At 40.5% G+C, this 288,358-nt stretch overlaps 12 protein-coding genes, 1 long non-coding RNA gene and 3 pseudogenes across 30 annotated transcripts in view; 6 read left to right on the top strand and 10 right to left on the bottom strand.

Annotated features, from left to right (window-relative positions):
• Positions 1–28,405: 28,405 nt before the first annotated feature.
• On the bottom strand, positions 28,406–31,194 carry LOC110980520 (uncharacterized). The gene is made up of 4 exons (XM_087142106.1): positions 31,061–31,194; positions 30,097–30,308; positions 29,002–29,162; positions 28,406–28,506 (listed from the first exon to the last, which is right to left on the bottom strand). The coding sequence occupies exons 1-3, from the start codon at positions 31,071–31,073 to the stop codon at positions 29,058–29,060; spliced, it is 330 nt and encodes a 109-aa protein (XP_086998232.1). The 5' UTR covers positions 31,074–31,194; the 3' UTR covers positions 28,406–28,506; positions 29,002–29,057.
• Positions 31,195–36,697: 5,503 nt separating this feature from the next.
• Positions 36,698–60,297, bottom strand: LOC110980519 (UDP-galactose:fucoside alpha-3-galactosyltransferase-like). 3 transcript variants are annotated; one of them, XM_022237278.2, is made up of 4 exons: positions 60,215–60,297; positions 45,201–45,259; positions 41,834–41,914; positions 36,698–40,317 (listed from the first exon to the last, which is right to left on the bottom strand). In XM_022237278.2, the coding sequence occupies exons 3-4, from the start codon at positions 41,901–41,903 to the stop codon at positions 39,374–39,376; spliced, it is 1,014 nt and encodes a 337-aa protein (XP_022092970.2). In that variant the 5' UTR covers positions 41,904–41,914; positions 45,201–45,259; positions 60,215–60,297; the 3' UTR covers positions 36,698–39,373. The 3 variants fall into 3 exon arrangements, with proteins under 3 accessions (XP_022092970.2, XP_086998226.1, XP_022092972.2); XM_087142100.1 differs by lacking the exon at positions 60,215–60,297 and adding an exon at positions 45,406–45,424; XM_022237280.2 differs by lacking the exon at positions 60,215–60,297 and adding an exon at positions 45,406–45,423 and having other exon boundaries at positions 41,834–41,950.
• Positions 56,657–75,141, bottom strand: LOC147800735 (UDP-galactose:fucoside alpha-3-galactosyltransferase-like). 7 transcript variants are annotated; one of them, XM_022237275.2, is made up of 4 exons: positions 74,950–75,141; positions 62,256–62,317; positions 60,215–60,336; positions 56,657–58,110 (listed from the first exon to the last, which is right to left on the bottom strand). In XM_022237275.2, the coding sequence occupies exons 3-4, from the start codon at positions 60,282–60,284 to the stop codon at positions 57,155–57,157; spliced, it is 1,026 nt and encodes a 341-aa protein (XP_022092967.2). In that variant the 5' UTR covers positions 60,285–60,336; positions 62,256–62,317; positions 74,950–75,141; the 3' UTR covers positions 56,657–57,154. The 7 variants fall into 7 exon arrangements, with proteins under 7 accessions (XP_022092967.2, XP_022092965.2, XP_086998187.1 ...); XM_022237273.2 differs by having other exon boundaries at positions 62,256–62,321; positions 74,950–75,140; XM_087142061.1 differs by lacking the exon at positions 74,950–75,141 and adding an exon at positions 74,653–74,761 and having other exon boundaries at positions 62,256–62,321.
• LOC147800736 (UDP-galactose:fucoside alpha-3-galactosyltransferase-like) lies at positions 67,645–68,527 on the bottom strand (annotated as a pseudogene).
• A 1,891-nt stretch (positions 75,142–77,032) lies between the features above and the next one.
• Positions 77,033–78,048, bottom strand: LOC147800734 (uncharacterized; annotated as a pseudogene).
• Positions 78,049–81,215: 3,167 nt separating this feature from the next.
• Positions 81,216–83,273, top strand: LOC147800733 (uncharacterized). The gene is made up of 2 exons (XM_087136911.1): positions 81,216–82,140; positions 83,230–83,273. The coding sequence occupies exons 1-2, from the start codon at positions 81,216–81,218 to the stop codon at positions 83,271–83,273; spliced, it is 969 nt and encodes a 322-aa protein (XP_086993037.1).
• A 1,497-nt stretch (positions 83,274–84,770) lies between these two features.
• LOC110980629 (glutaminyl-peptide cyclotransferase-like) lies at positions 84,771–119,642 on the top strand. 4 transcript variants are annotated; one of them, XM_022237495.2, is made up of 8 exons: positions 84,771–84,917; positions 87,323–87,495; positions 108,105–108,254; positions 110,106–110,399; positions 112,583–112,735; positions 113,974–114,082; positions 115,144–115,260; positions 115,817–119,642. In XM_022237495.2, exons 2-8 carry the CDS (start codon positions 87,385–87,387, stop codon positions 115,972–115,974), a joined length of 1,092 nt encoding a protein of 363 aa, XP_022093187.1. In that variant the 5' UTR covers positions 84,771–84,917; positions 87,323–87,384; the 3' UTR covers positions 115,975–119,642. The 4 variants fall into 4 exon arrangements, with proteins under 4 accessions (XP_022093187.1, XP_086998163.1, XP_086998146.1 ...); XM_087142037.1 differs by lacking the exon at positions 84,771–84,917 and adding an exon at positions 84,949–85,076; XM_087142020.1 differs by lacking the exons at positions 84,771–84,917; positions 87,323–87,495 and adding exons at positions 103,962–104,100; positions 104,442–104,617.
• LOC147800732 (uncharacterized) lies at positions 104,139–106,633 on the bottom strand. Its single transcript, XR_015426661.1, has 2 exons — positions 106,495–106,633; positions 104,139–104,596 (listed from the first exon to the last, which is right to left on the bottom strand). It is a non-coding gene; the product is annotated as an uncharacterized LOC147800732 (long non-coding RNA).
• Positions 119,643–119,817: 175 nt separating the features above from the next.
• On the bottom strand, positions 119,818–142,701 carry srf (serum response factor). Its single transcript, XM_022237492.2, has 9 exons — positions 142,268–142,701; positions 141,066–141,326; positions 135,258–135,348; positions 133,043–133,198; positions 131,204–131,321; positions 129,330–129,460; positions 127,484–127,624; positions 126,367–126,467; positions 119,818–123,516 (listed from the first exon to the last, which is right to left on the bottom strand). Exons 1-9 carry the CDS (start codon positions 142,613–142,615, stop codon positions 123,412–123,414), a joined length of 1,452 nt encoding a protein of 483 aa, XP_022093184.1. The 5' UTR covers positions 142,616–142,701; the 3' UTR covers positions 119,818–123,411.
• Positions 142,702–146,179: 3,478 nt separating this feature from the next.
• Positions 146,180–155,995, top strand: LOC110980624 (cell growth regulator with RING finger domain protein 1-like). The gene is made up of 6 exons (XM_022237479.2): positions 146,180–146,412; positions 148,687–148,808; positions 149,047–149,215; positions 150,814–150,979; positions 151,127–151,234; positions 153,282–155,995. The coding sequence occupies exons 1-6, from the start codon at positions 146,306–146,308 to the stop codon at positions 153,615–153,617; spliced, it is 1,008 nt and encodes a 335-aa protein (XP_022093171.2). The 5' UTR covers positions 146,180–146,305; the 3' UTR covers positions 153,618–155,995.
• On the bottom strand, positions 155,634–201,830 carry LOC110980526 (protein Smaug homolog 1-like). 6 transcript variants are annotated; one of them, XM_087134321.1, is made up of 11 exons: positions 201,581–201,830; positions 196,892–197,271; positions 179,484–180,056; positions 177,488–177,838; positions 173,508–173,617; positions 172,583–172,669; positions 170,670–170,871; positions 169,956–170,160; positions 165,338–165,560; positions 163,489–163,681; positions 155,634–162,184 (listed from the first exon to the last, which is right to left on the bottom strand). In XM_087134321.1, exons 2-11 carry the CDS (start codon positions 197,097–197,099, stop codon positions 162,150–162,152), a joined length of 2,187 nt encoding a protein of 728 aa, XP_086990447.1. In that variant the 5' UTR covers positions 197,100–197,271; positions 201,581–201,830; the 3' UTR covers positions 155,634–162,149. The 6 variants fall into 6 exon arrangements, with proteins under 6 accessions (XP_086990447.1, XP_086990436.1, XP_022092983.1 ...); XM_087134310.1 differs by having other exon boundaries at positions 201,631–201,830; XM_022237291.2 differs by having other exon boundaries at positions 177,488–177,814; positions 179,469–180,056; positions 201,635–201,830.
• On the top strand, positions 200,877–206,873 carry LOC110980513 (uncharacterized). The gene is made up of 4 exons (XM_022237266.2): positions 200,877–200,943; positions 203,683–204,164; positions 204,793–204,921; positions 206,217–206,873. The coding sequence occupies exons 1-4, from the start codon at positions 200,877–200,879 to the stop codon at positions 206,358–206,360; spliced, it is 822 nt and encodes a 273-aa protein (XP_022092958.2). The 3' UTR covers positions 206,361–206,873.
• Positions 206,874–215,668: 8,795 nt separating this feature from the next.
• Positions 215,669–241,101, top strand: LOC110980511 (UDP-glucuronosyltransferase 2B17-like). Its single transcript, XM_087138526.1, has 6 exons — positions 215,669–215,916; positions 216,956–217,576; positions 231,265–231,583; positions 232,218–232,449; positions 232,731–232,950; positions 237,129–241,101. The coding sequence occupies exons 1-6, from the start codon at positions 215,750–215,752 to the stop codon at positions 237,415–237,417; spliced, it is 1,848 nt and encodes a 615-aa protein (XP_086994652.1). The 5' UTR covers positions 215,669–215,749; the 3' UTR covers positions 237,418–241,101.
• Positions 221,960–225,938, top strand: LOC110980588 (uncharacterized; annotated as a pseudogene). The gene is made up of 4 exons (XR_015426364.1): positions 221,960–222,091; positions 222,696–222,972; positions 224,377–224,480; positions 224,595–225,938. The product of XR_015426364.1 is annotated as an uncharacterized LOC110980588 (transcript).
• A 4,028-nt stretch (positions 241,102–245,129) lies between the features above and the next one.
• LOC147800731 (uncharacterized) lies at positions 245,130–245,921 on the bottom strand. The gene has a single exon (XM_087136784.1). It carries the CDS (start codon positions 245,919–245,921, stop codon positions 245,130–245,132), a length of 792 nt encoding a protein of 263 aa, XP_086992910.1.
• A 34,354-nt stretch (positions 245,922–280,275) lies between these two features.
• The window catches only part of gch1 (GTP cyclohydrolase 1), a 9,590-nt gene continuing 1,507 nt past the window's right edge, over positions 280,276–288,358 (bottom strand). The window contains exons 2-4 of the mRNA XM_087139244.1: positions 288,042–288,073; positions 287,384–287,468; positions 280,276–285,143 (exon numbers count right to left, since the gene is read on the bottom strand). Of these exons, the coding sequence (XP_086995370.1) occupies positions 285,017–285,143; positions 287,384–287,433 (177 nt within the window). The 5' untranslated portion in view covers positions 287,434–287,468; positions 288,042–288,073 and the 3' untranslated portion in view covers positions 280,276–285,016. The remainder of the gene's footprint in view (positions 285,144–287,383; positions 287,469–288,041; positions 288,074–288,358) is intronic.

Raw genomic sequence — 288,358 nt, 5'->3', positions numbered from 1 at the left:
TAATTAGCCTTGGATGACTGGTGGATGATACAATCGTGCCAGGCATTAATTTAGTTCATTAATTGCAAAACACATTTCTTGTGTTGGTGGGTTGTACATGTGATAAATTATTATCAAAAAATTACTACGCAAAGAAAGAAATTAATTTAAACTAAGAAAGAAAGAAAAATTCGCGAACTGCCTTGCCGGATTGACCGTGTCAGACAGAGCTGGTTGGCGGTGCAAAAAGGCGATGCGAGTGGGCTGACAAAGGGATGCGAATTGCCTCGCTGGTTTGACCGTGTCCGACTAGGCTGGTTGGCGGTGAAAAAAGGATGCCAGTGGGCTGACAAAGGGATGCGAATTGCCTCGCCAGATTGACCGTGTCAGACAGAGCTGGTTGACTGTGAAAAAAGGGGATTCCAGTGGGCTGAGAAAGGGATGCGAATTATAGCCTCGCCGGATTGACCGTGTCAGACAGACCTGGTTGGCGGTGAAAAAAGGGGATGCAAGAGGGCTGAGAAAAGGATGCGAATTTTGGCTTCGCCGGATTGACTGTGTCAGACAGAGCTGGTTGGCGGTGAAAAAAGGGGATTCCTGTGGGCTGACAAAGGGATGCGAATTATAGCCTCGCCGGTTTGACCGTGTCAGACAGAACTGGTTGGCGGTGAAAAAAGGGGATGCAAGAGGGCTGAGAAAAGGATGCGAATTTTGGCTTCGCCGGATTGACTGTGTCAGACAGAGCTGGTTGGCGGTGAAAAAAGGGGATTCCTGTGGGCTGAGAAAGGGATGCAAATAGCTTCGCCGGTTTGACCGTGTCAGACAGAACTGGTTGGTGGTGAAAAAAAGGGATGCGTGTGGGCAAACAAAGGGATGCGAATTGCCTCGCTGGTTTGACCGTGTCAGACGAGGTTGGTTGCCGGTGAAAAAAAGGGATGCCAGTGGGCTGAGAAAGGGATGTGAATTGCCTCGCCGGATTGACCGTGTCAGACAGAGCTGGTTGGCGGTGAAAAAAGGGGATTACAATGGGCTGAGAAAGGAATGCGAATAGCCTCTCCGGTTTGACCGTGTCAGACAGAAGTGGTTGGTGGTGAAAAAAGGGATGCGAGTGGGCTGACAAAGGGATGCGAATTGCCTCGCTGGTTTGACCGTGTCAGACAGAGCTGGTTGGCGGTGGAAAAAAAGGGGATGCAAGTGGGCTGACAAAGGGATGCGAATTGCCTCGCTGGTTTGACCGTGTCAGACAGAGCTGGTTGCCGGTGAAAAAAGGGGATGCAAGTGGGCTGACAAAGGGATGCGAATTGCTTCGCTGGTTTGACCGTGTCAGACGAGGTTGGTTGCCGGTGAAAAAAGGGGATGCAAGTGGGCTGAGAAAGGGATGCGAATTGCCTGGCTGGTTTGACCGTGTCAGACAGAAGTGGTTGGTGGTGAAAAAAGGGATGCGAGTGGGCTGACAAAGGGATGCGAATTGCCTCGCTGGTTTGACCGTGTCAGACAGAGCTGGTTGGCGGTGGAAAAAAAGGGGATGCAAGTGGGCTGACAAAGGGATGCGAATTGCCTCGCTGGTTTGACCGTGTCAGACAGAGCTGGTTGGCGGTGGAAAAAAAGGGGATGCAAGTGGGCTGACAAAGGGATGCGAATTGCCTCGCTGGTTTGACCGTGTCAGATGAGGTTGGTTGCCGGTGAAAAAAGGGGATGCAAGTGGGCTGAGAAAGGGATGCGAATTGCCTGGCTGGTTTGACCGTGTCAGACAGAGCTGGTTGGTGGTGAAAAAAGGGATGCGAGTGGGCTGACAAAGGGATGCGAATTGCCTCGCTGGTTTGACCGTGTCAGACAGAGCTGGTTGGCGGTGGAAAAAAAGGGGATGCGAGTGGGCTGACAAAGGGATGCGAATTGCCTGGCTGGTTTGACCGTGTCAGACAGAGCTGGTTGCCGGTGAAAAAAGGGGATGCAAGTGGGCTGACAAAGGGATGCGAATTGCTTCGCTGGTTTGACCGTGTCAGACGAGGTTGGTTGCCGGTGAAAAAAAGGGATGCGAGTGGGCTGACAAAGGGATGCGAATAGCCTCGCCGGTTTGACCGTGTCAGACAGAACTGGTTGGTGGTGAAAAAAAGGGATGCGAGTGGGCTGACAAAGGGATGCGAATTGCCTCGCTGGATTGACCGTGTCAGACGAGGTTGGTTGCCGGTGAAAAAAGGGGATGCGGGTAGGCTGAGAAAGGGATGCGAATTGCCTCACCGGTTTGACTGTGTCAGACAGAGCTGGTTGCCGGTGGAAAAAAAGGGAATGCGAGTTTGGGGTGGAATTTTCATTCTATTCAGTAGGGGGCGCATGCCTAATATGAGGTGACAATTCGATTGAACCTGAAGAAGTACCCTTTTCGTCGCAATTATTTATAACGTTACATTCACTTCTACACATGAAAATAATACCAAAAATATACCTCTGATATAAAGGAGATACGATGACGCCGCTATAACATCTTAGATAAGAAGATAGTTTCAAAATGTCTGTAGTTGCAATCGCCAGCATGCACTTCAATGCTGTTACTGGGAAAACGATTTAATAAACTTCACTTAAAGTTTACCTTTGTCAAATACTGAAAATTATCGGTAACTGTTACATCAGTATCGAACAGCAAAAGTGAACACTTTAAACATTAGGTTTTTATTGAATTTACATTTCCAAACTAAATTAAAAATTAAAAAGAGTTTAAATTGATACGGCGATGAAAGATTTCTTTATGTTAACTACTTGTTTAACATACAGTTCAGCTAATTTCTACGCATGCTTTTATTATCCTGCGTTGTTTTACAGGCTTAGCATATTTTTACTTGCGACAAGAAACTGTTCTAGCGTGTCCTGTCAATACTCAACTTTCCAATCAGTACATAAATTTGAAACAAGATGCAACACTACCTCTGTACTTAGGATGAAGAATAGCTAACTCTTACATTCATCTCAGCTTTCACAGTGGCAGTTTTTCTTCTAGGAGCAAAGAAACCAGTCAATAGTTGTCTGAGATGCTCGATTATTTCCATGGAAACATGGAAATGCCGTGCTGAGATAACCTGGACAATGTCATCATACAGAGAAAATCCATCTTACGATTCTATCATCTTCAACATAGAAATTATGTTGCCTTTCGTGAAGGCCATTCCAAGCAGCCACGTTTTCATTTATTTCCCCTTTTTGCAGACTACAGTCAAAGCCATACGTAGTAAAATAATATTCTTTCTCACAAAAATTAATGTCGCATGCAATGCCCATGACTCTCTCCCTCTGCTGCCGTAATCTTTTGGCAATTTCTCTGGATCGGCAGTCACAGTTTCGGGGATCTGGGTTGTCACATTTTTTTTCAGTACCGTTTACTGTCTTATGCAATGTCTTGTTGCTTTTCCTCTCTGCGCCTCGCTTTCTGATGTGATGTGGAAGTGCACCATTTCCAACTCGGAACTCTGTAGCTGTCAAGGATGGCTGGATTATGTTCTTTTTCTGTAAGCGGGGGGTTGTTGTCGGGGAATTCTTTTGCGGGCTGCTCACCATCACGTGCTTCTCCTGTCCGGAGGTGACCAGCTAATCAGTCCCATTTCTACCTTGTTGTTCTTGCTCGTTTTGTATGTTAGGCGTAGTGTAATTTTCGGCCGGTTTATCATTCATAGGCCTGTCTCGTGGTCGCTATTAGAGTCTCTACCTGCTGGCTCTTTTGAAAATGAAAGATGACGCATACATCCTGATTTTACAGCATTTCTACGTTGTTTAACGTCTTCTGACTCTGCAACACTGCTATCGTTTCGGAGGGAATTACCTCTAAACAATAAACTTAGAAAGGCTGTCAGCGATATTGCTCGTCTTTGGCGTTCTCCTCACCTGAATAAAAAATTGTCCCTTGCAACAAGTCCTTGATTCTCAAAGTGTCAAATGGTTCCAACTTTTTTTTTGCGTCGTCTTCAATCTTGATCAAGGAATGTGAGTGTTGATCCATTTATAGGCTCCGCATCGAACTTATTACATCAGTAATTCCAGTCGTCCGCGGAAAAGTAATGACATTTTATTATGCCCATTGATCCGCTATAGGTCTTTCCCAGCTGAACTCAATAACATGAAAGACAGTCATGAAGCTTAGATCATTGTCGCAAACTGTAACCCTTTCCGAAGTGAGCGAATTCCATAAAGGAAACAGCTTTTGTTGAAGCATAAAGTATACAACATAATGAGATAAGGAACTAATAAAGTTGGCGTTTTAATGTTCATAAATTTCTGTGATCACGGTTTGTAAATTTAAAAATACAACTAAACGAAAACTAACAGGATGAGTTGTGACAAACAAGGTTGGGGCAATCAAGCTGGTGAAAATCTTGGAAAAAAATCCCCGCTGCATGAAGTTTATTTAACAGTAACTGTCCCAGCACACCCATGACGAAACATCATGCATTTACATTTTTTTTACAACCGACAGAAAAGTGGAGGGTTAAAACGAGAAGAGGTTGAAACAGCCTTCTGATACCATCCTGGTCACCGACATAATCAATATGCATGAGCATGCATGAACACATGTACTGTATAGTGTGTTCAGCATACCCTGCGGTTTCAGCAGTCACTGACTCTGAACTCCCCTGTGGCTGCCGAGTTAATTGAACGTGGTTAGGAGTAGATACTTGCGGTCTGACAGGGTTTGTGTACAAACCCCTTGTGCAAGGGGTGTTTGTGTAGAAGTATTAAGGTACCAACGTTTACGACAGCACGGTGTGCTGGTAATGAGTCTGATTTTGAGAAAGACTTTTTTCAAATTGATGAATAACTCGGTTTTTGGCAAGACTATGGAAAACGTCAGGTATCGTATGGACGGTCATCTACTGAGGGACTCGCAAAAGACGCTGAAAAGTACAAAAACTAGCCCTTAAACCAAACTACAAATCGACGGTACCATTTATAGAGTGTGACCTTTCATTTGTGGAAATGTATCGGGTAAAGACCAAATTAAAAAAGCCTATTTACTGTGGAGTAAACGTGCTGGACTTGTCTATGACTTTGATGTCTGATTTTTACTATAACGAGTTAAAAGCTGATTTTGTTGACAGGGTGAGTTTACTTTACACAGACACCGACAGTGTGCTAATTCAGATCCAGACCGAGGATTTAAACGGCTATTTGAGCAACAAACGAGAACTATGTGACTAGCAATTACCCACCCGATCATAAACTTTACGACCCCCCCCCAAAAAAAAGTCATAGGCAAGATGAAAGACGAATTTGGAGGTCAAACGGTTTCAGAAGTGGTTTGCATACGCCCAAAAATTTACCCGGTTTTAACTGCCGATCAGAATTTTAAAAAAGCAAAAGGTGTGACAAAGGTAGTGACTCAAAAGCACCTATCGCACGATATGTATAAAAGTTGCCTGTTTGAAAGTATGCAGCATTATACTAAACAACAACTATTCAGGTCTGACAAACATCGGGTGTTTACCGTGTCGCAAAATAAGTTGAGTCTGTTACCTTTAGAAACTAAGCGGTATATATTACCAAACGGGGTTGACACGTTGGCTTACGGGCACTGTCAATCGAGGATTAGAGGATTTAAAGCAACTGATCTCGATCGAGCTAAACAATCCGTCAAGCCTAAGACAAAAGAACAACGCGAATCGTTGATCTATCACTGGGTGTACAACTCAAATTTTAAAGACAAAGAAAAGGCTCTCATTTCAGTTTTTGCGCAGTTACGTTTAAAAAGCCACCTTGACTTTGGCGCTTAGATCTACTCGCACAGACCACGAAAAACTAAGCGGTCTCGGGCGGTAATTCGGTGTCCTCGGGTACGACTTGAAGTTCCTCTTTGACAAAACTCCTGTTTGGCCCGTTTAACAGATAGTACAAAGTGGGACCAGTTTTTACGCGTTTACCTTTTACTCGTTTAAATTGGCTGGTACGCCTCTCTACTTGATAAACGTCTACGGACCAGACGGGATCTGTCGCCCTTCTGACGGTTCCACCCTCTTGCTCGCCCGGGTAATAGAGGTACCTTACAACTGCACTTGGAGGTAATTCTCGCGCAATCGCTTTTGGAGGTGCACTAGGTGTTTGCTTCACTCGGTCTAATTTGATAGCTTCAATTAAATGCGTTTTTTCCTCGTTTAACGATTTTATTACTCGAGGCAAACGTTCTACCCATTCCACGCTACGAACGCTTACGTTTAAAATTTCTTGAGCGTATTGATGACCGAATAAACGCTCGGCTAAAGTACGGTTAAACCTTTCCACGATCGCCTGCGACCTGTGTACGCCCGGCTCGCCCGTTTGAATTTCTACCCCATGTTTAATAATTAACTTTTTAAACTCGCATTTAAATTCAGATCCCGAGTCTATCATTATAACCTTAGGCCAAGTAAAGGGCGATCTTTTATAAATTTGTTTCACGGCTTCACACGTTTGCTCGGTGGTTTTACTGGTCAACGGCTCGGCTTCTTTATATCGCAAACCGACGTCTATGATCGTCAAAGCGTATTTAAACGTTTTACGGTTTACGCGATCCCAGGGTAAATATAATATATCCATTTGATGCGCTTCGTTTGGTTTGACAAACTCAGTTTGCAAAGTCATTGGTCGTGGTACGTAATTTGAGCGGGTAAATATATTTGCCAAACGGCTTGCTTTTTTAGCCAGTTTCTAATAAATGCTTTATCTCCACCGGTCTTTTAGTGTAGATGATCTACGGCGCTTCCTCCTCGCCAGTAGCCTTGCGGGCTGTGAAACAGTGTTTTAAAAGTTTCTGCCATTTTTTAAAATAAACTTACTTTAAAATAAATTTTTTTATTTAGTAGTCTAGTTAAAAGTAAAGTAGACGAAGAATGTAAACGTCACGACCTCGCGTTAGAACAACTGGCGCAAGGAAAACAGACAAAAGTGTGCGAGTCAGCAGACTTTTGTAGACATAGACGAAGCTTTACGGGCTTACTCAAAGTTGACGGGTAAAAGTATGTGGCGAAGTTTACCACCTAAACCCAAATTATCGGGGCGATTTCTACGTGCTGTCTGAAGATAAAAAAACTCGCGCATTTATATGGATTATATCCGGAACTGCGTTGATCGATTTTTTGGTTTATCGGTACAGTTAAGTTTACTTTACTTTTAGTTTATGGGTGCAGTTAAATTGACTTTACTTTTGGTATATCGGTGCAGTTAAATTAACTTTACTTTGAAAAAGAATGGATCAACAAATATCAGACCTACAAGCTGACCTAAGCAACATCGAGCAAATGCTGGGCGACATGCGTGCAGATATCGATCACGTTGGTGATATGGTCTAAGAAATCCAAAGTAAAATGTTTAGAAAGCAAAGTCAACTAATGCAATACGAAGATCTATTTTCGCAGCCGGTAGATCCTTTATTGCGTTTTGTTTCCTCTTTAAAATCTTTACGTAAATTAAAAATCGTATATATTAAGAATATGCTGCATCAATACACGAAAAAAAATAAACCCTAGTCGCAGGCTCGGAGTGCCTCGCACGATCAAAGGCGAAAGACGCGAAGTAACCATCACCCATAGCCGCGGGTCACACGTTAAATGTGAAATTCCCCGCTTTAGGCATAGACGACGTAAAAGTACCTGGTACCGCGAAACTGGATTTTAAACTCGATCTTGACGGAGCAACAGATGATAGCCGGCCGGGTATAACAAAGTGGTTTCAGAAATCAACGTCAGCTTACAGGGCAATAAAATTGTCAGTTACCGAGACGCGGACGTGTTTCATAACTTTAAGGACAATTGGCTACCTCTGTCGAAGACGAAAAAACATGTTGTACTTTGGTTAAGAACGAGAAAACTTCGCAGAATTGAGGCTGGCCTCAGATGTTGCTAATACTACTTTGAACAACGGTAAAGACAAAGCAATTGCCGACAATTTCAAAAATCGATACGCGATTCCATTAGATACGCCACTATTGGTTTTAAAGAGCCTCTGACTTACGAGTTGACTTTTAACGGTCACAATAAAGTGGTCAACTCGACAGACACGGCAGCAGAGTACGCATTTTCGGATTTGACTTTGGAATATGAAGTAGTAACTAATCGAGACCTGGCGCAAAGTTTGAGACAAAAGCATAAAGGGCTCGTCTATTACCTATTCGACCGGATTCACTCCTGGAAGAAACAAGCGGTTAATAAATCAGACACGTTATGGTACATCAACATCGACCAAACGATTAAGAGCTTGAAAGGCGTTTTGATTTTGTTCAAAGATCCAGTCGTTAAAAATCCGCAGAGGTTTTACAACCTGCATATCAGTAAAACGGTGGTCACAGTCGAAGGCAAACTAAATCTACTTTATTCGCAGGGACTTTTTGAATATCAACATTGGAACGAAGTTAATAAGTATTTTGGTGATTCAGACACCGAGTCGGCGAGAGCAGTGGTGAAACACTTAAACGGGGGTTGAAATGGATGAATATTTGAAAAATCAGTATGGTCTGTGGTTAGATTTCAGGAGCTCCGACGATAACTCTGCTCATGGATCGGGTAGGCCTCAGGGAGGCGAAGGAGACATATCGATTCAGATGGAACGACAGGCTGAAACTGTGGGTCCGTTGATGATGTACGTATTTTTGGTGATGGACGCTCAATTGACTGTAGAGGACGGGATTTTTAAAAGTCTGCTTGATTAAATCGAGTTTAAATCAAATGAGCGAGATGTTTAAAAGTCCGCATTGCGCTTTGGTTATCGGTAAAACTGGTTCGGGTAAAACTCAGTGGATTTTGGATCTTTTGGAAACTGAATATAGGTTTGCGTTTGAAGCTATGATCATATGCCCCACGTTATTTAAACGTATTTACTTATTCACCCCCGAAAAATTCATTGACGGGGAATTTCTAGAAGAAATGGTTGACGCTCATGAATTTTGTTACTACAATGACTGCAACGTAAAATTGCAATATATCGAGCCGAGACACGATCAAACGACGATTGAAAGATTACACACAGATTTTGGACACGTGAAATGGAATTGCGTATTAGCCTGCCGGAGATGCAACTTAATACGTAAATGTAATATGGTCCCCGAGTCAACCGACTAGTAAGCTAATGTTAACTAGTTGTTAATTACCTGTTAGTTACTTATCCTCTGCTCATGCTAGGCTAATGCAGTCTGGCTTGAGCAAATTTTACTTTAATTATAACAAAATAACAGCAATGTTAAAGCTAGTTCAAATACTTATTCAATTAGATATAGTGATCAACCTGAGCTATATAACAATTGAGTACCTACGCCTAAAGCACACCTTTAACTATTTTAAAACGTATATATTAGAATGGAAAACATCAAAAGTATCCTCGCCGAATCAAAAACAGAATCAACTGAATCAAAACCAAGCGTCAAAGACAGACTTTTCTCGATAGCTGCATCAGGCGAAAGTAAAAAATATTTAGGTAAAGATTATTCCGTAAAAGAATTATAAGCCCTGACCCCAAAAGATTTAGAATTCAACGTAAACTTGAAATCTGAAGAGGACTACGGACTGAAACGACGATCCGATTATAAGTCAAACCACGGGACACCTACTTGGCGAGATTTGTTATAAATACGCCACTAGTACCTATCGCCACTGGCAGCTGTGTTAATTACAACAAAGCATCTTGAGTTTAACCCCCCCCCAAATGCTAAAGCTGCTGGTTATACTGGAGTTGGAAACATCACCTCAGCTCAAGATTTTATTAGAAAAAATTAGAATTTAAAAATTACAGAAGAAAACTGGAAAAAGCTAACTCAGAGTTAGGATCTATTCAGCCTGAAAATACTGAGACGAAAGAGCTCCCCCAAATAGCCGACCAAGTCAGTAACAGCGTAGGAGAACTTACTAAAGATCAAGAAGCTCAAACAGCGGATTAAATTATAGAGAACTCGTCGCTTTAAATGAATCCAAACGGTAAAAGGAGAATCAATTTTAGATCAAGGTAAATTAGATCAGTTAGACGCGAAAATTCCAAAAGTCGAAGCCGAGTTAGAAGAAGCAGCATCAGAAGGAGAACGTAAAGAACTTCAACAGCAATTAAATAACTTACGAGACGAAAGACAGAATAGATTAGAAGTCATCAATAGAAATACCTATCAATTAAGGAGCCAAATAAATCGAATCAAAGAAACGATTTCGGCTGTGATGGATTCCGATTTAACACTATGCGAGAGAATTAGAATTCTATTTCGGGAGCAAGGCGTTACGGTCGTAAGTATTTTAACGGCTTTTTGATTGGCCGTGAGTACAATCGTAGGTAGTATCGTAGCTAGCGTCAGAGCTGTTGGAACTCCTAGTGTAAGTCCGATGCCTGCACCTGAACCGCCACCAGCACCCAAACCAACGCCAGTACCTCCGTCCAAAGGTAGAATTAACGATTGGATAAAGCGTCAATTATGGAATTTGGCCAATGTATTGAAGAAACTCGGTGTTTTGCTTTTGACGTACGTGCTGAAGATATAAACGGATTTAAAATAGGCAAAACAAAAATAAATCCCTTCTCAGATTTGAGGAGGGATTTACGCCTTAAATCAAACCGTTTAAGTCAAAACTTTAAACAACATAACACCGATTACACTTACGGCAATGGCTCCTACGGAAAAGACAGTTTTTCGTCGTTGTGCGCATCTAAAAGCTTACGTTCTGAAACGGGACTTAAAATTGGCTTAACGTTTGGATTTGGTAAATTGACTTAAAGTTTGGATTTGGTAAAATTGTCGGTTATTTCTATTTGCTTCACCCGCAAAATCATCTTCAACCTCTGGTCTTAAATTCAAACCCGATATGTAACCAGTCGTCATGTCTTCAGTCGCGATTTGTAAATTACTGTTGTAACCCTCAAAAGTGCCAATGCGTAAGTCCATGTCCGAGGGCACCAAATATATTACCCCGGAGCGACTACAAAGTCTAAAGGTGTTTTTGCGTACTGTATAGAATCCTGGTATTGGTCAATCGACTGTTCGAGATCGGGGGCTGAATTAATTAAAGGTTCTAGTATCGTAATAAATTCCCGTTGCGCGTCTAAACCGGTGCACGTGGCCAAAACGCTAGACTTTTTTTGTGCTTGTGCCCCACGTAACGCGTAGACGTAAGTGCGGATAGATTCATTCACCTTTGTGATTCCCACGGATGTTAACCTAGACTTTTTAGGAATAAAATAAGATTCTGCGTATTTGCCGTTGGTGACGTGTAAATCGTGTGCATCGTAATTTTTATTAGGGACAGGTACGTAACCGTTGTCGTACTAATAGGCAATTCCTAATCCGTTTGACAATGTATCGCGAGTTTGTTTTAACGACTTGTTTGAATCGACCCGTATAAAAGACTTCCGATGATCGTGATTATTGTGTAACTCGTCAAATACGTCGTCGTTCGGAATGGGCATTACGCAGTCGTAAAATATTTTTCGTAGGGTACAATATGCGTGGAAATTAAATAAAGCCAGCACGTATGGATTGGGGTCAGACAGGAAAATACAACCCACACCGCAGGCCGTCGTTGCGCAATAGACCCCAAAATTAAACTGATTTTAATAAAATCAAATTGGTCGGTAACCCAGCGGTTGACGGCTGCGTCCTTGGTGACTTTCGGTAATTTATACGTGTGCGTTAAATTTGGAAACTTTGCGGTAAACGAGTTGTTCTTTTGGCTTGCATTTATTTTATACATCTTTATTTTTATTTTAAAGGAGGCGCCGTCGGTTGAACCGCTTGATAAGCAGGTGGTTTATCTTCAAAACTTAACCGACTTTGTGAAACTTATTCACCAAGTTTTCTCATGAGATCTTTTTTTTTAAACGGCCGCGCGTTCATTGGGTAGCGCGGTAGCTCTCTTGTTTACTTGACGTTCAAATCTTCTTTACTCGTCGACTTGATTTCTTGTAGTCTGGTAGACGTATTCGATCGGATCTGTTCCTTAATTTCGTAAAAATTCTTAAGCTCTAACAAAATCAACACAAATTCCTCTTGTGATATATCACCGTCTTCAATCGCGTGAGACACAAGAGGATGACTTGAGACAAAGTTGTACTGTAGTTGATGTGGTTTATTCTGCTGGCTCGATGTGCGGCTCTCTGCTCAATTGCCAGAACTCATAGGGATTTTATACATTTGCTGGACATTCCATTTTTCATCCATCATACAAGTTTCCTTGCCTTATTAGGTATTAGCTACTATTCTTTGAATATTAATACTGCGTGCATGAATATGTTTGGTTCATTTGGATTTGAGGGTAGGGTTAGTCAAATTAATGAACACTGACTTTTCCTTATAAGGCCAGTGGGCTGCCTCATGACCCATCCGCTCCAGCCCTGCTTTCCTCCCCAAGGGCCTAGTGGTTCAACTAGTCATTCCTTAAGTGAGGCTCATTACTTGGAAAGCAGTTCTACTGTTGAAGGTCAATCCGTGCATTGAACTTAAGTAGCAATACAACATGTGCTATTGTAACATGGTGATAGTATTCCTTAATCGTGTTTAATTTAGCGTCGGCTAGTTAGCGTCGTCAAGTACGCGGATTTCGTCGTGATTTTGGTTTGATGATTTAACCGGCGAGTGGCGTATTTCAGCAACGCATAGGCACCAAACGCACCGATAGCGATGCCTTCCATCACTAGTCCCACGGGTCCGGTAACGACGCCTAAAATTGCGGGAATGCCGACGGCTACCTAGGTCGCGCCCAATGCTTCTACTCTGTACTCCACGTACCGAGTGAGGTTAGAAGTCGTTTAATATTTTTGTAGCTAGCTTCGCGTGCATCGCGTTCTCTTTGAATTTGTGATTTAATTTCTTCGATCTTTCTGAGTCTGTAAATTTTAGTTTCTGATTGTTCGGTTAAATCCGGGTAAATGTTAGTAGTCATCTTTTTATTAAATACGCGTTTTATATTGTCGCGACTAATATATTTAGCTCGATAATTACTCCCCGTTTTCGTTCAGTAACAGTCCCCAATTGTCTGATCTGAGGTAAAAAGTTAGCTCGTCTATATTTCTCGGTTGCAATTTCCTGGGCGTTTCAAAATCACTACGAAAATATTGATTCGTTGAAATCACTTATAGCAGGTCAAACGATTGCCCATTTTAAAAATTATAGTTGGTGTCCAATAGGGGACAATAAATAAACGCAAGTTGATCCGATTCCAAGGTGTAACCTCTTTCAAATAAAACGTTTTAACTAAGATTAGCTTATCACCCTTTGAATTATCGATGACTTTTTCAATTTAAACGTCTGAGGATTTTGACTCAAGTAAAAAGTGTGAGTCTCCATTTTATTTTAAAGTAAAATAAACTAAATATTTTAAGAAGGGTCCTGTTTAGCCGTGTTTAGTTTTTCCAGAGCGTTGTTCCAGTACTTGTCTGAGATTTTAAACAGCTCCTTTACTGTTGACTCCTCCTCCCCGGTTGCATCTTGATAACACACAGCTCTCAAAGGTCTTCCTCTAGATATCTTACCGTTTAAAACCTGATTTACCAAATACTCAGCACGACCAGATTCTTCACATTCAATGTTAAGTTCTCTAAAGGTTTTATCTGGTTTTTTTTTTGTGGAGGTGGTTTCCTCCAAACGTAATGGTTCCAATACCTATCTCCAACGTCCCTGGGGGTTATATAGTAAATACGACGTATAACTAGTCCACAAACTCGGCATACAAAAGCGCCGTCCATTTAAAATATTTTGTGTTCACAGGTTTTTCTAGTTTTGAGGTTGAAAGAGACTGGGGTAGCGGGTAGTCTTTTATACCGAGTAGGTGGCAAATTTCTGTGTATGACATTGTTGTTTATATACTGTCTATTTGTTTGAACTAATCGTTTTACCGAGAAAAAAACAAACAAAAACAGTAACCCAAAAAGAGTAACTGAGTCAAGTGGTAAAAATCTAAAGTCTCTACTCTGTCATAAAATCGCCCCAGGTTTCTAAAACGTTCCTTGCATACTTACGTGCAAATCCACTCTCTTGTCTAGGTTCTTCGTCTAGTTCTAGTTCTGGCCCATAATCTAGTTCTAGTTCTTCAACCAGTTCTGGTTCTAGTAAATCTAGTAGGCCCTGACCTTCTTCCAGCTGGTTCCATCATATCTAGTAACTCTCTGTTTGCTCGTTCTAAATCAAAAGGTTCTCCTATTTCTAACCTCTTCTTCTGGTTCTTCTCCTGGTGCTAACATTAGATTAGTTGAGTCAACTGAGTGACGTTGGGGTCAAAGTTTTCGGCGTTTAGACGTACGTGATCGTCGGTTATAAATGTAGGTTTGGTTAGACATTGTTTTATATCTAGTTTGTTTATTTAAGGTGGTCGTGGTTAAAAATGATTATTTCTCAGACTGAACATAAATCACTTGGAATAATTATCTCGTTTGGTTTAAAAACTTGCTTGCCTGTCTTGGTCTTTCTCACTAAACAAACACGGTGCCTTTGGTTTTGTACGTCGAGCTTTGCCTGTGTAAGTCTTCTTGAGATTTGCAACCATAGAAAATTAACCAAGCCGCGTGAATAGTGACTAATTTAGTGTATTCAAATCGGGTGGCTAAAATTAGAGTCATCTGGTTTTAAAAAGAGAGGGTCGAGAGTTTATTTAATTTCTATTGCCTGGGTTGTTTCCGCTGACGTGAGTTCAAAGCTTGTGGTTGGTGGAAGGAAAACCCCATTTTTCTTTGTTTGAGAGCCACGGGGTCAGAGGTCTAGGTTGTTTGTGCGAGGTCTGTGCAGGTCAGTGCACGTCGCGAGTTGTTGACAAAAAAAGTGCGCCGGGGTCAAAAGGTCAAGATGAGTGAAGTGGGAAACCCCGGCAGAGAGGAGGAGAGAGGGTAAAAGGGGAGGTGACTACTACTGACACAGTGTCCGGACGCTCAGCATGTGCTTTGTTCCTGCTACATGTTCATGGCTGACATTGACAATACGGTATACAGAAGGAAAAGGTCAGAGGTCATTCGTAGTCTCATTACATCCCCTTTGAGAATATACACTGTTGGTAATAAAAGTAGAAAATGCATACAAAAAGTACAGGTAATTGCATGTTCAGCAGTAAGTGAAATATGAGTTGATTCATTAACACGATTATTTTTGGTTCTAATCCAAATCCACAATATCATGTGCATGCAACAAGACAGCGTAACTTTTATGCAGGCATGAACGCCTCAGGAACATTTAAACTTGGTAACTTAACATAACTGTTTCAAAAATGCTTGGTTATCTAAATATCTAGGGTAAACCAAAGTAAAACATGAATATAAAAGCAAACTAGCATGTTTCATGCAGCGTGACTTCCTGGTTCAGCCAATAAGACTCTATACTACATGGGGTTTGATAGAACAACATGTCCAATAAAACTTTATGAACAATAATATACTGGTCAATGTTTAGACTCTCGTTTCGTGAGTGAAACAGTTCTATGTCTCTATCAGTCTCTGCGGTTTAACTACACGCCCACTCCGGGTACGGTACGGTACAGTTTTGGGGTTGTCTGACAAGTTCTTGTCTCCTTCATGGTACTGGTTTGGAGTAGACTGATTACTGATCTCCTGTTGGGGTTTAGGGGTCTGTACGAGGGGTCAGCAAACGAAAGTTTTTTTTCTTTGGTTCATTATCGCGAATGTGTGTTCTATTGCGGCGAAGGGATTGGCCGTCGTGCGTTTGAACCATGTACGATCTAGGCTCCCAGCAAGTGTCTGTAACGACTGCAGGTGTCCACCTACCGGAATGGTGGTCTCGAACTGTGACAGACTGTCCAGGTACCAGTGTGGGCAGTTTATGCACACCGGTGTCGTCATGGTACTTCTTCTGTTTGGCAGAACGCTCAACCAACCGTTCGTGGACAGTCTCTTTCAATTCAATTCACATTTATTTCCATACTGTTACGAGAGCGAGATAAAGCACAGGAGAGTCATGAAATCCGTAGTATCATTGTATAACACTGTACATGATTGATTTAATAAAAACATTAGTCACAGAGATCAGAGTAATGAAAAAAAACAACTTACAAAAGAGAAAACAATAGCAGAAGCATCACGGAATTAATGAGTATGGAGGCTGTTCAAGGAAGCCAGGGCTTATGGGGAACAGCCTTTGGACAGACATGACAGACTATTTTTTAAATTACAAGAGTCAATAATAGACTGATTGATCCACGGTTGACTGTTATTGGGAGAGCCAGTGAGTTTGACAGTAAGAGAAAAGTGTTTGTTGTAGTAGGAAGAGAAGATACGAAAAAACGAATCATATGCCGCATCGACGTCGTTACACTGGTAGACGTCACCCCAATCAGCACCTGCAAGGTCTACATTAAATGAACTTAAAGACGTTACATTTATATTCCTGGTGAGAAAAGTATCGCTGGAATTTTCTGCCCTGGAAAAGTAGGACGACGTTATCTGAAAGAGAGGACAATGATCAGAAATATCTGAGTATAGAATACCAGATAAAATATTAGTGTCAGCATTCGTAAGTATGTTGTCAATTAGTGTAGACGTGGAAGGAGTAATACGAGTAGGCTTATCAATTAAAGGATAAAGGCCATATGAAAACACGGTGTTGATGAAATCTTCTGTGGGTTGATGCTCAGAGCACTTAAGCAGATTGAGGTTGAAGTCACCCATTACATAACACAGCTTTCTTTCCTTAGTTATGGTATTTAAACAGAAATCGAAGGAGCGGTTGAAGTTATCTAGTGAAGAACCAGGAGCCCTGTAGACATTTCCGACAATGGCATTACAAGCATGGTCCCTCTGAATTTCAATGAAGACTGATTCAAAGTCTTCGTGAGAGAATGTGAGGTCCTCACGTACAGTGAAGGACAGTGAATTGTGAATGAACAATGCAACCCCTCCGCCAGGTTTTTGAGAACGAGATGAATGAACCAAGTGGTAATTATCCAGGTGAATATAAGACGGAGGGGATTCTTTGAGCCATGTCTCGGTGAATCCTAGAACCGAGAAGGAATGCTTAATAGTGGACAGGAAGTCCTGAATATCATGGAAATGTCTGCATAGGCTCCTGGAATTCATATAAAATGTCGAAAAATAATTGTAGGAAGAGTAATTTAGATTATTAAATTCATTACATTCAAAATACGAACAGTTATCATTGTCGATATGAGTATCATCATCATCATAAGTTAGGTTAGCAAAATCAGGAGACATATATTTTATGAATAAACAAAAAGTAAGACAAAGAAACAAGTAAGCAAATTATAAGCATATGAAATTTATAGATTATTGTGTGGGCATGTACATTTGGAGCATGAGATTGTACCCCTAATAGAGCATAAATTTAAAAAGGAGTGAACAGCAATGCCCCCAAAATGGAAAAGAAAATATAACAAAGATGAATGCAAAAATAGAATAAATTAAATGGGAAAAAGGCACCCAAAAAAACATGCAGATCAGTATAAAGATAAACAAGTAGCAAATGAGAAAGCATAGCAAAAAAAAAAAAAGACAATAACGGATATCAAATGAAGCGGGCAACTTATACGGAAAACAGCCAAAGTTGATAAACTGTAGATGGGAAAAAATAATAATAATAAAATAAAATTATTTAGAGAATAAGAAGCGAAAATCAAACAAAATTAAAGTTCAGGGTAGTGCATGGCGGAATCCGAGCCAAACTTGCATGCTGTGAAGAATGCAGATGTGCAGATGCAGTATAGATGTGCTCAGGAGGCTCGGTAGAATTCAACAAGGCCCCCCCCCCCGTGTTGTTGCTCCACTTACCAGAGACGAATCTGTATTTCGTACCAGACTTGTAGGCTTGGGATACTTGGGATGACCAGCGTCGTTTTTCTTGCAGGTCCTGACGAGTGAGGTCCTCTACGCAAAAGTATGGCTGGTCCTTGAGAACTTGACGCTGTTGCCGCAATACCTTGATCTTATCCTGATAACAGTTAAATTTGACCAGCAGGTGTTGAGGGTGACCAGGTGTCTTCGGACCGTCACGAAGTGCTCTCTCAAGCTGTACATTTGACATGCCAAATTTATCTTGGAGCATGTGTTTCGTGAGGTTGAGACAATCTTCGTTGCGATCTTGAGGCATACCAATTATGCGAATGTTGTTCCTGCGGCTGAATCTCTCCAGTTTATTTAACTTCTCTGAGTGATCAGCTAGAAGTTTTTCCAATCTGCCAACTTGGAGTGCCATTTTGTCCAGCTCCTTGACTTCCTTCTCCAGGTCGTTTATCCGGTTAGATTTGAATTCTATTGCTTTGTTGAAGCTTTCTTCATACCGGTCCATCCGTCTGTTTATATCAGCTTGGCCCTGACGTATCTCTGTTAGCGCGTCCCTGACGAATCGCTGGAAATCATTGTCCATGGCCGGCGGGTGGTCACGGTGGGTATCCAGGCTCTGCGTAGGGTCATGGCTGGTCTGTTGTGGTGACACAAGATCGTGTCGATCCGCTGAAGAAGCTCGTCGGGATTTGCATGATTTGGACCGCCCTGAAGGCATTTTGTTGGTCAATTTATCATCTAGATGACAGTGATAATATGATGGGCCGAATTGTAGCAAGCAACCGAAGGAAGAAGTAAGAAAAGGAGCTGTAAATGACGATTTTTTGGAGCTCAAGGAGGAAGACGTCTACATGTTCACGGTTCACTGACTGTGACATAGTCTTTGACATACCTCGCATTACGGATCTTCGAAGGAAGGTTGTCACGGAGCTTGTGGCCATATAGTAGCTCTGCAGGGGAGGGAAGAACGTTTTCGATCGGTGTTGTACGCAGACAAAGAAGTGCAAGGTAAGTATCCATGTTAGACTGCGTAGCCTTTGTCAAGGTCAATTTCACCGTTTGTATCCTCCGCTCAATGAACCCATTGCTCTGTGGGTATCGAGGGCTGGAGGTGACATGGTCAAAACTCCAGTTACTGGCGAACTGGCGGTACTCGCGACTAACATATTGGGGACCATTGTCACTGACGACTGTCATTGGAATACCATGCTCGCTGAAGATTTGTTTCGTTAGAGTGACAACTGCTGCGCTAGTGCACGGTCCATGGAGTCGACGGATGAGTGTGTTCTTAGAGTAATAGTCCGCGACAATGAGATATTCGGCATGATTGAAATGCAAGAAGTCTGTCGCGACAGTCTGCCATGGTCGTTAAGGAACGGCATGGGGCAAGAGCGGTTCAGGGGGCTGTTTACGCTGGTGCGTCTGGCACACAGGGCATCTCCCGACCAACTGTTCAATGTCCTTGTTGATTCCTGGCCAATACACGCATGCTTTAGCTCTCAGCTGGCATTTAGTAACACCTTGGTGTGAAGTGTGTTCTCTCAAGAACGTCACTTTGCAGCGACTCGGGAATGACGATTCTGTCGCCCTTGATGACTCGGCCATCATCAACGGACAGTTCATCCCGACATGACCAGAAGTGGCGAAGGCATTTTGGCAAGTCTTTTTGCATTCTCTGGCCCTCCAACCATGATTATCTCTGCCAGTGGTTGGAGGGTGGAATCGCTTGCAGTCTCCTGCTTCAGTTGAGAAAGTCTTGCTCGCGAAAACTGCATTGCATAAATGGTCGTATCGAAGGGAATCGCAGGTCCAGATGCCGGATGTAATCTGGACTTCGCGTCAGCGAGGACCATGTCGCGACCAGGTTTGTAGATGATCGTGAAATCGTAGGGTTGCAGACGTAGCATCATGCGCTGAAGCCGCGGTGGAGTGTTTGCAAGGCTTTTGTGTTGAATGTTCTCCAAGGGCTTGTGATCTGATTCCACAACAAACTTTGCTCTCTACAGGTAAGTGTGGAACCGGGTTCAGCCAAAAAACCATAGCCTGCAACTCCCGTTCTATATTAGCGTATCGCTGTTATGTGGCTGTCAAGGCTTTGTTGGCGAACGCGATTGGCTTGTCGTCCTGTAAGAGGGCGGCTCCGGGTCCCTTGGAGGATGTGTCTACTTGTACCACTGTTGGTTTGTGCGGGTTGAAGTAAGTATAAAGTGTACATTCTGCAGTGATCAGTGACTTCACGTTGTCGAATGTCTTCTGATGCGATTAATTCCATTGCCAATCACTATCCTTGCGGAGCAATGCGCGAAGAGTGTCAGTGTGGTCAGCTAGCCGGGGAACAAATGGTGCAATGTACTGCACTAAACCAAGGAATTGTTGGAGCTCATTGACAGTGCCGGGGGCGGGCAATGCATGTATGTCCTGGACCTTGTCTGGGTCCGGGTGCACGCCAGATGCGTCGTAGAGTCAACCGAAGAACTTGATGCACGGGGTACGCACGTTGCATTTGCCAAAATTGAAGATGAGGCCATATTTGACGGCAACATGCATGAGATTGTCGTCTACGATCCCAAAAGTGTCAGGGCACTGCTCCGAGATCATGTCCATTCTCTCCTGGAAGATATCTTGAGAGACCTTGAGGCCAAAAGGCAAACGGCGCTTACGATATCGCCCAAGTGGTGAGTTGAAAGTCGTTGAAAGACTGGAATCCTCATCCAGCACAATGCTCCAGTACCCAATATTTTCGCGCCATTGAACTGGTGGGTTATCTCCTCGAGAGTTGGAGTCTTGTGGTAGGTGCGTTTGGACGCCTTGTTCAGTGCCTGTGGGTCAAGGCACAATTGGAGGCTGCCATTGTCTTTCCTGGTGAATGCCAGCGACGAGACCAAGTCAGCGGGTTCCGTCACTTTAGCAATGACATCCAGACTTTCCACTCTGTCCAGTTTAGCTTTTAGCTCCTCCTTAATTTGGATGAGGTACTTGCGCGGAGCTTGCACGACCGGACACGCATTGTCCTTGAGTTCGATATGGTACTCACCGGGAAACCGTCCAATCCCAGTGAAGCGATCAGGGTACAGTTTGCGATGGTCGTTGTCACATCACGAGTCTGTGCTTCCCGTGTGTGATGTCACAGTGAATAGTTGAAACTAGGGTGCCACACGACAAGGACAAGTCTAGCCACAAAACCATACCCAAAGTTTGCAAATACAATAACAAAATATAATAATTTAATTCAATTCAAAAGGTAATACATGAATATATTTACAATCACCTCCATTCTTAAATTTACATAAACGTCATTCAACAGATATCAGCTAATACAATGGTTCAGCCGACACTATATACTTCTCCCCAGGTGCTAAATGTTGCTGGCCTTCTAGAAACGGTGCCCCCAGGGCAATGAACAATCACTCAGCACCAGAGTCCTCCAAGAGTTGGGGTTGTTCCCAGTCTCAGGCTGGTCACAGAGAATAAGGGTCCACACATACCTGGGCGTTCCCACAGAACGGGGGGGGGGTCCACACAGTGCGGGGCATTCACACAGAACGAGGATCCAGCCAGAGTCTGGTGTTCATACAAAGGAACGAGGGTCCACACAGAGCGGGCGTTCACACAGAACAAGGGGTCCATCAAAGCATGACGTTCACACAGAACGAGGCATCCGCCCAAGCATGGCGTTCACACAGAACGAGGCGTCCTACCCAAGCATGGCGTTCACACAGAACGAGGCATCCGCCCAGAGTAGACAGGCTCCCTATCAGATTGTCCCCCAAAAGCCTCGGCATACATGTACATTTCGATGGCCCAACGGGCAATATTCCTTGTGGGCGGGGCCAAGTGGCTACCACTATGCTGGCCCTACCGGGTAGCCCTTTGGTTAAATAGAGAAAAAAAAATATGTACAAATTCTTTAAAGAACATGGAAACAATAACTCTGCCTCTATCATAATTTCTTGGGGATGGTTATCATAAGATGCGTATAAACCATGCTTAATTTTACATCTCTCGCTAATATCTGGCACAGTAAGACACACAAAAATACTCCAAACTACTTGCTTATAGAATAGTGTAGCTAATTTGAAAATAAAAATGAGGTTACACTTACAGTTTTCCAATTGGCAACTACATGTATCATTCTTGAAAGACGTACATCTGAACTGCGCTGTGTTATAAGCATTAGCTGTCACACACAGTATGTACATGCATGTCTATTCACACAGAAAGCATGGGTGTGTCTGCCCTCCAATACATACATCCACACTGCACTTCCCATCTGAATCAGTGGAGCATACTCAAATTTGCATTTCTAATTTGCATAATAAACTACTTTGAGCTCCACAGAAAACTCTTAATCTGGCTGTTCCATTCTCAAAAACCGGGGGTGAGTTTACATAGGACAATTCAATACTGTACTTGCAGAAAAGAAAACCATTATGACAGTCGTCCTTAGTGCATATGGGTGTATTCTGTCCATGTCCCAATTGTAGGGAGGCATCGCCATCCGCCAGCTTTCTGCTGTGCGGCGGTACCTCGCGAACTGCACAATGGAGCGTAATGAGATGAAGTGCTCGCGACGTTGGAAGTCCAAGGATTGCTGGACCGTCGGTATCAGCCACAAAGAATGTTGCATCCACCCAGTCCGCATCACCGTAACAGCAAAGAAGCTTGATGCAACCGTATTGGTGGATGCGCGTACCATTGTAAGCGACAAGGAGCGTACCATGTGGGGTAATAGAGCCAGGTTTAGGGAACCCATCAGTGTCGAGTAGCTGTGGAAACATACGTCGAAATGTGCGAAGGGGTAGGATATTCCCTTGCACACCTGTGTCCACCTTCACTTTGAGTGTATGCGATCCTGGACGATGCTTTAATTCAATGTCGAGTGACACAGCCATTGCACTGCGTACCATATGTAGGGCACCTGTCACGTGGTCTGTACGGGTGTTGTCAACCACAGTTCTTGCAATGTCCACGCGTTTTGACGGCATCCACATTGGCTTTTCCAATATGGCTCAACTTGGCCATGTGTCTGACACTGGCTTCATGCGTACGGCAAATGTCCAAGGCATCCTTCAATTGCACTGTATCATCTTTCTGCAACAGCTTCTTTTGTGCGTCAGGATATTTCCCACCAGAGATTAACACCCCAATGATTCTCTCACTGAGTGCTGCGTCATTTGCGAACTGACATTTCATGGCTTTAGATTTGCAGTGTGTACAGAACTCAATGCTGAACGCTCTCAGTGTCGAGTTGCACAAATCGCTGGAATTCCAAACGATGGATGCGAAAATTTTCCTTGGGCTGTATCTGCTTGGAAAATCTGTCCCAAATGTTCTGAGGGTTTCTGAGTTCATCCTCTGTCAGGCCCAATGTGTTGAACATGCGGAGGCCCTCCTTGCCTGACCATAATATAATGTAGTTGTGCTGGTCAGCATCTGCAATCTTCTGTACATTCAACCACATGAAGACGTTTGTTTGACATCCTTATAGGCCTGCAGTCTATCTGCACTGTCCCAGTCCATTGTCGGATGCGGTATTGTATGACTAAAATTAGATCCACCATGTTATTTGTGTATATAGGCGACTGGTGCTTACCTTAGCATGACACACGTTGCACTCGTATGCGTAGCGATGCACAGTTTAAGCGTGTAATGTACTGTTGCGCACCCGCAAATCTTGGAATTCTAGCGCCCCCTAGTTTTACTCGTTCTCGGCACTTGCATTTCTCAGGGTCTCTTATTTAGCTCAGCTATGCATTATGGACAAGTAGCAGAGACGCTAATTTTGTATTAAGTTATTCATGCTGTACTCTGGCGTGATCGCGTGTTCCTTCACTCCTTTGTCCTTGTGTTTTCTCTGCTCAGTTTTAGCATGTCGAAATTCCCCTCCATGTGGCTGCGTGATTTGGCGTGGTACGGTTCCCTGAAATGCTAATATTCAGAAACCTCAGACTTTGTAACTGTCAATCATTCGCCACAGATTACACGCACCCGGCTCTACACTTTGTACACGTGACTTCTTATTCTGTATTTTACCTTTTTACATACGACACTTAGATTCTTGCACAAGACTCTAGCTGGAAGTCATGTGACTCTTTGAAATGGAAGATTTTCATTGGTTGAGCTGTTCAGCGACGCTCATATTTTATTAATTCCTAAGCCTCTAGAATCCTATAAATAGAGCAGATTTTCCTAAAGCTCGTCGGTCAGGTGCGGCGGACCAAACCCTTGTTGCGAGAACGGAACCTAACATAGTGCGGCGGTTGGACCCTTTCCGAGAGAAGTGCGATAGTTAACCATTCTTATGGCGAAGAAATGTAACCATATGAATGACCAGCTAGCTTAGCTTGGACCGATGCGAGAGCGGTACGAATCAGCCCAGGGTGCTAGTGAGAGTCGTAGCGGCCCGTCACTGCTACGTCCGAACCGATTGCCGGGCGAGACATTCCCGTGTCCCTCGCCATCCTTGTCCTGCTAACTCGCCCTGTCCTCCCCGTCTCTACGCTGAGCCAATGATACACAGTGCGGCGATCTTATCATTGCGCTCAACACATTGCGGTCTGAGCGGCAATGCGGTCGGTACATACCGGCGCTGGCCCCGTCCAGCCCTTGCTAGTCACCGTTGTGGTCCGGGACAGCTCCCACCACGGCCCGGCCTGACGAGTGTGGCCTAGCTGTGCGATGCAACACACACTACCGTAACCCACTCCGTCTGACTTGCATTTCCGATGGTCCTGCCAAACAGTAGTTTAGTTACACTCGTATACAACTTCGCCTCTCTATAACTTTGCCTTTTGTGTGTTGTATTATGTTAAGCTACACCTTCTTCAAACCCACATTGAACTTTGATGAAGAGAAGTGAGAGCAATAAACCAACAATACAGTTTGACTGTCACCCAAACCCCTTGTTTCACGTCCACCTTTTAATAAATATTGTTGACCCCAAATATCACATCCCGTAGACACTAATAAAGTCCATGCTACCATCGACTTAATATTTAGGGAATGCAATAATAGATTCAGGGAACAACACCAAATGAATTCATTTTGGATGTTAGTCAAAAGAAAAAAAAATACTTTATTTGCATTAAGGCTAATTCTGTCTGTTATAAAAGGCTGAGCTGTCACTGTTAGCATGTGGAGCAAATTGAAAACCAACTTGATCGGTGGACGAAACAGTGATTATTGCGCTGTTATTTTCATCAGGAAGGCAATCTTGGCAGCTCACAGTCTCACTTTTGTTGCTGCAGCGAGATCGAATGGATCTGGGTCAAATCCAAAGGCCACAGGAGTACGGAGTTACTATTAGGTCAACATACTTCGCCAAAGCTGATTTCTTTTGAATTGTGTCTCACTTTAGTCACACCTGTTCCACCTTAAAAAGGCACACGTACGTTTCTTATGCACGTAGTGTCTTGGTATAACAATATGCAAGACCAACCCCCTCGTCAGTTGGTATTTTTTTTCCCTGTGGGTTTGTTTTGTTTGGGTATTCAGAACAGAACGTGCCGTTTAGTGGTGCAGACAGAACAGTCCAGTTCAAAGGTCGTAAGAACAGAATGCTTTAAAGTAAAGGGGAACTGTTCCCTGGAACGTTTTATGTCATTGTGTCGTCACACATTCTTCACGTTTTTTGAATACACCAGGCTAGGTTTAATTGCCTATTCATTTGTTAGTTAGATTGCGTAATAATGTCTTTTTATTTCGGCCACTTTGCTGTGTTCGGCGTAGTTGGTCCCAGGGAAACCGTCGACAGCGCCCATCTAGTACGATTTATTTCTGAATTATGTTCTTCAAAATGTGAGTTCTGGAGTTAATAAATTATTTAGACCCGAGTACAGTTCTCGTCGATTTTTTTCTTTGGTGATGCTTTCTCATGATCCCAGAACCTTGATGTAAATGACACAACAAATGGTGAAAGATCTGGGTCTCACTCTCCAAGCATGGAAAAGGGCGTTGCCGATGGACAACACTCAAGGACCGGCTACCCTTGCCTTGTTTAGGTAAGTAAAAATTGTAAATAAGTGACGCCAACAATAAATACTGTACGATTTTCCTAGCTGGCAATGACTGCATGAATTCCTTTTTGTATACATTTTTGTATTATGATATGGTATTTTGATGTCACTGGAGGAGATTTGGATGAGAAAATAAAAATGACGACCAAGTATGATTTGTCAACTGTTGAAATAAAATGCACAGGCTCCAAAGAGGAAGATTTAGATTCTTTCGTGGAGAAGTTTAAAGAAATTGCTGTGTCAAGAGATTTTACAGATTCCAAGGGAGTTTTAGGTTTCCAGACACTAATAGATGGTCACGCAAGAGTATTGTTGGAATCTATTCCAACAAGTGAAAAAAATAATATTGAAAAAATTCACTGTATCTTGAAAACCCATTTTGAAGGCGATTCATGGTGTTGGGGGTGTGGAATCAAAACTGCTAGCACAAAAACAGCTTGTACAGAATCTCTTGACGATTATGCATGTGACATAATGCATTTGTGTAAGCAAATTAAAAAGACTGAGTCAGAACAATTATCATTGTTCGTACGTGGCTTAATTCCATCTATTCGGGCATTTGTCTTTTCTAAAGAACCAAAAACATTCCATGATGCACTCAATGCAGCTCGTTTAGCTGTTTCAGCTAGTACAACAAACGGCAAAAGAACCTGGATCAAGCAATTTGCACAATGTCAATTCGAGTCAGACGCTGGAGTCAAAATTATATGTTCTTGTTGGCATTGTTAAAGATTTGACGCTAAGGCAAAAAATCTTCAACTTAGTGCAAGTTGCAGAAATACTAGAGTTGAAAATGCCAATCAGCCTAAACCTGAAAATCTGAACAGACGTACTCGTTATTATGGCAGTGAGACTCAGGCATTCCATTTTTATCGTTGTGGTCAACTTGGTCACAAATGGAGGAACTGTTAAGCCAAAAATGACGTCAATGGTCAACAGTTAGTCTATCTCCCCTATCTTTTTGGAAAAGACAAAAGAATTGTTCAGACACTCAAGGATGGGACATGTAAAGATGAAGACAAGTCTGAACACGTCACTGAATATTTGCCTTTTGAGACTGCTTCAACTACCACTGATAATGATTCACATGGAATTCAATCTCAGACGTCATTGAGTCAATCCAATAGGATAACTGCAAAGTTAGATAAGAGGATTCAGTGTCTGGTTGATACCAATGCAGACGTAAATTTCATAGATCATGATTGGATTAGTTTGATACTTTAAATGCAGATAATGGTACTGTTGAGATTTGTAGAGTGATACTGTACAAAGTGAATGAATTTTCTCCCAGTTAACCAAACTAACGTTGCAAAAACGTTGAGGTAACGTTTTGATGTTGTTGTGGCAATGTTGAGGTGTAATGTGGCAACGTAATTGTGTGGACCCCCCTTGATGATGTGACAACGTCTGTTCTACCGTTTAATTAAAACAAACATTCCAACAACGTTTCTCTGACGTTTAAATTGTTCCACGAAGTAAACCGATGTTCAAACAACATTCCAAAATGTTGTTGACTAGACGGTCCGAAAACGTTGCAACATTCCCACAACATCCCAATATGTTGATAACTAACGTTCCTGTGGTGTTTAAACCTCTTCGATGAACTCACTGTTTGACAAAAGGATCAAAACCAGTCAAAGCATAGGAATTCAACTTGGATTTTTATTTCTTAAAATTGAAACTGAAAATAACTCATAGCAAAAATACAACAAACAAGAAGTCAACACATCAGGACAAATTTGTAAAAAACACTGACCAGTGCAAAAAGCCAAACTCACATATGGAGATGCAGTGAGTTCAAACGGGTATATACTGTGTTATTGCTGTCACTTAACAGTTACCTCACATGAACTTATTCCCTGAGACGATCCAACTGAAATGAGACAGGTGAGACATTATTTTCGTCCATTCTCCTTAGCCGGTCTTAGACGGTAGTTTAAGACCAGCGAAGTACATTTTTTATTCCCATTCATAAATACCTGTTTAGTTACAGAATCAAAAGAAGATGTGGTACATTTTCAACGAATTTGTACCAGAATTTGTTTTTTTTACTTTTTGGAACATCCCTCCTGTCATTTTATGGTATATTCTTCTCATGATGGAGGTTCAATGAATTTTTTTATATGGGTATTGCCACACACGTGGCACGTACTGCGCATGTAGTGCAGCGCGCTGACCTACACGTAGTCAGAATCGACGTCTATGTCCATTTCTACTTGGTCTCCCACTGCTCTAGTTACTGGAGGTTCCTGTAAATAACAGGGTTTCCAGTTAACAAGAATAGTATGAAATTAGAAATTGGAAATGGCAACATGAAAAGGTAAAGATCAAGGTGCAAGGTACAAAGATGTTTTGGGCACTGTGTGTAGAAAACTGAACCACGAATACACAGCACTGGTATTAAATATTCTAAACTGGTAATGGTAATCAGACCAACTGCTGCATTTCATAGATATGGGTAGAGGCAGTGGCTGATGTCCCGTCTGAGCTGATTCAGGTTGAGAGTTGTACTGCCCAGTCTCATCGCCAAATTGAGAACCAGGTTGAATGATTGGAAATGAATGCTCTGAGACGAAAGGTGATGCAACAGCTTTATTGTCGTAGGAGAATACGAGCCCTTTGGGTAGGATTTGAATACTACTTAGGTCATGGTTTCAAATCCCACAAGCTTGCGGTATTTCACTTACCTTGTATTTGTCCCCCCCCCCCTTTTTTTCGTGGGGGCAGTATTTAAGTACGTTAGTTAAGGTCTCCTCGATTTTTATTCTCTTGGCTGCGGCATGGCTTTTCTGACAGGCTCCTGTAAAAATCAACAGGGACAGATGTAACAGACTTTTCCAAGAACGCAGGCCCATGGTTGGCAATTTAAATACACAATTACCTTTCCACACAACTGAACTGCGCCAGATTTTTCTCTCACCAGGGCATTTCCATTATCAATCATATCATTGTTACAAAAGATAGCAGAAAAGTAATATTGGGCTTAAAGTGCCAAGGTCATTAGGTTTTTATCTAATGCACTTCACCTCTATGTACTGAACAGTGATTATCATTCGAAAAAATACAAATGATGCAATTTATGCATCAGGAACACCCTCTGAAATGTTGAATGCATTGAGGAGGGTGGCAAAGTGATTTATCAGTGTTCAAAATTGTTTCAACATGTAAGTGACCTCTGAAAATTACATTAATTGGGCAAATGTTGGTCTACAGACCAATTTCACATCCAGAAAAGTTACATACTTCCGTTTACAAAGGATGTGATTTCCAGAATTAATTCTGACTTCACACTTACTGATCACAATGTTGCAGATGGGCTGATGAATCAACGCCTTTTTCTTTCTTCTCCCCTTAAGACTGTACTTTGACCAAAGACAGTTTGTCCCAAGCCTTCGCAAAAACCCTACCTGCCGTTTCACCCAAGTCAAAGCCACCCAGGGTGTTAAGATGGTGAATCTATAACAGAAAAATGACAAATAGGAGCAAATGTTGCTGTGTAGTTTTCTTAAAATCAAAGTATTTATTACCATGTTTGCAGACAAGGAAACTACATGTTTACATTTATCTTAAAGCAAACTTGAATCCTCTATTCTGATTGGTCACTCCATGGCAACAAGCACCACACCCGTCTATATCTCACTGAGCATATTGCACTGCTTTTAGTCCACGGGTACATTGCTCTTACCTGATAAATCTAAAAGTGGCACATTTGTATACAATTGCCAGCCAAGATTATTAAGAGAATGCAATCGGGATGTGAAAATTTCATCCTCGGTAAAGTCACCACTAACAAGTCAAGCTATATAATTCTACTCCCTAACCAATAACTGAATTTGCAAAATTGCCGCACAAGTGGCTGCTTTTTTGTTCTATTTTGAAATCTGAATACTTTTAAAGAGTTCATTTTTAGCTTTCGTTTATCCATAGCCTTACTTCTACGTCAAGGTTGCTTGAAGATCAATATGTTATCACCCTAATGCTTGAGAAATATACCACTCACCCCTCAGCTCTGTGTTATAAGACGCACTACATTATTCCATGTTCCACTCACGCTTGCCTGATTACTAATAATATATCAGGCTATCCACGACAAAATCCGTAAGACCACTGGCAAATTTTAGAGCATTGTTATATTAATTTAAAACTTTCCATTTCAACAACAAAACAGTGGAATACATCCATCCAAAAAGGACCTAAAACGTGCCGTGAAAGGTCTTGCGCAAAGTTGGGTATGGGTCTTACAGCTTTCTATCACATTATCATTTTTGAATTTTGACTGGGACCAATGAGGCAAAATAACAGACCATCTAAAGCATAACTCCAAAACAAAATATTCTTTTCAATTTGTTAGGGTAAGGTGTGAAATGACGCAAATCTACCCACAACTAACCAGCTTTCTCCGGAAATTGGGATCTTCCGAATTATCCAACTCTTGAGAGAGGCTATCAATTTCCTCAACCAAGTCCATGAGTCTTGGCAGAAGATCATCCACATCCTCCTCATCAGGTCCTGAAGCTTTGCTGTTAAGGGTTCTCAGCAGGCTGAGTTGTACTTTTTGATTTTTAAGTATTGTGTCAACTTTCCTATATATGCTCTGGGAATCTGCAATATAATTTTCAACAAGTTTGTTAATTTGACACATTCGTTTTTCATTGAATTGAAATTCCTCCTTTTGACAGATAATATATACATATACACAAGTGATCATATCAGTTAACAATGTCTCAGGAAAGTTCCATTTAAAGCTCGTGGCAAACGTCTCTTTGAAAAATGGGCTCTGTGCAAAAAGAGCATGTCAGATATTTAGAGAACAGGTGTCAAATGACTGCAGAAAAAAACCTAAAGGTTGGAAGCATTTTTTACAAATGCACTTGTGACAGTATCAGGAAACTCAACTCCACTCACCTCTTTGTTTTAGGGTTCCAACTACCTTGTAAACAAGGACGAGGTACAACTGTTGTGATTTTGGCACAAAAAATAGGGTTCCAACTCCATTGTAAACAAGGACGAGGTACAACTGTTGTGATTTTGGCACAAAAAATAGTTACACTGTTTGAGCCACGTTTTTTCTTTATTATTAAGCCTTACTCAAACTTTGTTGGCAAATTTATTCTATTTTAAAAAAATTGTGCATGCCTAATACTTGATCAAGAGGAGGTTGTTTACACTGTATAATTAACCGAAACAATTTTTTTTCAAAAGTTAAAACCGGTGTTGAGATGGTTTTAAGTAATTAATCACAAATTTCAGTGATACATACTGTAAATCTTCATTCTTACTATGTAAAGAGATCCCTCACATGTGAATAAAAAAACTCTGCTTCTTTCAAACTATTTGAACTAATTATCACTCACCATCACTAGCCATTCCCAACACACCACCTAGTTGCCGGGTCCTACACTCTCTGGAAGGTGTTGAGGATGGTCCGCCTTGTTGCTGGGTCCCGTTCTCTCTGAAGGGTGCAGAGGTTGACCCACCTTGGCGCCGGGTCCCCTTCTCTCTGAAGAGTGTAGAGGTTTGCCCCGCCTTGGCGGTGGGTCCCGTTCTCTCTGAAGAGTGTAGAGGTTGGCCCGCCTTGGCGGTGGGTCCCGTTCTCTTTGAAGTGTATAGTCGAGGTTGGTCCACCTCGTTGCTGGGTCACATTCTCTCTGAAGGGTGTAGAGGTTGGCCCACCTTGTTGCTAGGTCCATTTCTTTAGCAGGTGTTGGACTGCTTCGTTGCTGGGTTGGCAAACTACTTTATTTGAAAGACATCTTGAAGCATACAAAGAGGTTCATACAGATTGATGCATTGTAGATGAATAAAAACGAGTGATGATGTCTTGAAATAGAATGTTTGAGCCAAGGTGAGGGAAATTATCAATGTACACGAACATCTCGTTAGCTGGTTTCAAACATTCGCTTTAGACTAACCAAACATGTTTTATTCCCACTCATGAACACATTTTCCATCGAAAACCCTAATTTGAAAAAAAAATGATATTTCAAATCAATATTCTTTTTAAACTGTTCCAAATCCGCACAAAACAGTCATTATAGGTGTTCTTAGGTGAAGCGAGTTTAAGTTGCCAGTGTGTACATATGCAGCTTTGCCCTATTGAAACACGTGGCAACCTGTCTCAAGAGTGTTCTGTGCCAACCCTTGCAGAAGGCAGTTAAGCATCAAAAAGTACATAAAAGTACAAACAAGATACAAATCACGAGATCACAATGAAACATACAAACACAGAAATTTGCATATTTGTGCAATTCAATATTTCTTTCCAGTTTTTCCTTTTTTGGTAGTTTTCAGTGAAAACCGTGAAAAGAAATCAAGTTTGCCCTAAATCATTACTTAAAAACTGCATGCGTTGGAAAACGTTGGAACAGAAACCATTTTGCTGCACTGAAGCCACAGTGGTACTTGGCTAAAAACTGCAAGTGGTTTTAAATAATCCAAAAAGGCAAAACATTTAACGGAAAACCAGAAAAAGGAAAGCTGATATGATTTCTTATTTTTAAAAACCCTGCCGTTGTAATGATAACACCAAGCAACTACATGTGCTTCAATTCTCAAACATTGGTTGGAAACCAAAATATGCATCTGTTTAACCATTATTTTGTCACTTACTTGATGAATGAGGTGGTTTTGGCAGTGATGGGCAAGATTTTGGCAGCAATGGACAACATTATTTTTCCTGGTGCCTCACTCTCATCTTCTTTAAGAAGTAAATAAAAAAGTAACCTTTCAGCTTTACCTGCACTAAAAGGGCAGAATATTTTTGAGACTGGTCTCAAGACGGACATTTTTGTATTGTAACCTCTATATCGCTGGTTCTGTAATCACTGAAACTGTAAACCATTGATGTTCAGTCATGACCCTGACATTAACATGAGATCAAGCGCCATGTATGCTTCCCAATTGGGGCTTAATGAAATGTGTCCTACTTCACTGCCATAGGGAAGTGCACTGACAAAGCATGACGTGAATGTGACATGGCTATTATGACATAGGTGCACCATGTAAAAGAGCTAGAGTACCCCAAACAAACAGTGACATGAAGTATGAAAACATACCATCGCTGTCATCTGACGACACAAAAAATCTCCTGGGCTTCTTTCGTTTTCGTGGCTGCCTGCTTTCATCTCCAGATGTGTCATCCAGGTTAGAGGTATCTTCTGCTAAATGTGCCTTGCGCAATTCATCATATCATTCTAGAAGACAATTTTCAGTAAGACAATTCAATAGACATTAAACTTTGTTATTTCAGACCATACATGAGTGAATAAGAAGAAATTATATGGTACATCTTTAGCAAGCGTATCGTTATCGAATTTTCGTTTTTTTTCCAAACTATGACATTAATTCCCACGAGGCGCCATTATCCACTGTTTCTCCCATGGACTCAAAAATTGAACTATAAGTATGTCTCCCTAATTTCCTGAGTGCCTAATGCCCATTCTTTCTCATGTGAAACTAACAGATGGGTAGAAAAATCCACACCTGCATACTAGGCATGTGATTTTGCCTTCCCAAAATTTTGGTGCAAGTTGCATGCAATATTGCCCCTGATGCAAAGTGAAGTTAATCAGCGAATGCCTATATACTGTAGCGCCGGCGGGTCCGGCCGGTGGGGGCGCCAGCTCGGACCCGCATGGAGTTGGCTGGCTGCCCGCGCTGGTATGCGAACGGCCCGCGGTTTTCCCGCCTCGCGCCTGCGCAGTCCCTGCGGACAGGCGCCATGTTTGGAATTGAGCTAAAAACGTATTGTGGACGTCAGCATTAAAACAGATTTCGTGACCAAACCAGCGAGTTGCGGCTGAGTGTCATTCTATACCAGCGTCGAACCCTGATCAGTAGGACACGCTACAATACATTTTAGACAGTAACGGTTAAATTTCAGTAGAGAAACGAACTTATTTTATATTAAGTAATCCCAGCCAATAAGTAACAGGTTGATTTTAAATCTCTATCCCACACTACAAATAAATTATTTTAATGATTCTTATAATTCTGTTCACTCCTCTTCAACCTGAAAGCTTCTGTTACACAACTACATTTATTAAAGTGCTTGGTGTTGTCATTTATATTTCAAGAAAGTCACTGACAAAGTCAGAATATCATTGCATTACATCATTTTTGCAGAATAAATGAACATCTTTCAAGACAAAATTACCTGTACGCAGAAACACTCTCATTCGGTACTTGCTCCAGTTCTGATTATTATCAATTTCCCCTCTTCTAACCTTCTGTGAGGCACCAGTTTTGGGCCAATATTAAACTGTACATGACCTGAATCAAAATGCATACATGAATATGTAAGATCAAAGCACTTTGAACCATTTAAATTGACAAGTATTCACAGTATACTGGCCTCTTCAACGGCAAGATGTAGTGTTTTAATGTAGAACCAAAGCACGCTTAAAAAAAAAAAACTTCCAAACCATGTCCAAACTGAAATCTTTGCTGATTGGGATTACTTCAAGGAATGGGAGGGGGGCATGTAGAAAGCAAGTGGACGAGCAAAGGGTTTTATTGTGGATATAAGGTCGCTCGATTTTTCGTGTTCGTACATTCGAGGTCATAAGTCAGAGAGCATGCAATTTACATCACTTTTATTCCTTTTCATTTTTTTGCATCTTACAACATGCATTTTTCTTTTGTAATTTTGTCAGGACTTAAAATGAACATGTAGATTATAAGACATCCAGGTTGGCCTGGAGAAAAAAAAATCATGCATTTATTTCTTAATCTTAAATCTTCGAATTTCTGTAACATAAGCCAGTACTAACTGATTTCTCTTATTTTTTTTATCTCAAGACTTCAGAAAACACTCACCTCATCATGTTTCTAGCATCAGCATCACTGAGTGGTACCCTGATGCTAATCATTATCAGACTTTTCCAATCCTGAGATTGTGGACATAATGTATATGTACGATGGTGATTTCAGTAACTTTTGTGTAAAATACAGGAACATGTAGCTGCATCCAAGAATTGCTGATTTACCACCAAAAGGTAATGGGCCACTAGATAAAGTCCTTAAATCCCTCCCCCAACCAAAAGTTTCAAATCAAATTACTGCCAAAAAAAAGCGTTAAGTACATCATGTGTACAATTTCTTTGGTTTGCGTAACCATGCAAAGCTTGAAACATTATATTCAAACTGAATGTTGTACAGAGCGTGAGGCATGACATACGTGTACTTTTTGGAGTCACCGATGTATATGTCATCAGTCTACTATACATGTACCTTTTGCAATGTAACAATACAAAGTAGACTTCGGGAATGCAAAATCAAAGGTTTTACACAGACTTACTATCACACAAAACTCAGATGAAGAGATGTTTTTGTACACAAATTTGAAGCTCCACTCAGAATCCATGTAGTATGGCCATGAACGCAGCTTTGTCCTCCAAGTATATCTTGATTGCCCTTTTCTCAAGCTTAAGCTAGCTTTCTGAGATGAGCTTCATGCGGACATTCCGATTGTAAACTTTATATACACCAATCAAAGATGAATCACAAGGTTGATCGCTTGAAGACTCTGCAGAGCAGGATCTTGTGGCCACTTCCATCACTTTCACTAGTGATTTCTACAACTTTACAGCATGAAGAATTTTATAAGATATAAGATTTATTTGGATTATTAACAGAAAGCTTGCAAATGCTTTTCGATGGAGTCAGTTTAATACAATCTTCGTAATTAATGAAATGATTTTATTAACTAGAATTTATATCGTGTGCTTACTCAAGCTTTTTAAATATAGGAAGGGCAAAATAACGATCACTTCCATTTCAAACATACAGGTATGTTTACCTAATGTAAGCTTCTTGATTTGTTGATTGTTCTTTAAGTCAAAGATTTTGATTTGTTTTACACAAATAAACCTGCCCCTATTCCGAATTTTATAAGTCCAAGTGATTCTGTGAACTTTCCGAGTGCACTGTACCTCAGGCTGTTTATATGAGAGAAATAAGATTTGGTGTCTGATGCCCAAAGATAGGTTTTACTCGAATTGCAACGTGGCCTGTAATATGTGTCCGTGTCAGATTAATGACAGGAGGAATTTTTGTCCAGAATGCCCCCTTTGCTCTACACCATTTGGATTACTTACATAAAGTGGGTGTTTCCTTTCTGCAGCCACTTGTTTTCTCTTGTAGAGAAAAATTGTTGAAGCATGAATTTAACATGGGAATGGTAACTAGATATCCCACAACTTGGACTTGCCAACAAAGGGGAGGCGGGGAGATGTTTCTTAGATGCAGCCCTCCGTTAAGTTTTAGTGCACGCTGACTTACCTACTGAAGCGCATAAGGGCCACTAGCAAAAAAGTTCTTTCGAGTTATTATCTCGCCGCGGCGAGTTAAATCGTTGACGTGTAGTTCGCTGCGGCGAGTTAAATCGTTGATGTGCAGCTTGCCGCGGCGAGTTAAATCGTTGATGTGCAGCTTGCCGCAACGAGTTAAATCGTAGATGTGTAGCTCGCTGCGGTAAGTTATAAGATCTTGCCGCGGTGTCAAATTGATATCCCACTGCAGCGAATGTTTCAATAGTTTCATAAGTCTGATTCAGTGCGCCGTTTTCACATGTATCGTTAGGGTGAAATGCAGATTTGGTTTTACATTGCTAATTGGAACATGGGAATTGAGGATGTTACATTTCAACCAAGCTTGATTTCCAACACAAAAGAAATCTCTTTTGGGATTATGAATTTCCATATCAAGAAGTGGTTTAGACTTCTTTGACTCACTGGTAGACTGCCTTATTATGATGCCTTTCCATTTATAAATATAACTTTGTTGAGATGCAAAATCGTTTTTTGTTCCAATTAGCAATCTAAAACTAAATCTTAATGCATTCCTGATCTGAACAAATCTTTTCTTTTCTTTCAAGATGCTCTCGGAACAGTGAATGCCACCCCCAACCTCTTATGAGGTTCTCTGCGGACAACTTGGGATTGAACATGCAAGATGGATCATTGACAAATGAAAACACAATTCAGACAATCTTGAATTATGAAAATATATTCCACCAAAGCCACTACATTATCGCTAATTATTCACTAAAAGTCAACAGCTGATTGTTAAAATCTCCACGCAACTATAACGTATTAAAAGTAATTGCACGTTTTTTTCAAAGTCGCCTACCATACTTTGCCAAATTTTCACATATCAAAATGTATTCATAGCCTAGATGCGACAGTCGAACTGTACAGAGTATTTACGAGTTAAAACGTGCCCCATTCGAAATGCACCTACAATTTCTAAAGTATCAACAGAATTTGTGTGCAGTATGAATTTTCAGTTTCAATCAATCAATGTCACATATAATGTTCAGGAATTCTTACTCGTCTTGCCTCCCTCGCTTTTTGTTATCAGACTTCTCAGAAACTGATTCTTAATTCTCAATTCACTGAAATCTTTCAGTTTACATTTCAATTTAATACACGTACTCCTTCGGTTCTTTCAAATTACCAAAATCGTTTATACTTTCAAAACTACAGATCTTTCTTGTTTGATTTATCACTTTCCCCTATTAAATTATCTATTTTCTGTTGATCTTCATCTGAATCCTGTCTTTATTCTTTTAATCTCTAAAGTCTCAACATCGTCGTTAAATTCTGTTTAGTTAACATTCAAAATTCTCTACCAACCTCTTCTTTCGAATCTTCAGTTTTTCCTCTGAATTCTCAGTTTTTATTATTAACTCTCAGTTTGTATTCCTTCATTAACTTCTAATTTCCAAAAAATCTAATTTGACTAAACGCACTTCTTATCTAACAATTCTCAAGTTTTCCTCTGATTTTTTTAAAATACTTTTCCAGGATTTTTAAACACTTTCGATCGCCATGAATGAGGACGAAGCTAACTTATCGGCATGCATATGTGGACTTGTGTGTACGTGTACCTGCAAGAATGTGAAGACTCATCAACTGGACGCCTATCCATGTCAGTAGTCTTTCAAACACAAATTGTGTCATGGAGAGACATTTTATTCAATATTCCTTCTGTCGATGTTCGGCACTACGCGCATGACCACGATTGATCGAAAGTCTGAGTTCACTGGCCCACTGCGGTGCGGCCGCCCGCGCCCGAAATGGTCTCTGAAGAAGCATGACGTCATGAGGAATATTGTAATTGGATAGCTACAGTGTACGGTTTGTAAAATATACGTCCTGTAAACACACAATCTCATTGGCGGGCACGCTAGTCCTTTTAGCAGCAATATGAATAATTAAGTATTGGGCGATTAGTTGGGCTCCGAGAAGCGAGAGCAGTCAAGCGAACTTATTTGGGTGCATTTTTATCGGAATTGGGAAGGGGTTTTTGTTCTGGCGGTATTATAGCCAATGCAAAAACAAATATATTTTTCAATCGTGCACTAACCTAGTCGTGACGACAGAAAACTAGGGAACAATGTCCGTATAAGCATGCTTGATGCTTCTGGAGGGGCGGGCAATTTTTTTGAGGAAATTAGGTGGAAACACGCTCGCTTCCAGTACGACCAGTACAACCTCAAATGAAATTCATGAACCCGGAAAATACAAACATAGATGTGAGATCAATCTATGTGAATGAACTCTCAGAAATTTTGAAACGGAAGTGATATTTTGACTTGCAACAGTAAAGCTGCATTCATATAAGATGCAGCGCAAAGCACGATGCTTTTGGGACTGGAATACGTACATGTAAACAGGTAAACTGGCTGCTGCATTTCCCTTATGCTTTTTGGCAATGGTTCGGCGCGGCAGGAACCAGTGTAGCATTGCGTCATTTGCATTGTACACTTGTTTTCATTTGTAAACGCTTGTTATATAAATGGGTCGTCAGCAATGTTTTTTCAGGCATCGGAATGACAAAAACATTTCGTTGTAACGGGAATTTCGTACAATGCAATTTCGCAGTAACAAATTTTCTCCCCATAGAAATGTGCACATTTTCGCTGGGAACGCAGTTGTGTGTTTGTCTGGAATTTCACTACAGCTGTACTGGGCGTGTATGGGGGGGGGGGACATATGACGCAAGATATGCGGTGAAGGAGACTCCCCCTATTGTGTCTTCGTTTGTGTTGATGGAATCTTTGGAATTCCTATCAGATTTCCGAAGGGGTGCAGTAAGCACAATAGGGTATATTGGGTATACAACTTGTGCGTCACATGGGGGGGCGTTCCCCTTTACCGCATATAGTGCAGGGTATCCAGGGCAGGCTGATTTTTCAAGTGCGCACTTGGCTTCCTCGGTTAACGAGCTGTAAAAGCAAAATTTTACAATTCAAGTCGTACGTATTTAAAGGGTTGTCGATACCAACTTGAAAACTTCCAACACACATTTTGGTATTGGTGTGTATTTCTCAAGAAATGGTTCTAGAGAATGTTAAGATAACACGAGTAAATATGTGTTGAATGCCACAGCATGTAGGCCTATGTCACATTTGGTTTTAGTTCTGAAGGTGAAATAAAACATGATCGGCAATTATTACCTCATCCACTAATTTAACATTGGCAAGAAATGAAAGCAGAAATCTAAAACCAAAAAACAAAGAAGCAACAAACAAATTTAAGCAATATGAGCCAACACGAACCCCACAAAACGAAATAAACAAGACGGAAGGAGATTAGATTTCCTTATATCCGTTTCACTCTTGAAGTAGACCTTTTTTCCACTTATCCGGGTTCAGTTTTGTTTTAACGGGGGGCAGGCGGGACGGTGACATTCACAAGCCACATACCAAATTCTCGGAACTTTTTCAGTTTTGCAGGATGACCACGTATGCTAGCGGCATGCATGACAACAGTTGAGTGATTCTGCTTCTGCCATTTTGGATTGAAAAATGTCGGGCCCCATGGAAACAGGTCAGCATCTAACATTTTGATATTCACGTGCACAGGTTTGTCACCTTTCAATAGTCCATTCATTACTGACTGATCAGCCGGGTATGATCCCTTTTTCTTGTTGGAATCTAAAATTTCGACCCATGCCTTCACAAACTGGATTGTCGCTTTGGTTGGTTTCAGGTATATAAAGCCAGCGCAGAAATTAGTTTTCTTTACTATTCTGGTAGGAGTAAATCCTCTGAGACACATGTCGAAATCTCCCTGGAAATGTGGAAAGGGGTCCCTGAACCAAAACGTGTCAGAGTCGGTAAACAGAACCTCAAAACCTTTTTCTAGAAAAGACAAAATGTACGCCTGGCGTTTGTTCATAATTCCGTAGTACTGGCTGCGATGGCGACGCGAGTGTTCAATGACGTCCATTTCTCCAGAATTGGTCCTTTGGACATAAACTGCTGGATCCCCCTTGGCATATGTGCTCAAGATATCGTAAGCCTTCGGATCCTCTGCGATGACTGTTGTGTTTATACAAATGCCCACCCTTTTGACGCTCTCTAGCATGTTCAGCACCACATCTACATACGCAAGGTTTGCTGTGGTCAACATGACAACACCAGGTCTCTTCTTGATGTCGTACAAGCTGCAATTGGACAAGGGTCCCCGTCTGAATGGATCTACTGAAGCATTAACACTGGTGTTTTGAAATATCTCTCGGGTGCCATTTATACACCCACATGGTTTCTTATCAGTCAGCTTCCTCACAGGCTTAAGTACAAGACTGGAGTCTTGGGAGTAATCTGCAAAAATGTGAGCAATAGTATACATAAAGGAACATCACACGTGACAGGTGGTTCTCTTCATCATTAGGCTTTCGTAAAGAAAATCGAGTTGAATCATTTTTTGATTCCATGCATCAACCTTTTTTAGTCCTAAAAACTGATAAAACATCTGTCACATTTTTTCTCTCAAACGGTTAAAAAGGGCGTTCATATAAAAAAAAAAACTATTTGACTTCCTGGGCATTAGAAAATGCATTTTTGAAACTACATGGCAGTGACGTGAGTTAGTGAGCAACCCTTACCGTAAGTATTTCCATGAATTAAATTGGGCTTCAAAATTTGGACAGAAATACTTGTAACATGGTCCTGGTCTTTCTACTCTGACGCCAATACAAATTTGGCCATCAATATGGAAACTGCATAGGGTAAAAAATGGAGGCACCAGGATCCCCTTTAAAATGGACAAAGGTTTAACTTAAATGAGAGACAGGGTGCTCTTGTATGGATGGCAAATTTAAAAATAACATTTGCACAGGCCTTCAAATCACTGTCCTTCCAGGGGAACCTCTGGTATGGAATGTTCCTCATTATACCTTAATTTTAAGAAAGTTTATTGTATGTTTATACCACGAGTCTTTCTTGGCACGAGGGAGTGAGCCAAATAGCTCCACCAGCGCTTCCCTTCAGACAGTCGTATGGTCGATTATAGACCAGTTCACTAATAAATTCTGATCTATGTGCGCATGCACATAGATGGCTAGTGTAGATAATAAGCTTGAGCTTCACGTTTGTCTTCGGAAAACCCTTTAATGTCATTATAGCAACAAGTGTGTTCCTTGATTAAAATAGGTGAATAGTTCAGGGTAGCCTGCACCGTTATATTTGACGTTTGCGCATGAGCGAAAGACCAGTCTCACTTCTTAATCATGGCTTCATTGCCGTTTCAGGCTTAACCCCCAACATTCAAACCGCTTATAGGCATGTAGCGTTGGAAAATAATTAAAACACGTCCAAAACAGGACGAGAGTATGCACTGTAGTTTTTTTTTCAAGCCAAACGTTACTTTTTATTGAGCGAACGGTGTTGAAACCAATATCTGGAAAACCTCAATAACCCGCAATTCAGTTCGCGGAAGAGTGGTGCATGGTACCCTAACGTATCGCACAGCTAGTTTATGAGCTCATACAGACAGGATCCATACGGATTTTTGTCGACCTTGTGCTCTTAGAACGAAAGAGATATTTCAAGTCTTTATTGAAGTCTTAACTCAAAAAATCTCTTTAGATCAGAACCTAAAAGCTAGGACAGTTGTAGGCGGTTTTCTGAAGACAAAAGTAAAGACAAACTGTAGAAATTGAGAGAAAATGGCGTCGAAATGTATGCCTCTGAACATATCCAGTGGGCCACTCATGATCACTGCCTACCCTTGTAATTTATACACATGCACACATAAATAATCTTTGATAGTGAACTAGTCTACTAAGGGAGGTTTTCAATTGGAAGAACAAAAGCATTTGCTAAATCAATCACTTACTAATGATGAACAAGATGAAGGCCGCAGACTGGAGGAAAAACAGAATTTTATACACTTGCTCGTAGGCCATCTTTTGCAAGTCTGTTCAAGAATCAGAGTAGAAATATCCGTTTCGACCTAATATGACAGATACATTGAAAGCAATATTGACAGATCCAAAACGTGTACTGAAGGGTTATTATACCCAGCAAGAAATGAGACCGAGGGGTACCCCCCCAACATGTCCAATCCCTATACACATTCCAGACTATTGTTACTTAACACATCCCCCCCCCCAAGATGTCTGAAAGGAATTCCCTAGATTCCTGCGAGACAATGACCTACACAAAGCAGGGGGGTTCTCTCCGTCTCATACCTTGCTGCATATGAGGGTTATGGAAGAGTAAACAGACCCGGGCCAGCAGTCACAAGGTAATTCTCACATCTCTCTGTTTAGCTGATGCGAATGGAGATTCCATATGCAGCAAGGTATGAGACGGAGAGAACCCCCCTGCTTTGTGTTGGTCATTGTCTTGCAGGAATCTGGGGAATTCCTTTCAGACATCTTGGGGGGATGTGTTAAGTAACAAGAGTCTGGAATGTGTATAGGGATTGGACATGTTGGGGGGGTACCCCTCGGTCTCATTTCTTGCTGGGTATAGGAGATTCTGTCCTCTGGAGTGTTTCCCTGCCTTGGAAACATTGCCAACTTGTAGGATAGTATTTACACTACTTCAGAAAACGCTAAATTGAAGTCTGGGACCCAGACGTAGACGGGGTTCGCTGTACACATTCGTCAAAATGCTGAAGTAGACAAATCGCACGGTGAATTAGCAGCACTATACATTGTATCTCGAACAACGGGCGGGCATATTGTGAATTTGGCGTACAACTGGTGGAGGGAATGAGATTATGTTACAGGTGACAGAAAATAAGTATGTTCGGTTGAGCGACCGGGTGCGAATAAGAACGTATTTGTTCTCTTCACGGTCAGTGGGCACCCATTTAAGTTGAGAGCGGTTTTCGATATACCCAGCAAGAAATGAGACCGAGGGGTACCCCCCCAACATGTCCAATCCCTATACACATTCCAGACTATTGTTACTTAACACATCCCCCCAAGATGTCTGAAAGGAATTCCCCAGATTCCTGCGAGACAATGACCAACACAAAGCAGGGGGGGGGTTCTCTCCGTCTCATACCTTGCTGCATATGGTTTTCGATGTGCAGGTTGTAAGGTTGAGTGTGTGGTTTGCCTAAGGCATTCACTTCGTGTTAGTGCGGCACAGCATTCACAACCTTTTTCGATCCGTCCTCTATGCTTAGCATTGTATTAAACAATATATGCTATATATGCTAGCAGAGTTTGTGCACGTCTTTGATCACAAACTGAGCAACAATTGAACCTCAAAGCAGAGGTTCTGAAGCAAAGACTTCCTCGTCGCTGACGCAGAAGCTAAAAGAATCAACAAACGTCAAGTGGCACAGAGAGGGAAATCAGAGGCAGTTTGAGTTTAACCAGCAAGTACCAGCTAAGCTTTATTTCCCTTCACCCCAATCTTTATTAATAAGTCAAAAAATAAATATGTGAATTAACATAAAACCTAAGCCTCAACTTTCAGTGCACCAACTGTCAGGCAGACTGCTGTTGTGCCGAAATATACCAGCACAATCGGAATCTTGGTGTCCCAGGTTATTTTTTGGTATACGTGTGCTAGGGAAGAATCGTCTGCCATTCCTAGGTTTTACCGTGGGTTGTTACTTTGCACGGTAGACAATATCTTCCTTTACACTGGCTTATATCCTGACTGCAGGCTACACGTTATCAAGAACACAGCAACAGTCTGCAGTCCAGTCGGAGCATGGAACGGGCGTGAAATTTCTCCTGGATCGTCGCGTTGCATTTTTGTCACGAGCTGAGCCTGCAGGAGTGTTTTGGTGAATGCAATGCTGGCTATTTTTTACACCAAACTTGTGAAATTGGCTCTTCAGTGCGGATTTCTTTTGTGGGAAGGGGCAATATAGCTTTGTGAGCATCTCGATCAACCAAAATTTTGTTATTTTTTTATACAGTGTGAATTCCCAATTAGATCAACTTCAAATGCGGGTATACGATGTCTGGTCGAACCCCCCCATCGGAGACCCCCCCCCAAAGTTGAATGTGCAGAAACTAATAGAAAATTAAACGTAAGTGCACCAATACCCTTGTAAACAATGTATGTTTCTGATTGTTCCTTAAAAATGAGACATTAAAAATATCTCTGGCCTGACCCCTCGGAAAAATTCCTGGATCCGCCCCTGCTGCCCAACACCAGCCAGGAGGACAATGGAAAGCGTTTTAAAAAATTTAGAGGCATGTAGATCAGCTGGAATTTTGATGGAAACTACAGCTGTCAGATTTGAAAAATCAATTCTAATTTTAAATTGTACTAGAAATGAACAAGGCATCAACACCTGTTTTCGATTTTTCATCATGTCAAATGCAGTCAACATTTGTAGGGAAGTAAACTGTCCTATTCTTCCTTAAAATTAACATTGTGTAAAACATTAAATCAGTTAGCTCATTTTACACAAGCTTGTAAATAAACGCCTCAAGGAAAAGCAAACGGGTCACATGGTAACTCTCCACTGCTTGGTCACCACTGTTATGCAAGACGTGGCCCTTACGCGTCCTTTTATTTGTGAACTAGAATCAGTAAAAAAAGTAAATTTTAAGGTTCACGATCGATATGCAATGGACCCACTGAGATACTGAATCGGGTCACTTAGTAGGACCAATGGAAAATTAGATTTTTGTTTTGTTTTGTTTTGTAAGGACCAGAAGGTGCTAAAATTTCAAGTTTGTAATTGTGAGTTAAATATAAGGTCACTCTGTGGGATAGCAACGAATTTTAGAACTGAACTGATGCATTAATAAAAAGATCAGAAGATACTCCACGTATGGGAATTCCTTTCATTTCAAAACATGAAACAAAAACTGAAATTGTTTACAAATTTACATTTTGCATTGAGACAGATTTGTTCAGGAGTTCAGTTGTGAAAACACTTATGCATGAGATTGGTGTCTCGAGCATGAAACCAATGAAAACAGAAGCACACATGAAATAGTCAGTTCCTTGAGCACATATAGCTAGAAGGAAAGATAGAAAAATCACCCTAGTCTGTACCAACAACCAGCAATTTTATGTGAGCCAAGGCATACATAGCCTTGGTAACGCCAATTAAAATGCAAAATTCCACTGGAATGTTAACCTTAGGTCAACAGATTTTTGTTTCGATTATTCGACATGAATACAAAGTGGTTTTAATCAAGATGAGTTAAGAATACTTAAAGTTTGATATGAAAACAAGAAACTGTGAGCGCTAATTTATTAACGTTAATACTTACCTAAGTGATGTAGACACTGATCGCCGAAACTTACTTTAACCCGCACATTGGTCGAGTACCTTGGAATGTTGGATCAATTCAGAGATATGTTAGAACAAAAAAACGTTAAAAGAAAGCGCTGTTCATTGGCCAGTTATCATTATGGGTTGTGCGAGAGCTCTGCTTGCTACACTGTAAATATTGAGGGCATTGAGCAGAAACACACCTTGTCAAGGGTTTCTCAGTGGCTCTATGCGTCGATACATTTATTCAACGTTGAGAATTCCCCTTCAGCCTATATTTGATGAAAACGTTGATTGATTTTTAACCCACAGTAACATAAATTATGCAAATGCTGTGATAAGGTAAGAAGCGTGAGGCATTGTCATTATACAGTTTATATTAAATAGAGTACTGTTCTACGGTGGTGTTATCGGAAAAATTTTTCCTGTGTGCGTGGATTCATCTTACGCATGGAAAAGTTTTAAGACAATTTCTCAGTTTTTTTATTCAACCGAAAAAGGCCTCGTGCTCGCACTTCATTTCCAACCCTCACTCAGCCTCCCCCAATAGAAAAGGGGAACTCTTTCTACTTGAAATCATCCATGCCGGTGATCCATTTAATTCAATATCATTTCATTTAGAGACATTAAGACCGCATAAACAAGTTCAGCTTAAACGACATTCAAATTGAGCCATTGAAAGGCTCAGGCTTTGGATTTGTTTATAGTCAGTAATCCACATGCCTAGGCCTATTTCAAACTTTGAGCCTTTCGTTGCGAGGTAAAATGGCTCGTGTGGGTAGCTCTGCATCGTTCTCTCGATACCAGTGTCAAATGTGATATTCCTGCGTCCAAATTATCGTTATAAGTTAGTTTCCGAGGAGTTTCTGTTGTGATTAGCATTTCGAACAAGAAATTGACAGATGGCAAGGGCTGGGTAGCTCAGAGAGTTGGCCCGATGTTCTAGAGATCTCTGGTTCAAATCTCGAGCCAGTCGGTCTTTCCTTTTTCTTTTTCTGTATTAACTTTGCAATTCGTTTTCTGCTTATATAATTCCTTGATTCTATATGGCTGTGTCTAAGGCTGTCCTAAGACATTGGGGGTGCTGTTCGCCTGCAGCTGCCGTCGCTATTCTTCAATCTTGCTTTGCCTATATTTTTCGTCAGATCCTGTTATATCGCCTATTATGTCCTTTGGATGGGTACTTCTTTGGCGAACTGCATTTGCATTGGTTTGGGCATCGTGTGTGTTGGTGAAGGTGACACATTAATCGGTGTATACGTCTTATACGTGTTTATGTATTCCACAGCTGCACATTTCGAGCAGGTATTTTGATTATATATGGATTATTGACTATCACGTTGGGTGTCAATCTACCCTTTGGGATTCCACTGAGTTAAGTTCCACACTGAGTCATTTGTCTACGAACCAAATTATCATCTTGTAACCATTTTGACGACTGAACTTTGTCCAACAACACTCAAAAACCGCTTTGTAAGAAAAGACCTAAGGTGTGATTATGCATCAAGACAAAGCTTTGATACCTATGCTATGCTGTGTCTGGCCAGGCCCCCCAAAAAACGATTTGTTGCAACATCCATGAAAACCCAAGACTCGATGGTGACAATCATGGAAAGCTGATTCCAACACACCAGGCATACCCGTGATTGAACAAACAGGGGACTTTATTTATCAGTGTAAGGACATTAAACCAACATCTATTTATTTTTATAGTTATTGAATTGCCAATGCAAGATATTTCCCAGTAACCCTCCACATCATTGTTACACGAATTCAAACGATTGCTTACTTATTTAAACCTTGGAAGAGTAAGGGTATTATGGCCGAAGCTTAACGTATTATCGACAGGAATGCAATAATAGGCTATTAAAAAAAACATGAGGGGAGAATTCCGTTTTTTAACCGGCGGTTATTCGGGGTTAAACCTCCAGATAATCGGGGCTTTACACCGTGCATAAATACAAAACTCATGAATATTCGGGTCAACTTTAGCTCAGATTTCCCGATTTAGTTTGCGACAAAAGAGATGAGTTGGAAGGGGGAAAGCATCTCCAAAAAAGGCTGCTTTTGCGGTATGATTAGAGGACTAAAGGATTAGTGGTATCTCTTGTCAGTATTGACAAACACTAGTTTGTGGGACTCAGCCGTGCAGGTTTTGAAATTCTTATGATATCTGTTAATATTTTTATTACATTGGATATTTCCAGCTTTTTATTGATCATTTCATTTTTGAACGGTTGAAATCGGTAAAGAAAAATTGAGATTTTTTTTTTTTGGTGAAGAGTATCAGACCAAGTGACCTACTGTATTGTGTGCTACCCTGTCTCACACGCGGCCCGAACAAAGCTTTGGGGCTTTGAATGAAAATGGTGGAGCCATAGCATTAAAAGATTTGTGAGGAGACGCTGGTATTGCCAAAAGGATTGAGAAAGTGGTTCATGCAAACTTGCCTGATAAATATACACATACATTTTGCCGCGTCAAGCAAAAAATTGCACATTAAAATTTAAAGTCGGCGTATCAGCTGCAGAGTATAAGCCGCAACGCGGTATCGACATGTCGAAGTCATCGCACGCTCTGCACTGCTGAAGTGCCAGTATACGTGGAATATTTACTCGGTACCTTTACGTGACGCATTTGAAGAGTTCATTTTGCACTTCGGAAAAAAATTGGAAAATGGGGCCAAAATAAAATGTCATCAGAACTTTGTAGCGGGTATATGACATTGAGTTATGAATCGGAGTATTTTGGACTTTTGTTAATTTCCCCTTTTGTAAAAGTGCGCGGCGAAAAAGTGCCCAATTTTAGGATTCGCGCCACTTTCGGGTACGACATTTTCCAGTGTTATTCCGAAACGACGAGTTAACACTCAACGGTTCTTTAAAGAACCACACCTCGCCCAAAAGAGATTGATTCCATTGTGTACCCGCAAACCTATTTCTCAAGTGTTATTACTAGCAGTGCATGAACGAGTGTTGACCTTACGCCCTCGAAATTACCAATTGTGCGGGCTTGGTCAGTGTTCTTTCTGGGTAAGCCATGCAGCAGTTCGTTTTGTTCTTTTGTTTTCCAACAGTCACCAAATAACCAGTGAAATAATAAACAGCATGGATTACACAACCTTAAAAGACAGAAATTAAGCAGACGCACCGCACGATTTGTGAGGTGTGAACTGTACTTTCAAAAGTCTGTTTTGTCCCTCTGAACTGGTTTCCTTTATTTCAAACACGTCAGAAGAGCGAATGTACACGGCAACCAACAAAAGATAAACCACGTGGCAGGCAAAAGCAGCCAACAGCTTGGGCTAGGCTGTGGGATGCGCTGAGGCAGGGCACGGCGGGGCGTTTATTAGTATAACGTATGAGAGTACTGGAGACTATTGAAAATAGTCCTATATCCACCCGACCCCCGACCCCTACTTAACCATTTTTAAAAACTCTAAACAAGTGTAAAAACCCGTTTGACACTTTTAATCTCTTTCAGCGGTTTCATCTTAGGACTCTGACGGTTTGAGAGTGGGAAGCTGCCTCCTGTTGACTTTGTAAACCCACTCAAAAGACCCCACACCCCAAGTTCTTTTTTTTTTCTTTTCCCTTCCAACCACTCTCTACACTACACTTTGGTTGCTGCAGCCTCTTTCTTCTCGATCGTTTGCTACAACTATCCACAAATTTTTGCAAGACATCTGTATAATTTCACTTCTTCTTTAGTGGAGATGTATTGCAACCTCTGTTCTCAATGTGAAACAAGGTTTTTTTTGCCTAGACAACAAAAAAACCAAACCATTTATATCTGTTGGTAGGTTTACATGCGTGTAGATCCAAGACACTTCTTTCTATAAAAATATACAAAGAATTGTCTTTGTTTTGTGTGACCAAATCGCTGTGCTTCCTAGCTCGGTGCGATATACCTCGCCACAGAAGGTATTTGTTGTACAAAATCTCTCGAGTTGGAAAATATCCCTCGAGTTGGACAAAATCTCTTGAGTTGGACAAAATCTTTCGAGTTGTAAAAAGTCTATCGAGTTGTTCAAATTTCTGAAGTTGTTCAAAAGCTCTCGGGGTGTTTGTACCAAGACCAAACCTACACGAGTCCAACATGCGCAGCGCAGCGGTCTTGTTGGTATAGCTATATAGCATCTCCCGTTGCACCTCTTTGACTATAAAAAGGTTTTGTTGCACTCCAAAAGAATTCCACCAATATAATTGAAATAGTATCTACTTCAATCTATAAACAAATAGATATCATAAGAAAGAAAACACAACGCAATCTAAAATAGAAAGCAAAGACCACAGCCAAGACTTTACTACTATTCTAGCACCGCCAAGTAATTTGAGTCTACCATAAATCACAAAAAATAGTATACATACAAATCACAAAGTATAGCAAAATCCCAAAGTTTCGTACAAATCCCAAAGTTTCGTACAAATCCCAAAGTATAGAAAAAATCACAAAGTTTAGTGCAAATCCCAGAGTTTGGCGCACATCACAAAGTGTACATATAAATCCCAAAGTATAGCAAATCCCCATCAAATAAAACTTGTTTCTTTTGTCCGCGGTTTGAAGTTCGAGTCGAGTTCGGTTGCGTCCTCGAATCTTTTAACAAAGTATCGCATACGGGTATACTTGGCTTCTGGAACGTGTTGGATCTTTTTGTTGCTGCTCCATTCGACCTGCTCCGTCTTTTAGTTTTGGGGGATGTGGAACGAGATCGGTGGAATGTCTACCGAATGCAACACAATTGAATAGTAGAAGATTTCTTCTCCATTTCGGTTGTGGAACGTCGAGATCGAAACTCTAGCACGATTTGTTCGGTGCAGTACTCTAGTACTCTAGTCTTTTTTACACTCGCTTTGCTCGACTCTTTCCCGTAGCTTCTTTCCTGTCGATCTCGACTGCCACCCTCATTTTTTTCCTTATTCCTCTACGAAAACCCCAAGGCGCGTTTTACACCGATAACCATGACCCAGACAATACTGAAATTATATAACTCAACCCCCTTTGAAAATACTGGACGATGTGGAACTATTTTCTCGACATCCAGAACTCCGATTGCTTGTGACGCGCCTACGCGGGATAAACGATGATTGGGTAAAACTTTGTGCACGTCACTCTCGGAGAGTACATTACCGGTATACAATACAATGTTACACGTACTGCAAACCCGGTTGTGTTCGCTGGAACGCAAACGCTGGAAAGCGATTGTGAGAACCGCGGGCATCGGTTCTAGTAGTATATGTCTCGCTTGTTTTGTATCTTTTTGGCTCATGCAATCTCTTGCTCGGTGGGGGGTTTTGATTAAAACGCCATGCTGCCACCAACGATTCGTAGTTTGGGGAATCGAGGATCGTTTCTGCATTTCTTGCTAGAGGCGTGGGTCATTAAACGGTCTCAGTGGGACAAAAATGATCAAAGTGTTGGCAAAAGCTAGCGAGATCGTTTGCCTGATCGTTTTGTAGCAAGTGAAGCTTGCCTTTCACACCAAGAACGGCTTCTCGCACAGGTTCTAGAATTATCTCTTGAGTTTGCGATGAAATCTATTCTACAGACGTCAACGAGGAGATTGCTCTGGTATGTATTTGACAATAGGCAAGAAGCTACATGTTTCTTGGATGTAATCCTGAGTTTGTCCAAGCATATCTGGCGAGCGTTACTTGTTTGGTAGCTGCAATTTGTCTAAATTGTGGGTCAGACTCTGTCTCTGGTGCAATTTGTCTAAATTGTGGGTCAGACTCGGTCTCAGGTAGAATTGTAGAGCTTGTGGGTACTATTTGGCAGTGCTATAATATTGGTAGAGTCTTGGCTCTGGTCTTTGCTTTCTATCTTGGATTGCACTGTGTTTTCTTTCAAATGATATCTATTTGTTTATAGAAGTAGATACTATTTCAATTATATTGGATTTCTTTTGGAGTGAAACAAGTCCTTTTCTATAGACGTAGAAGTGCAACGAGAGGTGCTGTAGCTATACCAAAAAGACAGCTGCGCTGCACATGCTGGACTCGTGTAGGTTTGGTCTTGGTACAAAGAATTCGAGAGATTTTGTCCAACTCGAGAGATTTTGAACAACTTGAGAGATTTTGTCTAACTCGAGGGATTTTGTACAACAAATACCTTCTGTGGTGAGGTATATCAGATATAGAACAGCACTGCACCGAGCGAGGGAGCACAGCGATTGGGTCAAACAAAACGAAGACACGTCTTTGTATATTTGTATAGAAAGAAGTGTCTTGGATCTAGACGCATGTACACCTACCAACAGATACATGTATATATGGTTTTGGTTTTTTGGTGTCTAGGAAGAAAGCCCTGTTCCTTAATGGGAACAGAGGTTGCAATACATCTCCACCAAAGAAGAAGTGAAATTATATAGATGTCTTGCCAAATTTGTGGATGGTTGTAGCAAACGATCGAGGAGAAGGGCTACAGCAACCAGAGTGTAGTGTAGAGAGTGGTTGGAAGGGAATAGAACAGAAAAGGAATTTGGGGTGTGGGTCTTTTGAGAGTTTTTAAAAAGGGTCGGGTAGGTACCCGGGGGGTTGTGTAGGTAAAGGACTATTTTCAATTGTCTCCAGTACTCTCATACATTGTACTACTCGTTTAAATTTCATTCTTCAAATGTTGCCGTATAAGAGCGGCAGGGACGTCTTTCAGCGTGAAAATCAACGTATAAACTGCAGCTTACATTCCGAAAAATTAGGGTACTTAATGGCTCTGCATGCTTTGGTCTCTGGACCAAGTTGATCTGCATTCACTGTACCAAACGGCAAGGACATACAGGCCTACACGCAGTTATATCGATTCTTGTGCATGGGTAAGGAAAGAAAAGGAAGTAATAGTTAGTATCAAAAGTCAGTCTCTCAATAATTATCAATCTTTCAAAAGCAGCATATACATTAACTGTCCCAGGTGATACAGGTTACACTGTGGACCTTTAAGTGTTGTGAGTGTTCCTCCCCCAAAAGTCCCTTGCAATTTGCCTTTGAAGTCGCCGTGGACACGGCGGATTAACTTTACAGGAGATTAGAGCGTAATGAAGCATTTCTATTGCGTGCGTTTGTAGCCAGATGAAGCACCCAGGTTTGGATGACCACAATGCAGGATGTTCATGACCAAAAGATAATGAGCTCGTTGTAAAGAACCCCTGGCGGCACCACGAAAAACCCTGAGGTACCGCAGGGGTCAACCTCAAGTTACCACCAGTTAAAAAAGGAATTCTCCCCTAAGCGATGTCAAAAGGAACGTCGCGGACACAGTGACATGTTCTTAGACAACATGAGTTTAATAATGTTTGTCTACTGGGGAAAGAAATATCTTGCGCTTTGTTTTACCTCCAAGTGGGTAATGATGAAAAATTGCAATTATCATTTACATGTATTTCCACATCGCTTCAATAAAAAATAAAAAGACTAAGCCAAACCAAATGAGGATTTGCTTTCAGGTATAGGAATCAAATATTCATAATAAAGTTGCCGTAATGAATTAGAGTGTACAAAGGGAGGAAAAATGAGATTTGCTATATCAGCAAAAGACTATTCCTTATTTTTTTATGTAGGATGTTGTTACACAGACTAAAGGATCTGGGAACTGATTTTTTTTTAAACAGCTCTTTCTTGAGACCAGTATGTAGAGAAAATTTCAATTGATTTGACAACTTCTTTAGCTGGTAAGGCTTCCAGTGTAATGTGCATAATTGAGATTCACAGAACGTGATCGTGAAATGTTTTGTAGACTTTTTTACACTGTTATACGCAAGTAGGAGGTGAAAATCCCAGTCCCCCTGCAAGGTTGCGGTACGCTGGGTAATGCTTACCGGCACATTACTCGAATGTGCGCTTATTATGTTATAATTTCCCAGGGGGCGGGGGGGGTTCAAAACGCAAGGGCTTGCTCGTGTAAGAAAGCAACTGAGCTGAAACGCCTCATCTTGTGATTTGCAGTCAGGTAGGCCTTACTACTGCACAGCTTGTAGGGCGCTGTCAATTTAATCCCTTTCTACACCTTTACTATTTTGTCCTAACTGCTGGTTCCAATGTTTCATAATCTAAACTTGACACATTTTCCCAGTTATTACACAACACAGTAGACTAAAATTTCAGCCAACCTTGTTCCCAAATTACCCTTAAATCATGCAAGATAATTCCTGTGAGTGATTTCGAATACTAAGTACCCTACTTTTGTTTTTATTGGGACTTTTCAGAGGTGATTTCGAATCCGTATGTGATTACCCACTGATTCCGAGAGATTATCTCGAGAAACACAGAGTTGAACTCACATTATTTTGAAATGATGTGTGAACACACTTATAATTTTAAACTCCGTGGTGAGCAACCGTTAACTTTTACAGTTTTTGCGAAAACGATGTCTGAACACAGACAGGGTGGAATGGCTGCAGTGGTGTGATTGATTTACTCTCAAACTACATGTACTGAGTTCATGATTTGACAACCCAACCTTAAACCAGTCTGAGCGCCCTTACGTATTTGATCCCATTTTCCTTAAAATTGAGTAGGCCAGTACTAGGCCTATTGGTTTAATTGTATGTGCTGCCCAATGGATGGGTTATGATAATGCACTTTTACATTCTGGTCATGCAACAAGGGCTGCTCTATCCCATGGATTCTCAGATGATACAGTGGTTAAGTTGTCCTTTATTCTCCAAGTGTCCCTGGCTCACAATTGTAGTTAATCAATGAAATGAAAATATTTTAATTCCAATAAATATAATTGGCATAATGCACCTATTCCAGTTTCCACGCAGGAAGTGGGTACGTATGGTCAGATGGTAATGCTAATTTTTATTTCTATTTTCTTTTTAGGATTATTTATTCTTACATCTGGAAATCCCTCTTCCCCAGATTAAATCATCTCATACAAAATAAAGTCCAAACAAACAGCAGAATATAAATGAATATGTAAAAGCCTCAATTTGTCTTTAAGCCTACATTCATGAACCATATCCATATGCTGTAATTTACACAGTGATTGAGTTTGTGCTCTTTTCCCTCTTTGTTTACATGGACATGGTGGCACTTGAGTTATTGACAGAGGCAGACATGGAGCAACTCACTCCCAAAATTGGTTTACGGGTCAAGTTTGTTGACAAATGGAGGAAACATGTGAGTTTGTAGTATTCTATTTTGGATTGGAACATGCTGTATTGTGAATAATGCTGTGCTACAAGTGTTTGAATGAAATATGCGGTCGTGTCAATGGCTTATTCAAGCATTTGAAATACATCCATGGTGTACATTCTGGTACTTCAACAGTTGTTGTATACAGACAAGACGGTTGCCTGGCAAAATTCCAACACCTTTCATCATATAGGCGCCGTATTTTGGCAGAACACACAGACACTGCAACAGGTGAATATGCCATGCCTCAGAGAACATCTGATTCAGAAAATGAAATGCAGACCGAAGGCGATGAGATGACTTCACGGACTGATGAACCACACGATGGCATTGATGATTGCGCATATGAAGAGGAGTTATTCGAAACTGTTTCATATTTCATAGCAAGTATGAGAGCGTCAAGTATGCCACACTCTAGCGTATAAAAAGTGATACATGAAGTTGAAGAACTAAGAAGAGAACTGTTCAGATAAGAGAAGTGTATTTCACTAACCTTGAAAAGGTGTTTGATGAATTTGGATTTGTTCAAAAAGCATTTTGATGAACTTAGATCTCAGCATAACCAGGATAAGCACTTAAGAGAAAAAGGCTATCTCAATAGCCCTCAGAAAAAAGTTTGGGTCAGTCATTTGTTACACAAAGTGTCATTTGTTACACAAAGTGTTGTTACACAAAGTGTCATTTGTTACACAAAGTGTTGTTTCTACACAAAGTGACGATTTGTCAGGAGGAGTTCATCAGACCCTGAAAAATTACACATTCCAGTATATCCCCATCACTAAAACAATTAAAAAACACTTGGAGCAACCAGGAGTCATGAAAGCAATTCTACATCAGAAACCATCTCAGGATGATAGCCTGTTGAGAACATATCTTGATGGTAATTACTTCAAAACTAAATTTTCCGCAGAGAACAGTGTTGTTATTCCGATATTGCTTTAAAGAAAGGCACACAAAAGCTCTCCGGATTTTACATAAGTCTACTGTGTCCTCCTCCTCAGTATCAAGCTTCACTTGCAACATTTTGTTGGCTGCATGTGGCAAGAGAACTCAAATCACAAAGTACACTTCTCTAACATAAAGTACAAGACGAAATGGAGGTGTTTAAAATGAAAGTTTTAAAAGGTGTTGAAGACCGAGTCTAAATTTGTTTTTGGTATTTAAACTGTTAGTAGAAGCTGCATCAATGTTTCAGTTCGCAAGAAAAATGTAAATTTTGTAAATTTAAGAAGAGAAGTGTTTGTTTGGTGTTGAAGACGAGCAGAAAAAGTTGGGTATTTCATATTTGGAGTAATTGTGCATGTTTCTAAATTAGAAGCAGATATGCTGCATTCGTATTCTAAAAGGTGCTGTTTTGGATTTTGTTTTGTTGTATTTGTGAAAACACAAAATGTACCCTTTCTATGTTGCAGTGTACAAGAAGATATTAAGATCTTCGTAAGGTGTTGAAAAGGAGCAGAACAAAACGGCATTTTGTTTTCTTCTTTTATATTGAAATATGAAAAAGAGCACATGTTGTTTCTTTTTGTTTTCAGGTACAACAAAAAGGAACCACAATAGCATGATTATTTTGAATGATGCTGTAGAACCTGCTACCACAGGAGGGACCCCGTTTAAACTTTAAAGGGTTTCTTATTACTGGTAGCAGGTGCTGCTTCTTCATTCTAAACATAATGTGCTGTATTAATTTTTGTTTTCTGTACATGCATTGTAAAAATACAAATGTAGGAGCTTCACTTGCCTCTGTATTGTGGTGAAGACTACATTTTGTCCATTTAAGTTTGTGTATACTTATTTTGGTAGCAGATCGATGCTGCATTATCATTAAAAACATGCTGTTTTGGTTCTTTATTGTTGTATCATTTTTACAGTGTTAAAGACGAGCAGAAAATGTAGTGCATTTCTTATTTTAAGTTTGTGTATGTTTTTAAACTTGTAGCAGATGCTGCATTATTGTCTTACAGGGTGCTGTTTTGGATTTTGTTTTATGTTGTATTTGTAAAACCACAAGATGTTTCATTTACTTTTCTTTGTTTCAACATACAGTCATACAGCATGTGTTAATGAAAACAGGAGGGAGAAACATTCCTTTTTTTCTCGAGGCCCTTATTTAATCAACAGTTGGATGAATATTTACTCATTTGATGGTTAGATAGAGCACAGCAATAGCTTTTGAAAGGGATTCGTGCCCAACAAATTGTAAAAGTGAATGAGATCAACCAACAAGTGGTCATACACGGGATGCATTTGCTCAACTATTGTATGACTAGATCCCAATTAATGAGGACTCGTTTCAAATTGTGCCCAGTTATGAGGAAACAAGTTACCAACAGTTGTGCAACTCATATTACCAAATGCAAGGGAAACATCTAATTACCAAATCTTGGGCATAATATCTCAACCAATGGTTGGGCAGTTTTAAACAACCAATTATCGAGTGGGTAGTTTGCTTTAAATATTTAGGAAAGACATTGCCCAACGACCGTTGGGCAAAAATTTCCCAATGGATGTACATGTTGACTATTGAACCAACGTTGGGTAATAAATTGGGCATTTATTTGCCCAATAATGTTATGTATGAGAAAGGAAATGTGTTACATTTCGTTTTAATTCTGAAGGGGTAATGAAAAATTATTTCTACGATCGTCCACTGATGTAACGTTGACAATTACAAGAAAATGAAAGCTAAAAATCTATCTAGAAAACCACGAAACATGAGTCCACACAAACCTCACAGAACAAAATGAACAAAAAGAAGAAAACTGGACTTCCCTATATCCGTTCCGCTCTTGAAGTAGACCCATTCTCCGTTCATCCAGCTTCAGTTTTGTTTTTTATCTGGGACAGGCGGGATGGTGACATTCACAAGCCACATCCCAAATTCCCGGAACTTTTTCAGTTTTGCAGGATGGCCACGTATGCTAGCAGCATGCATGACAACAGTTGAGTGATTCTGCTTCTGCCATTTTGGGTCGAAAAATGTCGGGCCCCATGGAAACAGGTCAGCATCTAACATTTTGATATTCACGTGCACAGGTTTGTCACCTTTCAACAGTCCATTCATTACTGTCTGATCAGCTGGGTATGATCCCTTTTTCCTGCTGTTATCCAAAATTGCGATCCAAGCCTTCACAAACTGGATTGTCGCTTTGGTTGGTTTCAGGTATATAAAACCAGCGCAGAAATCTGTTTTCTTTACTATTCTGGTAGGAGTGTGGCCTCTGAGACAGATGTCGAAGTCTCCCTGGAAATGTGGAAAGGGATCCCTAAACCAAAACGTGTCAGAGTCGGTAAACAGAACCTCAAAACCTTTCTCTAGAAGAGACAAAAAGTACGCCTGGCGTTTGTTCATAATTCCGTAGTATTGGCTGCGATGGCCACGCGAGTGTTCAATGACGTCCATTTCTCCTGAGTCGGTCTTTTGGACAAGAACTGCTGGATCCCCCTTGGCATATGTACTTAAGAGGTTGAAAGCCTTCGGATCCTCTGCGATGACTGTTGTGTTTATACAAATGCCCACCCTTTTGACGCTCTCTAGCATGTTCAACACCACATCTACATAGGCAAGATTTGCTGTGGTCAACATTACCACACCAGGTCTCTTCTTGATGTCGTACAAACTGCAATTGGACAAGGGTCCCCGTCTGAATGGATCTACTAAAGCATTAACACTGGTGTTTTGAAATATCTCCCGGGTGCCATTTGTACACCCACATTGTGTCTTATCAGTCAGCTTCCTCACAGGCTTAAGTACAAGACTGGAGTCTTGGGAGTAATCTGCAAAAAGGTCAGCGATATCATACATACAGGAACACGTGACAGGTGGTTTTCTTTATTGATAGTGCTTCAGTATGAAAATCCAGTTTAATCTTTTTTATTCCATGCACGAACCTTAGGTGATTTTTATTCCTATAGCCAATGTTTGAAGAGTGAACCCCGTTACTGTGCAAAACGAAGAAGTAAGATAATTTGTAACAAAAAAATGTGTAACTGCGTCGAAGTGAGTCAATGGGCAACCCGATATCGTGGCTATTCAAAAATAAGTTTTGGATTCAAAATTTGAACGGAAATACTCCTGAAATGATCATGGTCTTTCTGTAATGATACCGTAGCAATATTGTCCTCAGTTGTCAATTGTCCAGGAGAGAATAGACAATTCGCCAACACAAAGAATCGCCAAAGAAACGACTGTTTACCAGAGCTGTAGACTCGAGTCACTTGACTTAGACTCGAGTCGGACTCGAGTCACTATTTTTGTGCCTCGTAACTTGATTTGTAACAATCAGTTGTTGACTTGTGACTTGACTTGGATTTGCAAAAATATGACTCGTGACCTGACTTGGACTTGCGCATTATGACTTGTTACCAACGCAAGTCAGAAAACTATTCGGTCGAACCCATTGCAGTTTGAAACTAGGCCTATCAACTTATTCACGCCTTGCGTTCTTAAATAATCATCGTAAGATGATTTCGTTCGGCTTGCCAAGTTTACTTCGGTCTTGTCTGCCCAAGGCCACGTCTGAATCACTGAGCTGTTGTGTTTTAGTCTTGCACATTTGTTTGGCAGTGCTTACGTTTTTCATTGTTTTTCCCCCAACTTCATGCTTCGTTTTAGCCTTATGTTGAATTATTCATTTCATTTGATGACGCCATTCAGCCTAGAATTGGAAACAAAAATAGCGTCCCGATCTCAAAGGCCGGAATTTCCGCGTCAAAAACCGCGTTTAGGTGGCTGTAACATGCCTTCAAGACAAGCTAATAGGTTATTTTTATAACATTTACCCATAATCATATATTTGTCGAGCATTCATCCCCTCAATTTCCAGTTTGAGGGGGAAATGGGCCAGATTCGCAGTATAAAGCGAGCGGAGACGTCATACATTGTTTCCGTATACCGACAAAAATTGAAAATGGCTGAAATATTTTGGTCATACACTTATCTGCGCTCATCTCAAGTTATCGACTAGGCTACTGCCCCAGACTTTAGAAAGCTTTTTGTGAGCGCTCAACTCAAAGCGTCTCTAAAAAATAGTTGAACATGATGTTGGCAGATGTTTCAGTTCGAAAACGTCGTTCGTGAACGGCACGTGAAGCATGTTGACAGCTGGAAGGTTATTTGCATAACTTCCGCCGATAATCACTAAAGTGATGTGAATTATGCACATCCTACCATTCTTACTAAAGTTTGTTTCCACCCTTGGTCAAACAAAATATCCAAATCCTTCCTATGTGGTTGGTGTCGCGGATTGTGGAATAAATATGGAAGCTCTTTGAACCAAGACTAGGCTGTGGCTTGATATCACAAATATGGCGCAACTTGACTGTTACTTGGACAAAAGGTCTTCCGACTTGCTTGTGCTTGGACCAAATTGACTTGACTTTGGCAGCGATCAAATTACTTGTAACTTGACTTGTGACTGGACCAACTGATTTGTGACTTGACTTGCAATAATTGACTTCTGACTTACTTACAAAAGTCGATTGTTTACCGCAGCCAAACTTTGAGCTAAAAGTTTAGAAGTTTCCTCCCAGAATAATATCACAGATTTTTTTCATGAATACGGAAACTGCATTTGATAAAAACATCCAGGCATCAAAAAACGGCCAAACACGATGTGCACCTTGTGGGTTTTATTTAAAGATAACATTGCATGTTGGCCCTTAAAACATTCGATATTTATTTTCTTGTTAATTACTGCTCATACTAAATGCTCCTTATAAATTTCAGGAATTCTTGGTGGTATGTTTATACTGCGAGTCTTTCTAGGCACGATAGCCAAACAACACCGTCAACTTTTCCCCACAGAGCCTTGTGGTCTGTTATTGTTGGAGATTTAATATTCAACTTGAGGAACAAAACAATTAGAAATCAAACACTTACTTATGATGAATAAGGTGAAGGCTGCAGACTGGAGGAAAAACAGGATTTTATACACTTGCTCAGAGGCCATCTTTTGTAAGTCGGTGTAAGAATCAGTCCAGAGCAGAAATAACCACTTCGACCTAATATGTCAGATATATTAAAAACAATATTGGCAGATCCATGACCTATATCATAAAAGATTATGACAGAGTAAATAGACCAGTAAGCGCAAGGTAATTCTCACATTTGTCTGTTTAGCCGATGTGAATGGAGACTCTGTCCTGTGGAGTGCTTCTCCGCCTTAGAAACACTGTCCATTGTGTAGGAAATTTATTTCAACAATGAAGTTGTCAGTGAGATGCATCCCCAGTAAAGATTGGATTTGAAGTCTGGAGCCCAGACGTAGACAGGGGCTCCTTTATATGTTGGGTTTTGGGGATGTTCTGCATGAAACCCTCAGTCGATCTTCACCAGGAAACTACAGCTCCTACAATTCGTCACTGGTCCCACTATCAAAAAAGCCTATATGCTAACTGTGGACGAGATTTTCTATTTACATAGAAAGCAATGAGATCATCTGATCATTTTTTGATAGCTTGCCGGATTTTCTTACAACAAATTCTTGCTAGTTCCACTCTGTTTCCCAAGACATGTTTAGAATTCTCATCTTTCTGACATTCATTTTTGAAGTAACTTCCTCCAAAGGGAACAACCTTCAACTTTTAGGGAGATAATACTTCACATGCTTACAACGCCAGTTCCTTTGTGCGCAGGTTCAAGACGCTAGTTTCCCGATTCGTAAAGTAAGTCCCTTTATCTTGGTTATGGTCCTAATCCCAATATAGCCTAGATGGTTCCGCCGGTAATTCCAACCATTTGGCAGTGAGGGTTCAAGTCACAGCACACCTAATTAATGTCTGGAATACAGCCCTTACTAACTGCCAGCTTCAAATATGGGTCGGATGTCTGGTACCAATTAAGCTGTCTGCCAAGTGCGAACAGTCAGGAATGGTAGTGGAAAGTGGTTAAATAGGCTAACCGTAGTAGGCATCACACACTAACAAGCTGTGAATTTAGTGGAGGCTTGCAGCTGGCAGATCTGAAAAATCAATGCTTAATTTAATTCATTCTGACGATGAACTATGCACCAACACCTGTTTTCAATGTTTCGGTATTAAGTCACACATATTCAACATCCGTATGTCCTATTTAGTAAACTGTCCAAGTGTTATTTCATTTCTTTTATCATCTTCTTCCTTTACATCGTGTAAAAAAATAAATCAGTTGGCTCATTTCACACAAGCATATACATCAACGCATCACGGATGTGACGAGGTGCCACTTTAAAAAAAAATGTTATTATAAAAGTTACGTGACCACTATAGGCTTTGGTAGTTGTAAACTAGAGTCAGTATAAAATAATTTTAACGGAAAGCGACCTATATACAATTATTATAGAGCCTACTGAACACTTAATAGGACCACATCAGCAAATTAGACTTTTATATTGTCAGAAATAAATCTAGGCTACATATTGCTTCAGAGTTTTTTCAGGTTTTTCTTCTTAGGACCAGAAGGTGCAAAAATCTCAAATTTTTAAGTGACCATACAGCGGCGATGTCCACTGAATGCAGTAATTGACACACTTGCACTTACGGATGTTCTTGAGAATTTGAAGTCATGAAAGAAAAAATTAAAATGTTTAGAAATTCACGGTTTGCATTGGGCTGACTATGCACATTGTTTTGGCTGACTTAAAGCATGAGACTAGTTTGGAGAAGGAAACCAATTATGAAAACGACAGCAATAGTGGAATAGTCAGAACCAAGAAATATAACATGGAATGAGCGATGTATTCCGACAGCTCATAGCAGTAATTTTCATATGAGTCGAAACATATACTTGGTAATGTTGATGCAAAATGATAAATGATCATGTTAAAATGAAACATGCCAGATGAATGCTAGTAAACAAAATGATTTCGAAATTTGTAATTATTCGACATAAATGCACTGGTGTTATCATGAGACACTCTGTTTTGATGGAGTTTAATACCTACCTAATCAATGTGGAAACTGACGGCCGAAGCTTGTTTTTGTCCCACACAACGGCCGGGTAGGCCTACCTAGAAAGGTTGATCGATTCACAAAATGTTAGGGCAAAAAATACTGAAAACAGATATTCTTGTTGAGTAACAAACGAATGAGTGGCTCGAAATTACCATTTAAGTTGTGAATATCTTTATTTCAGAAGGAAAACAAAAGCGGTCAACACCGCTAAAACCAAGTTCGTATCTATTACCAATTTTGAATTACCAAGCATTTCCGGTTTCGACGAAAGCAAGGTTTTACGTAACTTTCACTACAAGAAAAGAAAACCTTAATTAGTTCTGTCCCTCGCCGCCAAAAAAAATGTTGACACCAAGTGACATTATGTTGACGCCAGAGTCACATGCACCGCTTGGATTAGTGTCAATATACGTTTTAAGTGACATGTTCATATCTTAAACAGTTTTAGGAGAAAAGAAAGGAATGCATTTGTTACAAATGGTATTTTCTGTCTCAACATCCTCAGCCATTTTTCCATTATGAGAGACTTTAACCGTATGAATGTGTACCCAATAATTAGAGGCAATGATTTGTGCCAAATGGTTGATTTTTAAGATAGTGAAAACGCCACATTAGGCAAGATGTTCTTACTGAACATAAATTGAAAGAAAGGTTTTTGTAAACAATCTTGTGTCACTTTCTTCTATCAGCAGTGTAATGATAACAATATTTGCGCATTACGAAAATCGAAACTTGTTATCGAGGGAAAAGTTTCTAATATCCTTGCTGTCTGCTCAGTGCTGGATACGGGGCAAGAATGGTGTCCATAGCATGCCTTCGATTTAACCCATGCACAGGATAAAACTTATGCATTGTATTATCTGCTCGATAGAGGAATGGAACCCACAAATAGTCGGGTACTATTTCGTCCGTCTGAACCGCAGAGTTCCTTCATGGTGTCACCCTAACAGACTTTCGCCATCCAAATTTTCCGATATTTCCCGTCTTTCCCAAAAATTGTGGATACTTGTGCCATCTTGTGTTGCCACAACCTGCATCAATGCACTTGGTTGGCATGCTCCACAAATTTGACTAGTATTGTAGCAAACTTTTGGTGATCTCCAAATCACGGTTAACTGCACTGGTATACATGCACACAGTGCCGCTGGCCGATGTGGGTTCTCAAACGTGCGTCACAATTATGCAAATTTTCTTTGGTAATGAAACGATTCCCTTGTGGCGGGACCGTTTCGCAAAACTCCTTATAATTTTTATTCTCATACTTAATAATTAAGGCAAAAACTTTTACTGACGGAAAATCTGTCTTAAACATATTATGTTCCATTCAAACTAATAAAAAACACATTTCATGGGTCCTTTAAAGTATGGTATGAATGTATCAATTTAATGTTAAATGCTTTTATTCAACGCTACCTAAATTCGTAAATTCGAATGCCTTCAGCCTTTGGGCTGCTTTTTATTTAAATTAAATAAACCAACCATATCAACAATGTTGCCCCTGATATGTTCATCTCAAAGGGGGATTCGACAAGACAAAATCTGGGTCCGCTGGGTCTCAAATTATGATTCTTTACGTTTCTCTGGGCTGTCACTCAAATTACTGCAAGTATGAAAATGGTTTGACATTTCTAGCGATTCCACAACTGATCGTCCGACATGAGCGCATGTAGGGGGACTTAAATGATAGATGTGATAATCGGTTAAAGCATAAGTGTCAGTCCATTCAAGTGCGGAGGTAGGTGTTTCACTGAATCTAGAAGCCATGACAGTAAGTTAACAAGGCGGACCAGGGGGAGCAGAGCGAAGTGTTGAGCATTTTCTGAGGCTAAAGTACATGGACTGTGGATACAGAACAATCTGAAGCGGAACGTTTAAGTGAACAACATGCTGACTCAGGCATATCAAAGGCTTTTATGCTCAGTACTTCGAAAAGATTGATTCAGTAGTAAGTAACTGTAAGTTCATTTTAGCGCCTACATTATAGCGGTACATGGAATATGCCAATGTTATGTGACTGAAGTGCAAAGAGGGTTTGTAAAATCAATTTAGGAAGGGAATACGCTCGCTATAATGATGCTCTCAGAAGTCTTTATCTCGAAACATGATTGCTATGAGGGCAAACATTCACCCGAAAAACATTCAGTGTTACCCTCACACTAAGTTATTATTCCCTTCCAAAATTAAAAGCCATTTTAGTAAAAACCTGCGAAATCACAACATCTCTACCAAAGCGTAATCTTTTCAAAATTAGTTCCATCCCCAAATTTATCAACTCTCAAATAACTGATCCAATTACTTTGTACATAGCTGCAACTCTACGGTTTTCTTTGGTTATAGAATTGTACATGTATTTAAACGACTTTGGTGTAAATAGTGCCGTTTTCATTTACGTTTAGCGTTTGTCTTTATTCATATGTTCATGTGTTTTTAATTAACTTATATCTAATCACGAATCCACCGTAACCAAGGTGGAATTCAATCGCTAGGCTGCAATACATTCGATCAATGAACCTGCTAAGAAGAAACAGAAGAGGTAGAAGAATCCGAATCATCATATTTCTAGTATTTCTAATCACCCTGAATGATTGAATAGGGCGACGCTGGAACATTAAGCTGGAATAATGCATATAGCACCGCTTTCTTTCCCTTAGTAAGCAAAATCCCATGGGGCGACATTTTGAAAAGGGCGACATTTCTATTGCCCCCTGTTTCAAATCTGTCGTCCGAACCTCCATCAAAGTGGCGCCAATTCTTTCGCTCTGAATGGTAATCACCATAATTTTCGACATAAGAACAATCATAAACGTGTGTCATACATGTTTATCTGAAATGAAGGCAATCAGTAAATTTTGCTTTCTTGTAAATGCGTGTACAGGTGCACAGCCATTTTGTCTATATAAACATATGACGTTGATATTGGTCTGTAATTATTCGGAGAATTTCAAATGAAAAGTTATCAAAGGTTGGCAGACCCCCCCCCAGGTTCTTGGTTTAAACTTAACAGAGTTGTAATGACTTAAGTCAATGACTTGACTCGAGTCCAATCCCAGTCCCAACGGGTAAATGAATCCACTCGATGCTCTGCGACTTAATGACTTGACTCGAATCTTTCATGGAGACTTAATTCGAGTACAAGCTTATAAAACTCGAGTCTCAGAAAAATTAAAAGCAAAAGTTATGTCAGTATGTCTAAATGAAAATAAAAATACCAAAATATGACTTACTAGTTCTGTTTTTATGTTGTTTTGTTCAAAAACTTGTGGCTAAAATTGACTCAAACTTTGTATTTGACTCGACTCGACTTAACTACACAAAGTGACTCAAGGCGACTCGAATTCTTGACATAGTGACTCAACTCGAGTCACAATGTTAAAATGAATCGACTTGACTTGAGCTACAACTCTGAAACTCTGGTATGTTTTCTTTCCTTGGCAAAAATCCTCTTGCATATTTGATCTGATTTGATTTATTTTCAAATATCATTCTAACTATAAGATGGGGTTTGTTATTACACTACAATCTATACAATAAAAGAGGATGCCTGGTGGTGGCTTGAAGAAAGCCTAAGGTTGTACTTGGCCATGTCACCAGGAGATACATACACATTAACCAAATAAAGTTCATCATTTCAGAAAAAGAATGAATTAAATTTAAGCAGTGAATTACTATTATCCAGAGAACTATCTATCACTACCACACATTATGTATTTTATACTAGTTGGAATTGCAGTTAGAAGGGAAAAACCGGGGAATTACGAAGAGCAAAGCAGATACAACAGAAACTAACTGGAATGGAAACATATTTAAAATTTCAATGTCTTTGAAATTATCAACCAATATGAAGTACAATGGTTCGAATAATCTCACGCTAGAGGAGTCAGATTTCATTTGACCCTGTCTCGTTGATGAAACATTCCATCTTTTCTCTCATGAAATCATTACTTTAACGGTGACTGGGTGGATGAAAAACCTTCACTTTTATGTCTGACACATCGCCTGGATAAACCCTGCACCCCTCCCCGCATCTCTTGAACAAATCTTTTCATCATATACAAGCTTAGAAATATCTGAACTTGTGATTGAGCAATGTCGCATGATCCTATTGTCCCTCAGCAAGGCCATAGCTTTCCCGTTTAAGTGAACTGTGTGACATTCCAACATGAAATATTCAGGCAAGAATATATGTAATGAACGGAAATTCTGTAGTTCATACGGTGTGCTTTTTTCAAACAGACTATAGCTGACACAAAACGTGAAATGGATTATTCAATCCTTTTCAATGCAGTTGTTATCTCCCGTGATATCTATTGTCGTTTGTCAGTACCGTTCAGATTGAATTCATAAATTTCAAATGTCATTGTCAAACGAATGACTAATTGGGATGGATGAACTGTTGGTTGACTTGGATGTATATAACATATCAAGAGTTTTATACAGTATCTTTTCATTGCGCACAATGGTGTAGCGGGGGGAGGTACACCATTCTGGCTCCAGCCACAACCCTTCCCCAACCCAGAAAAGGACAAGGGGGTCTAAATGAGCCCAGAAGCAAACATTTATTTTCCATTTATATTGCAACGAGGAATTTATGGCTGTAAAATTGCAAAATACGAGATATATCCTAGTACTATCCATATCAGTGTTTTATGTATTTAAACAGTTATTTACCAACTTCAAATCCTTCAAATCCTCGGATACTTTAAAAGTATACTGGACGTCGTTTTTAATACAACAAGCTGGGAGATCTGACTCGAATAAAGGCTATAATCGTAGCTATGGAGGATTTAGTTTTGTCCGACATTTCAACAGGGGGAGCTTCTACGCGACATGATGACCATAGTTTCCTCTCAAGACCCATTTTCTCGTAGGGAAGTACGTGGCATATCCCTAGATAGTTGTGTATAGACGAATCTGAAGCTTAGTTCTATTGACAGGAATAATATACTATCGTTGTCATGTATCCAAACGTCTGTTTATCAACTTCAAATTGTCGAACTCACTGGTGTACTTTAAGGGTATCCTGGACGAATGTTACCTTTCTATCGACAGGAATTTGATCTTAAGCAATTGGCGATGTCACAAAGAAACGTTCCAGAAATCAGTTACAAGGGAACGTTCCGGGATTCAGTGACGTATGTTAAGACAACGAGGTAATTATGTGTGTTGACTGAGAAAGGAAATATCTTGGGTTTGGTTTTAATTCTAAAGAGGTGGTGATAAGAAAATTACAATTACATTGTATCGAATACAACTTCATTAAAATTTTCACTTCATGCGTTCATGTAATGTTAGCAAGAGCTTAAAAATAACAAAACAACACCAAACCAAACAAACTGAGCCAAGCTAAATACCGTTTTCATTTTTATAAGGAACAGCTAGGCGGGATTGTGACATTCACAAGCCACATCCAACTTTCTGGAACTTTTGCCGTTTTGCAGGATGGCCGCGTACTAGCGGCGTGCATGACAACAGTCAAGTGGTCCTGCTTCTACCATTTTGGGTTGAAAAAAGTCGGGCCCCATGCAAACAGGTCAGCATCTAACAATTTGATATTCTTGTGCATGGGTTTATCACCCTTCAATAGTCCATTCATTACTGTCTGATCAGCTGGGTATGATCCTCTTTTCCTATTGTTATCCAAAATTTCGATCTAAGCCTTCACAAATTGGATTGTCACTTTTGTTGGTTTCAGGTATATGAAACCAGTGCAGAAATTAGTTTTCTTTACTATTCTTGTAGGAGTGTGGCCTCTGAGACAAATGTCGAAATCTCCCTGGAAATGTGGAAAGGGATCCCTAAACCAAAACGTGTCAGAGTCGGTAAATCGAACCTCAAAACCCCTCTCTAGAAGACACACAAAGTACGCCACGCGTTTGTTCATAATTCCGTAGTATTGGCTGCGATGGCCACGCGAGTGTTCAATGACGTCCATTTCTCCTGAGTCGGTCTTTTGGACAAGAACTGCTGGATCCCCCTTGGCATATGTACTTAAGAGGTTGAAAGCCTTCGGATCCTCTGCTATAACTGTTGTGTTTATACAAATGCCCACCCTTTTGACGCTCTCTAGCATGTTCAACACCACATCTACATAGGCGAGGTTTGCTGTGGTCAACATGACCACACCAGGTCTCTTCTTGATGTCGTACAAACTGCAATTGGACAAGGGTCCCCGTCTGAATGGATCTACTGAAGCATTAACACTGGTGTTTTGAAATATCTCTCGGGTGCCATTTGTACACCCACATTGTGTCTTATTATTATTTTATTATTATTATTATTATATATTTTTCTGGTAATGACACCAAGGATTCCTCAAAAGCGCCCTAGGTACTGTAGCTCACAAGCCTAAAAAACCTGTAGAGAGGAGACAGTGAGAAGCAGTTACAGTTTTAGAGGTGGGAAGAACCCAGAAGAACCCAGGCCACAGAGGTGGAAGGCGAGGAAAGAACCACTACGCCAACGTTCAGCTTCCTCACAGGTTCAACTCCAAAACTGGAGTCTTCGGAGTAACATGCATAAATGCAAGCAATATCCTGTGTGGAGTAAAGTCAGGTGGTTTTGCTCATTATGAATACTTAGACGAGAAGAATGGGTTTTGGAATTACTACGACTATTTGCGCAAAAGTGAGCAATCTTTGTTTTTTAACCCATAAAGTGAACCCAAAGCAATCGGGCAAAGAGAATCAACAAGAGGTGTTTACAACGCAGTTTCACAAAACATTCCTTTATAAAGGCTCCGTGCGATAATTTTTGGAGATAAACATTTCGTGCAACCAGTTTCCACTCTTTAATATGGAAACCATGTGACTTTCTATTCAGGTTAATTTATTGGAAGGTGCACTACAATTAAACATTTAGAATTGCCGGACAACCATGGACACTGCGCTGTGGTGTTATTCGGAGAAGACACTTTCTGTTTATGGAATTTTCGGCTCAAATTGTGGACCAAGAAAGTAGTTCATGGAAAACATTTCGACGGGAAATTATGCAAAATGCTAACAACGTTTGTGCTGAAGTAGCTGCAACATTGGAGATACTGCCCAGAATGACATTACAGTTTTGCTTGTGAATACGGGAATTCGCATCAGCATAAGAACATGGAAGCACCCGGGGGAAAAATACCCTTTCAAATGGCCATATAATTAAAAATGAACATCGAGTGAATGAAACATAAGGTGACCTATAGTGTACCAAGGACTGAATTTGAAAGCAACATATCCCATAGGCCTGTATGGGACGTGGTAGGTGCTATCTTTGAATAGGCTAATTAATAGGCCTGTGTCTCAAAATTGCACATGTGAAAAAAGGGCAAGCGGTGTTAAATACATGTTTAAAGTTGTTAAAATATGACCATCAAGTCTTCTTACCCTGACCTTGGGCAAAAACTGCAAAGAACAATCGTGTTCCTGGGGGAATATTAGCACTCTATTCTATTTAGTAATTAGCCTATGTAAAGATAGCACCTACCACGTCCCATACAGGTCCATTCGCAATCCATATGGTGTACATCATCGGTTGTTTACATTAATTTGCCTCACTTGGGAGTTAACCTAGACGGCCTGTGCTGACTATTACTCATTTACATCAGTTTTCAAAATCTTGGAGATGCAGATGATCCAAAACACAGATGATCCAAAGCGCAGATAGCAATAGGAGCGCACTGCTCGATACCATGGGGACGAGGTCGCCCAGGCCTTGAATATGCTGCCAAAACGCGCATGTGCACGAATTACATGGGAGAGGCGAACATATTATCTGAGATAAGCATCACATCAGTATGGTGTACTATTTACGACAAGCATTTCTCTCTCTCTCTTGCCTCCTCCAGGCGACGCAACCAGACGACGCGACGGCACGACGGCTCCCTTGCGTCGTGCCGTTGGGTCGAACCGTCGCCTTCTTGCCATTACGTTTGTACACGCACGACGCGTCGCACGTTGTGTCGTCGCCCGTCGCTTCGTGCTGTCTCAGGTATTTTCCATGTTTCATTTTTTTCCCGCCTAAACGTCGCCCATTTCGTCGTGCGTCGCGTCGTACGTCGTGTCGTGCATCACGTCGCCTATTACGTCGCCTGAAGCACGACGCGACGCACGACACGACGCACGACGCGACGCGTCGTGTTCTTTGCTTCATGGTGTTTATTGAGGGCGCTTTAACTGTTTTCTTTCATTTTCTTTCACTTTGCAATTTACTCTTTAGTGTTGATTTGTTCTTGTTTTTATCTCATCCATTCCTCGATTAGGATTAATTTCTGTCATGTTTTATTAAGAAAAAGAAAAAAGAGCAAAAGAAAATCGGCATATGTAGGAACTGCTCTCTCATAATAAGTGGAAGCCCAGAATTCGTCACTCTTTAAACCCAGCCAATGATTTCTTAGTAATAGTACACCATACATCAGATCTCGGATTATAGTACAACACGGAACAGTGCACACCGCTGTTAACGCGTTAGTTACCACAAACAATGGCCCTACTCTCAAACACCTGACGATGTGAATTAGTGTGCAGTTGTTATTGATGAACTGACCCGATGGCGCAAAAGTAAACTCGAGCGAAATGTCAAGTCGATATCCTATTTGTTGTTTTGTGCACACGTGAATAAACAAAGGAGAATAGTGCAAAAACACAATATATTCTGACTGCTTTCACAATTTGGTCAGATCCGTCATCTGTTGCAGCATATGCTGATGATCAATAAGTAACATCCTATCGATGTCAAGTGTAAGTAGTATATTTAACACATAGCCGTCATTATTCGAAAAGTTAATTTTAATAGTCGCAGTTCATAGCGTCTCTATTGTTTCCTTAAAGATATTGAATCTCAAATTGCATTGTTAATTTTGGGCTTTGCATTAACACATATTATAGGAAAGCACGATCATGTTGAATAGATTAATTATGAACCAATTAGTTCAGAGGGTTTCTGAATAAAATGCTTAGCAAACAAACATGTAGGTAGTTACAAGATATGCTTGGTATCTTTTGTGTACTTTTTCTCAAATTGTTGGCTACTTATGATTAAAATAAAAATGAACATATTTGTTTACAATTTTCTCCACTTTGAACAGACAAAAGCAATGAATTGCATAAACCTTTAATAATAAATGGCCACAATATTGCTGTGTTGGTCTAAGTGGTTTTATCAAGAGAAAATGACTTTTCTCTAAAAAGCCCTTATTAATGCACATTAGGTTTATTTCTGGCCTTACAAAGAGCAATTAATAGTAATAAAAATATTTTAGAAATATTTAAATCCATAATAATGAGGTTCAACTGTAGCCCGTGTGTAGCCTTTTCTCTTGCTTGAATACCAATTATGATTTAATGAACTTTCCAGAAGTGAGCAATTAACACTGACTGCGGAAGGGGGGGGGAGTGGCCCAATGCCCACTCCACACACTTTTCCTTCTGATTGTGTATGTACATTTTCGACTGGGGACATATCCCCCCCCCCCACGCAAGTCCTTTTTGCAAGTCCTTTTTATTGCCAGGTTTTAAAAAGCCGCTGCTAATCAAATATGGCCTACTTCTGAATAAACATACTATTCTGATGGGCTTGTGTTTTGCTAGAGCAGATGATTCTAAACTTCCAATTGCGCTGCTTCAACGTTGCCTTTGACGCCATGCACTAGTAATTCGAAAAAATCCCAAATCCCACTTTATTATAATGATTCCAAGTATTACACACAATGCAGAACACAATGCAGAACACAATGTAGAACACAATGTAGAACTTCAAAGCATTCGTGAAGGTTTGAAGTGATGGTCTTTTGCATAACTCTCCTCTTTATATTCACGTGACGTCTTGCTGTGGAAGTAATTGAAGGTTATATCAAGTGCCAGGGTGCATTGCTCAGATAGAGACTGTGTTCACTTTCGAATTCTTATACACATTCTGTTCCAAGAAAAAAATACTCAGATTAGTTACATACACGTGCATTAGACTTTACCCCAAAAGCGTACAGTATGGGCCTATTGACTCAGGTTGATAATGGGGGTTTGAGGACAAACTGTCTATTTAGTGCATTTGTCAGCTAGGCCAGTGGTGTGTAGCGACTAGTTCTAGTCTTCAGACACCTATTATTGAGGGTGAATTTCCATAAATATTTGTGTCGTACCCAGGCAGGTTGTGTAGGACCGTGTCGGCCTTGCACAACCCTTGGTTAGCCATTATTGCACAAAGAACTTTATGCGTTACAAAAAGCCTAGCTATTGTTAATTTTATGCCTCACCAGTCACTGTAGGAAATACATGTACATTATGTAGCGTGTCTTAGTGGCTGCTTGTTGAAGCTATTGTGGCTGTGGTATTAGTTATTAGTTTAGCCATCGTAACGTACAGTGCACATAGACTAGTGTACAGTACAATATAGATAGGCTGTATTATGCAGGAACGGGTAATGAATTTAAATTTTAAAATGTGATTCTGCCTGGTGTTGGCAGTATAGAACACAACCATCCACAAAAGGCCACACACTTAAGAGGCATGTGTACTAATTTCTCTTTGGATGTTCTACTGTTTGGTCAAAGAATGCATGCCAAGACATTTTTTGTCTGAGATTGACAGAAATCACCCTATCAAAAATGGGAACTATACAGGCTCCAAGGAAATGTTACATTCTCATCGCTTTTCTAATTGCTTTTTGCCTGGAATGAGACAGGTTTATGGCATGCAAGTTTTTAAACGTCATAGTACAGCATCGAAAGGTATATGTCACCAGACCCCAAACAGTGTGTATCCGTTGAAGATCTTTGCGGAGTACTGTAGGCCTTCCATTTTCACTCAGTGTCGTTGAGAGAGAGAGGGTGTGTGTCATTTTTCTAATTCAGCAGAAACTTCCACTTCTATGAACTCTAATGAAGTTTGTCTAAAATATTATTTACCTTTGGATGTTCGTTTAAGATCAAATCCATACTCTGACAAGTGTTTCTTCAGTTGTCCCATCGTGAGGTTGCGTCGGTTGATGCTCACACATCCGTCGTGAATCGATCAAAGTACATGATGACTTATCATTTATGCCGGTATATGTACCGCATGTATTAAACCAAAAGTTGTAACTTTTCAGAATTTTGTAATATTTTGGTGCAACGGACGTCGTCGACGTAAACTCCTGACTGTGTACAGATACTAAATTACACTTAAAACAGGTAAGTTTAAAGTTACAGAACAGTTGCATGTTTTATTTTTGCAGTATCGTACTTAAATTATGTAACATTCTATGTATGCATTGCCTGAATGTATTAGCTCAGAGCCATTTTCTGTTTTAGCCCGCTGATTCCTGATGCATGCATGTTTTATGTGCTTCCCTTCCTACAGTGCATGTTCTATACTCGGCACGGCATGAACTATTGAACCAGTCAAGACTGAATCTCCGAGATGGCTGCCCTTCATTTCCGACGGACTTTACAGTGATTATTTGTCCAAAGGCGCTAATTGTTTATTGCTCTTACAGATTCGACGATCTGGTGTAATATTTTGAGTGTTGGTCAAATAAGCCTAAAGCAATTGGCCTGAGAAATATATACACTCCGTCGCACATGCATGCAGTATTTGCAAATATTAACACATAGGCCTAAACATGAAAAAATGCTTCGTTGTGAAAGTTTATTTCTAATTGAAAGATGCCAGATTTAATTATGTTTGCAGTAGAATCATGGTGTACGAATATTGTAATTCTTTCAAATTTCCAGCATTTTCGTGTAATTTGACCGTGAATAGAGATTACATGGACAAATTCAACGCAGTGGTTTTATCAGATTACTCGCGGACAGTTGAAATATTTAAGTCAGTGTTGTAATCTTTTTTACCTTAAGTTATCTATAAAATACTAATTCTTCATTTTTATTCTTTAAAAGAGAGGGTAACTTTAAAATATTTGATTTAATATTATTTAACAAGCACAATGGCAGAATTGGCAGGAACTACACATCGTACATACACTGTACGTGCAAGTCCTAGTCATACACAGACATGCATGAACATGACCCCCATGGTCCTATATCCGTTGTTTCTAGAAACCATGTATCGCAAGTAAAATGTAACATGTTGCACCTCGCTCGGGTAACTTATGACAAATGTTTCTTCTGTTTATTTAATAAGATATTTGGAAGAACCAATTCAGAGTTGTGTTCTACATGTACATGTAGCTCCTATCCTGGGATTTTACTGCTAAGAAGATGAATTATTCATCTTGTTTAATAATGGTGCTAGCCCCGGCTACCTATCCATCGTATCTGAAATTTAAAACATTCTTTGCCAAATATACTGATCTGAACGATGCCCACGGATTTCATGGAATCGTATCCAGTTTTCTGAATAGAATAGTAATAATTAATGGCCTATCGTTCCCCCCCCCCAAAAAAAAATATTAACAATACAATTATGTTACCTGAAATGCTGGAATAGCTCGCATACCCACCAAGATAAGGTATTATTTAGTGGAAAAACGACACGATTGTTGTAGACGTGTATAGTTGACACACAGCTCGTAGCTTGCGACATAGTGAACTCTGTTTTGAGTACTATAACACGTACATGTACATGTAGGTCACCGTCGTTGGCAACACCCTACGTCGTGAAGCAATGGGATGGGCTTCGTATTTCTCCAAGATCACGGTCATTTCTTACATCATTAAAAATGGACAGTTGTGGCAAAGTACTCAAGGTTTACACTCATGTTACTCACCCTGTCAGCTTTTTGAAATCCAGCCTGGCCAAATGATCAAGGCCATCGTCTTTTGAAAGAGAAGACTACCCTACCCAGTGTTAAAACTGAATCGCACAAGGAACTATGGTTTCGCACTCTGGTTCGCGGCACTGAAAAGGACAACCTTTGACCATTGCACCGCAAACAATAATTATGAAAATGCACTACGTGCAGGCAACAAATACTGTTACAAAAGCCCTCAACGTCAACATCGGTCTACGTTTATAAGTGCCAGGAATCGATTTGGCCATAGCAACAACAGACAGCGTATGTTGCTTATAATTAGCTCAAAATCAACCCAGGGCAATACACAAATACATAGGCTTATCAACATATTATCAAGGTTACCTGTGTTCTCTTAAGTATGTCGATCGGGGTATTATTTTGGTAAAATGTGGCGATCAGAATTCTCATTGGAAGATGCAGTCAGTGTTGGGTATGGCGGTTGGGGTTTGTGAATTAAAAGTGCATTTCACGATAATGGCTAAGTACCAGAACCAGTCAAGGCTTGCTTTGCAGTGTATCCATTGTTCACTGTTAAATATTTCCCTGTACATTTACATATAATCTTATGTCAATTCTTATGAAATTTCATGTTTATATACGTAGGCTCATACGTGAACAGATTTTTATTTGTGAATTTACAAAGACGTTGTTTTCCGCTGTGGAAGCCACGTAGGCTAGATGAGGTTGAGGAAGACTGCTTACAAGGTTGAGGGAGATACCTACGCTTTTTCGTTGGTCATAACATTGACACGTTTGCTTTTTATTTGATGTGTTGAGGCATATTTCCTCGCTGCACTTGATAGACGCAGTATGACCACAGTTGCTACTAGACTTATCTATAATGGCACGCAGCTTCATTATATTGTGCATCGATTTTTCCTTCAACTTTAGTCACAGTTGGCAGGTTGACACGTTAACGACATATTTGTTTTAGCTGTCCTTGTTTTTTTTTTCAAGATGACTATTAAAACTCTGTATCCCCAAAAACAATAACAGGAAACATGAGAAATATGGCAAAACCAGCTTTATGAAAATGATTTTGAGCACCAAGGTCAATATCTAAATTTATGTTAATTCATGTTGCAGAGGAAAATTGTACATTTACAAAGCTTGTTACGAGGCTCTGTTGTAACTCCAAAAAATCACTGTGAAGTCACACTAGTGCGTCTGTTACAAAGATTCTCTGTAAAAAATAGATTTTAGAGAAACACGTACATTGCAGCACAACTCAATCAGTTTTAATAGTGTAGCGGTGTTTTGATAGTACATGTATTATGCCATGTTGTTGAACCGACAACAAAAGACGTCCGAACACTGCAGCCTGAAGATGATCCCTTAATTGATGACATGATGCCCAGAACCCTTGAATAGGAACAAAATAACGTCAATGGTGTGAAGATTTGCAGTTATTTTTGCGTGGCATTTGCCTCTTAAAAAATCACCTTTGGGACCGGGCCTGTAAATCAGTTTCCTTGCATGATGCTACTGTCATAGGTCGTAAAATCTGTTTGTTTGTTTTTTGTTAACTTTATCTAGATGTCGTTGTTTAAATTCAAAGCCAGCCCGACTAATAGAAACAATCTGCTGACGGTGCAGGTAAGTGTTCACAATGTAATTAGATGATGTGGGAACACACTGGCACGAACCAACGGGGTACGCTTAGATACGATAATGCTGGAGGTGGCGTCATAAAATCGTTTTTCCTTTTTTAAAACCATCTCCAAGTAATTTTCCTACCATTTTTATTTGAAGAACACAATAAAAAAAGTCCCGACATAAGGTTTTCTAAGGAGGCTATCTAATGGAAATAATTCTTCTAAAAAGGTGGACACTCGAGGGTTAAGGATGCTCGCCGTGTGGCCTTATGTCTTTCAGGCTCTGTGACAAAGAAAGACACTCTCCGATCGGCACTCTTAAGAGGGTGCCGATCAGATCAAAGATTTAGAAAATGTACCCAAGTCCTGATTTTCACACAATAATACTGCCGTCCGAGGGAGGGGCCCCGGGAACCTACCCCCCCCCCATCAGTAAAAAGCATTAGCATGAAAAGTACATTTTGTTCCTGTGATGTGGCCCCCCTAGCCACAATCAAGTCGCCACGCCGTTGCGCCACATGAACTTTGGCATCAGCCAATTGGAGGGGGTTTCCTCTTTGACTTGCTCCCGGCAAAGTAGCTGCTGACTGAACGGCAACCCGATGGCCTCGCAAAGCAGATGCAAGGTTTTGGCGGGGTTGGCCAACGGTCGTCGGCATCTAGCACTACATGCTTCTGTTAGCTGGACATTGTTATGACGTAGTCGTATCCGACATTGCCTTGAACTCGTTAGGCTTAATTATGAGAAACGTTATATCGGGTGGGAAATGTGAGTGTGATTTCTCATTAGACATGATTGATTTGAAAGGGTGGCGCACCAGAAAGACGTGAATGTGTCCCTTAGGAAGCATCTCTAGTCTACCGCCCAAGGAGGCGCCGGGTACCTCTTTGCCGAGAATGCATGACTTATCAGCCGGGGTACAGTACGTCGCTCGTACATCTTCTTCCATGTTGAAACTGGACTCAGTTTCTATGTCGGGAAAGAAATCGAGTTTCTCATTGAAACCCGATAACGTATTCAAAGAAGACCAGGGAATCTTGAAGCTGCGATAGCGCTCTCATATATAAGTACGCGGGTGGAGAGAGACCTTAAGTTGGCGTACGTGCTCCAGATTAGAACTCTTTTTTGCGTTGCCTTGAATATTTGATTTGTGTACGGTGTTCAACGTTACAGTACCCTTGGTGAGCCTTGCCTCTCTAAAATCGTGAAAGCCCCTCTGTATAAGAAGGGAACACGAATCACAATACATGTAGAAGACGAAAATCATAAATTGATCAGTCAGTCCCGGCTTTCAGGCAGGCATTATCACGGTCAGTGATTCATAAAAATATAGTTCATGGCACAACGGAGGGGATAGTCGAAGTGTGCGTACAGCCAGCTGAGTAAACAAACACTCGCTCCACACGTTCACTGCATACTTACGTTTTTACGTTCTCTGTGTAAAGAACAACGCCCACAATGTCTGTTGGTATACATTATAGCTCATGTAATTTCTATCTGATGAATTTTGCATTGGCCCATTATCTTTCAACCTTGTCCCCAGGGGAACTGTATTCCATTTAGTTTTGTTCCAATGTTAACCCTCCATTAGAAACTTAGTATCAAGGTGTAATGAATTTGTATCATGTTCCTACAGTGTTATTTCTTTGAACTTGTTTAACATCTTTCAACGTTCGCTGTGAATTTTCAAACCCCTTCTGACCCGTGACAGTCCCCCATTTTTCAATTTATTTCATATTCATATCAATTCGGAAACTAAAAACTGGCTCATTAGATAAGATGTGTTAACTGTTCCATACCTGTGAACTCCGACTGCGCGAATTGACCCTGTACAGACAAGGTACAATGTACTGTACATTTAATGCACAACCAGGCACCCGGACTGCTCCTTACACAGTAAGGGGGGCACCAGAAGTAATTCTTTTCAAAAGTTGTGGTTGATGGGCAAACGTTAAAAAAGCGTTTTGACCCTGCAGTGGTGTAAAATGATTGAGCGTGGAAATAGAGGGATAAAGTATTGTGGGGCGAGTGACTTGACTGGCTATGGAAATTTGAAAAGCAGGGGGGGGGCTGGCACCATATGACACAAGGGGATGATGCTTATTCTACTCCTGCTGAACCTTACATCAAAGAGGCGTATGGCTTTTTAAACCGTTCTCCCTTTTGGAGCGCCATTCAATACATTTGGTTGTTGGGGAGTCCGAAAAAGTCTTCACAATCCGTTTTTTGCCGCCAAAATGTTGCAGTTGGGAGAACGATTCAATGCCAATCCACCATGGTCAAAATGGGTGTGTGCGGGGGGGCACATCCCCCTGGATCTACGACCTCCCACGATTTTGACATGAAAAAGGTTGCTTAGAGGTGTTTTTCAGGACAGAAAACTGTCTTCAAAAACTTGCCGCGGAAAATTGTAGGGTAGTGCCAAAAAATTATATTGTTGGTCGGTATACAGGTAGCAGAACTATTGGGGGGGGTACCCTCGTCGCTGCTTTTCAGCATATGGTAGCAACTGTAGGCGATTTATAAACCTCTTTTCAACAGCAACCTGAGTTACGTTGTGTGGAGTGATTTTGGATAGGCAGGTACGACTTCTGACAGTTCAGCTCTGTCTGAGACCGCTCTTGACGTGCTCGAATTGACTGACACTTGATCCTGGGCACCCTGGACAACATCTTGAGATTCACCATCAGTGACGGGTGCAAAAGATTTCAAATCTGGATGGCCCTCCGGCAGCTAACATTCGCTGTCAGTTTTCATGACGAATTTCCATTCTCATTCTCTGTAATAGATGCGGTGTATGGACAAAAAGGTCACGGGCAGTGCGTCATGAATGGTGAGCCAAATGATTACACCGACTGACATCCTCGGCTGTGCTCTACTCGGCTTGACCACCGTTTGATGTCTGTTTGTGATTCTCGCGAACACGCCCAGAGAGTACATATGAGCGAGCTATAGGCTTTCACTTGCGGGAGGCTGGGTGGCATTGGCACATAACGAGCTACATGAACCAAAATCTCACGTGCAGAAGCGTGTTATTATTGCTAATTTTCAAAGTATAATTTTAACTCTTTCGTTGGGGAAGGAAAAGGCGACATCTTTGGTTTTTTCTTGGTGCTACCCCCCCCGTGGCTACGCCATTGACAGACGCTACAGTGTGCCACAAGTTTCGAAGGAAGTAAACACTTTCGGCAAAATTTCGAAGCGATGAAATCGCTCGAGAAGTACGGCCGCACCAGTTTGGTTCCCTGACCTGAATATTCTTGACGACTCTACAAAATCTTAGGTTAGCTATGACCCACGGCTTAATAGTTCATGACACATCTCAGGGGTCACCACGGAAGCTCCGTCGATTGGATGAAAGCTTCATTCCTTTTATTGTCGGGATGTACTTCACATAATACATAATGAGTAAATACTTCTTGAACATAAGCTCACCTTGAATGTCAGCAAAACAAAGTTAATGGTTTTTGGCACCCGTCATCGCTTAACTCACGTTGAAGACATTCAAATCACCTTATTAAACAGAGAAGCTATTGAGCGTGTCAGTAGTTTTAAACATAAGGGGGTCATGCTGGACGAGTCGCTATCATGGTCAGAACATATCAATTTTGTTGTTAATTAAGAAAATCTCAAACAAAATTGGTTTTCTTCGACGTTCTGTCAAACCTTACCCCCCTTTAAAATGCTTAGTTGTGGCGTGGTCTTGCCCTTGTTCGAGTACGTCTGCAGCGTTGTGGGTCAAGTTGTTCTAACAGCAATATTGAGAGACTTAGCGAAGTGTTCAAGTGTGTTAGAAAGCTTCGAATCATTTGGCACCTGTTCTCTGTCAAATGGCTCACTATGCATGCCTTATCACCCTAAAACTAATGCAGGCAAATGCACATTCTGAGGGCTAAGGCCTTGGGGTGGAGCAAGTTTAATACCTCTCAAAAGGCAGGCGGAGTCCCTCTCTAGATTCAAAAGTCTCCTTTAACTTTTATTTAACATTTAACCTTAACCTTTACATATACCTTTTATAGTAATTTAATAACTATCACACAACTTTAAGTTGTAGATTACAGCTATCAAACCTTGTGTAACTACCTTTATTATAACACATTATATATATATTTCTCTTGCTTTTATATTTTACTTCATTTTCCATTAACTGTGTGTGATGTGTTAACATTGTTTATTTTAACATCATCATTAACTGAAGTTTTGTTCAAAATTTATTTTATTGTCATTCTTTTCTGGTTTTTTAATTATAGGCCTATGTTTTATGTTTATTTTATTATTCTATTACCTGTTAATTCTATAATCTTTGGTATTTTACCTAACTTCATATAGAAATCCTGTGTTGTTCGACTGCTATTCAGTTCCTATTTTTTTCTCTTTTATTAACTTAATCTGTTTTACATTGTTTTAAATCCATTTCTATATGTATTTCTAAGTTTTATCAGGGCCCTTAATGATAGCAGTTTTTAACTGACAAGGCTACCCTGTTGAAATAAAACAGAATTTTAACACGGAAATTGGCTAAGGATCCCACCGACAGGCTGTGCAGGAAGATCACGGCCCAGCTTCTCGCCCTTAACAAGTCCGGAAATCTTGACGACGCCACCTACCGGAAGTTGCGTCCCACCAGCAAACAGCCTCCCCGGATGTACGGTCTACCCAAGATCCACAAGCCGGGGACACCCTTGAGACCCATCGTTTCATGCGTGAGTTCCTTTGCGTACAACCTCTCCAAGCATCTAGCCGGGATCCTGTCACCGCTGACCGGTAACACACCAAACACCGTGCCCAACTCCACAGCTTTCGCAGAGTTCCTCCGCGGGCAGCACATCAGCAGCCATGAGGCGTTGATCTCCTTCGACGTAGTGTCTTTGTTTACCAACGTCCCCATAGATGGCGCTTGCTGTGTGGCCCGTCGCCGCCTGGAGGAAGACCCTGAGTTGCCTGACCGGACAACGCTCTCCCCTACTGAGATCGTCTCCCTGCTGGAGTTTGTCCTACGCTCCACGTATTTCCTGTACGAGGGAGCATACTACGAACAGACAGACGGAGCAGCTATGGGTAGTCCGGTGTCAGCGGTTATTGCCAATCTGTACATGGAATCTTTCGAGGAGGAAGCCCTGCAGAGTTGCCCACCCGACTGCCGTCCTACCCTGTGGAAGCGGTACGTCGATGACACCTTTGTCATTGCACCACGAGATCAAACCAGCCGTCTCCTCAACCACCTGAACAGTCTCAAACCCAGCATCCAGCTCACCATCGAGAATGAGCAAGACAGCAGCATTGCATTCCTGGACACCATGGTCCACAGGGAACCCGACGGCAGTCTGACCAGCACTGTGTATCGCAAGCCTACCCACACCGTGCCTTTGACTCACACCACCCAGTGTCCGTCAAGAGGGGCGTGGCCAAGTGCCTGCATGACCGCGCCTCGCGCCTGGTTACCAGACCACGCCACACAGCCGCCGAGAGACGCCGAGTCACCGCTGCCCTCAAGGCGAACGGGTATCCAGCGTCCTTCATCCGACAGTCATCGAGACCCAAGACCAGCATCGAAGTGGAGCGACCGGAGTAAAAAATTTATCTTATCTCATTTAAATAACATAGCTATGTCGTTAGGTAACGTTGTTATCTTGTTTTAACGACATACATGTAGATATTTCGTATAAACGAGATGATGATAAGTGGTCTGATGAGATAACTATGTCGTTTAAAACGAGCTAAAGTAATTTTTTTCGCGTTGGCAGCAATACCCTTCCATAACCCAGATACCTCAGCGTGGGCAATTGTAAAATGTTGAGTATTTACAACCACGTTCACATGCAATTAGTCTTTCAGCCCTATGTGATCTAGATTTTTATCCAATGTGACCATTTTGTTTCGATTTATTGTCCGTGGACACCGCAACTGAGAAGACCGCCTGATGAAACGAAATGCCTCTCACATGTCTAAGCTTCGAATTCGCGTATGCAACAGAAATTTGGGTTTTACTTAATACTGTAGTGAACAACTTTGCGCCATAAAGGGGGCCACTGAAAATTCCTCTTTTTCTGTTATCAAAATAAGTGGGTTTATGCAGAAACGAAATGCATTTTTGGTAGCAGAAATTCGGTTGTGAAACGAAGATGGAAGAACTGAAATGCAGGTCTAGAAACTGCAGAATCTCGTCTACGTGTATATACTGCCAAATACTGATTGAGTTAGGCGAACATGCTACGCCCTTCCTGAAAGAGAAGGCGATCCTCTAAGTTAATTACAGGTTGGAGATGGCAGTTTATCCGAGATGTGGATTTTAAAAGTTCATTATTTTTTATGCGGAATTTCTTGAAATCTGTGTTGCCATGAAGTGTTGAGTCATGCATTAGTTTTAGGAAACGGGCAAACTAAGCATCGATGATTTGTGCACCTCTAGGGAGATCACGTACGTTTTGGGTAAATCTCGGAACCACCTCTGCGTAGGCCTATTTGAACAAAATCAAACCCTTAGATGTTTTTTTTCTGACTTATGAAAAAACTGTACCAGTACGCTTCTCCGTTGACTGAAAGTATCTTGAAATTACGATATGCACAGGCTCGTATTCAAACATGTAACTTGATAGGGTTACATCAAAATAAACTTGTATCAAGTGTTTTATCCATGTTTATTTCATTTACCCCTAGGTATACCATTTGTAATGGATGTAGACCTACTTCAACAGACCTAGGTCTGTTTTCAATTATACTGATTTAACACTGAACTTACCAAATAAATCTGTTGCTTTTTCACATTTCTTTTTTATGTCCTTTTTGCACTGAAGCGAAGAAACATGAATTTTTCGTTTTACAATAGAGCCTGAAAGTTGACTTCTGATGGTGCGCTTCCGGAACCCCTTGGCAGGAAAAAGCGTGCAAAATTTTTGAATTTGCAATTATTGTTCGTTTATCACCTCAAAAAAGGCCTTTGTAAAGTATCTGTTAGCATATTAATTGATACAAAGTGAAAAATTATCTGACCTGAGAGAGAATTAACATTCTGCCAAAAATTGACCTCTCACTTCTGAAAATCTGAAGTGTTTAACTATCATTCTAAGAAATGTTCTCAGTCGTACTATGAACAATTATGAAATTATAAGTTATAGTAGTCTTTCGGTAAAAGCTAAAATACAAACATACCAAAGTATTTTAATCATTTCAACTTTATAAAGAATAAACTTAAAAGGAAATCTGCGTTTACACATTAATCTAACCTTTGCCACGGTCTACTAATTGAAACTATTTCCATTGATTGTGTCCCGAAATGTTTCAAAGTCATCATAAACGTAACAATCATATTTCATTTTTTTCAAGCTTCATTGGTGACCGTCATGATCGTCTTTGAATACCGTACTTTACCAACTTATCCAAATGGAGCTCACACTCACAAATAATAAGCAGTGGTGCACCATAAAGTTAGGCAGTTGGAGTACCTAAGGGTGCACTGAACTAATTGAAGCCCCATTGAAGACAATGTAAAATCGACCACGTTTGCAGCCCCGGTGCGGGCAACCGAAGTCCCTCAGGCCTCTCAAACAAAAAACAAAGTGTTCTCGGGTCATTCAGCTCATTTAACTAACGAAATTTTTAATTATCCACCCAAAACAAACTCACCTTCCAAAAAGTGAACGTTCCCAAGTCTGTCAGCGGCCATTTTTCAAATGACATTCCTCCACCTTTTCAGGCTCTTGGGACAATTTTTCAGTGGCATTTTTCTATGCTTCGCCCTGGGATGGGAGCCCTTGAATCTAGGGAGTTCATTCTGGGCCATTCTTTTACAATCCCACAAATTTTTGGGCCACATAATCTCCTCTTTTCCAAATAAACTGCAGGGGTACTTTTTGAGCGCCTCCGCCTGCCGAAGAATTTCCCTTGAATTAGGCAGTGCACCCCTAAACCGCATGCTTGCAGCAAGAGATCTACAGAAAATTGAATAACCACATAGAGTGCACAGCGCCCTCTTGTAAATCCTGACATTTATTTAGTTAAACATATACAAGTCTATAACTTTATTTATTTATTTATTTTTTGGTCCAAATATTATGGCATCAGCAACTGTCTACTCAAAAATGTTCTGACTTGTAAAGACAGCTTGAATAAAAGACAATTAAATTAGAGTAAACATGGTGGAACATTTAATTCATCCGCGTCATTATGTATGTGAAGTGCAAAGCTGAGAAAAGTGGAGACTTGTGTGAGTTTAGTGAGCTCAGATCAACGTACATGTACTGTACTTTCGATCGTGCGCGTGTTTTAATAAACTGTGAAATGCTTCTTCGGAGTTGTTGTGTATGGACGCATCACTCCCGCTGGGACAGCAGATCATTATCAATAAGGTAGGCTCCCTACTAGTAATATCTTGTCAGAAAAGCGTTGTTGGGAGGAACAGCTTTTCTTCCACTTAATCCACTTTTGTAGACATAGTGCCGCAGGAAATATAGCCCCCATCACCTCAAAGTAACACCATCTCGATGATTTATCTTGGCTGTAGCCCAGTAAGTGCACGTTAAGATCGTGGGAAATGATAGCAACGTTGTGAGACTGTACAAACGGCATGCACTGGACGGCTGAAGTGAAAGCTGTCCACAACAGTGACACGACTTCACGTTTTTTCCGAGTTTATTCTGTCTGATGTGGTGATGTGTCAAATTTCCTAGTGTATCCACCGGCTGTGGAGATAAGAATGCACAAGATTTACAGACGTGAAATTGGTGGACATGTTGAAATTTTAGTTACCAGTAAATGGCAGTATAAAGTTTTTGCCCGATTTTTGACCCTTATTATGTTATTCCTGGACTCCCTCCGTAACATACCGTTAGTACAGTCAGGGAGTCCACCTGGGCTAGCCCTAGCCCCACTAGTGTGAGTGAGAGTCCGTGCCACACGAATGGGGCTAGGCTAACCCTAGCCCTAGCCCTATGTATTTTGAGTAGCAAATACTGTACATATACATGTAGACTGTGATGCACTATAGTATAGGCCAAGGTGTTAAGACTATGGAAATAAACAGTGGTCTTCATCAGGGCTTAGAATGCTGGTTTAAATGCAGAGAATTCCACATTAAATTCAAGCCAGTGGGTATCAGCATCCCAGTTTGAAGATTACGTATTGTTCTTTTTCGATGCGCTCGGCATCAGAGGTTTCCCGGGTGAGGATGCAGAATTTTGAGTAGCTTACAGTACCGGTAGATGTACTTCGAGAACTCAAACTCACTCCGTGTGACTTTTTGAGTCAGTGTACTGCACATGTACTGGTACATATGTACGTGTACACACGTGTATGTATTTTACGTACATGTACACTGTAGGGTTGTAATAAGAGTTTATACTGAGGTAAATGATCTGGCAGCTTAAACCCCACTTTTTCAAGTCAACTATATATTTTCCTGTGAGGGCAACCTTGAGGTACAGTGAACATGTACATATCGTACATGTACATGTAGGTCTACATGTACATATACGTATCGGCACATGTATTTTAGCCTTATTGCTTATTACCACATGAGTGATTTTGCACAATGGTAGAAAGGCATTGTGGGAAGGAAAAAGGAGCAAACATACCAGGGGCGTTTTCCAATACTCAACTTCGGCTCTGTCTCAGGCTTCATCCGTCTTTTTTACTAGCTGACTTAGAAGCTGTAAGCGCAGTAATCAGTCTAATAGTGCCACAGAACATCAAATAAGATGCAAGAAAGCCAAAAATTATAGTAATCCAATGTAATGTAAATGCTTCAGGCCCACAATTGGAGATTGGTTTGAGGAACAAAGCCTGAGACGGAGATGAGGTTGAGTATTGAAAAACAGCCCAGTATTTATACTAGTATAGCTTCATTTTCCTTCCCACAATGCCTTTCTACCATTGTGCAAAAGCTTACATATATATTAACTCTTGAAAACGCTATAATGAGGGTTTCAGAGAATGAGACTGATTACAGGAATTTTTGAAAAATCTGAGATTTCAAGCAGTTTGTGTACATGTATTCCACAGGTTACTGGTTCAAATCCCGCCTAAGTCTATTTCTTTGTTAATCTTTATAATCGTTTGTAAGCACCTACATGTACATGTGGTCTGTTTCCCTATTTAGTTTGTTTCATGATTTGTGTTCAACCCCCTTCAACCCCCTTCCAAAGCCATTGTGCAGTGTGTATTGGCACATGTGTATCGGGCTGATGATGTAATCAAATTTTTTCTAGCTCAGTGTCCAGTATGGGCGTTTCCCAATAGTGCACTTCCAAGAGTTTGTAACGCGTTGACCAGTCACTACATGTATGAGCAAAATTTATCAACCCAATGCTCATTTAGAAATGGTCAATTTCGCGTATTGTGATTGGCCAACACGTTGCAAACTCTGGTGGCACTGTTGTAAATCACCAGTATTTCCCAAATGGCCACATGCGATTATGAAAAGTCCTACTACGCGCCATAACATGTAATGCAAACACAGCACTACTGTACATGTGCTGTTGATGTACTGGTACAGTACAAAATTAGCCCAATTAATACTGTACCTTCAGTCTGTCCGCACAATATCAGAAACTTCCAACAACTTGCATTATTCACATGTAATTTTAGTCTGTACCTGCTATGATATGAATAACAATGGTTATGATTCCACATGTTCGACTGCATCACCCAAGTACATGTACATGTACAGTAGGTCAGATTTGGAATAATAACTTTTTTTTTAATACATTAGCATTTTTCAAATATGGGTTTGGCCCTACATGTTTTTCATTTCCAGGATAGAAATAAACTTGGACACTTCAGGGGTGCTGAGGCCCCCTCAGTATTGAGGCCCTGGGAATGGCGGTCTGGAGGCAAGGGTTACTGTTGCTGTGTCTCATCCTGGTCTTGGCCTGCTGTACTGGACAGAGAGGGAGAAATGGAAAGAGGAATAGGCTGGAGAAAATGAAGGCAAGTGTGATTTAGTGATTTATATCTTTAGGTGTAATTTACTAGTACTGGTACTTCCACAATGCATGAGCTATGGTACCAGTGTGTACGAGCAAGAACTGTGCCATCTACAGGTAGCGGTGATTACATGTACAGTAGCTGGCCTACAGCACATCATGTGTCCACTTATTCATGAGTGTATGGAAAGGGATTTTTATTGCAAAACTAAACACAGATTTTCACTTTTCTCTCCAGTTAGTACATACATGTACATGAACATGTAGCTTGCCTACTAATTTGTACAATGGTAGAGAACGGTCGGGAACTTGCTTTGCCAAACATCAATTTATAACCAAGAGGTTAAAATGACTGCAAAAAATAATGATCACTTAAACCAAAGTACGTTTTATGCTTGACACAGAATGATTGTAACAGAGGAAATTTCACAATGCCAAGTTAAAAAAGGGTCGTTTGACACAAAATGTTTTGAGACATGCATACCATTCTAGTGTTTTAAAAAGGAAGGTTATTAATGACTTCCTCAAAGATCATGATTTGTAAGTACTTATACTTGGCGATTGACGTCATGAGTGAGTCAACGTCCTTTTCTGACATCCACTAGTGCCGGCTTCAAATGTCAAACTTCTGCCATGTGCAGTTGAGATACTGGTTAAAGTGACATGGCAGTTACTTCAAACGTTGACTTTCGGCTATTTCAAACTGCAATTCAAATTGTGCACCATTATTTGAAGTAGACAAGGCAGAAATTCTGTGGTTGCATTCAAATCTCTTGTCTGGAGCTAAGTCTACTGGTAGGTCTTCACTCCATTGGAAATGCGTGGAAGTGCATAGACAATAGACCTAGCCGTAGCTCTAGAAGCCCGTTTCAGACACCGCCTATGTTTGAAGCAGGCCTAACATCAAATTAGTACATGACCTTTCCATTTCTTGTTTCAGCTGAACTACCGGTACATTGCAATGCACTCTATTCAAAGTAAATTTACCATTCTCAGTTTAGTAACATAACGATATGTGTACAGTACATGTACATACAAGTACATGTACATGTATACATGTACATGTACTTGGACATGGAGGTTGAAAGTTAATGTTGAACAGGAAAATTCTCTTCCAACTTTATCCCTTTCCAGGAATTTATTCTCACCTCACCAAACATGAAAAGTTGTTCACACTGGGGAAATATACATGTACTCACAGTTTTTCACACAAATGGGAACAGATTTTGACAAATGTTCCTATACGTATACAAGTTGGAAAAGAGTTGTAGTAGATTTTCCCACAAGTGGGATATTTTCACACAGTTCGGGAAAGATTTTCACTGATTTGTGTGTGAGATATTTTCATGAATTGATAGACTTTCTAAAAATTTTTGTTTTTTTAATTTTTTTGGTTGTTTTTATCCTACTGTTGTGATTGAGAGCTACATGTACACTGTATGTACATACATATGTACATGTAGTTGCTACATGTAATGTACATGTACGGTACATGGGCTTAATGGTTTGAAGTCTACACATGGGATGTTCTTCATAAAATGGACCAAAATGCAACTCTGGATGTCATTTTTCAAAACTTCTAAAAGAGTGACTTTGATCATGTAAAATACAAATTACATGTACATGTAGCACTTTCAGATTTATAAAAATGATTATATGGGGATAATTACACTGTACATGTAGGCGTATTATGTACTTATGGTGGACATTTGGTTGGCTACCATGCAAATCAAATGTAGTTGAATTCATTTAAAGTTTTCTCTTAACAAGAAGGAGAATTCAGTATATTTTTCTCAGTATATAATACTGATGTATTTTAAAGCACCTAAGAAATAACTTTTAAAAAATATCAGCCACAAAAAAAGAGCACAAAATTGACAGAAAATGAGAAAAGTTTGGCTCTCTTCATTCTCTTACCGTTTATAATCACTCTCACTATACCAACGTATTTGCCAGGTCTTGTATCTTTCAACCACCAAAAATTATCTTTACGTTTGGCTGCATCAAAAATTTATTATGAGTACAATATATTCGTTGCGAAAGTCATATTTGACAGAATTTTGATGACGTTCGAGAATTTTGACAAAAACTGCATGACGTTCGAGAATGCCGAAAATGCTGTCACATGTAGTGCTCAAAAAATTCCATTCGCCATTTTCATTTTGCCGGTTATTTTGGAGATAACTCCGCTGAAATTAAAATTAACGACTCTGAGCATTAGATTTTCATCGTGAATTGTATTTTATGTTTCGAGCGTTATTTTTTGTGAACGTTGTTCAGAATGATGGATTTTCTTTTGAGAAAAATTGTTTTGAAGAGAAAAATCGCGGAGTGTCGCCATTCCGTGGAGGGGTTCATGAATATTGAATAAAAAAGAGGGCGCACTATCTGGGTTGATGTCAAAGGTCAAACAGGCCACGATGCAGCAAAATGTTTCTCTAACGTTACCATGAGACATTGATGGAAGCCGCAAAATCACCACGATCGGTATTTTGGACTGCGGTTTTTGGGAACATACTTGAAGAAAATGTGATCGGTCTAGTCGTAAAAGGATGATGGTATGACGGTGCTTTTTTGCACTCTTTTTTAAAGCTTGTGTTGTACATTGATATGAATTTTACTCGCTTTTTTGCAGTCGATTTTTTGGACACTAATGACAGAATCGAATGACATTCGCGACTGCCGACTTCGGGACCCGATTAATTGTGAGAGGTACTTTTTGTGGTTTTAATATGTGTAAATATAATCACCTATCACCACATATAAATCTGTGTAAAATAACCTCGGGGATTATCACTCCTCAGTAAATTCTGTTTGCTCGGATTTTGACAGGGAGTTCATGTCCCTCAAATTGCTAACATTCGAGACTTTAATTAACTAACTCCAATTAAGTTGAAAGGTTGACATGGTCATCATTGTTCCAGATATCAGCCTTGACTTCCCTCATTACATGTACCGTACATCAAACATTGAAAATTAAATTCACTGCTGTTCACTTCAGGAAAAAAGAACCCCCAAAGTTGAACATTATCTAATGGTCCATATTGTACACCTGTACAGGTACATGCACATATGTACATGTACATGTATGTATGGACATGAGTAGTATGGTACATGTTCATGTACATGTACCAGTAGGCCCCATCCTTTCAAACACAAATTTCAGTCATTTGTGAACTTGTACACGTACAGGTCTACATGTACACCTACAAGTACATGTATGTACATGTATCACAAATTGTCACTTCCTACATGTAAAACTGAAGTCTTGAATAAAGAAAGAGCACAGTGCTACAGGTTGTGCATGTACATGTACCTGTACATGTAGGTACCGGTACATGTTCATGTACCATACATTTAGGTTGATGGCTGGCAAATTCCTACAGTAGACAAGATGCATTTCAAAACTTTCTCACATGTACTAACTAACATTAATTCCCAAGCATTCCTTGGGAAAAGTGGGAAAAAAAGGAAAAGAAAAAAATACACCATCCTGATCTTGGGAAATACCTGACAATGGAAGAGCCCTGTTTTCATACATGTACATGGCCGTACATGTATCGGTACATGTACACTGTACATGTACATGTATGTGATCACATGATTAGTGGTTACAGTACACTGCTAACAAACGTTTATCTGTAAATAACAAAAAAAAAAACGAAAAAAGAGAAACAATTACAAAACCAAACACACGTTATAATGCTTTTTGACAAAAACTGCTAGCTGTGAAATCCATGGCAGCCTGTGTGCTAATAGATGGAATGATGTGACAGCCATACATTTAGAGGTTCATACATGTACATGTGCATACAACATGTACAGTGTACATGTACACATACATAAATTTGCATTGAGTTTGGTTCATGAGTGATTGCAATTGTTGATCTTTCGATGTCCACGTACAATACGTACATGTACATGTACCAGTGCTGTGAAAAATGTTACAAAAATGGCGACGGCCTATTCTGCTGGAGGGTCCTTTCAATCAATTTAAAAAGTGTGAGCCAGTAAACATTTTAAGACAACATGCATGGTGAATGCAATTTATCAGTCTCATAGCCCGCCTCGTCCTGTCAGAGAAGAAACCACAGCCATCCTTGCAGGCTCATCTTCCTTCGTCATTTCTAGTCCTGGTCACACTTTGCTTCCTGAAGCACTGGGAGTATACATTACCCCACTTGACAGAATTCCCCTGCTTCCCAGTGCTTCTCCAATCGACTGACTTGAAGAATTTCTCCGTGCGTGCGGTTTGGCCTCAAATTCGTGCCAGTGCTGCAGGTTGGGAAAATCAATTGCATGGGGGGGGTGTCTGATTGCCTGAAAGCATTTTGAGACGGTACAGGGTTTTTTGCCTAATGCAGATTGAGGGAACTGACGATGTCAAGTGCTTGAATCCAGCTGGTGCACAATTGCAAAATATGGTGATTTATCATGTCTTTGTTAGTAAGAGATTTAAAGCTTCGTGGTAACCGTACATGCACCGGTACATGTAGTTGTCATTTGTATTCTTGCCGGAGGATGTAGACAGTACCAATCAATTAAGCAATCCATTTGGGGAGGATTGTGGGGGTGCCCTGAAGGTTATTGTACATGTACACACATGTACCTGTACGTACACATACTGATTATAAATGTACTTATAGTACCAGGTACATGTACAAATGTATGAAGCGGTATGAGATGAGAGAACCACGGGGCTGCTTTGTGTTGGTCATTGTTTCACTGGAATCTGAGGAATTCTTTTCAGATATGGGGGGAGGGGGGTATTACTATTAGATAGTCTAGAGTGTGTATAGTGATTGGACATGTGGGGGGGACAGTACATGTACATATTGGTCCATACATGTACATGTACTCCCCCCCCCCCGGTTTCATTTCTTGCTGGATATACCGGCACATGTACATGTACATCCAAGTATGACAGGGATTTTTTTATAATTTCTTTGTCAGTTTGTGCTGTTTCACACTGCAGTAGAAAAATGCAATGTGTGTTTCTATTGTGCCCATACGTGTAACTGGGGTGTCTGTGACCAAGTTACTAGGGTTTGTAAAGTTCTCCTGATCCCTTTGGTCCAGGGTTCAAATCCAGCAGCTACTGGGATATAGCACAGTACCAGTCCAGTACCATGTACATGTACATGTACTGTACATGCTATGACCTTGGGCACCTGTACTTGCCTCTATCCACCAGGGATTAATGGGTATACATACATGTAGTACCAGTATCTTCCAGGGCAGGAATGATTATTGAGGTCCATTAGCCCTAACCCCCTAGGCTCCTACACTAGAAAGCATACTGAACCTCACAAAATCCAACAGGTTCATGTACTTGTCTATGTACTTGTACATGCAGGTCACTGTACCAAACCCGATAAACTCCAACAGAATGAGCCCGTTGGAGTTTGAGTGATATGGTATGGATGGGTCTATGCAGTATAGGATGACTTGCACTGAACAGTACCAAACCTGACAAAATCAAGCATACATGTAGTCCAACAATTGGTACAGCAAGCCAGACACTGCACACTGTGACCCGTGTGTGTCCCAACTCACATAGAATCCAACACCATCTCCCTGGGCCTTTCATCCCAAGTCTCACAAAATTCAACAAAAAGTTCTTCTTTGGGCAGTTAGGGTTAGTGAGGCAGTGCCTCAAATAGGGTAACACTACATTTACTGTACATGTACTGTAGCTGCATTGATGAAATGTATACAATGTACATGTACATGTATGAACATGTACTTACGGGAGGAATTGTGGGCCCAGTGAGTACCTGTACCAATCGTTCTGCAAAAGAACTACAATGTTTGTACTTGTACATGTATCCCTTATTCTTATAATTACTATTATTACATCTGTACGGTACATGTACGGTATATACTGGTACATGTACATGTATGTTTGTACATGTACCGGTATATGGCTAATGCCTCATGAGGAAGGAAAACATGTACATGTACACGTACTGTTCATCTAAATATTGTAGATAGTTCCCATTGGCCCTCTGGATCCACTACAGTGCAAGCAGATAATCACCTTGCAATCAGAAATGGCCCAAACAATATGCTTGAACATTCATTTGCACTAAAACTTGGACATGAGACTCAGGAATTTAAGTCACGCTGAGAAAAAGTACAAAAAGATTAGCAAGCTTCATTTAAATAAATTTATGATTGTGTTCCGCAGTCTTTGGAAGAAGTACATATGTACATGTACCTCAAGGGGGAAAATATTTAATATCCTCGACATGTTCTGGTACATGTACATGTAAGTAAATTAAGCTGGTTTTCTCTGTGTCAGGATCTTTCCTACCAGTAAGCAGCTGTGTATTCATGAACAAATTCACATCTTTTTGCCCACTGTTTAGAACAGGTTTTTTTCGCAGATGATCAGAGTTTTAGGCAAAACGTTTTTTTTGCTAAAATTTGTGAACTTTTTCTATCAAAAATTCAGTTACAATTAGCAATGATGAAACAAAAGTGCAGTCATTTGTCATAAGTTCAAGTGATAACAGCTCACAGAAATTGATTGATTTCCTGATAAGACGAATTTTATGTAAGCTTTGCTGAGTGAAGGCAGCTTTGTACATGTAACTCTGACAGATAATCCAATAATCTCACAATTACCCTGACCATAATTGAATCTTGCCTTGCCTCAGGAAGGGAGATAATAGGGAATGAATCCAGCTAAATTACATGTACTTTTTGAGGGTCGTCCCCAGTTGCATTGGCAATGCAGGCACATCTCTCCAGAAGCTTCTGCTGGTAAACAAATTGTGCTTACAGTACTGGCTGGCAGCATTTGTGCTACCGGAGGTACTGGCCGGCAGCATTTGTGCTACCGGAGGTACTGGCCGGCAGCATTTGTGCTACCGGAGGTAATGCATCATCTCCCCCTCCCCCGCTTTCTTTTTCAGAATTCTGACATCAACAGTGTCATAGCACTAAATGTAGCCACAAATATAGACCCAATAGCGTATTCTATGAGACCTGAATGATTGATGATAAATTTCTTTTTCACTTTGTTTGAAAAAGCTGTAGAAAAAAATGTCAATCTGTGCTTTCCACTGCAGTGCCTCATAGGCTACCGGTACATGTACATGTGTGGGTGCATTCAGACATTGTACCGATACATGTACATGTACATGTATGCGTACATGTACAGTTGTACATGTACCTGATTCCATGGGTTTTACCCAGAATATTCCTCTAGAGTTTTCCTTCCATCTCTAAAACTGTAACAGGTTTCTTCAGGCTTGCCTTGGGCACTTTTGAGGAATCCTTGGTGTCTAGAAATTCTTTTAAAATAATATACAGTTTCAGTTCAGTTAATATTGTCAGTTCAGTTCCTATCGTCCAAATGCAAAGCATAAAAGGAAATTTGCTTTATTCACTTTTACATACATGTATTATTACAAAACTACAGAGGTGTTTGGAAAAAACAAACATTAATATCATTAATTAAAAGAATGAACACAATCATTAGTATTCTTCAGATTAAAGCTAGGAGTAGGGGAAACTACAGTGCATGAGACAGGGGAATGTGTTGTAAACAAATCTTTACAAATATCCCCGGTATAATGAGTTATACATGTACATGTAAGTGCAAATTGAGAACAAAGGACTTTAGGAATCGTGAGGTTCGGGAGAGCAATGATCTGAGTCGTTTTCCTGATCGCATGATCACATGATCACATGATGAGTTGGTACCAGTAGTAGTTGAAGAGTGGGTGTGAATTGTTACATAGAATTTCCTTTACCTACTCCCATATTTTGATCTTGCATGCATCGTTTAGTTGTCTGTGTTCTCCAATCATTTTGCTGGCTGGTTTTGCGATTCTTCCTAATTTCTCTTTATCTTCCTTCCTAGATGCCATACACCAGATAATAATATTGGATAAGAGAGTACTCTTGACTACTGCCTTGTAAAAGAGGCTGAGATCTGGTCTTGATACCTGGGCTACTCTCAGTCTTCTCAAAAAGTACATTCTACAGTGTAGTTACATTCTAGTATCGCACATCTATGAGCGTGTACCAGTTTGCAACTACATCATGTACATGTACATACATGTATGTATCGGTATCTACATGTAGGTACCGGTAGGACTATGCACATTATACACATTTGTTTCTGATTTCAGATTTAATCAGTCATATTTTCTATCCTAACTTTGTACAAAAACCCCATGGGAAAGGTTTTCACAATGGTAACCGGTTTTAATGAGAACTGAAAAGTCACGTCATTTTTGTGTTGTCCTTGTAACAGCCCCTATCCTGCATTTTGTGTGTGTGCCTGTGTTTTTCAACTTTGATTCTTCACCTAGTGAAGACTTAGTACAACATGTTGCTTCAGACACAGAATTCAGATGTGACCCAATAAATAATTCCAAAATTCCAAATCCTATACCAGTAATCTGGTAATTATGCCTCCACCTTTTTCCTTGTTTTGTGAAACTGACTCCCTGTAGTACCTGATACTTGTTCTTTGATAATTAGTTCAAAGTACCGGTACATGTACATCAGCAGTGTCAGATACAGTACATGTACACTGTACGTGTAATTCTGCAGATGGGTTGATTGTACATGTATGAGTTCCAAGCTTGGAGAATTGGGGGAATTTAAGTATAGTTAGGGTTTTATTCAGTTTGTTAATCGCATGAAAATTAATCTGTGAAAACTTTTCTGACTATATTGTACGAGTAGGCGGCACTGCAGAAAGAAAATTTTTATGGAGAAATTTTCTACATTTTAGTTTCATCTTTGGAATTTTTGACTTCGTCTGAACTCAAATTATGACAGGAATAAAAATTTCATTCTCAAAAATTTCCAGCAAGCATTCTTACACTACTGTACATGTACCAGTACTTGGCAAGCAGAAGGCGAATGATGTATGTTTAAATTGACTCTGACTGTGAAGATTTAAGAAAAATACCAGAATATTGTATACATTTACTATGTTTACATAAAAATGTACACGTACATGTACATGTAGTTGTGTGTATGCATGACTCCAGTTCTCTGACATTTCTTCTGGGATCCATCTCGAAATTCTCAACTGTTACATGTAAATGAAGTGGGAGGCAGGGGATTACAGCTAGTAAATGATTGTCTTTTGGGGGGGGCTGTTTTGTTTGTGTACTTGTTGAGTTTGGGGTTTTTTTTGGTGTTTGTTTTCTTGTTTTTGTCCTCCCAGTTTCAACCACCACACCGGTATAATCATTAGTGATCAGTTTTTGCCCTAGGAGTTGGAGTAAAGTGCGTGCATTTGCAACTCACAAATGTACATGTACCGGTACTAACAGAATGCCTGGTGATCATTTGAAGCCAGATTTGCAGGTTTGTTTGCATCTTCCCTGCAACCCCATTCATCCACTTTCACTAATAAATGTCTGTGGGCAGGAAACACTTGGAATTGGCCCACCATGACACTATTGTCATGTTTCCCTGGCAACAGTGTAAAAATATAAGACTGCCTTCCTGTCTTGTTGAAAGCTTCCCCTGGAAACCAATCTAGATGGAGACAGTCATCTGAATGGAGACTGACGTCACTAGCAGCAGAATTATCACAATCTGGTAGCTTTCCTCCCACAGATAAGGAGAGAAACGGAGAAGTGCTCGCCAGTGATTTCACAATATTGCATTCCTTGTGTAGAAATTGTTTGTCTTGATACCCTCAGTGCTGCATGTACATGTACCGGCACTAGTACATGTACATATACATCATGTATAGGCTCCAGCTGTACAGTGTGGAATTACATGTACTGGTACGCTGATCTCGTACATGTATGGGTCTATTCACACCAACATGACTAACAGCCACATTTGCATTCATGACATTTAATACAATTTTCCAAAGTAAAATTTTGCCATTATTTTTAGCTTGAATATGTCTTCACTGTTTTCTGATTGTTGCCATGGAAAGGTCAAGATAAATTGAGCAGTATTTAAAAAATTACAGAAGTTTATTCTTGAAGATACATGTACCGGTGTAACGTTTGTTACGTGGACACTTTGTTTCTTAAATGTGAAAATTAAATTCTAAACACAATAGAAATTACCTGCAATGTTTAAATACACTTTTTAGTTTACTTTTAGAAACTTTCATTATCTCATAAAACAATTCCAGTGTACAATGTACATGTAGATACATGTAGCGTTTGTCACTGAACAGACATCACGTTTGTCACGTGGATAATGTATATCACATGGACAGACATTTTTCTGGCATTTGAATTAAAGCATGAAAACACAATTGTTCACAAACCAAACATGTCTGTTTTCAGTTTTCAAAATCATTTTTGTTAAAAAGACTATTAAACTTCAGCTAAAATGAACACTGTAAGTTTTTCTTAATGAGTAACGTTTGTCACATGGACAGGCCTAACATTTGTTACACGTGTAACCTGGGGACAGTTTTCTCACTTTCATTTCAGCAAAATGAACTGACTTTTTCTAATGAATTGTACCTTATTTTATTTAATTTGGTATTGTATTAAATGTACGGCATATACTCATAAGATATCGATTTTTACATTTAGAGGGGAAAAAATGGTTGTGACAAACGTCACAAAATAGTGCACTTGATGCAGTTCCTAAAATCAAATCCAAGTTTTTTCATCTGATAGAAAAAAAACACAAATATAATGTAAACTACATGTATGATTGTAAAAACTTTTCTCAGGAAGAGTCATGTGTATGTGTTTGTTCAGGTTATCTGCTCAAGGAATGGCAAACTCAGCCTTTTTCATGTGTGTCACTCTGTGGACAGACACTGTGATGTACGTTATTCCTTAATTAGCTCTCCTTAAATTCCGGTTTAAGATAACTTAAAGAAATAAAAAGCCATAGATTTTGACACATTTCTCCAATGTTATACATGTACATGTACCTGTAGTACCCATGTTTTAACAGATTTTAAGAGTTGTATTTTAGATTACCTGAAAAACATGAGCTGACACAGTGACAGTTATATGCATGTCCCACCAGAACCCCCAATAGGTATATAAGCTGGACATTTTCATCAAGATCCTGATTATTTTAACAAAGAACAACCAAATCCTATTAAACTGTGTAAACAATATGTCCACAATTATACATGTACATATCCGTAAAATTGTCAAAGTTCATTTCTTGGCTCTCAACACTGTTAAAGAAAGAGATGAGTTTGGTTACGTGGAAATGTGTCCGTTAGTGCGGACAGACCCACCTACACACATGTACATGTACATGTACATATCAGGGTTCTAGCCGTGGAGAGCGGCACCACCCGGTACTGCAAATTTCCGCCCGGCACTCAGGGATGAAATTGGCTGTGCCCTCACTATGCTTTGTAATCCAAAAATTTACCCGGCACTAAAATGGTCCTAGCTTGAACACTGGTACATATGTACATGTACATGTACATTTATGTTATCTTTGCCAGGAAAACTTCAAGAAAGATTTTGAATTTGGACGTTGAAGTATATTGTACATTTACGATAGAATTTAATCTCATTACAGCAAAACAGGGTTGGTGATTTTTGTTTTATTTATTTTAAAAGATCAAAAATCAGATTTTTAAACCAGATTGTTTTTATTAAAATCAGATTTTTAACATTTTTTTATAAAAATTGGAGACAAGTTCAGAAGTTAGCTCAATAATCTATTCAGAGGCAAGAAAATTACATGTACATGTACATCTAGCTGTACCTGTATGTGTATTAATGCTCTTTTATTTATCTTGTTTATTACAAAATGAAACAAATTTGGATTCAAATTATCGGTACACGTCAGAAATTTAAATCAAGTAATTTAATTAAAATCACAAACCATCTTAAATATTGTATCACAGTAATGTATAGGCAGTGTACATTGTAGCACCTACATGTACCAGTACATGTATCCTCAGAGAAAACACATGTACAGATTCCTCCAGAGACAGGTACTGTACATCTACAGGCTAGGTACATACATGTACATGTTGAAAAATGGTCCTAAGTGCCCCAGAAAGTTGAGGGTTGCCACTTGAAAAATGGCTGCAATCAGACTTTGGAAAAAACACTTTTCGGGGGGGGGAGTGATTTTGTTTTGTGGAAATGATTCAAAATGTAATTGGCTAACCCATAAAAAAATTGAAAAGAAAGTAAAAGATAATGGACCATAAAATAATTTAGCGTGTGTTTCAGTTGCCTCAGGGATGTTGGTACACATGTTATTGGGTCTCGAACAATGCTGATTTACAATGTTTTCAATGGGGCCTGAATTAGTGAACTACATGTACACCCAACAAAACCATTTGTAAGGATGGGTGATATTCTACATGTATGTAGGTGGTACATGTAAATAAAAATAAAGTAAGTAAAGCTGTAACATAACGTCCGTAACAATTTATGTAACATCCGTAGCACTCGCTAGCCTATTTCTAATTATCATAATTAAAACATTCTTACTCTATAAGTTAACCCATGGCAAGTTGGCATTCCAGTACATGTACATGTAAATATGTGGTATGGTGAAAGTCAGTAAATTTGTTTTCAATGTAGCTTAAAAAAATGCATAAAATGTTACGGATGTTACACAGTTCAATATTAAAAATGGAACGGGAAGTTAATTATGCATATTGGAGTCACTGATGAGATATAATTTTTATTCTTTTTCCATTCATCTGAAGCTTCTTTTGTTATGCAGGGTGTCCCAGAAAAAAGCAAACCTTGAGGAAAGGAGTTGATATGCCCAAACCATGAGATACATATATGATTATAATGTATAAGGATCTCCAAAAAGAAGAAGTAGTATTCTTTCTAATGATACCTTGATGGTATCCCTCCTGTCATGAATGAATGAACACCATTGTCTTGAAAACGGGGCATCCGAACTCAGTTGTAACACTTTGGATAAACCAGTGAATGAGTCTAGATACTGGTACATGTTGACATTGTACATTTACATGGAAATCCCACCAGAGTCAACTTGTCATGAATTTTCCCGAAGCTCCTAGAAGGTGCTGAGTCTGCAGTGCTGTAAATTCTGTCAGTGAACATGTACCCATAACCAAACACGCTGGTACATGTACAAAAAATTACATTTACACTGTGGGCTAATCAGTGTGCTGATGATTGGGAAGGAGAAAACTGTCAATACTACGGGAGGGGGTAATTCAGATGCCATTTTACGGAGCATGGACAGGTGCACTACATGTACATGATGCACTGATTCCGGTACATCCTTTTATGAAAATGCTACATGCATTTAAGTTTTGTGCCAGGCTGTAATAACTTGTTCGGCAGTTGTCTTTCTTATTGTAAGGACAAGTTACATGTTCATGATGTACTCACACACTGTGAAATTGCAAAAGGTATGGTTGGGTGAGTGTTGACGTTTTCCCTTATCTGCTGGGCCCAACCTAATGAGATTCAGTTACAATTTACAAGACCAGAACTGATACATGTATGTCATCTTTAATCTCCAGTACACCAATGATGCTGCCTTCATATCTCTCTCCATAGTTGGCTTACGGCAGGTTATTTCAACCATGGCTGATGCACATACATGTAGTTGTGCAGGGTTGATCATCAACTCCTGTAAGATGGAGATTCTCTGCCAGCATTCAGGACATGGCAATTCGACCTGATGTATATTAGGTGACGTCCCCTTCAGTATTGGAAGTGCAAACCTGCACTAGGCTGACCAATTTACTTAGTGTACATGTACCTTGGAAGCATTCTCTCTTCATCCTGCACCCTTGAGGATGAGATCAGCTTTTAGCGTCGATCTGCGCACTTCCGCATTTGAAAAAGAGGCTGTATGTGTCAGCTTCAAATCCTAATACGATCAGATGATTGAAAGTAAGGAGAGAAGACACAAAATACATAAAGGTAGGTTAAATTTAGACTTTTCAGGCTGCAAATTTTTGTGGAAGAGTCTTTCAGGATGACTCGACACGTAAAATCAAAAGAAAAAATAACGACATTTGACCGTGCACTAACATACCCGCGATGGTCTTGTATCTTGTGCAGTGGGCGTGGTTTAAACTGAAGTCGCATCACACTTACGAACCGGATGCTCCATGTACTGTAACGACTCCGCGGGCGCGCCCGCGGAAGCTCAACACATAGAGCCTCGGTTTCAATGCGGATATGCGCAGACGGCGCTAATGTGAAATCCATCTATAGGATCGGACGTGCTACTAGTGCCTTTGGTGGGTTGTCCAGCCAAGTCTTCCTGAACAGGGACCTCACCACAAAGACAAAGATTACTGTGTATTCTGCTGTCTGCATATTTCCATTCTGTTGTACATGTATGGTTGTGAGACGTGGGCCCTGTACAGATCCCATGTCCGTCATGTGCGTAGTCTTGAAGCATTGCACATCCGATCGCTACAGCGCATGGCATAACATGGATGGATTGCATTCCTCATTTTGTGATACTACAGACTGCCAACTGTTCCAGCATTGAGGCGCTGATTATCCAAAGCCAATTGCGCTGGGTGGGCCATGTCATCCGATTGTCAGAAACTCGTTTTCCCTGTAAACTTCTCTCCCGTATCCTGTCTTAGGGCCAGCGTCAAGTGGGTAGCCAAAAGAAGCAGTTCAAGGACCATCTTCACACCATCCTGAAGCAGAGCGGCATTCCTCCAAGCATGGACCATTTACCCAAAGGTCCATGCTCCAGGGCCGCTGTTTGTGGTGTGCTTCGTGTTGTCAGGCTGTTAAGAAATTTGAGATCGCATGTACACAATCTTGGGAGGCACGCCGGCTTCAAAGACATGAGCAGCAGCAGCGTCCCCCACCAGGCGATGGCTTACCCTGCACCTCTTGTGGTAGATGTTGTGCCTCCCAACTTGGCCTTTAAAGTCATAAAACACCCTGGCTTTTCTTAATTGTGCCATGCATGTATCTTCCTTTGCCTTATAATTGTTGAATTTTCTGAGGATGGCACCGTCGTTTCGACGGCTTACCACAAGGATGCAAGCAAGTACATTGCACATGTACTGTACTGTATGCAGCACTGTGGGGGTTATTGGTTGTCCTACAATGTAACTCATTACATGCAGTTACCATTAAAAAGCTTGACTGTTTAAGTATGGTTAGGGTTTTAATGGCAAATAATACATTTTTAATAACGTGATTGGAGTGAAGCTTTATTCCTAAGTATTGATTATTACATCAAGCACACCAAGTTCCGACGTACATGTATACCAGCCTCTCAAGGCTATAATGAGGTAATGAATAAACATACACTTTACATGTAGGATTTAAAGCCAATTTCATTCCAAACCCTCTTAGATATGCTTTCACCTGTAATGCTATTATACCGGCAGGTGTTAGTAGAGTGATACCCATACGCCTCAAATCAGTATGGGATCATGCAGTGATTCCTTGAGATGCTAACAGAATCAGCAGTGGGAATATTGAACAAACTCACTGGATTGGCAGTGACATGATTGAGTGAGGATCCTGTTGTGTTTATTGATACATACATGTACATGTAGATGCACAATGTACCAGTAGCCAAGATTGTGGTGACATGATGTACAACATGTCTAGCCTCTAATTACTACTGTGCTGTAATTACTACTATGCTGTAACAGAATCAAACCCCTTTGTCAGCGCAGCTAGGGGTACTGTCATTATCATTCTGCATATTACTACTGGGTACTGGGTATCTGTTCTTGTGTTACAGTTGGAGAGCCATGCACTGCAGCAATAAATCAGGTGTGCCCCTTTAAAGGAGAAAGGCGCTGAGCCGTTGAGATTCCCCTTTAATACCCTTCATACACCAGTGCCCTTGCAACAATAGATCAAGATGAATGAATAGAGTATGCAACCAGTTCTGTGTGAGCAAGAGCACGCTGGGTGGTTTCGGTATCCAATGAGAGTTGGTTGTGAACAATCGGGTACCCATGTAGTATGTGTGGGCGAGTGGACATGTAGGTGTACATATTTGTAACAGGTACTGGTATACCTGAACATTGTTTACTAGATAAACACATAAGGGCAAGGATTTCATACAAGTGTGCATGTGGGATTATCAGGAAGTGTCTGGCCTCCTGTGGTGAGCTGTAACAGAGACTAGTCTACATGGACATGCCAGACTACATGTGCTTTTTGTCTTTTGTGGGCTACACTGTATTCAGGTAGTGACGTAGGGGTACCTTCTAACAGGGCTAGTGATTTTCTTGTATCCCACAGTGAGTTCAAAGTGCTGCTCCCAAATTCTGAACTCTGGTGGAGCAGAGTTACATAATGGTTCTCTAGCCCTAGTCATAGGATATTGGTTGGTGCATATCGGAGTAGTTCACAACCTCAGAGTGGTTCCATTGACAGGTTGTGATTTGCCCATTAAAGCAGGCTGTGGATGCATGATAATTTATGCACAGACAGTGTAGTCCAAGTTCACAGGGAAACACTATTTCTCCACCCAGATGGTCTACAGATGAAGTATGGAGCAATATAGATGAAGTCTGTCGCAAAAGTTCACCTATGGATTGCCCAACGGGATTTCCTGTCACTTGCGCAGATTGATGTTCCCTGCATGGTGTAACTGTGGAGAAAGTGTAACTTGCTGTTGCTAAACACCAAGAAAGTTAGCCAGTGTTGTTGGCACATGCACACAACAGGCATGAAAGGTACTGTTCATGCATGTACTGTACCATACATGTATACATTTTCTGTTACATGTGCATGTGTGCATTGTAATCATGGCTAAAACTACAGTATCAGTATAAAGTTAAGTCTGTGTATACGGTGCAGGCTATTTTGGTTTTCCTTCAAATGGCAATTTGGTCCGCACGTAGGTACTTTGAGAATGTACTTTATTATTCAGTTCCGGTGGATCATACTGGTAGTTTAAATAACAAACAAACAAGAAAGGATCAACACTTGGCTATGGGAATGCATGTGAGTGAAGGAACTGCTCTGAGCTGCAGGAAGAGACGTTTGATAAACTGCTTCTTTGGTCTGATCGTAGTCTTCACTATGTTGTCCATGGTTGTGCTGACGCTGTTCCTGTTTGGGGTGATACCCGGGGATGGATGTGGTATGGAGGACGGGTGCAGTAGGGATGTTGCCGAGGAGGTTGATGCCATTGATGACATTCTTCAGGTTTCCACAGCTGCTCCTGTGCTAAGTTTAAATGATCAAAAGGTAATAATTTTACAATATGTCTGAACCATTTTGAAATTTTATGTAAACCCAATTGGAAAACTTCGGCCACAGAACTACATGTACACGTACAGGTAAAAAAAAAGTTCAATTTTTTTTAAGTTTAAAGTAAAATTTTATTGTTTGTGGTTTGAAAAGAAAGTTCATGAAAATCAAAATCATAGATTGGTCTGGAGAGGCTTTTTGACATTCATTATCAGTGATTATGTTAACCTTTTTGTATGAGTGATACACTGTATGTACATGTAAATATCCGTTGGGCGGACCCAACTTATACATTAGTCTCAGTAACCTGAACCCTGTAAATTGCCCTTTCAAACATTGGACTTAGGGTCGGGTGATAGTGTAGGGTCCAAGTACTGTACTTGTACCTTCCGTGGGCTTTTGCTTCCATTCACTCAAAGCTTCTATCCCAAATCAAAACCTCTGAATTTACCTCCGAAATAGTCCTTCTAATGCGCCTGGCTTAGGATCAAGTGAGAATCGGAAATTCCAATAATGATGATAACGTTTACTCACATTTGGGAGGAAAAGAGAAATTCCCCTTCAAACCAGAAACGGCCATTATTTAGTGCGATGTCGCCATCTTGTTCAAATAGCGATTTGAACTGTCCTGGAGATGACGGCACACTGGCCTCTAACGGACCAATAATAAAAAGCATGCTGTGTCAGCACATGCGGCGATCGACGACTGATTCCTGTGTGCTGTACATGTATGTTTGGTAACTGTGATTACCTTGAAACTGTTCACCGGACATGTGAGTAAACTTTATCATCATTGGAATTTGAATTCGGAGGATTTTGATTTAGGGTACGAGCTACATGTACATGTACATGCATTTTGAGTGAAATGAATTTATTGATGTAAAAACCTACAGGAGGTACCAGTACGGTACATGTACATGTACATGTACTTGGACCCTACTATTGCCGACCATGTCCAAATGTTGAAAAAGGTGATTTGTAAATTACATGTACCGGTAGGGTCCAAGTTACATGTACATGTACTCGGACTCCCTATACATGTACATGTACCAGCATCATGGCATGTATGTTTTTATGTTGGTTTTTTTAAAACACCTGAATAAATCCCTGTGATTGATGGATCGTCAACATGTCATTGACTTTGGTACATTGTACCGGTACCCCACACCCCAGTAGGCACAGTTGCGGTACTTCATATGCACCAACACAATTTCAGTTGATCAGAGGGTGTCACGATTTACCAGAAGCCTTGGCCTGTTAAATAGGCTACATGTATGTATATGATGTACCGATATATATGTACATGTATCATTTAATTGAAGAATGTGCATGTGAGTGCAGTCAGCAATGCCATATTGCTTGTATGGCATATCTCCTTGGATTAATCTATAATAAGTGTTTCACATTTGTATAATGGAAAAAATAAACCTATTCGTTCTGTGGAATATGTTCCATTCCACTTGACTTTGCCTCAGTAGAACATTCAATCTGTCACCTTTCATAAAATGTACTTTTGCATAAATCATAAGCATTCATTTACATGAGTACACTGTATATTATTTGCATCCGTAGTGATGTACCGGTACAGGTGTGCACTGGATTTATAATTTTCTAATTGTTCAAACTTCTAGTGCTTGAACATATTTTATCGGTAGGACAGTGTTGATATCAAGGTAATAAAGGAGTGGGTTTCCCCCCCCCCAAGGTGGTGCAGTTTATTCAATTTGTATATGTACATGTATGTACATGTATATGTACAGTATGTACATGTAAATGTACATGCTTGCTTCATATCACATCATGGCATTGCTACTAGTGCTAATGATGTACATATTCATGTACACCAGTAAGTACATGTATTGATAAAAATATACCTTTGAGCCCTCATCTTTGTCAGGTCCAAAATTGGCAGTGCCATGCTCCTGTAGCTATTCACTGTTGTATGCTAATCACGGTAGCAACCTGATTTCGAGCACCGAAGTGTGATGTCATCATAGTGTAAAACGAATGGAGTGTTGGCTCTCGCACTAATGCCTGTTACACACATACTCGTAAGCACGTGACACATTCACTTCAGTACTCTGCATGCACATACATTGTAGCTCCAAAAACCCACTTTGAGCACAATTTTACATCAAGGATAAAAACTGCAAAGGATTGTGGGAGATGTGAGGTGGAGGGTCGAATCGGGGACTGAAGCCACAAAACCCAAACTTTGGACATGTTGGTGACCCAAACTTTGCTCATGTGTTTGATGGCATACATGTATGATGATGATCGACTGTTACATCAGACCATTTAATTTTCCTCAATTTTGTTTTGTTTTTTAACTTTTATTCCAGAATTAGACAAGTTAAAAAACATTCTCACACATACATGTGCATATTCAACCCACAAATTACATGTGGTTTATCACTAATTGATACTACTACTCAACAACTCAGAAAAATAACAACACCCTAAACTGCAATGAATGTGGCAGCCATCTTTGGAGGCCCAAAAATCTTCTTTCATTATTTGTGCACAGTGACTGGCAGAAATTGGTGCATGGAGGCCATTATACTCGTGCATTTACCCACAAATGAACATGTACATGTATATACATGTATGTACACGTATCATGTGCCTGTTTGTCATGTTTGTGTTCTGACTCTATTGAGTTGTGCACGAGGCCTATAATGTTTTAAATGATTGGCATGGGTTGGTAAAGTTCATGTAATCATGGTACATGTACCCCTTCCCCAACATTTGCAGTCATTACATGTAATACAAAGTAAACACAGACTGACCAAAGTGTAGCACACTACCATGTACTGTACATGTACCAGTACATGTACACGTACATGGTAGTGTACCCAAAACCTCACATGGACATTATGTTAAAGTCTGCTACCAGTAAGGACCTGAAAATATTGAGGAGCTCCATTGAGAAGGAGGGTGATGATTTTAATCAATTCTTTTTGCCAATTCTAAATTTAAATGTACATGTATTAGTGTATATACTGGATATGAATTCTACATGTACATGTAGTACATGTACATTATAAAAAGCACTCACAACCAGGTACAGGTGTACAGGTGCATGTAATGTACAATGTACATGTGCATGTAATGTACAATGTACATGTAGAGAAACAGTTTTTAAATGTGATTGTTAATTTGCTCAGTTGGTCAATTTTGTTCCATTTTTTATTTCTTGTCATGTTTGTACTTTCTGGATGTACATGTACATCATAGTCCTTACAGTACTACCAGTGCATGTACATGTACATGACAGTCCACCATGCTACCAGTGCATGTACATGTACATGACAGACATCCATGCTAATGAGGGAGATATCCGTTCAGCTGGATTTTCAGGAGACCATGAATTCTCGTTTCATTTTCTTCAGTATGCTAATTTTGTCAATTTTGGAATAGTTACATGTACGTTGCTGTTTTACATCTAAATTTTGTTTTTAATGTTTTTATTATTTTTTAACAGATGGAGCATCGGCCCAAAAAGCTGACCCAGTCAAAGCTACGTGAGTTTGCAGCTCTGACGGATATCGATCGTTTCATGGGCCCAGAAATACTGGATCCATTACTAAGGGTCAGAGTGCCAGGAACACCTGGAAATGCAGAAGTTAGACAGGTATGGGTAAAGTTTAATCCTAACTCCTAGACCCTTCTGGCTAGGCCTATAGGATGCATCCTCAGTATCCTCCAACTGCCACCATGGAAAGATTACCTGGTAGGTTCAGCCGCAGTCCTCCAAAATCTTCAGGTACATGTACATGTACCTTACATGTACCCGTTATTTTGTATTGATGTTCCTGAAACTGGTGACCACTGCGTCAACTCTCCAGCAATTCCTGTCCTTGTGAAGCAGTGTGAATGGTACCAGTTCATGTGTCTTGGAGCACTGGGGATTTCAGATATGGTACATACATAATCTGGGCATGAATTCACAGTGTATGTGTAACCATGGAGCTATCAAACACAAGGAGTTAGAACAAAGACCTACAGATGGGTAATCTGATTAACCGCTCCGGTAGGCTCCATTGAAAGGCACGTTTACCAGCTGCCCCAATGTTGAAGACCCTAAACAGTCTTTGTACGTACAGTGATCGCCACTGCCAGGTACGGGTAGTTAGTAACCCACAGACTCGCCGTGTTTTGCTGCGGCATACTGGAGTAAATAAATGGTGGAAAAGATGCACGGAAAAGATGCGCAGTTCTCTTCAGTAGCCATCAGGAGTCAGCGAGTGATCTCCGCAAATGCGCTCGAAAATTCCAAATCAGCGGTGGTTATTTAGCAAAAGTCAGATGGTTTTAAAGTCAGTTATGACATTTTGCGTTTCCGGTGGTAGAGAAGAAATACTCAAAATATAAACTGCGATATTTATATCATAAGTCACAATCCTAGTGGTTCCTACAGTTAAAAGAAGGTGAGAATATGCCGCAGGAATGCATTTGACAATGTGGTGAGGTTTCATGCCGAGATAGTTGTGGACATTGACAGAAAGGACAATGAATCTTCCCATGTTTTTGTGTGTTGTTTATTTTTCTCTGGACTACCGGTAGCTACATTCTCTCAGTTTTCTTGTGCGTATTTTTTGGAGAATTTGTATTAGTAATTCTATTTATTGTTGAGACTGAGAGACGTTTTGGGGATTTAAAAACATACATGTAACCAGACTTTCATTGTCATTGGAATATCAGAACAATCACTAAAATTATTGAAATTTAAGTCTCAGATGACGATGGTTTCTGTCTCAAGGTGGCCATGTTGAACATGTGGAAGTGTTACGGACATGCATGTGCGGTACTCACGCTCCTTTGCAAATGCAACTCCGAGCATTCCTTATACACTGAAGCTCGCAAGCAGCGCAGAATTTGTGTTGTCCTTGCAGCACGCGCAGTGCTGGTGGTAGCCATCATTGACCCTTTTGATCTCTGTACGTGCTGACTCCTTGTGTTTAATAGCTCCATGCTGCAATTAGGCATTTAACAACAAAAGGTCTAAACTTAGACCTTGACATAATGGGTCCTTCATAATCAGCCATATACTGGTACCATAGTTTTGCCATTCAGCCTCAATTCTTCCAGATGATTAGAAAGGTTAGGGTTAAATTAATGGAGTGAAAACAAAAGTTCAGTATACCGGTAAGTGCAAATGGTGTGGTACTGGATAGATGTCAAAACCCCTTCTGCCTTAGAAACATTGATGTGAAACTGGTTGAATCTTCCAAGTCTACTGACCAGGCCTGATCCCCCACTCCTACCAAACCACAGGGTGGATTTTCAGGGACGTAGGAAGGTTAAACCCAATGTTTGTTACATTTATATAGTTGCAGTTTACTGGTAAATGTACATACATGTACATGTTGTACATGTACTGTACATTTTACATGTAGTAATACACGTTTATTGTACTATTTTTTAGATTTTGAATTTTTTCCTTAACAATTGAATTGAAGCAGCTTTTTCGTTTTTGTGACAGTTCATCGTTTCCAGCCTCCAGAGCCTGCAGAGTTGGGACATTGAAGAGGACCAATCTACCCACTGGACACCCCACAACCGGGCCAACACCGACTTTGTGAATGTCATTGCCACACTGCGCAACCCCAATGCCCAGCCAGAATCAGACCTGAAGCTTGTCCTCGCCTGCCATTACGACAGCAAGCACTTCCCAAATGATGAATTCATCGGGGCCACTGACTCAGCTGTGCCATGTGCTATGCTCTTAGACTTGGCCCACAACTTGAAGGCATCGCTGGATGCTAAGACATACATGGTTTGTTTCTTTTACTGTATTACTTCTGAATTCATTGAGTTCCAACAGCAAACATCAGATTTTTGTTGGTGTTCAAAGAAGGTTAAAGATCTAGTCTTCTGACAGTTGAAACCTGTATCAGGCAGCATGCTTCATACAGTACTTCAGTAGCTTCAGTTGAGTGTAGAAAGGGGTTGTGATTCCTTTGATCTGGTAGAATGCAAAGCTGTCTCTATCCTGCTTGTCTGTTTACATACTGCTCATCTACCGTTGGTTGAAGCTACACATAGATTTTGGACAGGAGTTTTTGTTTGTAGTATTGGTATTACTGTTTGTGCAGTGATTTTAGGGAATTCCACAGCGAAAAACCGCCACAAGGGAAAAAAAATTCCATTACTGTTTTCATAGAAAGGCAAGCTCTCTGCAGCATAAAGTAAAGTTTTGAGAAAATTGTGTTTGAAGTTGGTCATTTTTTAAAACTGAGAATTCACAGACATGAACTTTAAGAGTTGATTAATTAAATACACGGTGCAAATGAATTTATGTTTATTACTAAACATTTATCTTAAACTGCCATGAAATGTGAGGCATTATACATGTACTTTCTAATTCCTAATTTGACTACTCTCAGAATTGTTTATTTACCGGTACCTAAAATGTGTTCCTTTGTGAAAAACAGGGAAGCCATGGCAGCAATATGCAACTGTTAACCATTGAAAATAGCTGACCAAAAACAAAATATATCAAACTAGAATATTATTTTAATTCAGAAATATGGGTTGCCATCAGGGCAAAATTTAATATTTTACAAAATGAACGTTCCAGACAAAAACAAAGCGCAAAAGTTAAAAGCAAACAAAACAAGAACTGCATAACAAAGGAAGTTGAGAAAGTGAGAAGGGTGTTAAAAACTAAGAACCCCCCTACAGAGAGCCATGCTTTGTTTGTTGTGAAATGATGTCACACAGCATCTCTTCTGCAATTGCTAGCATCTTGAAGTCATGCCCTCAGTGTTCATTGTCAGATTGTGACCACATGGAAACCACTCTTCAGCTACTTCAAAGTAGTCCTGACAGAATTTGATGACCTTGAAGCTGACACTAAAGCAGTAATTCAGTTGACATGATTGAAAGGTACCAATTCTGGGTACCAGTTTTTTATTTCTGAAGCCTAAAACTGTTGTCCTTACATGTACATGTACATGAAGCTCATTAATGGAAGTGGAAAAACAAGTTGTTGATTTGATATCACCTTTCTGATGAACCTACCGGTACATGCACCGGTATGCGGATTGGTGAGATCTTGTTTTGAAAGTTTTTCCCTCAAGTTTTATAACTAAGAGCCATTGGAGGTGTCTCCGGCACCTTCTTTTTTTGTACCGGTAGGTATACACACTACAGTAAGGTACAGTTCACTGAAAAGTTTACTTTGAATATAGCACAAAAGCAAATTATGCAAAATCCATCTTCTACATTACAAAGGCATAACACCGGAACATGTATGCGGGAAAATTTGTAAAATGTTGTAAAAATGTTTTGCAACTGTACATGTAGTTCATACCAGTAGCTTAGATTCCTGTATTTGCTGTGATGTCGCAGATCTATTTTATCCTTTTTTCCACATTTGCATTAATAATTTTCATTTAGACAAGAGATTGGTACTTGTACCGGTACATGCACGTTGAAAACTTCCATTATGCATCCAGTTGCTGAGAGAGAGATTAGCCTCATTTCTGTGTGGTCATGACAATTGCCAACAATGCATAAATTACAGTGTTTGCTGTCATTCAGCAAAAACAAAGCACAAAATTGCTTTTGAAACTCCAAAAATTTTGGTATGAAATGCCATTTGTACATGTGAATGCTTTTTGTACGTACGTGTACTGTGCATGCATATACTGATATGTAGCTATCGCAATTAGGGTTTCATATCTTATTGATTCAGAGAAAAATCAGCACACTACATGTACATGTATTTGAGACCCTCAATCGAGAGAGCATGCTAGTAACAACTCAACACAGATTTTCAGCAGAGTTGAACTTAGTCCACCTGTGCTGACTGTCAGCATCAGTGCCTGAAATACTTCCATATGATTGTGTGCCATCAGGAACTGTTTGGGCATGCTGTCTGTGTGCTTTACAGTCTGAAGTTAAAGATTGACTTAGTGTATGTAAACCCTACATATCTGTATCTTTCTCTTACAGCCCTACACCCTGCAGCTGATCTTTTTTGACGGGGAAGAGGCCTTTGTCCAATGGACCAGCACTGACTCTCTTTATGGTTCTCGGCACCTGGCCCAGAAGTGGGCAAACATGCCCCATCACTCCGTCAGCAAGCAAAAAGTCCTGGATGGAATTGTGAGTCCAGGAAAAAAAGATTTTGTGATTGTGTCAGTGGAATGACATCTTGACCCCCGTTGACTCTGCAGTGTAGCCAGCCAAAACATACCTGAACATTTTTTCTGTTGAATTTGCACCCCTTGACTTGATGGCGGTAGACCGTCATGGTTTGAATTTCTCAGCTTGGCTGATATTCTCCTAAGCAGTGTGTTGTTTGATGTGTAGTTAGAACATTGGCTGGGTTTCGACACCGAGTTCATTCTGTCAGCAAAAATCCAGATGCTCAGAGCAAATGAAAGAAAAGGAAATGAAAAATGATGAAAAAGAAAGGGAATGAGGAATAAAAGGAAAGGGTAGAGGCAAAAAAGATTTTGCATACCAGCACATTTTTGGAACGACACTCAAAATAGTCAAGCCAAGGCCGTAACCAGATCACGAAGTCTGTACATGTACATGTTCCGCTGCATGTACCATATTTCCATTTATAGAGTACTCTACTACATGCACATGTTATTTTGGTAGATCATTCCATAGGTTGTGAATGAAACCGAAAAGTGGGTTTTGCCAAGTTGATCATTGAATGATTGATTACCTACAATTGGTAAAAATGACTAATATCTCCATGCTGTGAGTACAATATTGAGATTAACATTACACACAATGCATGTGCAAGGTGTTAGCTGACCATGGAGATCAGACTCATTGTAAGTCGTCTTGCACCCCTTGCCCCTTTATTCGTGTGTCACAAGCAAGTAGGTTGTGCATGTAAAATACCCTCCTGTAGTTAACTTATTTTCCCCAGGATGCGGTTGACCCATTCAAGCTACATCTTGAGCCAAATAGCAAGTAACAGTGTCAAGGCGACCTACAACCCTTGTCTCTTGATTTGTGTTTCACAAGCAAGTTGTCAGTAAAATACCCTCCTGTTGTGAACTTACATGTACATGTATTTTTCCTGGGATGTGGTTGGTTGTTGAAGCTGCATTGTAGGCCGTATAACAAGTAACACTGTCATGCAGTACTTGAGGACAGGACTAGTGAAAGAAAATTTTCCGCGAATTGTTCATATAAAAATGCTTCATCCAGGAAATGTGAAAACTATTGGCTTAGCCACCGTATCTGTACAAATTATCACAGTTTTGCAGTTTTTACAAACAAATAGTAAGTTGCCACTCTATAGGAATAGTTTGCCTTATTTCCAGTAATCTGTTAGGTTTAGCTGTTTCACCAGTTGGCATAATTTTCTACTTTGACAGGGCCTTTTTGTCCTTTTGGATCTTCTTGGAACATCCTCTCCAAACTTCAAGAATTTTTTCTCCACAAATACTCAGAGTAATAGAATGTACAAACACCTCCAGAATATAGGTAAGTATTGCCTCTCACATTTAACAGACAAATCTGTCTGCTATCCCTTTTAATGTACAGTATGTAACCCACCCCTGATCCATCCAAATCTAGGGCAGTTCTGACAGAGTTGATTCATGTAGGTCCTAGAACAGTAGAACTCTACAATGATTACTTAGGCTCGAGTTCCTTTGACTGTTGAATATTCATTTTTATTTCTGCACAGTGGTGGATTTGGGGAATTTTCTATCATTGCAAGCAAAACTTGCTCAGAAATATTTGTCTAGCGGTAAACTGTTCCCTGTCAGATCTTTCTGAAACTCTGTCATTATATGAAGTTTCAAAGTATTTTCTAAGTACGTTTATTCAAGAAGGTAGAGCTACATGTACATGTACATCATAAAGAGGACATTTCTGTCTGGCCTCTGGTTAACCTCTTGTTCCAGGCAGTTTCCTCTGTCAGGTTTATCTTTGAATCTATAATGAACTCATTTAATATGACAGTTTCTATGTGGCTGAGCTGCTATCAATGCCAAGAGGTCAAACATACAAACCAATTAGTTGTGCCTTAATCTCCAATAATTTGTGCCCATGATGCTCACTTGTAGGCAACCAGAGGGCTGGTTCATAGTTTACATTGTCTTTGGAATGAAGGCAATAACACATCTGGGCATTGTTGGATGATTGGGCCATTCAGGGATAATCCCCAAGAGCTGTCAAATAGGCCCAGTGCCATTGCCAGTATTCATGACAGAGGCTGAACCTGCAATGAAAATGCCCACAGATCAAACCCAGTGGAAACTGCTTGGTACTGGAGCCCCTCCACTGGTTGGATAGACATGATAGAAATGTTCTTCCTGAGTCACTATTGTTTTACATGAACATGAGGCTTGTGCATTAAATGCACCATTAGAGCTCCTACACATTGGTAGACTTTGGAAGAGTCAGTGAGATTCTATCAATTATGCCTGGGAAGTTGGAATGAACAGAGGTCTAGCTTCTATGCAAGATTCTCACTACTGGTAAAATAATACTCTTGATTTGTGCAATCAGTCACTTTTTTCAAATCTGACCATTTCCAGAGAATCGTTTAGCCCAGAACAACGAGCTGATTTCATACTCAGAGGATGGACCTTATTTCTCTGGGTCTACATCAAGAGGGATGATAGAGGATGACCACAAGCCATTCCTTGAGCGGGGTAAGATTCTTTAAAGGGCCGAAGACAAATACATGTGTATTAACTTCAATAATCTAATGGAGCTGGACTTTCTCTCAGACAATCCTCGGAACATTTTAAAAACTAAATCTCAGGAATTTTTAGGGGAAGATTTTTTTCTTAGCCACGGTGACAGAGATTAAACTATCCATGCTACAAACAGTATTTGAATTTTTATGCAATTAAAAAATCACCCACAACTTCCTCCTGTGTGTTGATTTTTCTTCGCATTGTCTTTGCCAGTATGTGTTTCAGCCATCTGTGTTAAATTTATTGCCAGGCACTGAGTTAGTGAATGGGGGCATTGTGGGACACCTTATTGCTTTTGGCGCAAAACTGTAAAATTGCACATCACAGGACATGAAGCTTAGGTTAAAATGGGAAAACCTGCAACTCTGTAAAGAACTGTGGTTGAGGTATCTTGCTTGAGACAGTTTGAATCTTCAGCCAAAAATAATACTACACCTGGGACAAGTTTGTTCGCAATAAGTCCGCAAGATGTACATCTCGATGATAATTTTCTGTGTTACTTTCCTAGGTGTGGACGTTGTGCACGTAATTGCCACACCCTTCCCATCTGTCTGGCACCGGCCGACTGACAACAAGTCAGCCCTGAACAGGAACACCATCGCCAACCTCAACAAGATTTTCCATGTCTTTGTGGCTGAGTTCCTTCACCTCAAGCCCCCCCAATGACATACGGCGCCGGTCAACCCTAGGCCTCGTCCCCTGCATTCTGGCATGCCGCTACTGAAACCTACGCACAGTGCATTTGTGTTGTGTTCGTTGTCGCTTGTCCGCTTTTGTGCCTAGAATGCTGTCGCTAGGGTTACCGGCCCAAACTGAGTAAGAACAAAAACCATTAAGTGAGGACAGTTGCTGTGCTGAAATGAAAACAATCACTGAAACGAAACATTGTGATAATTCGTCACATCAGTACAATTTTCCCAACTATCAAACATTCACGTAACAAAGAAGTTTTAAATATTTCTTTTCAGTAACTTTCCATTCATGATGTACTTTTGAGGATATTACGGTTTGCCAGATTTTAATTAATGCTCACTGAGGGTTGTCTGAGAGCTTGCATCTGTGATGTCTAACCTTTCGAATGTTGATTGGCTAGAGTCAATGATCTCCAAAGTTAGCCTACATGTATGTAGTTGAGAACAGATAATTTCAGCGATTGTTTTTTGGGGGGGGCGGTGGGTTGAAAAACTGTAACAAATCATCTCAGCAACTGCCCGTGAGATGAAGTCTCACTATTTACTCGGATTGCGTGTTAGGATTGCATGTTAACTGATCCAGATTAAGCTCAATAGGCTTACGGTAAGAATGTGATTCTAATTGCAATGCAAATTTTTGGGTGGGTAACCATTATGTCTTGTAGAAAATGTGTGATTTTTTTTTTTAATAGTAATGGACAAAAGGGTAAAGCTATACTGTGGGAATCTGTTTAGGTGCCATGCTGGTATTGAGACCCAGCTAGACCGCACAACCCCAACCTTACTAAGACCAATATTACACTTCCAGGCTGAATTCAAATTCTTGAGCTATTCAAAATCAACTACAATAGCAATCTCATTGTTCACACTGATAGTTGTGTATTGGTGAGATTGGTCCTGTGATGGTCATAATGATAACACTGCTTTGTGGGCCGATTTCATGGGACTGCTGCCAAGCTAAAATGCCATTCAGTGTGTATTGGTGTGACTGGTCCTGTGATGGCCAGAATGATAACACTGCTTTGTGGGCCGATTTCATGGGACTGCTGCCAAGCTAAAATGTCATTCAGTGTGTATTGGTGTGACTGATCCTGTGATGGTCATAATGATTACACTACTTTCTAGGCTGATTTCATGGGACTGCTTCCAAGCTAAAATGCCATTCAGTGCGTATTGGTGTGACTGGTCCTGTGATGGTCATAATGACAACACTGCTTTCTGGGCCGATTTCATGGGACTGCTTCCAAGCTAAAATGCCATTCAGTGTGTATTGGTGTGACTGGTCCTGTGATGGTCATAATGACAACACTGCTTTCTGGGCCGATTTCATGGGACTGCTTCCAAGCTAAAATGCCATTCAGTGCGTATTGGTGTGACTGGTCCTGTGATGGCCAGAATGATAACACTGCTTTGTGGGCTGATTTCATGGGACTGCTTCCAAGCTAAAATGCCATTCAGTGCGTATTGGTGTGACTGATCCTGTGATGGTCATAATGATTACACTACTTTCTAGGCCGATTTCATGGGACTGCTTCCAAATTAAAATGCCATTCAGTGCGTATTGGTGTGACTGATCCTGTGATGGCCATAATGATAACACTGCTTTCTGGGCCGATTTCATGGGACTGCTTCCAAGCTAAAATGCCATTCAGTGTGTAGTCCTGTCCATGGAACAGTTTGCTTGGTTCTACCTCATGCAAAACCAAATATTAACCCATGTTTACGGGTAGCTAAGCTTGAACGCACATGTACATGTACAATGTATACGCTACATGTATACATTTTGTCTATTTGCATGTGAAATCAATTGAAAAGCCAACGTTAGTATGTGCACTGCAAACTGCTGCAAGTAGTAATGCAATCAGTTGTATTCATTTTGTGACAAATGTTTCTGCAGTGAGTAATGTTTTTTGTGCATGTAGGTGGCTGTGTTGCAACACTGGCTTGAAGCAGATATCAGCCTCTCTCCTAGCGATGTTTATACAGTTTGCATGATTAAACTGAAAAGTGGCAGCAATGCTCTACATGCATAATTGTACATGTGAATAATTTTAAAAATTGGAGTTCAACTTTGGACGGACTTGCCAGAAAATTTCTGGGAAAATTAATGGACCGCTGAAATGTGACAAATCAAAAATTATATCAAAATGACATGTTTTCCTCAAAATGTTCTTTTTGATAGCCAAGCCACTACATGTACATGTATGTGCTCAGGTAGTCAATCAGCTTTTGAAACTTTTATCCCCTCTATCTAAGATTGGATAATAATGAATTTAGCAATTAAACATAAATTTGTTCATCCCCTTAACCTAATTTATCAATGCTTTAATGCTAATGTTCAAAGTTTACAGATTATTTCCTTACCTATTCAAAATATGTACGAAGAAAACATCATAATACATGTACAACATATACAGCATCCATTCCAACGAGATTTTGTGCGCCAATTTGTTAAACATTCCCCGTGTATAAAATGTACAGTCAAGGGAAAGTAGTTTTATACCAAATCCAAATGTCTATAAAATTTATTTTGTATCTATACATTTATGCTGGATAACTTTTCAAGGCAGTATTCTTAGTTTGTTGCAACTTTCAGTTACTGTTGATTGAAGTCATTTGGAGTTACCCATTGGAAAGATGGGTACCATCAAAAGCAATAAAAACCAGTGTTTTCTGGTTATCTGTATTCCCTTACAGTAGTTTGGTTTTTATGCTGAGCAGGTTTGCACGTTTGTCAGCTTAATTTCAAACCTGTGAAAGAGGAAAAATCTGGAATACACAAAAGCAGTTACAACAGAGAATTGATGGTTTTGTTACAGTACACATGTATTTCCTTTAAGTCCAGGTGTGTAGTCCAGGTGTGTGACTTACTGGAGTGTAAAAAAAAATCACTGCAATGTTTGCTGCGTTTTGAACAAGCATGTTTTTCTTGGGAACTTTGAATGAATAAGATGATTTGTTGCCTGCCTTCAGACTGGTTTATCGGTTATCACTAGATGGTTGTATTGTATTTTACTGCAACACTGGTGTAGATCTGTTCCCTAGGTCTGAACAGTCACCAACAATGTGTGGCCGTTGTTCACTAGAGCTCAGAGGGAACATGTATATATATCAAAAGTGGACCATGGTTGCCAATTATTTGCCTTGGCTATTAATCCTAATAGAGCTGCTTTTATTTCAGTCCATCTCACAGCCTGGTGGGGGGGTGGAAATTAGGTGGATTCCACCCACCCCTCCCATTGACATAAGCTGTCCCGCCCACCCCTAATCTTTGAAACTTGGCTTGCATTTAAAAAAACTTGCTTTCAGTACAAAGAACTCAGGCCTACATACATGTATTGTTGTTACGATTAAAGTTCAAGGCCACACAAGTGTCAACCCTCATGCATAGCTCACGTCAGTTGACGGTAAACCTTTTTCAGAAAATGGGGGCCATGTGGGAACATAACGTCAAATTTTCAAAACTTAAGTCAGAATGACGGCAAGGTAGTATTGTCCCCTTCTGGAACTCATCATATGATTGTGATAAATTTTCTAAGTTTAAAGGGAAACAAGTTTTTATTTTTCCACTTGGATTGTCTACAGCTGTAGTGCTATGCTTTTATTGCTATGTACAATAAAACAAAATGTTTTAGCAAAGAATTAACAGTTTTGCTCCACTATTTCATAGCAAATCCAGTTCTGTGTGACTGACTTAAATATGGAAATCACAAGATTGATTTTTCTGCACATACTTCAGCAGAATGTAAATGTTAAACCTTTAAATCACAGTACCCATTTGTACACATAATTTAATAAAACACCAGGCAAGCATAGATTAATGAGAAAATAATTCTCCAATTTAATTTTGCAATTCCTGCATTATATTCTTAAAATGAAGAATATGTTCTTGATTTACAAATCTACAATGGTAGAAGAGAAAATAGCTGCGTTTTCCAACCATACGAAAAGTGGAACACTTTGAAAATCACATTACTGGCACATGTCAGGCCAAATAATTGAAATGCACATTGCTTTGGAAAAATGCTATATTATTTTAAGACAAAAAGGTTATGGTTAATGTTAAGCTTTTTGGCAACAGTATATAATTTCTTACAATAGCCACAGAACTGCTTACTGCATGTGCAATGTAATACAAAATTGCCCACAACCTTGGTAGAACCCTAAATATTTGGGGTAATTTGTGTTTACAGCAGTGAAGTTGGCAGTTTGCCAAGTTTTCATCGATTTACAATTCACATTTTCAAGAACAAAAGAGAGTACCCCATATGTGATAATACATTTCTTGTGCATGGAGATTCTCGGCCTGAAGCGTGTTCATAAAAAGATCAAATTTAAATCCTTTGGGTTCGATAAAAATTATTCAACAGAGCATTCACCAGTTGTTGACAGCAAATGGCAAGTAATAATTTATGCATTATATTTACATATTTTACAAATTTGCATATTTTTTAAAAATATGAAGAACAGGCAGAATACACTCTATGGGAAAAGCTTTATTTTGCAATGTTTAAATTTAAAAAACTTTTATAGCGCTAAAATTTGAAGTTTCCAGGAAAAGATTAGATTAGTTTTTGGTAGTAGCTAAGATCGACTCAACACATACATGTACATGTATGCTTGAGTCATGAATGTATTGATATGATCAAAGTCACAGTATTATCCATCCCACACTACTTCAGTATTAGAAGAATTATCCATGCAAGTGCAGGCACCTGGTCTTTCTCTCCGAGTATTCAGTCCATGGTCTCACCACCTGACTTCTGAATGGTCTTCTGCCTTTTCCTCAAGCTGGTATACCAGTATAGTCTTACACTTAATTTAGAAATCACTTGGCTTTACTTGGGCTCGAGAATGTCAAAGCGTCCTAAATTTTTTTAAAAATCCCCCCCCCAACAACAACAACAAAATTGGTGGAAAAAAATTGGAGAATCTGGTGATTCTTTTCTGCAGAAAAGCTAGCCTGTTTTGATAACATACCTGTAGTCAGGGGTCCCAGGTTTAACTCTCACCAATGTGGTTTGAAAGCAAGGCACCAGACTAGACCTTAGAACCTGTGCCATGTCAATATCTCGACATCCCACAATGAAGCTATAGGGGTGATCAAAATAGTTCAGCATGGTCACATTTTGATGCATATACAGCATAAGCCTTTCAGAGATAGTGTAGTTGTAGCAAAAAAATGCCCCAACCAAACAGTGCATCCTAAGTGGCCAACAGGAAAACTTGGCATTATACATGTAAGGGGATAAAGTAAAATGACGAGTTAGCGCTCCACAACTGTCTCCTGGAACACAAAATATGTTCCATTTCTAGAAATATTCACATATTGTACATTTCTGTCCAATTTTATGTACGTGTACAATGTTACCGGTATGTCTGTTTTTACATACCAACAATCCCATCGCTGTTTTGTGACTCGCATGTATATCTATATAATTGCAACTACATGTAATTAGTTTGCATCAGCCCCTGAAAGTGAATGGAATAAAACAATGACTCCACAGTTACATCTGCAATTTTCACTGTCAATTTTGTTTTCCATAAGTCTTCCTTTGCTTACACCAAATACCTTATCCAAGAGCCCCGATAACCACTTATCTTCAAAAGGGAGCATTAATGAAATGCACGTCTCATTTGTGGGTAGCCACTGGCAGCAAACTGGGGGATCCAGGGGGCAGTAATTTCCCCCCCCCCCGACCTCCACTATTTAACTGAGAGAAATGACCCTTTGATCAGAACACAATTGAGTTGAGATAAATGGTTTGGCCTATAATAGCTAAAGCCTGATGGTCTTACAACTGAACCATTCCCCCTCCCTTTGAAAAAATGTTCCACCACTGTTGTGGGTAGCTCACTGCAACATGACAATTAACACACAAACATCCTGTGAAAGTCTATACGTGGACAGGTTGAAGAAATAAGTGGTTACGAGTGCCCCTTGGACACCTGTCACATCTTCCCATCTTGTCACGTATAAGAAGTTTCTATGTGGACCATAACTACATACATCATGTACATGTATTTACACCATTTGTACATAATTTACACCAATGCATGTACACGTGCACATACATGTATGTAGCTGTACATTTTATCTTGAAAATACTTTAAGAAATCTGGATAAATAAAGACAGCAATATTTCACATTACGGCAAATGGAGTACAACAACTGGAAGCACCTTTATGTAAAACTAACTTGAAATTATTGATGAAAAAAGGAACTTTAATGCCAGCAATGCCGGCTTAGTGCAGAGCATGCACATTTGCGCTCTTTTACAAGTAGGTGAACTAATTTGAACAAATTATCCTATTATCGATAAACCACACTGTCACATTTATGAGAGAAATCAACTGCCGTTTATAAGAGTAGCACTATTAGAGAAAGTCTTTGTTTCTTGTTTACTAATGAATAGGGGTCTGGATCCCACTGGCCTTGATATCCCGGGTTTTGGTTTACAAGTCCAAACACACAAGAACTTTCTCTTGTTCATATTTTGTATGCACTGTCTAACACTGCAGAAGGTTTATTCTTAGTAAGCAACATGTTCTGACTAAAAAGCTCTCCCATTTAGAGATGGGATAATAGAATTTACAGATGGGTGTATCAGTGCATCGGTTCTGTCTAGTCAAAGTATTTATTAAAGGTATTTGAAGAGCGGATTTTCCAATACTTTACGAGTTGTTTTTTTCCTCTCGTACTTGCAATGAGTCATAGTTTGCCAACCAGTGGATGGGAAAACCATGAGCTTTGACGGAACCTAGTGCGCTTTAAAAAATCAAATGTATGAGATTCTCAACAGCAGGGAGGGTAAAGAGGGTTGATTAGTATCAAATGCTGTCTCCCAAGCTAATGCTTTTTATATGATCCAGTCATTTTAGTGTCAAAATTCAACCTCAGTTCAGGAAACAGCTTCGCTGTTGTCTTCTGTGCCTCATGGGACTTAAATTTTTACAAAGAGCCCAACTTTCACCAAAATATGAATATGGAAATGGATATGGTGCATTTTTTAGACTTCAGTGTTATTTTATTCCCAGGTTTGCTGTTGGTACCTTTGTCTTAAAGAGCAGCACAGCTGAAATCACAACTTTACAAACTACAACAAAATACAACACTGGATTTTGTTGCATCATGCCACATAAACACAAGTCTTGGCATTGTGCAGCTACGAAGTGTATTCTGCCACTTGTGTTGACCGCTAAATTTAACACTGCACTTTGTAGGCAACTTTTGACTACTGTTGATTTCTGCTGTGCTTTATAGGGTTTAACCGAAAAAGTCCACACTGACAGAAATTGAAGTTCCCTGGGAACGGGTAAAGAGCACATATGCAGAGGAAGCTTGTAATTTTATCAACATTTGCAAAGCATGTCTGAGAAGACAGGTGATGTGTTTCTTCAGTTGGGTGTGTTATCTGTGTTTAGTCTGCGGAGGGAGCAAGTAAGGCCGGCTCTGATGGCTGCCTTTGCTGTCGCTTGCCGATGAGTGCTTCCTTTCTCCTCCTGGACTGGTGGTCTGCAAAAAAAAAGCAAAGCGTGGGTCACAGCCTTGTCAGTTTCCTGATGAAGCAGTGTTTGATAGGGCATCAATAGGACACATTGGTTTGGTGATATGATGAGAAGCAACTATGACCAACACCACTGGTAAGAAGATCTTGCCACTGTGTACCAGTACAAACGTCTCCAGTTGAACTACATGTACATGTACAAGGGTTTGTTGTGAAACGTAATGATCCTGGTTCCCTGCTGTATACTGCGATACATGCACATGTGACTACTTGTAATAGGTCAGAACAAAACTTAGGTTCCAACTCGCCTTGACCAAGGCTCTCTACTTATTCCCGAGTGAGCGACCACAGTGAGCGACCACAGTGAGCGACCACAGTGAGCGACCACGGCTATTAACTTTCCTTTGTTTGTTTCCCTTGCACACCAGTACCTCATGCATCCAATCATGTTTATACCAATTCATCCAGAATGATTTGGGGCTCACAAGATGGTCCATGCAGTGGTTGTAGTCCAGTGTCTGGAAGAGGACCTCACTGTGTGACCAAGACAGCATGGTATACGTATGCACATGCAGGCCTGATGTGTGCATGCATGGCCAGTCAAGTGACGTGACAGGCGGGGGTATACCATACATGTACATGTAGCTGGTGAGTGCCATGTGCTTTGCAGTGAGTGTTGGCACAGAAAATGTTAACCACTTCGTGCCGGGCCCATTTATCCATGTTGATTCTGCTGGTTCGGGTGACTTTTCATTTTGTTTGTGTTTTCAAAATTCTTTAACAACTTCCTGCCGCGGACTCCGGAATCGGAGACGTATGTGTGGCGGGGGTCTCCAAACTCAAACAAAGGAAACAGGACCCTGTAACAAAAAAACCGTACTCCGAATAAAAGACCAGGCTGCTGGGCATTACCGACATTTTTCACTCTCAAAAGTGGTGATAATCCAGCCTTGTTTTGAAACCGTACACCAGGGTTTGGGGCATTGAGAGCGAGCGGATTACCACCGGGGACAAAAGCGCTCCACCACCGCAGCGATGAACCACACAGCACCCCTGCACGCTAATCTGGCCCCTATTGAAAAGAGGTCAGCGGTGCACTGAGCCAGGTTCATGAACAAAAGACAGCTATACAACACTGCACAATCTGGGTTCTGTTTACAAGGCTGCAGGCCTGGTTGAAATACTCAGGCGTCAATGAAGGTCACCTGTCAACTTAGAGTAGTGCCTAAAGATTACTTTGTGCGGCTATAAACAACCGTTAAATGAAATGATGAATTTTTGAAGGACTTTGAAAATGGAAAAAATGATAGTCATGCCGGCCCAGCATCATCAAGATTGAAAAATGCCCCGGCATGAAGTGGTTAAAACTTATAACTTTGTTTACTGGATGATTACACCCACATGAATGACTGTCTGGTGGCTACTCTAATCTGACAGACAACATCTATTGATGCTCGTATTTCAGCCAGGCCTGCCGCCTTGTAAAAAGAGTCCAGATTGTGTAGTGTTAGGTCATTTTCTTTTGTTCCTGAAACTGGCATAGTGCGCTACTGACGTCTTTTCAATAGGAGCCAGATTAGCGTGCAGCGGTATTGTATTGCTCATCACTGGAGCGCTTTTGTCCCCGGTGGTAATCCACTTGCGCTGAATGCCACAAACAGTGGTAAAATCTTTCAAAACAATGACGGATTTCTTCTGCTACTGATAACTGAAAAAAATGTTGGCAATTCCCCGCAGCTCAGTCTTTTGTTCCGAGTACAGTCTTTCATTAAATGGCCCAGCTCTTTTGTCCGATTTCGGGCTCCCTGGCTTCGTGTATAAAGCCTATGTGCCCAAAACCGGGTACCCCGGCACGAAGCGGTGAATGGCAGCGGTCATTTGCTTTCTCAGACAAAAAAAAACAGTCTTGGTCAAGACTAGTTCCAAGCAGTTGAATAACGAGCAAATGATCCATTTCAACCCACAGAGACTGGCATGCCAAAGTTATGCCAAACCAAATACAAGTAACAGCAACACGAGTTGAACATGTATATTGGCATGGATAAAAGCAGAAAAGGACAGGGATGGACATTAATGTGCATCTTAAGTAATTCCAACATGAATTGATCAGCCCATGCTCTATGTCAGTTGATTCCAATAAAAAATGTAGTCATGTAATCACATCATCCGCACTGTTTACAGGGCCATGACATCATTAACACCAACGCTGCTGATGGATTGTGGGATTCTAAAGGTCATATTTCCTAATAATCATACATTTATGTGAATTTACATTTAGTTTGGCATATGAACAGAGCGATGTCTAAACCAAAGGCATTCCAGAGCTATTCCAAATGGTTAGGGATACAATACATTGCACCACATGCCAATACCCTGATTATGCCAACATTCATAAGTGACACCCAATACAAGTAGTCACTAAAAAGAAGCAGCTCAGGGAGCCTTGGGAGTACAAGGCACTTTCCGCATGTCATCTCCATCTCCAGATCTTTTGCTTCATTTTGGGCTCCAGAACACACTTCAGTTTCTATGCGGCAGAGGATGGTGTGCAATAGGCCACAGGGTCTAACCCAAAGCACCAGGAATTCTCAAAAATGAGGTCTCAAGTCAAAGCCAAATACGCCGCTGAAATTTGGAAAACCTGCATCTATGTGTCTCGTCCTTTAAAGCCCTGTGAGAAATTTAATCCTCTCCACCAACTGCTAGTTTACATTGGACTTGTTGCCCTGTAGCTGCATGTACCGGTAGCATGTTCACTGGTTTTCCGCAATCTGGATGATTTGGGAAGATTCAGAAGGGTTCCTCGCCAAAAAAAAAATTGAAATACAAAATCAGGCAGTTGACCAGATATTCAGTACCTGTAAATTTTCTTGGGTGGCCTTGGCGATGGAGATCGGCACCGAGGCATTTGTGGTGGCTTGGCCTGTCGATACCGGGAGAACCCCAATGTTCACATTACCTGAAGAAAGCATACATGTCAACAGGGCAAACGATTATGCATTAACTCTGCTAAAAAAAGAAAAGAAAAACAAAAGGCTCGACACTACCCGATACATAGTAGCCTGACTTGGCTGTTGCACATGGCACATTTAAGCAAATACTGACCAGAGGCAAAGCCTCACAAGATAAGAAGACAAAATTATGGAAAGAAATATCTAACAAAATGTTGTGTGTAAATTGTGCAAATGACCCTCAAGTATTAATATTTGAGGCATTTGACTTCATTTTCAAATCGGACAATTGTGTCTTACATGTATCTTTCAAAAATATCACAGTTAAAGCAATTCTACACCTGGGGCCAGTTTACTTCTTAACAATGCCAAAGTTGAATTTATATATTTTTAAACCTGTAATTACCGGTAGGATTTTGTGCTGTTGAATGCAGCTATTTACTAACTTGAACTAATGAAGACCTTCACACATTATTCTGTATTATTAATTCTGATCGTTGTTTCTCTCGAGAATTGTAAATTTACATGTAAATTATCTTTGCAAGGGGCAGACCCTGTACAAGCTTTGGCTTTTCATTTGACCTATGACCTCCACACTATTTAATTTATTTTCATTACCTTATATTATTTAAATTGTGTATGGTATGGGAAATAAATAAACCAAACCAAAAGCAAACCAACCCAAAGATACGCTCAGCACAAAGGGGTTAAATTGTGAAAGAGATCATTAGTAACGTGTTTGGAAGCATTAAAAACTAGGCCAATTTCAGTTGTTTTGAATCTTTTCTGTTCTGTTTTTAAATGTTCTCTGTGTTAATAAACAGGTTTCCACTTTGACATTTTAGTTACATGTACGGTACCGCCATGACACACATAACCTCTTACAGGCTCCAGGCTCTAAGAGATTATTTGTTGCAAATCTGTGTCACTGGAATAGATCACAAAAGCACCCCTAATGTTAACGTTAAATGTAAACCACACCATCCAGGTCATATTTAGTCCAGGGAAGACGAGGGAATCTTACTTCTATCCTGGGATTGATTGCCAGAGGTGGTTGCCTGGTAGGTGGGTAACAAGAGACTCTCAGGGATGGTACCAGGGGAGGTAGCGTAGATGATGCCCTGGGTCGTATGGTACATCACAGAGGATGACGAGGTTGAAGAGGCTGTGGAACAAATGCAAGATGTATACATGTACACACTTCAGATCAAATCTTTCTGTGATCTTCACTCCACAGCTATGCTTTTCTTTGACTAGTTTAAAATGACATTTTCAAGACCTACATGTACATGTAGACTGGTTCTCATCGAGAAAAAATGCTTTCTTAAATTTGAAAAGGTTCTTGAAATTCTACGGGCTTTCTAGCCGAACAGAATTTAGCACTGTTTTTCCTATTATCTAAAGAGAAAATGAAAAAACACAGACATTTTTAATCAATCATCAAGAACAAAATCTGCCAATAAGTGTGCATGTGACTGTATGGTACATGTATATGTACTTAACATAAAGGTTATTCCGCAAAATAATGAGAAGAGAAACTCTGTCATGTACATGTGCACACACTGTACATGTACATGTGCACACACTATACATGTACATGAGAACGCAAAGTGGTTAGTGTACTGCAGACCTACATGTACATGTAGCCTCATATCATGCAGGGCTGTGAGAACACACACTGTACATGTACATGTAGGGTACTAGAAATCTGATTTCACATTATCCAAAGGTCCGAGGACAAGCAGTATACTACACGCCTGGCCTCAACGGAGTACAGTACCGGTAGGTGTCTGGGGAGAGGCAGGGTTTGCACTGATCTGACGTCATTTCATATAGGGGTCTGAGGACACTCACTGTACATGTACATGTAGGGTACTAGAAATCTGATTTCACATTATCCAAAGGTCCGAGGACAAGCAGTATACTACACGCCTGGCCTCAACGGAGTACAGTACCGGTAGGTGTCTGGGGAGAGGCAGGGTTTGCACTGATCTGACGTCATTTCATATAGGGGTCTGAGGACACTCACTGTACATGTACATGTAGGGTACTAGAAATCTGATTTCACATTATCCAAAGGTCCGAGGACAAGCAGTATACTACACGCCTGGCCTCAACGGAGTACAGTACCGGTAGGTGTCTGGGGAGAGGCAGGGTTTGCACTGATCTGACGTCATTTCATACAGGGGTCTGAGGACACTCACTGTACATGTGCATGTAGGGTACTAGAAATCTGATTTCACATTATCCAAAGGTCCGAGGACAAACAGTATACTACAGGCCTGGCCTCAGCGGAGTGCAGTACCGGTAGGTGTCTGGGGAGAGGCAGGGTTTGCACTGATCTGACGTCATTTCATAAAGGGGTCTGAGGACAATCACTGTACATGTGCATGTAGGGTACCAGAAATCTGATTTCACATTATCCAAAGGTCCGAGGACAAGCAGTATACTACAGGCCTGGCCTCAGCGGAGTGCAGTACCGGTAGGTGTCTGGGGAGAGGTAGGGCTTGCACTGATCTGACGTCATTTCATACAGGGGTCTGAGGACACTCACTGCTATGGAGACTTGACCTTTTACATGTACCATATCACAGATGGGTATGAGGACAGGCAGTGTATTAGTGACTTGACCTCAGACTGTATAGGGATCTGAGGACAGAGATTCTGAATTAACATAAACTGCCTTTTCATTGGTGTGATTAGCCCGAGGTTTGAAGTACAGTATGGTACACACACAAATGGACATTTACAATTTACAGTGAGCGTACCCCGACACGTGAGGCTCCACAGACAATAATGCAGTGGCTAGACTCTTAACTACTGATATTTGTGCTGTGTTCAGACTACGGTAGTGACTCACAAAAACCTACCTTGGGAGGGATCATGAGGTGACGCTGTGATCGTCTGACTGGTGGTGGTGGTGGATGGGGACGAGGCAGCTGCTGATGTGACTGTGGGTGAGAGGACTAATGGACTCGTGGGCCCACCTGGCTGCTGTATCCTGCAGGGATTGAAATTTCACAGAGGAGAGTCAGGGAACCATTTTTAGGCTCTGCCGTAAATTCCAGTGGCAGGTCCTTTTCATCAGTTTGGTCCAAACCGAGGTTCTGACTTCAGTGCATGTATTTCATGATACTGACATGCTTTGTAAATATCAACAAGAGCTGCAGTTCGCTCAGTTTCCACACAATTACATGTACATCAATACCTGAGGCTAAATTACCAAGAGTATACACAGAAAACGTCATCCAACTTTAAAAACACTCTGAAATGGGCAGAAGTTTGGATGAGAATCAGATAAAAAAAATGTTCATTAAACCATCATTTCTGTTGAATTCTGTGACCATGATTCCAGTGTACAAATCTCCTTTTGATTTGTAAATTACCATACATGTGTTGGCAAAGACAATGGTAGCACTTGGAAAAGCACTTTCCCAGAAAAAAAATCAACTGACTGGCCTCATACTCGTACACATAGTCTAGATACAGAAAAGAAATGCATTTTGGTAAATTTAATTTGTTGGTTCAGATTTTTACCTGCAGGACTCTTCAAAACACTCCTGAAATATCTATAACATGGGAGCAACAGGTCCCATCTGACACAAAATCTGTTTGTTCGTAGTAAATTTATGCCTTGGAAAGTACAAATGAAATAAGGTTGATTCCTCACCCAAGTTTCTACCCATGATATTTGCCTTGACCAAGCAAGGTATAGTGTATGACCTTTAACAATACTACTCAGGGCACTTGCCTTTTACATCAAGGGATCATTAGCATGTACAGAACATGTAGATCAAAAATCAGTAGATATCATAGTACAGCACATATCCCTCCGGTAGCTACCAAGAGCAGCTGAGATTTGTTTGCTCCTACAATGCATGCCCTAGTCCTGCTCAGGGTGTTTGAGGGTATCAGGTGGAGGGATACCCTTGCAAGACTCTAGAAAAAATAATTACCTGACTAAAAGACAGCCACCAAAAAAATGTGAGTTTTAAGACTTGTCGTACCAGTACATGTACATGTATATACCTGTATTTATGTGCAGCTGAAAATCAGAAGAATCAACCTCAAACTTTCAATCCCAAGAGCATGTTAGAGAAACTCGTACATGAGGCCTAATCAAGCAATACTTTAGGGGTTATTGTAACTGTAGCATATTCTCATTGCACACACATGAATATTCATATTACCAGTATGTTAATTTCAAATGTCAATAGTTTCAAGTAAATGTAACTTCTTCCTTGATAATGTTGTACATTTACATGTACAGGTAATTTGTGATATAATCTGTGAAAAACCTTCACATAGTGTGCTTTGTCATTAGGGTGCATGTATATGCAAACTTTAAATTAATATGGACACGCTTTTGTTTTCAGAGTTACTACATTTATGCATAATTCTAGGTTGTCTACAACATCAATCTACATGTAGGTTGTCTACAATCACGAATTAAGCAGTTTAAAAACAGGGCTGTGTCCAGATCAATTTGAAGCTGGTATGCACCAAAATGACAAAGCTCACCATGTGAAAGGTTTTCGCAAAGCACATCACATTCGGGCTTCCATGGCTTCAACTTATCCACCCTGTCAACCATTTTGAATCAAAGAATACAAAGAGTCAGGTTCTGTTAGATTTTCTGGCCTAGAAAGGCTAAATTTGAATCTAGCTAGGACGTACTCTCACAATGATATATGTAATTCTACCATTTGTGACAAATCCAATCTTCAACATAACCAAATCTTACCTATACAAGAAATGCGGCGGTTGGATTGGCTGATTGGCTGATGGTGACCCTTGACCTTGGCCTTGAGGCAGCTGCAGTACTCCAGCGGGAATAGAGGTCCCAGCAGGCAAGCTGGTGCCTGGGTGCATGAACACAACTCATTCAGATTTGTCTTGATACGAGTCTTTGCAAGCCAGGTTCAAATGACAAATCAATGAAAGAGATGAAACGCATACAATGTACATGTACTGTATACAACGTACCGGTACATACATGTACATGTACGTACTGGTACAGTAACTATCTGAGCGTGGTACCCATTCTGCCTGCCACCAACTCTATTAGTACACAACAGAGGGTATCCCAGAATGGTGCGATGAAGGGTCCAATACTTCGCTTTGTTACGGTAGTTTGTTTAGAGTTTCTCTCTTGAACAGGGTGTTCAATGTATAAATACAAGTACACTACGTACATGTACATGTACATGTACTGTACATACATGACATACATGTACATGTAGGCTCATCGTGTTCAAATTAATCTTGTTCAAATTAATCTTGATTTCACAGCATGTACATGTACATGTAGTTTAATGCTCTGGAAACGACTTTTCATTATGTTACATGACAGGTACATGTACATGTACATAAAACAACATCAAAGTTCAGCAGAGCTGGAATGGAGATGAAGTCAAGTACCCGGTACTTGATAAAAACCTGATATCACTTGGGGCTGAAATACAGCATGTCTGGATTTGTTTCACAGGTGCAAGGCGGGGAAGCACATTTGAGCTGAAAGTGTGCAAATCCACAGGGTCTCAGGGTAGGTGCTGAGTATAAAGTACATGTACATGCATACTATCTACCCTGTACATGTACAGCATGGGATATGCTGTTGAAGTGTTGGTACACGTACTGTGCATGATCTCTCTGTAGCCACCAAGGGAGTACATGTACTTGTTCATGAATACTACTGCCACACAGTCTCGTGCCAATACGGCATGGACCTGGCAAGGTTTGGCCATCCATTCCAAACCCAGGCAGGACTTCAGCATTTTCTACGACAAAAGTGTTCTAGGTCTTTGCAGACTACCGTACATCAGCTCTCATTATACATGTAGGTTACAATGCCTTCATTTTTACCTAATACCAGAACACAGTGTATTAATTATATACTATATGATCTGGGGCTCCAACCATACCCTCACTGACTAAGTTCAAAAACTTCAGGACGGAGCTCTTTGTATTGTTCATAAAATCCTTACACTTTTCAAGCTTGCTTTTCAGCAGCGACACTACATGTTTGACAGTTTCCCAGTGTGTTTTGTACATGTAACAACTACAGTAAGCTGTAAGTTTATAGGACTTCCATTGTGTTGTGCCTGATTATCTTTGCAAGATACTCTTCCCAGTCCAGTCTTGTGTTAGACAAGCCACCCAGGTGATCCCAAGACGAGACTGCATTCCAAAATCTCAATGTTAACTTTTTAAGCCCAGTTTCACTTGCAGCATTCTCATTTTTGAACAATCTTCAGGCAACGCTGTAAAATTATTTGGCACTTGAGCCTTTCTGTGTTCATTTTGAAGAGTTTGTCTTTTACCGTTCAGAATGTTTATTTACAACTCCAGCAACATCATCATTTAAAACCATATTTTTTCTTGCAAGAGTGTGACTAATCAGCCAGGACCAACAGCCACTCAGGAGTATCAAGATCACTACTTGTTTGCCGAATTATTATCCAAGCCGTCCAGGGTGAAGTTATTTTGTACCACTGCTGGGGGTAAGCCATCAGTGGCTGCTGTTAAGAATTGACAGCACTTCATCTCGCACCCTGACTGGCTTATTGTTCACGTACAGTACCTTGTGGCAGTATCGTTGTGAAGCCACCTTGTGAGAGCATATCACTCGCTGACATTCCCAAGGGCTTGCTGGGGCCTGCCGTGGATACGCCACTGGAGCCCGTAGGCAGATAGGTGGTCATGGGATAGGTGTGGCCTGCACCAGAAATGGACAACCCTGGACAATGCAGACAAAAGACAAACGAGTTTGGGGTAACATCAGATTCTGTGTTACACGTGGATGGTTGTGTACGTCTGCAGTACATTTACATGTATATCAATGTTGGTACAATTCTGTGCACATGTCCAACCTCTGTATATTGCCAATGGCGGCTACAAGCATGTAATTTAGGCTTGGGCGGTATTGCCTTTTTCGATGCCACGGTATCCGTGAAAAAAATACCGTGGTACATGTATTTACTAATACCGCGGTATTCATTGCAGAAGGCAATGACGTCATCAAAAAGCAGCGGTGATGAAGACATTCAATGGCAAAACACAAACAAAACTAGGGGCCAGCTTATGCTAGCATAAAGGGGTTTTTAACGTCACAAAACCCCTAAACTTAATAAGTACTATAATTTATCTGTCAATTAATGTCAAATAAATATTATTTACGTGAAAGAATTTCAAAAACCGATGGTGTTTTAAATACCGATTTGTTGCTCCGTGATTCCTATCTGTGTGGTCACCTGCATGCAGGTTAGTTATTGTTAGCTTTGTCGTCATCCATGGCAATTGAAAGTCGTTTGAAAATCCCTGGATCGATGCTTTCACATATATATTTTTTTTTTTAATTTCACATGCACATTAAACATGTTGTCCTATGACAGTGAAGTTTATTATTCTAAACATACATGTATCACGAGGTATTTGATTAATCATAACCGAGAGACTGTTTGATAAACCATGTTGTCCTCAATTTATTCCAGACAAACTGAAATACAAGCAGTGACAAGTGAGGAATCGGATTTTTGCTTCTCTTTTCGTGTGGTTGGAACGAATGTGAGAATAATAAAAAATGGTCACTGATTGCCATGGATGTTGAACAGATGCAGATTTATGGAATCATTTTATCAGTTTATAGTTTATTCCTGGCTTCGGTTAGACAGATTAAAATAATGTTATACTTGTACATGTTGTATATGAAGGACAAAAAGACCCAAAGAGAGCACAAGGCTAGCACAAGCAGCGTTCGCATTTTCTGATGTACAAATAAAAGTCTTCAGAAAATAAAGTCCAGTGCGGACACGGACGACCCACTAATTTTTACTTCCCAAGTCCAGCGTAGGGCTGTGATATGTGCCGGTGAGCAATACAACAAGCACTGCCTACAAGTCATTCCAAACCCGCAAACTCCACCGCAGCGATAGGGAAACTAAACCTTTTGACAGGTGGGTTGGTGGCTGCATGCTGAAGTATCACGTTACGTCTTATCTCTTCACCAAAAGACACAATACAAACGTGATGCTGGATTACTGAAACCACAAAGTATGCAGTCACTGTTGTGGATATAATTGTCTGCTTTCATCTTATGAGGGTTGTGGGAACATTCTGAACAAATAAGCCTGAATTATAACACAGTATTGGAATTCAATACTAAATTAGCTGGTATTCCGGCAGTCATGGATTGTTAGTCAGTAGTGTTCAGTATTAAAAAAAAAAATGCGGCGTTCCGAAATACCGCCCAAGCCAATTGTAATTTCAGGTCATAAAACACTCAAGCAACCTACATCCAATCCTGCAGGTTAACAAAGAAAAGTGAACCAATTAAAATGATGAATACCGTACATGTACATGTAAGTCTTTGTATAGGGTTTTATACCTGTACATGTACTTCAGTATACAAACTGAGCATTGGTGGCTAAATGTAGGTTAATAATACACATACACTGTAGAAGCAAAAAAAAACACAAATTAGGGATGTCAGATCTAATAATTTTAGTGTGAATTCTCAAAAGTTGAACACATGCCAACTTGAGTGAATTTTACAATGTAACCTACTGCTAAGATGTTTCCAACCTCGAATTCACTGCGCTAACATGTACATGTATGCCTTTCCCTTAAGTAGTCAGTGCGTGTGCATGTACAGAGATGCCTGAAGACTGCAACTTTTCCTACCAGCCCAAAACAAATGAAGGAACAATGTCCCTACCAAGGTGACACATAAAGATGGCTACCAAGATGACACACAAAGATGGCAACACAGCTGTCGTAGAGCCATCATGTCTGGTTACCTGACTGTGTTGATGCTACACCTGTAGAAGACACATCGACTCCAGCGCCTGGCACATTGGTGACTGTAAACATCGGTGTTTTGCCCTCTTGCTATCAAGAACAATAACAACAATTTTCTCTTGTTAAAAATGTAACAGAAACTTGCTAAATTTGCTATTTTTGAAGAAGAACTTGGAACTCACTTCATAAAATATACCAGTACAGTATGTCTCTTGCCAAAAATGCACTCTACAAGGCTGGATCTTTCATCAGGCCTCGAAATAGTACTACATGTAGCTCAGCGTACAAAATCCAGCTAAAAATGCTCCGGGCTACCTAAACTTTGTTTTTTGGTTGCCGAATGGGCCAGTGAAAAATTCAGAATAAGCCTATCTGTTAAAACTTAGATCAAAATAAATACATGTATTCAATATAAATCAATATATCAATATAAATATCAGAAAGTAAGCAAAAAGTGGCAGTTTTGCCTAACGTAAGCAACCCAAATGAGGGGAAAGATGGAGCAAAGAGGTGATTTTGTTCCCGACTCCATTACCAATGACTCAAGCGATGTTTAACTAAACATACATGCCTTCTTATTTATAACATCAGCCTTTTATTTTCCGAAATGTCCAATTCTTTATTGGTGAGCTGAAAGCAAATTTTGGGTTTTTTAAATACCGGTATTCTACATGTATATATACGGACTAGTAAAACTCTAAACGGGCTAGTAAATTATCCAGTTAACTAGCCCAGTGGGCTAGCCAGGAAAAAAAGTTAGCGCAAGGCCTGTTCATAATAGTTTCCTGATTCCACATTTCTCACCAATTCAACATGTGTAATGTGAGAAGCAGTCAGAGCACTTAATGCTACCGGTAACTCAGAAACTCCTTTCAATCATCATGTATATTGTACAGTCGTGACAGTGGAACGTCGCTATACTGAACATTCGGCTGTACCGAACATCATCCTTGGCTCCAAATATTTTGTGCAGAAACCTACCAAACATTATGCAGTTGCAAATCAACCGAGATTTGCCACAGCATGCATCAGAGATTGATCCTGAGCGGTAGCTTCATGAGTTTTAGGATAAACTAAGTATCAATTTTGTAACTCAAGATTTAATAAAAAACAAAAATAATTAACAGATACACTGACACTTCTAGAAACCTCAAACGTGAAAGCAACGGCAAAACATCACGAAAACAGCACATAGTACACGTATCACAAGAGGGTGCACTTCAGTTAGACAAGAGAGGGCGCTATTAAACATGGCAATGAAACACTCGGGCAGTTACATGTAATTTCGCTATACCGAACGACCGGTGTACCGAACATTTAGCGTGGACCCCGTCGCGCTCGTTATAGCAACGTTCCACTGTACTGGTACATGTAAATACCGGTGCCATGGATTTGAAGCCTGGTTACTGGTTTTTGCAGGTGCAGGCTCACAACTAAACTACATGTATACATGTACATGAACAAGCTTGTAAGTTGGAACCTAGACATGGTCAATGCCATTCATGCCATTCCAATCTAATAGACATTCTCAGTGCACGATGAATGTTTACAGGTGTGTCTGGTTTAATACATGAAACAGTACATGTAGTGCTTTATTAAGGCTCCAATGTTGCTCATTTGCACTGTACTGGTACATGAATCCAAATTAGGACCGGCATAATGACAATGTTCATAAAGACAGGCTGGCGAGTATATGTATCTTTAGTATTCACTACGAAGGCACTGCTTCACAACCTCGAAGCCATTCCCTCCCACCTTGATTTGAAAAGACGCTTGTTGAGAGAATCAAGTACACATGTACATACAGTTGTACATCCTTTACAGGTATCTGCAAAAGTGAGTGTACCGCAATGAAAGATGTACAGTACAGTACCCTGTATCTTTGACAAGGGGGTGTACATTGGACATGAAACATAATAAAATGTCTATCTGAGTGAGACTTTACATTATCACTTTACATTACCGGTTTTTGTACAATGTACGTACATGTACACCTCAGAACTATTAACAGCAGGCCAAATGCTTTAAATGCTCTCATTTTAAAATCATCAAAATACATCATAAAAGTTAAAACATTTACTGTACCGGTAGGGTTACGATGTACATGTACATGTCTAACCACGGTCTGACATTTCCTTGCACACACATACATGTACACTGTGCATGTACCGGTACATGTACATTTACATGTATGCACACGTGTACACTGGTACATATATACCCCGGTACATGTATGCGTCACATTGGGTAACGAATCTTGTCTAGTTCCGAGGAATGGCATACCAATGACGGTCCGAAGACAACAATGTGCGTCCAGTCCACCTCTGGAATGCTTTCGTCTCATCCATTTAAGGCGACAACCGTCCATACTTGGACAACACATTAGAATATCTGGCATATTTTGTGAATGGTCACCAGCATAAATGGCCAAGGCTCATTAGCATAACCAAAGAAAGCTCTGGAAGTTTTGGGGCTGACTGACTGTTTTTAGCCCTGCCCTGGTCTTCTACCCCGCCAGTTATGCTGCCAATGCCATCCACTGAACATGATTGGCCAGCTGCTTGACGTCAATGGCAACAGTTTGGTCACACTAGAATACCACACATGCCTTGCTCAGCTGGCCAGTTTACACTTGAGGTTGAAACTATTTATAGTACATGACATCATTCTTCTTTGGTTTTCCGGTATGTGCACAGTGGCACATCCTGTGCCCTTGTGGATTACAAAATTCTCAGGGCTTATTGCTCCAGTGCAATTGCCCATGGCTGAAGACTGAAATGGATGACCCCTCTCTGTACAATGGAATGATCCACCTGATGCATGGACCTCGTTCATGCAACATTGTTTAGAAAGTTCAGATTCATTCACAGCAGATGGAAAGTCCTGCATTATTTTTCTTGTACGATACTTCTACACCAACTACTGTGCATACCAATCTCGTAAATAAAGGTATCCTAGCTAATGCATCTTTAAACAACTGCATGCATGTTTGTTTGGACATGTACACTGTAAGTCAGACCTCTCAAAGCTTACAGTACTTAACAAATATTCCTGTGCTTGAAAATACAATGTACATACACAGAACATGTATTATTAACCAAGTTCTTAGGAGCAAAAAGAAAGGTATCAATATACAAAACAAATGTAACCAGCAGTTTCTTTTTGTTTTTAATTCTTTTTTAATTGTCAACAAGTGATTGTCAACTCTAGAACAAATAAACCAAAATTTTAATTGAATGGTTAATAAAGAAAGCAAATGGGCACAGAGTGGTACAGTTTTAAGCCAAAGATGTTGACTAAAAGTAATGTTTCCACAAAAAAGCACTTTATTAACATGCAAATTGAAATTCTGAACCTTTCGAGGACGGGTGATTCAATCGGAAGCTCTGTAGTCTCCCACTACTGACTAGTCCCACTCACTTCCCCTCAATGTGTTTCCTGAACGTAAGGGTTTGTCCAAGGGTGCCGTGTCAGAAATGCTTAAAAGTGGAAACTGACATGTTACCATTTACAGTACATGTACATGTATGTGTCAAACACAAAGTGTGGAGAAACGTTCAACAGGAAATTAAGAAAATGCACAATGGTTGGCAGTACATGTACTGTACATCCTTTGCAAGTATCCAATGAAGACAGCAATGATGAAACAGCATTTTACTACACATGTACAGCACATCTTTGAAAACTTGAAAATACAGGACATTGCCTTAGCAAGAATTCTTAAAAGAATGAACAAAATGCTGATCACAGGGCATGTGTGCACAGTGACAAGCATTGCTGTCATTCCTCCATGGTGACAGCAGTTGACACCCAGAGATCGTCTACCAGTACCGGTAGTTTGAACACTGGTTACTTTGTTATTGAGAAGAAAGACAAACTCATTAGTTTGACAACTATTTAATTGAGACACTCAGTACCAACATTACAGTACCATATGTTGTTCAGAAAGACATGCCATGTGATTGTGCACACCACTAATAATGAGATATTTTTTTAAAAGGAAGCTGATGTAAACGTTGAAAAAATGTATTCAGGGTGTTTAACACACCAGCAATGCTGCAACTTGTCATTATAATCCATAGGATGATGTCATTTGCTGTAGGTGCAATTTTTGTACAGTACCAATATGTGCAATCAACAACGTAAATCGATTTCCTTCTCTAGAATTTCATACCAGGAAGTTTGGCACATACTTAACACGTAACCAAAAATTCCCACAGTTGTGCTACAGGTCGGTACTAGAACATGTATACATGTACATGTTCTACGGGGTGTTTGTATACATGTAGTATGTTTTGAAAGTTACAGGATTTCTACTAAACTGATCTTTTCATTTAACTGAAATTTAGTCACGTCATTACATACATGTTCTAAATACAAGCTTGAACATTCACTGAAGAATGGGTTCAGGGGACAATTTCTTTTGTTAAGCAAATTAGGCCCGAGTTGTGGAGATATTTCTCTGCCCCCGGAATGTTTTCAGTCCCCACAAAATAGGTGAAATATCGTATTTGTCCCCACAACTATGGAACAAGTCCCGGTACGTGTGTACAGTGTACTTGTACATGTACATGTACAAATCTGTGCATTGCACATTGTGTGGTAGTTTCAGACTTTTTGAATGGAACATATATTCCCTGATGTTCACAGACAAGTATAGAAGGCTAAAAACCGTACATGTAAATGTATGTATGGATACTCCCAAGTTTCCCAACCTAAAAATTGTTGGACCATGGTTGGATTACATCCCCACCATCAACATGTGTAGGCTACATGTAATACACATTTTTTTGACACTATACATGTTTACATGTACATGTATCTCCTGGCCATCTTATGTTTAAACTGTGAATGTCCATTTCCAATCCTGACACTCCAGAACATTGGTCTAGTCATTCATCAGTTAGGGCCAACTCTGGACAATGCTTTAGCCAAAGCAGCCAAGCCACATGTGTCACATGCCCTCAAACAAAAACAGGCCCCACAGCTGTGTTGCCACATACATCACCTCCACTGACGGAGAGAGCCTGCTGCCAAGTACTTTCCATATATGGAAGTGTTTTACCCTTTAAGAAAGGGCTGGGCACGTGCCAGCTTCCTGGGGCACCTACACAGGAGGCAGGGCCCAGGAATCTTATATGGAATGTCAGCATCTAAACACGGCAGGTCAGGAGGGTGAGATGGCCCTTATATGGCAGATGGCAACCCCATGAACTTTCTGAATGGAGTCTCTATATACATGGACACATGTACGTGTAGTAAACTGTGAGGCAATCCAACACAATGCTGTAGACCCTTGTCTTGCTGTTATTCCAGTTTACATCTGAATCATACAATGGCACAGCATACAATTTGTCAAATGTGCATGCATTTTTCAGGTGCAACACAAGTCTTTACTTGGATAACTGTAATCAGAACGATATTTACAAATCTGCATCTTTAAACTTTTGTTGAGAACAATATTCTTAAAGGCAACATACTTATGGAAACAACAATAAATTTCTAATTGAAATGTCATGAGTCAATAAGAAACCCTGAAACTTTTGGTTTTTTTGCTGTTTCTTGTTTGGTTTTGATGGTGCTTTGTTTTTTATCATGTTGAGTGTACATTGTAGCATGTGCTGGACCAAACACTCCATAACATGTACATGTATGGGGATGACACAGGCTGTTTGTGGATTTAATATGACTTCAGAAGGGATCAGTCCAGCATCCCTGTGTCTCTAGTATTCAGTAGGTTCCCCGCAGCTTGAATTCTATGGAAACGACATCTACTGTACATATCAGTTTTTGTAAGATTGACAAACCTTGGCTAGTTCCTCCTCAGACACCTGATAGGTCAGCTCTGTTTCCTCAAAGCCCGTAGCACTCATCCTCTGATCGGGATTGTGGCTGTGGTGCGTGGTGGCTGGGTCGGGGGAATTCAGGCAGGTCTGGATCAGCGCCTTGCCGCTCTCGCTGGTTATCATGGGCTGCAGTTTGCGTGTGGCAAATGTGTATACATGGCCTGTTTCGCTGGCAACCAAAAGCATGACCTGGGTGCCAGTCAGCGTTGACAACTCGTAAGCCTAAAATGAGCAATCAGAGGGAATGATGCTAGCCGATACTACATGTACATGTTCACTTGATCACTTTTGGGGCAGTCAGCAGGCACAATGTACACGTACCGGTACATGTACACATTATGTGCAACATACATGGTATTGCTCCTGGCTACTGATTCTGGCATGTACCGGTACATACATGTGTAAGTGCCTGCGTATACATGTTATCCATGCAAGCATGCCTTTGATTTACCACAACCTACATATTTTCCATCTTACACACGTTTTTCCTCCTCTCTTAAGACTCACCCACATACAGAAACGTGTACATTCCTTATTTCTCTTCTTAGCTTGCATTATGTACATGTACATGCATACATGTACATATCCTGGTAACTCTGCCACAAAGCAGAAAAACCACAAAAACTTAAGCACAAAGGATAAACATCCTCTCTTATTTCCAATCTGTATTTACATGTACATTACTAAGTTTTGCATCAATTTTCCCATATACACGTATCTTTTAGAAATCAACAGTTCAAAATTTAAATGGTGTATTCCTTGTATGTAGTAGGCCTATAGTATTAGAAAAAAGTTTTATAAAAAAATGTTTGAACGGTACAGGAAGTTCCATTCTTGAATGTAGGCTAAGTCTACATGTAGTTGACCATATTAATAATTGTACAGGTCATGCGGGTACATGTACTTAATCTCTGTATCACACATCATGGAGAAATGAAAAAGTATGTGTCCTTGAAATAAAATAAAACCGACAAAGTCTAGCCTTTCGCTGTTACCCCCTCCCCAGAAAAATACGGTCACAGATTAAAAATGAACTTGGGTCTCTGGGCAATGCTGGGCCCTAGGTTGATCATGTTGATCATTGATTGACAACTGACATGACTGATTGAACACAACTTTCACACTTTGCCCACCACTCTGAAATTGAAAAGGTTTTATAATACCTTTTTCATGATCCCCGTCTTTCTCTTGCTGAATGTAGTGTATCTTCGGAGCTTGTTTTCAATAAATTCCATCTTAATCTTGACCCTTCCTTTGGTCTTTTTGGACTTCTTTGCGCTCGGGCTACCAGCATCGCTGTCGTCGTCCGACAAGTCGTCGTGCTCTGCCTCGTCAATCTCAAGCTGGGGGTTAAACTGTGTGAATCCACCCCCTTCCATCTCAGACCCAGGCCGCTTGTCCCCGTTGACAAAGCCTGACACACTTGGTCCATTATTTGGCAGGCTATGTTGAGCCAGGTAGTTTACGGTATTCATTGCTCCTTCTGCGGAACTCTGTGCTCCTCTTTTCATGCTCAAAATTGTTTTGAGAATTCCCGGGAATATCCGCTGCCCAAATGTAGATTTCTTCTGTCTTAAAAAGGTAATGCCGAAGCACGCTCTAAGGTGAACGTTCGCATAACAAAATAGATTACCTAGTGATATCATAATCCATTAGTAGCCTATCACCCAGACACATTGTTTAAAATATCCCTTTCTGTATATTACCTGATACATTCATGAAACGTTTGGAAATTATTTCATTTCATGACTGTATTTTTTAACCATAGATTATGAATGGCGAATCAATTTTAAATGCCACATTTAGTGAGTAGGTCCCATTTGCTGTAAAGGAAGTGAATTCCCCAAATATGGCCGCGCCCGTATTCTGGGCTGTATCATTCTGTTATAGAGGGGGTGTTGAAAACGCATAGCGAGGGTGACAGAGTTTTTGCATACGGGGCGCTGCGGCGGTCCGGTACACGGTCGGGGAATGTCCAAGTTGACCAGAAGCTCCCGATATGACTGCTGCAGTTCACGGATACATCTCGAAGAGAGAATTTAGATTTAGTGTTCTAACTGTAGAAATCTAATTGTTCAAGGTGGAAGCTTTAGAATCATTAAGTCAGTTGTAAGGGATATGTTTCCTGTTTGCTCCCAACCGAAACCAAAACATTTACAATTAAAATCGCCTGCAGTAGCACTGCACTGGCGAAACATTGACTGTGGATTAGCAACAAGGCATTTTTCTTGTTTATTGTAGTCTATTTAAATTCACGGGTTCTTACCTTGAACTTTTATGTTTAATGCTAAATGTAATATTATAAAAACAGTTCTGGTGAAATATGGGATAGGGGAGGAATAAAAGGACTTTCTTCTTCTGACCCCTGTGCTGACACTTTAACCCCAATAAGGTTCATTAAAGTTAAGCTGTTAATGACTTACAACTTTACAACCCAAGACGTGTATTCAGTGTGATTGTCACATGATGAATTATTTACCCACTCTGTGCTGAATAAAGCACTTTCATCAGATTTCACGCACTCTGAATATATCAAACTATAATAATGCATTATAATTAAAGCTAGTATTGCTCTTTACGACTCGGACAAGGCCGCTAACGTTAAAGTGTATAAGTTCAGACCCCCCTCATTTTGTCTGTTTTTACTTTTGTTTAATACCGCAATTTATCATTTAAGATTGAACAGCTTCCTTTGGTACGAATTTCTAGCTACAGCCCTAAAAATGCTCATTTTCGAGTAATTTCGATATAAATGTTAAACTCTGGATTTCTGTCAGTAAATTACCTGTTTTAAACCGATTCCACGCAAGTTTTCCAAAAGTAATATCTGTGATTTTAAAAATTTCTTCTCTGTTCTTATTTTTCCAAAAGCTGAACTTAAGACGAAATTCGGAATTGAACACAGACTTTTGATGAAACTTGAAGTTGGGATCAATCCTTGCCGTGCAAAAGGCAAATATTGCTTGAAAACACCGTTGAGCATTCCATCCGAGATTCCTGAACCATTTGTAACTACTTCACAATCCAGTCTCATCATCAAGAATTAAAAATGCCGCATTTGTGGAATAGTACAACTGCAGTATAACTGCATTTGCGGAATATTTCAAAACTGAGTGCGCACTGTGCACAGATGCGACGAAATGCACCAACAATGTTCGAGAAGATTCCTTGAAGAATTGAGTGAATAATTGCTGGGTAACACGGGTGCAAAAAATGCATTGGTGAAATGCCGTTGGTGTGGGGTAATACGGAAGATAATGTCAACCCCAGTGTGGAATGTGGTAGTTTGAGCACAAGAGGATTAACTGGTGGACGGCTCATAACCCGGAGTAGGCCCACATTCCCTTTTTTTATGAAGTAAACTAAATGCCTGTAGATATCTTTTCGTTCAAGTTGTATTTCAAATCTAATTGTAGGCATGTCTCAACCATGGACTAATGGTACTGAGCAGCAGGTAAGTAAATGTATAATGATTGCCTTACGAGTGGGGGCCATGGGATATGGAGTTGGGACCAAGGGCGATACCGGCATTTTCTTGGGGGGGGGCAACTTTTTTTCCTGGAAAAGAATTTCTCGGGGAAAAGGACTCCTCAGCTATGAACTGAGAAACCATTAGCAGTGGGAGTGGGTCAATTTGAAGTGCTTTTTTTCCCAATTAATTTGGTGATTTTCATCCTTTTTTACCCCTTTCATTTTGTTTGGTTTTTTGTTTTTGTTTTGTTTCAAGATGGAAAGCTCCTCCCTTACCCCTCCACCGACACCTATAATGCCACGATTCTGGGTCCAAGATAATAAATAAAATGCTACAGTGCCTGATTATATTTTCAAATCACCTTCATCTACAGATTTGAAGATTTTTTGGTGATGCCTTCGGTTTGCCTTACACAACCCCATATAAACAATACCCAAACCCACCTCGGACCGTACTAAAGCCAGATGCCCCCCTGAATGTCACTTTTCTGCTGTGCTTTTTATGTCTTAACCATAGTTTATTTCAATTTCCGCTGCTATTTTCTTTTCGTCGGTAGAATTCATTTTCTGCGATAAGCTGGCGTATACGTATACATACGTGCGTGGTACCATCGTAGTGAATTTATTAGAATGTTCCGTTGAGAGAAATAGGGTAGACCAGTAAGGTCATTATATAATTGTGCTGAATGAAATAATTAGCTGCCTATCAATTTAAAAACTGATTGCCGACACTAGCGCCATTGTGGCCTATGTAATGTCACTTCGTGGGGGTTCAGTACGTGTGGTTGTCAGATCAGTTGGGTGTTTTTTTTAGTCTTTTGTCGTCTTTTGTTATCCCTTCACCTAGGGAATGTAGTTGAAGCACACTGGCAGGCTCCCACTTGAGAAGTTGTACTCCACTTTTCAGACTTAGGAGTGGATTATAGAGAGCTTTTTTGTTACTTGAACCTGGCAAACGAACACATTGAATGTTCCTCTAGAAAACTGTAACCCTCTCCAAAAACATATATAGGCCTAATTATATATAAGTACGTAGGTCTCATAGGATGTTCCATCAATCGTGCTTGGCCTTGCAAAAAAGCAAATTAGAAAAAAGATTAATCCTCGAATGAAAACATCTACATGACAAAATCAACCTTCTTTTCCATCTTTCCTTCAAGTAGGCTCGGATTTACAAGTCTTGTAACCAGAAAACAAATTCTTTTAAAACCCCGCAATTGGGTTTGTTTGCTCCCAAGGGTCCTTGGGTGATTGGAAATTTATTACATGGTATGTTTTACTGGGTGAATTTTTATTTACATTGGAGAGGCAGAGTGCTATTTCTTATGCAAATGTATTTGGTGGGGAAATGTTAAAAGTTATTATTGTTCCAATGAAATAGCAGCCCCACCCAAAGAGAACTTTTACGGTGGGTGCGTCTTCCCATGGCCCCGCAACAGAACATAAATCAGATGGATACTGCACTGCAAAGCGAGTGAACTCCTTGCGGAAGCGATTCAGTCATAAATTAAGGGGATTCCCCACATTGTGGTCTTGACCTGTTGACCTCGTGTCACCTTCAGTCGTATGCCCTGTCTACTACTATTGTAAATTGAATCCATGTGTGCATCTACCCGTCTGACTGAATTTGCTGCCTTGTTTTGACGCCTGGACGTACGGTAGTGAGCTTGAGAAGTTGTGCGAAACATTGATGTTCTTGCCAATCTGAGCCTCACTCTTCACGTTACAGTATGAATCCTGAAGAATTGTTTCTCACAGAAGCAGAGGATGTTTCAGCAACGTTCTGTCTTTGTGTTGTACTCGCTTGTGTTGTTACAGCTCTGTTGCTATTTCCAAGGTTTGTGCATATGCTAGCTCACTAGTGTGGCACGGACTCTCACTCCCGATCCATCCTTAGCCATACATCCGTCTACGCAATTTTGTGTCGGCGTATTGAACATTCCGGCGCACCCACTTATCATCGTGGGAGCAATTTCCAAAGTTTTGGAAGAGCCCATTGGCACATGTAGTGTCTTATCGCTCAGTCTGTAAATTACATATGTCTTATCGCTCAGTCCGTGTATTACATATGTCTGTTTTTAGAAAGCAGAAAGGTCAAGAATCATGTTCATGTGCAAAAGAAATTGCGCCCACGATGATAAGTGGGTGTGCCGGAATGTTCAATACGCCGACTCAAAATTGCGTATACGGATGTGTGGCTAAGGATAGATCGGGAGTGATAGTCCGTGCGACACTAGTGGGGCTATGCATACGCATGCCATGGTTTTTGTTAGCCCAGACCATGCAGACATACATGAACCATTACCGGATGTACGGCCAATAAAATTAGATACAAGCCTAGGCCTTGGCCAAGCTCTACTAAGTGGAGCGTTAGTATTCCTCTTTTACGATTTTGGACGGTATTGTCATACTAACGCTCCACGACATTACATAGAGTAAGGGAAAACGGTTCTCAAAAATTCCAAAGACTCACCAAAAATATCTCTATTACCGCCTTCTGGCTTCCGTAAATGCCAACGTCAAACGGTTGAGGCTTCCATAATATTTCTGACTTCAAAATCTGTCAAAATCCGGCAAGCCCCTGTTCACTGCACGTGCAATGCATTTGGCACCATGAAACAGTCGTTGGTAGGGACCACAAAGGTTACGATCAGCAAGTCTTGTGTCCAGACCACGTAAAACACGCTCATGCATACGTCTTTGGGGGACCATGTTCGCTTGTGGAAGTATTGGCAAGAAAAGCTACATGTATATGCCTGTATTTGAATGCAAGGAGGCAGCGAAAAGTTTAAGTGCTGTGCTAGTGTTGAGCAAAATGGTCGGATTTTGACAGATTTTTAATTCAGAAATATTATTCAAGCTCCAACCATTTGACGTTGGCATTTACGGAAGCCAGGAGGTGGTGATACAGGTATTTTTGGTGAGTCTGTAGAATTTTTGAGAACCGTTTTCACCTTACTCTATGTAATGTCGAGGAACGTTAGTACATGTACGTGTATGACGATCCCATCCAAAATTGTAAAAGAGGAATACTAACGCTCCACTTCGTAGAGCTAGGCTAGGCCTATTAACGTTATTGTTTATCGTCAGCACCCGCATGTGATGTTGGCCCCGCATCAAAAAATTTCATTATTCAATATTTAAAAAAAGGCGAAACTTGATGGAAAATCCAACTCCCAACATCAAAAGTTACACTCCGGCAAACCCATTCATGCCAATTGCCAGTCATCTGAACACAAAAAGTCTGGAACCCGAAGGCCACATGCACCTTGTTAGCCAGTCCTAGTGGGGTACCCAATAGGCCCACTCAGTGAAGTCAAAACATGCCCGAACGAGCACCAAATACATGTAATTCAAGGGATGTCTGAACAACGTGTCTGTCCAGCCACAATTCCTGGTTTTTCACCCTGGATGACTTTAATTTACCTCAGCAGAATCAACAACCACATGGGTCACAATCCAATGGTCATACGGCATCCGAGCACACAATCATTAATGACGGTGTCACATAGGTCTCATGCATGTGAACAGGATATTATTTTTCCATGACAGAAAACGATAAATAATGAAAAAAATGCAACTAAATTTGAAAAAACCCTGGTGAGAAACAATAAATCAAATTTTATGGGCCTAATGAAGACTGGGCAGTTGCTGTTGTTACGGAAATTTAGACAGGTTTCTTTCTTTTTTTTCTGTCTACTTTCTTGCATTGGAAACAGGAACTAGACCAATCTACATGTACAACTAATGGATCTCGGACTTTATTTCCTTCTAAGAAAAATCCTCTACGTGTATGTTTGTTTTTGAGTCAAGTTATGAGACACATTAGTTAAAGCCTGGACCAGTTGATTCACTGTAACACTATACAGCCTCCCATTAATATGGTTCATGTTGTATTCTTATTGTATGTTTACACAGTATTGCACATTTTCGGTTTTTTTGCAAACAGTTTGATGTCTCACAAGGTTGACATTGTGATAAGAAACCACTTGCATCTCTTCTGAGACCTCTTCTACCACAGTCTAGTTAATCCAGGCGGAGTCTACATTGTATTTATTTTGGGGGTTTTTTGTCATCGGTTGTAATACACTGCTTGACTTTTTTCCCCTAGAATGAACATCAATTCTCCTTTTACCCAGCCCCTAGCTCCAATTGTACCTGAATTGCCAATGGTAGGGGCAAGAAATCCTTTTGCTATCAAAGTACTCAACCCAGACTCGGCATCGCTCAGAGGTGAGTGTCAGTGAGTGAAATTAATGCCAGCAAATAACATCAAGATAACTTCATACATTGTTTGCTACCCAAATTTTCCTGCACCAACAAGGCAACAACTATTGAAAGTACAGGTATTTGTGGTCTGAGTAAATATTTTGTAACTATTGTCGATAAATTTCTTGGAGGACAGCAATACCTAAAGTCTACACTGATTCCCTTTGTGTTAGAGGCCATGAAGTTCAATTTTTTTACACAGATGGGGTCCAAGTCCTTGTGAAGTCCTTGGTTGACAGTGAGCTGCATGCGTTGTGGGCTGTTGGGTGCTCCTCTCTCCAAACAGCCCTTCAAGATGGAGGCCTTAGACTTCTCTGTGATGCTGGACAAAGGCTACAGAGTGATTTCTTGTACCACAGTCATCCTGTCATGTATCCTTGAAAGGTGTGGACACCATGTGAAAATGCCCTCTTTACTTAGAAATGCCTAGGTTGTTAATTCACTGAAGCCCCTATGAGCACTATTTGTACAGTGTGTAAACTAGAATGTGATCTGCCAAGCAAAGATAGTTTTCATTCAAGATTAGACTTGTGTTTGTTAGGTAACAAACACAGAGCTGTTTTAGAGCCCTTTCTTGGTGGGACAAAATGACTGTTATCGGTGCCCAAGGTAGTTGTATACCATTGTACAGAGATCTTCTTTGTGCCATATTGGCTACATGTCGGGGAAGAACAAAAGAGGATGTTGTGTGAAACAAAGTTAATTGCTCATTTTGGCGGACCTGCCAAAACCGAAAATCATTCCCCTTAACCCCTTAACGCTGGTAGACCGCGACAGCCGCGCCTTTGTGTGAGGATTAGTGCATACATATACCACACATACATTCTATTCATCATGCACCTGCGGTTTCAATGTGGGCCTGCTGCTGGACAAGGCTTTGCCTACTGGGCATACAGCAGCCCAGCAGTTGCGGTCAAAAGAATCCCGGCGTCAAGGGGTTACACAGTATATCATGTGTTCCTTGTGTAATTTATAACATACTCAGCATTAATGTAGTCTAGGTCAACTCGGCAAGGGGGTGGGTCAAGTTTGAGAAGTGTGACAAGGCCCACAGTTAAAGGATTGTTACAGTAACATTTGCTCTCAGACCAAGCCAAAACATCTCTCACAATAGTCACAGGGTAGGCATTTCTTTTTGTTAGGCAAATTTGTACCGAGTTGTGGGGACATTTTCTTTATCCCTATAACGTTTTGGGTCCCTACACTAAAATACCGGTATATCCCCATGTCATCATGACGTTAACTATTATCAAATGTTGAATATTCATGAAAAACCCCTTTGGCTTTGTACACTTTCCATTTCATATCAGTAAATACTCATCAACACGTCTTGATTTGTGTCCTTGCCAAGTTTCATCGTATTAGTACCTGTAGTTTCGGTGATACTGGCCTGTAAAATTGTCAACTTTGTAAGCCTCTCACGTGACTTCAGATGATGTCATGATTTGCCATACATTTTCAGATTGTAGTCTGTGTACCAGGTGTGAAGGGAAACCGACCACAAGTAAGGGCCCAAAGTCCCATTTAGAATGCTGTCATGTTAGGTTAATAGGGAAAAAGTGGAAAAAGAAGAAAAAACAAACAAAAATTGGAAAAAAAATTGGAGAACCAAAAGCCGTTTTGGCCGTTGTCCAAAACAGCCAATGAAGGGATTCTAAACAGTAGCTTAATGAAAACATTTTTCACTGAGAGAGCATTCTTATTTGTACCAGAGTTGAAGGAACCACTTGCATACTTGTACATGTACATGATGCAAAATGCAAAACACCATTGTTAGAACTTTGTCCAGATTTTCCCATGACAGAAATATTCCCCACAATACAGCCAAGGCAAAGACACTGACGAGTTTAGGACAAATTGCCAGCTCTGCATAAATTCCAAAGATTGCCTCTCCATGCCCTATTTTGTTTAGTGTAAAATGTCTCCAAGATGGTAAAGTGGAGAATAAATCCCTAACTTGTTTGGACAGCTTTTCTTCTGGTACCGAGACAGAAGTATCTCTCTTGCTGCCAGACAGTGTGACAGACACCCAGATACTGGCCAGTATGGGTCCCCCACCCCGCCACAAATATCCTCTATGTCTCATTGTAAGATCCCTGCTAGAAGACAGTTGGATGGATATGCAGCCACAAGTGGTGAGTTGAACAAGTTGTGACTCATTTCACTAGAGTTGGTGTAGAAAAAAAGCATTACCGTGGCTTACGTTCACCACTGTTTGAGTAACTTCAGCGTGGCAAAAGGCACAATTTGATTTAATAACATCTGTGAATGGTTTTCTAAAGGTTGGAGCGGTGTATGTCCTTCATCTACCAGATGAAACGTTCTCTGACGAATGTCGTCTGATCTCACAGCTCATCATCTCCAGTTCTGGTCAAGTCTGCGATTTACAGGTGATGAAAAGCAAATGGACCAGTGCATCCAACCTTTTGGGCAACCTTTTAGATTGTACTTGGGTGACATCAGTCAAGGTGGCAGTATTTCGTTGCACATTTTTTGGAAAGACTGCCTCTTAATGGTTGCTTCTGTCAGGCACCATGTTAACCAAATCACCAGTTTGGTCATAAAATAAGACAGAGACAGTACATTTCAATAACATGTGACTTGGCCTTAGACTGGACTTTGTAAAGTGACCTATACTTGACTTGCGCTGACTTGGGTGAAACTCGGCTGTGAAGTGGATGTCACCTGGCATGTGAGGGAGGCTTTTGCCTGTTATAATTGGCTACATATAAAGTTGGGATTCCACAGGGTCCGGCTGTCTCAAAAATGCCTCAGAGTTATGATGGCATGGGGTAATTGTCAGGTACATTTGGTGTTCTGCACATATTGTTGGTGGACATATGCACTTCACAAGTAGTTGTGTAGCTGTGGACTCACAACAATGCTGACTTAATGAATTTAACAGCAATACAGAGTATGGAGGCCCATCAGGGTGTGAATTTTCATTTTTGTTTCTTGACTTCTCTCAAACATTTTGGGATTAAATTGATTGATAGCAGGTTTTAGAAAAGGGAATTTTGACCTTCTTAACCACTTGCTGTCGGGAACCCGTTTCCGAGCATGTAGGCTTTATACATGGAGCCGGGAAACCCGAAATGGGACAAAGGGAACTGGGCCTTGTAACAAAAGACCGTACTCGGCACAAAAGACCAGGCTGTTGGGCATTACCGACGTTTTTCACTCTCAATAGTGGCAATAATCCAGCCTTGTTTTGAAACATTATACCACGGTTTGGGGCATTTAGAGCGAGCAGATTACCACTGGGGACAAAAGCGCTCCACCACCGCAGCGATGAGCCACACAGCACCGCTGCACACTAATCTGGCTCCTATTGAAAAGAGGTCAGCAGTGCACTGTGCCAGGTTCGTCAGTGAACAAAAGAAAGTTACATGTATACAACACCGCACAATCTGGCTCTTTTTACAAGGCTACAGGCCTGGCTGAGATACTCGGGTGTCAATAGATTTTGTCTGTCAGACTAGAGTGGCCACCAGACAGTTATTTGTGTGGGTGTAAACGTCCATCAATTGAAATGATGAATATTGGAAGAATTGTGAAAACTGAAAATCTTGGAAAAGTCCTGATTATATATGTGCCCTGCATTTTTCAAACCACCCGCCAGCCAGTGGTTAAAAGATACATCTGTCAATTCAGAGTGGAACCGTAACTTTATAAAGTGCTAGTGGGAGAAACTTCTGAGCATGCCTTGTTAGGTTCCATTGGTGCTGTGCTTGAGCTGAGGTGTATTGATTTGTGTACATTCTGTGGAAAATCAGTTTGAGGTATTCATTGCCATTTGCATTCAGGAACATGCTTGCTCGGGTACCCAATAGCTATGAGTAGAGAAAGTATTATTATCTATAGTTCATGCAAGTTCAACAACAAATTTCTAACTTACATTGCACATGTTGGTATTTGTGTCCAATACGGGCGATTCCCAATAGTGCGCCTCCAAGAGTTTGCAACGTGTTGGCCAATCACAATGCGCAAAATTTGTTGACCCTTTCCAAATGGGCATTGGGTCGACAAATTTTGTGCATTGTGATTGGCTAACGCGTTGCTAACTCTTGGAGGCACACTTTTGTGAAATGCCCGATATAATAATTATCATTCGATACATGTGTAATCCCCACAATGGTAGTTTCAGTGGTTATCTTACCTTCCCTCTGTGCAAAACCAAAGGAAAAAACCCAAATAATAAACAAAAAGAATAACCTGCTATAGCATGAATCGAACTTCTATGGAATGAAGTGCCTTTTGTCATGCTACCTTCTCCAGAGCTTAGTGCATAATATTGTAATTGTGGACAGTGAAATTGCTTTTTTGCCTTTTAATTTAATTACATTTAGTTGGAGACAGTAAACTACACATCTCTGACTCAGAAATCAGGCAGTATTTGGGGATGGCCCCTTATTTGTTGTAGTTTTTCATTTGCAGAAACTTTTCATGGCCACCGATGGAAATGAAACTTCACAGCATTTAAGAGAGCCTGCCGGTAGCAGTTGTAATGTAGACAGCGCCCTCCCACACAGAGTTAACACAGATGAAGAGAGACTTAATGCAGGCATTGGAGAAATGAGCTCAGTGCGTAATGGGGAAGACAGTGTGGATGCAAATGATGCATTGCATGGTTGCGTTGTCTGCCAGAATGGCCTGATCAGTATAGCACTGTTGCCATGCCGACACACCTGCATTTGTTCTTTCTGTCTCCCGCTGTTGAATAAATGTCCCATGTGCCGTCACCACATCGAGTCGTTCTTCCCCTTAAATTAAGGCATTGATGGGGAGTGCAATGGGGCACATTTCATCGAGGAAGAGCCACAGGATGGCGACGATTGGGTGACAAAATTTAATAATCTATGTGAGCGGTTCAACAGATGGCTTGGATTGGACTACTGAGATGTGCAGACGTGTTTGATTGGTAGAGTGAATAACCCAGTCATCAGGCGCTGAGATTTGTCTCAGATAAGCTGATTCTGTAACATGTACAAGTACTTTCCTGTTGCATTGTATGCCATCAGGGATGGAAAAATGTGAACCAAGTTGCATAGAGCTTGGTACATGTATTTCCTTACTTTTTGTGGAAAAACTTATCTGGCATACATGGTAGTTGCATGAATGGTTTGAAACAGCTTTTACCAACACTGATCATGACTGCATCTACATGTACATTCATGGCATGACTGCAAGAATCGTCATGGACTGGGCAGGTGCTAGCAACTGTCTTTCTTTGTTCCAAAATTATTTTTTCAATAGCTATTGAGAGAATTTATGACTCAAGGAGATTTCACGTGGCTGAGAACATGTCACTTTGGATTGGTTTTGTTCAGTATTCTGTCATGTTCTTCGTAAGGCTTTACCACAGCTGCCTCATTCTGAAATATATACATGGCAACCAATGTACACTGTACATGGATTGTGACCTCTTTGTTCATACAGGCAGGGCTATGCATGCCAGCTTATTTCTCAGAGGCACAACAGAATCGGATGGAAACATTTTTCATCAAGGCAAAGTTTAGACAGCAAAGATGATCTCTCTCCTCAATTTGAATTGAAATAGAGACTTATGCATTGGATTATTTTGAACATACGGTATAACTCTTTAAATGTTTGGGAGGTGCAGTGTACAAGTATTCTAAAACAAGAGTGTGCTATAATTTGTGGCACGGTAAAACTGAGTTTCCTTGGTGATCTGTTGCGCATTCCACTTATTTCCCTTACCGTTGTCTTGAGGTTGGTTTCAGCATAGGCATGGTACATGTACTTGAAGGAGCCCGTAATATCCTGCATATCAATGCCAAAGTGCTTTTACATCAACTTACCAAAGAGGATGGATTATTGCCGTCATGAAGATTGTTAGAGAAATTTGGAGTGTTGTCAAGACTCATGAATGTCCTTACAATGCCTTAATTTTGTCCTCATGATGATGCATTATTGTGCAGCATTTGTGAGGTCTCCACAACCAGTTTGTGTTTGCATGACTGCCATTCCAAGTTTTAGTCAATCTGGTAATATATATTTTGTTTTTGCATGTATTATCAAATTGCAATACTTACAGGGCAACAAATTCACTACAAAGCACCTGTCTTATGATTTTGAGCGATTTGTCACTTAACCACTTGCTGCCGGGTGGATTTTTCTTGAGCCAGACAAGATGTCGGGTCCTCTTCAACATTTTCTGTTTTCAAAATTCTCCCACAATTCATCATTTCATTTAATGGTCGTTTATACCCACATGAAGGACTCTTTGGGTACTACTCTAAAGATGACAGATAACCTTCATTGACTCCTGAATATTTCAGCCAGGCCTGCAGCCTTGGAAAAAGAGCCCAAAGTGTGCATTGTTACGTAAGATTCTTTTGTTCCCGAAACTGACACAGTGCACTGCTGACCTCTTTTCAATAGGGGCCGGATTAGCGTGCAGCGGTGCTGTGTTGCTCATCACTGCAGTGGTGGAAAGCTTTTGTCCCCGGTGGTAATCCACTCGCTCTAAATGCCTCAAACCGTGGTATACAGTTTCAAAACAAGGCTGGATTATCTCCACTACTGACAGGGAAAAAATATCAATAATACCCAGCAGCTCAGTCTTTTGTTATAAGGCCCATCTCTTTTGTCCCAGTTCCAGGCTCCCCGGCTCTGCATATAAAGCCTATGTTCTTGAAAACGCCCAGCAGGAAGTGGTTAAAATGAGAAGCATGCGTAGCTAATAAACGGTCCATCCTAGCTTTGGCAATCTTGCACAACTTTGTCTCACACCAACAAACACAACGTGAATTTACACAAACATGATTTATGGCATGATTTGTCTTTTTCTTCTTTCCTTTCGTTTTAATTGCCAACGCCAAACAGAGGCGAACAGTTAATGTACACGTAAGCTGACAAAGTCCGCAAGGAGAGATGTACAATAACAGTTATGGGTACATGTACATATAGACAGTAAAGGCAACATTATCAGTAACCATGGACACCAAAGGGAGTAGTATGTGAGAACAAATGAAGAGCAACGACTTCTCAGGCAAAGTTATGAATATTCATAAGAAAATTATCACTTTAAGTGGTGTTTCTTGGCTGTTCCTCAGGCAATAAATATCTTAATATGAGAGGAATTAAACTGAAGAGATCTGGTGAATTTGCCATAAATTCAAAGCAAATCATGTCCTGTTTTATTTTTGTTATTGTGTTTGAAAAAGTAACTCGATAAGAATGTCTTCCAAAGAGGGGAAATTAATCTATTACTTGAAAACTTTCACTCTGACAGTAACAATGTGCACTTTATTGTGGTTGTTACAAAAATCTGATCTTGAATAATTGCAACATTGTCACACCCCTCTTTTAAGAATCCCCATTCTTTCATATTACTGTTGAAACAAAATCTTCTTAAATTTTCTCCCATTTCTTGTCCATCTGAAAGAAGCTGGTAAAACCTTCAATTCAATGAAGATGAAGATAACAAACATCATTGTGGGAGTTATAGTTTTAATTGCCTTACTTATAAGCATCTTGATTAAATTTATACGATTACATTTTTCACGTACATGTATAGGCTTTATGATACAGTTATGGCATTATATATTCATATTTTTGTGCAGCATGCAAGAACCTTAGAAGACCCTTTTTCTGTTTTGCGCCAACTTTAAGCACATTGGGTTCACTCCTGAAAATTATTTCATTTCAAAATGTCTTTGACTGTCCACTTTTTTCTGACCACGTCAATGATTGGCCATGCATTTCTGAGTACATGTAACTGAAATGAAAACAAAATGACCACTTGCAAAGAAAGGAATATTTAAGACCCTGTTTGTTAAGCGTCTTGATTTCAAAATGGTTAGAATGTTAAATGTCCAATTTCCAAAGCTTGAAATACAAACAAGAGGAAGAAGATTCCATTAAGAACTAAAATGAAATTAACATTTTATCGTGAATTTCTAACCCAGCTAAAAAGCATTGTCTCCATTTTCTTGTGACAATTTCTGAATTCAAAAACAACCTGGAAAAAAACGCTAAGAAATCTGATAAAGATATATTTCAAAATCCCTTACACCAAAGACAGATTAATGCCAAATAATACCACTTTCTACAAGCTTTTTCTGTGAAAAAGTTTACAGCGCTTGCATGTTTATCGAACATCTCTAACTCCTATCTTTCTTGAAAACATGCCTGACCCGAATTCATGGCTCTGTATTTACTGTAGGCAGAGACTCTCTACTTGCCAAAGCAACAAATTCTGGAATGACTACTTCATGAGTTAGCAAAAACAATTCCAGCTTGCATGCACGCGTACATCTAATAATTCTATGTTTACATGGCAAGGGTACAATTCTGCTGTCTGTAGCATCAAAACGTACATAAAAACACAGAATTCCACCTTACATCAATGATATTTGGCCCAAAACAAGTGTCATGCCCAGGTTATCATATCCGAGGAGTGTGCATCGTGTAAGATACCTCACAACACAGCAGCAAAAGGAACAAAGAACATGACAGTCTCTCAGTGATAACAAGATTAAACCAATGGCAGAACTTGACTTTTCCCTGAAGAGTCTTTATCAACTAAAATGACTAAGCTCTAAAATCAACATTTTAAAAATAATTTCAATGCTGTCCTCTGAATTTGGGTTTGGCAGACGATAGGTGCAGCATTTTCTATGATTGCTGGCTTCCTCACAAGTTATCTTGCCTCTTGCAGCAAAAAAAAATATGGTTTTAATTCAAAACATTTCAATTACATACATAAATACATGGATTTGGGGTGAGGTGATTACTTTGTATGGTTTTAAAGGTTTGAAGTATTAAACTTAAGCAAAATAGATCCAATCTCTACTATATTATAAAAAAAATGGTCTCTTCTACTCTGAAAAATCCAACTGTCCAGACATGCAGGACAACATTTCAAAAGGTTTTGTTCTAGGATTCACTGTCATGTGGAACCAGCCACATGGTCAGACTGTTGGAAATGGACAGGGTGAGTCAGGGAACCCACCAGGCATTCTCTCCACACTTTTGGGGTTGAGAGGGAATCAAAGGAATAGGTAAACCTGATGTGGTGGATCTCTTTCAAATTTGCTTGAGTCTACAGTAGCTGCAACTTTATACACTTCAACTGCTCACTCATATGATTTGGGATTTTGGTTGATTTCTATTTGCTTTAACTGAGACAGCAAGGTCAGATGTGTTTTATACCAACAATCATCTTGCTGTTTTCCCCTAACTGAGAATCACGGTTTACGTTTCAAGAAAAACCAACCGTCAAATCATTGAAAACTTACAGCAAGCCAAGAGACACAAATCATCCTGGGGACTAATATTTTAGGGACTATCACTCGCATACTTTTGTTTTGAATTATGAGCATCAAGTTTTCAAAAGTGAGTCTTTAACTGCTTTGGTTTTGCTCCAACCTGTCTGACGCTCACGAGGCAAATGTTACTTGGCAGTTGCCTCACTCTTTGGATGCAAATTCTCTGATTCCACAAGGAAACTTCTCCTTGTCCACTGCCAAGTAGCGCAGCTCATGATAGGCTGAATGCGAAAGCAAACCTTTCCCCAGTAAGAAATAAGAGTACATCACACTAAAACGTATAAGACACACTTTCTGTCCAACTAGAACAAAACTGACAAAACTCCCCTTAGACAAGTATTCCAAATTCGAAGCAGCACTAAATTAATTGGTGGCAACACTATGAATGTTAGTTGAGCCAATTTATGCTACTCCTCTTGTTTCTCAGTATTAAAACATCAATACAGTCTACAAAAGCAATTCCACTGGGTAACGCTCTTATCCTAACTACTGCCACAGTTAAGACCAGCTCAGACCACCAAACACAGATTTAGTAATCCCTTTTTTTAAATATTACCTTACAATCATCTCTCCACATCAGTTGGAAAAATAGTCCTGAAAAATTTGAAGACCAGCTTTTAGGAAAACCTTGTTAAATATCCAAATTACTTTGTGAATATCAAGGTACTTGTCTAATCAATATAAACCTCTGCTACTATTTCTTTGTCAATTCAGTATACAGGAAAAAAAATAAAACTTATAAAGTCCAGCTCGGAAATGTTAATATATCAACGTTAACCAGCCACGAATCCATCATGGGTTAATATTGTGAACTCTTATTTCTTTCTTTACTTTACATTTTTTCACAAAAACTGTGTTACCACCAGGGTATTTTGTTGTAGTGCAAATGTAAATTCAACGAAATGCAACAATGATCAGCTTTCCGCTCTATTTGACGCAGCACTTCATCAGAATGTATTTACAGAAAAAAAAATCAAAATCAAATGGGTGGTCAACTAATTTCCTAAACTCTACTTCCACATTTCTTCTAATGTGTGAACTTTAAGGGTCTTTTGGAAACCTTAGACATTGGCAGATTGAGTTTTAAATCACTACTGCAAGGGTTTCCAAAACAATTCAAAAACAAATGTGCCTTACATGGAGTGTCAAAGAGTTGGTTTGCTCACCAAAGACTAATCTTAAGTTCTGGAATAGGAACAATTCCAGTATGGTCCCGAAAAGAGGTTTACCCCTGGCTCACAGATCAGCACCGGTAACAACATAAGGCTTCCACAGCTACAGCATGTTGAAGATTGCAAATATCCAACAAATGAGATGGATACCAGTTAGTAAACAGAACAATTCCAGTTTCCCTCGCCCTGATGAGAAGAGGAAGTTGCAAGATTTGGTTGTGACATCATGTGTCAGGTATGACAATGCCAAGCTGTATGTTATCGCTATGTAACAGAGTTCCACAACACTGACCTTTTTCCACAATGCAGTGCACGCTTTTGGTTTGAGCAATCCAATTACTTTTTTGCATTGTTTTAAAGCACCAGAGGCCCAGAACTGTAAATAAGTTGAAACTATCTGAAATGCAGAAACAACAAGTGATTACATGTTCAAGCGTCAATTTTTAAGCATTGCACGGCACATGAATATTTCTAACAGGTATCAAAACCACGTCAGGTTTAAACACCAAACTAAAGCTAAAGATTACGCAAATTAACTCAACCAAAAGTACAAGAATTCTAAATCACTACAAAGGCAAACTAAAACAGACTTGAAGACGACACTGTACATATACCACCAGGGTAATTAATTGACAGCATGACGTGCTGAAGCAAGTTAACGTCAGGTTGTCTTTTTCCAGAAAATAAAACTACAACACTTTCCAGACTGTAGGCAACTTACCATTGCCTACATTCTTTTCAATGGCTCAAGAGTTTAAGTTATCAAAAGCTTCTAAAGAATTTGAATTCTGTCTCCATGTCAGAATATACCTTTTCAATGCTCACTTAGTTTTCTATTAAAAACAGAGCTAAATTAAAAACCAAGGTGTAGCACAACCTCCAGGGTGTGTTTGTTTGTTAAATGTTTACTCCTCTCAGAGGCATTCTTCGTACATGTGTAAATGTAGTGGTTTCCCCAACTCAATCTAGACTTATGGTGCTCAACTATTAATACACTAATAAATGGTGCACCACAGCCATAAGGAACAAAAACAAAATACAAAACCATCAGTTTGGCCATCACGAGGTTACAACTTGTGGCACCAATGCACCTCAGCTGAGGCAAACATATATTCCATACAGGTCTAGTTAATCTCGTTACCAGATCATTTCCTATCCTCATGTTTAATGACAGAAATTTTACCTTAAGTGTCAAACCTCACACCCTGCGCTAAACATAAAAATCCAAGGTACATATACAACCCTCACAATAGCCCACTCGGCTGTGTGGATTCCCGTCAAAAAACTTAAAGCATGTGTTGTTGAATTTGACTCTGCATACACTGCTGCTCCAATCAAGAGTATGCCTTGCTCATTAGTGCATCATATTCGTCGTGTTCACTCACTTGGAAGTCTGTAACCCTCTTGAAAGCAGCCTGAGAGTGCAAATACAGTATATCTTCAGTCAAGGTGCACAGCACCAAACAGAGAGGAAAAGAGACACTGACAATCAAAACTTTTCAAAAGAGTTTTGAAACCACTTATATATCCCGCTTTGCCCATGTCCAATGACAGACCTTGGGAAGTCTAGGATTTTACTGTCAGAGTCCATCCACTAAGTATATCAAAACCAAAAACTTTTTTTATCAGTCAACTGTAAAATATCTCTAGATTAGGGAATTTCACAAATAACTAATTCCCTCTGAAATGTTGAAGTTACATACATACTTAGAGTTTATGTACACATATATGGACATGTTGATTGTTTACACATCAGTTGTACAAGAGTTCAAAAAAGGAACACAGATTGACCAATAACATTTTTTTCAAGCAAAATATACAGCATATTGTAAGTTTACATAGAAGTTTACAATAGGAAAACTCAGTGCAACAAGACATACATGTATACATATGAGAAGAAATTTTAAACTTTTCCAGTCTCATAAAAGAAAACAAATTCAACGCATTCAAACGTGAACTGATGGTTTCCAGAAATGTGTGTCTTTACCTTTACTGTACATGAAATTTCCACAAGCTCCAAGGTACATGTAGTTGGTTAAAGTAGATTCAGAAATTATTTGAAAAATGAAACATAATTGAAGAATGTTTCACACAAAATATAACTTCTGACTGGAGTCCCTCCACTGGACTAAATTTTGCCCATAAACTGATTTTCCTTTTTTTTCATAAAAGTGAGTGAACTTTATGTATGAATTGAGAAATTCATGTCAGAAATGAACTCGAACATTTCTTCGGAGGAAACAAGTGTGACACAATGAACCAGATAATTAAAAGATAAGCAACGTGCTTCTTCAAAAACATAATATGCTGATTTCATTCAGCAAAGTGTCTTCTTTGACAGAAAAAAAAAGGAAGTACACGTACATGTACCGAATAAAATGAAACAGAGTGCATCACTTGTTTTTTAAATCATCTAATCAAATCATTCCTTTATTCATTAGGAATACAACGGTTCGAAAAAAAGAAAACAATCATCCTCGTTCATCTTGTAATTTGGGGGAATAAGAACAACTTGTACCATTAATAATGCAAATATACTGTACATATTTGGATGGTTAAAATGGCGCATGGTAAAGGCCCAAATTCAACTTCACACCACACAGTGACTACAGCTCAATGTGCAACATCCAGGGCCCTTGGCGTACGACTTGGGACTGCGGTCCAATTTGCATGACAGTAGGTTGTGAGTGACAGAGTGTTGACCTCGTCACCATTGGTGGTTGGAAGACGGGGGGCATGGCTTTCCTCCATTGTCCTTGTGCCAGTATGTTCCCCCATTGACAAAGGCCTTCAGGTGTGACTAGAATCTCGTATCTCCATGTGGAACGTGACATTTTTCAATTTCTGTTGCTCTTGTGTTGTTCTCCCCCGTCTGGTAAATTGAAGAGAGAATTGCAATGTGATTACCAAGGTCAGATAATTTGCTGTGAATTTATCTAAAATTGCACATAGCAGGATCAACTCCCAATGTTTGGGGGCTTCCATCCGAGAGCAGAGTTGATAAAACTAAGAGTTGAAGATGGTCCTACATGTACATGTACATGTAGGTGCTGGAAAAGTAGAGGGAAGCCATTTGAAAAATGGCTGCAAGCAAGCTTGAGGACTGTACATGTATTACTTTTTTAGGGACGAGGGTTTTTTCGTGAATAATTCAACATGTAGTTGGATAACCCACCAAAAACTGAAAAGAAATGGAAAGACTAGGGTCAAGACATTAATTTAATTTTGTTTTGAGAATCTCCAGTAATGGTCAGCTTGCATGTTATTGAGCCATGAACTTTGTTGATTTTTACATTGTTTCTAATGGGGCTTGAATTAGTTCACTACCACCCATAGAGGATTTGCATGGCTGCCATCTTGAAGGCCAATTTTGTTTGTTACACACGGTATGCACAAAGGAGGTTTCCCTGAGGAGCAAAAGAACTGCCCTGCAAGATGGCTACCACGCAAAGCCTCTATAGGGAGTACAAAATGTGTACAGTGCAGAATGATGGAGGTTAGAGTTTCAGAATTCTTCCTGGCAAAGAAGTCCCTCAGCTTCAGAGCTCAAAGTTCTGCTTCCAGCAATTTATCATTTGGGCTTAATGTGGATTCTCTTCAGATGTAACCCTGAACATACCCAACTACAGTGTGAACTTGTTGCTAGAAGTACATGTACACCAGACTAAGCCAGCTAGTGCACTGGTACATTATACCTGGCAAGTCATGGAGTACGGCACAGTAGTGAAAATGTCTCCGCAAGTAAAAAGTTGTGGTTTCAAGACCCATCATGTGCAATCTTATTTTTGAGTTCAAACATGTTGGGACGGCACTGAATGATAAACTATTAAATTTCTAAGTAGAGTTACAAGTTGTTACTACAGTGGAACATAGATTTCGTTGATACATCACTTTAAAAATGATGTCGCTGATATCACATTTTTAATAATATCGAAATGACTCAGACATACAGACTATCAGAGAGTCTGATACAAACGGAGCCTACTCCTGGGTACATAGCTGGCGTGTGCATTACTTACTGTACTCCTGCGACTAATAATATGCGGTGACCTCTGATGAGTCTATATACAAGACTGAGTAAATTACATTGAGGGAGAAGCCAGTATCACAACTCAAACTCGGTTCTGTAGGATTTGCTTACTGTAAAATCTGCTGGGATAAAGGAAAGGGACTTACCAGATAAAGCATGCTCCGTCATGCTCAGGCAAAGGTTCTCCAAACGATTGGTTATCTCGGGGTCCCCCATGGGTTGGTTAGAGACGTCTTGTGGGGGCGGGGCTTGGTACAGGTACGGCTGGGCAGGCTGGGAGGATCTTCTGATGGGGGCCGACTTGGTGCGCTGGACACCAATGTGAGGGTTACCGGGGAGCTAAACGAGAGACGAAAGATTGTTTGCAAACAAGAAGTCAAATTCAGGAATGTGGCCTCAAAAAGCATAGCTTAGATAGGCACCGTCGATATTGTATCTTAGCTGATATTGATATATCGTTTTTTTTATATTGATATATCGATATTTATTCATTTTAATTTCACCTTAACTTACAGCTTTCACGCCATCTACTGATAAGCCTGAGAGCAGTTTGGACTCTATATCCCACAATGCACCTTTCTAGTCACAGCTACAAAAAGTGAACTTCATTTTTTGCACCAAAATGTCCTGGATAATGAAGAGATATCATCGTTTGTGGTTCTGCACTTTTTAAAATGTTGTACATTTGAAATCTGAAATGTCCAATCAATCGTCGTTATTTTAAATATTATCAATGAATTATGTTTCTTTAGAGTGGCAATGCATATTCATGATTATGCAAATAAGGGTGGAGTTTGCAGACCGATGCCAATAGAGAATACCAACTGCAACCAGGCTTTGGATTAGAAAAAAGGTTCTACCTGCACCATGAGTGCAAGCAATTGAAAAAGTTTACATGCACTTCCGAAAAGTTACATTAGCATATGTAAGAAAAAAGAGAGTAGAACATAGTAACTGTATGTTACCCTGCAAGGTTACCTCATTGCAAGCGACATGTACCTGACTAGCTGTCAAAAACTCGACCATGTAAACACACGATATGGTAAACGTAGAGTATGCATGAACATACTGTTCATGTACATCTGACGACGCAACAGAATCGATCATACAACACACAAGCACATGCGCTCTATAGGGGTTGATGTCAATGCATGAATTGCTGTAACCCCTATGCTAGTCTTTCCTCAAGCGGGTAAAGTTGACTACATATGCGTTAGCTGCATGTACGTGCACTGCGCCTGGTAATGCCAACGTTCTGTGAGGTTGTATTTAGTCTGGGTCCATGGTGACACTACAGAGTACAGAAGTGAATGTCACATACACAGTAATGTGTGTAAAAGGTAAACAAATTTAGCGTGAGAACCAACATAAGCCGTGGCTCATTGAAAATTACCGTGATGTGATGATGCACTTTCATACTTTTAATAAAATTCATTCCTGAGTAGCGATATTTGCGGTATATTTTTCAATAAAGATATTTCAAAGTTTTAATATTTTCAATATTTCTTGAAAATCCGATATTTTTGATATATCGATATTACCCAATAACTACATCTGCAATATCGATACCAAGCCAATATTGATATATCGACGGTGCTTAAGCTCAGACTTGAAAACAAAATCAAAAACTATCGTAGTTGAAAGTTAAAAAGTTATTCCATCTGAATATCGAGGGAGGGGGGGACACAAATCCAAAAAAATATTCAACATGAGGTTGTAGGAAGGGTAACAATAAATCTCTCTTGCAAATAGTTTTTTCAAAAAATAAAAGTAATGGAACCTATATAGTTAAACCTCTAAGAATGCAGAATTTTGGAACATAAAGGTCCTGGGATATTGAGAAATGACATCCACGCTCAAGTAACACGATAGAAAGTTCATGCAACAACTAATGGACGTGTGTTGAGCCACAACAGGGTCAGGGAAGTTAGAGACTGAAGCTGTAGTCAAAGACAGGGTCATGTTTTCATAAATAATTTCATACTAATTTTTTACCTGTCTGGGTTTCATATACATGTTGGATGTCTGTGTTGGCCGGAAGAGTGCAGGACTACCTCCCCCAGTCAACAACGAGTTAATGCGTTGGGGATGAGGTTGAGCTTGACCCTGAGGTTGAGGCTGTGCAAAGGGTGGCCGAGTTGGTCTCCTGTTACCTCCTGGCCCTTGGGCAGCAAATACACCATAGTCCCCTGGGTAATTGGAACTATAATGACCCCACCTGAAATATGAAATATATTACATGTACTTTTTAGAGTTTAGTACCAGGGGAAAAATCTATCTGCTACAGTACATGTACTCCTGTCCTATCAACTCCCTACAAAGAATTCCAGACTTACTGGTTCCTGTACCTTGACCAATTGCACGTGTGCCCATAACCTAATCAAATACAGCACCAGGCATATGTACAACAAGTAAGAATTACATGTACATGTACTTTTGAGTTACAGGCCCTTAACAAATCATGAACATTGAAGTTATCGCAAAGTAAACTTTCAATGTTTTCCATCTATACATGTGTAACATCCATTTTCACAGGGAAGTTAGAACTTAGAAACACATACTGTACATGTAAGTGGGAGATGTCCTTCGGCTCAATTTGAGGCGTCTGATCACAAATCAAGTAAAATTGATGCAAGAATGTGGGGTCAACCGGAAAAAGGTATGAGAAACTGAAAAGTCATCAACATTTCTCAAAAAAACATGAAGTAATGAAATCTGCAGGAAAATTTTCATGAAGCAAATGTTTGGCATGGTGATCAACAGTATGGACTGTGTGCAATGCAAAAAGAATGCAGAGAAAATGACCGTACACATGTACATGTAGGAATACAGGTAAATGGTACAATCTTTTGGGTTGTCAAACTCCATGTATTAAAAGTCCCAGTAAGAGTGGCTGGACTCTATGTCTACGTGTATCCTCCTACATCCTCCAAAATCCTGACTGAAGGATACGGGAAGATTACTGTTAAAGTCTCTGGTGTAAGGCTGATGTAATATACAGTCTCTGGTGTAAGGCTGATGTAGTATCTGGTGTAATATTTATGACGTCACATGATGCATGAGTGCAAGACTTCTGGAAAGCTGGCAGTTCCAGACGTTTAAAGTACAATGTACAATACTCCTATTTTTGTTTTGTAACTCCAACTGTATTTACTTGTAAAATGAAGATGAAATGTTGATACCAATGCATTACTCTACACACACACTGGTAGATGGCAGATGTTTTCATCTACTTGGAACGTTACCATACATCAAACAACGTTTCCTGAAGGTATCAATCACTGTCACTAACAGACATCAATGAAATGTCTGTGCCAAGTTCTGTCACTTGCCAATGTGTCATCAACTGCTTTCCAATAACAACTACTGGTGCCTTTATTTCAAACAATTTGGAGCAGTTTTCCATTCACACATGTATATGTACATGTATGTATCTTCTGTTTTGTGTATACATGTACATGTTTATCTAAATGTTGTTCTAATCAATAAGGAAAACCAAGGATGAGGCTGGCAGAAACGTGTGCTGCTCACATCAATATACATGTACAATGTACACATGCAAGGTTCATGTACATGTACATGTTCGTACATGTACAGCGTACATGTGTTCTGGGAAGTTTTCATTTGGCAAAAGCTTACATGACACTAAGGAAGGTTTCTCTCCCCTCAGGTCCAGGCCAAGTAAACAAGGAAGTGACAAATGCAGGGGGCCCATTTGACTTGGCCGCAACCACCATTATCTTGGTCATGAATCAGTGGCATGGGATATTGTGTTGCAAGAATTCTTCTAACTTATGAAATTTCCAGGATAATTGGATTATGGAACCACTGTGCGAGAAAAAGCACAGCGCCCAACAGATGAAAAGGCAACCCCCATTAAAAAAACTTCCTTAAAAGCTAAATACAAAGAATGGAGACCTGCAATGGACTGCAATACAAAATAGTGCTATGGAGTCATTTTTGTATCATAAATAACAAAAGAAACTGGTCATTTGAGATGCCTGCATTTTGCTGAGAAGCGTGGGAAAAAATTCCTCACTTTCAGAAGGTAAACATTAACACAAAAGTTCCTGGTTATTTCAGTACAGCATTATTTTCAAACTAAACTATGAAACCAACCAACTTCAGTGGAATAACACCATCTCATTTTTCACCACATTGGATTCTGTATTGCACTGGTTCTTATTAAACATGAAAATGAAACCAAATTTCTTCCTACAATGGTCATCCCTTCTGAAGTGTAGAACTGGACCGGTAGTACATGTACAAATACAAGGATGGTGAAACTACATGTCACATGTTGTCTACGCATTCCTGTACTACAGATATGTCAATGCTACATGTTCATGTGCATGTAGGCACATGTAGATACTCTTTCACAGTTTTTTCTCCATAGTTCTACAAAGAATTGTAGATGGGATTAATGGGGTTGTGTTATTTCAAAGCAGACCCGCATGTTGCAAAACTTCACACAGCTGTGTCTTTTTCCAGTAAGTGCTGATGGGAATTTTCCAGTAAGTGCTGATGGTAGTATTCCATCACAGCATATTTTTGTGGTACAATTTTTGGCTGAAAATACCAACTTTTAAGCAAGAGAACCCACAACCATATCCTTTAAAAGTTGGACTTTACAAATGCTGACCACTGGTGGGAGGGCTTTGTCTTACATTTGTCAACACATTGTAACTTTTTAAAAATTGTGAGACTGTCATGCAAAGCAATATTTGATAAAACGTTCAGCCACTCCACACACAATCAACCTGCATGGAATTTGAATCTCCTTGTCTGTACAAACTTAATGGGAATCTCTCCAGGGTGCTGCCAGGATGGGATACGGGAAATGAATACACGTTTATATGTCATTCAGTGTGAAGGAGTTTAGGACAATTTAAACTGCTCTTTTTGGCTTTGGAACAGTGATAAGTTACCATAAAAGCACCAGTCACCCTTGTCCACAGTTTTGAAAACCTGATGGTTGAACATTTGTATGCATACAAAGATACAGATGTAATTATGCAATAGTTTGCAAAATACATGTATGTAAGTAGCACTGGATGTACATGTACTTCTGTTTTTAAAGCACATACATGTACACGTATGTAAGTAGCGCTGGATGTACTTGTACTTCTGTTTTTAAAGCACATACATGTTCACGTATGTAAGTAGCGCTGGATGTACATGTACTTCTGTTTTTAAAGCACATACATGTACACGTATGTAAGTAGCGCTGGATGTACTTGTACTTCTGTTTTTAAAGCACATACATGTACACGTATGTAAGTAGCGCTGGATGTACATGTACTTCTGTTTTTAAAGCACATACATGTACACGTATGTAAGTAGCGCTGGATGTACTTGTACTTCTGTTTTTAAAGCACATACATGTACACGTATGTAAGTAGCGCTGGATGTACATGTACTTCTGTTTTTAAAGCACATACATGTATATGTAGGTGTAACTGGATTCACGTTTTGTGGGGAGATTCTTCCTTCTATAAATAAAAATCGACTAGATCATCATAGAAAAGACAGTCGGTTTAAAATGTTGAAAAGCTGGTTTGGAAAACAGAAAGTTGATTTGGAATGTTGGAAGTTGGTTTGGAATATTGACAGGTTATTAACGGTTTGGCAAGTGTCACAACTACTGATAGCGCTTCAAGACTGAGGGCTGGATGCCATTAGGCACGATCTCTGGAGGCTGAAAGGCACCTATGCACTTGGAAAATGGTGGACTGGGTCGGGACACTTACAAGCCGTTTTATGTACATTCTGTTAATGTTTTCTAAACGTAAAGCGTGTGCTGTGCAGGAACCACAAAGGCTACATTTGTTTATGTACAATGATATTGGTACACACAATTTAATCAGTATACATTTCTACTGGATAGTTTGGCAGAAGACTAGTACATGTACATGTACCACGTGGTTGGTCGTGTTACCAGTTGCCAATAAACATTTTTTACATCTTGGATGATGCACGTATGATGAGCAGGAAGGACTAACAAAATTCTGCAGAACACAAAATTAATCATTAAATTAATCAAAATAAGTTCATTAGCCCAATAGGTTTGTACAAACAATCAATGGCTTGCCATCCAATCCCATGATATCACAAGAATCAGGGTAACACATGTACCGGTATGACCTTGTATTTATCAAACCTTTATTAGCAGAGCCTCACCAGAATTACCGGTACCTTTGGTGTTTGTCGAGGACTTGTTAACCTGAAACTAGGTAATACAGATTTTCACAAGGGCATCTTACAATAACAGTGCCACCTGTTCCCTCAGCCCCAACAGTGGATGTTCATAAATACATGTACATGCTTAATCCTCCATGTATTTCATATACACACCTACAAATCTGCGAAGTCTGCGGAAACAGACAACATGCTGAAAGTGAGCTTGGCAGTTGTATGTGGACTGCATGATAAAAGTGTCCTTTTAAAGGTTACAGTGAGATACATTCAGATATTGTCCAAATCACTTTCAAGAGCCAGTATTCATGGTATTTGGCTGCATTCCCATGGGAAGCCAAATGCCATTATCTGGCCTATTTCTTAGTTAGTTGGATTTTTAGTTCAATTTTTGGAAGTGAGTGATTGATCAACTCACGTTCTAGGCTGTTTGGTCTCTTGGAGGGATAGCTTGCGGGGGTACGGGTTGCGGGAAAACTTCTGACAGCTCTGACGCCATGACAAGAAACGTTTCTTCTGGGCAGCAGTGAAGGCCTCGTGGTTGAGACACTTATCCAGGAGTTGCAGGTACAAGCTGACGTTGTCCTCATCTGGTCTCTTTGCAACCAACAACTGGGTGCACACTACAGCGAAAAAAACCAACCAAACAGATATGTCTGTGAATACAGGAAGCACAGGGCTTTCTAATGTTGGGCTTTGTCTCTGCCTATGCACCCACATGTACTGGTAGGCTTGTCTAGTTCCAACTAATTGAAAATACTTCCATCTATAAGTCAACAGCATACACTTTAGTGTCCCTTCAGCAAAAACAAGTGCATAAATCTCCAAAGTTTGAGAGGTAAACATCAGATGAAACTGTGTACAAAGAAGTACATTTTATTGCAATATATTACTACAATCTTTAACTTCTGGATAGGCTTTAAACAGAATAAAACCAATATGTAAGTTAAAACAAGCCATCTTGAGAAGTAATCTGATGTAGCTTAAACAGCATGCATTGTTGGCTTTAGTAATTGCAGGCGAATACCTATTCATGTTCGGTCAATGAAATGACTTATCTTCCAGATAAAGGGTGTGGGATTGTGGGAAGGCCATGGCTATGTACATGTAGGCTGCGTAGCAACCGACTTACTCTTTCCCATGAACCGGGTGAGTTGGCCGGGGAAATCTCCTTCCTTGGTTTCTTTCTCTCCATCCTCACTTGGCTGTGAGGACGTCGAGTCCTCACTGGAAGACTCTAGTGGTTCATACACCTTGATCGGAGTATTCAGCATGCTTTTGACCTCATTCAGGGCATTACGGAGATTACCTGGGCTGTTGTCATTGAGAATGTCCTGGGAAGGAGAGAAAGCTAAATATAATATCAGCCGTAGAAAAGGGTACCAGTACATGTACTGGTACATTGTAGTAATGTCCTCAATATATGCTAGTACGGTACATGTAGCTGCCATACATGTGTTTGGATACTGGCAAAAATCACCCTTCGTGGGGGTCACTATAACCCCTGACTGGGGTATGTACTATGCACATACAAGTACTTGTACATGTATGTCCCTAACACATGCCAATTGGGCAGTAATGCCCCCAAGGCAGGTATTTGGATGTTGACAAATTAGTGAGGTTAATTGTATAACTGAATTTAGTAACAGCCTCAATAAAGGTCGCAAAGATTTACTGTCCACTGAAAATGCCCACGTAAACATACAAGAAACTGGAATATACATGTATATCCTATGAAATCAGACTAACGGGGCTCCGGTTTACACGACTTGTTATTGAAGCTTTGATTTTAACCCTAACACTCCTCAGTCCTCCAACAGGTGAAGGATTGAGGAGTGTTAGGGTTAATGACAGGTTTTGCACTTACACCAAGGTACATTTTCACAACTCTGTATACTCAGTGTTTGTCGGAGAGCTTGCAAAAAACTTCATAAGCTTACTTGGGTGGGACTCAAACCCGAGATCTTCCACTTACTGGTGCAGATGTCTTAACCACTTACATAACTACCGGGCTTGCTAGGGTTGGCTGGCCAGTATTGTACGAGTCACGTTGATGTTATTTTGAATTTGTTTTCTTTAATTTTCCAATCAGATATGTTACAAAGTTTATTCGCAAGCAAAAATCTATCCCTTTGATAATACATGATCTAAGAAAAGCAAATCACACAAAAATCTAAATTTTACAAAATGTAAAATGAATTTTACGTACATGTAAAGTAACACAGAAATGGATTCCTTGTCAACCACATGTTGGAAGTCTGACTAGTTAATTTACCAAACTCATTTGGAACAAAATGACACATTTCTTTATAAAAACTTTGCCCAGGAAATGTTATTCAAGGGAACACTTTCACTGAAGAGAATAAATAAAAGGGAAATATACACGCGTGTGGTGATTGGAAACGAAACTGGAAAATAAGATAGGGCAGACTGAAAAATGAGGCCAGTCTCTGACTGGTTCCCCTACCCCCACCCACATCCTGCTCCCGACCCTACAGACAGGAAAGGATTAATAAAGCCACAGTACAATCATGCGCACGCTAGCTCGGCAACTAGGAGGGAACCGGTTGATGGCCCAGCACGTGCTGGTTGTTCTCTTCCTGCTCTTGTCTATGAGAGGGAGCACATTTCCATGACAGCATTTCCTATCACACCATGGCACATTTCTTAGCACGAGGGGTAGGGGGCCCAACTACTTGTACAAGTCATAAAAGGTCTGTTTGTGAGTCAGCAACTGGATGTCTTCCTGGTAGTGGTGGGGAAAATGGGAAAGGGAAGGGCTAAAAGGAAGAGGCACAGCACTGCATGGATTTTTTTTCCTGCACTGAGCTGTCCATGCCAGTTTGCCGGCGCTGCAAGACAGAGGAAACTTTTCAAACATCAGAACATGACCACGTTCATTACCAATTAAAATACGAAAAGTTTCATCTCCATAAAAGGGTACATATCAAAATAATAAAAAAATTATCTGACTCTCAACGAGATAAAAATGACTGTTGGTATCTGTTTCTTGAGTCAAGCATTTCATTTACATGGGAGGCTCACCTTCTCTAGGTTATAAAGGGTTAGCTGTCGTTCCTTCAACTTCTGGATGCTCAAAACAATCTTATGTCTGGCACCTTTCGTTACATTCTAGAACAGACGAAAAGGATCAATTCTAAATAAAAACAACAGCCAAACAACACACTCAAAACATGCACTACTGTCTCCAAAAATGGTTCACAGTGTCGTACAATGATGAAGTAACTCATCTCTGTAACAAAACTGGTGGATTTGGTGGACTGGGTCACATTTTACAAAGTTATTGACTGTTTTTATGGCAAATATACAAGCAGACCAGTTGAAATTCTCATCAGGATATAACATGAGAAGATGCTGTCCAAATTAACACAGGTACATGTACATGTACATGTGATGGATCTCAGTGGAGTCTAGAAACACTTGCTTCCCAGTTGCCTTGCTCTCAGTAGTGGCTGCTACTTCAGGCTTCCTTGGAGTCCAAGGAAAAAAGGTTTCTCTTGGTAGAGATGCCGTACGCTTGTTTCAGCCAAAAACGTGAGTTCAGAATAAGTGCCACACTTGCACCAAAAACTTGAGTTCAGAATAAGTGCCACACTTGCAAAACCCTAGAAAATACCCAAATCATTTTGAATACTGGTAGTTACGTGTAAAACCACTTCAAACATCAAGGACTATACTGCATGATTGCAATAAAAGAGAACTGTAATCAAGTCCTCATAAACCTAGCCACTGACCAAGTTCTCTCTGTAGTCTGAGTCCTTTTATGAATACTCATTTTCAGCATGCAATTTCTTCGATACCAGGATTCTAATGTCCCCCATTCCATTGCTCATACCAGGCTTACTTCTGTGTCTACATTCCAAGGTTTCAATTCAGTTTACTTGGTAGACTCGGGAGGGTCCCCGATTACAACTGATGACATTGACTGTAACAACTCTGGCCAGCTTACCATCGATTCCAGCTTGCCTTCATTGAGCAGCATCATCTCGTCGTACGTCATCTGTTGGAATAATCCTGAATACTTGTGTAACCTCAGACTCTTCAACCAGGAAGGTACATCTGAGAAGGACGAAGAAATCACAAGGTCATTTACACAAACACAAACGATGCTCGAGCATTGTTTATATATTTATTTGATCATCCAAGAGTGCATTTAGCACCAATTACAGGATGATGATGAGTGAAGAAGACAACGAAGAAATGTTCAGTGTAAGAAGTGGGATGAAAAGCCTGGATAACTGTTCTGGGGAAACCCAAGGACTCAGTAGGGACTGAAAACCCACCCCACACGTGGACTGTGCTAGGTTCAAACTAGGTGGAAGGCAAGGAAAGAGAGACTGTCCAATCACTGATAATGCACGGCGCTGGAAACGGTCTTAGCGGTACATGTACAGTACATGTACGCTGCTTACAATGACAAAGCAATGATTAAAACTAGAAAAGTTGGACGAGGCAAGAAAATAGGAAGCACAGTTATTGCATTGTGAGTTATCAAATGAAAAAAGTGTGGCAGAAACCTGTTTAAAGTTGTCAAGTTTGTTTGCACTGACAGAGCTTTGGTGAGACACATCAAAATGTGCACAGATTTGGTACAATTTGAATAATAATTATTGGGTTTGTTCGATTAGCTTACACGTGTTAGCCAAACTTACACGAGAGCGTCCGTTTAGCCATCACGTGATCCTCGTGCCTGCCCTGGTGTCAGCCACTACTAAGATCATATAGCGCCGCATAGCGGCGCAAGATGGGGAACTTCACCATGAGTACGTGCAAAACATTGTTATCATATGGGCGCCATTCTGGTTGGACGACACCTGCACAGTGCATATTAATGTCTCTGGAGGCTGCCCGAGTGTAATGACGTCACGGATGGACTGTTCGTGCGTGGACGTACATGATGGAACGTGACTGGGACTTGACCTTTTTCCCAGAATGCCTTGGCGAGTACACTGCAGCGTTCGATTACCCTCATTTCAAGGCTTCCCTTGGTGTAACACTGGTGTCTTTAGGGAAGCTAATCGAACGCAACCCATTACAATGCTGTGGTCAATACTACCAGTACAGTTTCATTAAGGCAGTACATGTACATGTATACCATGATAAGTCCAGATTCCCATACAGAGTACATGGACATGTACATGTACACCATGATAACAAGTCCAGATTCCCATACAGAGTACATGGACATGTATACCATGATAACATGTCCAGATTCCCATACAGAGTACATGTACATGTATACCATGATAACAAGTCCAGATTCCCATACAGAGTACATGTACATGTATACCATGATAACAAGTCCAGATTCCCATACAGAGTACATGTACATGTATACCATGATAACACATCCAGATTCCCATACAGAGTACATGGACATGTATACCATAATAACAAGTCCAGATTCCCATACAGAGTACATGGACATGTACATGTACACCATGATAACAAGTCCAGATTCCCATACAGAGTACATGTACATGTACACCATGATAAGTCCAGATTCCCATACAGAGTACATGGGCATGTATACCATGATAACATGTCCAGATTCCCATACAGAGTACATGTACATGTATACCATGATAAGTCCAGATTCCCATACAGAGTACATGGACATGTACATGTACACCATGATAACAAGTCCAGATTCCCATACAGAGTACATGTACATGTATACCATGATAACACATCCAGATTTCCATACAGAGTACATGTACATGTACACCATGATAACAAGTCCAGATTCCCATACAGAGTACATGGACATGGACCGGTACCATACGTCACACAAAAATGATCCTGAATGGAACTACTTGTGTACACACTGTATTTGTCTGCATGTGGTCTGACCATCTCACTTCCTTCATGAGTGTAGATCAAATTCAAATGCAGTCTTGGAGCTTTGTGATTTGTCACAGAAATACTTGAAGTTGAAGGGGAGGAATAATTGTCCCATACATGTACTGTGCACACGTGTGACAAGGTACCGGTACAGTGTATGGTCTACACTCTACAAATTGTGTAAGCATCTGCTTGGTAACATACTGGTAGATGTGTACCAGTACACTGTATGTCCGTACATGTACATTATGCTGGTACTTTACACACACTCTGGACCCCATTTAATGGCATGGAACACAATGTTCGTTTGACTGAATTGGTTGGAAAGATTCGTTACTATTTCACATTTCCAAACAAAGACAATCATGCCCACTTTTTGTTCTTGAACTGACTACCTGTAGTGGCAGATCCTACGTGTACGAGCAGTTCCCTGACTAAGTTGGGAGTCACACCTGACCAGCTCCAACATACATGTATAAACTTCAAAGATTTAGAAATTCTTGGAAGAGGTGAGTCACAGAGCTTGGAAACAGTACATGTATATTGTACATGTATGTGGCGCATCACAGAGGAAACTGGTCTTTTCCTTGTCTGCGAAATTTGACTACAGAGTTTAGTCTCTGAGGAAGATTTGAGTCATCACAACTAAAATCTCCACATACATGTACGAGTACATGTATACAAGTCGGCCCTACCGGTATCACTTCTAAACCATGGAATAGGTTCAAAGCTACAAAAGAAACATTTTGCTAACTGCAGAGCAGGTCGATGACATTAACTTCTCAGATACCATACAATAAGGATGTCAATGGAAAGTGCAATGACATCTGTATGATCTTCCTGGAAGAGTGACCATAACTGACCATATGACCATGACCCACAGTTGACCAGAGTGTCCTAGTTTCACATTCCCAGGGTCCAGTCCCCTCCCACTCAGCAACAAGGCACCTGTCAGAAACTGTTCATCAGCTTCCTAAACCCTCAAATCTCTTGGACATAAGCCTAGCTTCATTAGCTCAGTCACGAGATCCGTCCACCCGTGATACGGTAGCAGGACTACCGTACATGTAGAAATGAAATCGAGAGTGAGGGGAGGGAGGCAGAAAAGCAAATAATAGGTTGTTTCCTCTGAACTGGGCTCAATTTCAAACTTTCCTGAAGTGGAACAGCACTACATAATGCTATCACACCGCCAAATGTAATACTTTTGTCAATCTCCTTCTAATATCCAAACTTCAGCATTTACTAATCTCGATGCATAATCTGGATTTCCTGTTCCCAGAGGTGTAGCATGTCACTGATCACCCCTGCCACACATACATGTACATGTATCAATGAGTGCATCAAATGCTTCTCACACAACTTTGTAGACAGTGAGATAATACGTGTACATGTACACGTTCACATGTAGACCCATTGATACACTACCCAGCACTCGTATCAAACAATGATTCTCTCTTTATTCAGTATTATAACCGTGACACAATTTCAAATTCCATAGTTTCTGCACTGTACATGTATGTTGCTCTTACCAGATACATGTATACATGTACTGTACATGTACATGAAATGAATCTGTGACCATGGTAAAACTATCATTGGACAATGGCTACGGCTTCCTGCCAGCAAAGTGAGAACTACTGTGCAGAGCCACTGTCCAGTCACAGTCGCAATGTTTTCTGCCATTAAAGAGGGCTGTGGAGGATGTCCTGTGAAACCACACTGGATTTACATGTATCTGTATGAATAGCGGTACATGTAGACTCTTGTTTGTATAAATTCATTCCCCTGAGTTTAGACCTTTCGACTCAATGTATATGTAGCTTCAGTGAGTGTGACAGACACATCCAGTGGTATAGTAAGAAGCTACTAGATTAGAAGAATTGTTGAATAGTAGATATTCAAAACTAATTATGTAGCACAGATGAAACCAAAAACAGAGACACAGCCAGGATTTGGAAAAACCCTGCAATGAAGTCTCAAGCAAAGTCGAAGTAGCCAAAATTGACAGTACAATTGTCATTTTTAACCTCTACAAGGACACATCAAGACACGTGACTAAAACCTTCAATAGCCAATCATCACCTCTCATGCCACTGTTCTCCTCCAGGAAGCTGTTCCTCTTCGGGGGCCCCGGCTGACCACTGCCGCCCCCATGGCTCCACAATCCGCCGTCCTCCCCGTGGGCCTCAGTGCTGCTCCCTGAGGAGGCCGTACTGCTCTGCGGCGAGAGCGGGGCATGGTCAATGGGCAGCGACAGCGATCGGCTAGTCCGAGGCTCCAGCTCCTCCTCTGAGGGCCAGTCAGTGAGTGGCTGGGGGGAAGGTGTGTTGCTGCAGGAGTTGGGCGGGGTCAGGGAATGGCTACGGCTCTTCCGCTGGTGCACTGGTAATGAGGGGCCAGCTAAGGAACCTGAGTGGGCAGAAACAATCAAATCTAAATATATTATAAACACATCAGGCCAATAAGTGATTTCTTACATACAGTAAATGAAAGTCTGAAACTTGACAGTTGTCTGGTTAGCCAAGAATCCTACTATAAACTGCTGCATACAATGTACGGAAAGGTACTACAAATGTCTATTTTCTACATGTACATGTAACGGCACGGTACATGTACATTTACATGTACCAGTTAAATACTGTACAGGTACAATTGTACAAGTACATTATACATGTGTGTTGCTTTAATCGGCAACTTGTAATTATCAGAAGCAAAACATGCAAACTGTAATGTAATACTAAGGAGCATTCATAACTACCTCTGACAGTTTCCCTATTCAACAATGCGCAAAATGACCGTGTATTGAAGGGTTACTGAAATAGAAAACATTTAGTTCGCGTGAAATATTTCTAAGTAACAATAAATACATGTATGTAACCATTTCAAAAAATCATAAATTTAATGTTTACCCCATTAATTGTGACCACAAAATGAATAAAAAGATCCTGCGTTTCCCCTGCCACAAAAATCCCCTTTTGGCTGTTCGCGCTCCCAGGCTGAGTGGATGACGTCATCGCCAGAACAACACATGTACACTGTACGGTATATGTACATAGCGCACAGTAGATGCAGCAAAGACCACGTTGTGTTTGATGTACTTGTACACTTGGCCCACAGGTAAACACTATCTCAGTTAAAGGTAGAAAATTACAAGACACAGCCCTACCGTGTATTTCTTGAACTGAAACAGTGTTTGCCCTGTTGGCCAAGCTACATGTACATGTACATCAAACACAACATGGTCTATTGCATGCGATACAGCATGTACAGTGCGCTATGTACATGAACACTGTACATGCATCGTTCTCGCAATGATGTAATCCAATCAGCATGGGAGCGCGAACGGCCAAAAGGGGGTTTTTGTAGGCGAGGAATTGTTTGAGGATTGTTTTGTTCATTTTACGGTCACAATTAATGGGGGACTAGTAAACATTACACGTAAATTTATGAAGATTTTGGAATAGTTATGTCTTTATCATTATTTTGAAATATTTCATGTGAACTGAATGTTTTCTATTTCTGTAACTCTTTAACATTTGATAACGCCCAATGCCATCTGATAATGTCTGGTGCTTAAAAACAAGCTAGCACCTGGGTATGTGACAATTTAAGCCATTCCTACATGTATTGGTCAAGAGTCCGTGTGTGCCAGGGCACGCAGAACTCACCAAGTCCATATTAAGAGATTCTTTTGGACTACCGGTACTTGCACAAGGAATATACCAAAAAATGGAAGGGGGTTTTGGGAAAATGAAAGTAAAATTCTTGGAACAAAATCATTGGAAAAGTATTGTATATAGACTTCTTTTGTTGCTCTGACTAAATCAATATTTATGAATGGGAATAAACATGTGCTTAGTTGGTCTTAAATGGCAGATCAGCTCAGGCATGTCAGGAGAATGAATGCTGACAATGCCCTTGCCATTCTCCTGAGCCGGTCTTCAACACACCTTTAAGACCAACCAAGCACACATTTACTCCCTTAGTAAAAAAGGATGCAAACAAAAATCCCCTCATTTATATTGTTACTTATTCAAACATCCACCACACTGGTCATACTTACTTGAGAAGTACTTACTTGCTACATCATTAGATGGCCCAGTGACATTCACAGCTGGTGGTGCTGAGAGGGTATTGGTCAGTGGCTGATGGGGCACGGAACTGCCTAGAAAATGTGATGCAGTGGGGGGAAAATCCACTGCCCCAGAGTCTCTGAAGGTTGGCTGTGCCCGCCAGCCATTCAGGCCGCCCTGCAGGCCATTTCGTCCAGTCTCTGATGAGTTCAAAATGCCGCCAGGGAACGGGGATGGCGACGGGGACGGCGACTGTGATGGGGAGAGATCCGGCGAGACCTGGAGGCGGGAGGGGAAGCCAGCTTGGCTGTTGGTGTGCTCCTCTAACCGGCCCAGCCACCAGGCCAGTGAGCTCCGGTCCTCGTTGGACAACGCCGGATGGATGAGGAGATAAGACAGCACCTGCCGACTCTCCTCCAGGTGCTGGGAGTTCTCGACCGAGTGGAGGAGGATCTTAGGGATGAGGCTGAGGTACTCTTTTTTGACATCGTTGTTGCCAGGGCGGAGCAGGGGGAGATGGGACAAGAGTTGGGCTACGGCTATTTCTTTACTCTCATTGCACAGACTGCAAACAAAACCTGAAAGCAACAAAGAAAAAAGGGATATCATGTCTGTACATGGACCAAACGAAGCAGTATCATGCCCTCAATTCAGTTAATGTAGAGTTCAAGTTACCAGTGTAATGGCTTGACTGACCATTGTGTGATAAGCATTATGCTCTTTCAAAGTGCAACACACCCACCACAAGGGCAAAGTGTTTGCTGCATAACGGTACATGTACTGTACATGTACATGTATGTTCTAGTACATACATGTACGTACATGTACATGTAGCTCATGTCAAGAGCCTCCATTAAACCTTAAGCTTATTGTTGCATACAATATGGTACCACTTTTCTGTTATAAAGTTAAGTGGTCACTTAATGACGTGTTCAGGTACAACACGGATCATTTACCCAGGGATGTGCAACCGCGAGGGGCCCCAATGCAAACTCATGTGCAACCTTGGTTCCATGCGTGTTACGGATTATTATTACCCCCGCAGGCGCTCTCGACTTTCTCGAAAAAACCTGCGACCACATGACACGCGTTGCAGCATGTACAATGCAGCCGTGGTTATGCCAAGACGACGCGCCGACGTGGTGCTTAAATCTATTCGTTTTGACGAATAAATCTTCTTCACTTATCGATTTCAAGGACAAGCAAAGTTTTAATGAGGCAAAATTCCCCAATTTTGTGGTACACTTTTCTCAGAATGTATAGGATGAAATATCTTGAGCAGCATATTTTTAGAAAGGGTGTACCCCGACTTAAAATATTACAAGAAAACAAAGTGGTAGACAGGAATATATGTTTTATTATTAGAGAAAGTTTTACATGTACATAATCCAATTTAATTTCTGCTTTGATATTGTGCCAGCCGTAACATGCACTGAACCAGCTCTGAGCTTAAGTTGCACATCCCTGGGTAAATGGTCCGTGGGTACACGTACGGTAGATGGCACACGCAGCAGTCTTACATGTACTCCAATATTGCTTGTTCCCTACAGGTACAATTGTACATGTATGTGTACCAGTACGTACATGTACATGTATGGCATTTATAAGCAAGCTTGTATTTTTGATCCTGATTGGTCAACCAATGGCAACATGGGTGGGATATTAAACATACATGTACCATAGTTCATACCACACTCTATAGTACAATATTATTATTACTGTGGCGCCGGGGGGGCTGGCCGGTCGGGTGGGGGCACCAGTCTGACTTCACGGTGGTGCGGCTGGCGCCCTTGCTGGACCGACCGGGAGACCCCGCCGCGCCAGCACTACGGGGCTTCTTTTGGCGGCCTCGAGAGTTTGGTTTTTGTTGTGAGTATTCGGGCGGGCGAGTTTTGACTGTGTTGCCGAAATAAACGGGTTTTGCCCTCATAAACAGAAGTTCTGAGCCCAATGTGCTTTCTTGCCTACGTGTGGAACCCGTAGACCGTCGGAGTGTTACATTATTATTATTATCTATTTCTGGTAATAACACCAAGGATTCCTAAAAAGCGCCCAAGGCACTGAAGCTCGCAAGCCTGAAGAAACCTGTAGAGAGCCGACAATGAAAAGTACATGTACATGTACATGTAGTTACAGTTTTAGAGGTGGGAGGAAAACCCAAGAGGAATATTCTGGGTAAAACCCACGGAATCAGGTACCGCTACATGTAGGGACTGGTTTCTCTGTTACACACGAAATGAGTCATAAAGCTCTCTAAACTAAAAACTTCAAAACAATGTTTCTGGTAAAGGTGCACATGCTAAATGGCATGCATACATGTACCGGTACCTACACTGTGTGAGCTCCGCCATTCATTTGCTATTAAAGCAACTTTGTGTTTTAAACCAAAGAAAAGTTTGCAAAACAACTCACAAAATAGCCAAAAAGTGAATTTTCGGGGAAAATGTTTGTCCATTTTTATGCTACTTGAAACTCTACCTGAAAAAACAACTTGTGATGAGAAAACACGGTTTGCCCGTGTAAACAAAACAAAGTTGGCCACAGTTGAAAAAAACCTTTACTAACAAAAAACTGGCTTGGATAGAACCATCATATTTGGTTTCTGTGTTTCACATCAAATAATTTGCTGCACCATTGCAAATTGCACAAATTGAGTCTGTACATGTACATGTCAAACACAAGTACATGTAGTAGTACATGTACATTTACTGCATGAATGTAGGTGTACATGTATTATCAATTACATGTACATATCAACAAGCTTTGAATTTGTTTAGACAATTTTGAAATTTTGACCACCATGTCACACATTTGGCCCCCTACTTAAAAGAAAGACCCATGTATTGGTACATGTACCGGTACCTACATGTACGGGTACATGTACATGGGTACATGTACATACATGTAGGTACATGTACATGGGTACATGTACATGGGTACATGTACATGGGTACATGTACATGGGTACATGTAATGTGGTTTTCAGAACACTGACAACCTTCCTAGTGCACTACTGGTACATGTACATGTATATGTACATGTAAATACCGGAACATGTACACTGTACATTTATTCTTTCTATAAAGTTTTCGTCCAGTCAATAAAGTTTGTAGAAATTAAGAATTAAGATGGCTCTTTGGATGACCTGTACAGTTCGGTACATGTGTAACGGTACACTGCACCATTACCGGTACTATGCACTTACATGTAGCACTATTTCTGTCCATTACAGTCTACAATCAATGAATCATATCAAACATTTCTTTCCTCTTCTTTCTCAGTAACCGTTTGGCATCCTTCTTTTCATATGTCCTATTTCCTTGTGAACCCTACAGTTGATTCAGTCACAGAAAACTAGTGCACTGGAAGCAGTCATGTGTGAAGGATTCAATGACCAAGACCGTTAATAATGATATTGAGACCAGTGAACACCAACAAGAGAGTCTGTGATACATGTGTGTATACATATACTTCTGTTGGTACACAACGCCCACAGTGAGGAGAATGTAAAGGCTGTAACCTTCACCTGATACTGTAAATATGGGACAAAATTAAATCTGGATTTATAGTCCCACAAGAAATGTATTTAATACACTTAATACACTAATTTATAAATCCAATAATATTGTTATCACACCAAAATGTGTCATGGAAATAAGGATGGATTAAATAATCTGTATTGACTGTTGTAAATGAGGTTTGATTTTGTTCCTATTGTGTTTGATGTTGTTATGCCTTCTAAATGTACATGTACAGCATGTTCAGTTGAATACCTGAAAGATCATCTTTTTGTTAAGTTGTCTTAGTTTATGGTAATGTTCGTAATGTGGTGTCCTGAGTTGTTACAAGCATGCATGCTGATGCTGCCAACAGTTTTACAAGTATTATTATTATTGAATTAAATATATATAGCGCTCATTCCAAAAAATGTTCAAGAGCGCATTACAATATAAAAAAATTAACAATCTACAAGGATATATAGAATAAAATAGACCAAACAAAATTACAACTGCCAAAAATGTTTTTAAAGTAATAACACTGGTTAACCTTGGGAACAAGGATGGGGTCACGCCCTTTGTCGTGTCTTCATGTTGGTACAGCTGTTACGAGCGTGACTCGAAATTTACGGTTCGTAATCCAAGGAAATCTGAGTCAATCCCTTGCCATTGCACGATATTTCTTCATTACGAGCACAGAGTAAGAACTTAGAGACTATTCTGTTCCCTTTATTTCCAAACTATCCACTTACAGACTGATATTTGTATTTTAGACAGCATGGACTCATTACGAGCACAGAGTAAGAACTTAGAGACTATTCTGTTTCATTTATTTTCCAAACTGTCCACTTACAGACTGATATTTGTATTTTAGACAGCATGGACTCATTACGAGCACAGAGTAAGAACTTAGAGACTATTCTGTTCCATTTATTTTCCAAACTGTCCACTTACAGACTGATATTTGTATTTTAGACAGCATGGACTCATTACGAGCACAGAGTAAGAACTTAGAGACTATTCTGTTCCATTTATTTTCCAAACTATCCACTTACAGACTGATATTTGTATTTTAGACAGCATGGACTCATTACGAGCACAGAGTAAGAACTTAGAGACTATTCTGTTCCATTTATTTTCCAAACTGTCCACTTACAGACTGATATTTGTATTTTAGACAGCATGGACTCATTACGAGCACAGAGTAAGAACTTAGAGACTATTTTGTTCCATTTATTTCCAAACTATCCACTTACAGACTGATATTTGTATTTTAGACAGCATGGACTCATTACGAGCACAGAGTAAGAACTTAGAGACTATTCTGTTTCATTTATTTTCCAAACTGTCCACTTACAGACTGATATTTGTATTTTAGACAGCACTGACTCATTACGAGCACAGAGTAAGAACTTAGAGACTATTCTGTTCCATTTATTTTCCAAACTGTCCACTTACAGACTGATATTTGTATTTTAGACAGCATGGACTCATTACGAGCACAGAGTAAGAACTTAGAGACTATTCTGTTCCATTTATTTTCCAAACTGTCCACTTACAGACTGATATTTGTATTTTAGACAGCATGGACTCATTACGAGCACAGAGTAAGAATTTAGAGACTATTCTGTTCCATTTATTTTCCAAACTATCCACTTACAGACTGATATATATTTTAGACAGCATGGACTGTGAAATATGACAATTTTCAATGTGCAATACCAAGTTTTCTTAAAAGTCTCATTTATGTCACACATTTGTTACCCAGTACCGTATACATGTACATGTACACACATACGTACATGTACATGTACATGTATATATGCATCTTACATGTATATAAATGTACATGTACCGGTAAATGCTAAATGGCAATGCATACATGTACATGTACATGTAGGCCCTACATTTTAAGCTCAGCACGTGTACAATGTACATGTACACGTATGTAAACTGTTCATGTACATACATGTAGGTTTTTTTGGTGGTACAACATTTAATGTACCGTTGCATACACATGTATGCAGCAGGGTATTAACTATTTTGATACAGTGTATTTTTGAAGCTGCAAGGATGAACTCGTTCAAAAAACCTACATGTATCAGCATTATCATGTATTTTTGCAAGAACAGCATGTCACAGCTGTCTATTTGCACATGTGCACTGTACATGTATGTGTACGAGTACACAGGTACAGTAGCTCATAAGTATTGATCCAATCAGACAGAATCATGGTTAAAAACCTGGCTATTCAGTTCATTACACACGTAGATTATGTATTGCAAAAAGAACAAATTTAAATGTACAGTATCAAGCTACATTTAACATCTGCTTCAGATACAGTACATGTACATGTGGAGTGGATGACTTTAAATTAAACAGATTGACCCATATGTTTAATGTACATGTACAAAAATGTAGAGTACATGTAACATGAGCTTCAGGTGTACATGTACAGCTGTTTTTCACAAACCATCTGTTAACAAATTCCCTTTTTATCAATGGTACCAGTACACTGGTATTTCAGAGCAATAACAAGTCATGAGATCACTGTACATGTACAGTACATGTACATCTTGATCGCATGAAACACATTTGACTACATGTACAAATATACCTTCAGGTATTCCTCTAGGCTTGGTGAGGAGAATACCGGTACAGTATGTACCGGTACATGTACACTGTACATGTATATGTGTACATGTACATGTACCAGTACATCTCTCACTACAAGAACCACAATATACATGTACATGTACATGTATATGTACAACTCACTTGAGGCAGCTATAGCATTCGTACCCCGGCAAAACCCACAGGATCTCTTATTACAGTTGCATGCATGTACATGTACATGTAGTACCAGTAAGTACCGGTACATGTACATGTGTGCACATGTATATGTACCCTACACCAACAAACATGACTATTATACACGTACATGTACATGTACATGTACTGTACATGTACCGGTACATCAGGGGTGTGAGTGGCCAGTTAATGTAGCAAAGTTGAAAATAGTTAGCAAAAAGCTGAAATGTTTCAATACTTTTATGCAGACCAGGTGTACAAAAAGTGAAATTCAGGGTAATCTTCTTTAAAACAACAACAAAAAAATCTAAAATCAGCTGAAAAGCTGAATTCTGACACCTGATACACGTACCAGCATCATATTGGTACTGTATACAAGTACATGTACACCTACCATTTACACGTGGATGATGCATGAACTAGTACACGTACATGTACATGTCAGTAACCAGTACATGTCGGGTAATGGTACAAGTACCGGTACATGTACCTACAGTAATAGGGACCATTAGAAATTGGTCATACAGGATACAGTACATGTACAGAGTACAGTGATAGTGTACATGTACCGGTACATACAGTACATAATGTACATTACATGTGTACGTTTTTCCCACATGTCTACATGTACATGTACCGGTATCAGTTACACATGTAGTTAAATCCAACACACTGTGTCCATTTCATATCAATGCTTATGTACGGTACACACATGTGGGTTTTGAAATACTGCATGTAGTAACCAGCGCGACCAGCTTTTCTGAGCTGCATTGAAGTATTCCACATCTGCACCATTTCTAATGGTTCCCTCTGATAATGTACCGGTATCCATGTACATGTACCAGTACAAAGTACTCACACAGCTCTCATTTGTGCTTCTAGATAAACTACAAACTCACTACAGAGTGAACGGAAAAAGTATACAGGTAAAACCATATCAACCGCACATGCACGAGTTAGCATGAAGCGAAAGGGTGAGTGAACTCTAACCAGACAGGATGCAATTATGGCCAATTTCCTTCTGTCATGGTTCTTAAGACCTTGGCATTCATACAGATCCTTATGCCAACAACACAAACAAATTAACCTTCAAACTGCAATAAGGCAGACACCACACCCATGCAAAAAACAGTATACATACCGGTACATGTACAAGTACATGTGCATGTACATTGTATACATGTACAATCAGGGAAGACTCTTACCATGACATTTCATCTGTCCTACGGCTTATAACTAACTGGAAGTGATATTCAATTCACTTCTCACAGATCTACCTGCCTAGTGGTGGTTTTAAGCCTTTATGATATCTTTGTTCTGGTATCAACTACTGGTACAGGTGTATGTTGACCTTAATAGAACACATGTACCGGTATCATGTACCTACATGTACAAAAAAGTACATTACTCGTGTGCAAGTTCCCTGTGTCTTTTTTGTAGCACTGTCTCAGGTTTTCTCAGGCTAACAGTTGTAATATGTGTGCGATTTTGTCACCAACGTGTACATGTTCATGTACGGTACATAAAATTGACATTGAAAGAGCAGTGTTATTGTACCGGTAAAACAAAAAATGTCAGATGACACCTTGCGTTCCGGTACAACCACTGACCCCTCAAACAACACAATTGGGGAAAATGGGCAATCCTGCCCACAGACATTCAGATGACGCCTTTATTCACCAATAACCAATATTTCTACTACCGACACAGTACCATACTGTACAAATGTACATGTATGTATCAACAACATACGGCACGTTTGTATGGATACCGGTCAACCTTGGGTTTTCCCGAACACCTTGGGAAAAACATGTGATGGTGTGCAGTATTGGCTGCATGGCCAGTGACAAAATACTTCAATACATACACATGTATTTATAGATGTATTTGTGAAGAACGTCACTATTACAATATACATGTAATAGATCCATGCATGAAGAAAATAACACACTCCATACAGCATGTATGCACACAGGTCCTACAAAGTCTGAGCCAATTGTTAAAAATGAACTTGGGGGGGGGGATATTTCCTGCAGTGAACAGCATTGAATTTATTGAAGTCTGTGGTCATCAGAACACTGATGACCATGGCCATCCTGCATCCTGAACAAAGTTGAATACTTAAAAGTCTACATGTACATGTACTGGTACATGTACATATCCCTAACAGTCCTCAATCCTTCACCCGTTGGAGGACTGAGGACTGTTAGGGTTAAACTGTACGGTACAGTGTACCGGTACCATACATGTACATGTCAACTTTTTTGATAAACAGGAACAACTTGTACATGTACATGTACAGTAGATTGTTAACCACCTTACAATTAATAGGAAGGCAATGCAATATTTTCCACTGCTATATTTGAACAGATAAATTAGAAAGTGGTGACAAATGATAACATTTTACATGTATGTAGCGGTACTCAAAATAAATTACAAAATACAAGAGCATGTATCATTTGCTTTATACATGTACCTTATCACGGCCCAAAGTCAGCAGTTATGAATGTCACGGGGTTCTGTCTAAAAATGTCAACAATTAACTGATTAAAACCCATCAAGAAAGATCATGTACCAGTAGATACATGTACATGTATGGGATAATGTGTAGTACTAGTTTGTGTGTACAGGTACAGTGCATTGTACATGTACTGTACTGTACATGTGGTCTTGCCCCAAGACTGGTTTTACTGCCCATGTACGGTACCGTTTTGGCCAGCGCGCCGTGCAGGTGACCTGTGCTGGCGCGATGGCAAGCACAACCGAATAGCACTTACAGTAGAGGGTGTTACAGAGATGACCTGCCAGAAAACCAGTCTTGTAGAATCTGGAGGCTTACCCAAAAATTCCTGCGAACCAGTATGATGAATAATTGCTCATGCACACTGCTGAAAGCCGTTGTCGGCATGGCGCTCAGTCTTCAGCGGTGCGTACAGGCATACATGTATCATTTATGAACTTGACTGTGTGAGCTTCCGGTATGCTTGGAATTCTACAAGACTGGTTTTCTGGCATGTTGTCTCTCGTGAATATAGCGCCCTCTACTGGTAGTGCTATTCGGCTGTGCTCGCCGGCACATGTCGCCTGCACGGTATGGCCAAAACAGTAAAACCAGTCTTGTTATGAGGCAAGACTACCGGTATACGGTATGTGGTGAACATTACTGTAGAAGTATAAAGAGAGACTTTATAAAGTTCTATGTTTACGAGGATATGTACATGTACATGTACTGGTACAGTACATGTATATGTACTGGTACAGTACATGTACATGTACTACAAAACTTGGTGCACTTACAGGTAACGGTGCCGGTAGATCATAAAATTCAATGGTAAACCATGGTAATGCCTATACATGTAGGTACATGTACATGTACCGTAGAAACCATGTGTGCATGTGTATGCATTGGTACATGTACATGTATCCCATACATAGACATACATGTACATGTACAGTACATGATGCTGTGAGCCTACTGGTAGTGTACCGGAAGACATGTACATGTGCAAATGTAAACATACATGTACATGTACAGTACATGTACCGGTACCGGTACATACATGTACACTGTATGTTAGTCCATGTAAATGCACCTGAAGATCAATGTACATGTACATGTACATGTACATGTACATGTACGTACCGTATCTATACACACAGGCAAAGAGTAACCACAGCTGACTGCATTGTTTCACTCGAGTGCACCTTATAATCAGGATGAATTGGTGCACACCTCATCTAGAGCCAAAATCCAGCTGTACACTGCCATGGCCAAAGGTGAAAGCCATTGACACAAATTTCTGAGAGGCACAACTGAGAAACAGATGCTTGGGTACATGTGCATCCAATTGGTTTGTTTTGAAGGTGTACATGTACAGTAAGTGACCTGCTTCTTTAATAGAAGTACATGTACATGTACATGTAGAATGTATAGCACTGCATCGTACATGTACAGTACATGTACATGATGGTACTGTACATGTACATTGTAACTACTGTATTCCCTTTCTGCTGTGCTCTACCAGTACAGCTACTGGTACAGTATACAGTATCTGTAGTAAAAGTACCAGTACATGTGCATACATGTAGGCCTACATGTACATGTACATACTGGTACCATGTTGCCTAGCCTACATGTACCGGTACATTGTACATGTACGTACCATGTAGGCCTACCGGTACATGGTATGTACATGTAGGCCTACATGTACATACCATGTAGGCCTACATGTACATACCATGTAGGCCTACATGTATATACATGTACCATGTAGGCCTACATGTACATACATGTACATGTATGTAGGCCTACATGTACATACCGGTACCATGTAGCCTAGCCTACGTGTACATGTACACATTATGTAGGCCTACATGTACATGTACATACCATGTAAACCTACATGTACACATCATGCAACAATGTACACATGTACATGTATACATGTGGGTCAGTTGGTTGTAAAGCAAGGAAAGCAGCCCTGTGTTGTGCACATTTCAGTGCCTCAGGAAGAGGCAGCCATTGGTCTGATAATAGTGATATGTACACGTACAGTGTATTGTTTTAATTTTACCCCTCCCAGATCCTTCAAAATCCACAGGGAAATTTGGGAGGATTTTAGAGAAATGAGGAAAGGTCCCATTATTGTCAGAGCCATTGGTTTCTTGCTCTGCGAAGAATTGTAGATTTTTGATCCGTCTTTGAAAAAAGGAGGTACATGTACTGTACATAAAGGCAGTGTTACATGTACATGTATTTTAAACATGTTAAACCAGTGTTTCATTGTGCCGTACATGTACTTCATGTAGATCATGGTGGTCAAAATTGTCTAAACAAATTCAGAACTTGTTGATACATGTACATGTACCATATGTAATTGATTGTACATTCATGCAATAAATGTGAATAATTTTTGCTTTGAATAACTACTTGATGTGTACAGACTCAATTTGTGCAATGGTGCAGGAAATTATTTGACATGATGAAACACAGAAACCAAATATGATGGTTCTATGCATGTCATTTTTGGTTAGTAAGGGTTTCTTTTCATCTGTTGCCAATTTTGTTTTGTGTACATGTACATTGTACACAATATGTATTCTCATCTCAAGTTGTTTTTTCTAGATAGGGTTTCTGGTTGCATAAAAATGGGCAAACATTTTCCCCAACAATTTACTTTTTGGCAATTTTGAACTGTTTTGCAACGTTTCATTTGGTTTAACACAAAGTTGCTTATATAGCAAATACATGTATACATACATGTATGGCACAGCTCACAGGTACCGGTATGCATGCCATTTAGCTTGTGCACCTTTACCAGATAACCCTCCTCAATCCTCCGAAATCCTTTCGGGGGGGGGGGGTTTGGAAGATTTTGGAGGATTGAGGGTGAATGGTAAAAGTGCATGGCTGATTGGGAAGGATGCCATGCGTAAAGGTCGGGGATTAAACCTTGTGTTGTTTTTACTTACATGTAGTCAAGCACACATTCAGCACGATATTTCTTTTGAATCAACTGCACTGCTCAAGAATGCCCTTTGCACTGCCTCAATATAATAAGAATTGCTGGAGGATTTTGAAGGATTGAGGCAGCAGGCAGACCTCCAATAAAACATTTCCAAGAAATTTTGGAGGATTTTGGAGGATCCAATGCAATTTTTTCATGTCGAAAATCAGAGGATTTCTATATTTGCCAATTTTACAAGAAAAATATAGACAATTCACACAGTGCTACTCTGGCAGTCGAGACAGCAAACTGACCAACAATGTCCGTGTGTCGCGTGATGAGCGTGCGTGATGCATCCAGGCCAGCAGGCAATTAACCTTGAGGCACGAGTAGAACAATCTCAAATTAAACTCATGAATGCAGAAAATACATACATAAATGCGCCATCAAGTTCTGTGAATTACCGGTACATATACCAGGGGTACCGGTAACTTGCAGAAAAGCTCTTGCATCATCGATGTCTTCGACCTGCAACCTTATTGTTGCATCCGTGACGTATACGACCGATGTAGAGTGAACACACCGTAGTTCATTCAGTACATGTACAGTACAGACTGGTTCTGGCTCCTATGTACATTTCAGTCACACATTTTTTGCATGGGCGCGGCGTGGCGGGAACCAGAGCAGATTCGTTTAATGCACAAAGCTTTGCACAAGTGTTTTCACCACAGCGACAGCAAAATGTGAAGGGAAACTCGTTTTTTTTTTTTTTTTCAAAAATTGCAAATGTAAAGTAGGGAGATATAAACAAGCATTTTAACGTGAGAAAATATTGAGAGATGTTCGTGAAGACAGAAAAGACATCAGATTTCAACTGGCCCACCAGACCACAAGTTTTATAACCGGTAGATCTGCTGGTCTCAGGCCAGCGTACCACCGTTAATTTTGACTCCTGCCACCAAACGTTCCGCCGCTCACAAGACAGTTGCCGGTGCACGTGTACCGACTCGACACAGCACGCTGTGAATGGACCACTAAGCATTAGCGGACAGGTACATGTACATTGTAAACTCGCAAAACAGACAAAATGGCGACTTCCAGCTCAACAACGAGCATTTCCGATTCGAAAGGGAAAATGCTTCCTTTTTTCCATAAGCTCATTTTTATTTTTTGAGTTTTAAGTGGCTACCGTGCTCCTTTTTATTTTACCTTCATGTCTTGAGAAGAAACCACACCCCGTAACTTTTTGTCACAGCGTAACATGTGAGTAATGAAAACTCGATCGAAATTTCTTGATGATGAAGGAATGGCGGGAACTTGACATGTCTGTACTATATGACGATCACGTGACAGTGCATGCAGGCTTGCAATATGATCCCAACTTGGGCGAACATTGGAAGTTGCACAAATTTTTTTGTTTACAACATTATGACATGTGTGTAACCAAAATATTTGACGAGAATTGACAGGATATCTTCAGAAATGTTTGGGATCTCAGATACAAGTTAGTAGGAGGTATTTTTTGGGGTACTTAGGGTTGGTATTTTAGGTTTTCGAAATGAATTGCAACAGCTTTTTGTTTTGTTTTTTAACAACCAAAAATGATTCTAACTTCGTAACAACTGGAGGAATGAAATGTTACATTGTTATATCAGATTATGACGGCACCTGTATTCTCAATTAAAATGAATTTCATTTAACCTTAACTGCCCAAAACCTGCCATACTCCAACAGCAGGTTTTGTGAGGTTTTGGCAGGTTTGGTACCGTACCTGAGGAACTTGTTGTTGAATTTTGTGAGACTTGGGATGAAAGGCCTAGGGAGATGGTGTTGGATTCTGTGTGAGTTGGGACACACAGGGTTCATTGTGTGCAGTGTCTGGCTTGCTGTACCAATTGTTGGACTATGCTTGATTTTGTCAGGTTTGCTACTGTTCAGTGCAAGTCATCCTATACTGCATAGACCCATCCATACCATATCACTCAAACTCAAACGGGCTCATTCTGTTGGAGTTTATCAGGTTTGGTACACTAACCTGCACGTACACGTACATAGAAAAGTACATGAACCTGTTGCATTTTGTGAGGTTCAGTATGCTTTCTAGTGCAGGAGCCTAGGGGGTTAGGGTTAAAGATTTATCCGATATCATACATGTAATTTACCTTTCTGTTGATACATGTACATGATGCGCTGGAAGAACAATATCGCTTTTACCATGATTGCGCTGGAAGAACAATATCGCTTTTACCATGTTCACAGTGCAAGAAAAATGTTTGTAGTTTGCTGGATCAACAAGAGTGAATGCTGAAATATTGGTGGAAGTGGGATCACCTTGGGTTGGAAACATAATTACGCAGCGTTCTCATCAGAACAAGAACTGTAAAATTCATGGGACTGGCACAGTGACGGGCTCATTTACATGTCGTTACGGAGGCTTTCAAAAACATGTTGCAGGGATCCACAACGGGGGTTCATTTTTCAAAATGGTGACCTACTCAATAGGCGACTAACCCTCCTTCTGCTGTAACCATCAAAAACAGTAAAAAGTCCTTCCCCAGTACACAGACACATACATGTGTACATGTATGGGAAATTTGACTGATTTTGACTGATATGACAACCTGACAACTGTGTCAAGAATGATCTTTACATACATGTAGGAGGGCACTAACATCATACCCTTTTCGCTGCCGTCTTCATCTCAAATCATGGTGTACACCATTGGTTTTTTGTCGTAAATCCACAAGATTTGCTGATTACGGTGAGTAATATTCATTGCAACTTACATTCCACTCATTTGTTTCATGATTAAAACAACTGCTTTGAGAAAAACGTGGCATTTTCAATGCTTAAATTGAAGGTCTTGTACTTGTAGTTTATCTTGCATAAAATCTATGGATTAAAGGGTGTTTATAGTAAAGCGAACATCGTCCGCGGGGTCAGGGTGGGAAACAAGCATGACAGGTTCTCTCTCCCTTTAAAAAGGAGCAGTTTTCAACAGCTAGGAGTAATCAGTAAATTTACCTTGGAGTAATGCCCCTCCTCGAAAATGTAGCATTGCAGATTCATGGAAAAACTTCATCCAGGAATACATTGACTTGTGTCTGTACACGAGTAGGCCTAGATGTATATGATAATGCATGTGTGTGCGATCGTGTTTATAACGGAATGGCACTTCTACGTGTACATGTATGTCAGTTCACATGTCGATGAAAGTCTAAAACACCATTCATAATAATACCAGTCATAAAAGGAATGACTTCTTAAAACACGGGAGGACTAAGGTATGGAAACTGTACTTTTTGTTGATGAAACTTATCCTGCTCGGAAACAGCCGTCATATGGATCATACCATTATTATTCTCAAAGTTTTCCGTAAAAAAACCTTTTCTTCAATAAAATTCAATTTCACACGGATCCAATTTATTTTGTACTTTACGCCTAACACTCAGGTTTCTATAATTTCAGTTCACAGTGTTTTGGTGAAAGAACATCATTGTGCTTTTAGGCAGTTAGGTTTATTAATTCATTAACCCTAACCCTCCTCAATCCTCCAAAATCCTTTGGGCGGTTTTGGAGGATTTTGGAGGATTGAGGGTGAATGGCAAAAGTGCATGGCTGATTATGAAGGATGCCATGTGTGAAGGTTGTGGATTAGACCTTGTATTGTTTTTGCTTAGTCATGCATGAATTCATCTTGATATTTCCTTTGAATCAACCGCACTGCTCAAGAATGCCCTTCGCACTGCCTCAACATAATGACAGGAATTGCTGGAGGATTTTGAAGGATTGAGGCAGCAGGCAGACCTCCAAAAAACATTTTCAAGAAAGTTTGAAGGATTTTGGAGGATTGAGGCTGAATGCAATTTTTTCATGTTGAAAATCGGAGGATTTTGGAAGATTGAGGATGGTTCCTGGTGAAAAGGCCTAGGGGGTTAGGGTTAATGGAGACTCCCACAAAATCTGCAATTGCTACATATAAGAAATTTGGCGCCTGTTAAAGAATGTGATGTGCGAAGTGAAATGACTCTATTACGATGGTCGGCCGACCATCGTAATAGGAGAACAAACATTTTTGTTTTTCTCGAAAACTACATCATTCTCGGTGGAAATGTTTTAGACTGATTGTGACTGTTGTGTACTTTCTTTCAAGTAAGATATTTCAGGATTATACGAAAGTCCGATTTTTGGAATTTTACCAGTGGTGTACACCACCTTTAATCTCCAGTGGTCATAACATCGACACGCCCATGAAAATCAAAAATTGCAGTGAGTCGTATTCCATCCCGTTGAATACAAATTCAAGTACGTTATAGAAATTGCTGAATGGTAGACATGTATGTATTTCATTATGGAAAGTCAAAAAAATCACACAGATCTTAAAATTCGAACAAAATAGGCCTATATGCGTCGCAAATTTAGGCAACTGACATTCGGGTGTGTGACAGTACTACTACCAGTATGTTAACCTGCAGATCATGATCAGCCACAAGTACTTTTACAATGTACACGTACATGTACATTACATCAAACAATCAATGTGCCGGTACACCTGTACATACATGTACATCGAACAATCAGTGTACGTGCACTCATTGGAACGCTGAAAGAACGCATGATGTCGTCAGGGTACTACACCGCGTTATGTTTGCACGAAGCACGCTCAGAGTCCTTGTAAAGTAAACAACCTGACTAGACAGTGCCAAGTTGCGTGCAACGGGGGACTGTTCCCCGATCATCGTACATACATGTACATTGTGTACATATACCGGTATGTATGACCTACACTGTACATGTACATGTAAGAGTACACATTTTCTGGCAGGGACTAATACTGTATGCATTTGAACATGGAAGCGCACTCCTGGTAAAAAGCACTTACATGTACATGTATGTGCCAGTACTGTGCTATATGCAGCCAGAAATGAGACGGCCGAATCCATACTGTTATATACTGTGCAAGAAGACACTCAGTGGGATAGACTTGGTAGAAGCTGAAATCAGCCTCAGACAATAGACTGAGCTCCATACCTGCAACCACACACTTTCAACTGTTCAGTGAAATTCCAGGGTGGAACACTGACCAGGTACTTTAAGTTCAACCATTAAACTGGTGGCCCTAGTGCAATTCTTGACCATGCAATGTACCTGTTCAACATTTCTGGACCATACCCCAAATATCAGTTAGAGATTGTCCTTTAAGCAAGTTTCAACATCATTTTCCACAGTGTGTACTGCACACCACAGAGTTGGGATAGTAATGGGACTTTTGCAACAGCGACACGATACAGTTACCAGAATGAGAACTCAGGTTGGAAGTTCCTGCAAGTCCAAAAAAAATAATATATTGCCATCACAACTTATCTCTTTTGAACTTTTGCCGACTTAAATCAAATATCAACAATGATTAATCCAAATCAGCAATGATTTATGCATTTTTTTACACCACATATATTACAAGTACCATATCTGAATTTTGATCATCCTCAGAAGATCTAACCATAGCCTGTACTGAACAAATTTTGTTCTTAAGCTACCAAGTTTGAAGGAAATTATCTTCAGAAATTAATCACTTCATTGCATGTACAGAATAAAAGTATGCAGGGTGTATGTACCGTTATCTACCGGTACATAAGAGTTTGGTTATAAATGACTTACTGATGTCATTAGCCTCTTGTTCCAATCGCTGGCACTCATCAGAATCGGCAAGGGTTTGTTCCAGAACTTGCGTTAAGAAGCGGGCTTGTGTCGGGCTGACCCTCCTCAGGAGTGAATACAGGGCCACGGTCTGCTCACAGTCGTTCCACTCCTTGAACCAAATGGCCAGAGCGTTGACCTGGTCACGGAACAGATAGGCGGGCTTCATTGCTGTTGTCCAGCGTAAACCAGTGCCAATGGTGGCTGACACCACATTATCTCCTGGAACAGCAGTCTAGAGCCAATATGACCAGCAGGAGTCTCTTTTCACACACACACGTGTACGGTTGATGCAGTGCCATTAACAGTTGTCCATTGCATGTACTGTTACGTTACGGTACCTGTAGAATTACAATGAACAAAACATATTACAAACATGAAAAGATGCTAAGACATATCTAAGTACGCATACATGTACATGTACATGTACCAGTAACAGTGAATCTTTATTTACAAATGTATGTTGTACATGTGACATACATGTACAGTGTATGTACATGCATTGGAACATATGGTGCGTATGGTACGTGTACATGCACATGTGCATGAACACTGTCGTTCACTTCATATCACTGTTCGAAAGACACCCACATGTACATGTAGCAACCTACATGTTACTGAAATCCTACAAAAATTTCTTTTCAACAGTGAGAAACAAGGTGCAGGGACATGTACTGGTACATGTACGATACATGTACCTTACAGCTGTTGCAAACTTTCCAGCACCCTGGGATACCAATAAGAGGAGTTTTGACAATGGAGCAGTTACCGGTGCATGTACATGTTCTACAGAACAACGTACATGTACATGAGCTACCTTCCCAGATACATGTACTGGTATGCCAGTACACATTATCCATCTGGGATGACTCTCTTGACTCTCAGAGATAACTGTACTGTCTCAACAATGTACACGTCTATGCAGGGTCACGGCCAACAGTTCATGTAACTACTGTAGTAGTGTGGTCAGATGTACGGTCCGTCAATGAGCACAAGACAGTCAGTGACTTGCCCGCAACAAAGCTGCCACTTTTCACAATGAGGAAGTGGTGCATGACCTAACAGTTCTCTTGTTGCACTGCCTCTGACGCTTGTGATGACACTGCACCGCACAGGAACCAGATGCGTTTGACTTGGCAGGATGCTCAAAGCAAATCATGCCAGCGGTTGTCCTGAAGTCAAATGAGGACTTCCCTACAGACAAGTACACATACACACATCACCCTGTAGACTACTGGCAGAGATTCATAAGACTTGGTAGTCTGCCAGAGGACTGCAGCGGGAAGATCCCAAAACCCTCAAACTTTCAAGGGGCCACTCCCAAGTTGTAAAAATCTACATGTATAATTCAATGATATAGAGAACTGAAGTGTGACATCATTTATACAAAATAAAAAGACTTTTGCAAACGAATGGTATATGCAGTCATGTTGGTTCACGCGCTGGCTCTCGCACAAGTACGACTAATGACTTTTAACCACTTGCTGCCGGGTGGATTTTTCTTGAGCAAGACAAGATGCTGGGTCCTTTTCAAGATTTTCTGTTTTCAAAATTTTGTAAAAATTAATCATTTCATTTAATGGCCGTTTATACCCACATACTACTGGGCACTACTCTAAAGCTGACAAGTAACCTTCATTGACTCCTGAATATTTCAGCCTGGCCTGCAGCCTCGGAAAAAGAGCCCAAATTGTGCGTTGTTACGTAAGATTCTTTTGTTCCAGAAACTGACACAGTGCACTGCTGACCTCTTTTCAATAGGGGCCAGATTAGCGTGCAGCGGTGCTGTGTGGCTCATCCCTGCAGTGGTGGAAAGCTTTTGTCCCCGGTGGTAATCCACTTGCTCTATACTGTTTCAAAACAAGGCTGGATTATCTCCACTATTGAGAGAAAAAAATGTCCGTAATGTAGTAGTAGCTCAGTCTTTTGTGCTGAGCACGGTCTTTTGTTATAAGGCCCAACATTTTTGTCCCAGTTCGGGCTCCCCGGCTCTGCATTTAAAGCCTATAAATGTACGTGCTCGAAAACGGGCCGCCCGGCAGAAAGTGGTTAATTAAACCCTTGACGACCCTTATTTCTTCCTGAAAGCCGACTCCAAGAATTCCTGCCTCGCTTGGCCATGAAGGCCACCTGCCAAACCGCAAATTCTCGGTTTGTGGCCCTGCGTGCTCTGCACGCTTTGAATTACACGGTGAAAAGGCTGATTGTTCGGTGGCATGCGGTTCTACTCATCCTTCCACATTCCCGTTGCCTCTTTTCAAAGTGGGGACTATTGTGAAGCTGGTGATTATGATGCAAAATTTGTCTTTTCAATTCTGGGCTACGCACAAAGACCAATTACCATAAATACAAGACCCAGGGTCTGCCTTCTTTCACCGTGTTCACTCGAACGTGGGCTGAGAATAATAACTGAAAAGCGGGCTGAGGATCTCAATTTTTACGCCGGCTATAGCCGCCTCCCGGCGCAAAGAGGTTTTAATTAATACACTTGTGCACATGATGTCATGGATGTAGGCAACAAATGTATATTCTAGACCTGTGAACAGGGCCTCTGTCAACATACTGGGCCCTGTACCAATTGATAGCAATTTCTCTCAATCAAGTTTATCCGGGATGTTTGGGGATATTATCAGACATCCATTGGATCTCATGAGCTGAAATTGCACTGGTATGTTCACTGTATGTAGTTAAATGTACGAGGCTAATGTATACAGTACATGTTCATGTATCTCTCTGGTTGCTATTTGCAGAAAACTCCCATTTTCCTCATTTGGAAGAAAAAACATTGCCTCTTGGTGTTTTCCCCACTCTGGACGAATTTTTGCACGACTTGGAGTATACGTGTACTGGTACATGTACGTACATGTAGGGCCCTGTTTATGTCTGATAGTACATATGTATGTATATACATTCATAAACGTAGGTTAAGCCCTCAAATTAAAGTTGGTGGCATTGGATTTGTCACTCCAGCTGTCTTGACATGCCAACGTCAACCACGGAAAATGGAGCAGTGGAACGCAAGCGACAAACCCTAAACAAGGTCCCAACCCTGCCAACCATGGCCATGCCAACAGCTCTACATGTACCACTCCACTGCCTGGTCTGGATGGAGTCTGAAAACATGGGAGACTGATTTCTGGATACTTCGAGAACTCAAAGTCACTACTCCGTCATACTCTGTGTGACTTCGAGCCAATACAGTTTACATGGTGTCATAAGGCTATGGGTTTTTGAAATCTTGAAACTTGATACGTGAATGATTCACAGGTGGAACAAAGCTATTAAATAGCATTTCCCCTGACACGCCTGACAGCAAACCTGAGTAATCTACAGGACAGCGTAGACATCCTAGAGTTTCACAAAATCACGGGTAGTAACCACACCGGGCCAAGGAAAACAATTGTAACAAGTGTGCACATACGCATTGGTCACAGAAAAGATTGTGCAACCCGATCCTCGGACTGGCTGATTTATGCGTACATCGCCATGGTCTCTGCTTTCACTGGCAAAGTACCTGCCATTTTGCAAGAACCACGAATGCTGACGCTGCTTCGCAGATCTTAAAAAGGGGGTGAACATTGTTGCAGAGCATGAGATGGAGTATTTTTTGAAACAAATTTGATGTTTGCTCATCAATCTGTAACTTCCACCTGATGACAGTTGCTTCGTTCAAACTGTTTGTGTTTATCAGATTGCGCATGCGTCGAGCCCACCAATGACCACGCTTGCCCCACCGGGCAGTCTCAAAATGCACGGACTCAGCTTATACTTGCGTTTCACTGGTTCCAGTCAGAGCTTGAACATGTGGTTTCCAACGCTGCTTCAAAATGGCTGGAATTGGAACCAGCAAAACTGAAGTCTAAGCCGAATCCACCCGTTTCAAAAAACGACCTTTGATATCACATACAAAACAAGTGGGGTCACTGGTGAGTGGTAGGCTTGACACATGCGTAATCTGGTCAACACAAACGGCATGACCGGAGTGACCGTCAGCGGGTGGGAGCGAGAGACTGGTGAGCAAACATCTCATTAAAAAAAATTAGGCCTACACGTAGCCTACTCCGTCTCGTGCTCTAGTAAAACCTTGTTCACTCCCTTTTTACATGTTTTAAGAAGAGCTTAGCCATAGGCCTACTAGTCCCACAAGTGTGGCACCCCACAAGTTGCATGTCGGTGTAGTGAACAAGTTTGGCGCACCCTCTTATAATCGTAGGTGCAATTCTTTTTGCACACAGATACGACCTTAGCCTCTCCACTTTCTCAGTGCCATTTATTGAATGATTTCACTCACTTTGTTTTGGTATTTTCCAGTCTTTTTACCTTCACCCATTCAATCTCACAGGCTCGCTCTCACAGTCTCCATCTTTAAAATAAGGTCGTTGAACATTACATCACTTGACCCCTCATCGTCTCAACGGCTGTTCCATGCCAAGACATATTACAACTGCTAGCCAAGTTTTGGAAGAGCCCATTGGTACATGTACGTAACGTAGTATCTTAAGTTATCGCTCAGTCCGTACTTCTAGTATGTCACAAGGAGTACTCAATTACGTACATGTACATAGGCTAGTAGTAGTAACTTCAAGTTCTCGAAATAAAGCAGGCTTGGCCTACACATGTAATTACTCTAGTCATGCATGCTAGTCTTACCGTAATTCGCTATTTCCTAAATTACATGTACATGTTGTAAATAGGCCTACCTACATTTCCAACATCATGTTGTTAGGGACACCATTAATACTTGACAGTGTATAGTGCACTATACAGACATGTACGACTACGATAGAGCGTAGCTGGCTGAGGTCTATTCTTCCAAGTCATCCCATCCGTCATAGGCCTACATATTTATTGGTCACACAAAATACATGTACATGTATGTCATCGATGCATGAACTTGGCAGACAAACAGTTTCACTGGCTCCACCACGTACCTGGAGTTCGTAGCCTAGCCGGGTACCATCGGATCGTTTTTCTTTGGCCCTCTAGGCTGGTCCCGACCTTTGTAGTTTGAGATTATACATGTGGCTCTTTTCTGGGGGGCGGGAACCAGTCTATCAAGGCGGCAAACGACAGGCTGCGTACGCGTCGTCCCTGCTTGATAGTCCGTGGTCCAAATCCTGCGTCTAGGGCTAGGTCTCGGTCTTTGCCACTGATATGTGGCTCCACACAGAAAAGAGACGAAGCCGCATATGTTTCAGATATGGCTTGCTGTTTATGTTTCTGTTCTGTAAAACCATCAAATCTTTCAGAGGTCGCTGTTGCAGTTTGCAGGGATTGGCAGATGACACGGAAGCGTAATCAGAGCCACGTGTACATGTACATAATTTTTTACGGTCTCAATTCCAACATTACTAAAATTCCAAAAATTGGAAATTTTCACGAAATCAATTCTCGTATTGCGGTAATTCTATTCATCGTGGCATCGGAAATTTTAAGTTTGCGCCGTTGAGTTCGCAATTGTCGGACAATATTCACGCAGGTAATTAATAATTTGTGGTCTGAGGATAACTTTTACGAAAATTTGAGAGTAAAATTCCGCACTTTGTTTCCGTGAGAGTTGATGAACCGAAATTTATAACCTGTAAGTCAGGACTGCGGTCTATTTCTATAACATTTATTTCTCACGCCACCATGCTCCTGGAATCCGGCGTTGCACGGTTCCCGTAATTATGTCGGTTTAGAAACGGAAAAAGGACCGCGCGTGTGTTAAGGCACATTTTAACTGTGAAAACGATTAATTTTTTTCGAAGTTTTTTTTTGGAGGGGGGTGACGGGGTTGGCTTTTTAAGACTGGCAACGGACACGGAAATGAGTGGTATATTTAATCAAGGACCAAGGGTTAATTTATATAACGGGTTTTTGCCCTTACTCAACGTATATTAATAAGCACTGTATGCTCAGTGCTTGTCCGAGAGCTTGCGAAAAAACCTCACAAGCTTACTCGGGTGGGACTCGACCCCGCGACCTCCTGCTTACTAGTGCAGATGTCTTAACCACTCGACCACCGAGCTTGCCGGCGTCGGGTAGCCGGTCCGAGTCGAGTGAAGCAGCGGGCACCGCCGGGACTATTTTCAAGATGTATTTTTTTAATTCCTAACTGAAACCACCCCATGAAACGCTCAGGTTGGAATTTTACTATTGTCTTCCTCAAGTAATATTAGGAAAAGTTACATGAAGAAAGGTAAAAAACGAATTTCAGTCTTAACAACCTTTCACTTCCGGCAATATCGTACCTAGGTCTCCATGTTCATGCACGTTTGTTTTCACTGCCCGTGCTAACCTGAAAACGAGATTGTACAACGTTGCAAAGATTTACTTGTGTGCAGTCGATGGGTTCCAGCTGATTATGGGTCATTAGGTAGACATTCCCATAAGAATGTGCACAAAATTCTTCCAACTTTACTGTCACATCAATATTCCCTAATCTGATCTGAACCAAACTTTGTATGTTTTCATTTTAGGCCCCAAAATATCATCTCTCAAAATATGCACGGTAAAATTCGGCCTCCTTCTGGTAGTTTGAAAATAAAAAGACACTGATTTGTCTCCCTAAATGCCAATGTCTCCATAATGCTGAAAAATTTACCACAAAATGTCTTTCAAATGACCTATTTGTAAATATCAATTGATAATATATTAACAACTGTTCCAGAATTAACAATTCCCCATGTATTTTTTGGACCTTTTCTTTAATGTTTGGGGTAAATTGTGTTTGTACAGAGAAGTCAGATAGATCATCCAGACGCTCAAAGGGAGAGTAGAAGACGACGGCAACCTGGAGGTAGCTGATATAAAAGCTAGTTTGGCGAAGGCCATAGAGGCGATTGACAAGCGCCAGAAGTTGATTAGGCTGGCAGATTCCAGTTCGTATGGTTGGGCGACCGTATCTGAGTACAAGTCTCACCAGCTAGCTGACAACGAAGATGACGACGCCAAGATCACCAGAACGGAGAACAGGGCTGCAAGGAAGGCCAAGCAAAAGAAAGCAGCGTCAACGACAACGAATCAACAACAGAAGAAGACCAAATGGGACAGCAGCTCTTCGTGGGCGTCTACTAGCGATAGTTCTTTTCGTCGCTCTTCCCAATCTTACCCCTACCTTGCCGGAGTGTCCAAATTCCAAGGGGGATCTTGCTTCATTTGTGGCAGCTTTGCCCATTGGAGAGCGACCTGCCAGGAAGATTTGCCGTCAGCAAACCAGCAACTGCAACCTCCTCAGCTACAAGCCAGTACAGTTAAGTATACAGAAAACAAGGGGTAGGCGAAACCGTTCCATTTGTGGTTGAGGATTATTGTTGAATATGAGCAAAAAGATGGGTTACCGAGCATTAAAGTCGCAGGTAGATTAAAGAAACACTGTGCATTTTGAAAAGCCATTGCTCTACCTGAGAATGTCTTAAGGACAATTGAATATGGTTAGGTTATGCCTTTTGTTTTTGAACCACCAGCTATGCTTATACAACAGCAACAAATCGGCTTTAATTCATAGGGAGTTCGTAATTGATGCGGTTACCGAACTTTTACAGCTGGGCACTATCCAGAAAACAGAATCCATGCCTAAAGTAGTCAATCCATTGGCAGTTTCTGTTCAAAGTAACGGCAACAAACGTCTCATTCTAGATCTGAGGCTGGTTGACGAGTACCTAGACAAAGCTTCTATGAAGTACGAAGACATGCGTACGATCCTTATGTTCCTAAAGAAGGGAGGTTATGTCTTTAAGTTCGATCTTAAATCTGGCTACCACCATGTGGACATTTGCCAAGAACATGTCAAATATTTGGGTTTTTCATGGAAAGAAAACGATACCCAGTCTTTCTATACATTCAATCAGCTTCCATTCGGACTTTCCACTGCACCACAGATATTCACAAAAGTAATCCGGCCACTCGTCAAAAAGTGGAGAAGTGAAGGAAAGTCCGTTGTAGTTTATCTAGATGATGGGCTTGGGTTTGCAGCCACTCTCCCAGAAGCCCTGGTGATGAGCGAAGAGGTAAAAAGGGATATTATTAGCTCAGGCTTTGTCTTTAATGTTCAAAAGAATGTTTGGGTACCAGTTAGGTCGATTGAATGGCTGGGATATGAAATTAATCTGACTCGGGGTACTTTTCGGGTTCCTGACAGGAGGGTGCTATCCATGAAGCAAGATATCAAAAGTTTGATGCAGAAAGCGACAGCTCGATCTCTAGCGAAGTTGGTTGGCAAAATTATGCCAACGAATTTAGTCATGATAGGCAACATAGCCAATGTAATGACTAAGTATTTGCGGCATCTTCTTATCGAGACCAGGTCGACACGGGATTCTGAATTCTAAATTTCCCCAGAAGCTAGAAGCGAGCTGGAATTTTGGGAAAGTAATATAACTAAAATGAATGAAGTCAGTTTAGGAACCCGCAAAGAATGTTCCAAAATTCTGTATTCAGACGCTAGTTCGACTGGTTTTGGCGGCTATCTAGTGGATACCGGGGACGTGTCAGTACAGGGAAACGTGGGACAATATACAGTCAGGGAAGAGCTCCACTTGGAGGGAACTAAAAGCAGTTGATTTAGTTCTGGTGTCACTGGCTACAAAGCTGTCCTGCCGAAAGACCAAGTGGTTCACCGACAACCAGGCTGTTGCTAGGATAGCAACCAGGGGTAGTATGAAGAAAGAATTGCAAAAAGTTGCTCTGAGCATTTGTAAGACGTGCTTAATGCATAATATCCACATCGAGATGGAGTGGATTCCAAGATCAAAGAATGAAAAGGCAGACAAGTTAAGTCGTATTGTACATGTAGATCAAGACGACTGGTGTGCTGCAGAACACGTTTTTGCAGTTCTAGATAATTTATGGGGCCCACATTCTATCGATGGATTCGCCAGTTACTATAACAACAAGACAAAAAGGTTAAATTCAAGGTACTGGAATCCAGGTTGTGAAGCAATTGATGCATTCACGGTAGATTGGAAAGCAGAGAATAATTGGGTAGTGCCTCCCATCTCTTTAATACCTCGAGTGCTCAAGCATATGGAAGCTTGTAAGGCTATTGGAACACTGGTTTGTCCATGTTGGTTTTCGGCCCCTTTATCTGGCCGATGCTCTATCCAGACGGTCTCAATCCGGCAAGAGCAATTGTAGAGATTTGTGAACTTCCCAGGCAATGGGGATATTTAACCCTGGTAGAGGGGGGAATGCCGAGTTCCTGGCTAATATTACGAGAAGTAAGATTCTGGCAGTGAGGCTAGATTTCAGTTTTGACTGAGAATTGTGTATGTTGACCAAGGCACAAAATCCGCTTTATTTACAGATAATATTCAACAGTGGAATATGGCGAGAGAAGCATGAGGTCAGGGAACAAGACTTGAGGGAGCTCGCTAAGGAATTACCCGACATCGTCCTCAAAGCTAGAGCTGGACTCTACTGTGAAGTAGTATTCCTATGCCTTCACTAACTGGCACAAGTGGGCATCGAATTATGGCAAGAAAAGCATCGAGGCTGATCCTTACGATGTGGTGCTGTATTTGATCCATCTGGGCCGTTTGAGCAATTCTGCAGCATCCATAATTAAGGCAGTCTCGGCAATATCATGGGCACACAACACAGCTGGCAGCAACGATCCAACCAAAACAACTTTGGTCTACATGGGAAGGTTTGAAAAGAAAACTTTCCAAGCCCACCGTGAAGAAAGAGCCCATTACCCCAGCAATTCTGCGAAATATGGTTGATTTGTATTTAACCTCATCATCTGAATTAAACACGGACTGGGCCAGTTAGGCATCCTTCAGAGTTTAGTACACAGTTTTTCTAATAAACACCACAAAACGCTAATGGGCCTTCCAAATCCTTAGACTAATGTCGGTACATCTAAAAAGTACTCAGAAATGGGCCATCTACAGCTTAAAAAAACAACGTTATACGCTTAAAAAGTTTTTGGATATACGTAACTTTGACTAAGCGTTTTTTTTTGTCTGTTTGGGTACGCTTCTGGTGAATAAACTTGTTTATTCCTGTATTGTTTTTACCTGTATGTTTTTTCTGTATTCTTAACTGAGCCAATAGAAATTAAACTTGGGTATGTTTATGATGGGCAAAAAAATCCTAATCTGATTTCAATAAAAATACACTGGAATGGCCTTTTTTTCTGTGCACGGAGTAACAAGACATTTCCTTGCTCAAAGTAACTAAACAAATCACTAACGATATTAAAAACTTCGAAGTCCACAGCGCTGACAAAGTAAATTTAACAACGTTAACGGTTGCTTTAGAGAAAATCAAGCTTGAGATTTCTACACATCATAAGACTGTTATCTATACAAAGTGTGTTTCCCAGCACACGTTTCCAAAATTCCTCATTTCAACACGGGCCGGGCTAGCTAGTCATCTTTCGGAACACCATTTTTAGTACACAACTTTTCTAAAACCACAAAACGCTCATGGGCTTTCCACATCCTTGGGCTAATGACGGTACATCTAAAAAGTACTCGGAGATGTGCCAACTACAGCTTAAAAACATCGTCACACATTTGAGGCCTCTGTGACAGTCTATACGTAATTTTAACTGGGCGGTTTTGTTCTTCTGTACGTTTTTGGTCAATAATGTTCAGTTTTATCTATATGTTTTTTCTATATTATTAATTGTGCCAACAGAAATAATACTTCTCTGTTTTGGTGATACAAACAAAAACGTCCAATCTGATGTCAATAAAATTACACTGGAATGGATTTCTGTGCACAGAGTCATGCTTTTACCGATGAAAAGGGGGACGTACAAAAATATGTCGACAAACGTTGCATTCTATTTATATTCAGCTCCTATCCTAACAACGCGAAGTAGTAGAACAGGCCGCCCAGTAGAATTTACTCCTGTCAATCTTGAATGGCCGGGCACAGCTGAAATATTCCCAAACAGGCGTGAGTTGCTGACATACTGCTTCCCATGCCAATGTTCGTTTTTGTTTACACTTCACTGGGCTACTCCCCGTGCAAAGCAAGGTCTCTTTCAGCATATCAAGTCTGGACATCGTCCAAATCCTGATATTGTGGCGTAATAGAAAAAAATCGGCATTGATGTCTCCGCCCAACCCATGATCTAGCGGGCGCCGCGCGAAGCCCGGCATCCCGCTAGTATCACTACAATGAGCAGACATCACACGTCGTGGCTGTGCCGTGTGCGACACGCCAGTTAATTAGCTTAGAAAGATGGCAGTGTTTATTGTAAGTCCTTGGCTGCTGCGTTAGACTTTGAATGATATTTGTTGCGTGCTAGGTCTCCAAGGAAAACATGTTGGCTGACGTGTGTGTGTGATTTTTTTTTACCCCTTTACACGACATTTGTACAACATCTACTTTGGCCTTGTCCAATATGGTGTAAGTAGGTATGTTTGGTATTATGCACCAGTATTGGTACATTTTTGCTTGTCTCTAGGCGACGCAACTACAACACACGATGGCACGACAGCTCCCTTGCATCATGTTTTCTTGTCACCTTCTTTCAATTACGTTTGTACACATACTTCGTGTCGTGCCATCGCCCGTCGTTTCGTGCTGTTTGACATCCTTTCCTTGTTTCCTTTTATTCTGCCTAATCGTCACTCCTTTCGTGACCTGTTGCATTGCACATTCATGCGTCGCGTCGTATGTTGTGCCGTGCGTCGCGTATTACGTCGCCTAAAGTACCAAGCGACGCACGGCACATCGCACGACGCAACGTCTGAGTTCGGGCAGCTTGTTCTCGTTTGTTCACGAATAGCTCGATTTGTTGTTCGTGGGTCAGTCGCTCGAACGCTGGGAATGTACAACGTTTACATTTTAAAATGGCGAGTGCTTTAATGATGGTCATAGTCAATGCATTGGCTTTTACCGGCTCATTTTTTATTTAGCAGCTTATCTAAAAATACAGTAGACGAGAAAAAAGCGTCATGACCTAGCTCTGGAGCAACTGGCGCAAGCGAAACAAGACTGGGAAAAATCGCGTGCACAAGAGGCCGAACCGTTGACGAGTAAAACGACCAGATAAACGTCAGAGACCGTTAAACAGATTTACAAAAGGTCGCCTCTGACTTGGCCTAAATTTGGTGGATGCAGGATCTGAATTTAAAGGCGAGTTTAAAAAAAAAACACGAGGTCAAAATTCAAGTGGGGGAACCCGGAGTCCATCGATCGCAGGGAATCGTCCCAGGGTTTAACCGCACATTGGCCAAGCGTTTATTTGGTCATCAGTATGCACAAGAAGTGTTAAACGTCGTTGAACGTAACGTAGAATGGGTAAAACGTCCGCCCTAAGTAATAAAATCGCTCGATGAGCGATTAATTGACAAAGAACCTGCAGCATCCATCAAGTTAGACCGCGTTAAACAAGCACCAAGCGCGCATGTCCCAAAAAGAAGAGAAATTGAATTGCTCTCGAATGCAGTCGTTCGATATCTGTATTACCGGTTGAGCAAGAAGGTGGCACCGTCAGGAGGGCAACCGATCCCGTCTGGTCCGTGGACGTTTACCAAAGAAGCGTGAAAGTCAGTTTAAACGGGTCAACGGCAAGAGGGTGAAAACGGGGCCCACTTTATATTATTTGTTGGACGGGCCCAAACGTAGTTTCGTCAGAGAAAAACTTCAAGAGATACCCAAAGACACCGAATTGCCGTCAGATTCCAATATACGATAATGCCCAGAGGCTAAAGTTTTAATCCCGGTTGGTATATATGTACCGTTTCGTGTCCAACGGCGAAAAGCTCAGCTTATTTTGCGAGACTGTGAACAACAGATGTTTATCCGATCTGAAAAGCTGCTGTTTATTAAAATGCTGTGTTTGTTCAAATAAACAATTTTTATACGCGGCGTGTGATAACTGTTTTGGGGTTACTACTTTAGTAACTCCTTTTGCACTTTTAAATTTTGTTCTTGCAATAAACAGTAGTCCGTGTTATTTGGAAATTTTTCGCGAAGCAGTTGAAATCCTCGGGTGAAAATTTTTTAACCAATCGATCGAGCGATGCAGGTATGAAATGAAACGAGTCTAGGAACCTAAGTTGGTCAAACGAAAACGAAAAATTGTCGGTGTTTTTGGCAATGACGTTGATTTTACTACCGTCGAAGGCTCGAGCACTTTGCATAATATTTCTCAAAGTTGTGTAAAATCACTGGAGCAGGCGTTTGATTTGGTACTACTCTGAGTTTAAAATTACAATGAGCGTGCGACGGACCTCGATACTTGCCCGTTACGTGACAATGATCTCTGACCTTACGAAACTTGTCGATGGGCTTTTCGTAGCTCATGCAAATGTAGTTCTTAAAACAGCGATCGTTTAAGGAACTAAAGGCGGCCTTTGCGCTTTTACTTTTTGGCTCGTCCAGGATTTGGCATCGGCATTGTGATTCTTTCGTTGAATCGATGTGCCTTTTGCAAATTCAGCAGACGTTGCTTTTGCAATTAGTTGGACCAAGTAAGGGGCTTTGGATTGGCAAATGTTTTGTTGATCGTGTCAACCTCTCACGATAGCGACTGCATGAAATGACAAATGGTACAAAAAGGTACAAATACCGTCGCATCCAACGACCGCGTAAGAATAGCCGCAGGGCTTGTGAATTTGTGTTTTGACCATGTTTGACGGTTTTGGTGGGAGACGCTCTAAAACAGATTCGAAATCCGCGTAGATGATGAGCGTCTTGTTTTTTCTTGTAATTTCAAACTTTAGAATATTTGGCCCTTTATAGGTAACTCTACTTTACAAGGCGCCGTGTCCATTCCTTGGCAATCTTCTTGGTGTTTGCCGAGTCTTTCTTCCATTTGAAAGTGAGACAACCAATTAAAAAACCAGTACGATTTGCCATTATGATTGCTGACGTCGCCCATTAACCGAGAGAAATGTTTAATCCAGCAGTAGTGGGCTATTTCATCTCGGCTAAAATAAAATAAATTGATGGACGTGTGTTTAGTTTTATAAAGTATGTAGATGCTATCCTTGTCCGAGTAACCAAATACATTAATGGCCAAGTTGTTTTGTGATTTGATGCGTGGAATTTGTGAAATGGGTGTTGGAAAGTCCACGTTTGTGAAATTTAAGCCATCGTCTGTCGGTCAACGCTTTATTCTCGATAGACTTTTGTAAAAATCGAAAAAGTGAATCAAGTCGTCGGCATTCTTCGCATGTTTACCTCTCCGATTGCTTCCGGTTTAATGTGTGATTTTGCCTTTTGCCCCCGTGGCCGTAAAGGGTGTGTTGTTGTCTTGGGCTATTTTTAAAAGCTGACGACATGATTGGCGTGTAAGATTTTTAAATTATTGTTGGCTCGCTCGAATCGCTTGTACGAGTTCAGGCTTGGTGTGACTTTTTTTACGAGGTGGTAGTAATGATACCTTATATTTTTTGACAAAATCGGATAAAAATGATTTTTTTTCAATCGTCTAAAGTCCGCTAAGACAGAACGTCGTTGCGGTCTTTGTGGAGTATTCATTGTGTAATTTTTATAAAGGTATTTATAAATTCAATCTCAATTTTATTGGAGCCTCATTCTTCCTCTTTGGGAGAATGAGGGTTTTTATTTTCGGTTTTGGGCCACCTTTTGTGAGATGTCGTCGTCGGGCGATCCATTCCCCGGGGGTGGGGGAAATTCCCCGGTAAGGGAAAGTCCCTTCTGGTAAGGGAAGGTCCCTTTTAGTCCGGGAGTCACGTGGTAAGGGAAAGTCCCTACTGGACCGGAGGGCTGGTCCAGAAATCTCTTACCCCTACTACTGAAGAATCTGTCGTATTTGGGCTAGAGCATAATGATTCTTTAATCACTGAAAGACTGGTGCTTTCTAATGTCTACTCTGAACTACCCAATGCAGTCATTGTGCGAAACCTGTCAGGTTTCTGTAAACCAGTATCAGCAATCAAACCCATACCGCTAGGGATAAAAGACAAAGAATTGTCTCGTGTCATGTCTTTCAGATGTCAAGTACATGTCATCATAGAAACAAATGTCACCATACCTGTTCATATGAACACTACTTACGCAGCAGTAAACTACAGAGTGTTTATCTCTAACGAGTCTGTCAGATGTTTCAACTGCGGAGAGAATGGCCATATAAGTAAAAACTGCAAAAAACCAAAACAATCAGAAACGTCCACGTCTGAGGCGAACACCACCCTTTGAATCCTCCCCCGAAATTCATGCACAGCAAAAGAATCTGATCCCAAACACCCACCAAACAACAGTACACGTAACACTACCGATCACAATCAATCTTCACTCACTGCAAACAGAATCGCAGACACTTGTGAGGCTTAAGGGCCATCTACCAAACCAGACGCTTCGCCTCGCCTCCTGCAGCAAAATCTCCAGAAAGGCAAGAAAGGAAAAAGAAATGATATGTACGACCACATCACCCTCTAGAGTTTCTTCCCTCTCTTTGCTGAGGTAGTAACAAAAACGAAACACAAGCCATCTAAACCAAAAGAGGGCATTCCTAATCCTCTAGTGCCACTCAAATCACCCTCTATACAACGAATATTGCGAAAACAAAGTGACACACCTCAAATGGACACAGAGGAAAATATCACCTAGGTCCTCGATGACAGTCAAATGTCTTTGGAGTCACAAACACAGCCATCTCAACAGGAAATGGAAAGTGACCAAGAGTCAATCTCCTCCGACTGGAGTCAACTTACTCAAGATGACGACGGGCTGGTGAGTGTAAATCTCTCAAAAGGGCCATTGAAAAACGAGGAGATTGCTGATTTTCTCAAATGCCGTCAAATCTCGTCTTAAACCGCTCAACGTTGCCAACAAATTCACTAACGGCATCCCTGGTCTAGTCAAAAAGCTCAAACCACTTTGAAACAGTTCCCAGCTGACGAAGAACGTGCAACAGAGAATTGGCAAACTCGTCATGAACCTTGATCCAACTGATCTCATTCATCTTATTCCATGATACTCTCCTCTTCTTGTCTTCTTCTTCACATGACACTCTCCTAAGCAACGCTTAATACAGGGGGGTGTTCGACGCCCATTAAAAATAATTCAGTTTGTGTTTACTAAGACAGTACTCTTAGAAATCCAGACATTGTTCTTTTACAGGAAATTTATGATCTCAAGGAGGAAGATTTGTGTTGGAAAACATGGCCGTATGCCGTGTCTTGTTCCCCTGGGAGCACCCGCGGATCAGGCGTGGCTACTCTTGTGAAGAAAAACACTAATTTTAATAGTTTACAATCATGCACGATTTCTGCTGGCTATGCTCACTACATCGAGCTTAGTATTTACTCGACTCCTTATCATATATACAACATCCTGATTCCCCAAGATGACGGTGTTGCCTTGAAATGTTTTTATGCCATCCAAGAACACTGTTGCTCACATGCCGGCAGAGTATTTATTTTAGGTGGAGATTTCAACTGCACACATAACTCACTTTCAGATCGTTTTTCACAACCTACCGAAAGGAGACACAAAATTGTCTCCACTTTGGAAACTGTTATTAACGTCTTTTCCTAAGGCGATGTCTGGAGAAAAATAATCCTAACCTTTCCAAACTTACATGTTTTGGATATAACACTGATAAAACAAGAAATATCTCTAAAGCAAGGCTTGACAGAATATACCTCCCTGTTCATTATTTGTCCTCTGTTGACTCATGTGATATTCACCCTTGTTCTCTTTCAGACCAAAGTGCCGTTGTCCTTAAGATAACTTCTTCTGACTTCAGGAAACAGGGCAGCGTTTATTGGCATTTTAATAATGCCTTGCTTCAAAATGAGTCCATCAAAACGATATTTCAACGTTTCTGGAAAAATTGGCAAATGGAAAAATGTAACTTCTCTTCCATCAGTACCTGCTGGGGCATGGGAAAGTTTCACATCAAATCTATTTCGCAAATGTATGGAGCTAAAATTGTCCGCGAGAAAAAATGTGCTCCCTACATAATTCAATCAATGAATCACAGAGCTCCCCTGCTTCCACTCAAGATACTCAAATCTGTCCATAACAAAGATATCTCCTTAATAATGCTATGTTCAGGAAGCTAAAGGAGCTCTTGTTAGGTCACGTTTCCGGCTCACGACGGAAATCGACACTTGGTCTTCCTTCTTCTTCAACTTAGAAAAATCCAACTCAACCCCCAAAACTATTTTGAAAATTAGCCTCTCCTCTGGTGACATCTCTGACGAACCCTGTGAAATAAAACAACACATTCGGAATTTCTTTAAAAACCTGTACTGCGAGGCTGAGACTGACCTGAGTGGTTTAGATTATCTGGATAAACATTTACCCACACTTAGTGAAAGCGACGCTGAAGACTGCGATAGTCCAGTAACAATAGATGAAATGGATAACGTAGTCAAGCAGCTAAATCTGAACAAGTCCCCTGGACTGGATGGACTTACCACCGAGTTCTATAAAACTTTTTGGAACATTATAAAAGGTGTCTGTGGATGAGTGTAAAGCATGGTTCTCAGATTACCGGTCAAAGGAGGGCGCTAGTAAGAAATACAGTGGAAGCAATGTAAACATAACACAGCCTGCTCTTAAACTTCTCAACTGCCTTTTGGGTCGACTTTTCCAAAATCTGACTCAGAATTTCGACCTCTACTGGTGTCTTCTTCCCCACAAAAGTGGTTGTCCAAAGGAGATGGTCAATCTGGCAGACTACTTTATAATCAGCCTAAAAGCAACCATTCACTTTCAGTACTCTCGTTCCTCATCTGCCCATCATCCGCTCATTGTGTGGAAACATCGTATCAAAAGTAAATTTTGATTGATTTCCACTACGTTTCGATGAAACACATCGTTGGTTCGTTTATAAACAAGTGGGACCATAACAACGCCCTGTTCACATTAGCAGATAACAAAATTACCTGGCTGATTTGAAGTTGCGTTTCTGTTTTGTGTTTGCTTAATTTAATTGTATTTGTTGCCATACGTCTTCGCTGCCAGAAGAGCTCTGAGTTTAACGATTGCTTGAAATAATTCAATTTTCGTTTCGATTTTCCTTCTGTTATGACTCTAACAAATCACGAGCTATTTATTTACTCATTTATTAACCTTTTGTTAGTTAATCCACTTGAGCGTTATTTTATTTTAAGATGGATTTGTCGTTATTTTTCTTTACAATAAAGGTTCATTTGGAAAATGAAAAAAAATTCGTTGATGTGTTGGGGTGTTTGTTTGTTTGTTTGTTGGGGTGGGTGTTTGTTTGTTTGTTTATTTGTTTGTTTGTTTGTTTCTTGGGGGTGTTGGGGTTTTTGTTTGTTTTGTTTTTTGTTTCTTTTTTTTTGGCTGATGTTTTGTCACCATCTTCATGAAGTTAATCGAAAAGGAAATTCAAGAATACACGTACGTGGGTGCACACGATAAAGCAGTTAGTTTTATATAAGATGTCCCACACACTCATCCGACTCTCTTCCTACTTTCTCAACTCGATGATGAAAACAAATCATCATTTAGTTGATTGTTTATGTCACTATTTTAGTGACCCCATCTAACACTTTGCTTGTTAAGTAAACAGTAGCAAGATAATAAAAAAATAGTTTTTTATATGTCCCTTCCTCATTCAAGTCGGATACTTTGTGCCTGTATCATTCACTAAATTATGCCGTAGCAGCCGGTGTGGAAACACTGTAAGTTATTATGACTCTACCTCCAGCAATTAAGGACGCTATGTGATTACAGGTTTCAAAGTCACCGGAGTTAAGTGTTATACCGTTTATGTTAGGCCGAGGTTTGGATCACGTAAACAGTCTTCGTGTCTAATGTAGAATCATTCTTCTGTGGCTATTGTGCAAGCTCATCCCTTCTTCAACTATAATTAGAAAAGACGCCTGTCCATGACTGGACCATGATTGGACAAAGGTCAAGCACACCTGTATGATAGCACGGCTGTCGACTTTGAGAGACGCACTCACTGCTGCATACATTACCTTCCCTCTTGTTGCACCTCTATCAGAAAATTCTCTGTTTCAGGGAGGTAGCCGGCGGCTGGCTCAACATTTTCAGCATCAACAAAGTTTTGGGTTAAATTATTCCCACACTCAGTAAGTATTGATTGATAAGCGATCTTATTAATCTTGCAAAACAGAACGACGAGAATGAATAATGACGAGTAATGACTGATGTCTGCAATCAAGGCAAACATGATTTTAAAGAGAGGCGAAGAGAAAGCTCATCATACGACCCAATTTCATGGCGCTGCTTAGCACACGATTGTATACAAACAGAGGCTCCGTGTATTTCATGGAGACTAGTGAGCAGTAAGCACGGCAAACGGTACGCGTACCATGGAGGAAATGTGCATCCCGATGAAAAAGTCTGCGCGCAACCGTATACGCACAGCCACGCGAAGAACCATCATGAAATAGTATTGACGGTTAGCAACACTTTGCTGCAGTTAGCACGACTTTTCTGCCAATTACAAGGAGCAAGTGTTGTTCACAATCTAATTTCCAGTTATAGAAAGCTTTTTACTTCTAAAATGCCGCTTGCGCCTGAATACACTCCGGTGGTGTTTTCAATACAAATACAACAGGAGTGTATTTAGGAGTTAACAAATGGTAGTTTAGAAGAGCTTTCTGTAGCTGGAAATAAGATTTTGAACAATTCTTGCAGGACCAATTTCATACTGCTGCTTCACAGTTAGCAGAAAAAAAGATTATACTTAAATACACTTGGTAAATAATTTGGGTTTTTGGCCTCTTTTTGGATGATTTTGCTAATTTTCGAATATAACGCAGATGCCTTTCAACTTTAACCCCGGGGAAAAATAATTAATCGTAATCACGTTTGTGTTTTTTATTTATATATACTATGCCCACTACTTTTGAACCTTTGATTACACTGTGGCAAGTCAGGAATGGCTAGGACTCGGTTGATATGGATCCCATTAATCACTTAAGTGATAAGAAAATATCGTGTTTGGGCATATTTTATTTGTCTATTCGTTTAATGTTTCTCTCGTCTAAACCATCTATGTCTAACGAGGAAACAGCCATGAGCTGCGTTTTGCTTGGCTCAACAGTCTTATTCAACATCATTTAGACCACAACCTTAGCCATACTCCATATTTCATTTCCCCAGTTTACACGAGGAGAACATGATGTCTTCAAATCTTTCTCTCCTTCTACTGATAACATTTTGCTTCGTGGTACCATCAATCCGTGGCATCTGTGGACAAGAAGAACTAGCTTCTAAGAGGTACAAATTTCTCTACTTTTTGTCCACTGTGGGAGGCAGCCACTACTTAGCCCTGTCCATGTCCGGTAAGGAGTTAGTTAAGCAAGGCCACAAAGTGGTCTCGCTGGTCAGCAGTTCCAACACTCAACAGTTGCAGACGGCCGACACTGACCTCTTCTCTGTCGTGGTTTTCAATTCATCTTACACACAAGAAAAACGAGCTGCCGTCATGGAGAGCCTTGGCAAAACGTTTGTCTCGGGAGCCATGCGAGGTTTCTGGGGTAAGCTGGTGTACGGCATCAAGAGCAAATTTCGCGGTGAGCAAAGTGCCGGGAGTATGTGGCTACGCGAGTGCGACGACTTGTTGGGAGACAGTGCAACCATGAGGCGGCTTCGAAAGGAGCAATTTGACATGATGGTTGCCGAGGGCTACCAATTCTGCTCTCTGCTCTTAGCACAAGCCTTGAACATCCCCTTCGTCTACAAAAGCATGCTTCATGTAGTTCCTTCGGATCATGGGATGTGGTAAGTACAGTAGGCTTGCTTTGATTTCACTAGAAAATTGGGTCACTCGTAGAATGGAACAATTGACGAAATAAGTTAAAGAGCTAACGGTTTTTACTCTTTTTAATCGATTTTAAAGAGTAACCACGGGTTCACCTCAAGAAGCAGGAACCAATTGCATTTAACCAACTGCTTTTGAAAAATTCAATTTTTGTGCACCGTAAATTTGTTTGTGATTTGGCTTGGCTCGTAGAAAATAAAATAAATCCCAAGCAATGGCAATTAACTAAATATTATTTACAGAAAACACAGGGACCTGTAAAGGTTAATTATAAAGCTAAGCTCGGAAGAAAAAAGAATAAGGCACCAGACTTTTTATGACAAGCCAAATATAATGCCTTATTATCAGGGAAGCCATTTTTTTTTCGTGTTCCCAGAATCCATCTTATTCACGGTTAGCTGTCGAATGGGCTCGTGCAAGACTATTTTGGATTCCACGCCTCACTTTTTCTTTTTTTAAATGTGGCTCAAAACCTGGTTATATGACTAATCACAAATTTTACATTATTTATTAGAATAAAGTATTCATTGAGATAAACTTTTATTTATTGCTTTCAACTAATATCCAAAGTTCCCAAGGTTGCTTTCAATTATTATTATTATTATTTATTCGGCCTTCAACAAGACAATGACAGCAAAAACAAGTGATAAAAGAAGTAAGACGAGTTAAAAGGAAAAAAACAAAACAAAAACAAGACATAACCCCAACCAAGTCGGCCTGGAATGACAAAAGTATAATAAAACACTATGACCCAAGGGCCTGCCAATCCTAACTTGGAGGGAAACACAAGAAGATCTTAAGCGACAATATTACAAGTACAACAAAATAAATAAACATGAAATATAAATATATTACATAAATTCAAACAAAATAAACAAAATAAATTTCTCACATTTATAAATCAAAGCAAAACAAAAAATCGGATAAACAAGCAAGAATGGCATTAGAGAGCAGAGCAAATAAAAAAGCAATAAAATGCATAAAAGAGCAAGCATAAAATAAAAAGCAGAAGAGCATCTACATGACCTCTGAATAAAAAGAATACATTTATACAAAAAACTAATAAACACAGGGAGAGCAAGAAGAGAGCAAGAGTAATATGCAAGGGGAAAAGGCAAAAATGGCATAAAGAACAGAGCAATAAAAAGGCAGTAAAACACAGAATCGAGACAGAGTATAAAAAAGAAACAAATACACGAACAAAATGAACAAGCAGGAAAATACAAATTAAGCGGTAGCTACGGTTGCATAATGCATGATACGACAAATGAAAAAAAGCAACAAACAAAAACTCCTCCATAACAACAAGAAATCAGTAGTAGCAAAATAAATTACTCTTTGAGGATGAACCGAGTGTAAGGGGAACAAAACAGAGCAATACATATGTGCTAGAGGAAACTTAACACTTAGGCTTCGTGAAAATGAGTGGATAGAGCTGCATTGAAGTGATTCAAGGAACCTATTAGAAGGGAGTCCTTAATATGTGATGGCAAACTACTCCAAATCCTTGGAAAGACATGGCTAGGTGTGTTCTTAAAAGCAAGAGTCCTGGCAAATTGATGGTTAAACGAGAGAATATCTTGATGCCGAGTGTTAACTGTTATGTTGGCTTTGACAGACTGACAGTCTACCAAGCCAAACAGACATTTCACTGTGAACATGATCATGTTTCTATCTCTGCGTGCTTGCAAAGTCATCCAGTTTAGTTTTTGAAGTCTCTCCTCATAGGGCATCTCCCCTTTATGCTGCTTTAGGCACATCCTACTCGCCCTTCTTTGAACTTTCTCCAGTTTGGCAGCATTTGACTCGGTGTAAGGGTGCCATGCTGGCAGGCCGTATTCCAGTATTGGCAAAACAAGTGAACGATACAAGGATGCCAAGGCTTTAGGTGATGATCCACCGGCAGTCTGCCAAATGAAGCTAAGAGTTCTGTTTGCCTTAGATACAGTGGTGGCCACATGATCGTTCCAGTTCAGTGAGTCATTGAGGGTAACACCTAGGTATTTGAATGTTGAAGTTGGAGTCAAAGGGGTTCCGTGCAGTTCATATTTGGGAAGAGCAGTTGCTTTCCGAGATCTTGAAATGTGCAAGACCTTGGATTTTGTAGGGTTTAACTGCATGCCGTTGCATTCACTCCATCGTTGGACTTCTGCAAGGTCTAATTGAAGAGACTCCTGGTCATCACGAGATGTGATTGGTTGGTACAGGAGCGTATCGTCTGCAAACAGCAAGCAGTTGGTGGTAATGTTGCGGGCAATATCACCAACGAACAAATTGAACAAGAGGGGGCCAAGGACACTCCCCTGTGGGACACCAGAAGTAACTGGTGCCCATTTAGAGAAACATCCCTGGTAATAAACAACTCGTTGTTGACGCCCTGTTAGAAATGACTTTATCCAAGCCCAGGTTGGTCCCCTGATGTTGTAGTTGCTGGCTAGCTTGTTAAGTAGGATGTGGTGTGGCATGGTATCAAATGGCTTACTGAAGTCCAGGAAAATGACGTCAATGCGTGGAGGTTGTGGTTTATCCATGATAGATGTCCAATCGTGAATTGTGTTGGCCAGTTGAGTAACACATGATTTTCCATGTGTAAATCCATGTTGCTGAGGGTTATTGAGGCAGTATGCTGTAATATGGCTGGTAATATTGTCGGCAACAGCCCTTTCCAAAACCTTGCAAATAACTGAAGTTAGTGAGACGGGGCGGTAGTTCTTGATGTCCGTTCGGCTGCCAGACTTATACACTGGAGTGATTTGTGAACGCTTCCAATCAGTAGGGAGGACACCAGTAACTAATGAAGTGTTCATCAATCGCATTAGTGGCGGAGCGATTGATGATGCAGTTGCTTTGAGTACTCTCGGTGGTATGGCGTCATAACCTGGTGCTTTCTGGGGATTCAGGTTAGACAAGGACTTGATAAGCCAGCCAGGTTTACAGTTACAGGAGGCATCTCTGGGATAGGTAGACTGCATGCCGGTGCTATTTCAGCAGAAGCCGTTGAGGGGGTAAGGACGGAAGTGAAAAAATTCAATTTGGATTGTGAACATAACCAACTGTGACGTGTCCACCTTCAATAGGTCAAGTCTATTATTAGGTAAGAGAGACGAAAGGAACCATTGTAGAATAACAAGAGGAAATATAGCGTCTGGTGAAAAGTTCAGGTAATGGCAGGAATGAAAATGATGATTAGCAATCAGACTTGCTGGATGTTGAAAAATGTTAACGACTGTATCCAAGACACTGCTTGCCTTGGAAGACTGGATCTCTTGGACGTCTTAGTGTTAGACCTCAAAATAGTTGTAGTTCTTTAGCACGAAACGGGATGTGTGGAGAGCAGTCGAGGGAACACTCACACACCAACGGCTCTGTCCGGCCTTTCCATGGAAAGACACAGTCCAATCGTCGCAGTTTATAAAACAGCGACGATTGGACAGCGAGTTACACAAGTCGTCTATTCCACATTACTACATCTTCTAATCACTATGATACCCGATCAAAAGATCCAGCTTTGATTTATCAGCAAAAAATTCAAAACTACACATTCGTGTAGAAGGTCAAAATCAACATCAGCCTGACTTTCAGCCACACTACACCCAGTTCACATTCATATTACTGTTGTGTTAGTCTCTTCAGATATTACCATTGTGTCCTAGAGTTTCTTAACAGGTGTTATAATTCCTAGTGGTATTATCATAAAAGTTCTTTTTCGAAATTCATGTTTTATATATAAGGCCGTTCGTGTGATTAACCAATAACGTTCCTTGCTTAAGCACTGTGGGGCGAGGGAGCCAGGTGCTTCTTGCGGATTCGCATTACCCTTTCCTCAGCTGGACTGGTCATCCCGTAACCTAGGCGCTGGAACGACTGGCACGGTAAACATATGCACGGTGCGGTCTAACGAGTACTAGTCGGAAGCCGGGTCAGAGCGTCCAGTGAAATGAAAACTCGGCGAAGAGTACGTTGTGTAAAGGTATATGCAATAATATATCCGCATTTCAGTAATAATTCCCTGATTCAAGAATGTGATGTTACTCCGAGGGGTGGTACAGGCCTTACGCCTTTTTCTAATGTTTTCTTCTTTTAGGATAGTAGGCTTATGTAAGGGAAGCTCTTTTGTTACAGATGGGACATTTCTTCCTTTATAATTCGCCTGCTGTTTTTGATTTAATCCTTTCTTTAGACATTTGTGGCATTTTAAGTCTAAACTGTTCTGCTGCAGACCCTATGTATTGTGTTTTGTACCCAGTATTCTTTGTTAAGATGTTGCCCAGTGGGCTGACCGGTTAGTAATGGCCCTTTTATTATTTTCTGGGTGCACATACATTTAAGAAGTGGGTTGTACCATGCTTGGGTGCACTCGTCACACCAAAGCCACCAGCTCAGCCGGGGGCTCTGTCGCCAACCTTCATCACTCCAGCCAGTGTCCAATAGGCCCTCCAGCTATACACTGCCTGCAGAGACAGCGAGTCACCGCCGTACTCTTCTCCTTCAAGTTGACGGCTTGCCACGTGCATTGCATGTAGAGACAGCGAGTCTCCGCTGTTCTAGCTCTCTCTCCTTCAAGTTGATGGCCAAAACCATCCGGTTTTGAGGCTCTTCGTAGATAGCCTGGGACCAGACCGGTTCTGAAGCTCACCCCAGATGACCTGGATCAGATCAGCCGGGTGCACCAGCCAGTGCTTCAGCCAGCTGTGCCCGACTTGTCCCTCCGCAACAGAACACCTACAGTCAACTTGACATCACGCACCCAATCAAGACTGGAACCCTCGATAACAACCTGTAAGTAATTGTTTAATTTTATAGACAAATATTAACCTAGATTTAATTATTATTGGTATGTAAAGAATAAATGTCAGTAAATATAGTTGCTGATTTCCTTTTCTCTGCTGTCATGTTCATCTCTGTCGTGCCCTACTTCATTTTGGTTCTTTTGAATTAGTCGCACATAAAAGTTATTTCGGAAACAGCTCTTGGAGATATCTAGGTCAACTGTTATCAGAATTGTGAAAAGTGCCTTCTGTTGCAATTTTGAGATGTTGACTGCTGAATTTGATCCAAATAAGTCCATTTCATTTGCAGGTCAGAGCTGATGCTGAATGTCGTGCGGAAGGGTGTCCTTAGTATGGGAAGGTGACAGTCAGACTGAATTGCCACCTAATGCGGCAGCAAAACTCAGCAGATCCTGAACATGACAGCCTTCCTCCATGTTTAATTGCCAAAGCACGCTGACAACGACTTCTAAAAAGACAAGAAACCTGCTTAATGAAGGTTGTTTTCACAAGAAACTGTTTTTCAGCAACTCCGACCAAGCACCTCCGCAATGTGCACCAAATGACTATCAACAGTATAGGAAAGAGTAAGTATGAAAAGGCTGCTAGAAAATACTCTCTTTTAGTGTTCGGTTTCAGAATGCAACTTTATCAGGAAGAAGTTGGGCAATGTTGGGGGCCAGGGGCTTGAGAATTTTTTGTTGAACCTCCCGTGAGTTTCTTTTTTTTTTCAAAAGCATAACTAATAAAGGCCATTTGCTTTATTTAGTATATTCTTTGTTTGAAGAAGATGCTGAAGTCATGCAACTGGTCAAACCCTAAAAGGCAATTGCAAAGATGAACAAGAACATTGAATTGAGCAAGATGTAATCCTGAAATTTTAGGAACAAAGCATCGGTTCTCACTTTCTTGGTCGACAGCTTTATAATATTTCAGGGTTTGATAGCTCTGTCCCCCCTTAAATAGCATTAGTAGGCCTATGCACATTTATTGCAGATATTTTCTTCGCTTTCTTTGCTCTCAGACCTGTAGCCCGAAAAGATGGTTCAGTCTAATATTTGTCCTATAGTCCCTTCTCAAGGTATGTTAAAAGTGTTTGTGCCATATATTTTTGTGAATTGCACTTTGTTATATCTTGATAGACGGTGGCGACTTTTAAATTTTTTCACATCCTGTGTTGAACTGAACTGAAACGAACTGAACAAATTGTACCAATTACCACAGCATATATACTTTCCATGGTGAAATTCCTCTTTAAGATTAGACATACAACTGAAATCTGGGACCTCAAAACGTGCAAGTCGTAGTAGTTCAGAGTTACGTAGATCCCTAGGAAAATTCGTTAATGTGTATTACTTATGAAGAAGAGTCTAGACAAGAAAAATTAAATACATGAAAATAGGCAGAGCCCATTTTTACTTTGAAACCAATTTTCCCATATATGTACATGTTTATTTCGTTTAAATCCATTTCAGTACCAATTGTTAGTAGCGTGGAAATGTCGTTATACTCGAGCATGTTTTATTTTTTTTCCAACGGTTACACAGTAGTAGCGAAAAGAATCAGCCCAGGTTAAGGACAAAATTTGAGATGCCAGTTGCTTCACAACCGTCATTTTCTCTGTGTCAATTTTTTTGTTAAAGATTTTAGCCTTCGCTTTAATCCGTATAAAGTGTGCCACTGTTTAAAGGTTACTTTTACTGAGAAAGTTACTAAGGCTGGCCTTTAATGGTTATTCTTTTTACTTATGAAAACGAACAACGGTTTTCATAAGGAAGACGACCCCGACAAATCTTCGCATCGTATCATAGACCCCTTGGATGGTTTTTGTAAGCCCTCGTACTGTTTGTGGGATTTAAGTAGGTGAAGAGATACATTTAAGCTGCAAACATAGTTTCAGGCATTTTGGCCCTTTCACATGTTCTCTTTCGTGTTTCAGGGATGTCACTCGTATAATTCATTATTATTGTGGTTTGTTTTACTTTTTCCAGACAAAGATTGCCCCGCTGTGGTGGAACATCCATTAAGCAAAGATTGTCTCTGTAGCCCATGTAACTGCAGCCGTGGAAACTTGGTAGTCATTTATGTTCTTCCTTTGCTCACCTAGTGAATAAGACAATGCAGCATAATCAGTTGTAATTGTGTTAGTTTTCTGTGAAAATATGAGCACGAGTAACTTCCAATTCAATTATCTGCATGTTTATATTAGTGTGTACCTTTTTCTGCCACAGGTGTACGTTTTCCCCTTCTGCACATGTCACATAATTTAAAAGACATTGATAAGCGCCATTTTCATTTATATTGTACTAGAACTTTTTACATAGTGCATGTATTTGTTTGTGCACCCTTTCCAGGCTGCGAACTAATTCCATTTGACGACGAAACTCTACCAGGATCGATTCCATACCCAAAAGTAAAACCAGTACAAGTTGAGTTTTGGATAAGAAAGGGATTGCGAGAGCCTCGTCTGCAGTTGTGCAGACTTTCAACGGGAATAAGTATATGTCCCTTTTTATAAAAAAGATAAAAAATAATATCAAGTGAGCAATGGGATTCATTCACAAATTCTTTAGAGTCATCAGGAAAGTTTGCAACCAAAGGTTCACTGGGCACATTTCACAACTTTGCGATACTTTGCCTTACTTGTGTAATAGCAAAGCATTTTTGTTTTGCATTCATTTTTACTTCAGACAGATGCAATGTTTTATTAGTTTTCCTTTTTAATATGTAGTTTTGTGCAGAATAGAGTCATTCACGTTTTTAAAGGATCTGTTATTTTTTGTTTTTACCATGAATGACCAAACTATATCCATTGTATTTCACAGTGATTGTCGAATATGAGATTTCTTAAAGAAGAAAAAGATGCATGATTTCAAAACTATTCCCAACAATACACACATCTCTGTTTTTGATACTTTCTCAGATGTTTGATTAATGAAGGAGTTCCACTTTTCCATCTTACTGCAACTTCTTTATTACTTATCGCTGATGCTGTTTACATAAACCTATTAAAGACAAAAATATTAGCTTTCAAATTCATTTGAAATAATCATCGTGTTTAACATTTATTTGCCGATGAGGTTGCTTTTATTTAAATGAAAATTGGACTGATTTTTATTAAGTAAGCCTTAGTTATGGCATCTGTGATTATGCGCACATCCCTTCAATAAGAGTCCAATCACCTTCATTACTAGAGAATGATCTACTTCGGTTGCTCATCGTAATTTTCAAAAGACTTACAATTAAACTCATCACTTTAAACCCTGCTGAGAAATTTCTGTAGAATGCTTTCATTTGATTGTATTACTAAATCTTGAATTATTTGATTTGTAATGTAAATGAAAGTCAGATTTTGGCCACTGTCAGAGCTGATGGAGTCAAGACTAAGGGTATGGATGTAACTACACGTAATCTGTAAAATTACTGCTGTTTCAATTCCACGACTTTTAGCTCTCAGTTTTCAGTTTAATAATCATATCCATGTAAATGTAAAAACAAAATACGGAGCTCGGTGACAACTGTTTACAAAAGAAAATCACTGTCGACTTTTTAATGTCCCATTTCCTCGTATTTATGAATTAATAATGGATTAAGATGAGTAGAATTGCGATAGCGATAATAGCAGTAACAATTAAAAACCAATAAATGACATGTAAAAAACTGTGACTGCATTTGATCAATACGCGAACTGCACTTGGATGAAAACTGTGCAAGGCTGGAGTGGAATCTACACAGATTGATCTGTAACGCTTTCCTGTTCTCATTAGCTAAAATAGGTCTTTGCAGGATGGAATTCATCTGAAATAATTAACCTAGACTTCTTCAAGACGTGCCTCATAAAGTTCTGTGTCCTTTCCGTATGGTCCGACGTGGGTAGCTTTATACAACCAGTAATAGTGCTGGCGGTGTTTACACGATTGAGGCATTTCTGGTCTTCCACTGGCGGTTCTGACAGCGATTGAGAATTGTAAAGACACTCTTTTGACGCCACAGAGAGCGCTAGGCACCAGGCATATATAAGTACAAAGTGTACCAACATTATGTGCTATGTACCTTTGGTCTAAAGAGGGCACTATACTATGCATCATTGTGAAACATGGCTGCTTCCACAAAGTGCCAAACTTGCATGAATACTTATGAAACTCGTGTCATTATCGCTTGAAACATGGTGGCAGCGGCGGTATAGCATCATGAATATTCATAGAAGCTTCTGTAACTAAAGTTTTTCTGCTATTGACAACATTTTGGGGCTAAAAGGCACGATATTTGTTTTTTCTGTCAAGCATGTAACTGATCTTTCACTACATTGTACTGCACGTACTGTACATATGGACATGCTTAACTGTGGCTATATGTGAATTCTGCCAAGTCTACTCGAACGATCGGCACTCTCTCTTTCTCTCTCTCTCTAATAAAACCATTGACAAATGACTTTTCATAACTCCAACAATTATCTCTGCTCTTTGTTTAGCTGATACATGTACTGTGAGTAAGGCTACTGTTGGCTTCACCATAAACTGAATCTACAGTTAAAATGCCAAAAACTCGTGGAGCTACGGGTACCCAAGCTGTTGTCAACTTTAATAATGCCGAACAGTATAAAAAGCCACAAATAAATCCACCATCGCAGTTAAATGCAAGTGCTAAAGATGCAGCCGAGGAGTGGAAGATATGGCGTCAAAATGGACAACTACTGTATTTTCACAAACCTGGCAAGCTGGACTGAGTTTTACCAGACTGCACTGTTACTCCTTAGCATTGGTACGGAAAGTGAACGCATATACAACGGCATGAGATTTGATGATCCTAATGACAGTCAGAAATGCGTCAGGATTCTCGAGAAATTGGACCCATATTCTCTGGGCCAACGTCAAGAATTGTTTGAGCGATTCAAATTTAACCGTCACAACCAAGAGGAAGATGAGCCGATGGAGCAGTACATTTCTACACACCACACCATGAGCAAACCATGTGTCCTTTGTTAATGTGTGAAGGACAAACTCCTGATGGACTGCCTATTGATGGGCGTACGTGACAACAATATGAGAGAGAAGATGATGGCAACTTATGTCCTTACTTTGACCACGGTAAGTGAAATCTGCAAAGCAGTTGAGATGGCAACCTTGCAGATAAAACCGTTGAGATGGAGGAAACTGTTCACAAAGCAAAACCGAAGAAATCTGACAAAAAGCCACAAAAGTCAAAGCAACATCCCCCTCGCAAAGCTCCAGTCATTGAAAGTGGGAAGCCGTCCACTAGACGATGCAAGTTGTGCTGTTGCGTAAACCATCCTATGAAAAAAGAGATTTGGCCAGCCTGGGGCCGTACCTGTGATCCTAGCTTGCGGTGTAAAAAACACTTCAAGAAAGCCAGAGCGTGCAAGAATCACCGTGTTCATGCAGTTGAAGACGGATACACTTTTTCGTCAGCAAAGAGTGCGAGGTGAGCTGTGGTGAGAAAGCTGTTGAACAGATTGGACTCATCACCGTCAACTACGACAAGTTCTCTCAAGTCCGTCGTGTTACTCCAACTCATGCTGACTTTATCAGTGAGTACCCTATGTTTTCGATGCATCTGTCATGGGCACTCTGCCTGGTCAAAGAGTGCACCTCACCGTTAGCTCAGATGCCAAGCCTGTAATACGTCCCTCACGTATATTTCCTGAGTCACTCAAGACTACTGTGAAAGCTGAGCTCGAGAAATGGACAAACCGGAATGTGATTGCAGAAGTTGATGAGCCCACCAAATGGGTCAGTCAAATGTCTGTAGCCAAGAAGAAATCTTTCTTTCAGAATCTGCATCGATCGTGGTCCTCTGAATATATACCTCACTAGGGAGCACTACACTCTTTCAGTCCTGAATGACATCCTACCAGAGGTGAACAAAGCCACTCATTTCTCAATCTGTGATCTCAGAGATGGCTACCTGCTCTGCGAGCTTGATGACGAGTCCAGTTAACTCACTACTTTTGCCACACCCTGGCCCAGATACCGATGCAACAAGATTTTCCTGGAGCGATTGCATTGTGATACGCATTGTGCATGTACATGTATATACGACTATGTGGGCACGTTGCTTCTTGTATTACATTGTATAACATTGCAGGTCTGCAACCGCGGGATAACAGGGGCAAGTGTTATTGTTTGAATATGTGGCGCATATCGTCACAGTTTTCACAAAGAGACAATTTTCTCATTGGATTGCAAAACATAGGTTTTGAGAAAATCGCATTTGAAGTTGGTCTCTTTTTCAAACGCTTAATTTCATAGACTTAGCGTTCCTTTAAATTCACCAATGCTACTCCGTGAAAGAGGGGATGTTACATGACACAATACTACAAAACTAATATTTGTAGACGTTAGTTAAAGTTGTTTATTTTGTAAACAAACAACATTGTCTGTTCGTGAAATCCTAAAATTTGTGGTTAAGATTGTCTCTTCGTGAAAACTGAACACACAGTACACGCCTTCGCTATAGAACGTGTGCCAGGTGCAACATTGTTACATTTTTATACATTTCTGAAGTCAAACTGTCTAGAGATAAAAACTGCTAAACCAGTTAGACGGTAGTTTAGCTCTCACTAGTCTTTCTCTGATGTTTTGGGGGGTTCCAGAAAGATTTCTGAGAGTAGTCCATTGCTTTGAATGAGGTGCCAATGTTTGTTCAAAGCTCATTGAAGGTCACGGTGGTTAATGGCTGGGTTGTAGGTGGTAACGAAGACTTGTTTGTTTGTTTGTTGGGGTGTTGGGTTGTTTGTTTGTTTGTTTGTTTGTTTGTTTGTTGGGTTGTTTGTTTGTTTGTCTGATTGTTGGGGTGTTGGGTTGTTTGTTTGTTTGTTTGTTTTTGTTGTTCTTTGCATCCTTTGCATTGTTTTTAAGCCTTGATCGTTCGGCATGTGAGACTTTGGATGTAGTTGCTTCGATTTCTGTCGGTGGGTACCCTTTGTTGAGTAGTTTATCCGAAAAAGATTCGTTTGAAATCATCCTCGTTGGTTGCCCAGAAAGTGTGGGGTGGATGGAAGTGTTATTGAGATATTGGCATGTTTCCGTGGGTTTCGTGTAGATCTTTGTGCCTAGAATGCCCGTTTCACGGAAGCGTTTTCCTTTGAAAATAGTAAGGGCGAGGTAGTTTAAGGTTGTTTTTGAGGCCTCGTATGTGAACGAAGGGTAGCATCACAAATTTCTGGGCTGGCTGTAGAGCCCATGGCACATCCAATTTTCTGGAGAAAAAAATTGTTTCCTAAGCGGAAACAGTTGCGGCCGAGGATGAGTTCCAGAAGTAATTGGACGCAGGTTGAGTTGGGTTTTGTGATAGTGTAGTTATAGTTGGATTTGTCCATAGCATACGCATTGGATTGCTTCTGCTTGACGGGCATTCGTGTACATCCTAACAACATCAATGCTTGTTATTGGGACATTTGTGGGAAGGTTGTTCCTTCCAATTTGCGCAATAAGTCCGCTGTGTCGGGGCATATGTTGGATGCACGGTTACTATGGGAAGGAGAAAGTAGCCTATATATTCTGAGATTGTTACTGTTGGGCTTGTGCATCCGTCCAACAAAGGGTTCTCCCGGTGGTGGAGTTTTACGTATTTTGGGGAGAAAATACATGGTTGGACCTTGGCATTTCTGTGGAAGTGGATCTAAATATCTCAGAGTGACATTGTCGATTTGGTTGTTGTTTCTCAAATCAATGAGTTTGTTGTGAACCAGGGTTGTGGTTTGGTGGGTTATGTCTTGGTCCAATTCAGTGTAATGGTGGGACTCAAGATGGCGGTAACCCACGTTAAGGTAGTCTTGGATAATTATCCATAATACAGATACCTGTGCCCTCGTCATAGGGTTTGATTACGATGTCTGGGTGATTTTTAACACACATGTATATTTATACACACAGAGAGACTGTGTGTATATACAAAAGTGCTCTAAAGCCTTTGAAAAAAATCTTGTTACAGCAATAATAGAGTAATCCATCCTAGCCTGACCCTTTCTCTTTTCCGAAACGTTTCTCCCGACATGCCGTATCGCTGCTGCGTCGAAGTCGGGGTCGGCACATTTGCGACAGGGTCGGGAGACTTCAACGTTGGGACAGAGCCTTTCTTCGGTCGAAACTGAGATTTGAAACCCAACTGAGTCTTCAGAATGGTTGATTATCAGCACGATTTGCTGCAAAACGTTCACCGTGCATCAGAAACCAGTTGATCGACTTGGAATCTGCTGCGTGTGATGTGGTTGACAAAGTCGGCCCACCTTTTGCGTGAAATCAAAACCTCAGAAAATTAACTTCGAGATTTTAAGGTAATTCCAAGAATATCCGCTGACTTCGGCATGTTCATTTTCCTAAAAGTCCACCAAACGAATGTCGGGAAAACAGCTAAGTATAAAAGTTCCTTACTTGCAAACGCACATACACACGACTTGGCCAGTACAAGGTAACACTATGATCATGTTTACGGGTCAGAGGAATATCGTTTACATCCATTAAATACGAACGTGGTTTTCGAAAACGATGGAACTGTATCGTATTGGAAACGTCAAATTCAACTTTTGCTTTTATTACTCTAAAAGAAACCATGAGGTAAAATAATGTTCTGACTGTAAAGTTAGTATATATTTTGACAAATGAACCAAACACACAAAAAATTCAACTTTGTTAGATGTGCACTTTTAAACACTCTCGGTAATTGAAATCACAACAAAATATTCAATATAATGTATTCAATATTCAATATAACAAGCAAAACATAACCATAGAGTACGTGAAAAGCCATTAGTCTAGACCAAGGATTACACACACACAACTACATCTACAAATAATAATCGGGAAGAACAATAGAGCATTGACAAAGCTTTTTGTTTTTGTTTTTGTTTTTCTACACAGGGCGGGATTACCGATTGAACCGTCCTACATCCCTGCACGTCTGCTAGGCCTCACCGATAGAATGACGTTTCTCCAGCGAGTACAGAATGTCCTGGCTCACGTGTATTACCGATTATGGTTGTTCCTAGCGTTCGACTTTAAGGGTTTCGATCAGCTTAAAGTCAAGCATAACATCCGGCCAGAGATCAGCACTTATGAATCCAACAACCACGCTTCATTCTACCTATTCCACGGGAGCTTTGCCTTAGAGTTTCCTAGACCAATGCAACCCAACACAGCATACGTCCTCTTCAAAGCTGGTTCAGCCACTCACACAACGGTACAGTACAGATCTCGATGAACAGGTTATTCAAAGCTTAGGTAAATTCCTCGGTGCATTTCAAAGTGCTGTGAGACAAATGGCTTAACTGGGGTAAATTTCCTTGGGTAGTAGTAAAAGCTATATGAACTGTGACTTTATACGAAGGGTTATTGCATGCAACAAGCAGGCGCTCTCAATACAAAATTGCAATAATTGTCGTAATAATTGCTGTAATTTGGCACGGCGCATTATAGCCTCCGCCCAAGATGTGTTACCTTCTCAAAAGTCACCATATAAATTAAATAGGTAGGCCTATTCTCCCCGAATTGGAACAGAAAAACGAGCACGCTTCTCAGTGTAGTAGTATTTTATGTAAAGGTAATTATAGGAGTGTCCTGGAAATGAAAGAAGTTTGATAATTTCATTATTTTTCTCAAGCATGTTTGTGCAACTTACTTGAACATCCAAGACATTAGGTGAGATAGAGATCTTAGAAATACGTAATAGTGTTGAGAACTTAAAGCAAACTCCAAACCCTCCATAATAGTATGCAATATGTTCTACAACCTGTTTACAGCATAAAAGTTCGAGGTACCAGGAAAGAAATAAAAGTAATCGAAGTTCTTCTTTTTAACTTATCCCCGTGCATTAGATTGAATACGATGTGGCGAATTTTCTAGACACAGCTCCCAATGGCGTGGTTTTGTTTTCGCTAGGCACTCATGTTTCACGCATGGAGCGCCAAATGACCCAGGTAATCGCTGATGGTTTCGCTTTGCTTCCACAACGGGTCCTCTGGCAGAGCGCAGCAGGGTTACCCACTGGAGTCAAGCTGGCAAACAACACCAAGATTGTTCGCTGGTTGCCATTTTCCAAGATCATGGGTGGGTGGTAGTCTCCTCCTAATTCGATTTCAACACTGCTGTCGAAATGTTCGCTTTTATTGATTATTAATTATGTAGATTTTAGAGGGGTTCGTTAACCTTCCACAATTCAGCTTTATTAAAATTCATAGTCTCCCCGACAACCGTCAGTCTCCGTTGGAAGTTGCAGTCGGGGCCCTGTATTGCCGAATCCTTACGATAAACACTTCTACGGTTAGTTGGGAGCTATCAAAGTCAACATGGTGATAGTTTGACCAAGTCAATTTTTCTGATCCACCCAGAGCATGCCAACGTGAAAGTGCTCGTGAGTCACGGCGGTAGTTTTAGTATGTACGAGGCGATGTGGGTTGGACTACCAATGGTGGGTCTACCTCTCTTCGAAGACCAGGAGGACAACTTTGACCGGCTAGAGGACCGGGGGGTGGGGCTAGCTCTTGACATCACCACCTTAACGCCGGAGTTACTGAGTCAAACCATTCAGAAAGTCATCTCCGACCAAAAGTAAGATTGGAGTTTGTGGCCAAGGGGCCGTTAGGTCCAAACAATGCCATAGGTTCAATCCTGCCATGTAAGTCTAGTACCAAAATTCAAAACTCAGTTTTTAATTAATAAGGAAATGTTTGTCGAGATCTAACGAAGCGCAAGGTTTTATCATTGTTCAGTAGGGAATACCAGGGGGTGGGTTCAACGGTAAATGGGGTCAAGGAGGTCATTTTAAGGAAGCACAAACACTTCAGAAACGGCACTACCCCCTTCTCTCAGGGTTCTTCAAAGACGGAAAAGTGGACAATTGTTTCAGGAAAAAGTCAATTTGGCTTCTGGACCCTAAACCTTGGTTTAGGGTAATAAAAGCAATTAGGCCGTGAAATATAATGCAGCCTACTGTTGGCAATATAATTTTTTACAAAACATCCATCAACTCGATCTGGGTCAGGTTCAGACCACGAAAGGCGTTTTGGCGCACAGACTTCTTAACTTTTGCACCCGAAAAATAGAGCCGTACTCCCGAGTAGTGGTGTGTAGTAAATTCTAAATACTCCTGGGTTCAGATTGACCCGGAATTAATGTCCCGTTGAACCTGACCCACCTCTGGGTCGAAATATGGCCATTTCCAGGTTAAACATGAACTAGGAAAGGGTCGTCATGGCCTAGAAGAGGGTTAGTTTTTGACCTGGCAAAAGTCAAGCCCAACAGCTACAGATTCCGCGTCAGTTTGACTCAGGAGTTTTTAGAGTGCATTACGTCGCTGATTCAAGTGCCCTTCACCAAGTTGTCCGAATGTTTGAAAAATCTTTAGGTCTAACTTGAAGTCGTTCCCACGGTGTCAAATTTTTTTTTAAAAAACGACTCTGAGGACAGTCTGTCGTTGGGTTATTTGCTTGTGCAAAATGCTACTTAAGTTAATAACAACATATCAGGACAGTGTTTCAGTGTTCCTATTAGTATCTGGTGTCGATCTTTGGTAGTGCTGCGTCACAGTGTAATGTTTACCAACAAGTAGAAATTATGAACAGTTGTCTGTATAAAACTAAAAGAATAATTCACAAAGTATCAAGAAATCTCACGGAGCTATTAAAACGCAAACTTATAAATACTCTGAATTCGCATCTGAAGGGTTCTCTATCTTTAACACCAATGGACTAAATGCTCAATTTGAAGTAAAAGCTGTTTCTAACCACATGTGGACTTCAGCCGGCTGTATATAATGGCTGACACATATTGGGATTGGATGGGAAACAAACCATGCATTTTATGTAAAACTCAATGTGCATGTGAACATGAAAGAGTTTTCTTTTCATCAAATATTCAAAATCAAGCCTCCAGGTTTTCAAACAATCATGTTACAGCAAAGCTTTTCAATAAAACGTTTTTCACAAAAACCAAATTTCAAGATTTTCAAAAAGAAACCTTTGGGAAGTCCTTCATCGTGCAATGAATTCACATTTAATTTAAAGCAGAACTCTTGGCGGCGCTTTTTCATGTTAGAAGATTTCTGATAGTTGTCTTTTTACTTCAAAGTATTTCTTCGGTAATCAATAGGTGCACTGTGGCATGCATCTGTGACTTGAAGACCAGAACAGGTATTTGAAACAGAATGTCACCTAACGTTTGACTTGTTTACTCATAAAATTTATAGGGTGCGTTCGATAAGCTTTCCTGAAAACACCAGCGCTACACGCAAGGAAAACCTCGAAATGAGGCAAATCGAACTGCTGCAGCGTATTCGCCAAGATAGTCTGGGTAAAAGGTCACGTCCCCACCACGTTCCATCACGTCCGTGCTCGAACAGTCCAACCGTGACGTCATTACACTCGGGCAGCCTCCCCAGACCCTCTCGTCAGCGTTTGTAGTGGTGGCTGACACCAGGACAGGCACGAAGATCACGTGATGGCTAAACGAACGCTGTCGTGTAGGTTTGGCTTACATGTGAGCTAATTGAACACACCCATGGCTTGTTTGTCATCCAGTCCCATGATGCGACTGGACTGTCGTGAGAGTTTTGTTCTAAGTTTTGTCTTTGCTACGTAACAGTTTCAAACATTTACTTTTTTCAAATTAAAAGTGTGAAAACATTTTCCATCCAATCTGCAGAATAACATTTTCAGATAAATCTCATTTGCTTCCTTCTTTCAGGAAATCTCCCTGATTTGGAAAAGTAGCTCCTAAAGAAATTTTTTTGGTTCACTCTCGGCGTGATACTGAAATCCATAGCTTGAGGGACAATTCAGTCAATTTTTAACAAGAAAAAAAAAAAGAAAAAGAGAAATTTTAAAACATTAACCTGTCCTGTTGGCCTGCAAACATGCAAAAACGTAAAGCAGATTGTAACGTGTACTTTGGAAAATGAAGGAGCTAGAAATGGGTTCAATTGAACTGGTGTATCATTAGGAATCACGGTTGAAGTTGCTCCCGCCATTCTCTTTTCTCTTAAATTCTTTCCTTTCTTTTGCGTTTTGTTTTCTTTTTACTTTTCGAAACCCGTATTTCTGTTTGTTGGTTCGGGGAGGAGGATATAATAATAACAACTGCAAATGTTATTTGTAGCCAGCACAGGTTTAATACCCCTGGCCATTAAACAAAACTAAAAATTCTTTAAATGCTGCAGATTAGCTCAAATTAGCAAATGTACTTGAAAAAAAGGGGGGCAGGTTAGAAATTGTGTGTTTTAAGATTCAAGATTAAAATATATTATTATGCAAAAATAACATAGCAATTTACTTTCCATTGGCTTGTTGTTAACAGTAAGTTATTGCATTCCTCAATCACACTTGATAACAAATTTCCTGTTCAAATTAAAACAGTTTAAATGGGCCGGCAAGAGACTATGAAGCTGTATTTCTAGCTCAGTATAACTGACAAGGTGCCTGTTATCCTGCTTTTTTCTGAACCCAGGCCCGACACAAACCGTGGGCGGGGGGTGGACTGGGGCCCCCATTGCAGCTCCCACTCCCCTAACAGTAAAAGCCATTTGTATCAGAAATATTATTCTTGTGATATGTCGCCCTTTGGCCCCCCGAAGCTGGCGACAGGGATATCTGAATCCCCGAAGAGTCATTAGTTAGAGACATCCAAGCCGGCTTCTAAGGAAGTAAGGGATATATAGAAGGTATTGAAATATCTTCATGATTGCACCATTCGTTGAAAAATATTTGAAGACATCTGCTCAAGTTGGATGAACTCTAGTTGCAATGGGGAAGGGCTTGTCTTATAGAACACAATATTTGCCTGAATTCAACATTTGCTAAAATTAATGCTGATGGTGTTGTAGCAAGAAGATATCGTTTGAAATGCCGGGGCTATACGCAAGTGCTAGACCCCATTTGAAGCAAGATATGGGACCGAGAGAACTCCCCCCCTCCACCTTTAGGCAGGTCATTGTTTGATCGGAATCTCAGAAATTCTTTGCAGACTTCTAGGGGACAATAGTCTAGAGTGTGTATTGGGATTGGACAGGTAAGGGGGGTACCCCCTCCGTACCATATTTGCCTGGTATACTGGACCCAACTAAACATGGCATATGGATGGCTATGATAAGTAATGTTGAAGTTTTCTGGCATTGCTATAATTGAATGCTTTGATAAACATTCTAGATACTTGAGTTCGTCAGAGGCAAGCATCACCAATAACGATCACCAAGTAACATTAGGATATTATTTGGCAGCAGTTTCTGCAAGACACGGTATTATAAAGGCTACGTTGAACAAATGCCTAAGAAGAAACGGCGAATTAAGACAACCGGGCGGGTTCTAAAAGCTTGGTCTATATAAAAAGCCAACAAACTAAAAGACGGATGCCTGATAAAGAGCCTTTGCAGGAGACACTGCGTTAAAACTGGGTTGATATCTTACCCATCACCTTCAGAGAGGACGTCCGCATGTGCAGATAGTAATCCGCACGAAAGATCTTGCACTCCGTTCGTACAACTTGGTAATCCAAATGTAGGTCTTATAATACTTACGGAAAAGTGTCGTAATCAAGATGTGCCAATGCCCAACAAAACATTCCGTAGAAGTGAAAATAGACTTAACTTTGCCTTTCATTTTTTTAAATAATAAAATGGCTCCTACAGGGAGGAATGCATGGTCCCCGTCGCCTATCCCTTGTGTGTGCTTACCAATTAGAATGGGATATTAAAACCACAACCCTCTCTTTTTCGTGTCAACTTTTATGGTGAACAGGTTCCGAGACAACGCACGGCGTATATCCATGATCATGCAGGATATGCAGGCCATGTCTCCACCAGTAAAGACTGTTGCTCACTGGATCTTGCACGTCACCAAGTTCGGCGGAGATCACCTGCGTCCGGCCGTACTGGACCTGAACTACATCCAACGGAACCTTCTCGATGTGTATCTCTTCATTTTGACCATCTTGGCGTTGGTCCTAGGGGTGAACTTTTATCTATGCTTTTGCTGCTGTAAGCGAATGTGTGTTAAGGCCGGGAGAAGCCATCTTAAAAAGGAGTAGGTTTCACCATTCATTTTGGTAACCAATAGGGTTGCTTACTGTTGCCATTCTCTCCAAATTAACACATTTAAGCATTGTTTAATCCTGTGTGACTGTTTTACCAATGAACAAAAAGTGCGTTGCTACAGACATATGCCTACAATTGTTATAATTGTAGCTATAATTACAATTTGCAAGCTTTAACCAGCTACGTGTACCTTGACAGGTAATCTCATGGGATTGTAGAATCGTAGAAATCTCGTTATTCAACGCAAACATTCCGAGGAAAAAATGAAAAACTGTTCAGAATCAGGCGAAATTTATTGAAATATTTATAATATACCATCAATTACTTATTAATTTAATTTCATAAATACGTGCAGAAGTGATAACTGCAGCAAGAGGTAAAAACGTTGGACAAGTAATGGAGACAAAATGTTGGTTGATTTTTATCAAATAGGCTTTTTTAGGCTTTTTAGGCTTTTAGGCTAGAGTGTTTTAATCGCAACAGATGAACCTTCAAGTTAACAGCGGTATTTGGTATGTACTACTAGAGTACGAATTATTTTAGACCGAAAAAATCCATATTTTAATGATTGTGATTCCTTCCTGATAAATTTCTTTGTCATTTTACAAGACGACAGATATTTTCTATGAATGTAACATAACGTAGCATTAAATTGGCCCTGTCACATGAAACACACAGTACAAATGAATTACATAAGAACCAGAACGATTTGCTTACCAAAATCATCGAAAATCACACGAAAATGTTTGTGAAAGGATGGAAAAATACCAAGTACCAGGCAAAAAGCATCCATTGATTATATGATAACCAATGCAACAAAAATTAAACAAAGTCTGAGACTTCTCTGTACATTTTTTAGAGGGGGTGATGATATTGCACTGTTTAGTACTCATGCATAAACATATAATGGCAGCTAGAGTGAAATATTTCAATCTGTAGCTGGAGCAGGAAAACAACGTTTCATCATCTTTCCTTTTGTCGTCAGTCAAGTTCGACGTGTTTTTGCTGTGCTTGCTTCACGGTGTTGTTTTCCTAGGGTTTTTGGTACTAATATTTGATAAATAAATATGGTGATTACTTTTTACCTTTGAATTTGTCTTTGTAAAGCAATCCGTGTGGAGTTTCCCCGGTGGATACGACATTACTTTTAACAACAGTTAATATGTATGACTTTTATCAAAGATATCTATATCAGTTAAAACAGTTGTTCATTTTAAAGATACTGGTATATTTGTACAAGCTTCTTGTATAAATATGGCGAAAGGTCGTTAGTCACACCACAATCTAATTGTTGCATATTTGTCCCATGCACTGTAAACTGATCTCTCCTGTCCTAACATGCTGAGTATTGTATAACCCTTTCTTGCTACTCGAAAACTATCACTTTGTGGTGACACAAACCAGTTTTTTTCCATAATGAAACCATTTTGCCAAAGCAGACTTATAACAAAGTAAACAACATTCCCAAAACACCAACGGCTATTTTTTTCATTACTGCTCTTTATACCTTTCCACGTAATTTGATGCTTTCCTTCGTATACTTATATTTGCTCTTTTAGGACACACAACAAAGACATCATCATAAATATCAATATAACTTGCGCCTGCGCACTTATAGAAAATATTACTAGCTTTTAAGAGTGTACTTTAGGTTATGTCTCTGCCTTTACAAACATTAATACCAAAAAGAAATCCGCCCACCCCTTTAATATGTCCCTAAGTTTTTACACTTCAAATTTCAATTTGATCGATCTTAAATTCTGAAGACGAGCCAAGAAGTTGACTGAAAAGGGATCTGAACCTGCAACCCTTGGCATATTGTACCAGTGCTCCACCAACAGAACTATCCAGCCTTCCGTGTGTGGCTCTTCCCATTTGTCTATCTTTTTGTTTTGTGGCGCTTGTCAGAAGCCATAAAGCCCGAAGTTTGATATATCCAAGAATCACACCCCAAATACATGGTGAAATCTGGGAAGTGATGAACATTACCATTTGGAATATACCATCAGGCCCACCAAGGCTAAGCATATTCCTAGCCGTAAACCGGATGTCATGAATGGAATGTCATCACTGTTTAAATACTGGACATGCGTACAAGTTGACGAGGGCTCTATTGCCATAGGTGTGACGTCGTGAGGGATACTTTTTCAATTAAACATCGCACTATACATCCCGAATTAAAAGACCTATTAGATACTGAAGAAGATAGGATGTGATCACCCCCCACCCACACACACACGCGTTTTGACAAGTAGAATGGGCTACTGAATATTCCCTCCAATTTTTAAGGCAGATTGTAAAGAGTTTTTCGGACTTCCCAACAACCGAACTGTATTCAGTAGTAAGAAGGCCAAATCGTGCCACTGAAAGAAAAAAAATCAGTGCTCAACAAATTCGTAAAAACGAATTAATTCGTTATTACGAATTACTAATCCATTATTATTAATTACTAGTTCGTAGTATTAGTAATCCTTAACAACAAATCACTAATTTGTTGTTACGAATTACTAATCCGTAGTTACGAATTAATAATTCGCAGTGTTAGTAATTGCTATTACGAATTAAAATTCCTCATTAGGAATTAGTAATTCGTATAATAACGAATTAGTAATTCATAATACTTTTTTTCATGTGGCACAATTGCACTTTTGTACAATAGCACTCAAAATTGGAGAACAATTGTAAAAAGCCAAATATACGCCATTTTGATGTAAGGTTCTGAAAAGGGTGCAGTACGTATTACAGATGTAAATCCACATCCTGTCTCCCTCGTTAGCTTCTCAAATTTCCATGGCCACAAAAGTCATCCCCCCTTTCTTCATCCCTTCCCTCTTCCTGGCACAAATTGACACTGCTGACACCAGACATGGCAACTAATCAAAACAACGCAGTAAATATAATTTGATGCTCAGAGAAAATGTAATTTCGTTCGGTTGATGAGCTTGGTAGCGAATTAGAACGAAATTAAGTTCTTACTGTGGAATGTATCACTCCGTGTCGAGGAGGTGTATTGAGCTATGAGTCTCGGGTATATAAGTCGGGGTGTGGCAAGAATGTGCCATCTGCGGTCCGACATGCAAACACTTCTTCATCATAGCAACATATGCTTGTTTTTTGCAAGTTTTTTTGTCCATTTTTTCCCGCAGTTTTTCCCCCCATTTGGTTTTCTAGCCTACAAATAATATGAATGTGGCGATGATGGAACAAGCCATAAAAAGATTGTTATTATTTAAATGACAATTATTTATCACATGCTTTTAATTTACTTGAAGGTCATGAACCGTCGTCAATACTTAAATATAGGTACAGTATTAAAACGATAATGATTTCACGTGCTTAGTAATGTTACAATGTAACGTCTGGATTGCAAGGACAGTAAATGGTACCAGTCAGTAAGACATAATCTAATGACATGAGATCTTTAAGGTCTCAGAGAGGAGCGTTCTTAGTTCTGAATCAATTAAACGAATGAAGTAATAAATAAAAGAGGTGTGCATGCCTGTCGGTCGCCCTCCCAAAGTTGTAAGCGAAGTGTCGTGGCCTCATTAAAGGAATAACTAAGGGAGCCCCGTAGTTTCAGAAAATGTATCTTTTGAAGATACAACAGAGACTACTTTTGACAAAAATGGGATGATTTCTCAGACAAATACGGTGATTAATAAAATAAACAAATGAAATTTTGCATTGACTCTGTAAATTTTGATTCTTTTTCACCTGGAGTTGGGTTAAAATAAAAAAAAAAGTTGCACTGTGGACGTTGTGCTATTAGTTCCTCCAGGAATTAACGGGACATTCACTACCCGGCTTCATTTTCAAAGCAGTTTTTAATAACAAAAAACACGCCATTCTTGCAAAATGTTGCAGCGTTAGGACAATAAAGGAGTCGCGGATGGAGTTTAAGTCGGATAATGCCTCTCTGTAACGAGCCATTCGTGGGCAAGAACGGCCCTCGGGTCCATTCTTGCAAACGAATGTCGCGTATCTGGGACATTACCATTTACGTATTCCCCAAGACATTTCACCTCAGTTAAGCCATTGTGTGTCTTAAAGCACTTCGAAATGTAGTGAGGAGTTTAAGCTTTCAACCCCTTCATCAATGTACTGTACCGTTGTGTGAGTGGCTGAACCAGCTTTGAAGAGGACTTATGCTGTGTTGGGTTGCATTGGTCTAGGAAACTCTAAGGCAAGGTTCCCGTGGAACAGATAGAATAAAGCTTGGTTGTTGGATTCATAAATGCTGATCTCTGGCCGGATGTTGTGCTTGACTTTAAGCTGATAGAAACCTTTGAAGTCGAACAATAGGAACCACCAAAATCGGTAATACACGTGAGCCAGGGCATTTTGGACTCGCTGGAGAAACATTCTGTCAGTGAGGCCCAGCACATGTTCGGGAGATGTAAGACAGTTCAACCGGTAACCCTACCCTGCATAAAAGTGCCAACAATTCTCGTGGCTCTATTTGTATAGCTAGTGGGTTTTTTTTTAATTAAGCATTCATGAACACCTTAGACAGTTTAGTCATTCCTATCGGTCGAGAGCCGGTCACAGATTTTAAAGAATGAAGGCAAATGGTGTCTATTTTTTACACATGACTATCTGACGTTCTGAAAGTATTCGTGAATGGGATTGAATGTGTTTGGCCTGAGGCTAATTTAATGTCCCTTGCCTCTGGCTTGTGTTCTGCGCCATCTCAAGTAGTACTTTCCGAGCCGAACTCCAAACAAGAAGATTACGACCACTCAGAAGATCCAAGCGCACAAAATAACATGGGTGGGGTGCGCTTGTACGTGGTGCCTTGTTGGGTACCGGAACAATGGGAAGTACCCCATAGGGTACTAGTGAGAGAGTGCCCCACAGGGATTTAACGAAACTGATATTTGGAAATAACTCAAAAAGGGAAATTAGTGATGGGTAAAAATCTGTAGAAAATTGAAGTATTTATATAAAGGACATACGGTCGAAATTTCAACCCCGGCAAGTGAATTTGGTTGAAATGGGAGTGTTTTGGAATTTTGTTGCGTCTTGTGTGGGAGTTTTGTTCACGAGGACAAAGGAAATACCCCAGACGTATGCCTGTGTAGGGTTGTGTGGAGTTGTGTGTGTAAACTTTCTGACCGAATAAACATGTATTTGACAATTCTTAATTAGATTTTCTTTTTCTACTAACATCTGTAACTGACAGCACAAAAATCCACATTTTAATGACTTTAATAAAATGATTTCTTTGTCAGTTTACGAAATGACAGATATTTTCTGTGATGTAAAATATTGTAGCATTAAATTGACGTTTTGGTCAGTTGTACTCCGCATAGTATAGTTATAGGAGAGGGAACGGAGTGTCCTTGCGTGCTAAACGGAATTCAATTTAAACGAAATCAATTTAACTTGACGGATCCTCAAAATAAAAAGGTAATTAAAAAAATAATTTTAAAAGTTCAGGTTTTTTAAACATGTTTTTAATGCCCAGTTCAGTACTCGTGAATAAGCCAGTGATGGCAGCTAGAGTACAATGTTGGAGCCGTAGCCCGAAAACCTTTTCTCTACGTTTGCGTTAGTCATAGACACTGTTCTACATGTTATAATTGTGTACTTTGAAGCAGCCCATCTGCTAAACAGTGCCTCTAGGAATCCAAAAATAGTACTGACAATGTAAATGCTGAAAAGGGGGTTATCGTTTAAAAGTGGTTGACATGTATGATTGTTATCAAAGACATCTGTATCAGTCAATAATTGTCAGTTGAATTGGAAGATACGAATGTTAGTACAAACCTCTTGTGTAAATATGCTCGTTAATCTCACCAAAAAGTAAAGCCAGTTATAGCACATGGATTTTGTCCCATGCACTGTAAACTGACCTTTCTTGTGCACACATGCCATGCAAGACTAACATACAACAAAGTCAAATATAAATTTTTCACAAAAAAGATCAAAGGGTTTCCTTTTCTAATTGCCATTTTTTAAATTTTCCACGTACTTTGATATTTTCCTCCGTAATATTTGCTCTTTTAGGACACAAGACAAAGACACCATCATTAATTTTAACATCACCACAATTTGCGCCTGTGTGCTTATAATAAAGCTCACTAGATTTTGAGAACGTACGTATTTTTAGGTTATGTCTCTGCCTTTTACAAGCATTGATACCCAACAGCAATCTGATCACCCCGTTAATCATGTCGCTACCTTTTCACACTTCGAATTTCAACCTGGTTGATCTTTAAATCTAAAGATGAACTAAGAAGCTGCCAGGAGCAAAACTCGAACTTGCTTCCTCCAGAACCACATTATCTATCAACTGAGCTATCCTGCCCAACGTTAGTTGTCCTTCCCAGTTGTCTTCTTTCGTTCTGTGGCGCTTATCAGAAGCCATGAAACCCGAGGCTTGATATATTCAAGGATTACGCCCCAAATACACGATGCAATTTGGAAGTGACGAACACGACTATTTGGAATATACCATCAGGCCCACCAAGAATCAAAATATTCCCAGTCGTAAACGGGGAATCATGAATGGATGATCGAATGGCAGCACTGTTTCGGGGACACGCGTTCAGGTTGACGTGCGCCCTGTTACCATTGATGACTGCCGTGAGGAATACTTGTTCAATGAAACATCGCCGCTAGACCCTGAACTGCAAGACCTACTTTATGTAACCAGGTCAAGGTTTGCCCTATCTCATCTGACGCTGGTTCCTTTTCTTCGTTCAGTCAGTGAGTCATATGGTCACACTGATTCCATTCCTTTCATTCCGTCTCAACTGCACCATTTAACCCCATCTAAGGGTTCTTTACCAGACTATCTTAAATCCAAGTTCCCATTGTTTACCAGGCACAATTACGCCACTGTTAGTGTACAGCGCCCCCACCAGTCGAGATCATGAAAGGCCACTCTTGCAATTACAACCCATTGACTAAAAGTAATGATATCCAATAAGGAGAATATTACTTAAGTTATTTTGGTAAAAATAACTTAAGTTATTGGGAAAGAGTTCCATACATTAAGTTCATTTTACCTACATGTACACCCCATGTACAAACCCTCTGAGAGTCTCGGACTACAAACAACACAGTTTCATTTTTGGCCTTACCTACTTCTTCTGGGATAATGTCCACTTGAAAGGAGTGTAGTTTCAGGGGCATGTGGTGTTGAGTTGCTCATTTTGCAGGCGGGCAATAGTTAATCGATAACCTGGACCCGAAAATCCAAGCTAGTGAGCGGACGCCTCGTGGGGGTGCTGTTGTACACAATGGTAGCATTAACCAAACAGATTTCAAGAACTGCAAAGAAAATTTGTTTCCACAATTTCAGGGATCTATGATGATGCGTGTAGTACTGACACATTGTGATGCTAAGTCACTTCCAAAATCCGGTTCTTGATCCTGGCCAGTTCTTGATCTTCCTAAACAGACAACCAACTGCTCGTAGGATCCATTCAACACTTTGTTTTAGCTCATTCTACGATGAGTGCCTAGCTAGCAATCTGTCAGTCGGGTTAACTGAATCTGCATGCTTGGTGGCATATATGGTGACAATCTTTTTCTCATGTTTTACTTCTGGACCTTTATCATCTAGAGTTGTTGAGATAGGTGTACGTGGCCACATGCAGTTGTCTTGGCTCAAGAATTCAGGACCAATCAACCAATTCTGTTTGGCCAGCAGCTCATCAGCGGTTTGTCCTCTTGTGATAACATCTGCCGGATTCATTCAGGTTTCCACGTGGTGCCACTGATTAGGACTTGACAGGTTCCGTATGACTGCTACTCTGTTCGCCACAAAGGTATGGAAACGCTTTTCTTCATTATTGATGTATCGAAGCACAAGAGTGTTATTGGTCCAGAGGACTGACTCCTCCATAGGTAAGTCAAACTCTTTCCTGATCATTGCATCCAGCCTCACTGAGAGTGTCGCAGCTATCGGCTCGAGCCTTGGTATAGTAACCCTTTTTAGGGGTGCCAGACGTGACTTTGACAACAGCAGACATGAGCGACTGTGTCCTACAGAGTTCCCCATGCGAAGGTAAGTTGCAGCCCCATAGGCTGCCTTGGATGCATCAGAAAGATGATGTAACTGATATCTAATGCCGTCTTTGAACTCGGAGGGCTTGACGCATTGGTTTGTCTGCAGTTGATCGAGTTTGTTCAAGTCCTGTTTCCAAAGTTGCCAGTCGTCTCTGCGTTGTGACGGCAGTGCTTTGTCCCAAGGCAGCTTCTTCCAGCTTAAATCTTGAACAATCTTCTTGGCTAACAGAGTGAAGAGACTAGCAGACCCATGCGGGTCATAAATGGAGGATATAATACTCAGCAACCCTCTCCTTGTCAACGGTTTCTCCTTTGGACTTACTCGATACCCAAAACAATCTGTCTGGACGTCCCACTGCATCCTCAAGGCCCTCTCTGTTGGTAACGCTTCATAATTCAGCTCTGGCTCTCTGACGCCAACAGCTCTCCCTTCTCGAGGAATTGACTGAAGGACTCGAGGCCTGTTGCTCAACCACATTGTTAGCTGAAAACTGCGTCGGGACAGAAGTTCTCGTAACTCTCAAGAAACCTGGATAGCCTCATCATCAGTCGCCAGTAAAACTAAGCAATTATCTACGTAAAAATTACGCATGATGCAACTATTGTGTCCGGATGGAAGTTTTGGCGGTTGTCTTCTGCTGTATGCCGTAAAGCAAGGGAACAGCAACTGGGACTCCATATCCCATCGAAAGGGTGCGTAGTCATCCTGTGCACAGGCAGTTCACGTGAGGTATCACCGTCGGGCCACCAAAAATAACGCAAGACATCTTTTCATTCCGGTGACACTCTGACCTGGTGGAACATGGCGGGAATGTCTACCATTACAACCACTTGCTCTTGTCGGAAGCGCAGGAGTACGCCCAGTAACTTGTTCATCAGATCTGGCCTGCTGATTGTCTGCGTGTTCAAGGATTGACCACTGTGCTTTAATAGCAGCACAGTCGAAGACTATGCGCATGTTCCCTTGTTTACCCGAATCAAGCACCGGATGATGTGGTAGATACCATGTGGTCGTATCTGGTGTGCGGTGACTTCAACTGATGATCCTTCTCCAGACGTCTGCCCAATGCAGTCAAGCGTTGCTCCGCGACAATTCGATTGTCGACAAGCCTTGGTTGGTCGTTCTTGAAAGATATTGGCAGTTCATAATGTCCACCCTTCGGGCAAAGAGTCTTCTCCCACAATGCTATCACTCTCTAGTCTTGGATTGACATGCCCTTGTCATCATCATAGAGTGACTCGGCAGCATCCAATCTCCAGAGCCTCTGAAGCTGTTACTCAAGTGTGTCATGGACTGCTACATAGCTTAAGGTGACTACAGATTTTCTGGTCATCGCTTATGACCCATTTAAGGACCATCCAAGTTGTGTTCTGGTAGCGTATGGTGCATTTGATTCACCACTTCTCACTTCCAATGGCATGAGAGCTTCTGGCGAGTCTTGACCAATCAGCAGTTGTACCTTACCCTTCTCAACTTGGGGAGTGTTGATGCCTCCTGCATGTGGCCACTTCTTGACATCTTCTGACTCGGCTATGTTGACGTCATTAATTGGGAATGCTTGTCGTGTGTAGACTTTCTCCAGGTTAACTGCTGCCTGTCTGTCGAAACTCCTCACCACCAAACTGATGACAGTTGTTTTGATCTTTTTCTTTGTCTTTGCAATTGTTATAAGAGTCAAAGACTGTCTTTTCCCATCAATGTTTAGCTGACTTGCAAGCTCTTCAGTGCTAGTTGGTCCATTGTCAAGTAGAGCATAAGTGTCGAAGCTAGAACTGCCTTCTAAGGCACTGACCTTCACTGCAACAATAGGTTGGACTACTCTGTACACCCCGACCCCTGTGACGCAAGTTATGCCAACTTAGGTCCGTCTCAGTGAAGCTACTTTGCAATGTTGCCTCTGGCCTAGCTGCGGTGACATCTTCGGTGCTAGGTGACGGAGTCTGCTTCAACTGATGCAAGAACTTTGTGTGTCTTTTGCCACATCCTGCAACAGAACAACCTATATTACAATTAAACAATTGTAACACAACCTTTCAGTTTTGGTGAAGTTAAACCGCTCTTCTGGGATTTTACCTTTGAATTCCAAACAACCAAACAGCGTATGGTTACACTTACACATTACACATTACACATGTTTATTTCATTTGGCATTGGTGAAAAGCATAGTTACTCTTGTCTGGTCGTGTTACTTTAATTCTCAACTCTGGTTTGTGTGGCTTACTTAAATGTAAACTGCCGTATACAGGATCATTGGCCTCTAGGGCTGCATCTTCTACAAACTCTACCAAATCAACAATCTTAGGCAACTTGTCACTTTTCCTAAGTCCCCTTACAAGTTTTATCCATCGGTTACATAGATAACTGGGTAGTTTCTCTGTAAGTTTTACCATAACACCTTGGGTCCCTATTCTTGGATATACCCCATAGCTTCCAGTGTTTCTTTGCAAACCTTGAGGTCATCAGCAAATTCTCTCAACCCTACTTTATCATGGAAAGCTAAACTTACACCCATGGTTACTTTATTTACCCATTCCTTAGCAATGACATGATCACTGCCAAATCACTCCTTTAGCAGAGCCATGGCTTTACGGTACTCTATATCTGGCGGCATTATGGCGCAACACCCTATGACCTTCCTTGCCTTGCCAATACAGTACTGCAGCAGTCTGACCAGCTTAGCACAGTCATCAACAACAAAATTACCAGCACTGTTCTCGAATGCACGCATGAAAGTCCAATACTGTAGTAGGTTGCCATCGAAGCCAACGGCTCTGCTTTCTGAAATTGTATCGTCGCTAACAGGCGTTGCTGCTGTTGTCCCTTTTGCACCAATTCCAGCAGTGATGCTCGGTCCTGCAGGGTGCCTTCATCCTTCACGGTTGCCTTGGGTTTGTCCACGGACAACATATTCCTTTTGATGTGTCTGTTCATGCCCTGCTTCAGGCATACTGTCCTCACGTGACTCTTGCAACTGCATGTCGTTCAATGCTGGTGTCAAATTTGGGGGTGTCATGTAAACTTGGTCATTATCAATGGCATGAACTGTTTCTTCAGCCTTGTCATGTCCATCTTGGCCTTGATAGTGAGCTCCGCCTTTTTTGTCGGCGTTTCAGCTCTTCCAGTTCTATGGCTTGTATCTCTCGTAAACTTACCACTTCGGCCTCAAGTGCTGCCATTTTGGCGATAAGCCTCTTCCTGGTTCTACTAAGTGACGACTTTGTCGTGCTTGCACTCGACGATATTTGACTGGCAGAGTCCTATTGGTGTACAAGCTCTCCTTGCCCATCACCATTTTCACATGCTGGTGAGCCACCATCACGGTGCTTGATGCTGTGATCACCATCACTGGCTACACTCATATTGTCGGTGTCTTCGTAGGTCCCAGCCATTAAACCCTTTTGACAGATGACAGATGTCCACACAATGAACTTGAATTGTGAGCTGGTGATTACGGATATACTTAACACGCTGAACACGGTTTCATCTGTCCACAAAAATACACAAATTGAATTTACAGAGTTTTGCCTTTAACAGTTACAAATTAACAACATGAATCAACAACAGCAATTTGTTTAATTAAATTTAAGCAATCATGACTAATCACAGAATAACAAACAATTAACAGTTTTGATGATAATAACCTTGTGTGCAGTTGTACATGTGCATGACGCCCGATTATATGCAATAAACCCTATACCTTGACGTGCTTAATAAAGACACAACCTTGTAAATTGTCTCTGCTTTTGTTGTATTTTTCTACCCCATGGAATACTTAAACCTATCCCTAAATACCCATAGAAAGCCATTAGAGCCAATAAAGTAAATTTAAATAATGCATTGAATGAATCCCACTTACGACTTTGGGATGACGTGTGCACTGAAACCAAATTACATGGCGACTCATGAAGTGTAAGCTGAAATTTTTAGATAGTGTGTCTACTGAACAGCGCCCTCATTTGACAAATGGCAACAAACAAATTAATATATCGATAAAAGAGCATTCGGGCTTAAAGGCTTGTCTCCGAAACTTTAAAGACGCTAGGACGGGCCATACATGATTGTCGACAAGTTGTCCAACGTCACCTGTTGGATACAACGCAATCCCAGGGGAAAGAAGAAAGTTGTTCATTTTGATCAGCTTAATACGACTGAGTAATGGCGAGCGAAGGAAACACCCGTAGCACCACGAAAACCAAAACAAACAGCACGAAGGGAAGAATCTATTGCCATTGGGCCCGAGCTAGCCTGAGGTGCGGCTGATGAGCCTGATAAAGACGGCGCTGTTGCGTCAACCGATAGGAGAAACGGGATCAGGTCAACTAGGACCCAAACCAACTCGGACCCATTCCAACTCGGACCCATGCCAACTCGGACCCAATACTAACTCGATCGGACCAACGACCATCTCGGACCCACAACCAACTCGGACCCACGTCAATTCGGACCCACGCTATTTCGGGTCCACCTCGAGTCAACTCGGACCCACTGAGTCTTATGGTTGCTTTACACCAAATACGCGCCCGTAGGCCGAAATAGCGCCGACCCTTGAACCTCGTGAAGAGGTTGGCCTTCATTTTTTTCTCTGGAAATTCAAGATAATTGTTTTTCCGCTTGTTATTCAAGATTATGGCCAGATTGATCACTTTTCGTTTCAATTTTATGAACTTTTTTATTTGCCTTTTCCCGAAGATACCCCCTAATAGTAGTAAAACTACGCGCTCATATGAATGTAGCCGCCTGCCTCTATCCAAAATAGGCCCGCATTGTGGGGCTTTTTGTGAAAGAAATACTCTGAACCGCAATCCCAAATTTGGGATATATATAAATAATTCTATGACTCCTCGTGATTATGGCACGTTTTATTGTAGAAAATAAGAAACCGTGGGATCACAAAAATATTAATAATGAGCTCGCGAGCAGACATAAGACGCTTCAAAACCGTCTCCAAGTTTAAGCCAATAGGAAATATTCCACATTTTTATTTTAAAATGATTTGATTTGTGTTGTTCGAAATTACCAACCTATTTGCGTTATTTTTACAGTCAGTTAAGGCCTGCTTGGATATCGATGAATTCCTCCATCTGCCTAAATCTTGCCAGTATTGGGGGAGGGAATGGGGCAAGGTGGAGGTGCAAGACTTGCCAGGCAAAAAAAAATTGAAAAGTGAGGTGGGGGATAACACCATTAGACACTATAAAAGGTCAATGTTCGTGACATTGATGTATATCTGCAGTATCTGTTGTACGTATGCAGCATCTCTTATGTACATTAAAAGGCCTATCTGTGGTTTTTTATTGCAACAAAACTTTGAGAGCTGTTTGGTGAAAGTTCATTCGATTTCTGCTGGTGATCTGGAGTGCCAAAAAAACTTCGGAGAAAGGGCGTAAATGATTTCGTACTGTCAATCACACTCCAAAAGCTGCTCCCATTGGTTGTCCAAAATCAGTCTTTGTGGTTAATCACGCCGGTACCTCGGAAGCTGCCTCCATAAAAATACGACGCTCGTCGGTTACTTATCACTTGTTCCAAGACATCACTAATATCAATTCTAGTCCACGTACGGTTTTTAACCGCCATGCCTGTTCAAACTCGAAAACGGAGAAATTCTGGGAAGCCTGTGCCACTGCTTTCCTGCATAACGTGTAGAGAGGACGTTAAATCTCGGCAGCAAGCAGTGCAAAAGTGTCATTTACCAAATGCTAAAATGTAAAGTGGACAAAGTAAAAATTTTCAACAAGTTTATCACGCTCCTGGGGTTGGGTCCGAGTTGACTCAGGTGAGTCCGAGATGGTCGTGGGTCCGAGTTAGTATTGGGTCCTAGTTGGCATGGGTCCGAGTTGGTATGGGTCCGAGTTGACTCGAAACCGGAGAAACAGTGGCACCCGAGGAGGAGTCAACAGGGAACACAGATGTGAGGTACGGGCTACGGGGCGGGGCTTACCAGGGGTAGCTGCGAAGCGGTCCAGAAACGTGCCAGCGCAAGCAGCCGCGAACCCCACCCAAGCGTTAAGGCGAAACCCCAACAGGCACCGCAGGAAACCGCAGCGGTACCTGTAGTTGCAGGGACAGGAGGAACCTCGGTGGGGGGGGGCACCACACGTATATAGAAATAAGAAATTATCCTGGGATATAATTGTTGAACAAAACCCCTACATGTTGCAGGTTGATGATTGGGAAAGGCGCAGTGGACGACAAGGCTCCAAAAGGAGAGACGTTCAAGTGCAAGAGGTGTGGCGAGGCGTTCCTGCACCAGCGCAGCCTGACCAGGCAACTAACCAATCTTAGACGCCGTCTTCACAACCCTCTGTAAGAGTGTCCGCTGGGCCACCGTGGTTCCACTATACCAGACCGTGACGGAGTGCATAAGAACGCTCTCCGCCACCGACCGGTAAAAATTAACCAGCTCACGCTGTCCAAAGCCAAAGCTCTTCAACCGACGTAGGAAGAAGAGCCGCTGCTGGGCCTTTTTCACGCAGTGGTTAACTTGTGCCAACCATGTCAGGTTGCTCGCGAGGTGAATGCCCAGGAACTTAACAAAAATGACTCTTTCAACTTCTAAAGAGTCAATAAACACAGGAGAAATCGAAGGTTTTAACAACGTTCAACTCGAGGTTGTTCTCTGAGCACCACCCCACGAACTCCCCAACCTGAAGGCGATATTCACTTTCGTCACTGCGTCGAATCAGGCCCACAATAGTCGTGTCATCAGCAAACTTATTTACTACATTATTACCAAGTGAAATGCAGTCATGCGTCATCAGTGAATATAACAATGGACTCAAGACACAACCCTGTGGGGCTCCAGTATTCAATAATCTCGTTACAGAAAAATTATTACCAATTCTTACTCGCTGAGGCCTAGCCGTCAAAAAGTCAAATATCCAGTGGCACAGGGCACGAAGCAAAATATTCAAATTTACTACTTTACTGAGCAACTTATGAGGTAGAATGGTGTTAAAAGCATAACTAAAATTAATAAATACTAATCGAACATAAGACAGTTCACTAATATCAAGATGACGAAAAACATTGTAAAGTGTAAAGTGACACGGCCTCATCACATGACCTATTAGACTGGTAAGCAAACTGTTGTGGGTCCATCGAATTTGGCAAAACAGATTTCATAAAATTGAGAACTAAACGATCAAAACATTTCATAATAACTGAAGTAATTGCGACAGGATGATAATCATTAAGTGACGAAGTAAAATTCTTTTGGGTATGGGCACAATACATGTATTAGAAAATTCAAAAACTGTTGGAATATAACTTGTACGCAAGGACCAGTTAAAGAATTCGCACGCTCGGTCGTAGTCTAGTTCCTGATCCGATTTTCATCGATGCTTTCAGACTTAGAAAATTGTAGGGGAGGGGGGGAACAGTCTAGCGCGGCCGATGTTTTCTGTCATTCATGCATACATGCTCACCATAAGCCTTAATCTTTTGTTTCGTTTCATCAAAGCGCAAGTCAACAAACTTTTGTTAAACGGCGATGGATACATTGTATGTCACAAGTCCAAAAGGTTAGGTTTTTGTAGTAGAAAAAATATAGACTTGCAAAGTAAACCGACAAAATGTAAAGAAAAAAACCGCCTCAAATATTTTTAATCAAGCTTCATATGTTTATGGAAAAACACAAACACGTTTTTATTTATAGCTTTGCGTGTACATTTATAGGTTTTGAGAGTTGACATTTGGTGCTTGATTTTATCTGTAAAACTCATCAAAAATAAATCTCGAATTTTGGCGGTTATTGCAAATGCATCTAAACCTGTTCATTGTAAACCAATACAACACTAAACGACACTGTAAATATGTTCAGTTCTTTTGTCCGACTTGTCTTTCATTTTAACATGTTTTTGAACAGTGGAAACACGAATAGGTTGCAAAAAAATTTTAAACTGGCGGCCATCTTGAAAAGAATAAAAAATAAAAAATGGCAAGCCCCACTTCCTTCTTTTTTTGTTCAAAAATCCGGACGACAAACATTTTTTTTACTTCGCCTAATATATGGAATACATGTACTATTAATGAGACCAGCAAACAGATTTCTGGCTTATATATACGTCGGTGCACCCTTATTCCTTAGCTCCTAAGAGCGATCAAGTTCGCACCCTTGCAGCCTGTTGTCACAAACCTGGTCCAAAGTATATAGATTGGTCACTTTTTTATATCCACTAGCTGAAAACAAAGCCACACAAAAAAGAAACTTTCAGAAACTGGTAGCAATCTATACAACAAAAAAGTAAAAAGAAATTTATTATTACTTACAATTCTTCACAATATCCTTGACAGAACTTTTGAGTTTGGTTTTCAAGAGTTTACACCAAACTAAAATACATTAATCACAACATTACAAATACAAATTCATTATATTACTACCCCCCCCCCATGAGTACTCATGCATGCCTTCCAGCGTGCCGTCTCTCCACTGGCTGAGCGCTGTTGGGATCTCCACCGACTTGATAAGGTAGTGTGGTCGCAAGTCCCTCTTTCTCGGTCCTCCGTTCCTGCGACGCTATGGTTCTCTTCGGGGTAGCCTCTCCCTCAAATTGAAACTAAAGGGAGTCAGTTTTAAGACGAGCGAGGGTCGTAAAGTCTGACTCCCTGGCGTGAAACAACGATCGGTTTCCGTAGACTAACTTCTCAACCGTGGATTTAGCTTTCCAAGAGGTGGATTTCACTTCTTTAGCACTTAAGTTAAGCTAACGCTTTCCAATGATGAAAATATACGATTTGGGCTATCGCCACAAACTGTTTCTGTTTCCCAAATTATCTCATAATTTACGAAATCAAAATGTGCTTTCGCGCGATGACCGATCAGGAGTCTTCCTATGTCGAGATCTGTCTGCTGCCTCTCCAATGCTTCAGGTTTTAACCCCGCAGAGATCATGCTAATTAATCTAAACGGCATGCAAATGTTGAAATTCCACACGTTTTCAAATTTTTCCCGCGTCAACCGTATTTGGTCGTATTAGTCAAAATATTTACATACTACCCGTGTTACTATACATAGGAAGGTGGGTCCTGAAATATACTGAATATTCATTATACATGTACCAAGGTTTTACCCCCTCTTGTGACACCTGTATACAACAGGGACTTAACCCCAATGGGCGTCGCCGTAGGCGAGGGGATTTACCCACGCTGAGAAATGGACAAATAAAAGACTGGGAAGAGAGAGTTGACGGAAAGATACAAAAGTATGGATAAGAGATGGATAACAAGTGATGGCTCTATCCCATTCACAGACGCTCGCTCTTATAGATTGAATCCAAACGAATAAACTTTGGGTGCTTTCGAAAAAAACACGTTTATTCGAGGGTGTGTCATTGTGTGATTGATTTCTACTTGAAGACTAAAATGGAGCCTTGGGTAGGTAGAAATAATAAGAATTAAACTTGTGTAGACCAAAACCATGTTTACCCAAGCTGTGGGTTGGGTTGTGCCTGAGAAAGTAGCGGGAATGCATTTTCGTCCCTTCGGGGACGACTCAGCCGCTTGATTCAAATATGAATCGGGGTGTACAGGTATGGTTTGTGAGTGAAATGGCCGGCACTCACTTGACGGAAAAGTGATTACCGTTCCTCTGATCATGATATTTGTGCACAATTAGTGTGAGTGGGTTTGTTCATTCAAAAGTGAAATGAGAATATCTAGAGCGTAATCAGATTCCTCTGGTATGGCAGACTGATCGTCCTCCGTGTGGCTGAGTTTGGCTCTGACAATGCTCTTCTTGATATTTTTGGCTACCTTGTTAGGCAACTAAAGGAGGTTTGGGGGAAACTTCCTTTAATGTTGGGTTGCCAGAGATGAGGTGCCAGTGTTTAAGAAGAGCTCTTTTGATGTCTTTGTGTTTCTCATGAGGATTGTGCATAGTGGTGAAGACGAGTAGGAGTTGTTTTTTGTTTTTCACTTTTCGTTCATTGTGAATCATAGATTCCCGTTGCCGGAAATCAATGGAATGCATCGATCTTTGAATCTCGGCTTTATTATAGCCTCGTTTCAATAGTTTTTCTGCGAAACTTTGTGTTTTGTGGTAATCATTCCCATTATTTGTATTTCCGGCATATCCCAGGATTTCTCCTTTGATAAAGCCGTGGAATACGTGTTGTGGATGGGATGAAGTCCTGTCCAGGTATTGGAACGTTTCTGTTGGTTTCGTAAATACTTTCGTATCCCGGGTACCGTTTGAGAGGAAACGCGGACCTTTGAAATTTGTACGGTCCAGATAAGTAATGGATCGAAGTTTCAGATGCCTCAAAAGTGAATTTGAGGGTAGGGTGCAGTTGATTCATGTGGTGAACGAATTGGGTAAAGGAATCGAGTTGGCCACTGTAGACGATGAGAGTGTCGTCTCTGAATTAAGCCCAGAATAGGATTTAGTCCATGGGGGCTGAGATTTCCAATTCAAATTCATGTAAAACTATGTCGCAAATTTCCGGTCTTGCTACTGATCCCATTGCACATCCAATTTTCTGTCGGAAGAATTTACCTCCAAACTGACCGTAGTTGCAGCCTAGAACAAGTTCTTGGAGAGTGCGGATGTAGTTGGATGGGGGGTTGGTTATGACGTAGCCGCAGTTTGTTGTAGGCTTTGCATAGCGATTCAATGGCTTGCACCTGGTGAATGTTGGTGTACATAGAGACAACATCGATGCTTGCCAGGATTGAGTTTTGGGGAAAAGTTTCCTTTTGTAGTTTCCGCAATGTGTCCGTTGTGTCACGGACATATGTGGATTGGGCGGATACTATAGGAAGGAGGAAATAGTCCACATACTCAGAGATCTTAATTGGCCGTTGGACTTGTGCAACCACTGATGATTGGTCTGCCGACAAAGGGTTCACCCGGTGGGGGTTTTTATGTATTTTCGGAAGAAAATACATGGTAGGGCAGCTGCTGTGTTGCTCAAGTGGGTCAAGATTGGCAAACGTGTGTTTGTCAATGCATTTGTTTTTCAACATGTCGATGAGGCCTTGTTGAACTTTGAGGGCGGTTTCCTGACTCATATCTCTGTCCACTTTTTCGTAGTGGTGGGAGCTGAGATGTTTGAAACCAACGTTCAAATAGTCTTTTCTCGGCTCATGATACAAATGCCTCGGCCTTTGTCGTAGGGTTTGATGACAACAGATGGGTTGTCTTTGAGTTTGCGAATAGCCGCAAGTTCAGCTTTGGACATGTTTGGTTGAGTGTTTCTCAGTCTGACGTGGGCTAATTCCATCTTAGTGGCTTCCAAATAAGTCTCGAGTGATGAAAGGTAATAAAAAATCACCAATTTTGTGTGAAAACACCTTGGAATATGCAAGGGTTTCAGGGTCTTCTCAAGTTGGTGATCAAATCATCTGGATACGGTTGAGAAATTGATATCGCTAACATGGGAACTGTTTACCCTTTTTTTTGGGGGGGGGTGAGTTCGGGTTTCGTCTGTGGGTTGAAAAAATTTGACCGTCCTTTTTGGCAAAGTACCAGTTGCTCCCCCGTCTCCACCGTCATTCAAGGGCTGAACATGCAACTGCATTCATACGGTGTCAAAGGGTACCCCTCTCGAACATTATACACAATGCACTACATTTGATCGACGATTTTAAAATTGAGTTACAAGATGCACATCGATTTTATTATAATTTTAGTCTATTTTGTAAAGAATACCTTTTCACCATTTTTTTTTCCGTGACAGTGGAGCTATACAGCTCCATTTATTTCAAAATCACACACAATTTACAAAAGGAACATGTTACAAAACAAAAAAAACAAAACTTGTAACATTTAAAGAACTAAACATGAACCTAGTTATTTACACATATAAAAAAGGAAAACTTGTGAAAGGCAGGCATCTTATTGCCAGATTGGTATTTCTCCAAGAAAGGTGGCATCGATACGTTAAGACGTGCTTAGAAGCAGAAAACAAGATCATCATTCTGAAGTTTGCAAAGAACTGAATTTTTAGCATAAATGGAAAGGAAGACATCGTTGTCTAATCTGTGTTTTTCCAAACGAATAAAATTCCTCAGGTTAAACTTATACACAGTTAGAATATCACGGGTGTCATTTTTGCGACAAACAGTATTACATCTCACTTGCCATATAATTCGATGGAGACGTCCTATCAGAAATAAACATAAATGGTTTTGAACCTTCGATCCCAAAATTCGTTTCGTATCAGAAAGACAAAAACTAACATCTTTGGTGTACTTACAGATAATATTTTCTACAAAAAACCATGCTTCAGAAACGTATTTACATTTTATAAACAAATGCTCCAAATCTTCTCTTTCCTTTTCGCAGAGTAAACAGATATCATTGTCAATTAAACCGTAACTCTTTAACTTTTCCTTGGTAGGAAGGATTCTATGTTTGAGCTTGTACCATACTTCTTTGTCATCTGCATCGAGAAGAGGACATCTTCCATTGGTCCAAATCTTGCTCCATTCAAGAGAATCAGCTTTGAACAATTTTTCCCACAAAACCCGAACATACGGGTCAGTGACATTTTTGCAAATTATGCTGTCATAAACCATTTTCACGCAAAAATCGGTTACATGTAATTCCTTTCCACTCTTGTCCAAAAGGACGATGCTGTTTAAGAAATGGTTAGCAGGCCCCTCTCTTGTTTCACCTACAAAATCAGCATTCACACGGTTTCTGAGTCTGGCTACGATGCGGCCCGCATTAATGGGCAATATTTTGCATCGATTCGATAACTTTCTGAAGGAAACGAATTGACCATTCTCCAAAACTTGATGCAGATAAAAAATCCCTTGTTGTTTGAGCAACTTACTGTCCATAACCATATCCGAATTGACTGTAATGACGTTGTTATTCCAGAGAGGGAGATTCTCGGTTTCATTTACACAGGAAAATGTGTTGCTGGCAATGATTACTGTTCGGTAAAAATCTCGAACTAAATCTCTACAGAACATATGATTGCTGTTGACAATCGTTTTGGGGTTACAAAAAATAAACCAACCAAGATTGTTGTCACGGCTCATACTGAACAAAGAATACTCAAAGAAATGTTTCCACTTTCCAGTACTTGTGTGGAATCTTTTCAAAACGTTGATTTTAAGTGACACAATTTTGGATCTTATGTCCACTACACCCAAACCTCCTTTACTAACCGGGCTACAAATAGTCTTGCGACTGATTTTGTCAATTTTCCCTTCCCAAAGAAAGGACCACATAACCCTTTCCATCTGCTGCGTATATTCATTAGGACAATGAAGAACTCCACCATAGTAGGACAAACTAGCGCCGACAAAACTATTAATTACAATAGCTCGACCTTTCATGGTCAAATTTCTGATTCTCCATTTGTTCAAAACGGCACTCATTTTCCCAACTCTAACACTCCAGTTTCTGTCAGTGTTGTCATCATTGCCAAAATAGATGCCCAGGATTTTGAGATGATCGTTAACCCAGTTAAAACCACCAGGTTTGTCTTGCCGACTTCTCCACTCGCCTAACCAAAGTCCATTAGATTTCTGGAAGTTGATTTTGGAACCTGAACCTTTACTGTAGATCGAAAAGATGTTGTCAAGAATATTAAAGTCGCGGTCGTTGGAAATGAAAATCGTTGTGTCACCATTTTATGATACCAAATGAATCCTTATGTGAATAAGACACGTATGACCAATGAACACAATATGACATATATAAGGTTTTCAATTTGAGAACTAGTGTAATAACTTTTCCGGAACGAGTTTGTAATACAAAACCTAAACTGTTAAACTTGTGAGCCCGATGACAACAGCCACCAAACAGACATTTGTGTAACCAGGTTGAGATTTCGCCCTACGCTCACCTGACGCTGGCTCCTTTGCTTTGTTCAGTCGGCGAGTCACGTTACACGTAATTATTTACTTGTATGAACTTGAACAATTATCTCACAATAGATGATTGTTTGTTCAGAAACTTAGAAATTTATTATCCATAATTGGAACTCTGTTTCACACATGAGGTGAATTGAATCTTGTACAATTGACTATAGTGAGCTTTAATGTTGCGGGGAACACCCAAGCAGAATCCTGTTCTATTACAACTAGAATTTAAACTAAGGGAAAATGAAACCTTCAAACATTTATCTCGGTTAGTTGTTCTCACTGTACGGACTTTCAAGAGTGGGTAACTTCAGACACATGACTTTCTGAGCTGTTTTCTTAAGGCCGCTCCATTTCCTTGAGTTTTGTGCGATTACAAACACAAATTAACTCAAAAGAAACAGACGAATACCTCTTACATGAGAACCATAAATGTATTATCAATGGTAAAATATTATTTTGTACATAATGCATACTTTTATACTTGTAAATATTCTTTTCATGAATACATGGACCATTCCTGGTAAATTAGGTAATGTAGACCACATTACAGTAAGCGAATCGTTGTACCACAATTAACTTCAAACCTATAAGAAGGAAACAAAATTTCATGTAACTTGCTGGTTATTTATATTATTTTAACTTTCAGAGTTATCATCCGAGTCGACCACAGGTGGCAGCAAGTCATTTTTTTGCAAGTGCAAGTCAAGTCACAAGTCATTATATGCAAGTCCAAGTCAGGTCACTAGGTCCAGTCACAAGTCAAGTCACACGTCATTTGGTCACGGGGCAAGTCCAAGTCAATAATACAAGTCAAAGCGGGTATTTACAAGTAGAGTCACAAGTCACAAAAATAGCGACTCGAGTTCAAGTCACATGACTCAAGTCAGCAACTCTGCTGTTGACTGTCGTTTTTTATTAATACGCTTGATACATGTACAACCTAATCAAAATTTGTACATTGGGACCAGCTGCTTCTCCCATCCCTATTTCTAAATGGATCTGCTCGGTAACATTTGCATTACATTCTACAATCTACAAGTATCCGAGAAAGATTTGTTGTGTTTGTGTTTGATGGTTTTTTTCTCAATCACATCAGCTGGACACAGTTGGCTTTCAGAGATGCGGTAGATACCACAGACCTGGCTGCAGGTTTTTTGAGATGCATGCTCAGGGTGAAGAAAAAAGGCACTGGCTCTAAGTCCTTTAGTCAACCAATTTTGGACTTAGTCTAATATTCCAGACAAACTCGGGGTCTTGGGTATGGTCCTACACATAAATGGGGTATGAGAAAATTCAGAAAAAAATTAGATTGAAACTGAATGTTGTAACAATTTCTTCACAAGTGCAAGTATAATTATAATACATGTATGTAGTTCTCAATGTTCACCGAGTATCAACGTAATCATCCGTAATAAATCCCTCATAATAGCGTGCTGTTTCCAGGAGAATAAAGAATGCCCCAAAGAGGTCTCGATGTTCAATTGTGTCATCCTTCCATTTTGCTCCTGTTTGGCCTTGTTCGAGTAACTAAACCCTACAACCCTTTTAGACTTTAATTAGGACATGGTTGGCCTACTATTGCCAATGTCAAATTGCTTAAAAGACGATTTAAGCGGTTAATATTGACCTACCGTTGAGTGATAGGCATCCACGGATGTCAATTATGGTTGAGCTTACGCAATCTAATACCATCAGAATGCTGAATGACGACTTTAAACCGCTGCTTGAGTTATGTTCACAGACCAGCTAAGCCGCTCAAATAAAATAAAGAGCAAAGTTTTCGATGCGCTGGACACATCACTTTGGGAACAGTCACAAGCACCGTATACACGTATCATACATTTGAGGCTGGAAATCTGTTTTGGCTTAGCAAGTCCAGACATCAAGCACAGTGTACTCAGCGTGACATCCGGGCCCCATGTTTACAGTGAATTATGGTCTACAAATGATTGAGCGCGGGTTAATTCATCTTCCAAGACCTAAAGACCCAAAATGCCCAGCGGATAATTTTTTGAGCACCAGAGAAGGAACACAGCACTACAGGTTCAAAGTTATTGTTGACAACTCCACAGAATGTGGTTTGTCGAATTTTTGAAGCTTGAGCACTGAACACAAATGCACATAAATGCACACCGATCATTATGCCCCGTCTAACAATGTTCTGACCAATCGCAGCAATGATTCAGGTTAGAACCAGTAGTAGAGAACTGACAGTTCTGGATCACACGCCCTTTTCGCCGTTTTTAGCAAAAACCCCTGGGTAGTACATCGACTCAAAAAATCGGGGGAATCCCCTAAAAATCTGGAATTCCAGATTTCCCCGGTACCTCATCGACCCAAAAAATCTGGCTCTAAAAATACCGGGCGAATATATACATTCTGAGCCAAAATCTCTTTTACCCATCACACGCTACGCTCGCTCACCTTTTGACCCCGGCTGACTAAACAACTCGTGACTGGCACCGGCCTGCACAAACAAAAAAAGGGATTTCCCCTTGCGAACAAGTCTCGACTTGCCCGACCTGAACTCTGGACCTCTACTTAAAGCATGGCTCTGTTCAAAGCAAAACACGCTATGTTTACAACCGCCTTAAGTAAATGGTCTATATATAAAATAGTAGTATAAAAAAAAAAACATGTTGAATAAAATTGATAAAAATTTTATAAATCTATATATAAAAAGAGACATGAGCTATCAACAACATCGACCTATATTAACGAACTTTATTCGATTTAAGAAGGTGTTTTTGGAAGATTTTATTAAACGGTATAAGATCCCATTACCGTCACCTAGGCGCAAATATCATACACGATCAGAGCTAATAAAAGCTATCAGAGAGGATCAAAAACAATTTAGATATCTCCCGCGTCAGTCATATCGGCAGCTGTTGAAAACGGTACAAAAATATAATATTCCTTATGCAAACAAAGACAGATACGTCAAACAGGACTTTATTGATGCGATTAAAGCTTATACACAACCTAAAGAACTGGAGGAAGTAGACATTAAACGTATAAGGCGTTTTAAAGATAATTTTCGTAATTGGGAGTTGATTCCTCGCTTCTATGAAGACGATTTAATACATTTTTTTGATTTTTATAAGCAGTTGATAGAGAAAACAGCGTTAGTTGAACTCAAAGAAATCGGGAGTTACAAATTACAAACACATCTTAAAGTGCAGTTTAGATTGGAAAAAATTGACGGAACGATTGACTACGGCACCTTTCCCTTTCAGAGTGATCAAGACGTAGTAACGAGTAAACCAAGCGTTAAAAATGCACTTGCTAAGCAACGCGAAGAACAAATCGAACAGGTGGAGGCCCATACACAAAAAGGCTCGGGGTGGATCTTTGACAAAGTTGTCGCTTTTTACATCAACGTGGTTAAATATAATCCAGTGGGTTCTTCTTACATTCCGTTGCCTAAGGAACTGTTAGACAAAAAAGCAATCATAAACGTCCAAAATAAAGATCAAGAATGTATCCGATGGGCGTTGAGAGCAGCTTTGAAGCTGTATTCAGACGGAGTCAAAAGTCAGCTAGAAACAAATCCAAAATATAAAATAAATAAGGAGCGACCTTCGACTTACCGGTCAGAATCGGATGGTTTAAATTTTACAAACATAAGCTTTCCAACACCGATTTCACAAATTCCACGTATCGAATCGCAAAATAACTTGGCGATCAATGTGTTTGGTTATACCAAAAAAGACGGTATTTACATTCTGCACAAAAGCAAGCGTCCAGAAGAAGGAGCGAGTGAAGCGAGCGGACTACGAGCGCAGCGAGAACCAATCAATTTACTTTATTTTACCCGAGATGAAGATAATCACTACTGTTGGATTAAAAACTTTTCTCGGTTGACGGGTGACATCAATAAACACGACGGTAAAAAATACTGGTGTTTCAAGTGCATGACACATTTCCTAACTGAAGAAAAGTTAGCCAGCCACAAAGAAGATTGTCAAGGCTTAAACGTTCCTACATGTAAAGTCGAAATGCCAGTCAAAGGCGAGAATATACTCAAGTTCAAAAATTATAAAAATAAGCAAGACGCGCCTTTTGTCATTTACGCCGATTTTGAGTCTGTTTTAGAAAAATTACCGCTGACTGACACAAACACGGTGAAAACTCAGATCCACAGGCCTTGCGGGTACTCATACGCAGTCGTCAGATGCGATGGAGTTTGCACTAGCCGAAAAACATATAGAGGCCAAGACGCGGCTGTAGATTTTGTAGAATCACTTTCTCAGGAAACAGAGAAAATAAATGAAACGTTTAAAAACAAAGAGCCGTTGATTTGGAACGATCAATTACAAAAAATTTACGAAAAATGTAATAGATGCTGGATCTGCGAAAAGTTGATAGATCGAGCAAAAGCGGATGAACGAAGTGAGAACGAACGAAGTGAGTATGAATCTCACTGTCAATGTGATATTCCAAAACCACCTGAGACAAAAGCTGACAAAATTGCTTTCTGTCATAAAAATGAAGCTGGGTTCAAAGAGTGGAAATGTTTAGATTGCGAAAAGCCCATCAACAATTTTAGAAAAGTTCGCGATCATTGTCACGTGACGGGGAAGTACCGAGGCCCAGCGCATGCTAGTTGTAATCTCAAGTTAAGAATAGTGCCCGACCAAACACCTATTCCGGTTATCTTACACAACTTGGAGAAATACGATGCGCACTTGATTATGCAGGGTGCTCACGAATTTTATGGGAAATCAATTAAGTTGATCGCTAAAAATACCGAGAACTACATTTCGTTTTCTTTTGGCCAACTCAGATTTTTAGACTCCTTTCATTTCATGGCGGCTTCGCTAGATCGGTTGGTTAAAAATTGTTCACCAGATGATTTTAAATTACTTTGTGAAAGGTTTCCAAATAACCCAAATTTACTTTTGGAAAAGGGAATTTATCCTTATGAGTATATCGATTCCTTTGATCGATTTCAAGAAACAAAACTCCCACCAGTAGACGCTTTCTATAGCTCTCTGAAGCAGGGAGGGATAACCGAGCAAGAATACGCTCGTGCGGAAACAGTATGGGAAGCCTTTGGTTGTCAAAACTTGGGCGACTACCACGACTTATACGTGGAAACGGACGTGCTATTGTTAGCGGGTGTATTTGAGAACTTCCGGAAGGTATGCAAGAAGAACTACGGCCTTGACCCAGCCAACTATTATACGGCGCCAGGCCTGTCGTGGGATGCATTGTTAAAGCATTCGGGTATACAATTGGAACTATTGACAGACATTGACAAGCACTTGTTCTTTGAAAGGGCCAAAAGAGGTGGTATCTCGAGTGTGGGCGCAAAGCGATACGCGAAAGCTAATAGCCCAGAATTACCCGACTATGACCCAAATAAGCCGGAGTCACAGATCATGTACCTAGATGCAAATAATTTATATGGCTGGGCGATGAGCAAATATCTACCTGTAGGGGAATTTACCTGGGAAACAGACTTAGAAAAATTTAATTACTATTACATCCAAGAGTTACGGCTAACTGACGACTACGGTTACATGTTTGAGATCTCTTTAGATTACCCGGAACGTCACCATGACAAACATAATGACTTTCCACTTGCACCCGAAAACATGTCGGTGCCGAACGAATGGTTTTCGAGTTACCAACAGGATTTAATTGGTAATGGCGAGCAAGTGACCTCGGTAGACAAACTCGTGGCTACTTTGGACACCAAACGAAAATACGTGGTTCACTATCGTACATTGCAAAAATATCTCAAACTAGGGTTGTGGATCAAAGAAGTTCACCGGGTACTGCGTTTCCGCCAAAAGCCGTGGATGAAGAGCTACATCGATAAAAACACAAAATTGCGCAAGAAAGCAAAAAATGATTTTGAGAAAGACTTTTTCAAATTGATGAACAATTCGGTATTTGGCAAGACGATGGAAAATGTCAGATATCGAATTGACGGCCACCTCTTAAGGGACGAACAAGACGCCGCAAAATATAAAAAATTAACGTATAAACCGAATTACAAATCGACGGTGCCATTTGGGGATTGTTCTCTTTCGTTTGTGGAGATGTACCGAACCAAAACAAAATTAAATAAGCCAATCTATTGCGGGGTAAGTATTCTCGATATCTCAAAAACGTTAATGTACGATTTCTACTACAACGAACTAAAATCAACTTTTGGTGAAAAAGTAAACCTACTTTATACAGACACTGATTCTCTATTAGTTCAAATCGAGCGAAGCTCCGACGATTTAACTGGTTACCTAAACGAAAAGCGCCATTTGTTTGACTTTAGTAATTATCCACCGGGTCATCCGCTTTACAACGTCAAAAATAAAAAAGTCATAGGCAAAATGAAAGACGAGTTTGGTGGTAAAACAATTTTAGAAGCCGTTTGTATTAGGCCAAAAATGTATTCAATCTTAACTACCGATCAAAAGCGAGCGCCAGCGAGCAACGAGCGAAGCGAGTACTTTTCTTTAAAGAAGGCGAAAGGGGTCTCCAAGGTAGTAACCGAGAAACGATTGACCCACGAGATGTATAAAAGATGCCTATTTGAAAGGGTTTCTCATTTCAATAAACAACAACTATTTAGATCGGATAAACATCGGGTGTTCACCATTTCACAAAATAAACTTAGTTTGTCGCCGTTGGATACAAAGCGTTATATATTGCCGAACGGAATCGATACGTTGGCTTACGGGCATAAGCGAGCGAGCTACTCCGGTAATTCGGTGTCCTCGGGTACGACCTGAAGTTCCTCTTTGACGAAACTCCTATTCGGACCGTTTAAAAGGTAGTACAATGTTGGGCCCGTTTTGACGCGTTTTCCTTTCACTCGTTTAAATTGACTGGTGCGCTTTTCAATTTGGTAGACGTCCACGGACCATATCGGATCCGTTGCCCTTCTGACGGTGCCGCCCTCTTGCTCGCCCGGGTAATAGAGGTACCTGACGACTGCGTCTGGAGGAAGTTCTCGCTGGCGCTCGCTTACAGGTGTACTCGGTTCTTGGTTCACTCGCTTTGATTTTATAGCTTCTGCAGGAACGGCATCTATTAACCGCGTTTTTTCCTCGTTTAACGATTTCACGACCTGAGGCAAACGTTCCACCCATTCCACGTTACGCACACCCACGTTTAACATTTCTTGAGCGTATTGGTGGCCAAATAACCTTTCGGCTAAAGTGCGGTTAAACCTTTCCACAATTCCTTGAGATCTGTGTACCCCAGGTTCACCCACTTGAATTTGTACTTTATTTTTTGTCATTAACTTTTTAAACTCGCCTTTGAATTCAGATCCCGAGTCTACCATTACGAATTTGGGCCATGTCAGAGGTGATCGCGAATAAATCTTCTTTATTGCTTCACTCACTTGTTCGGCGGTTTTACTGGTCAACGGTTCTGCCTCTTTATATCGCGAACCCACGTCTACCACGGTTAAAGCGTACTTAAACGTTTTCCTTTTAACTCGGTCCCAGGGTAAATACAAAACGTCCATTTGATGCGCGTAATTAGGTTCGACCGATTCTGATTGCAACATTGTAGGTCTGGGTACGTAATGTGGTGCGGGTAAGTATATTTGCCAAACGGCCTGCTTTTTTAGCCACTTCCTAATAACTGATTTGTCCGCACCGGTCTTTTCGTGTAGACGATCGACAGCACTTTCTCCTCGCCAGTAACCCTGTGGGCTGTAAAACAATTTTGAAAATTCTCTCTCCATTTTAAAATAAGTTACACAAAGCGAGTGTTACCGTAGCGAGTACCGGTAAGCCAACAACCCGACTATCGCAGTTCCACCTATAATCCAAACAAACTCGCGAATTTTTTGATCTTCGGAAGGCTCGTAAAAATCGGACAACTTAGGCTCTGGCGGTAGCGGGGGAAGCGAGTGGAACGAGCTACCGGTCAATTCTGAATACTCCCGCAACGCTTTGTCTACGTTTACAAATGTTTGCTGACTCGCGCGTTCTTGTCGCATTCGTTCGTTCAAAAAGTCTAGCAGGTGCGTGCGTTTTTGTTCCCACTCTTGTTTTGCTTGCTCCAGTTGCTCTAACGCGAGGTCGTGACGCTTTCGTTCTTCGTCGACGTTGTTATCTTTTGATAAACTGTCAAATAAAAAATTTGAGCCCGTGAAGGCCAAGGCGTTTACTATCGCTCCTCCAACCATCATTAAAGCACTAGCCATTTTTAAAATAAGGTTAAATTAAATATGGAGTACGAGCGAAGCGAAGCGAAGCGAGCAACGAAGCGACCAGAGGGAGCAACGAGCGAAGCGAGTGTTACCGAAGCGAGTGTTACCGAAATTAAAGATAAATTAATTGAGATTCAAACCGAACAGGTAGAAACTCAGCTAAAGATCGACGAAATCGCCCATATGTTAGAAGGTGAAAAATATGAAGATCTGTTTTTTGCAGCGGGTTTAACGTTAGTCGTGTTTTCTTTTCTTTTTAAAATTATAAAATAAGAATTGTATTATATAAAAGTAAGATGTATACCAAAAAGCTTAACCCGAGTCGCAGACTTAAAGTTCCTCGCGCGATCAAAGGCGAGCGGCGCGAAGTCACCATTACGCACAACCCGAGTACCGTAGACGCGGGTCACACGTTAAACGTAAAATTCCCAGCCCTAGGCACGGATGAAGTCATGGTACCCGGTACTGCAAAGTTGGCTTTTAAACTCGATCTCGACGGTGCCTCGGACGACAACAGGACGGTTTATAACAACGTGGCGAGAAACCTGGTGTCGGAAATAAATGTGAGTCTCCAGGGAAACAAAATCGTAAGTTACTATGACGCAGACGTATTTCACAATTTCAAGGACAATTGGTTACCCCCGTCGCAGACCAAAAATATGGCGTATTTTGGTTTGGAAAGAGAAAACGTAGCTAAGATACGTCTAGGGGCTGACGATGCTAATGCCGCCGCAAACGATGGTAAGGACAAAGCAATTGCTGACGCTTTTAAAAACAGGTACGCGATTCCACTAGACACGCCTATGTTAACGGATCATACCCCATTTTATCCTTCGTGGTTTAAAGAGCCTCTGACGTACCAACTAACTTTTAACCGACACGACAAAGTGGTTAATTCGTCAGATACCGCGGCTGAATATCAAATTTCAGATCTGACCCTGGAATACGAGGTAGTCACCAACCGAGACTTGGCCCAAACCTTGAGAAACAAGAAGACGATGTATTATCTATTCGACCGTATTCACTCGTGGAAGAAGCAAGCGGTAAACAAGTCAGACACGCTGTGGAACATCAGCATCGACCAGAGTATTAGAAGCCTAAAAGGGGTGTTGATTTTATTCAGAGACCCGACGATCAAAAATCCGCAAAAATTTTATAATCCGCACATCACAAAGACGGTTGTCACGGTCGAAGGTAAACCAAATCAATTGTACTCCCAGGGTCTGTTTGAATATCAACATTGGAACGAAGTTACAAAATATTTCGGAGACTCGGATAAAGAATTGGCTAGAGGAGTCGTCTCGGACTTATCCTTGTTGGGAGTAGACCTAGCGGACTACCTAAAAGATAAATACGGGCTTTGGCTCGACTTCAGAAGTTCTGACGACAACAGCGCCCACGGTTCGGGCAGACCTCTAGGCGGAGGAGGAGACATATCTATACAGATGGAACGAACGGCCGAAACCGCGGGACCGTTGACGATGTACGTATTCCTGGTGATGGACTCTCAACTCACGGTGGAAGACGGAAACTTTAAAAATCTTGTTTATTAAAAATGAACGAGCGAGTGGAACGAGCGAACTACGAGCGTAGCGAGAACCAAATGTTTAAGAATCCCCACTGCGCCTTGATCGTGGGCAAAACTGGCAGCGGGAAGACTAACTGGATCTTAAATCTTTTAGAGACAGAATACCGATTCACCTTTGAAGCTATCGTCATTATATGCCCAACGCTTTTTAAGAATAAAACGTATTTAGAACGACTGTGGGTGTACACCGATGAAAACGTTTACCTATGTGACCTGGATCGAGAAAGACTAGAATTAAATGAGGCGATAGAACTTTATCAGAGAGTATTCGACGGGATAAATACATTGTTTATTATCGACGATTGTGCAGCCGATCAATTCATCAAGTATCGTAAGAAGTCTAAGAGTGGTTCAGTTTGCGCGTTGTCGAAAATGGCTTTTAGCGGTCGACATTATCTTCACAGCTGCTGGTTACTCACACAAAAGTACAATTCAGTTTTAAAAGATTTTCGCGAGAATACTGCTTGGACAGCAATTTTTCATTGCAAGGACCGTGGTTCGTTTGATCAGTGTCTGGACGAGAACGACGTTGTACCAGATGAAAAGAGAGGGGAAATTAAAAGGCATCTACGCACCGTGAGATTTAGTAAGTTGGTGTTAAATACCGAAGCGCCCACAAGTTACAATATTTTTTAGCTAGTTACTCAGCTAAGTTGTAATACGTTTTAGCTAGTTATTTATTTGTTTTACTTTGTTGATAATTACTTACCCTTTGCTTGAGCATAGCTAATTCAGCTGTGCTATAATAAAATTTAATTTAGTTATAGTAAATAGATAACAATGCTACAATACGTCCAGCTAGTTATTCAGCTAGTTATTGCAGCTAACTTGACTTATTATACAGTTGAATACATACGACTAAAGCATACCTACAACAAATTTAAAGAGTACTTATTATTAAAATGGACGACATAAAAAGCATATTCACTGAACCAAAAAGCGAAGCAATCAGCTCAAACGTAAAAGACCGCCTCTGCGCGATAGTTGCCTCGGGCGAAAGCAAGAAGTATCTCGGGAAAGAATACACGATAAAAGAAATCGAAGCTCTACCACCAAAAGAACAAGAAAAACTGTTTAACCTCTACGAAGTTAAGTTTGGCAAAGAAATTGTCAAAACTCTCGGTCACTCGATTTTAAGTTTGTACTCTCGTCTACTAGGAATAGCTACCCCGATCGATCTACTCGGATTCAACGTCAACTTAAAATCAGAGGAAGCGCTGACTAAGGATCTCAACGACGACCCTATCATCAGTCAAACGATGGGTAGACTACTTACAGAGGTCTGTTATAAATATGGAGTTTATCTTTCTCCACTTACAACAATGCTGATTACAACAAAACACCTGGAGTTTAACAAAAGTTCTGTTATTATAAAAGAGGATGTCAACAAACGAAGTGAACCCAACAGAAGCGAGCAACAACGAAGCGAACTCGAGCAACCAAATTCAGAAAGCAGTTAAGTCAGTTACTAAGCGAGCAGAGCGAGCTAAAAATCCGAAGCGCGTAGAACAAGGTAAGAAGTTGGCGGAACATAACAAGAAGATGAAGCAACAACTCGTTAAGATGAAATTAGCGGGCGAACCGAGTGAAGAATCTAGCTTTACCCAAACGGCCTTTGAAAACAGAAGCTTGATACTCGGTGGATTGGGTATCGCTGGTGTTGTGGTTCTCTACTTAATTTGGAAAAATAAGTCGACCAGTTCACGACAAGTTAGCGTTCAACCAAAGCAAAGCTCGAATATTCCCAAACAAGAACCGGATTTAGATATGGAATAAATACTCCCTTCGGTCGTAGCTCGCTTTGCTCGCTTTATTTAAAAGTTCCTTATTATTAAATATGAGTAACGCTAAATCAATCGACGTAAACGGAATCGTCAATACGGTTTACCACGGCGCAGTTGTTTCAGGAATCTCACTCGGATACGCCATGCTGTCGAGTAAGCTATTTAAAATTAAACCACCGGACTTCAATAAGTTGTCTGCCGAAGATGCATTAAAATTAACCGCTTTGTCCAGCGGCGCACTCTTTACCCAAGGTTGGTTGGTGGGGCAGGGTATCTTACCCTCAACGTTTCCTATGGGCGGACCGAGTTAAGTTTTCTTATTTTAAATGGATGAAGGGGGATTTGAAATGGACGACATGGGTCGAGAACGTGAACAAGAAGAACAAGACGACCAAGCAGACCAAGAATGGGTCGGTACCTTTGATAGAACGGCAGAAGAAAAGAGCCTTGTAGAAAGAGGGAGCGACCTTCAAGTATCACCAGATCTAGAAGCAAAGAGTAGAGATATATCAGAAATCACCGCTAAGATGAACGACTTTTACGATGAGATCGAAAGAGAAACTGGGTTGAAAGCAAAAAATAGAGATCCAAATATATTTCACCTTGATTCAGAAGGAATACTCTATGTAACCCATAACGGCAAAGAAATCCGTTTGACAAGAACAACAGGAAATAAACCCGGACAAGAGTTTTTGGCGCGATCTACTTTGCAAGGAACAAAAGGAGTAGGCATAAATTTTATTAAAAAAACTTTAGGGTTAACAAACCCTGAAACTGAAATAATTGAAAAGATGGAAGCTGTTGTAGAAAAGATCACGAGTGAAGATCCCCAACCATCTGTAGACAAATTAGATGAGGCACTCGATCAACTTCAAGAAATAGCACAACAGTCTCATAACTTAAACCCAGAAGACCTCACTCTCAGAGAGATTAGAGGACTCGACCAAAGCTTACAAACAATAAGAGGGCAATTAAAACTTGTAGAAGCTAAGATCGCGAGTGTAAAAGAAAATATTCAGACAACTGAAGATGCATTAAAAGAACCAGATATCACTCAAGAACAAAAAGAATCAGAGCTTAAATTTCTTAGAGAATGTAAAGATGAGTTAGAAGCATTGAATACCCAACAAAAAAATTTAACCTCGGGATTTAGAAACCAACTTAAAATGTTAAAAGAAACGATCCAAACGGCTCTAGGTAAAGATTTGACTTTACGCGAACGAATTAATATTTTATTTAGAGAGCAAGGCGTCACGGTCGTGAGCATTTTAACGGCTATTGGTTTAGCGATAAGTACCATCGTTAGTAGTATCGTGGCTAGCGTCAGAGCTGTTGGAACTCCTAGCGTAACGCCTGAACCCGCACCTAAACCAACACCAGCTCCTCCTTCCAAAGGAGGGGTCACCGATTGGATAAAACGTCAACTGTGGAACCTAGCAAACGTATTGAAGAAACTCGGGTTGAGCGCATTAGGAGCTTTACCCGGGGTCATCGGTAGCATTTTGAGTTGGATTTTTAACGTAGCGAGTAAAGCGGTTGGATGGGTAGCGGAACATTTATGGACCTTGTTTGTAGGCTTGGGTGTTTTGCTTTTAACGTACGTGCAAAAAGGGTAAAAATAGATTTTAAAATAAGATAAAAATTCACCCCAAATTTGAGGTGAATTTTTTTATGCCTTACATCAAACCGTTCTCGCTTCGCTCATACTCCGCTTCGCTTTGTTTAAGTTAAAATTTTATACAGCGTAAAACCGATGACACCCACGGCAACGGCTCCGATGGTTAAAGACAGTTTTTCTTCGTTGTGTGCGTCGAGCGGTTTAGAAGGGGGAGCCGGAGCGATGCTTGGTTTGATCGCTGCTCTCTCTGGTTGCTTTGGTCTGGCAGGACTCGCTTCGCTCGCTCTGCTCGTTGCTCCTTCTGGTCGCTTCGGTTCTTCTGCAAAGTCGTCTTTAACCTCAGGCTCCACATTTAAACCTGGTACGTAACCAGTCTGCATATCTTCGGAGGCGACTTGTAAATTGTTGTTATAGCCCTCAAAAGTGCCGATGCGTAAGTCCATGTCAGAGGGTACCAGATATAACCCCGGTCTGACTACAAAATTTAAAGGCGTTTTTGCATATTGTAACGAATCTTGAAAATGCTCTATTGATTCTATCAAATCAGGTTTTGAATTGATTTCTGACTCCACGAGCGTCTCAAATCGTTGCCGCGCGTCTAATCCGGTACCATAAGACAAAATACTCGTCCTAGTTTGAGCTTGGGATCCTAATAAGGCATAGATGTAAGCTCTAATAGATTCATTTACCTTTCTAAACCCTATATCTGTAAACTGAGACTTTTTAGGAATAAAATCCCACCAGGCCAAAGTGACCGCGTCCGACTGTAAAATCCAAGTGACTGTGTAGGTACTCGCATGGCCCGAGCCTTTAGGTGGATCAGCCACGCCAAAGCCCATGTAGGTAGATCCCATATATTTAACGACGTTGGTGACATGTAAATCGTGCGGGTCATAGTTTTTATTTGGAACAGGTACATAACCGTTGTCATAATAATAAGCGGTGCCTAATCCGTTTGACAAAGTGTCTTTTGTTTGTCTGTACGATTTATTCGGGTCTACTCCGTATAAAAGGCACGTGTCGATAAACTTCCGATGGTCATAATTATTGTGTAACGCGTCAAATACGTTGTCGCCCGGAATGGGCATCATGCAGTCCTTAAATATTTTTCGTACGGTGTAATATAAGTGAAACCTCATTATAGCCGAGACGTACGGATTAGGGTCAGACAGCAGATCAAAACCCACACCACAGGCCGTCGTCGCGCAATAGACCGCAAAATTAAATTGATTTTGGTAAAATGTCAACGGATCTGAGTTCCAGCGTTCTACCACTTCGTCCGTGGTTACTTTTGGTAGTTTATACGCGTGCGTTAAATTTGGAAACTCGGCTGTAAATGAATTGTCTTCGTTTACTAAAATATTTAGACTACTAAAATTGCCTCCCATTTATTTTAAAAGAATTTTAAAAATAATCTTTACCAGTCTTTTACGGGCGCCGTTGGAAGGGTCAAGTTTTGGTACGCGGGTGGATCGCTACGCTCATACCCAACCGACTTTGTAAAACTTATTCGCCAAGTTTTTTCATAAGATCTTTTTTTAAAACCGCCGCTAGCGCTTCTGCTCTTTCGTTGACTCGACGTTCAAATTCTTGCTCGCTGTGAGCTTTGCTCGATTCCAATTTTGTAGACATACGCGATCTAATCTTTTCTTTCATCTCGTTAAATTTTTTCAGCTCAGATAAAATAAGGGCAAATTCTTCCTGGGATATGTCGCCGTCTTCAATCGCGTGAGATACGTATTCTTCGATTGTATTTAATTTAGCGTCTGCCAACATTCGAATTTGGTCGTGTTTTTTAGTTTTGTGGGTGAGTCTACGAGATGCGTACTTTAGAACCGCATAAGCGCCAAACGCACCGATAGCGACGCCTTCCATCACGAGCCCGACGGGACCAGTGATCACTCCCAAAATAGCGGGAATGCCTACGGCCGCCGATGTGGCACCTAGTGCTTCCACGCCGTATTCTACGTACCCGAGCGCGGTTAAGAGTCGTTTGATCTTTTTGTAACTAGCTTCGCGCGCGTCGCGTTCTCTTTGGATTTGAGATTTAATTTCTTCGATCTTTCTTAGCCTGTAAATCTTTGTTTCCGCTTGTTCGGTGGAAGCTCGCTCGTTCTCGCTCGCTTCCACCGAGTTTAAATCAGGATATATGTTAGTCGTCATCTTATAATTAAGAGTTTTTAAACGATATTCACCTCGAGCAAAATTCCATCTCCTTCACCGCTTACCAACCTACCTTTGTCGTTTTTTAAAGAAAAGGTGAGTTCGTCTATGTTTCGATCTACGAGCCTTTTACAGGTTGGGTTTACCTCTAAATTGCACAGAGCTGTGTCTCTGGTGCTGAGTACAGTTGAAGACTTCCCGTCATAAAAGTTATAATTTGGATCGAGCTGCTCGCAGTGTATAAACAGATATTTGATACTATCGATGTTATATTTACCTTTGTATATAAAAAAGTTTTGTAATTCAACAGAAGGCAGGCCGAGCAATTGACCCACGTGCGTGTTTAGTTTTAGTTTTAAATAAGGGTCAAAAATGACTAAAGTCACCGATTTTGACTTTTCATATACTTTAAAACTCACGCCCGGAATGGCGTTTAAAATAAAATCAAACCAGTCGATTCCGTAATACCCGGGTTCTAAGGTGATGCTGCCAGTCAATCCAGAGATACTTATAGACTCAAACGCTTGCTTTGTGTAAAGTTGGTTAAATATGGGTTTTGCTTGGCCTTTTAAAATAGATTGTACAGTAGAAGACGTAGTATCCCAAATGAACAATTGTTTCTCTTCAGTTGTCGGTGGTGGCCTGCCCTTTAGATGGTTTGCATAGTCTAATCTATCAAAAATTTGATTGAGGGCGTGTATAATGCCCGCTAGTGTCGTTTGAAAAGACAAAGAAATGATCAAACTTATATCTATTTCAGTAATCATTCTTGGGTAAAAAAAGTCATCTAGCATTTGTATTACAAAAAGCTCGTCTTCATAAGAACCGCTGTCAAGAAGGTTTAACTTTTTTTCCATTTCTTGTCGTAAAGTATCATTAGATAATAGATTAAAATATAAAGGCTTATAATGTACACCAAAATAAAAAGAAGAAAAATCAGTAAATTTGTCTTTTATTACACTTATTATAGATAACATGTGTGCTTTATATACTTTTATTCGTCTAACATTATATTCCCAATTTAAAGTGTATTTTTGTATGTTTCTTAAAAAATTTTGAGTCGCAAAATAAAATCCAAAAAAAACATCTATTAATTGTAAACTTGGTTTTTCAATTTCATATTTTTCACCTATATATAGATCACTATATTTTTGCACCAAGGCTTGATTGATTGATCCATCATCACCGGGTTCGTTAGATAATTCTTTTACCCCCCACTCAATCTCTGTCTCTCTCATAATGTTAAAAAACTTTTTTTCTAGCTGAATGTTTTTGGCGCAGATACGTTTGCTCCCTTTTTCGTTTTTAATCTCGTTTTTTAGTTTAAATGTCTGTGGATTATTAGTCAAGTGAAATGTATGCGTCTCAATATCTTTCTCCATTTTATTAATAGATATCTAATTCAATCAAAATTTTACCGACGTTGTTTAAGAGTTCATCTCGCTCGTTTCTCAAAGAAAAGGTGAGTTCGTCTATGTTCCGAGATAATAGCTTTTTGGGTGTTTTATTCGTTGATTCATAAGGGATAACGCCGAGCAGGTTAGAAGACTTTCCATTATAAAAATTTACAGAGTGCTCCAATTGCTGGCAGTGAATAAACATAGGAGTTGAGTTATACTCACCTATATAAATAACGTTGGGCAAAAGTTTGTTTTCGGGTAAGTTTAACAAGTTAGCCACCTCTCTATTGAGCCGCAATTTGAGATTGGGATTCGTAATGGTTAAGGTTACCCTTTTTGATTCCGAGTGCACCTTAAAACTTACTCCAGGGATGGCGTTTAAAATAAAATCAAACCAGTCGATTCCGTAATACCCGGTAGACACCACGATGCTTCCTCTTTGCGACTCGGGCAACGGTTGAGCCAAACTTGGAGCTAGCAAAGCATATATAGGTTCTTTCATTCCCGTCAAAATAAGTTTTAGAGCCGTCTCTTTTCTTCTTTTTTCGTTTCTGTCCAAATTTGTATCCCATTGAATGTCGGTGTCTTGCGCCACGTATAAATATTCAGCTTCAAACTGAATGTTTTTGACTCGGACTACTTTATCGCCTTTAATGTTGTTAATCTCGTTTTTTAATTCAAACGTTTGAGGATTTTCAGTCAAGTAAAACGTATGTGTTTCCATTTTTAAATTAAACTATTTTTAAACTTCTCCATAGCGTTTTCCCAGTGCTTATCCGAGACATCAAAAAGTTCTTTCACTTTAGATTCGGTTTCCCCAGTGACGTCTTGATAACATACCGCGATTAAAGCCTTCAACGGTTTACCTCGAGAAATATTACCATTTAAAACTTGGTTCAATCGATATTCTATTTCACCCGCTTCGCCGTTTTGAAAAGAAAGATTATACTTCAGCAACGTTTTTCTCGATTTTGGCGGCTTAGGTTTTTTCCAAACGTGATGCTTGTAATATCGATCTCCCACGTCTGCGGCTCCAAACAAAGAAACCCACCCAAAAATTTGACCGCAATGTTTACACGCGTATCTTTCACCCATTTCAACTATTTGGTGATCGCAACTCACTTCGTTCGTTCTCGGTTGAACATTTCTCGTTGTCCCAATTATGTGTACTTCCTTTAGATTCAGCAAGTGGCAAAGTTCCGCATCAGTCATTTTATATAAAGAGATTATTTATTTAAAGCAAAAAAAATTTAACCCCGGTTAACTAACCGAGGTTAAATTGACTTTCACTAACTTTTATTTAACTCCCTTCGGTCGTACTCGCTCGCTCTGCTCGCTTTTAATCAAACGCGTCCAAAAGGTAAGGTTTTTCTTCAACCGTAAGCATAGCCGATATGACTCGATATCTAACACTCGCGCCGCAAGAAAGTGAACCGTGGGCGCCGTAGTAAATATCTTTAGGAGAGATCAAAGAGATCGCTTGGCATTTCTTATTAGCAAAAAGAGAGCGATCAATTTCTTTAAACGATTTATCCACCAAAGAGGCGTCATAGGCGATCTTAACGTACATCCTACTTTTATCGGTATAAGCCGGTTTAACTAAGTAATTAATTTGATCGGGTATGTCATCTAGTTTTTGAGACACCTTAAAAGAGTTACGCGTAATCACGGGGAGGTCTTCCAGGGCCTCATCTGTTAATTTTTCAAAATGTCTGTAAACTGAATCATTTATACGTAATAGCAGCGATTCAGTATTGGGAGACAGTTGATAACAAATTTGTTTTTGGTCAGTAGGTTCCTTAGTACCATATTTGTAAACCGGGTTTATACCGTAACAAGGGTCTTCGAGTCTAATCAACAATCGCTTGTGTTGCCCCTCGTGAGAATAGAGAATCTTAGAAGAATTCTTTGCGGGTCTTAAAATGACTAAATTTTCAGGGTCAAAGGGACCGTAGGTAATTTTTGGGTTTTTGTTGCCGGCATTTAGACGTTTGTGATCATTTGAGACGATATACATGTTCTATTTATAATAAGGTTTTTTTAAATTTTTTATCATTTTTATTTAAAATATAAATTTTAGATCTGTGTCATATTCAATAATGAACCCACTTTTATATAGAACTGAGTCAAGTTTAGTAGCTGAAATGGGTAATAATTCCCCCTTTCGCACAGGTCTCAGCTTTTTAAACTTACCATCTACGCGCGCTACATAATTATACCCATGCAACTCTACACAATTTACACAACAAGTACAATCGATACAACCAAAACACTTGATACAACTGTTACAATTGTGACAGTCCTCGCAATCATTCAACGCGGTTGAATAACTACAGTCATACGAATTAAAACAATCTACGCAATCTTTACATCTACCACAATTGATGCTAATGACGCAACCCTTACATCTAACGCAATCTTTACAATGGCGACAATTCTTACACAACTTACATTCGACGCAGTTATATAAATTTTTAGAAGCAAAACAACGAGAGCAATCTAAACAGTCCGTCAATCTCCGAGAACTAATAACGTCTTTGCAAAAATAACAATTCAAGTTTCCAGTTTGTTCTTCCATTTATACAAAGAACATTTACTTAAGGCGGTTGTAAACATAGCGTGTTTTGCTTTGAACAGAGCCAAGGTCACAAGTTCAGATCGGGCAAGTCTCGACTTGTTCGCAAGGGGAAATCCTTTTTGTTTGTGTAAGTCACGAGTTGTTTAGCCAGCCGGGGTCAAAAGGTGAGCGAGCGTAGCGTGTGATGGGTAAAAGAGATTTTGGCTCAGAATGTATATATTCGCCCGGTATTTTTAGAGCCAGATTTTTTGGGTCGATGAGGTACCGGGGAAATCTGGAATTCCAGATTTTTAGGGGATTCCCCCGATTTTTTGAGTCGATGTACTACCCAGGGGTTTTTGCTAAAAACGGCGAAAAGGGCGTGTGATCCAGAACTGTCAGTTCTCTACTACTGAACCATAAATGTTACTGTTACATGTGCATCAGATGTGCAGATGTGAATCAGGCGTAGAGCTTATTCGCAATCCTGTATCACTGTGCTTTTCTGCGCAACACAAATCCTAAATGTTAAAAAATGGGTTGTTGACACCCCCCTCGGCAAAAACTAGAATAAACAAGCGCTGAAATGCTTGAGATATCTATACTTGAAATAACCTGTTCTCTTTTTGATGACTTTAATTACATGGGTTGTCAATCCGTTTTGAAAAGTGAGGGGGGCATAACCCTAATCAGAACAAATGCTAACGCGAAGCCCAGAGCGGTGTGAGATCCGGGGCCCGCTTAAGGGCCCGGGGAGTTTTGAAGTATAGATGCTATGTGGTATGATAGGAGACAATTTCTGGCAACCGTAGCCAGTTTTTTAAATAAATGCTTTATCAAGGTATATATTTTCATTTAGGTTTTGGAAAAAAGTGTGGTGGGAGGGATTGATATAGTATTCGCCTCCCTGGAAAAGGGGGGGGGTCCCCCGTCCCTCCGTAACAAGCACGTTTTGTGACGGATGTTTCTTACGGATAACATCACATTTTGCTTCTTTACACCTGCATGAAGCTGGATCACGGGCCAAGACGTCTAGGTGGCAGAAAATTTTCACAAAACAAGAACAAGTACAGGCAATCGGTTAGTCAAAAAACAATGCCACCCAAATAGAATACGGGTCATTCCATGTCAGACCAACACACTTTTTTACCTCGGGTCTTCAGATTTTGATTAAAATTGCTGCGCTTGTAGACATCAATGAATAATGAATACTTGCCATTTTTACTGTAATCCGCCCTTCCATGAGGTCTGGGCAGAGATCAACAAAAATGCAAGGTGCAAGGGCAAGTACAGTAAAGTACATGTTGTTTAGCACCCTCAGGCTTTACGTTTTGCACGGTCAACACATGACTGTGTCTCATTATATTTAGACTCAATTACTTTATGTTCCTAAACTGGGCTCCTCATCAAATGAAATAATTTTGTGTGAGATATATTGCTCTGGCTCTGAAAACAATTTAATTAAACATTCATTAACCCTACCGGTCCCAAATTCTCCAATTTCAATATGATTTTACATACACCTAGGGTTGATTTCATTTTAGAGCACAAACTGCTTGGGTACAAATTCCTGTAGGGCCTATTATTAGGATTGCATACAAAATCGACATATTCTAAGCAGACCAACAGTAGAAATATTGTCACAACACTTTTGATTTTCAACACCCCAGAAAGAGTTAAACGGACTCTTCTAGAGCAGGAAACATACTTTCAAAAACACTTGGTTTAATTGTGTTCAAAATGATACTTTATTTGCATATATTCGATAAGAGGGTCATGTTTCATTTTTACTAAAAGGGTGATTTTTTTAGTGAAAACTGTCCATTTTTTAATCTCTGCCCCAGCCACATGGAATGGCGGATTCTGCTAAAAATTGTCAACTATTTATTATTCATTGATGGCTACAACTATAGCAATTTTTATCACAATCTGAAGACCTAAGGTCACAAAGTGTATTGGTCTGAGATGGAATGACCCATACTTGACATTACCCATTTCAAGTAACATGTCTTACAATACTCATCGATGCAAACAGGCCTACCACACTTACGGATAAAGCCCTAAATATTTCTTAGCGTTTGGGAGATATAGTTAACAAACAAGTTTAACTTTTTTAAATAAAAATTTCCATTTCAAATTTTAAATCATAAAATTTTATTACAACCACCCGAATACATGTAGTACTCATCCATTTTTGCTGATAAACTTGGACATAACAAGCTGGTAGAAACCCAACATCACAAAATATATATTTTGAAACTGTTTTCAGGAAATGGTTTGAGGGGGAAAAAAGTAAAATGAAAGTGAAAGATTGTGACGGGCTCAAGCAGGGAATACGTTTAATATGTCCATGGAAGGCAAGTTCCATGGTACATTTTGGTGATATTTTAAATGAAAGGTAAATATTAAAATAATCAACCAAATAGAGAATCTTTTCACTTTGTTTGGCGATACTTTATACATAGGTAAATGCCAAAAATAATACACCTATCAAGTAATTATACATCTTTCAATATAATACTATATTACAAATAGAGGTAAGATTTTACAGTCATTGATGGCAAAAAAAGTCAAGTCCTCTTACTCTGACAACTGTTCCCCACTCAGGGTGGTGTAATATATAAATATGGACTGCTGCAAGTGGTAAACAATATTGAATTGTTCAAGTGATACAAGTATGCAGACGTTGACTGCTGTCAGGGATTTAGTGAAACTAGAGCTTCAAGAGGACATCTGAAATGTATTTACTTTCTGAGATGCGAACAGGAAAATGGAATGCTCAACATATCAGTAAGGGAAGATTAATGCAGTTTCTACTGAGCACTCATATAGCTTCAAGTTGTAATCTGAGTATTTGAAAAGTAGTGTATGATGAACACATCCCAATGCCAATTTCTACCCCAAGAAAGTCTTTCGATTTGGGGCAATACGAATGTGGCTGTATGTCTGCACACCCATACTCAATACTGGAACTCAAGCAAACAGTGTTCAGTCACAGCACCTTGAGATGGGCAGAGTTTTCACCTGCAGTCTTGTGCTCCACTAAACTTGGGAAGACTGTAAAGAAAAGGGAAATGGCTGTCTCTCCATACATCAGCTCCACCTGCACACGACAACTTCAACACTGGATTTGGAAGTCAACACATTCTAGAGTTGACAGGAATTCAGGTGTGCTAAATTATGCAAATACATTCTCAAAAAATACTAATGTACACAATATTCACAAAATAATAACATTATTCACAATGAAAATCAAACATACCAGTAATAATTGGATCTTAAAGTTTTCAGCTGTAATATACATATATCTCTTCCCATCTGGGATTGTTAGGTCCTTGAAAAAAAATTTAAAAAAACACACACCACTCACAAAGATAGAAATACAAAGTAACAAACATGCTAAACTCACCAAGAAAACGCAGCACTTAGAAATATTGATGAATTTCTCACCTTTCCTACCATACCAATTTCTAATTCATTTAAAAATTATCCCATCACCAAGCCACAACTGGTACGAATACAATCATACACATGTATGCAATTGAAACATCTTTCAACCCCAGATTCTGTATCTTGCTTAGCTGAGGGCACGTCGTGTGATGATTACTACTGTACATTGTATAAACAGTAATTATTACTTTGGGATTTTGCCTCAAAATGTACACGTTTTGCCCCGTCATATTTACAAGAGAAATATATTTTCATTTACAACACACCTTTTGCTGAATCTTTCTCCTAGTTGGCTGAAAAACATAAAATGGTCACAAGCGGTTCACTATTAAAAGGGCTAGTGTATGACATCTGTATTAGGGTGAACTGGACACGTGCCAAGGCATCATAATTCCAGAAAATTCTTACAGCGCCCTCACATGACGAGAAAAGTGAACTGCAACTCAGACTGAATCTAGGGAAACTGAAAGCCTTCCTTTAATTATTGATTGCTTGCTGGTTATTAGTAGTTCAGTTAAAAACCCTGAGAAGTTTCTTATTTGGCAAATTAGACAGATATACGGAGTGGCATAATTCGGTCACAAGCATTGCCAGTCCATATCTATTTTGTAACATACCTCTGTCAAAGAAAAGTTTGAAATGTTTCATTAATGAGATAGGGCTTTAGACGTTTTCACTCATGTGAAATGTAAACAATACCACCACATGTGAACAGCCTTGGCCACAGTGATTGCATATATTCATGCGGGCAGCTTCAACCATGTGCGAATGCTTGACTAGTTTATCTTGAATAGGTAGATTACCACATTGTGCAATCATTACCATCACAACACATAGCAGTCCAGCATGATCGTGACATCACAGGTAAAAGTCTATACCAAGTATCTGAATATGTGAATAATTGAATATTATTTTTCGAATTTGAATATCAAATGCAAAATTCATGAAGAGGGAGAATTTGATTTTGTTTTACATGAGAAAAACTGTGCAAATTCTAATGAAAAACGGCAGAAATCTTACAACTCAAAAAGTAAATCATTTCATTAAAAAATTTAAAAGGAATAGAAATTTTCAACAGGGTAAGAAGTACTGTTTGTTTCTTAAATCTTGCTTAATCATAGCTGGAGATACCGTACTCCCAGATGTGATAAGCTATTTACGTGATTATAATGTACAATTGTGTGCATTATTACAACTGATTTTGTATACAGTTTAATCATCAACAATCTGTCGGTTGGTGATAAGACTGAATATTTGGATATTTGATCGCATTGATGGAATATTCCAATAGTGTATTATTCAAATTGACTCAGCCCTATATAGAGGACACTGCATCCAGTCAAAAATCTTCCTTTAGAAAAAGCGCACGTCTAATTCAAGCTGACAAAAATTGCTTGCACTAGCCTATATTTGTGAACCCCACATGACCATGTTTCAGCCAACCAGAATAAAGAACCCGCAAGAGGTGTGTCATCATAGTATTGATTATTTGATGATTGAAAGTTGCATGAGATTTGTAAACACTTTGTGAATGATTCTTTTGCTTTTGTAGTGAAGGCTGGCCTTAATTTACCAGCTATACTGGCAGGCAAATAATATAACACTGGCGAAGACAGAGAGAGTTCCATATGAAGTCTCATTCTGAATAAAATACTACACATGTAGTAACCAAAAGAAAATACCATACACAGTTCCGGTAGTAACAAAACCATGAATGGAACCAAGACGTGTTTCTGCACATACATGTAGCACAAAACTTAGTCTATCACCCTCGTATCCACTGGACTAGGGTATTTACTACAATAATAATGGAACATAATTGGAAATAGTCAGGTGCTATTTAAAAACACGATTTCAACATAGTTCCTACAACATTTCTACACAGACTTGATTCTTGATGCAACTGATTCAATTTTCAAACTTACTAGGACAGAGACACAACACTGTGAGCAATTGAGCAAACAAATAACATAGATCTAAGTCACCTTTCACAGAGGTTCTACACGTGAGAATGACATGTTGATGGTAAGGTGTACAGAATCTGTGCATGAAATGTCATAAAACAAACACCGACCACTACATGTATATACATGTACCTTACGGCATAGTAAAACTAGCCTCCCTCAGCGATCCACAGAGCATTCTTTTACCCTTGGCTTTGCAATCATCTTGGGAAAATACATGTACATGTTACATGGCTCATCATTGGAGGCTAGTTTAACTATCCACACTAGACACAAGACCAGCCACAAATAGCAGGGTGAACAATGATAAAGGAGAAATAACTTTTGTTGTAGTTTATTTAAATAGCTTGTGATTTGACTTCAGACTGGAGTTCTTGTGTTGGTCTTGAGAAGGAGTCTTAACGCCAACCATTCTAACCTAAGGTGTATGTGTATGACCAATTTTCAATTTGATTGGAGGGGTGGGTCCAGCAATAAGAAACTGGCTGGGAGGAAGGGATGGGCTATGGGGTGGTTTCCAACTTACATGTAAGTGGTTTCACAGAGGACACTCTTACCTTGATGGTGCTTTTTACTTCATTTTATTTACTTTTGCTAATCCAGAGACGTGCAGTAAACACGTGCAATCAAAACTGAATATGTGCAGCTTTCTAGTTGATCACTAGACTTATTAAACTGAAAGAATATGTGCATTTCACCTTCATCATGTTCATGATCTGATTTCAAAGGATATGCTGACAATGCTTAGTGTACTGACACATGTACGTGCTGAGGAGTGACCCTTTTTATGATGCTAAAAAGTGGCACAAACTCCAGTTTGATTGCTTGTCTGCTGTAGCATGGTACAAAGATGTGAGGCTTGAAAGTGACATGCACATTGTGCCCTCGTTCTGCCCGTGTGCAGACAGAACAGCACCCTCTGTGGTTACAGATTGTCTCCCGGCTACGGGTCCCCTGGCAGATGAGGCAGTGGCAATGGGATCCCCCTGAATACTTGAACCAGGTGCACCAGCTCTGATGCCCTGAATACTTTGGCATATGGGCATGTTGCTCAGGAGCGGACTAAAGACAGGAACTCCTCCCTTGTCTTGGGGTCATCGCGGAAGACTCCCAGCATTGTGCTGGTTATTGTTTTACTGTTCAACTTCTGGACTCCTCGCATCACCATGCACATGTGGCTGAGGCAAAAATGAAACATAAATCATAAGCAAATTATATGGGGAAACTGACCAGGTGATTTATATTCAAAAAGCTGTGACCTCTTTTGAGTGATCCCTGTTCACCACTTCCCAGGTTGTATCATGTGTAATTGGGTTGTGATCCCTGGCTACATGGTGTTTCAGGTTTCATGGCTTCTGGCTAGCACCCCTCCAAACAGAGATATTGACAAATGGGAAGAGCCACCAACGTAGGGCTGGGTAGCTCAGTTGGTAGAGCACTGGTAGTGTTCCAGAGGCCGCAGGTTCAAATCCTGCTCCAGTCAATTTCTTTGTTCATCTATATTATGATTAGTTGAATAGTCAGATATTCGGATGATAGTACATCTGGGCAGCTGCTCCTAATTACCTATTTAGAAATATTTTGTTGAGTATACAATTAGCTACATGTACATGTAGGTAAATGATTAGTTACATGTACCTTCAAACTTCAGACAAATTGTTTCATGTTGATGTATTCAGAAATTACGCTGTTGAATTATTTCAATATTTTCAGACAACAAACACCAAACAGTTGTTCAAACATGGATAGTTTGACAGTTGCTTATAATGTTCAGACATTCTGATAGAAAGCAAGAGCACATCGGACAGGAAATAGGGTGAACGCTGCAAAAATCAGAACAGCAATTCAGATATCCATTCCAGTGACCCTACAGTCAGAATAGCATCAGACACTCTGCCAACTAAAGAAATCATGTCTCTGACTATCATGTGGTTTGATTACTTGTTGCGTAGTAAATATGAAATGCTGGTGATTACAACACACAAATAGAAATTATCATCTGGTCTATTGTCTTGTACCGGTATCTTGGTACATGTACTTTGAATCAAACATGATTAAAAAGTAAACAATTGATCCCTATAAATTCATTGTGACTGCATTGTCACTTTACAGCAACCTCAGTTTTTTTATCACGTTAGTTTTCTTTAAAATTTAGCAATGCACCATTTTCTTCACACTCTTACATGCACCTGTTCCATTTCAAAATTCCTTTGACTTTTCATCATTTTGATCACAGCTTGAGAAAATGTCATAAAAGTACTGTTTTATGTGGAAAGATCCATGTTAACAAATCATTTAACCACTTAATTCAGGCCAGCAAACAACTGCAGACGAGAAACTGCACTGTCAAATCAGATGGTCACAATAAATTTGAAAACTTTAGGGGAGTTCTAGCCTACCGGTAACTTTAGAGAATTTCATTGTGTTTCTTGAATCATATTCACTTTTCAACTTACATCAGGTGTTCAACATCTCAACTTTGCCAATTGTACATGTACATGTAAGAGTTTGATACCAGTCTTCACGCAATATACCGGTACATGTACACCTGTATAATTTCTCTAAATCTGGTTTCCGCACTAGGAGTACATGTATTTCGATTAACTGTGACTTGCAGTTTGTCTACATGACATATAGGTAATTCCAGAAATTAGGGGTCCATTGTTTTTCATGTCCCTGTCACATGACATCTGTATATGTAGGATTTTTTAAGTTCAGAACACATTTTCTAATTTCCAAGAGTGATGAATTAATGCAAATTACCTGCGAAACAAACACATGTACATATATAGTTTGAAATCAATTCCGATGATATTTCAATGTAACATGACAAAGGTCAGATGTAACAGGGACACAAAAATGGCACACTTTTGGACCCCTAATTTCTTTCTCCTAATCTTCAAAGCTGCTTTAACCACAACGGGAACAATCAACGTTCATCATCAACAGCTGGAAAGGCTTGCGGTAGCACCATGCGAAGGAATTTAACTCTCTTATGAGTATGTGTGGTTCCGAAAAGAACCGGGAGTATATTTGTGAGTATACATGTACTCCTGGTTCTTTTCAGAACCACACATACTCATAAGAGAGATTACCACAAGCCTTTCCACCTGTTGCTGTCCTATACCATGAATAGCCTGAAATTCCAACGTTCATCATGATGGCTATACAAGTACATGTAGTTTCCCTAGAAGATTCTGGATTCATTGTGCCCTGAGCTAAACACATTTTTGAACTTGTTCAGCACCTCTGCTGTTGATATTATACTGTGATTTTAAGGTCATCCGAATCACTTGGAGTCAGCAGTGACTTCTCTGTGACACCACCTGGATGACAATGGCCTCTTGACATGCTTGAGGTGCACACAGGGTATTTTCTGTTCATTGGGTTTGGTATGCAGTGTCAACTTTAAACTTACGTTGCTTCGACAGTCACTGCCACTCCCATAGGTGCTATTGCTTCAACCATTGCTAACGCTATCTGTTTGGTTAGTCTCTCTTGTACTGTTAAAAAATACAAAACAAAACAAACGGTTATGGAAATTATGTGCCAGGCATATCTAGCCTTCTATCAAAATTTCTGGAAGGGTCCCTGGGCACTTTTTTTTCTTCGACACATATTTTCACTTCATTTCTGGGTAATGCTACAGATTTGTACATGAACATGTATGTATCTTTTCATAGAAATATTGTTTGGTTCCAAAATGATTTGTGAAATATTATGAGATAAAAAAGGAGCCAACTCTGTGTTATTACATGAGCTACATTATTTCTTCAGCAATTTGCCTGAAAATAGTAGCATTGTGAGAATTTTAGCAAAAGATGTCTGAATGCCAGATGTCTGAATTGCTACCGGCAGCCAGTAGGACCAATTATTGTAAATAACAAAGTGGGCTCTAGTTCAAAAAGAAAGAATCTGAATGACAGCTCACATGGCCTCAATATACGGATAAAATGCTGAATACATGTACATGTACGTGTGGTTGATGATGTGCATGCCGATGGTGTCCATTTTCAACCCTGTCTGTGGCTAGTCACAGAGAAAGAGCTCCCAGTCCTGAAATGACTCACACCTACCTTGTAACCTTCTGCTGTATATCTCCACAATCCTGGAAGGAAATGCAAAGCAGTGAGATGGTAAGAGTCTGGCAATTAAGTCCAGAGAAAAGAAATGGTAATCCAAATCAACAAAGAGTGACAAGGTATTGGGGTTGGTCTGAGTCTACCAGATGCCTTTAGGCAAACCCTCAGGCTGCAGGATTGAAATTGACGAGAACTACTATATTTCCTAAACAAAATGACAACACTCTTTAATTCTCCACCTGAAAAGGTTGGTATGCTGTTAAATGTTTGACAGCTGTGTACAGGTATAATGTACATGCAAAATATGTACA

Source organism: Acanthaster planci, linkage group LG01 (assembly GCF_054643075.1).
Source record: "Acanthaster planci isolate LZ-2023a linkage group LG01, COTS_SCS, whole genome shotgun sequence".
Classification (NCBI taxonomy): Eukaryota; Metazoa; Echinodermata; class Asteroidea; order Valvatida; family Acanthasteridae; genus Acanthaster; species Acanthaster planci.
Note: the sequence above shows the minus strand (reverse complement) of the source record. Positions and strands in the feature narration are given on the sequence as shown.

What these genes read in the sequence shown, in the direction of transcription:
- LOC110980520 (XM_087142106.1), bottom strand. An exon ending in CCAATTTCCGGAGAAAGCTG is followed by an intron (nt 29,163 to 30,096) that starts GTTAGTTGTGGG and finishes TTTCTGTTATAG; the next exon opens with ATTCACCATCTTAACACCCT.
- LOC110980519 (XM_022237278.2), bottom strand. Translation starts at nt 41,903, where the DNA reads ATGGCCTACGAGCAAGTGTATAAAATTCTGTTTTTCCTCCAGTCTGCG. An exon ending in CTTCATCTTGTTCATCATTA is followed by an intron (nt 40,318 to 41,833) that starts GTAAGTGATTGA and finishes ACATTTTTGCAG; the next exon opens with ATTACTCCCAAGACTCCAGT.
- LOC147800735 (XM_087142046.1), bottom strand. Translation starts at nt 74,765, where the DNA reads ATGTCGCAAGCTACGAGCTGTGTGTCAACTATACACGTCTACAACAAT. An exon ending in GAGCTATTCCAGCATTTCAG is followed by an intron (nt 60,337 to 74,652) that starts GTAACATAATTG and finishes CTGACATATTAG; the next exon opens with GTCGAAGTGGTTATTTCTGC. An exon ending in CTTCACCTTATTCATCATAA is followed by an intron (nt 58,111 to 60,214) that starts GTAAGTGTTTGA and finishes ACCTTTTTGCAG; the next exon opens with ATTACTCCCAAGACTCCAGT.
- LOC147800733 (XM_087136911.1), top strand. Translation starts at nt 81,216, where the DNA reads ATGTACGGTCTACCCAAGATCCACAAGCCGGGGACACCCTTGAGACCC. An exon ending in ATCGAAGTGGAGCGACCGGA is followed by an intron (nt 82,141 to 83,229) that starts GTAAAAAATTTA and finishes ATTTACCCCTAG; the next exon opens with GTATACCATTTGTAATGGAT.
- LOC110980629 (XM_022237493.2), top strand. Translation starts at nt 104,246, where the DNA reads ATGGCAATTTGGTCCGCACGTAGGTACTTTGAGAATGTACTTTATTAT. An exon ending in TAAGTTTAAATGATCAAAAG is followed by an intron (nt 104,618 to 108,104) that starts GTAATAATTTTA and finishes ATTTTTTAACAG; the next exon opens with ATGGAGCATCGGCCCAAAAA. An exon ending in CAAACACCTCCAGAATATAG is followed by an intron (nt 114,083 to 115,143) that starts GTAAGTATTGCC and finishes GACCATTTCCAG; the next exon opens with AGAATCGTTTAGCCCAGAAC.
- srf (XM_022237492.2), bottom strand. Translation starts at nt 142,615, where the DNA reads ATGAAAAGAGGAGCACAGAGTTCCGCAGAAGGAGCAATGAATACCGTA. An exon ending in TGTAGCATCAACACAGTCAG is followed by an intron (nt 133,199 to 135,257) that starts GTAACCAGACAT and finishes TGCATTGTCCAG; the next exon opens with GGTTGTCCATTTCTGGTGCA. An exon ending in CAATCAATCCCAGGATAGAA is followed by an intron (nt 126,468 to 127,483) that starts GTAAGATTCCCT and finishes TGCTTTCTTCAG; the next exon opens with GTAATGTGAACATTGGGGTT.
- LOC110980624 (XM_022237479.2), top strand. Translation starts at nt 146,306, where the DNA reads ATGAATCCTGAAGAATTGTTTCTCACAGAAGCAGAGGATGTTTCAGCA. An exon ending in GCTCTGTTGCTATTTCCAAG is followed by an intron (nt 146,413 to 148,686) that starts GTTTGTGCATAT and finishes TTTTTCCCCTAG; the next exon opens with AATGAACATCAATTCTCCTT. An exon ending in GTCAAGTCTGCGATTTACAG is followed by an intron (nt 151,235 to 153,281) that starts GTGATGAAAAGC and finishes TTTCATTTGCAG; the next exon opens with AAACTTTTCATGGCCACCGA.
- LOC110980526 (XM_087134321.1), bottom strand. Translation starts at nt 197,099, where the DNA reads ATGAAGCCCGCCTATCTGTTCCGTGACCAGGTCAACGCTCTGGCCATT. An exon ending in AAGGCAAGCTGGAATCGATG is followed by an intron (nt 172,670 to 173,507) that starts GTAAGCTGGCCA and finishes CGTCTGTTCTAG; the next exon opens with AATGTAACGAAAGGTGCCAG. An exon ending in GAGACCAAACAGCCTAGAAC is followed by an intron (nt 165,561 to 169,955) that starts GTGAGTTGATCA and finishes TTCATATTTCAG; the next exon opens with GTGGGGTCATTATAGTTCCA.
- LOC110980513 (XM_022237266.2), top strand. Translation starts at nt 200,877, where the DNA reads ATGCGTAATCTGGTCAACACAAACGGCATGACCGGAGTGACCGTCAGC. An exon ending in CGGGTGGGAGCGAGAGACTG is followed by an intron (nt 200,944 to 203,682) that starts GTGAGCAAACAT and finishes AGACGCTCAAAG; the next exon opens with GGAGAGTAGAAGACGACGGC. An exon ending in CCCTGGTGATGAGCGAAGAG is followed by an intron (nt 204,922 to 206,216) that starts GTAAAAAGGGAT and finishes CTTTATTTACAG; the next exon opens with ATAATATTCAACAGTGGAAT.
- LOC110980511 (XM_087138526.1), top strand. Translation starts at nt 215,750, where the DNA reads ATGATAGCACGGCTGTCGACTTTGAGAGACGCACTCACTGCTGCATAC. An exon ending in CCTTCGGATCATGGGATGTG is followed by an intron (nt 217,577 to 231,264) that starts GTAAGTACAGTA and finishes TTTTCTACACAG; the next exon opens with GGCGGGATTACCGATTGAAC. An exon ending in AAAGTCATCTCCGACCAAAA is followed by an intron (nt 232,951 to 237,128) that starts GTAAGATTGGAG and finishes TATGGTGAACAG; the next exon opens with GTTCCGAGACAACGCACGGC.
- LOC147800731 (XM_087136784.1), bottom strand. Translation starts at nt 245,921, where the DNA reads ATGTGGTTGAGCAACAGGCCTCGAGTCCTTCAGTCAATTCCTCGAGAA.